Source organism: Caloenas nicobarica, chromosome Z (assembly GCF_036013445.1).
Source record: "Caloenas nicobarica isolate bCalNic1 chromosome Z, bCalNic1.hap1, whole genome shotgun sequence".
NCBI classification, from domain to species: Eukaryota; Metazoa; Chordata; class Aves; order Columbiformes; family Columbidae; genus Caloenas; species Caloenas nicobarica.
In genome coordinates this window covers 20220007-20488930 of record NC_088284.1, presented here as the reverse complement: position 1 = coordinate 20488930, position 268924 = coordinate 20220007, and the positions used below count along the sequence as shown (strand labels likewise).

General features: G+C 38.0%; 2 protein-coding genes across 2 annotated transcripts; one reads left to right on the top strand and one right to left on the bottom strand.

Annotated features, from left to right (window-relative positions):
• Positions 1-30703: 30703 nt before the first annotated feature.
• SPEF2 (sperm flagellar 2) lies at positions 30704-117683 on the bottom strand. The gene is made up of 40 exons (XM_065656895.1): positions 117626-117683; positions 116762-116864; positions 110081-110333; positions 108251-108421; positions 106588-106728; positions 105475-105554; positions 104362-104563; positions 97661-97849; positions 96297-96484; positions 94439-94607; positions 90643-90862; positions 90014-90144; positions 89716-89794; positions 87375-87448; positions 86437-86540; positions 84349-84593; positions 82526-82634; positions 81555-81712; positions 79313-79470; positions 77152-77279; positions 76913-77051; positions 74126-74263; positions 71409-71569; positions 70404-70590; positions 69468-69600; positions 66263-66376; positions 63435-63573; positions 61959-62188; positions 52338-53530; positions 52018-52235; positions 51715-51923; positions 51504-51627; positions 51038-51399; positions 45184-45290; positions 43255-43437; positions 40736-40831; positions 39888-40061; positions 36511-36702; positions 36262-36384; positions 30704-30757 (listed from the first exon to the last, which is right to left on the bottom strand). Exons 1-40 carry the CDS (start codon positions 117681-117683, stop codon positions 30704-30706), a joined length of 7236 nt encoding a protein of 2411 aa, XP_065512967.1.
• A 180-nt stretch (positions 117684-117863) lies between these two features.
• Positions 117864-263972, top strand: PRLR (prolactin receptor). Its single transcript, XM_065656546.1, has 17 exons — positions 117864-117905; positions 119889-119973; positions 135199-135291; positions 206749-206839; positions 247992-248105; positions 249861-249993; positions 252039-252208; positions 253011-253177; positions 254549-254551; positions 254773-254914; positions 256376-256508; positions 257748-257917; positions 259183-259352; positions 260334-260478; positions 261289-261388; positions 262318-262387; positions 262950-263972. Exons 5-17 carry the CDS (start codon positions 248036-248038, stop codon positions 263970-263972), a joined length of 2496 nt encoding a protein of 831 aa, XP_065512618.1. The 5' UTR covers positions 117864-117905; positions 119889-119973; positions 135199-135291; positions 206749-206839; positions 247992-248035.
• Positions 263973-268924: the final 4952 nt, after the last annotated feature.

Below are 268924 nucleotides of genomic sequence, written 5' to 3'. Positions count from 1 at the left end.
CCAAATCCGGCAAAGTCCAGTGAGTAAGGAGTGTGTGTCATGGATGGTGTTCTTCTCTTGGCTAGTGGGACTTTTGCTGCTGATTTCCCTGAGAACACGATCTAGTCCTCTCATTCACTTTCATCTCAGTGGAGATACACAGATCTAAGGGAGAAAAATCTTCCAACTGTGAAACACTAAATGTAGTTGCTGTTATTTATTCTTTAAGCATTGGCGTCAAAAGCAGCGTGGCTATCAGGCCAAGGGAGGTGGTTCTGCCCCTCTGCTCCGCTCTGGTGAGACCCCACCTGGAGTCCTGTGTCCAGCTCTGGAGCCCTCGGCACAGGAAAGACATGGACCTGTTGGAGAGGGGCCAGAGGAGCCACAGAAATGATCAGAGGGCTGGAACAGCTCTGCTGTGAGGACAGGCTGAGAGAGTTGAGGTTGTTCAGCCTGGAGAAGAGAAGGCTTCAGGAAGACCTTATTGTGGCCTTTCAATATATAAAGGGGGCTTTTTACCAAGGCCTGTAATGACAGGAGAAGGGGCAATGGTTTTAAACTGAAAGAAGGTAGATTTAGATTGGACATAAGGAAGGAATTTTTTATGATGAAGGTAGTGAGACTCTGGAACAGGTTGCCCAGAGAGCTGGATGCCCCACTGGAAGTCTTAAAGGTAAGGCTGGATGGGGCTGTGAGCAACCTGAATTAGTCGAAGATGTCCCTGCCCACAGCAGGGGAGATGGACTAGATAAGCTTTAAAGGTTCCTTCCAACCCAAACCATTCTATGAGTCTATGAAGTGCCACGTACAGCAATGCTGACCCAGAAAAAACTGTGATTTGAAAGATTAATCCTACAAAATCTAGCTCCTGAGAACAAAGTGGTACATCTCACGTTTTTTCAGGCTTTGGACAAAGCAGAGGCAGAAAGACAAAGATGTGTTAAATATTTCCTTTGCACACTTTCTGTGGCTGTATACACCAACGCACACTGGAGCGTAATGCAAGGCCATGTGCATGGGTGACTGATGTGGGTAACTACAAGTGAGCTGCAGACCCGAAAGCGAAGAGCAAGCTTGGCACTGCACCGCCTGCACCAAAAAAAGCTTTATGTCAGAGGTGTAAAGGAAACCGAGGGCAAAGTTGGTAACGATGCCCAAGCAAACAGAAAAATGATGACACTGTAATAAGGAGGCTCAGTATGGAAGCCACAGCAGCTTTTTCATTTGCAAGGAAATAATTTAAACCACTCAACAAAATGATGAAAGCTCAGCCCTTATGGCTAGAGAACTGTCCATCTTGCCAGGATGTCAAGGACTGTCATCTGGTGTCACTTGCTGCCCTGAGCAGAGGTCAGGGGGCAGCCAAGGGGGTGTTTCTGGGCTCCCTTGCCCTATTTTAGTGGGAAGACATGGCCTCCTTTCCACAGGAGCTCAGTGAGGCTGCCTGGGAGATGGAAATTTACCATGCCTGTGTCAAGTCCGTCCTCGTGGTAGGACCCTGAGGCTGCCCACCAAAGCATTCCCTGAAGGCGTACTAAGTCTAGGTAGACACAGAAAAATGGGTTTGGATTCATTGGTCAAACTGTAGGTATTTACAGTGTATACATCAGAGCTTCTCATGCTCTACTCCTGTCTAGCCAGCAAAGAGCATGATTCATCTCATTCTAACAGAGATATTCAAAAGATGAAATCTACACCCCTGAATAAATTTATTTCTCTCCATTGAACACAAAAAGAGCTCAAGGTGAGGCTGGGTTTAGATGTTTGCTTGGCAGACTTCTGTGGTACCTCCCACCCACGCACAGGGGAGAGGACTGCCAGGCCACAGCAACCACCCACAGAAAGCAGAGCAGGACCTGGACACAGGGCCAAGGAGCCGATGGAGATGGGGGTGCCATGGCCTGACCAGCCCTCACTCAGGAGCTTGACTTCACTTACAGAAGTATTTGGGGCACTGCCCCATTCACACAATATCCCTTCAAAAAACTCCCTCTTTCAGAGCTGAGTTGGCTGAGGGGACTTCAGGAGCAGTGAGTCCTCATCCCTCTCTCTCGAGTTTCCTATGCTTGATTCAAGCTCACTGAAGCCAAACTTGAATCAATGCAATTGAATGCCCATGACTTCACATCACTAAGGTTTACCTCTGGCTTGGTTTACAAAAGTTTAAGGATTTAAGCACCTGGCTTAATAATATTGAATATCATACTGTTCTAGAAACCTTCAGGCTAATTTCTACCTCATCTTCAGTCAGAAATATCAATAAAGGAGGTCTCTCCTGTGCAAACTGATCATTACCTGGAAATGACACCTTCTCACTTTAAATTTGTCTTGTTTATAATTGAGTGGGCTATCACTTTGATTTCTTTTTTTTCTTTTTTCCTGTTTCAGCTGGAGCAAACTAGAAGAAAAAGACTCTTCAGACACAGTATTTTGGTTGAACCTGAACAATCTTATTATCAGAGATGTGCTGCTCAGGGGATTTCCATGTTGTCATAGCTGCATTTTGTCTTGGTGGGGAAACAAGGGACCACAATGAAAAGAAGAACACTAGTATAGAGAAAAACTGTGAAGCAAAAATACATTTTGTTTTAATTCTGGGCCTCTGTTTCAGAAATTGTTTGTTTTCCAGCAGATATTTGAGTCCCTCAGTCTCACCTTGTTGCCTTCGTCTAATGTCCCAGATGTAGGAAATCAAATTTGTGAGAGTCTAAATCTTAGGGCAGGTGAAGTGTTAGCATCCAGGAGTGGCTGAAAAAAGACTGGATTACTTTTCATTGGCAATAAATTTACACTAATTCTGACTCCTTATTCAGGGTTACACACACACACCCCAACACCACCAACAAAACAAAACAAAACCCCAAACAAACAGAAAAAGAAAGTAACTGTTTTGATGGTCCAGCAAAAACATACCTGTGCCTCGTTGCTCTGCCAGCTGTCTTTGGCCTTTGGGTCCTAACCCTCTGCTTTGGAGATTCTGAGTCACCTTAGACCCTCTTACATTTCTGGCTGTCAAGAAAGTCAAGGTTACAACCCCTGTGGCTGGGGAAAACATTTTTTCAGTGCACTGTGGTTCAAAAGTACATGCTGTCCATGTGGTGTATCAGCTCCTCAGTTACTTCCCACTGACTGCTCCATGGCATCTGATATCTTCTTGGGTTATCACTTGTGTTGCACTTATTGAAAATGACTAACCAAACAAGTTATCTACAAATCAGCATTTGTGTTTGCTTCTTATACCGTTTGTTCACTTGGTTTTTACTCTCCTGAGGACAAAAAAATCTGGTTTTATTCTGGTTTGGCTCTAAAAAATGGAAAAAGCTTCTGCAGATACGCTAGATTTAAGTCTGCCATCAGTACCTGCTTAGAAAGATGAAGTTGGTAGATCCCATCCCTCTACAAGCTATGCTTTTCAAACATGTCAGTTCAGAGAGATCCTAGAGCATCTGCGGGAGACAAGTGAAGCAGGTTCTCCAGGCACATCCTAGTGCGCAACACTGGAGACAGGTCCTGAGTCCTTTTTTCATGTTTGGCAGCAGCTGTTGGGCTTCTTGGCTCTTTCTTTGACATGGGGGTTCCTCTGTTCCTTGGGCTATTAATAAGTTATCTCATTATATCACAGAACAAGGGCGCCAGTCCCCCTGCCTCTCCTCTCTGCACTACTCCTCAAAGATGTGGAGAGCTGGAGGAGAGAATGGCACAATTTGCCTTCCCTTCTATGGACCACGAGTGCAGATTTAAGAAGGCTTTTTAACACCTACTTAGGTCCATTCTCCTTCAGTACAGTATCTAATCTGTGCATAACTTTAACATGCTTCTAAATCTCACTAAGTCAAAGCTTCAATAAAAAAATATCCTAAACACCTTTAAAAAAAAATCAGCCACAGGACGTTTAGATTACTGACAGAAAGGCAAACTGAGGGATTCATGCAGCTCTGAAGTAATAAAACAGAACCACATTACAACATGTATTACCTGTACACTCAGACTTTTTATTTAGATTTTTTTTAACCAGATATACTAGGAAGCAGAAATCTTCCACCCAGCTTCAGCTGCAAGAAGGAGGACTTCTACATGAAAAAAGGGATTCAGAATCTTCTTTTTATTGCTTCCTGACATTTCTTTCTCTGACCTGCTTTGAAAATTTGGTTCCACGTATCTTCTCCCTGGTAGAGAAATCTCTTGACAGCTCATCAGCTGAAAGACTTCATATTAGCCTCAGGCTGCTCTAAGAAGTGTTTTTTTGGCTCAAGAAAAGGAGCATGTGGGAGTCAGTATCGCTTAGGACAACACTGCCATGGACAGCAAAGCCTTGGGTGGAGAGAGAGTGAGAGAGCACAAGAGTAGACACTGATGTTGCTCAGATAAGAAAGCAGCATGAAACCCTGGAGGGTATTGTCCTTCCCTCATCACCAAATTACATTAATTGCAAAGCACAAGAGCAACACAGGACTGAAGAGACATAGTTTGTCACCACATTGTCCTGAAAAAAGGAGCCATACGTCACAGAGAAGAAGTTTTTTCTGTTTCTTTGAACTTTGTCTTCAAGATTTGACACTTAAAATTACTGCTTTAAACTTCCTCCCCCAAGACTCATAGATCAGCATGATATTAATAAGACCTGTTATACTGAGGGAAAAATATAGAAAAGTTAGAGAAACATTGCCAGGTGAAGGTTAAAGCAGAAGGGAGTGTTGTGCACTTTGGTCAGATGTTCAGTTTCTATGAGATCAGACCCCAACACGACTGGGCTAAAAGAGGAGAATGGTATTATCTTCCTAGCTAACAAATACAGCAACAGTAGTAACAAGAACAGCCATATCAATACTTACACTTTTGTTTCCCTGCTAGTTTTTAAATCTTTAGAGAGGACTCAGGATCATATTTTCAGCTGTTCCCTAGAATGACTTGAGTTAAAGTATAGTTAAAGAAATGAAAGCTTACATTGTCTTCATATTATTTTGGGGGTCTTAAAGAAACATATTGAATACTGCAAGACATATTACTCACTCATGAGCTCCAGCAGGAAAGCACAGGTCACCATGCTTGCTCGATGACATTTTTCAAACCTAATGCTGGGCCAAAACCCTGCCATTTTGGTAACAATGAAGCATTTTGGGAATGTATTTTAATTCTGCAAAATACTTCAATCTAACCCCTGAAACATTCACATTAAAAATATATTTGAATCTTCTTTATCTTTAAAGAATTTTGTTTTAAAATTTCCTTTAGTTTAAAAATCAGTTTTACTAAGCCCTGATTCAGTTTCAGTTGAATAAATTCTTTAAGAATCTGTCCACTGCAGCTGTGGCTAATTTTGGATATTAAATATTCAGCCACATAGTTCCTGTATGCTTACTCCATTGAAGAAAATAAAAGCTAAAGGGACCTACAAGGCTCCACCTCTGATGCATGATTAATCCATTACACAGACCTAGATGCTTTTCTAAGCTCCAGATGAAAAGTGAGCATAGGCCCCAACAAACAGAACAAAGTGTAGGAGCAAACAGAAGCAATATGATGACATGTCCTTGAAAACGGAAGAAAATTTGGAAGAACAAGTCCTGATGGAAACTATCTTGAGAGAGTTAAGGTTGGTGGCATGCACTAAAGAATGTTAGGAACCCGAAACAGCATTTGCAAGACTTATGTTTAATGTACTTTGGATGTGGGGCTTTACCACCACCAGGTAAGTGGGAAGGTGGGGAAGAAGGTCTGCACCCAGCAGGCAGTGCTGGCATGAGGACTACAGCACCGCATGGCTTCTCCCCTTCCTTCCCACTTGGGCAGGCACAAGACCCATGTCTGACTAGAATGGTGTTTAAGTACTGCCATTGCTTTCGGTAACAGCTGTTGCAGTCATGGAAGTGGACAAAAGTGGAAGCTTAAACTTCAGGGAGAAAAGCCAGCCTGGAGTGTGGATAGGGTGGCAGAGCCGGGGTGGGATGGGAAAGACCATGGCCACCATGCTGAGTGCCCTGCCATGCTGCTGGCCCTCCTAAAGTATGTCACCTCATGCCATTTCCATGGCTTTTGTGCTGCAGCCCTTGAACGCTGACCCCACAATAGCCGAGTCCTCACCCCTGCACCTGGAGAAAGGGACGAGCCCTCAGAGAGAGTCAAGTCCTCCAGGGACAGGCTTTTAGGAGGATGATGGGTTTCTAACCCAAGGTTTGTGCTGTTTAGATGGATGCGAAGTGGACATGGGTGGCAAGTCAGGTGGATCAGGCTGCTGGAGGCAACCTTAAATGTTAGCATAGATTCCCTTTGCTTCTACTTGCACATCTCATTACATATCCATCTTCCAGTGGTGTAACGAGCAGCACTGAAAAACCAACTACAACCCTACTGATCATTAGCTATAGAGATAACAGAATTTATTGGTTAAAGTCAATGTGGTTCAATGTAGCTTCATCAGCAAGGCTGAACTCATTAAAATATTTTTAAAGACTCTTAAAAAAAATTAAAATGCTTAAGTGAACAAGGACCAGATAAATGTTAGATAACAAAAGGTCACAAAAGAGCGTAATAATTTCAATGATTTACATTTCAATATATTTTGAAATCTCTTTCCTGGTATGAAACTCACTTAGAAGTAGAGGAACTGAGAAAAACATACAAGAAAATGAAATTGCAGCTGAAAAAAAAATCTTGTAAGCAGACACCACCTAAGCTAACACAAATATATATCATTCATGTGATTTGGCTTGGCACAAATTTTGTGCACTAAAGTGTTCGTCTGTTCAAAATGAATTAGATCTTTGTCATCTCAATATTTTAAATAGGAGTAATGTTTGAGGTATCATCAAATTGAGACACTTCATGCCAGCAAACCACAGGAAATTATATGTGATCAACCTGAAAGTTTATCCTCCATTTTATATATTAATGTAGGGGTGGTAAAATCTCTATAACAGGGGAAAATAATTACACATTTTGTCCCCATTCATTATGCCTGATTAGCTGGAGGAAAAGAAATATGCAGATAAGACACTAATTGCAGAGGGACATATGTTAACTCTGATGGGACCCCAAATGGCAGAGCTGGCATGCAGATTTGTCCTCATCTTGTCATTTCAGTGAGCATTTAAAAATCATCCAGCGATGGTTCTGCATTTTTCGCATTTAGAAATGGAGAAACTCCGTCAAGTTTCAAACACCGTGCAGTGTAACACAGGACCCTTTCTCCAGGCTTGCCCTCAGCCCAGCTACTGGCAATAGGTTCCACTCTTCTCTCTATGTCCTTCAGAAAATCTCTTTCTTTTAATCTCCATTAAGGCCTGCTGCTGTCTGCTGTGCCTGCCTGTATTCCTGTTGCAAAGTCCCGTCTGCTGGCTCAGTTCGACTCCTGCCATCCCTTCCTGCACCCGTGCTCCCCCACTCACCCCAAGGGAAGGGTTCTTACCTGCATCACATTTTTTGTTTCAGTTTTAAATAGCTCATTATCCATGCTGATCAAAGCAAACTGAATATGATTGGCCTTTTTTCTCTAGAGGATTAAACTGGTCTGTGTTAAAATGCAGAAAAAAGAAAGGTGGCATAGGATGGGAATCTAGAGCATGGTGTCTGCACAGTGGAAACCTTCAGGTGTGGGGTCCATCAGAAGGGCACAGCAGAAGACTGTTTGACATATTATTATTTTTTTTTTTTTCCTCCATGGCAATTCTCTTTGAGGGGTTGCTGTGTCAGTATAGTGTTTAATGTATAGTAGTATGTACTAACAAGACTTTCCATCTCTTGTTCGCTTTACACTGAGGCATATTAGCAGAAAGATCAAAGAAAGGTAATTTCGTCATAGCAAAATGTAGAAAATGTAAGAAAGAAGATAATCTGGGTCGGTGAGAATTTCATCCTACCTGAAGTGGAGAACTGGATGAAGAGTAGAGCCAAAAAAATTCCTCCAAAATATGCCGAGCTTTCAGTGTAATATGGAAACTGAATCCTCTGGCCCAGCAATATTATCAGTTCACAGTCCAATGAGGATTAGAGGTACGGGCACCACATCAAATGTTATAAATGTTGGTAAGAAAGCTGGGTGCTTCTTGCACTATTAGCACACGGTTCTGATTCACCTAATTTACCATAATGGGAGGTGATCTTAGAGGGACTCTCTGTCAACATGACTGTATCACCAGTGCAGTACAGCCCTAGATAGATCTGAGGTATCTCTAACCCGTGTTGTATTGCTCACTGTGAACATAACTGGAGGTTTTATAAGGCAGAACAGACTATCATGATGATGTGGTCAACCCTGCAGTACAACGCTTTCCAAAGGATATCACTCTCTCATCTCCTTATCAGTTTCATTTCTGATACCTGAGTTATTACATTTGGTCTTCTCCAAACTTAAAGCAGAGGAGGAACTCTGACGCCCCTGAAATTAGCTGTCCTTATCATTCAAGTTGTACATTTAAACTTATCTAAATCCAGCTTTCACTGGGCAGATCTTGTCTGCCTTTGTTTACAAAAATTATCAGAAATCCTTTCCGATGCAGATGATTGTAGTCAACCATGAAATTATCATTTTATCATGCGTTTGAACAAATAAACTAAATGTAGGGCTTTAAAGTTCTCTCTCAGTAAAACAAGTCTTTCTGACACAAAATTGTCCTTCAGCTATTTTCTGAAGTGCTCAGAACCAAACTCAACACTCTCATCAGAGTCTCACTCATGCCTGCATGCAAGGATATTATGATCATTGCAGTTGTCCACATTCTTGTACTTACACATTCTGGATCACAACAGTTGATTTAGCTGCTGCATTTACTGATATCACTCACTGAATTACATGGCCACCGTCTTACCTAACTTCATTTTGGAGCTATGACTTCCCTGAGCTCCGACCTCTATCCAATAAAAGGGATGAGGTAGTGCTGACATTGTCCAGATGATGTACAAAAGCTGACTTCTGGGAATGTGAGGCTGATGTTGAGTGCACCTATTTTGGTCAGGCACACTTGGGACTCTAATTGCTTGATCTCATGAGGTTGTTACTTGCCTTGCCCACATGCCTTACCTGCAAGCTGCAGTCAGCCCCCCAACTGCTTGGTCTGCCTAGATGGGCCACTCATTATGGGCTAGGTGGACGTCATTGCAGTCAGAAAAAAGTAAGTTTCATTGGGGAGTACATTACCCAATGCGGTTTCGATGAATAAAGCAAGGGTCATCATGCTTTTGAATTTCAGCACTATGGTTCAAGAGAAACATTGCCTACGTGGAGAGAGTAGAAGAGCAAAAATGAAAGAAGGGGTGGAAATCATACTACATGGGGAGAAGTGGAAAGGCAACTCTTGGTGCCTGCAGAGGCAGCACGAGCAGGATGAGGTGACCTGCAGTAGGAGGGCTCACCCACCTTATGCTCTCCTGAATGATCAGCATGGTGCTTGTGGAGAGGTTTGCCAGGTTCTGTGTGATGTCAGCATCACATAAACAGGAGCCAATGTCTCAGAGAGAAGAAAGACAAAAGGCCTGACTGGTTTTGGGGCCTCTGCACATAGGCAGGGTCCTGAACATACTGCTCTGAATTTATGCCTTTTGTAATTTAAGGGGTGACGACACCTACAGTATTACAGGGCTTTTTCATTGCTGTAGGTGCAGCATAGGCCAAGAAGGAGATTTTTGTTTGATATTTACCTCATTGAACAATATAAGCTCCACTGGCAAGAGGTCCTTGCAGTCAGCAGAGCCACATGCACTGCAGGAGGAGCCACTAGCTGCAGACCCGCAGGGAGGCTCCGTGATTCCCCTTTCTTCCCAGCTCCTGCAGCAGTTCCCTTCCTGAATTCTGCCTTGCACAGCACCAGCCAGTGTTTTCTACCACTACACCAGCTGACTTCTCTCCACCAAAATGCATACAGGAAAGTTAGATATATGCCGGCTCCTAATGCCTACCACATGTATGGATTAACATCACGTTCTGCTGTCTGGACTTCTGGGAATGGCACTGAATTTTGCATGTAAGGCACAATTTTTATCATAGCTTTCATTCTGCAGTGGATTATGTGCTAGGAGTGTTGTTTTAGAACTCCAAACAAAAATGTCGAAGCCAAGCCATAAACTGATCACAGTTCCACGAACCTGTGCCAAGGCCCTGCAGGAAAGTGAAGCAATGCTGGTGAAAAACAATAAACAGGGATTGCTTACAGGTTACGGAAGTTGCCCAACTTCTTAGTGACCTCGGCCTGAGGTGGAGTTTGTAACAAAACACAAAAACAGACATACCTCCCCTGGTTTCACTTTTCAAGGCAAACATTTCAAGCCCAACCTCAGTGCAGCCAGGGTATAATTGCCACAGGAGCAATCGGCTTCAAGATGTTTGTGTTCACAACTAGAACGTTCTGTAAACCTGCACTAAATCGCCTCTGCTTGAAAAAGAAAGAAGAAAAAACAGGGAGGGAAACAAAAATTTGAATACTGAGCAGCCAAAGAGAAAAAAACAAACCACAACAGACGCCAGCTGCTGAAATGCACATTTGTTGCAACCTGAGATTCAGCTAGGAAAGTGATCAGCAAGATACTAAGTCCAAGTATGGCAGAAAACAAAAAGATGGTTCTGCCTGTGGACTTCTGGACAGGGTGGTGATACTGTTGTTGTCCACTATTTCTCCCTCTGATCAAGCACAAAGAGAGTTTGTGAAGCGCCAGCTTCTTTTCTCAAGGAGACAGCAGTAAAAACCAGGCGAGATTTGATGGTTTGGGACCTGTGCTCTCCACTTGCCACAACACAGCTGGCTAGAGGAGCTGAGCCAGTTTAGAGAGCTAAACTGTCCACATCTTGGCGTAGAAGGAGAGCAGGTTTCTGCCCCTGCGAGGAATGGGGCAGTCCAGGGACTGAAGAGAGACACAGGGACACAGTGACAATGGGCCCTTCCACCCTGACCCAAGGCTAGCCAGAAGGCACACGTGGCTGAGTCCCTCAGGGCTTCCAACCTGCTCGCGTAAGCTTGTAACTAAGGTAAAACAAATACACCGAATGCCAAAGTGCAACACCAGCGTTCAAATATTCCACATGTCATGACACATACCATCCCTCCTTCCCAGAAACCATGCTGTACAGCCATACCTTCACTTAGGCAAACCCAGGTCATCTTTTTTTAGCATTTGCATTGTCTTCCTTGAATGTTACTGTTCTCTGAATGTTTCATTTTCCTTTCAGTCTCAGATCCAGTAGATTTTACTAAGCTTTCCTGCACAGACTCAGCCACACTCAAAGGAAAGCCAAGAGAAATTTCAGCTGCTGGATTATAACTATTGAGAAACAGGACTGTATTGTGAGATCCTCCACAATCACAAATACACCACTCAGTGGTTTAAAATCATTATGTTAATGTGTACGCTGTAAAGTTATGATTGCACTTGCAAACTTCATCACGTTTATAACAAAACTGAAAATTTTTAGTGCTTGCCAATGCTTCACTTGTTAGCTTCTTCCACTGACCCCTTATTTTGCATGCTAAATCTCTCAGCATTTGTGTATGCTTATGTGAAGAGAACTTTGCATGGATAAGAGATTTGCATCACAAATGGTACTGAAATAATAACTTGGCACTTTCTCAGCTGTTACACTTAAATTTCTCAGCCCTCTCATTATTGTAGAGACATAAAATTCAAAGTGGAATCTTCCAGTTTAGCTCCCACTCTAGGAAAATAATTTCAAAGTAACTGAGTAAAAGAGGGAAAAATAATTTCCATGGGATTTGTGCTTCTCAGTCACTTTGTGTTACCTAATACTTGGCTTGATTTCTCACTGCTTAACACTCTACATTGATTTATTAGAACTTGGTCATTACTTACAAATATTTGATTCTATATTTGCCTAAAATGGGGTTCTACACCTGACTTTGAGGAACTGTTTTGGAACGGACTGTCCATTTTTTCTTCCACAGAATAGTATTTACAAGGCTGCTGTCCCTGATAATGCTCTTTCCATTTTATAGCCCCTGTGCCTAACTATGGGGATACATGGGACAGTTTTATTGTTTACTGTGGATTGTCATTCAGCAATTACAGGAAAACACATATATAACATTTTGGAGATGTGCCCAAAATTTGGAGTGTTTTTATGTCGGCTCACTCAGGACTTAGAATATGTATGAGAAGAACTGATTTCCTTCTAGTAAGAAGTCAGAAAACGATTGACAATAGGTAGAAATGGACATTCATTTGAAGTGCTAACATTGCTAAGTACAGTTTTAAAGGCATGTAGAGTATAAAAGAGGTTGCAGTCATCCCACATTAGCATTCCCCTTCCCAGGGAAGGTTGGCCGTGCAGGATCTCTGTGTCTGTTGCAGTTAGCTTCAGCCCCACAGCAAAGAGGATGTATACACCATCACAAGCATGCTTTGTAAAAGAAAGTGAAATCAAGTTATTTACAGCACACTGTTTTGGGGCTATCAATAACAAAACCCACAAAACAATTTTTAAGATAAGCAAATATTAACTTTATTTCACAAAGAGGAAACTCACCCAGCAATGTGAACTGTGAATCTTGCCAGCATCTTTTAGCAGCCTTTTTTATCTGCCAAATTTAATTACCTGAAAAAGATCAGAAATTTGGAAAAGAAATTGAGCACTGAACACTGTTGGTTAGGAAAACATGTTTGAAAAAGCACCGATTTTTTACCAGAACTGCATGGTCTGGAGTACTTTTTATTTCTGCTCTACTGGAGACTTAATGAAGGCAGCGTTGTTAGCAATAAGTGGTAGCTAAAGACACTAAATGAATGAATATGGATTTACAGTGAAGTCATGGTAGCTGTCGAACTGATTTCGGGAAAGTCAGGATTTTAACCAACCACAATGTTACATTATGAACCATGATTTTGTACTTAGAAAGTAGTAGCGATAATGATAACAAAACCTTTCATTTCTGCTCCATTCTGAAACTACAGAAAGTCTGTACCAAAAAAAAGTGACTTCTTAATCTTGAGAGATTTTGATTTGAACTTTTATGCCAGCTTCACTTTATTTTCTCTAAAATTGTTCACTCCTGTAAAATCATGATGTAAACCCTGGTTTTATTTATTTATTAATATGTAGCTGAGCACAGTAACAAGGGACATAAGGTGGGAAATGAACCATGCATCAGAACAGGACATATGAATGTCCTGATTCTGCCACAAATACGCAGTTTTGGGTCTGCAGGGGTGTCAACCTCGTTTTCACCAGGGGCCACATCAGCCTCGCGGGATGAGTGTTATTTTAGGACTGTATAAATGTAGGAGTAGTTACATTTATAAGGTCCTAAAATAACATTCAGCCCTTTGAAGGCAATCGCGAGGCTGATGTGGCCCCTGGTGAAAATGAGGTTGACACTCCTGCTATGTAGGTATCTAAATAAGTATCTTGAATCTGTCCCAGGCACCTTTTCTATCTAACAGTGGTTTACACTGTCACAGAAGTGGTATTTTAACAAACACATGCAGAATCTTGAAGTTTCCTGACAATCGACTCGTGCACATACAAATGAGAAAATGGTGTTCAGATAGGAAGCTAACAAAAAGTGATGTTTTCCTGTTTACCTAGCAGGGCCAATACTTACAGATTGAAAAGTTTGTTATAGTCCTGAATACTGTTAACATGCTCTTACTAAAATAAAAATGACCAACATTTCACGTGCACTGAATACCTGAAATTTTCTGCTCCAATGTAAGAATACTCAGCTGATGGAAGAGAGGGTTCAACAACAACTTGTAACAAAGAAGGCACCAGCACTGGAGACTATGGGGAGTTAAACCACTCTTAATGTTTTGAACAGTTTATTTAGTTAGGCTAGAAAGCCTCAGCACAGAAAGTCTGGAAACAGAAGCAGATTTGATAACTGATTTTATGTTAGTCGCCAAGGTGGAAGGAACACTGCAGTGAGCAGGGGGCTTCTTGCACCAGTGGGATTTTGTCATAAACATCAATGAAGCAAAGGTAGCTCCCAGCAGCTGTTCCATTTAGCTTTCTGCCTCTCTTCATCTATTATTGAAAAATAGTTGTATTTGTTTTATATAATCATTCAAAAATTGCTTTTTAGTTTAATTGCTGTGAACATCCATGCTTGAATATGAAGGGGATAATTAATGTGTGAACCAGACTATCTGTTGCTCATTTCATTTGTATTTTATAACCTCATATAAACAGGAATAGGGTTGTGGTCAATGATGCAGAGTCCAGATGGACATCTGTTGTTAGTGGGGTTCCCCAGGGGTCAGTACTGGCTCCAGTCCTGTTCAACCTCTTCATCAATGACCTGGATGAAGAGACTGAGTGGACCCTCAGCAAGTTTGCTCATGTTACCAAGCTGGGAGGAAGGGTTGATACACCAGAAGGCTGTGCTTCCATTCAGTGAGACCTGGACAGGCTGGAGGACTGGGCAGAGAAGAACCTGGTGAAGATTAACAAAAGCAGGTGTAGGGTCCTGGACCTGGGGAGGAATAACTCCAGGCAGCAGTACAGGTTAGGGGTGAACCTGCTGGAAAGCAGCATTGCAGAGAAGGACCTGGGAGTTCTGGTTGACAACAGGTTGACCATGAGCCAACAATGTGCCCTTGTGGCCAAGAAGGCCAATGGTATCCTGGGGTGCACTAGGAAAAATGTGACCAGCAGGTCGAGGGAGATTGTCTTCCCCTTTTACTCTGCCCTGGGGAGGCTGCACTGGAGTACTGCATCCAGTTCTGGGCTCTCCAGTTTAAGAAGGACAAGGAATTACTGGAGGGAGTCCAACAGCAGGCTACAAAGATGACCAGGAGCCTAGAGCACCTTTCTGATGAGGAGAGACTGACAGAGCTGGGTCTGTTCAGCCTGGAGAAGAGAAGGCTGAGAGGGGACCTCATCAATGCTTGTAAATATCTTCAGGCTGGGTGTCCAGAGGATGGGACCAGACTCTTTTCAGTGGTGCCCAACGACAGGATGAGGGGTAATGGGCACAGACTGAAGCACAGGAAATTCCATCTGAATATAAGGAGAAACTTCTGTACTGTGAGAGCGCCAGAGCCCTGGAACAGGCTTTCCAGAGAGGTTGTGGAGTCTCCTTCTCTGGAGACATTCAAACCCACCTGGACATGTTCCTGTGCGATCTGATCTGGTGACCCTGCTCTAGCAGGTGGGTGAGACTAGATGATCTCTAGAGGTCCCTTCCAACCCCAACCAGTCTGTGATTCTGTCATTCTATGAATGTTGTAGTAATTTGCATTATTCATGTAAGTTACTAAAAATGCATAGGATTGATATGTACAAACTGAAAATTCCTAATCCAAAATCTAAATTACGTTTATGAGTCACAAGTATATTTCTACATCTTTGGATCACTTTGTGAGTGCCTGGCAAAGATGAAAGGGTCTGAATTTGTTTGAAAATGTCTTTTAAAACAATAATTTCAATAACTAATAGTGGATTTTAGAGCTCTGCTAATTATGTTTGTCATGCAATTTACTCTGAAAGTCTTTCATCTGCTTTAAAACCACAAAAATCTGGTGCCTTCAAATCAGATGCAAGAATGCACTACATCTGAAAACACAGTCTACAACTGTTATTTCAGATGACAAGCTCCAGTTGATTACCCTGATTAAAACTTAACAGCTCTTATACTGGGTTTCCCATCTCTAAAGAGATACAGATATTCGTATTACCATATTTTGTTCCATGTCTTCTTTTAAACTCACTACCTAATAGACTGTTTTGTTGTGTAATTTTTTTTTTTTTTAAAAAAAGGTACTTGTGAAAAAAAACATTGACCAATGTAGATTTTTTATTTACCCTGAAGATGTACAAATGGTTCACTTATGTGTGGGTGCGACGTGACACTTTTGCCTGTGGTTTATGTGCTAGAACTGTTTCATCAAATGAGCCACTAGCATGCAGGCAACCTGTTGCTGGTTGTATGTGTTGGGAATGAATGATTGTGGTCTGCATGTTTCTCATAGCTCAGCACTTTACAGTTACTTAATTGTATAAGAGAAATCTCTGTCTTTAGAAGAGGTTGCACTTCTCACAGGTGAAAATGGAAAAATGTAATGCAAAGCCCCTTCCCTTCCCTTCCCTTCCCTTCCCTTCCCTTCCCTTCCCTTCCCTTCCCTTCCCTTCCCTTCCCTTCCCTTCCCTTCCCTTCCCTTCCCTTCCTGATAGTTTTATTCCAAGTATATTAAGCTGGAAAACCAAACAGATTTGTGCTGTTCTTAAAAAGCACAGACTAATCCTTCAAAACTGATTTGTCATTGTGTTAAATTTTGACCAAAGTTTTCTTAAATACAATTCGAAAGTCAGACTCTTATGTTTCTCTTTGTCTGTCCTAGGAACACTTGACTGAAATAGAAGATATGTGAAGATCAGTGCTCCAAATGAATATTCCCAGTGCTACTGAGATTAACATGTAGCTAAAGCACCTAAATCTATCAAAGTCAAAGAGGATATGTTTCCACCGGCACATGGAAGTTCAGGGTGAGGAGAACTTGAGAACTGCATCCCAGACCTGTCACACTGCTGAACTGTGGGCTGACTCACTGCTCTCTTGAGGATCCTTGCAATAAGATGTCTCTAATACAAGCCTTTTCATGGTGCACTTAGGGAGACTACCAAAGTGATGTATGAATAACCATTAATATGTTGCAGTAGTTTTTACTGCGTTCACTCTCCAGGTCTTCCAATGCCATTTCAGGAGTTTATTGCATCCTCAAATACCACTGCCACGTGTTACAACCTGTATCTTCAGGTTCATGCAATAAAACCAGTGTTCTGATGAGCTGTCACACAGTCCTGCTTTCAACTGAAAAAAAGCAGAGAAATTAAGACCACAGGCACCATGTGAATCCTGGTGCAGACTTGGGTTCAAGTCCCAGGTAGTCTGGATGCAACCGTTACGCTCTTGAGAGGTTAATCCTACACAGCTTGGATGCCAGCCAGCATCAGGGCAGGGTAGTCCTTAACTTATTTATTTAGCAACATAGACGTAAGCCTAGGCATCTTTCTACTGCCCAAGAGTAGGTCTCAGTGTCTGCTAAATACCTGAAATAACATCCTTAATCATCTCCTTCCTTCCTTCCACCTTGCTGTCACTCCTCTCTTTACCGTCCACTCAGTCTTTGGGATCTGTCAGCTTCTGCTTCTGTCCTCCCCTTCTTTTCTCTCTCAGTGATGCCCCTCAGAAGCACCACTCATTAGTTTTGTCCAAAATGCTAGTTGAACCATAAAAAACCGAACAGCAGAGTGGAGATTAAAAAATCAGAGCTTTCTACTACAATGCCACCACCAATTTTGAAATGTCCTTTTTAACAGAAAAGTTTAACTGAACCTAACTTCATGCCCATTCTAGTCCTCCAGAGTAAGTGACACACCCTCTGAAGAAATAGAAAGATACTTACCCTTTGTGACTGCATGGAGGCAAGAATCTATGCAGAAAAAAATTTTAGAAGTTCCTAATCAATGCTATTGATTCTGAATTTGAAAAGCTCACAAGATTATGTATAAGAGGCTGAAGGTGTTCCCCAGCACTGCAATAGCCTGACAAAGGATGTCTTTGACATCTTTTTAGATTGTAGGAAAAAAAACTGACCTGATATGGAATTTCCTGAGGGTATTTAAAACATGTGTTAAAATCAAATATGTAAATGATTATATATGAGTCACTGCTGCCGTGGTGATTACTGAGACATTAGTTTCATTTGGTTTGGGTGTTTGAAAATTTTCCAAAGCCCTTCACTTTTACAGAGGCATGGCAATCAATCTAATGCAAGGAACATTCAGCAACAGTAAGACAACGTCTGAATTAGGTCAGCTTGTATTTGTGAGTGTGTTAGAAGTGCAACCTACTCAGATCAAATTAGGTCAGCCCACAGTGTCCTGCTTATTGAAATACGTCTCTAGAACAGGACATACAAAATCTGTTGAAACATTAACTGAGAAAGCCAGAGCAACTTGGAGTGTGCCATCTTTTGTTTCAGATCATTGTACCTATATTTGGCCCTTATAAATGGAAGCGAGAAAAAATACCATCAACTTACCTTTCTTTAGTATAATTTTGTATCTCCTCCTCCAATACCATTTACCTGTTTATTTTATTATATGTCTGACTGAATATCATTGCTTAATCAGCCAGATGAAAATTAGCAAGAGTATTCTACAGCATATATTCTGCTTGCAGAGTAAATCCAGCAACATAAAACTTGCATTTTCTTCAACTTTAATTTTACAAAAGCATTCTAGTCTTTCTAAGTGTTAACTTTTCATGCTCATACATTCTTTGGCTAACGAGAAGCAATGTGATAACATACATTGGTACTTTCTTTTTAGTTGCACAGCTTCTTCACTAAGCCCTCAAACATGATGTTTCCTTAAACCATGTATGTGTAATATATACTTATTGGGTATTTATGTTTTACCATATGTTCCTTTACTGATTAACATCTCTCTAATAATACAATACTACTAGAATATAATTGATTTAGTATCTTGCACCTGCAGCTCAACTTCACTACCCTAAAAAGACTTTTGATGCTGACACACGCGAGACTTTAAGCTTATAAATACATGGATGCACTACAAGATCAGTATTCTCAGCACTTCACTACAGAAAACATGGAATTCCTTACATGAGGGTAAACTATTTAATGTGCAAAAGCTTTATGTCTGTAATAGAAATTAACAAAACTTACAGCCAGCCTTCCAAAAAACATTCCTGGCCTCTGTTTCATGTACGCTAAACTCATCTGAACTAAAAGTCTTTTAGAGAGCAATAGTTTAACACAGCCATATCGATTAAGACACCATAGTTACAGTATTATCTTGAAAATCTCTTGTAAAATATTTTTCAAAATATTGTGCAACTCCTGCCAAACAAATCTGATTAAACTTGATCTAATTTAAAAATGCACAAACCCATGTTATGTGAGATTGAGTCTGTATTTCTAAATACAGAGCAGCTGAATAACTGTTCAGTTCTGGTATCAACACCTGTCTGCAGGTTGAGAAGGACCAATGAATAATGCAGATCTGAAAACATGATTTACAATGCCTAAGTCCATTTAGCAGTATAGACTATTCTCTAACTCTGAGAGTGCTTAGACCGCTTAAATGCTTACATAAAGCTAACATGGAGGTGAGCTCAGTGTTTCAGAACTAAGTCTCCAAGAGCATTGATGTGATCAAGACCAGCTCTAATACTCACAGGCAATGAACTAAATGTCTAGAAGGCAGCACATTTCCCAAATCCCCCCCAAGTCCAAGAAGAGGATAGCTGCTGTCAACAGCACATTTTAAAGAAAACTGCATCTGTCTTTCACAGTAAGATGGGCTTACTAATTTTCTAAGGAGAGCGGTAAGTTTTAAACCTTTGTCACATACTTGTTTACATTTGGCCTTTTCTTCTTTAAAAACAGATCAGAAACCTTTGTTAGCAATTTATTGAGGAGATAGAAGGTGAGAGAAGAATAGCGAATACTAAAGTAATATCTGATTTCTAGATAGGCGTAACGTAAGTTAAACTATAAAGTCTAGCCCAATACTTGGGGTGCTTTATTTGAAAATGTGAACCCAGTTAATACAGAGGAAAGTCCATACAGACATATGGGGAGAGACATCAGAACTTTTTCTTTTTAAATGAAAGATTTAAAAACCATCTGGTCATTGTATCTAGCTTCCAAAAAAAAAGCTTTTCAGCCTAGAACACAAAGCATAACAAAGTCCAGGCACTGAAGTGCGAAGTTAGAATTCAATCTGAACAAGAAGTGCACATTTTTACAAATGAGAGTAATAATTAGAATAAATTGATGTCTGATGTTCTAAGCTCTCTGTCTCCTAATCCCCTGCAATCACAAACGGACACTTTTCTAAAAACCTTCGGGAAGAATTACTAGGCTTTTTTTGAGAGGAATCTTAGGATGAAGTTTCTTGCAATCAAAGGTAAAATCTCCAGACAAAAACTTGGTTTAGTTTGAAATCAGTAACAAACAGTCCACTGATTTTAGTAGAGACAAAAATTCACACTACGAATATAAATGCTCCAAAACAAACTGATGGCAGGAAAAAATCTTTGATTTTATCTGAGTACCAGCTTTTTTTTTTTTTTCTTTTTTTTGAGTTTGTCCTCATTTTGTTCCTTACCTTACCATTGTTTTTGTTGTTTGTATGTTCAGATGTGGGTAGTGGTAAAGAAGAGGAAGCTTGTTTCTTACTTCTAATTCATCTGTTTCTAAGAAGCTACCCTAGCCCTTCCTTTGCTCAGCTTTGGATCTTTTAATGAGTCTTGCATGTTAACTATTTGGGCTCGCAACTGAGCAGGAGAAGAAGTAACAGGAAGACTTTTCTCTTTTTTCTTAGCACCAAAGTGAAGAAGGATCAATTCAAACTAGGATAGTTTGCCTGGGGAAGAGAGAAAGCTGTGCTGGTGTCATGTAGTTTATGCAATTCAGATAGTGAGAGGTAAAAATGTGCCATGGGCTAAGCTTCAGAGGGCTCATCTAATTCAACAAACTTTAAAGGAAGTGGTGAGGGAGAAAAAAAGCCAAATAGGCTGAGGTACCGAAAACATATTTCTTTTAAAGTAAAAGCTAATTGTTGCTTGAAATGTTAAGCAGAAAATATAAAGAGATTCACGTTCATATAAAAAAATAAGGGAAAAAAACCAACCAACCAAACAAACAAAAAGCCTTCCATGGATTTTTCAAGATCCTGTTGATATGGAACAAAGCTGAAACCTTCTATTTCCTGCTCACTTTGCCAATGGAAGAATGGAAAAGATAAGAGGCATTTGTCAGAAAGCTGATTTTTTATCTCCTAAGGATGTATGCGTGCTGCAGAACACATTATAAAGTTCGGATGCTTAAGTTTAGCCATGGCACTACAGGAAATTACCAGCCTCTGTTTGTTTTAACAAGACTCTTTTCAGTGCCTGAGCTAGCTAATTAACTTACTTGCTGCCAGCTTTGACACCTCTATATTACATTTTACTTGACAAAGAGACATATCCTTATTGTAGAACCCTAACCACAAGACCATCCTTCTTCCCTTTCAGGTTTCCTCCCAGAAACAATGTGAATGACATGCCCATTTAAAAACAAATGCTGGTTTCATTGTGTCACTATTAATCATCACGAGGCTAAAAAGGAAAACATGATGCTAAATCAATTGGGACATGTACTACCTGAACTTCAGTTCTCATGGTAATCAAGGTTTTGTTGTGTGTTTAATCTAGCCCTCAGTACACAGGACTTTGAATTCCAGGTCATTTCAGCATGTACAGTTTTTTAAATACTGAATCACAGAATCACAGAATCATTTCCGTTGGAAGAGACTCTCAAGATTCAGTCCAACCATAACCTAATTCTAGCACTAAACTACGTCCCTAAGTGCCACATCTACACGTCTTTCAAATACCTCCAGGGATGGTGACTCAACCACTTCCCCGGGCAGCCTGTTCCAATGCCTGACAACCCCTTCTGTGAAGCATTTTTTCCTAATATCCAGTCTTAACCTTCCCTGGCACAACTTGAGGCCATTTCCGCTTGTCCTATCACTTGCTACTTGTGAAAAGAGACCAACGCCCTCCATGCTACAACCTCCTTTCAGGTAGTTGTAGACAGTGATAAGATTTCCCCTCAGCCTCCTTTTGTCCAGGCTAAACAGCCCCAGCTCCCTCAGCTGCTCCTCATCAAACTTGTGCTCCAGGCCCTTCACCAGCTTTATTGTCCTCTGAACTTGCTCCAGCACCTCAATGTCTTTCTTATAATGGAGGGCCCAAAGCTCAACACGGTATTCAAAATGGGGCCTCACCAGTGCTGTGTACTGGGAGAAAATCACTTCCCTAGTCCTGCTGGCCACACTATTCTTGATGTATGCCAGGATGCTGTTGGCCTTTTTGGCCACCTGGGCACACTGCTGGCTCATGTTCAGCTGTTGTTGATCAACACCCCCAGATTCTTTTCCACCAGGCAGCTTTCCAGCCACTCTTCCCTGAGCCTGTAGCGCTGCCTGGAGTTTTTGTGACCCAAATGCAAGGTCTGGCAATTGGCCTTGTTAGACCTCATACAACTGGCCTCAGTTCAACAATCCAGCCAGTCCAGATCCCTCTATAGACCCTTCCTACCCTCCAGCAGTTCAACACTCCCACCCAACTTGGTGTCATCTGCAGACTTACTGAGAGTGCACTCAATTCCCTCGTCCAGATAATTGATAAAGAGCCTAAATAGAACTGGCCCCAATACTAAGCCCTGGGGAACACCACTCGTGACCAGATGCCAACTGGATTTGGCTCCGTTCACCACAACTCTTTGGGCCCAGCCATGCAGCCAGTTCTTTATCCAGTGAAGAGTACACTCATCCAGGCCATGAGCTGCCAGCTTCTCCAGGAGAATGATGTGGAATACAGTGTCAAAATGATTTTATTTTTGTGCTGTGCTGGTTTAGCTGGGATCGACTTTTCTTCATAGTAGTTAGAATTTTTTTTTTAGTACCTAGTACAGTCTTTTGTTTTGGATTTAATACAAGAATAATGTGATAGCACACTGAATTTCCCATGCTTTGCTGGGAAGAGTTAACTTTTTTCTTTGCGGTAAGTAAGCCTTGTTTTCGAGTTGATATGGAAAGAATATGAGAATTCACTGATGTTTCAGATGTTGCCAAGGAGACCAAGGTCTTTTGCAACTTTCCAGCTGCAGGTGGAAATAGCAACTGAGAGGGGCAGAGACAGGACAGTACCTAGATTAGAATCAAGGTTGGTCAATGAAATATTCCCTACCATCAGTGTCATCCTCAGTATGCAGCTGGAGGCAGCTTTGGCAGCTCATTAGTTTGTTAGTCTGATGTTTTGCACTTTTTTGGCCTTTTGCCTTTTTGCTCTCTTGCTGGGATAGCTGTTTAAGACTTGGGTTCTCTCTTTTCCAGGACTGGCTGTTCAGCATGATCATGTCTCAGTACGAATTGCTGACAAGACCTACACTTTGGATCTCCACTGGATCTTCCAGGATTGGCTATGCAGGACTGGAGTTTGTGAGCAATTGCCCCATGCATCACTTATTTTATATACATATATATTTATTTTTATTATTATTATTATCGGGTTTATGTTTGTTTTGTTTTGTCTTCTCTTCATGTCTTATTAAACTGTTCTTATCTCAAGCCTTGAGTTTCTCCCTTCCCTTTTGATTTTCTCCCCATCCTACTTTGGGTGGCGACTGAGCAAGAGGCTCATGCTTGACTGCTGGCTGGGGTTAAAACACAATTGTACATACTGGTTTTGCTATTAAACAATTAAAAACACCTAATAAAGATCCTACATTAACATAATTAACTGTTTTCTAGAAATAGCAACATTTCTACAGGACCAACTGTAATCAAGACCTGCTCCTAAATCTACCTTATTATAGCTATAATATCCATGAAGTTCTGCAGTGCATCAGATTATGAGTTCAACAGTTATAATGCTGTCAGTAAAAAAAAAGAAAATCAAGCTGAGCATAGAATGTCATTTGGTGGAAAAGCCATGATTCATGGTTAAACAGGATGTAACTAAACTTCAGATGAAATTGTACTCCTATCTATAATTAGGAAATAAAGTTTTAGCTTTCTCTATGTATATATGTGTACACATACATATGTCCATATGTATGTGTACGTGTGCTCATATATACATGCACATATCGGAAAGAAAGGAAAGATGAACTACTGTTATGAAAAAGAGAGAAAACAAAGTCTTTGCCTAAATTGAACTGTGAAGTGAGCATGGTAACATCCTTTGTTACTGAATGGTACTGCTGCTAATTTCTAATTAGCAGGTATGATATTCATAGTGCAAGTACAGGTTTTTCTGAAATTACAGATAATCACTTGTGTTATTGTAATGTAGCAACACCATGGGCCAAATGCCTGTCAGGCCTTGAGCTACTAAGTCAAAGCTCTGCTATTATGAAGTGTAAGGATGTCTGAAGATGTTGCTACTGAAGCCACGAGAGTGAGAAATCTTGAATGTAAAGTGACTACAGAAGACAAAGGAAATGAAATTCAAAATGTTTCAGAGAATCTTTAAATGAAGAATAGAATATTCAAAGGTCAGGAAATTCCCCCTACATTTACCTTATAATATGAATGCTTCCAAACAAAATTAAGCTAGTGATGTTTTATTTCTATTTTCTTTCTTATAACTATATTGAATCAATTTCAACATATATAAACTGATAGTAAATTGCATAACACATAAATGCACACTTAAAAGTGACAGTGGAAGATATCATTTCTGCTTAACAATGGTGCTGCCTGGAGATAGTCAAGGTCATACCTATTGATCTCAGTAATGAAAGGGTTATTCAGTTTTTCATTCTTCTTATCGTCATTCTCATAAGACAAGTAAAGATGCTGGACCTCGTTCTCATACATTTTCATCTTCAAGAGAACTAGTTATTAAGAACCATTTAGTTATGCTTGTGTGGCATCATTGAAGCGAATGATTTCATGTGGCACAAGAGAAAATAATAAATTTAAGATCATAGAGTAATTCAGGAAGGAATCTCCAGAGTCGTTTATTTCAACTTCTTGTTCAAGCAGTATCAGCACGAGTTCTGAACAGTTTGCTCAGGGCTTTATGCAGTCATGTCTTGAAAACCTCCAAGGACATGGACCGCATAAGCTCTCCAAGCAACCTGTTCCACTGCTGAAATGTTCTCATGGGGAATGAACTCTCTTACATCTGCTCAGAACCAGTCATGTTTCACATAGTGTCCATTGTCTCTGGTCCTCCTGCCATACACCACAGCAAATAATCTGACTCCATTTTCTTGATTACTGTGTCACAGATATTGTAAAACTGCTGTTAGATTCACCAAAGAATGCTCTTTTCCAGGCTGAACAAGCCAATTTCTTTCAGCATCTCCTCTCCTGGCAAATGTTCAAGACCCTGGCCCTTTTGGTGGCCCTCCACTGAACCCACTGCCATTTGTCAATGTCTTTCTGGTACTGGGAGGCCCAAAACTGGGCATTCTAGTTATAATGAGTGCTGATTGCTGGGGAATAATGTCTTTTCTCAATCTACTTGTTATGTTCCTGTCAATATAGGCCAAGATGCTGTTGGTCTTTCCTGCCAGGGCAAACTGCTGGCTTATGATCTGCTTGCTGTCCACCAAGATGCCCAGATCCTTTTCAGCATGGCTGCTCCCCAATTGGAAAACGTCCAGCATTTATCATTGTGAGAGGTTACTCCTTCCATAGATGCAGTTTTTTCCATCTGTCCCTGAATTTGCAGGGATATCCTAGGATGAGATGTTAAAATGCAGAATATTCCTTACACATAACTCTTAAGAAAAAAAAAATTCCCACTGCCAAGGAAAATTTTGAATGAAACGAAATTCCTTTTCTATTTACAAATGAGCATATTTGTTATACAATCTATTTCAGGTAACAAAAGCAGTACCAAAGCAACTAATTTGTACTTATAAAGTGAACAATATTACATATTTTGAAATGTTCTAACTGCTGTTGGTTTAATTTCCTAATATTGCAAATAAGTTTGCGCAGATTGTATCTGTCATTGTGTGTTCATTTCAATGGTTGGAGAACTTCTCTTTGGCAGTCTTCAATCATTAAGAAAATTCAACATAGCTAAGAGGCTTTTCAGAAAGTAGTTTCCTTCACTTATGAAGAATTCAAAATGAAATGATGGATGAACCTCATGTGCAGTGGAAATTTTGATGTATGGACCACAAAGCAGATTAAGGAACTTTTCTTCCTATTATGGTGACAACGTGACATCACATAGATACATTTTAAACCTCCCAAAACTACTGCCTTTGAAAGTGTTCCTGTTACTTGTAAATTTTTAAATCTTCCTAAGAACCTAATGAAATTCAACAAGGGTAAGTGTAGGGTCTTGTACCCGGGGAGGAATAACCCCAGGCAGCAGTACAAGTTAGGGGCAGACCTGCTGGAAAGCAGCATTGCAGAGAAGGACCTGGGAGTTCTGGAGGACAAGAGTCTGACCGTGAGTCAACAATGTGCCCTTTTGGCCAGGAAGGCCAATTGTGTCCCAGGGTACTTAAGGAAAGTGTGACCAGCGGGTTGAGGGAGGTTGTCCTCCCCCACTACTCCGCCCTGGTCAGGCCACATCTGGAGTTCTGTGTCCAGTTCTGGGCTCCCCAGTTTAAGAAGGACAAGGAATTACTGGAGGGAGTCCAGCAGTGGGCTACAAAGATGATGAGGGGCCTAGAGGACCTTTCTGATGAGGAGAGACTGAGAGAGCTGGGTCTGTTCAGCCTGGAGAAGAGAAGCTGAGAGGGGATCTCATCAATGCTTATAAATATCTTCAGGCTGGGTGTCAAGAGGATGGGACCAGACTCTTTCTAGTAGTGCCCAGTGACAGGATGAGGGGCAACGGGCACAGACTGACGCACAGGAGGTTCCACCTGAATATGAGGAAAAACTTCTTGGAGGGTGCCAGAGCCCTGGAACAGGCTGCCCAGAGAGGATGTGGAGTCTCGTTCTCTGGAGACATTCAAAACCCGCCTGGACACATTCCTGTGCAATCTGCTCTGGGTGACCCTGCTTTAGCAGGTGGGTGAGACTAGATGATCTCCAGAAGTCACTTCCAACCCCAACCATATGATTTCTGTGATTCCTGTACCAGAGTCTGCTTCCTGAGGGCCGTGCCTGGGGGGGATTCTACTTACGTAAAGGAACAGCTCACCCCCCTGAAAGACTAGTATGGAATCTGTATTATTTACGGAATTAAATGTTGAGCTAGAGAGATTTTACGCAGGGCAATAAAATTTTTGGAGACTTCCTAATTCAGCAGTACTTTTTGGTTTGTTGGACTTTTTGAAAGAACTTTTTTGCAGGGATGGAATACAAGTAATTTTAATTATGATAAGAATATTGTTAATACAAACTCCCTCACATCTTTTCTAAGGCAAACTGCCCACAGCATTTTCTACGCAGCACACAGAATGCCTGTAGGCAAATTAAGTTAAGGAGCAGGGGAAACATAACATTAAAAGACAGCAAACTGTGAAAACTGGATCAGACATGTTGCATACAATTAACGGGAAATTGAACTGATTTTTCACTTTATGTTTTTAGTTAAGTAGTTTAATATAGAAAGTGCAGTTACTTCTTGTTTCAGTTTTGTTTCCCATCACATACTGGATTTAAAAACATCTTGATTTTACAACTCTGTGATGAGGAAATTGCAGCAACATTTAGCAAGTTTCTTCAACAGTTAATCTGCTTCCCTGTGAAAAATCTGCATGTTACTTGGAAGCCTAAGGTTCCAGCCATTGAATCTTCCTTGCCTTTGCCTACCAGAATGAAGATTCCCTACATGGATTCTTGTAAACTGATATCTGCCCTCCCTTTAATTTTTCTTTTGATGAAGTATGAAGACCCAGTTCCTTGAATTTTCTGGTACAAACCATGACTTCCTATCATTCTTGTGGTTCTTCTCTGAATACTTTCCAGTTTTCAACAGACTGCTTGAAGTATAGATACAAAAACTGAACACGATATGACTGTAACTCCACTGCCAAGTCTAAAGGCAAATCTACGCAGTATTTTCCCTTCATAAATACAAGGACCTCTTTCATGTCTGGGCCCCAGCATTAGGCTGGGAACTCGAAGTCTATTGAATAACTATTGTGATACTCAGTTACAGTCAAGCAGTAACTGCTAACAAAAATATGTTGTTACTGTCAGGGCATACATTATTTGCTTTTTAATTTATGCCTTTACTTTTACCATATAGAAATATGTACTGTTTGACACCTCACCATGCAATCCAGTTCACTTTTTATTATTTGACATTGCTGCACAATTTACACTAATTTTCAAACGTCATCAGTAATAATTTTAGGTTCCATTCTAGGCCACTGATAAAATATAAAAATAGCGTATGACAAAGGAGTAGCCCTTGAAGAACCTTACCTAAACAGCAATTCATGATTTCAAGTAGAAGAAGTTCCCTTTTACCTCATTCAGATTTATGGAATGTAGGCAAGTGTCTCTGAAAACAATACCGTTTTATTTTCATGTGGAGAATTTCAGTATGCAAAGTTAGAATTCAATACTTAGTAATTAAAACTGGCATTTATTAAAGAAACTAAATATGGAACAAAATAAAAAATTTAAAGATTCCAAAGCATGCAAAAGGCAGAGAACTGCATTGTAATTTTTTCTATCTATGTAATACTTTCACAAGCAGAAAAAAGCCAGAGTCTTGCATGAAAATATATATGTAGTGTTTCAAGAATATTTGAAATGAAATTTTCACTGAGCTGTATATGCTATGATTAGAAATTATTCTGGTAACAAAGCAGATTAATTTGTATGCATCAAGAAGTCTGTTATCATAAGTAAAAGGAGGATGTTGAGGTTTTAGCATGGTTTGCAGGGGCATGACAAACTTACATCTGTTTCTAAGATAGTTCTTAGCTACAATGTGCCGGTGTGGTTAGCACAAAATATGTAGAGTGAAGAGACACAACATTATTTGCCTGAAGTGATAAGCTTACTGGGTTCTATTCTGAGCTTTGTGTATCACATATAGACGCTTTGATCTGCTACCACTAGACTACCAACTTTCCTTTCAAAATTTGACTGTCTTTAATCAACAAGGAAACAAATCTGCCATTATTGACATCAGGATGTTTTAAAAATCTGACAAAATGTTTATTATTTTATCATGATAAAAAACAAAATTCATTTTAGAGGTAGGTCTGCTAGTCATTGTCCAACTATAACTATAGCGGTGTCTTTTTTCTTTTTTGCATGCTGCTATTGCTTATTTGATACATATTTGTTTTACACCTCAAGCAGGCAGTTTAGAAACCTCGCTAGGAACATCAACACATGTTATGCAAGTACTATGCTATGTCATGCACAGTTGGCTGAAAAGTAATAAAGATACATTGAAAATGTAAAAGTATTCCATGTAGATAGCACTTCTCAACAAAGGGCAAAGATTTATGGTTCCCTATGAGTTAGCTGACTTCAATGGGACTATTTGTATTCTTAGAGAGCATCATACACTTGAGTACTTTGCTGAATCAAACCAGGGAAAGGAAGCTTTATATGTTTGCTGTAATTCTTACAAGGGTACTGCCCAAGTCAGAAAAAAATAACCCAGAATGGCAGTGGTCAGCTATGAGTAGGCATCTTGGAAGTATTTACTTATGTTGCTAAGCTAGTAAGATGATGTAGAACACACAAGCTCTTTGCTTCTCTCTTGGGCAGTTGACAGACTGGGAATTAGAAGGGATGCTGAGTTCAGACAGTCATAGCTACCTACTTGCTACGTCTAGTCTTCAGAAAACCTTAAACTGTAGATCAGAAGAATATGTACCACTCAAAACTGAGGATTTATTAGACATGTCAATGTTGAATTCCAGATGAATTAATTGCAAAAAGCATTGTAAGATTTATGTTTAAAAGTTCAATGAAAAAATACAGTTCCTATCATCTTATAATTAGCCATCATGAGCCACAAGAAAAGGGAAAAGTTGAATAAAAGTGCAAGGAAAGACAAATGTCCTATTAACAAGAAAATTTGTACAGAAACTATTCCTGAGCAACTTCCAGGAAAGCCAGTAAGAGTCAGACTGGATATAGAAAAAGAAACAACAACTTCTGCAGTAAATAAGGAGAGTGTTTCACAAAGATTCTGCTCTATCTGCCACTGAAGGCAGGACCCACTAGGTGTCATCGTGTGTCATAGAGACTTTTATACAAACACCTACCATATGTGAAATTCTGTCTGGAGTACATGGTGTCCTTAAAAATACTGTACCTATTTAAGAAAATGACTTTTAGTCGATTACTGAAAACAGTTGTGTGAAATGCTACTGTAAATTCTACTGCCGATATTATGTGCAGAATTAGGAGTGGAACCACAAATGGTGCAGCACCTACCTCACTGCTTCATGTGGGGCCTGCTCTGTGCTACATGGTGGAGGGGAGGTTGCTGGGGAGCAGCATCCTGTGCCACCCACACCCCTGGGCTGTCTGTGCTGCTGCACTGGGAAAAGAGCCTGCAGATTTTTGGTAGGTGGTAGCAGGGTCGAGCTGCAACGGAAGGTTAGAAATACAAGGTGTTTTAAAAAGATGGACCCAACTGGAAATCACAACACAAGGTGCTTTGGGTCCATCTTTTTGAAACACCCTGTAGAAAAGCTGGATAAAAAAGATTCATTATCTCCACTGTCAACAAGCACTCCATTTTCCCGTACGTTATGTTCTTTTCTAGTTTACCTTGACCTTAGAGAAAACTGTGTTTTCATCTACTTATTCTATTAGCTATGAATTCCAATATGTTTTAAAAAATTGATTAATTACAACATTTATTTCATTAAAAATTAGTCAATTAATAAATTATATGCACTAACAAAAGGTGACCAGACATATCTTAGCTCACTTACAACAACTGGACATGCTCTGTTCTTATACCAATTACTAATGAACACACTATCAAGTCTATTTAAGTTCAGAAACCAGTTTCATTTTATTTAGAAGTATCATCAGGTTATTTAATATGAAGTAACTGTATCTTTCACTGGGGTTTTTGCCTTTTTTTTTTTTTTTTTAATTTAAAGTGATAGAAAATTTATAATTGCTGTGGCATTTTTCTCTCACAACAATAAATAATTATTTCCCATGGAAGGGAGGATTGGACATCTAAGACACATTTCTTTAAACTTTAACAAACTTCAAAAAAAATTTTTTTAATGGTCATGAACTACAATCTTTCATATGTTGTTGCTCTTCACATGTGGCATTTCATCCATCAGTTGGCTGTGCTTGTTCAGCTCTTTGGAGAAAGATTTTAATATCCTATGAAAAGGAAAATGAAAAGTTAACAGGTCATTTAATGTGGAAGACTGATATACCTTAAAACTTTTAAAAGTAATGCCTGTCTTTCCATGGGGTGAGCTTTCTAACTAGTGACTGGAAGAATTTGATGAAAAACTAACTTCAACAGAGATATATTATGATAAATTACACTTTCCCCAGGTTATAGTAGATATCTTTCAGAAAGGCACTCAGAACAGCACTGTCATTCAGCTTCAGCACTATGTTCAGTGTACTAATGAAAACATAAACATACAGTGACAATTGCAGAAGGCATATTCTTTAGGGCAAATTCTATGAGTTACAGATGCGTCACTAATATCCCAGATAAGAGGTTTTCATCTTATCATACAAGCTCTTTGCCTTCAGTGGTTTTACAAAACTACAGTGTGTTAAAATGCAATTCTTAAATTAAACAGAGATCTTACACATATGCTTAAACTTATCAGTAATGACAGGTATTCAGAATGTTGTTTAAACCAGCAAATATTATTCAGAACATAGAGACATATTCTTCAAGTTTCTTTTTTTATGTCATATTTCAGTCTGAACTTAAGCACCTTAAGCAAATGGGAATAGAAGAAAATAACTGTAATATTTGGAGCAATACATACTCACAGTTAGACATCATAGAATTAACTTTTTGTGCACTTCTGCATTCTTTATAACACATAGTTTAATTTGTTAATTTTCAATAATTTTGTATTAGCACAATATTCTCTATTTCCAACTTCAGCAAGACTATCTGTTGTCTAAGTAGGATGAACAAGGACTTTGTGATTTAAAAGAAAATGTTCTGAATGTTTAACACAAAGATATGCAATAATTTGACTTCTAGCATTTTCTAGTATTGTCAGTACACATAGTTTTCCTTTAGAAGAGTAATTAACAGTCAGAATTTTTATTTAAAAAAATTTAAAATTCAAATACATAATCCAATATGTATTTTGTGCAATTTTGAAGATACAACCTCTTTTCAAAAGCAGAAAATGCCTGTATGTAATGATGCCTCACATGCCTTGCAAAATTCAGGAGCATTTCAGTGAATACAGAAGAACCATGTCAAAAGAGAACTTTACCAGTGCCTTGTTTTAGAAGGTAGTGCTAACATTTATCTTTGGCTCTAAGAAATACTTCAGTTTAAGGAGGCCTTTTTCAGCACATTGAGTCAGAAAAAGAAGTTTCAATTCCGGTTCGACAAAAGTAAATGTTAGCAAATGGAACCTTCAGCAAGTTCATTATCAGTACTTATCATTACCACATGAAGCAGATGAGGATCTCAGTAAACTGTAGTGCTTCTGGCACTATAGAATGTGAATTTTATTAGGAGAGTTCTGAATATAAAGTAAATCTATGTTCCTATAAATAATAAGTTTGAGAAAGCTACTGCTGATCATTTCAAAGCAAATTATACAGAGAGACATGTCCAACACTGTCATTGTGTTCATGTGTGTGGGAAGTGGAAAGGTATGTTTTATGTCAGTCTAAAAGCAAGAACGGTGTGATTGAAAATCATAACCTGATGCAGAAAAGAGACTGAAAGAACAGCATTTCAAGGATGAGAAAAGTTTCCTCTGGACAGATTTTATTTATTTAACTACTAGTTTTGCAAAGGAAACCCAAACTAAATAACCTCAAAACACTGGAGAAATCATACTCCAACAGATTTGCTACGTCTGTGTTTAATGAAACAAACTTAATGTTTCCATTATATGAATAGATCTGACATTTTTTAATGTAAGAAACAGTGTTTGTCATGTATATTTGCATCCTATTTTTTTTTTGTAAATAAATGATAAAGAGAAGCATAACATAGGTCTCTATTTTAAACTAATATTTAAACATTGAGTTAAATTTTCCTTCTCTTGCACATTGGGACATTTAAAACACCACATGAAAAAGGCTTCTCAAGTTTCATAAGTATTACAACTACTGCCTATGGGTAGACAGTGATTCAGCAGTGCTTTTTTCTGTCAAAACGTCAGGTATTGCCTACGAACTATATGATCTGCCTCATAAGCCTTACTGAATAGAATCTGTATGAACTCTCACTAGACAGAAAGCATTTTTACTTTGTTAAATGATAAATGGAGTTCTGAATATTTCTTGAGTTGTGTAATATTAAATATCTGTTGAGAGTATAAACAGGTTTTGTAATAATTGTTCAACACACAAATACATGAGTTTAGATAAAGACATGTTAATTACACATTATTAGAAATTCTGTCTCAGTGGAATTCCAGTTCGAATGAATATCTGAGTAATTTTACTGAAATTATTAACAAAACCAACAAAAATAGCAGCAGTAATATATGACGACTAATTTTCAGGGAACAAGCTTGAAGGAACAGTGTATTCAACACAGAGACGTATGGAAATACAATGTGATATCCTTATCTTCAAAAATAGAGTTTATTAAAAAGGATTATTCAGGAATTGGATGCAGGATAAAAAAAGTAACATAACATTATCAAACACATACTAGTTTTCATATCAACCAACAAAATGCCAGTTATTATGGGGATGTTGATTGACAACCAGCTGAACATGGGCCAGCAGTGTGCCCAGGTGGCCAAAAAGGCCAACAGCATCCTGGCTTGTATCAGGAACAGTGTGGCCAGCAGGACCAGGTCAGTGATCATCTCCCTGTACTCGGCACTGGTGAGGCCACACCTCGAATCCTGTCTTTTCCAACCTGAATGATTATATGATTAAACTACTTGTTATCCTCAGTAATTACAAGAATGTAGTCTACTCAAAATAACAGATTAATGCAGACATTAAGAATTATAGGAGTACAATATATCTCAGACTCTTTCTTTAAAGGTATCACATTCAAAATACAGAATTACTTAAATGTGGTGTTGTTTCTGTATTACCATATCTATGACCGGCTTCGGATAGAAGGCAAAATTTTAACAAGAAAAAATACCAGGCCTGAAGAAGACCTCTTAATAGACCAACCTTAACAGAACAACTTACGCAGCTGAAAAAGCAGAATTGTTTGTTTCCAGATGAATCACTTGGTCTAATAAAAATATTCTCTAATTTATTATTAAATGTATTTAAAGATAATTTAATTCAGAATGTAATGAAGTACGTACATAAACACACACTCACATATAGGTGTGGTCTATTTTAAAGGATTACATTTCACCTGATAAGTGAAAATACTGAGTTGATAATCATAGACTGCTTGAAAGTTCTAGTCAGGACCAGAAAGGCTGCTAATCGAGATAGAAAAGATCAGATTAAAAAGCAATAGAATTTCCAGGCTTATTCACTTGTTGGCATTTGTACAAGGATAAGAGAAATGTCATTGTCCTGTAGGATGTTACTAGCCCACTGGTATATGAACTGAGGAAATAAACTCCCTTCAAAAGACAAGAATATATCTCACCTGGAGATAATATTTTTATCAAGGATAGTATTGGTTAAAACTGAACAGGATATCAAGAGGCCAAAGGAATCTGATGCCCTAACTGAAATTTAAAAAACTGTAGGCTAGATATTTCATTTATAGTTTTCATCAAAATGTTTTATTTTCCACTGTTTATGACTGCAGTAGTAGAAACATTTTCAGCCTTAGAAACCACACCCTAACTTGCTGTATTTATCTCACAAAAGATCTCAAAATAACAGCAGTGTGGTTGAATTTCATTTTATAGACACTTTTATAGTCTCAAGAGAATTTATGAAAAAAATAATTGATGCTAAAAGTATTGTTTACTTATTTTGGCAATGCTTTGGGAAGAAAAAGTTCACCTGTTCACAAAATATAGTTCTTTGAAGAAGTATCAGAAGAAAACTGTTCCTGAAGCACATAGATTTTTGACCAGAATCCTAACCTACATAAAACAATTGCCACTTGGTCTCTGCGCTTGTTTGCTGGTGAACGCAAAAATTTGCTGTAATGTGGAGCAAGAACCTGTGGTCTTAGCTTTCCCTCAGTCAGAATTTGAAAGTAAGACTGTGAAGTGTTGATTTCATGCATAAAACAACAGTCTGTATTTACCAGTACAGTCAAGGAATATAATATTTTCTTTTAAAATACAGAAACCATAGAGCAATGTATTTGAGATATAGTCAGGATAAACTCTTGCAAGAGGAAATTCTAAGTATTACAAATCGAAACTGAAGCTCTGCATCAACTTAACTGTCAAGCCAGGAGATACAGGCATCAAATGAATCTGCCAAATAGGTACAAAAATGTATTAGTTGAATGCAATGGTACCAATATGTCTTTGGTAGATAAGCTGTGGAAACTTTGAGAGAGCATGTGATCTGAAACCCTCAGCTACTGCCAAGATTCATATACAATATTTTCTCATCAACACCTTTTCTCATAGACTGACAATTTTTATAACTGTGCTGTCCTGCACATATCCTACCAATCACAAATACCACAGCTGATTGATGATACCTAATAAATTTTAAATTTATACTACAATCTATTATTCAAGGTATATAACATAATTTCTCCTGAAAGTGGTACTAGAAATTTGGTTAAGAATAGGTGCTGTGCTCTTGATATTCCACTATTGGTTAGTGTGAAAAGGTTTTCAAAAGAAGTCCCTCTCCTTGTAAATTGCAGAGTATTTAAACAAATGCGGGTAACAGGGAAGTTCTACAGTACATCAGGGAAGAACATTTGAACCTGTACTACCTCTGCATGCCTTTTTCTGCAGCCTGGTTGGCCCAGGTTGGAATATGTTCTATCGCATATCCCAAAGTGTCTCTCAGTAAGATCCTGTTGGAAAGATAATTCAACCAGGCTCCTTTCTGTGGGTGGGGGAAAATGCATGCCATGTGTAAGTTTGCAGACAACATCAAGTTGGGTGGGAGTGTTGATATGCTGGAGGGTAGGAAGGCTCTACAGACTCTACAGGCTTTACAACTACCTGAAAGGAGGTTGTAGCGAGGTGGGTGTCAGTCTCTTTTCCCATGTAGGAAGTGATAGGATGAGAGGAAATGGCCTCAAGTTGCACCACAGGAGGTTCAGATTGGACACTAGGAAAAATTTCTTCGTGGAAAGGGTTATTAAGCATTGGAACTGGCTGTCCAGGGAAGTGGCGGAGTCAACATCCTTGGAGGTGTTTAAAAGACATGTAGATGTGGCGCTTAGGGACATTGTTTAGTGGTGGAGTTGGCAGTGTTACGTGAACGGTTGGACTTGATGATCTTAAAGTTCTTTTCCAACTTAAAGGATTCTACGATTCTATGTGACGAGGCAGTAGAAAACCAGTAGGCAGCTATAGGCCAGCAAGACAGGTATAAAAAATAGGCCAGAAAGCAGTGCAGTCTTTGATGGACAGAGTTTTCAAGGAAAACTAACTAACTAATCAAATCTATAACCTGCTATGCTGTATATCTGGTCTACATTTCAAATTGGCAGTATCTAAATTAATTACATTTACTTGTCTGAGATAATGCAAATTTCAGTATGTGTAGTTACAAAATTCTTGGTTCTAGAAAGCAATACTTACCGGAATCTTGTAAAGCTGACACCTGTTGATTATGTCTTGAATGAAAGGATGCTTCAAAAGGAGAGCAACTGGAATGGGCGTCAGATCTTCACTGCCCAATTCTTTGTATATTTTGATGAAGTACTTTAAGAAAAAAAATGTTGAATTTATTAAGTCTTAAAAAAATCTGGGGAAAAACAAAGATTGCAGCATGTATTTATTTAATATAAAACACAAGATACAAAACTCTCTTTGAGTCAAATAGCCTACCTTCTCATAGCTGCCTTCCTTCTCCAGATTATTAAATCTATTATTATCTTCATCTTGACTTCCTCCAGTATGAAACACTTTGAGTAGAGTTGCCACGGAAATTATTCCTTCGTCCATGTAATCCAAGACTATGTTTTCATATGCATCTATCAAACTTTTTTCATTTGGTGCTATGATGCTATAAGGAAAATCCTAAGAAAATAAAGCAAATGTATAATATTTGGTGATAAATAGTCTGTCAGCAAGTTATCTGTTTCATTTAGACATCCATTAAATGGATTATTCTTCCAAACCTCAGTTCTTACAAAACAAAAATCATCAATTCACACAAAATTATCTACTGAACTAGAGGATGAAGGAATGGATCCTCAGAGTTCAGAAATATCCATACCATTGACATTACCAGAAATTTAATTAGCAGCTTTTTCTAGGAATGTAGCCAACATTCCACTGAGAAATTCACATTCTTCAGCCCAACAAAACATAAAAATACTTATTAGGACAAATTACAATATTGTACCAAGGACTCTGTTGTTTATACAAGGAGTAAACCTGGGAATTCTGGATGTTCACCAAATGAAGGATTCACTGCAAGAACTTTATTTGGCTAAGAGTTAACAAAGGCTCACCAGCTTTCCACAGAAAAAGATGTAAAAGGCTTTATGCAGAAAAAAAAAAAAAAAGACATTTAATATAAATAAGCAATGAAGTATCTTTGGGGTGATTAGAGATGGACAAAGAGAAAAAAATCCACTGCACAGACTTCCGAGCACAAAGATAAGAAAGGACCTCACATAGGTGTACAAAGCTTTTACTAGGTTAGGCTAATCAGTGTAGACGAACCGTTAACAACAACAAGAAATTGTATTTAATTGAACATCCCATTTCTTTCATCACCAGGAAAGGAAGAGTGCTGACATTCAGTCACACTTGTGCTACCTCTCTTAGGTTTTCAACACAAGAGGAGCAGAGTCATTGAGCTAGTCTTTTTAACACTCAACTGTGGAGACTACACAAATATTAGCACTGATATTCTTCTGTCTCCTATGAACTGTCTACATTTAGCTGTAAGATCTACACAACCAATAAGAAAATTATTGAGACCTAAAAGCTAAGCATTTTAGATGAGAGGGTCTTTGCTATGAAGTTAGTAAAGTGTTTGCTTGATCTTCTACTAACATCATTAAAGTTTCAGATGTGTTTCTGTAGGCAACTACCAATCTGAAGTCATCACAATTACCAGCACTGTGCAAGAAAAAGAGAGGAGGCAACTTAAATTAGGCACCACTGTGTAAGTGCCTACTGATAAGCTGACTATCTAAGGTGTATTACAAAACTCCTTTGAGATGAGCTGGATAGCTCTTTCCACTGACCAATATTTCATTGATGATATTTACTAGATTTCCAGTACCTGTAGTGAGAAGTTTTACATCACATGTAAATAGCCAATGGTACACAATGGTATAGGTTCTTAATTTGATCTGGAAACCACTTTGGATGTTTTCAAAGATTTATGTCTTTCTATTTGATGGAGTGTGACTCAAATATGAAACGATACAAACTCATAATTTACTTTTTGCCCCCTTGTGGTAGTTGAATATTCTGTATGAAATGCTGGCCCTACTGAAGTCAAAGGTGAAAACTCTCATTCACTTCAGTGGAACAGGATTTTATTCATTCTCTTTTTTCTGTATTCAGCTTTATTGTTAAAGTGTAGAATTATGACACCCAAGAAATAAGAAGAAAGAAATATTAAAATGGTGTCCTACCGGCCCTCCAATTCTAACCACCAACCTATAAAAGATGGATATAAAGTCAAAGATAGTCCAAACATGCAAGATGTTAATTTAGCATCCAATTCTTAGATATTTCTAGGTTTCTAGGGGACTTCTCAAGATGAACTAGGTGTGCAAACTGCCTACGTAATACATTGTGAAACAGATCAGACATAGCACAGATTGTCAGAGCCACTATATTGACTGGGAGAGTAAGCACAAGGAAATTGTCAGGTTGGATAGGGCATAACTCTTGCTCTTCAGAGACACTTTGTTAATTCTAGATTGAAGGGAGATCCTTCCCTCCACTTCTGACTCACGGCCTTAGCAAGTCATTGACACAAAGGTGATAGTGCCAGTGCAGTCACTAACAATCTTACAAAAGTCCAGACCAAAGAGACCAAACCAAGCAGAAAACAGTAAGCAGGAGAGCAGGTTGTGTTGCTTTATATCCAGTGACCTGAAAGAACTTTCCACTGAAATATGGGAAACTAAGTTCAGATCTACTGTATCAAACTGGGAACATTCTGCACTCTCCTTCTTTCTATGAAATGTGCAAGAGAAATTGTTTTATTTAGTGTCTCCTATGGACAATTAAAACTTCTATTAACACCCCTTCCCTTCCCCATCAATTGGAACTAATTCTTGTTTCACTTCACAGCTGTGTTCCCTTTCAAAAACTGTGCTGTGCCAAATAAAAGCAGACACAACGGAGTGTAATAATATATTTTGTCATTTAAAGTGATGTATAGGCTTACACCGTGTGGTAAAATAAAGGCCTTTCTATACTGTTTCTGGAAAGCATAACTCTATTTTAAGCATTAGGCAAATTAGCTAGAGTGACTGTGGTTGTGACAGCCCAGTGAAACACCTTATTATCTAGATGAGTGAGCTCTTTCCAAGGTGTATTACAGACGTATGTTTTATATCTCAAAAAATGACTTAATACTTGAGTAATAAGTAACTGATGCATGCAGTGCACTATGGGCAGTTTTGAGTCTTTAAAAATAACAACATATTCCAGAAATACTGACAATGTTTAAAAGCCCAGCTTCATTTGATGTGCAAATACATTCATCATGACTATAAAATAATTTTAAAATAACTAATTGTTAATTATTAATCCTTATGATTTACAGGTAAACTGAAACACTTGAAAATAATAACAAAGGTGTATATATTTCTAAATACCCCAAAAAAATATAGTGGAAAAGAAAGCAAGAACAGTTATAAGATCAGGTTTTGTATCTTTGGATGACAATAGCATAAGTCACACTGCAGTCTTAGTTCCTGGGGACTGATAACTGGACTTAATTGACTAGAGTGTGCTCTGTTAATCTGTATCACAGTACCAAGGGTAGTTACCAGTACATATCTTAAACTTCCATCATTATTTGGCAAGCAAATTTCCAGACTTTTGGAAAAATACCTCTAAGTATTACTAGCGAGGTCCGCAGAATTATTTGCAGAGTTCTCATACAGTCAGTGGCAATACTCGTAAGCACTGGAGCTACCCAGTATAAAAAAATATACAGAAATATAGTTAATTTATAATTTGCAAGTACCATTATTATTCTCTAATATTTTACTGTAAAACTTTACCCCACATGGAAGAGAAGCTTCTTTTTTTCTATGAATATATGTTCCACTAGCAATGCTAAGTGCTCTATAAACACCTTCAACAGGATCAGGGTGGGAGGCAAAATAAAGTAGCATCTCAGTATAGTTGAGCAGGGCAGGACCTTTTCTTGTATCAGCAAATAAACTGAAGAAAAACTATAAAAGGACAGAAATATGTAAATTAATTTTTACAAGTGGCATTTAATCAAATACAAACCAAAGGCTGTAGGGAAAAGGGAAGGGTGAAATAAAGTAATGACTGCTGATAAGTGATCTCATCTTTAAAAATGTGTTGATGCTGTGTAAACCAAGATACATCAGAGGTGTGTCTGAGTCATTCGAGGAAACAAATTCTAGTATTTTCTTTTCTACAGTGAGGACTTTCACAGAACGTGCAGAAAGTCGTAAAATCCTGTATCATGAAAGAGAGGTCCAAACCACTTTATTGTATTCAGATCACACTATTATCTCCCTCTTCCATGGAGAATTCCAGAAGCTTAGATGCAGGTATCACTTGCCTCCCATTCTTTACAAGGCTGGTTATTGTGCAGCAAAATCAATGTGGTTCAAAGGAAAAATTGAATAATTATGACTTTCTGGGTAGACTATGATTTAGAATAGTGAAGGACAACTCCTAGATTTCTTTCTATATTAATTCAAACTTTAAGGTTTTTTATACATGGAAATTATATTCTGAAGCACCATCTGACCTCAAAACCCACTGAAATATTGCAGCAGTTATGGAAAAAAAAGAGACCCAAGAAACTAGAATGAGACCTTTCAGGTAGTAGTGAGTGGTCTTTTCAAAACACATACATTTTAAAAGTTACCTTTATGAGATGTCGTAGCCTATCTAAACGCAAAGTGTCTGTGCAACTTTTTGGCATGCTTAGATGTTCTTCATTTCTATTAAACCATAAGCCAACCTGATTTAAAATTAAAAAAAAAAAAAGAAAAAAAAAGAAAAAATCACACCTGAAAATAAAGTGGTCTTCATTATGCTCTATAATTGTTCAACAGACAGATTACTAAAATCTTAATTCCTGCATTTAATCAAGGTGAATTTGTTATTCATATACACTGACATCAGAATAATTAAGTACCTGTTTGTACTTTGTAGCAGGTACTTTGGGAATTACTGAAAATGAAGTAGGATATGAAGTGAATCTATGCTCTTTAAAAAGGTGAAAATGTAAACATAAGCTGCACAAGAACCAGAACATGATGCAGTCTGTGTGTGTGTTCTTGTTTCTTTCTATTAGGGCATCCTTTGCTACCCCATAGCTTTTGTCCTAACTGTTCTGTTGGAAGCAACTGTCCAGAAACTTCGATATAATGGACAGAGGCAAAGCTCTTCCCATGACTGACTGCTCCCAATATCTAAACTAAGTGTCCTGTAATGCCTACAGAGCTGTATCTACAACTGTAAATTAAAAGTGCCCAGAATCAGCTCTCCAGTACTAGGACCAACACACAGGAAACATCTCACATCAGCTAGATCTCACCTTCTAAAACAGGATGACCATGACCAGACCGCCTAGAGGAAAACTCGCTTGTTTGGAAGTGGCTCATGGTAAACCATGCCAGATTGTGCAATGTCATGGTATGGACAATTCAGTACCGTTCCCTGGGGATGTTCCCTGCTGCTGTGTAGTTTACTAGTACAGATGCAGATAGAGGGGCCAGCTGAGGCATCTCATATTCCCAGTGGAAGGTTCTTCCTGTTACTCTCACTGAATGTTGCTTGTCATTGTTTTTTGTTAAGACAGTAAAATAAATAAAATTTCATGACATTTTGAATGCATTTAAGTCTCTGTATTAAGCAGAGAATAAAGTTTGTAATACAAACTCATACACAGCAAGTAAACAGGGTTTTCATAAGGTTTTTAAGGGAAGAAAGTTTTGGTAATATTTCCAAACATGAAATAGGTGTGACAGACACTACAACTTTTATTTGTAATATGAATTGGTTGTGGACCAAAACCCTCAGAGCAATCCAGACTGCTGAAGTGAGTTGCTTTGGATAGTCCGGAAGTTCCCAAAACCTTTTCTTGAGCACTCAATTTATGTGCTGACCTACATATATTTCTCTTCTGAAAAAGGAGCTTCAGCTGTGGAGTTACCTGTATGTTTATCAACGTTTTGGTCCTCTTTACTCTGTAAGTAAATGCATAAGACTGTAGGTTCAGAGTCATCACTCTCATGGAAGTTTGGTAGAACTAAGAGAAGCAAGTCTCTAAACAAATGAGTGTACACCATTGTATATTTACTCTCATTGACTGAGTGTGAGCTAAATCTGACCCTGAAGTGAGTAAATGAATTGCTTAGTTAATGCAGTATTTCAACTAGGATCCTCTGTTTAAAAGTACATTCACAGTGTGCGTGTCTTGCAACTGTTAGTTTATTATTAAACTCTCATACTTCAGTAAAATATTATCACATCAATAAACAAATAGATGTGGATAGACCTGCACATTTTGTGGGTTTTCTGGCTTTGTAGATTAGTTTCTTTGCCAGTCTGGGGTGGGGTAGGGTTTGGCAGGCATTGCTGGAAGTTTTAAATTAATCAAGGTAGGTCTGAAACTGACAGGCTTCTGGAATAAACACAGCCTCTATTTAATTTTTGAAGAAAACTAATACTAGGTGATCTGAAAACCAAATGCAATAAAGGTGCTATTAAATTTATTTAAAACACTTTAAAAATTATTTTAGTATCACTAAACATATACAAGCTAACAGACCTGTAGAACGTTTGTGTATACATGCACACACATATATATCTACGGATGTATGTATAGGTAGTACACATTAAAAGAGTGAACCGGCAGTCATCCTAAGTAGACTCAGAAACCAGGGTGAAAATTTAATGAGCAGAATCAGGAGAATTTTGCTAAAGGAAGAAAAATGTATTCTTAATACTCAACTAACTTGCTGGAAAAATTCTAGAAATATTTAATCACAGTGGAGCTGGTGAGCCCAAACTAAGAAACTTATTTCTGTTTGGGGGCAACCTCTTTGCCCTATAGCTACAGTGTCAAACAAGTTAATAGTAGTGCTCACATAATAGTTTCTTTAGAACAGGAAGGATTTTCACTTTAAATTAATTTAGACGGAAAGTAGGAAATGGAAGAAGAAAGTAAGCTTAATTATCCTGATTTGTGGAACTATAGATAAGGTAGGTACTAGGTCTCTAATTTTCTGAAGAAAATTTTCCCTAGAAAGCACTCTTAAAAAGCAAAACATTTAAAATTCAGATTGAGTTTCTCAGTGTGAATAAACCCAACTAGACATCATTCAATTCAGAGAGTTTAACAAAAGAATACTATTCAAAAGAGAAAATAATTATGACCTGCATATAGGATTCCTGTGTAATAAAGCCTGATCCAGCTACATCAACAGACTTGAAATTATACAGGGTTTTGAGAAGCTGTGTCACAGATGGCACTGGCCAAGGCTGCGCTGCTGCTAGTAAGAATCTCCGCCAGTCAGCAAGCTCTGAGTTCACTGTGAATGCAGATGCCAGATTTCGTAACTATAAAAATAAAATAATAAATATTGTCAAACATGCATGCATAAACACACACTTTCCATATACTCTGTATGCTTAGATCTTTTTCCTGTTTAGCATGGACAAGGTTCTGCAGTGAGATTTCAAAGATGTGTAAAGGACATGTATCACTAAGTAGAACAGGACACAGAGCACTGCCGGTCAGTGAGGCCAGTTGGCACGTGCACTTGGTATCCATCTAAATAAATATTCTGATGCCCTTAATAGGGGTCTATATCTAAGCTGCCTAAGAGATAACAGTGCTTAGTATGTGCTAACCCCTGACCCATGCTCCATCTGGGAGAGCGCTAGGAATTGAACTGACAATTTTGCTGCATGAGTACAAACCCTAGTAAACGCCTGGCCCTGGGCCTTGGTCCTATTTTTCCTACATATACAGGTGTCCAGCTTGCTGCATGTGTCTTTTTCCCACCCAAGATGTAGTATGTGTGCAGAACACAAGTAGGGGAATACATGTAAGATCTCCTGACAGAGCATTGGGAAGGATGTATCAGATGGAGGGAATAAAACTGGCACAGTTCTTTTCTGCACTATCGGTGCAGTGAGAACCCACCTTGTCAAGGGAAGTGTCTGGTTTGCTCCAGACTGGAGTTCAAGAAGAAAGCAATGTGTTTACAGGAATAAGGGCTTGCAGCAACACAGAGATAATTTGATAATGTCGTAAATACCATCTGCCCTAACTTTGGCTGGTACAGTAACACCTACTATAATTTGAAAACTTATTTGAAATTCTACTACTTAGTCAATGCAAAAATGAAACCGTGAATTCAGTTCAAAATAGCTTGTGCAGAATAAACATATATCTTAGCTTATGCTTCATGCATTTCCTGCTTTCAATATAAATTTAAATGTCTCATTTTAAAAGGGTGCTTTTACGGAAAGGAACATCTGTTCTTAAAATTAAAATAGTACTTATAAGCACTGAAGTTCTCAAAGAAAAAAGAACATGGAATACACATGCACATGTGTTCCATTAATAAACTGAATGTTTGACTCATAGTTTTCCCCATATAATTAATTTCCTGTGCTAAGATTAGATTTTTATACACTGATGATGACAGCCATGCCTATTTTTCACTAAACTCAGTGGAAATCCACCATTCATAAACCTTAAAATAGTTTAGTCATGCATTAATCTGTGTAAAGAATATTTGAATAAAGCTGTTTCCCTCACGTAAAATCCAATTAAACACTTAATGTGAATCATGGCTTACTGTCAGAAATAATTATCAAAATATGCTAAAAGATGTAAACCCTTTCATCCCCTAGGCTTACCAGCAACATCTGAAAGTAAAATTAATCAGAGAATTCAGTGATGGAAGATTTGGAAAGACTAAATTATATTTTTTCATGTTCCTAAATCAAAAAATATTGGGTAAATAAGTTTAAGGTCACACAGCTCCAAATCTTATTCTCCTGCCTTGGAAAAAACAAACATAAACTTATTTTAACTCCTGGAAGTGAATTTTCAATGATGTCTAAGAAACTGATGTAATCTGAAAATTGTAAATAAATATATGGCTGACATAAGCATCTAATTTTTAGCACAGTAACTTCCAGAATCTTTCTCTAGTGAAACAGAATAATTTTAAGGAAAAACTGATTATGCTCTATGATAGTAATTCTCTTGACTTTGTCACAGTAAGGACAATGCTACATCATCTACACAATCCAGTACTTCAGCTGGAATGAAAATAAGGGTTAACTTACATCTGGAAGCGTTAAGTTCATCCATGCATCAGGAAGGCAATTTGTTCCAAGATTCAAATTAATCAAGCCAGAAAAAATGTCAATAAATACTTTCTTTTGTATAAAACCTAATAAAAAAGTCAATATATATATGAAAAATATATTTACCATTTTAAACAGTCATCATTGCTAAAGGAAATCTATTTTATTTAGTGGCCATATGGGAAATGAATTATTTTGCTATTATGTACTATTGATAGTGATAATATCTTTTGAGCCAAACATAAAATTTTCTCATTAAAAATAAATCATGTGTTCCCTGTCTAATAGTAAACATCAAATATTCCAATACACTGCAATTCTTTTGATATTTGTCCCGATTCACATTGTGATCACTAACCCATCCTAACACAGTCTGACAGTGAGTACTTCACAAATACCAATCACACACATATTCTGTCCATCGAATACCTACTAGGCATTTCTTTCACTGTTGTCTATTTTAATAAATCATAAATCCATCTCTACTCTTGAAAGCAAGTGTATGTTAAGAGAATAAGACAGAAAACAGAGCACTGTTCGTTAAATTTTTGAAAAGAATTGAATTGCTTAAAAAGCTTATCAGGATTGGCTTGAGGGAGTTACAAATAGCTCCTTAAATTTTACTTTAAAGAAATCATAAGAGTAAATAAGTGCAAAACCTATTTGTTTTCTAAAATAGGCATGGATTTGCTTATAAGCAAATAGAAACTTCATGCAACATATTAAACCACAAAGTACTGTATTCCAAAAATTAGCAGACAGATATAGGTCTGTCCATTCAGAAATGGACTTTGCTGGCTCAGTAAGGATTCACTGCAAAATTTCTGCAGTAAAGATAAAAAATGTAAAAAAAGTTTCAAATTGTCTGACTTTTAAGAGACAAAACTGATTTGGTCAGGTTACGATCACTTCCATAACATCAAAACATGAATTTTTTAGATTACCTTTAAAAGCAAACATAATCAGTGAAATACCAGAAGAATTTAATTATTTACTCTTAACAGCCAAACTTCTTGTCCTTTTGAAAAAGGACACTTGTGTACATTCTATGGCTAACAAGCATTTTTTTCTTTGAAGTGGAACAATGAAGTGAAATTTGTTAAGATTTAAGTGGTACAAATATTAAGAATGTGTTTGAATATAAATCTCATAATGTCAACATACAAAATCAAGTTGCCAATTTGAATTAATAGATCTACAATCTCTATAGACCTGTTTGCCTCCAATCAGGAAATCATGAGTAATCCCCTCAGCACATCTTAACACAGCAGAGAAACCCTTCACATATATAAGCTTGGAGAGTAGAGGAAAAAAAAAAATAGATTTGGGAAGCTTGAAGTCTGCTCGGAGAGAAAGAAGGAAGGGAGAAACACCTGGACTTGAAGCCTTATATCTACCATAAATTTCAGCATGAAACCAAAAGCTGGGAAAAAATACTGGCAGACTGATAACAGTGTTCCGATGTCACCTCTCGAATGTTTTTGAGTTATTTACTTTGTGAAAGAACACCTTGTAAAAAACATGTGAGTTAAGCTGTTTACCGAAGCACCTTGGATTGCTGATTTAATAATTTTAAGGTAACCAGAAACTTTTATTTTTATGAGAACTTGAAGCCACAAGAATCAGATGATTTCCATAAGGCACAATAAAGCCCACATCATAGAAGTATCATTACTGGGAGGCTTCATTGAAGATTCAATGAAACAGGTAATTTTTTAATGGTTTTTGGGGAGAATGGGCTATGGCCCACTAAGGAGCCAGTGAAAAGTTCATATTAAAATAACAGGAAAAGTTTTTTACATCTTATTTGCAGTCTCAAAATGTGTGGTGCTTCACCATGAAAAGCCCAGCTATAATAATTTTTATTTCATGTTTTACTGATGATTTCCCTTTCCACATCTGATCCCTCGTACTCTGGCAATCTAACTTCTTTCTCTCACATTATCTCATGGTTTAAACTGTTCAATTCCTACTATGATTTCCTGATACTAAAATGAAAAATGATGTTCCTACCTTTCCTCTGAGTTCCTGGCATCCTAAAAACTAATTGAATTTTGTCTTCTGTACAGAATTCTAAAAGGATATTAATAACCTCATCTCACTTTTTGTGAGGCTGTGCGACTTCAGAAACATACCTGAAAAGTATTTCAGGGGCAAGGAAATTAAAGAACTTGAATCAAGAGACAACATCTGAAATGAGATTAAAGGACTGGCATCTAAAACATTAACCACTATTTATAGAACTTTGATTGGATTGTGGAACATGCTAGAACATAGTTTTAAGGTAAATTTTACATTAGTTGATGTAAGGTAATAGCAAACACAAATTATTGTGAGATATTTAAGCACTGTCAGGTAATCCGCAGTGTCTACCTGTTTTCCTCACTCTCCGCTAAACGTAAAGCAACAACACTCATTCAGAGCTAAGCTACTTTCTGTCTGTTAATTATAGAATTGCCGATGTCTGTACGGTAATTTCTTTTACTACCTCCTCCTGAAACACTTTATGTGGGACAATTTCAAGGTGTCTTCAAAAAGTTAGAATAGTTAAATCCCCTCAAATGTAGTGTGAGTTAATTCCTCCTCCTGACATATCTAGGAGGAATGAGGTGCTCTTGGAGGGAGAGGGGAGATGCCTCATGAGCATATAAAAAAGATATCAAATTATTTTCCTCAGTGTGTTTTCAGATATTTTCTCTAGATATAATGTATTCAGAATTACACTATAGAGCACTGAACTGTTTTTGAATATTGGATTATATTACAAAACAAAAGATGATTCATCAATTTAATTCAGTGGTTGCCAATGCCACAGAACTGCTATATAATCATGGAGAGATCAGTGGGCAGCTACACAGATGGTGCTGAGGAAAGAATATTGGTGTCTGCAAATGGGGCTCTGCAAGTGCAAGGAAATAATAGCCTCTGGACTTTGTCCATCTAACAAGACTGATTTCAAAACAGGAATGCTCCTTACAAAATCTTTTTGTTAAGTCAAAAAAAAACCAAACCAAAACCCAAACCATACCAAGCAAACCCAACCCTTTTTTATTGAATGATATAGGAGACTGAACAGAAAAAAATAACTCATTAAATGTGTTTCTACACATTTCAGTAGAAGGGATAGCAAGCATTATGGAAGAAGAATCAGAATTCAAAGAGATTTTTAAAAACTAGAGAGATGGTCAAGATTATTAAGTAAATGTCACTGGAAACAGAACAGAACAGAACCATGCTTTGAGGAAACAGACTATACAAATTAATAAACTTATTACATTGCAGATAAAAACAATCAAGAAAGGACTTCAAGCACATTGGAGAACAGAATCAGAATTCAAAGTGTACTTTACAAATTGGAGATACAGTCTGGGATAAAAAAGAAACTATATCCCATAAGAATAAATGTCAAGTGTCACAATGGCCTGAAATAACGAACTGCATAAAAGTGACAGTGGGAATCTTACTGCCAAAGTAAAATTTCTGTAGAAAACACTCTAGGGAATATGGCAGATTACATCATCACCAAAAAGTACATGGGAAGACATTGGAAATAATCTTTGCATTCTCTTCAGCTGTTAAGGCTTCTGCTGGCAGACAATTTTGGAATTTGCAGATCTAGAAGGATGTATAGCAACTAAAGAGTGCCCAGAAGAAAGCTGAAAGAATCTTTACAGGGTTAGAAACCACGTCCTGTGAAGCAAGGTTGAAGGAATTCTGCTAGTCTACTCTATGAAAGGAAGATTATGAGAAAATATAGAAGTAGTTTACCTGTTAAAAACAAATACTACAATGAGCATGGGGATAATCCCCTCTTCATAGTTGCAATTAGGAAGAATGATAGGAAATTAAGTTTATTTGCAGCAAAAATATTTCAGATAGCAGTGAAAACCATATAATCGGAAGGACACCAAAGCACTAAGGAAAACAAACCACAATGATTCCACACTGGACCATTTTAAAAGCTTATAGAAAAAGAATGAGGGGCAAATATTGGATATAGTTGTCTGACTACACTTGATCCCATTTTTAGACATAGATGACTTCTTGATATCCAACTACTTGTTATAATACTAATATTTTACTAGTATTTTTCCAAGGGCAATGTATTCATTATCTTCAGTCCTAATATTAAAAATGTGATGCTGCCCCCTGAGTATCACGGAAGTTACTTCAGTGCTACAGATCCAAAATATACTTTTGTTACTTTGTTTTTTGTCTTCTGCTGTTGACCATTATGGGGACACATTTTCTTTTTTTCTTTTTTTTTTTCTAATCTCATCATAGTTAATAATAGTTAATAATCGTCTTCCCATTTGAAAACTTTGAGGGGAAAACTTGGTGGTATGAGGTTTAAGAGAAAATCCTTAGAATTACCCATGCCACATATCTAATAAGGTACCCCATATAGTATATATCCTGTTGCCTATTAGGTAAAGTATAATTAAACTTTTTTGTTATCTGAAAAATCACAGATGAAGACATTTCAATGATGAATCTTTTATAATTAACCATATAATGCACAGCACTGATCTCTTTTTCTGATCCCTATAGATTAACTCTACTTGAGTGGACTAACATCCCTTAATAAGGCATGCATTCAAAATCTACTCTTCTTCCGACATACTATTTAGACCTAGAAGTAGCATGAATATATATGCAAGACACACAAAAATGACTATATATGTGTGTGTGTGTGCATATTGTGTGTACATATTTATAGTATACCTTCTGCAATTCCTAGACATGTTTTATATTGACAGTAGAAAGTTGATAATGATTTTGGAAAAGGGTTGATTTAAAGGTGAATGAACTCAAATTAATTTATCCCAAATTATTTCTAGTTGATCTTCATGACTGAATTAGGGTCATTAATTATTTCACTTTGGCTTTCTTTTGATATAAATCACTAATTAGCTTGATGGTAGAAATATATTCTGCTGGTATGTTTTTCCTTGATTGGAAATTATCAAGTATAAAGTTGCAATTAGAACATGTAGAAGTATGAAATTATTAATCAGAAGCATCTCTGAACGATTCTCATCCTTGGCTCCTAGACTAAAAATCAAGACATAGCATTTTTATTCAACCTTCACTGAAGCATTTTTACAGGAAAAAAAACGGTTCAAGCTGTGAAGTATATTACTTATATCCTAGCTGTAAGAGTATTTGCTATGGGAAGACTGATTTGTGCAATTAATAATCAGCAATGGAAAATTGTTCTGTTCTGCCTCTGTAGGGAAGTCTTCTGAAGGACAAGTCTGACAAAAATCTGTGGAAGTTTATGTTAAACCTCCTTCACAAGAAATAAAAAGTAGCAACACATACAGATATGGAAAGAAGGTATGACCCAAAATTCACGGGCTACAGAGATCAAGCAGTCATTTAACACAAAGAATGCACTGATTTTCCCACATATTTATAAAAAGAATATCAGGATTTTCACAATCAGTGAAGCTTCTTGAACAATTAAAGACTGATAGTAAGATGACAGTTAAGTCCAGTGGTTATAAAGTATTATAACTCAGGTAAATGCAATAAACAATCAGAAGTTATGAGCCATCCCTCTGTCCGCATGTCACCAAGGTAACAATGTACTCCATTATTTTTGTTCATTGTCTTCATATTTCTAGAAGTCAGGTACAGAAAGGCAAATGTAAACATCTACTGGTGATTCAACAGTGAGCATAAAGAAAAGCCATATTTTAACATTGTAACACATTATGAAAAAAATATAAATTTTACACTCATTAACCCTGCAAGGTATTATGTTAAAGTGTCCATGTATGGTACAAGATGACTGCAAAGTAAAAGCTAACAATTTTCATCTAGTCACTTCCATGGAGACTCTCCAAATCAAACTCAGAGGAGTAATTTGATCTCTCATTTGTCATATCACCTCTCTGTAATCTATTTGTCTGCCAAGTAGAATTCCACAAATGAATAGCTTTCTTGGGGTCAAATTTTTTTATATCTGGAGAGTTCATCTGAATTATCATAAGATCTGTTACACTTTCAGACATTAGTTTAGAATGCAAATGCATCATGGTGAGTTTCATCTGACTGAAGCCTCGTTCTGTTTCAGCTGAACTTGCTGGCAGAGTTAGGATCAAATCTACCAGTGTCAGGATGTTGGGATACTTCTTTGAATAATCTGAGTTCACTGAATCCCATGTCAAGGTCTGGATGTTCTGAAATCTAAAGAGCATGGTAAAAAGTATAATTATAACTATCAGGAAATGTATTTTCATAATCTTTTTCAGTAAATCAATAGACAGACACAAATGTAGTTTTCTTATTACCTGTTATATAGCTCTAACTTCAACATGCTCCATTCAGTTTCTACTTCACCTATTTTCACACTAGCAGCTTCTAGTATGACTTCATAATGTTTAGTCAAGACAGACACTTCCTTTTCACCAAATTCTAAAACAGAAGCAAAACAAAAATATTTTATGCTTTAAAAAAAATTTTGAATGTGCACTTCAAGGAGCCATTATCACAGTTCTATACCTTGTTTCATTTTGTCAGGCCATAGTTTAAAACTTCCAATAGCAGTTGCTCTTAAAACATCTTGACTTGCATCACAAAAACAATCATGGAGCTTCTTCATCAAATTACTTAGTACTTTGGTTCGTGCTGCTGAAATATTTCCATTTCCAACAAGCTGGTAACCATGAAAGTGCTGCATGTTTTCCATCAGGCGTTCCTTTGGTCCAGCTCTGAAAGACATAGAATACACAACAATATATCAATATATAACACTCTTCTATTATACTCTAAGGGATCATGGTTCAGTTGTTATAAATGCCAGACCTTGTTTGATACATATGGAGTGTTTTGAGAGTTGATTGCACGGTTGCAAATATATCTGCAATGGAGGAATTATGATCCAGAGTAACACGTGACAGAATGTTGAGGACATTGATGACATCCAACAAGAAGTGTGAAAACTTGACTATCTCCATTTTCAGAAGGAGGTGTAAAAGGCCTTTGACTTTCTGCTGGTTTGAAGCTCTTGAATCTCTTTCACTCTGGAAATCAATACAGAAGAAGAAAGTGTTGGGTATGTGGACAAAAATTAGCCATAGCAATTATTTTTTCAGGAAGTTACATGCAAATTTTAAATAATTTACCTTACTCAGATGTAGAATAATTGCAGGATAACCTTTAAGGAGAATTTGTAGAGCTGTTTGTAGACGAGGAAGCCACTGGGAGCCTCCAGTGCGAGAAGGAATAGCTGGGCGTAACTTGATGGCTTCATATGTGGCTTTGAGATTATTCTTATTTAGAGGTGAGTTATGATAAAAGTAATAAATATTTCTCAAGACACTGCTTAAGATTTTGTACAGCTTAATATTTTTCAGTGCTCCTTTGTAAGCCAGCTTTAACTGATGAGCAAAACAATGCACAGATTGTACACAAGGTTGAATTTCCCTCAGAAGTTTAGCTACTCCTCTGTTTTCTCCTACCATGACATCTGTCGCATCACTTCCAAACCCAACTAATTTTCTTGACCAGTCTTGGCTTGCCAGACAGAGCTGAAGATTTATTTGTAATGTTTCCTCAATTGCATTTTTTATAGTTGGAGCATCAGTTTTGTGAATGGGCTGAATGCCAACAATCTGGCAATGGACTTTTCCTTCATTTGCAAAGCGTACGTAGACAACTGCAGCTGCTTTCAATATACTGTCTGTGACTCCATCACTAATGACAGAGAAGAATTTACATTTCTCCAGTTTCTCTTTCAAAGCTCTTCTTTCTACTTCAGCAATAAAATGTATAAACATTCTTGCTGACTTGTCATTTCTAAACACAGAACCAATATCCACTCCTTTCATATCATCTAGTTTGCACATCCAGTCAAGGTCTGTAAAGGGACGACCAGATTTAGCAATAGCATGGCATGTTCTAAAAATATTTTCTACCCTTCCTAATGTTATGGAGTTCATGCTCTTCAACATCTGCTCAGCAGAAGCTGTATCTGGTGAAGCAGTACTGGCAGCTTCCATGCAGGTAGCCCAGGCATGAGCTTCACTACTCTGGTGTGTATTTATAAGTTCAAGTTTGAAGTCATCAGTGCCTGAACAAAAATTATGAATATTTTCCCCCAAATCCACATTATGCTTACGACATGGTGCACAAAACATTATTCTCCTTTCATCATCATATTTTAACCAGGAGTATTTTGTTAGCCATATTTTTGGAAACTGGCGATTTCTCTTTGTTCTCTTACATTCCAAATCTTTCTTCTCTTTCCCTCTGTCACCAACTTCTTGCTTGCTAGAAGAATTACTCTTGCTTTTAAATTGCTTCAGTGCTCTTATGGCTATAATTTAAAAAGAAACAACTGAATATAAAATAGTTTTCATTTCATAAATTATTGATTGCAATTTTTTTTCTTTTTTTCATCCACATAAAAGGGAAGAGGAAAACAGAGATCTATTCTTAAATCACTGGGAAACTATCTAGAACCCATGTATTAAATGTTCAGTTTTGACTCCAATTTCCTTTTGACTATCAGAAGTTTGTCAGAATCTGCAAACAGTAACGTGCAGCAGCATTAATACAATTTTGAAACAAGAGAAAAACAGAGTTAGAGAGTCGAATTCAGAATGGTATTTCAGGCAATATGTTTCCAGAAGACACTACTGAGGTCACAAACCTATTACAATGCCCATTACATCTAATAGTTAATTTGGAGCAAGACTGTAAGTACATAATCAAATACCTGATACAGAACGCATAAGCTGTTCCACAGCACATGTAGCTGACCTGATCTTCTTAAAATATATTTATCTGTAGAATGTTTTTATTATTGCTTTGAGAAAGAGGAACTGCATAAGCTTCAAATTTTGTTCTCAGAATGGAAACATTCTTGAAAGCATTGAGCTTGTTCTCAATATTAGTCTTCCAAATTGTTCTCAAGATGATCATTCATATATTTTGTAGGAGCAAATGCCATAAGCTGACATTTCTGAAAAATCTATCTCTAGAGCTTGTGAATCTCTTACTTTTCAGCAAGTAAGTTAATGATTCTTGTAGTACATAGTTGCCGTAAGTTCATGACTCTGAAAAGAAAGCAGTCAAATAATTCCATGCAGAACTGAGGCAATAAGACTTGAAATCTATCCACTGGGAAACAGTAGAAGTGAAGCACTGAGGAAATGACTTAAGAACAACTCACCTTCCTTGCGGTGATGTGTATGTCAAGAGGCAAAATTAATGATTACATTAAGATAATCATAGAAAGAAATGCCATTTCTTGTGCTTTTGAAAGTCTTAAGAAAGAGTCCTTGTACCTCGCCCTTTCCTATTTTACAAGAAGGGACAAATTTTCTTACATGTATTATACAATTTCTGAGAACTGTTTGTTCCCATTGTCATAAAAATGCTCCATCCAATTCTGTGTATCCTGACAGACCATAATATTAAAAAATGTTAGGAACATACAGTTTAAATATCTTTCTATTATAAGTGATTTTTAAAAAGAACTATCGATACCACATGAAAACTCTAAATCTGAGCTGGCAGCTGTGGTCCACATGGACAGCAAAACCAACCACACCTCCACAGAAGCTTTTCCTGACATATACCCAAGTACCACATCCAGGACCAAAAAGAGAGGATGAGAAGCATTCTTAACACACAGTAAAGATTAAAAACCTTCCCAAACATTAGGCAGCCACAAAAACACAGGAATACGTGAAAAAGAGATCATAGGCAGGATTAATGGATCTGCAGCTGCAGATGAAAGGGATAAAATGGTTGTAACACCTCTGTGGTGCCTACTGCTTCTTGAAGTATATGGGCACCTGTAGAAATTTCCTGCTGATTAAAAACGATGGGGATCAGAGCAGGTTCTGTGAGCCACTGTCAGAGATAAGATTCCCTGTAAGATGGATCTTCAATGTTACCAACATTTTTTAAGTTTTCAACTCTGACGACTCATTACAAATCGTCCCTGTAGTATATTCTTACCACACTTACCTAAGGAAATGAAGGTCATGCAGTTGTGTTGCCTGTGTATCTCTACATCAATTTGTCTGTCTAACAGTTCTCCCTCATTGATAATTTTAGAATGGCCAATTTGAACCAAGTTTGTTAATGGGGTAGAGTTCTGAAGGCCTTACAAATTTCTTTCAAACCTGTTCCGAGGTACAGGAGAAAGGTTCTCATAACACTCATATGGAGCAAAAAGCAGGGAGATGGCCAGCTTTTATCCACTCTGTGCCCGAGAGGTGCCATTCAACCTAAACTCAGTTCCAGAGCACACATAGCATCAAGTGCATCCATAGTGGCCATAGCTGTACAAGCAAAACCTGTAGATAAAAGGACAAGGAAGAAAGACAACAAGGTGGTTTTTCGGTTGGGTGGGTAGTTTTTGATTTTTATTTGTTTGGGGGTTTTTTTGTGTGTGTTGTTGGGGTTGGGTTTGGTTTTGGTTTTGCTTTTTTAGTGAGGTTAACAGACATGGAAAGGAACAGGAGATTCACTGGTAGGAGGAAACTGGGAGAAGGTGATATTTGTTACAGCGGTACTACGGAAAGAACACAGGAAACAAAAGGAAGCCAGCCTATGCTACTTACAAAGCAATGTTTTTTTCATATAGAAGTTTATCATCAATGAAATTGAAAGGAAAAGCAATGTAGAGAAAGCTACACAAGGTAGAAGTGTTTTTCATTAAAATCGTTTTTAAAGTGAGTATCATTCAGTGATACACAGATGACACTGACGAGGATGTAAGAGTGTTTCAAGAAGCAGTGCAGAAACATAATAAGCAAATGCAAAAAATTCATTAGAAAAGAAATTAAGATTATGACCCGAAGTGAAACTGAAAACAGGAAAATAAACATTCAAAAGGGAGCTCTAAAAATGATAGCAATGCAAGTATTCACTAGATGTGTAACTCTGTGAACCAGGATTGTGTCATTTTAAAGGGATGTAAGAATCACCATGTCAGACATGTCGCACACAGATATCACACAAAAGAGACTATTTCTTAATGATACACGAGTCAGCAGGATATTTTCATATTTAGAATAATAGAATAGTTTAGGTCGAAGGGACTTTCAAAGGTCACCCAGCCCAATCCCCCTGCAATAAACAAGGACATCTTCAACTATATCAGGTTGCTCAGAGCCCTGTCCAGCCTGGCCTTGAATGTCTCCAGGGATGGGAAATCTGCCACCTCTCTGGGCAACCTGGGCCAGTGTCTCAACACCATCACAGTAAAAAATTTCTTCCTTATATCTAGACTGAATCTCCCTTCTATCAGTTTAAAACCATTACTTCCTGTCCTGTCACAATAGGCCCTGCTAAAAAGTCTGTCCCCATCTTTGTTATAGGCTCCTTTTAAGTACTGAAAGGCCACAATAAGGTCTCCCTGAAGCCTTCTCTTCTCCAGGCTGAACAACCTCAACTCTCTCAGCCTGTCCTCACAGCAGAGCTGTTCCAGCCCTCTGATCATTTCTGTGGCTCCTCTGGCCCCTCTCCAACAGGTCCATGTCTTTCCTGTACTGAGGGCTCCAGAGCTGGACACAGGACTCCAGGTGGGGTCTCACCAGAGCGGAGCAGAGGGGCAGAACCACCTCCCTTGACCTGCTGGCCATGCTCCTTTTCATACAGCCCAGGATATAATTGGTCTACAGGCCTGCAAGCACACATTGCTGGGTCATGTCCAATCTTTCATCCACCAGTATCCCCAAGTCCTTCTCCGCAGGGCAGCTCTCAATCCTTTCATCCCCCAGCCTGTATTGGTACCAGGGGCTGCCCTGACCCAGGTGCAGGACCTTGCACTTGGCCTTGTTGAACCTCATGAGATTCACATGGACCCACTTCTTGAACTTGTCCAGGTCCCTCTGCATGGCATCCCGTCCCTCAGGAGTGTCAACCACACCACTCAGCTTGGTGTCATCTGCAAACTTGCTGAGAGTGCACTCGATTGCTCTATGTCATTGATGAAGGTATTAAACAGTACTGGTCCCAGTACAGACCCCTGAGGGACACCACTCATCACATCTCCATCTAGACACCAAGCCATTGACCACTACTCGCTCGATGTGACCATCCAGCCAATTCTTTATCCACTGAGGAGTTCACCCATCAGATCCATAACTCTCTAATTTAGAGAGAAGGATGTTGTGCGGGACAGTGTCAAAGGCTTTAGAGAAGCCCAGATAGACAACATCTATAGCTCTTCCCTTGTCCACTGATATAGTCAGTCCATCACAGAAGGCCACTAGTTTGGTCAGTCAGGACTTGACCTTTGTGAAGCCGTGTTGGCTATCTCGAATCACCTCCCTGTCCTCCATGTGCCTTAGCATGGCACGTAAAGGCGCTATATGAAAATATTTCCCTAAAGTGAGGAAATGTAGGAAGGATACATATTACAATTTTACACAAAATATGGCAACAAAATATGAAGAGATTGTAAACCTAAACTAGAGATAAGAATTATGTTAAACTTTTATTCCATTTTCATCAAATTTTAACAAAACATTTTAAATTATTCCTATTCCCCTCCATTTTCACTGAGAAAAAGGTTTCCATAGCAATTTCCGACTAGATATTCAGACGATGACACATGCCAGTTATGCATCATTTACCAACCCAAGGTGTTGCTATAAATGAGTCAAGTTTACACTCACTGCTTAATGTTAATTTCTGCTGAGTACCTGTGGAGGTGTGGATAAGCGAGATATCTTGGGCTACAGTGGGGCGTGCCTGATATTGGCAAGAGTTGGGATTTTAAATTTAGAATCACACAGAGTAAGGTATGGCTGTTGCTGCACAGGTGCAATGAGAGGAGAGATCTTAATACCTGGATAGACATATACGAGTGCACAGAAACATATACAAACATGTTAAATATGTTTCATAAAAGTAATTGGACAGAAGTATTTTAAACACTGTAGGCAAAGAGCCACAGGTTTCTCAAATTAAATAACATACAAGATTTAGTAAGAGACCTAACAGGAGGTGTGAGTAAAACTAAGCCACTAGAATTACCACATTTTCCATTATCTGTAGGGAGAAGTATTGTATCTATTTTGGATCTCTGATTAAGGGCTTTATATCCCAAAAGCTTAGGCATTTCTATGTGATTTGTCTAATATAAGACACTTCCTCTGACTACAAACATAGCCTTTTTTGATTTTCAAGTTTTGAAAAAAGCACATTGAAAAGAAATATAGTCTTAGAAAATATAGAAGTTAGAGATTATGAACTTCTTTTCTCACATATGAACTTCACTCCCTATTGACATCCAAGTCAGATCATTTGGGTTACTATTGTAAGCTCTTCAATTGTTTCTACAAAAGTATTTGGGAAGAGATAGCATAACCTATAGACATTACTCATGGTTATCATATAATTCTGACTGTTGTACTCAACTAAATATTGTATTAGAGAGGGAAAATTTCAGTTGAACTAGATGCACACTTTCATATGCCTATCTGTTCCAAATCTGGCAACAAGAGTAAAACTCAATTGACAGATCTACAACTTAAAAGAAATAGCAATAAAATTTGGTCATTGGCTATCCTCTATGTTTGCAAAACCTGGAATCAGATTAGGCAGAATTACTAGGCATAGTTCATGTCTTAGCAGACATTTGTATAGTTTTTTAAAACATTAATTTTAAACATTTTCTGTATATTCAACATAGAAGTGTTTAAAGCCTGACTGAAGTTTATTTCTGATGAACAAGCTGTTATATAATTCAAACTGGAATGGTTCATGAGGATCATGACTGTGAAAAAAATGAATAAAATTTAGAATTCCATTGTGTAATTCAGCCAGAAGATAGAGAAAAAAAGTCTGGGATAAAATCTATTTTGATTCATTTGGTAATGCAAAGCATTACCAAAATTGCATTCTCTGAAACACCTTTAGAAGAAAACTGAGAAATTCCAGTTGTATGCTAATTGAATTGACAATAGATGTGGTCACAGGAAGAATATAGTGCTAAAGGGAATGAAAGGGGATGAGATCTAATAGATGGTTAGTTCACTTCTGTTGATAAGAACAAAACACAGCGGAAAGACTGGAGAAAAGAGAAATAAGCCAGTGTTAGTAACTCCATTTAAGACCTGTCACAGTTCTTCCTGTAAAAAAGGAGCCAATTCCTGAGACAATATATTAAACCACTGTTAAGAAATTGATCAAAGGAGTTAGTGAAATTAACAAATATTGCAGAGCCACCTTGAGTTTGGGCAATGACACTTGGGGTAATAATAATAATAATTTTAAAAAAATTAAATATTTCCTTATGAAATGACTGTGTCAGTAGGTAGAAAGGTCCAGCAGAGGTTGTATTTTTTGTCCATCGGTGCTTAGAATGGTGATTAACGTGTTTCCATGGAGAACCAAGCGTGTAGGATAGAACAAAGTTGTCTATGATGAATCGGCAATTCTTGAATACTTTAAATTCCTAGGAAACACAAAACTGTTTACAATTTTTATAAGATTTCTTTCGTAAATACCAAATAATTTTAAAGTATATTGGCACTCCCATTTTTTGCTTCATTTTGGCAACTTGCTGAGCATACCTTGAAAAGATATCCTCTTGACATTTGCCAAATAACCTTTGAGAAAACTTTTTATGTGTTTTATTTTTTCCAACATAATAATTTCTCCTTTGATACTCTTTGTTTTGGTTGGTTTTCTGGGAAAAATTCTTCTTCTTGCAATCTCCATAATGCTACAGAAAATAAACTCAATAGTCCATTTTCAGAACAACTTTAAGGAATTTTGCTGTTTACATAGTACAAAAGATTGGTAGATGTATTATATTTAAATATATAGTCTATATAGTCTATGCCTCATGTGCTCGTGTGTGTGGATTTCTATTATGAATGATTAGGCTACTGCTCGGATGAGTAAGAATTAGAAGGCTAAGATGTTTGGCAGCAAATCTGGATCTGTTTAGAGATTCTCCAAGACAAGGATTACTTTAATACTTTTTGTATCTCCTTTAGAGCTGCTATCCAACAGTTTCACTGCCATTGTGCTGGGCGCTTCAGTGTTTTCCCTCCTTCTGTTCAGTAAGAGACTAACTACTGAGGAGGTATGTCTTTCCTGTTGAGCATTATATTGAACACAGGGAGACAGAAGGATGTGGAAAAAATTCCTGATATTTTAGGAGAGGAAGGTTTAACTCTTCCTATGGAGTCTCTATACTGAAGAGGAGTAGCTGCCTTAGGAAGTCTGGGATGTGATTTATGCCATTTTAAAGTGTTTAAGAGAATGGCAGAAAGTGTTTTAAAGATGACTTGCATGGCTTGCGCTTCCCATCCTAATTCAGCTATTCAAAAAGATAAGGGACCTTATTTTAAACAGTAATTCTGTACCATTGTCCCAGAGAACACGCAACAGCATTCTGCTACTGTCTGGTGACTATTAAGTCAAGATACTTACCTTTTTGGATAGCCATGCAAGTCATCTTGGATCATTTTAGTGAATACGGTATTGTCAAAAAGTATTGTAGAAAGATAAATATTTCATTTGTCATTCTGCTAGTTATTACGAGCAAAATACTTATTCTATCTTAAACATGTCAAGACTATTAGAGTTTTTATTAGACAAAATTGCTTATTCTTAAATATCTTAATGAACAAATTATTTAAAAACAAAAGAAAACCTTTTAAGTGAAATGACCAGTCAATATCGTGTCTGTGTTTCACCTCTATGGCACTATCTAATGATTACAAACGTACACATTTTTAGTTTCACATGGCATTATATATGCAATACTATCTGCTACTTCAGTCTCTACAGAAGAGTTTGGATTGCTTACACACACCGGAAAGGAAAACTGTAAATATTTTTCTGCCTAAAATGAGTTCATGCTCAAAAGCTAACTGGATTTTCTCCATTAATACACATGAAGAACATTTATGAGTAAAGAATTAAATTCAATTTCATTGTACCTTTGTTGCCTTATTATATCAGAAGAGTTGGATCCAAATTTGTAAGGACATGTTTACACATTGTATTTAATGATCTCAGTGGCAATCATACTGTAATTATAATATGGAACACTGGTAGTAATGTATCTGTCAGCAAACATGTGTTTAACTATTTTCCATCTCAGTTTAAAACTGCCTTATCTAAATTATTTTATAACATTTATACAACAGTATGAAGTTTTGTACGAGAGACTTCTTCAAACTTCCTAAGCCTAAGGTTCCCATAGTTAGAGCATATGGAGACAAGAAATGCACTCACGAAAGAAAAAACAATGTGCCTGAGTTAACACTTGCAAATCACCCAAAACAGCTGGCACACACTGATTTGCAGAATATAATGGTTCATAGTTGTAGACTCTATACAGTAGTTTCATTAAAAGAATGATTTCTTTAAAAATGTGTTTTAAAATAATATAGCTTCGGTGTTCACTGTGCTCTCAATTAGTAAATGAGTTAAACACTTGCATTTGACATTATTTTTAAGCAAAATAAGCATGATACGTACCACTGTTGAAAACATATTGCAGAGACACCTGTTAGACGAATATTAAGTATGTGGTCTTGAGGATATAAAGCCCATAGCAAAGAGACTAAACCTTTCAAATGGTCTGGTATTTCACATTTTTAATATTCTGCACTATGACTTTGCTTTTGTATGTAGCACAATCGTTAATTGTAGTATGATCTTTAATAATACAGGTAACTAATGTTTAGTAGCTCCCAGCAGTTCCTTTTAAGTTGGTAACTAACAGTGCTTCAGAAGTGAAAACCAAAATTTTTTCTTACCTCTAGGTGCAACCTCTAGAAACTGTTTATGAAGTGTGGTAAGTTGTGAAATAGTTAGAGTACCACTTCCAGAGGTCTCTACATGAGGAATATGTGGTAAAGGGACAGGGTCAGGCATCATTTTTACATCACTGCTGATGAAGAAATCCGTTTCTTCTAAAGTCATTTCATATTGGATTTTGCTAGAATTCTCAATATGGTGTCGTGCAACCTCAATCAGCTTTTCAACACTGTGTAAGTGGAAATGCAGAAAACAATGAGTACTTTTAACACCCAACGTCAATAACTTAGGTTCAAATTTTAATATGATTACACTCTGATAACCTTCCTGAAGAATTACAAATCCTCTGTGTGAATTCTGTACTCAGCAAAATCATTAAGATGTGTACTGCTCTTTTGGCAGCAAGAGATCTTTTGACTGTGGTAAGAAATTTATATAAAGGCAGATCTAAGCCACAGACGAGACCTGATGGAAAAATATGAAAGGATGATACTTTCTTTATTCTGTAAATTTTATAGGGTTGGAGTATACATGTTCCAGCTGTGATCATCCTTTATCTTAATGCTTTGTCTTCTGCTCTGTCATTTCAGATGTACAGAGCACTTTCCAGAGTATCATTGTGGAGGGACATATGTTCTCCTGTTTCAAGTGTAATTAGTACAATCTATATAGGGAAAGAAATCAGCTGTATATAATGTTCAGTAAGACACAGTTGGGGTGTCAGGTCAAAGGGCATGATGTTCTGTAAATGTTGTGTCTTTGGTAGCTGTTGTCAGAAGAGCCAATAAAACTGTCTGGCAGGCAGAGCTCATCCTCTTTGAGCTGTTGCCTACTAGAGTTTTCACATCCTACTTTCCTGTCTCTTGTCTTGGGCTTGCCCTGACATGGACCAACTAGTGCTGTCCCAGAAACATTTTCCAAAAGGCAAAGCAACCTGTTTCTCTTGGAAAGAAAAATATTTTAATGATATGGACATAGGGCATTCTATACCAGATGGTCTTCATGTCACAGAGTGGTCCCAAGCACATTTTATTTACTAGAACAGATTTTTTTTTAGTGGACCCTGAAATAATTTTGAGAAATTTTATACATGGTGGTAATAACAGTAGGTGGAATTTTGCAGCATGTGTAAAACATGGGAAAGAATAACCTCACAATCCAAAGTCACACAAGCCACTGAAGTGATACAGAGGCTTCTACTAAATGGAATAATTGGTTGTCTGCCGATGTTCATAAACCCGCTAAAATTGTGGTCTAGAAAAACATCATGATTACTTCTACTATTGCCAGCGGAACCTCCTAATCATCCAAGAAGTGATATTGAGGTATTTAAGATCGAAGCAAATTCCAGATTATGAAATGAAATTATTATTTTCTACATTTTTTTCCAAATTATTTGCTTCTATATAAAAAACTATCTGTATTAGTGTAGTAAAAAAAAAAAAAGTTCCTGTTTAAAACTGGATATACATTACCTGGATGTTTCTGCCAGGAACCTAGATCCAAGCCACTTTTCCATATCTTTATAAGCCGCTTCTGCTTTCATTGTTAGCTCTTCAACAAATGCTAAAGCTTTTTCTTTTAGAAGCTCTAGTCGAGATATTGTGGCTACCTCTGTTTAAACAGTAATGTCATAATAATTATTATTTATAAAATTTGAGGAAAATTCTCAGTCTTAAGGACCTAAAGTTTAGCATGTTAACCTGTATTTAGGCAGAAAAATATTTATTTAATTTATCACATTCTTGAACAAATTATTTTTCAGAATCACCCCCATTGCACCAAGTATTTTAGAAAAGCGTGTCTTCTACAAGCAGCAGAATTCACAATGTAATAAATATCTTAATAAAACTAATACAGAGGTGCAGGGGATTTTTAAGTAGACAGTGATATAGAACTAAATTAATACTACACAGCATCAAATCTAAAAGCTTAATTATGCAAGTCTGAGTATCCTGTTATGGGTAAATATTAAAGGAAACACACCTAAATCATTTCGTTAATCACAATAAAAGTTTGCTTTTCTGTTTCTAACCTCCAGCCCTTTAAAACGAACCTCACTGGGTTTGCTCCAAGCTTTCTACATATGACTATTTTATACCCTAAAACTCAGGTTTTATTCTAAAAGAGTTTGGTTAGTGAGCACTAAGAAAATAGTTCACCCCTACCAAAATTATGCATAGAGTAAAAGAATAATCAATTTCACATTGAGAAGCTAATACTTAAAAAAAAAAGGCAGCTAAAAAGACAAGAAAGTGGGACAGGTCAGCAATGTCCAAAGTGAAAAGGATGCCAACTGGATAAAAAGACACCTAAAGTAATGTATCCAGAGGCACAGGAAAATGGCACTGAAAGACATTTAAAGCCTTACAAAAGAAGAGCAAGAAAAGAGGACAAGTAGCTAGAGATTATTTTCAATCCTCAAGGCAAACTTAGTGTTCGATTTGATTTTTCTTCACATTTAACCTTCCGTACTGCAGAATCTTTCAAACAGTTAATGGTATTTAGTAATTGGTACTGGGAATTCAAAGTTAAAGACTGCAAAAATATTTATATTATAATCACTCCATAGGCTACTAAGTTTTCAAAATACTTAGGTTGGAGGCTGAAACATTCTTTAGGCAATCAATGTAGAAAGATGGACCTGGAAAAATATGAGGCATGTCCTTTCAATGTTATTTCTCTGTAACAGTATAATGCAACACTGCACACTTTCTGTTTGAGCAAGAAAGAGTTGACATTCAAAATTTTAAACATAGAATGGATTGATTCTCAGTTATTTGATGGCAAAGATGTAAGAGTAAAGGTTCTTAGCAACTGAAAGTATTTTCGATGATGCTTTGTGCTTGTCTAGTTACATTTCTTTAATACAGTTCAAGGCTGCCTTGTTTATGACCTCTTTACATTTTAAGTAGTGCTGTCAGTATGCTACAAAGATAGGTGTATGACAATTTTTGTCTCCCTGCATTTTCAGAAGCAGGTACTGTGCAGTCCACTGATTAAGCTGCCCTCTTAACAGTAGCAGAGTAAAAGACTTATTGATGCAAGAGAGAAATGGAATATAAAATCAACATTAAAAATTTAGCAAGTGTCCACCACTAGTGACTTTGCACCTATATAAATATATATCTTTATAACCAAAAGCACAAGCATCCAGTTACCATAGCTGCAAATGAAACTATGATCCTCAAATGTACTAGCTATGTGCCTGTGAAATTACAAAGTATAGCTCAACATGTCTAGTCTTCCTTAGATTCTTGGGGTTTTTTTGTTAAATATAAGACAAAAATGAAGCAACCTAAAGAAAACAAGACGTGTCAATGCATCACTAAAATTTGTCTTCATGCTATTAAGATCTTCAAAGTTACTACCATTCCTCTTCTAATTATCCCAAAATCTTAGAATATTGATTCCTAAGGTGTTTTTGGATTAAAATGTGTTGAAAGTGGTAGGTGCACAAGCATTTGGTCTGGTGTGGACCTAGAGAAGCCTTATGAATTTGTGTTTCATTCATTAACTGCTGTTTGCTCTCTACTTTTCTAAATAAATACTATGCAAAAGTTAGCCCTGCCAAGGAGGTAACATACACGATGATGGGCTTGCCAACTGTTGCCAAACAGAATATCTAACAGCTGGGTTGTAGCTTCCCTTTAGTGAAAAAGAGGTTTTTTTCTTCTAGACTAAACCAATCTTAAAAAAAAAAAAAAGGACTTCTACTTCGGGCTGAAATTGACTAGTTGGCTTGGAAGTTACTGGGTAAGACAGACAAAGAGACAAAGTCTGAACAATACATAGTTTTTGGAAGAGTCTGTCTGAAAAGGGGTTTGGAAGAATAAAAATAAAATCTATGTCTTGCTGCTTGAATCCCATGCAGCCTGAGGAACAGGAAATTAGAAAGAAGTGTATCAATGAAATATATAATTGCCAACAAATTATTTCCCAGATCAAAATATTTCTAATACTGAATTCAATTCTATTGAGTAGTGAAGAGTGGCTAGCCACCTATGTGAAACTTATTCTCTCACAGTGAATATTTGCTTAGTCATGGAAAACGAAATCAAATGAAATGAAATAGAAGAGAACAAAAAGAATGAAAAACTCATTTCTGTTTTAAATATATTTTATATTTAAATATATTACTACAAAATCACTGATGACTACCACCCTAAAGAATTTCCTGATTTCTCCAGACACTTCTGTTTTCCTAATTGTACCCATTTTCCCAGGAAAAGTTTCTGGCTAGTTTTGATTATTACACTGCCTAAATCACCCTGCCAATATAAGTAACCAAATAGTAACATACCCTCATGTTTCAAGGCACTAAAATATTCTTCCTTTATTTTAACCATCAGTTCTTGTTTCTTCAGTTCTTCTAGGGATATAGGGACTGGGCTATCTTCAATTGTAGAAGGTGGGCCTGCAGGAAAACAGACCTCTCACAGTCTTTGGATTTTGCTAGTAAGTTTGTGGATCTGTATACGGGCACACTCACAAGACAGGACATTTTGTTACATGAAAAATGGCACTTTCCACCTTACTTGATGTAACCGTTGATGAGACTACAAAGGTGGTTACTCAAGTGTTTTATTTCAACATATTTAGATTTCTTCAAATGTGATTTGCATATGCAAGACATGCTAAAATTAACACACATAAAATTAATCCAGCATATACAACTGTATATGGTTATTGGTTAAATAACATCCTAAAATGTATTTCTGAATGGAAAATCATGACTGAATAGATGTGCCTCTGTTGTGATCCCAGATGGTCAAAATCACAGAATCACAGAATCACAGAATCACAGAATGTTAGGGATTGGAAGGGACCTTGAAAGATCATCTAGTCCAATCCCCCTGCCAGAGCAGGAACACCTAGGTGAGGTTACACAGGAAGGCGTCCAGGCGGGTTTTGAATGTCTCCAGAGAAGGAGAATCCACAACCTCCCTGGGCAGCCTGTTCCAGTGTTCCGTCACCCTCACTGAGAAGAAGTTTCTTCTCAAATTTAAGTGGAACCTCTTGTGTTCCAGCTTGAACCCATTATCCCTTGTCTTACTGTTGGTTATCACCAAGAAGAGCCTGGCTCCATCCTCGTGACACCCACCCTTTATATATTTATAAACATTGATGAGGTCACCCCTCAGTCTCCTCTTCTCCAAGCTAAAGAGACCCAGCTCCCTCAGCCTTTCCTCATAAGGGAGATGCTCCACTCCCTTAATCATTTTTGTGGCCCTGCGCTGGACCCTCTCCAGCAGTTCCCTGTCCTTCTTGAACTGAGGGGCCCAGAACTGGACACAATATTCCAGATAAGGTCTCACCAGGGCAGAGTAGAGGGGAAGGAGAATCTCTCTCGACCTACTAACCACCCCCCTTCTAATACACCCCAGGATGCCATTGGCCTTCTTGGCCACAAGGGCACAGTGCTGGCTCATGGTCATCCTGCTGTCCACCAGGACCCCCAGGTCCCTTTCCCCTACACTGCTCTCTAATAGGTCATTCCCCAACCTGTACTGGAACCTGGAAAATCACACAAATTTCTTTTGAAAGGTAACTGTTCCTTCTGGAACAAATTCAAGTTTAGCAAACCATAGTAAAAATGCTATGGTGGTAAATATAACTGGTTATCATCAAAGCAGTGAAAAGAACAATAACACTATTTAAAAAAAATCAGAATATGAGCGACAAAAAAAAAAAGAGGTATATAATTTCATGTCTTTCTAAACCATTCTCCTAGATGATTTTGCATCTTGTTTTAATTTAAGTACCTATGAACAGACATTGTAAAGGATTTTTTCATGTTTTTAAAGATTGCATGAAATTCTTTAGTCACAACACTTTGACTACTACTTAAAAACATTAAAATATTTGTAACTGCTTTGACCTAGAAGAAGAGTAGATGGAGCTGTTACGGAAAAAAATAATTACATCTGCATGATATGTAAGGTCAACATAAAGCAAATGGTCAAATCTAGAAGTGATAACATTACATCTGATAATTTGTATCACTGTTACTAGCCTACAGCTGTATCTTAGTGAATTATTCTGTCACAGTACTACAATAACAGTGTATTTGGCACTATGTTCATACTTCAGTTACAGATACATCAGTTGATACTTCATCTTCTACCATGATGAATGCACAGCTGAGTTCTAGTTGCCATTCTGTCACTTTACAGTTTTGTGACTTCAGGCAAGTCATCTAGTACCAGATCTGAACAAAAACTCGGTTCCAAGAAGCAATCCACAAACTCCAACCTAGCCACTTAGTATATGATAGGTGATAGCTACTGATTTTTCATCACAAAGCTTTTCCAGATGTCTGAAAATCTGCTACTGCCTTGGCTGGATTGATGAGCTAAGCACACACATGAGGCTCCCTGAGGCTCACAAGTGAGGTGTCCATGTGGCTAAGTATTTGCAGGGCTATTCTACTTCACTCTGCTATAAGCAGAATCAACCGGAGAGAGAGCATTGACTACAGTGCAAACAGAATGTCTGTCAAAGAAAAAAAACCCCAAACAAACAGCTGCTTTGCACATAATAACTCTGCAGTTACCGCTTTCTCACTTGGAAATGCAGTACCTGAATTTCAGGCTACCCTCACACCTGCACGTCTTGAGCCCCTCCCTTACTATGTGGAATGTCTTTACAAAAGACACGAGGTCTAGGCTGCCAGCCTCACTTCCTGCTGAAGCTCTGACATTTTACAGAAAGAAGTGGAAGTTACTTAAACCACTACCTTCTCAAGGAATTATTTATGAAAAAATGTATGAACAGCGTTGCATGTCAAGATTCCTCCCAGCAGACTGCCTGAACTGCTGTGCTAAAGACATAAGGTTCTCTAGGTCTGATTCTCTTCTGCAAAAAAATTTTGTTTTCTTATCTGTTTGGATAGATTCTTGCCAGGCCTATGTGGAACATCTACCTCAATATGTGTCCGCTCTTTTTTAGGACTATGTATGCCATTAGATTTTATGTTATTTATTCACACTATGTTACAGTTATATGTAAAAATGATGGACCTTGATAGATCCATGCTACTATCAGGCTGATTAATTAATTCCAAAACACCTTGGGGTATTGGATAATTTATCCATTCTATTCCAGTACTTTTATTTTAATATTTGAAATATTTTGATGTATGGCTGGAAAGCAGGCAGAATGTAACGGAATTTTATTTAATTTTATTTGATAAACTAGTTCTAAGTCTTCAATTCCAAAACAGTGCAAGGAGAAATATTACTATTTACTTTCTAGATTCTGTTTAGAATATTTATTCCTACGTAATAATAACAACACCATATATGACTAAAAAAATGCAATGGCTATTCAAAAGCCTCCTCACTCCTTTATCACTACCAGCTTTTCGTACTGATATGTCACATTTAAAATTGAAAAGAAGGAACTAAAACCAAATAAAATGTCTTCACTTACTCTTTCCTGTACTACTGACATTTACATTTCAGTAATTTCAAGCACTGCTGAAACAAAGCCTGCATTTCAAATACCTTTCTTTTTAGTAGCTGATTTGGCACCTTTCCCGGTAGCTTTGCCCGAAGTTTTCTGTGATGATTTCAGGTCTTCCAGCTGCTGACGTTCTTCTTCTTCCTCCTTTTCTTTAGACTGTATTTCAGTGGTTACCTTGACACCATAGTCACACATAGTAAAGCACATAGTATAAATACTGTGCAACTACAGTTTAAACAGCCTATACTTACTGGAAGTACTTGCTGAGACATACACACATAAAATAAAACAAAGGAGATATTTTAACTATGTACATTGATTATGTTTTGATTATTTATAAACCACAAAATTCTACAGCAAAAATGCAAGATGGGAAAACAGCGGTTTTAATTGTTGTAGCCCATCACATGTAATCTAGGAGAAAGTGAGAAATGTAAGAATCAACAGTATGCACAGCAAGACTACAGTTACACCGTAAGAGTGCAGAACTTAACTTATTTTGAAATGGTCAAAAAGAAAAAGTGAACCTACAAACCAGCTATTTGAAAAGACCACCTAATCTACTTTCAGCTATATATATAAAATAATGTAACCATAGCTTTTGAAGTTATGAAAGGTTTGAGCGAACATTGCATTACAGAATAAAATTTTTCCCTCTTCTCATACTTCTATCAGGGATAAGGGGTTTGCTTATCATGGAAGAAGTAGATATATAGAGTCAACATTAAAATTATTTGTCTCAGTAACTGAACGAAAGAGTCAGTTGTAAATACAGAGGTGCTGGAGATCTGATAATACATGGATTCCAACATTTTCCTCATAGAAACACAAACATATTCAATGGAAATATCAGTGGCAGAGCAAGAGGCATGAAATTGAGATACACAGTGCAAAGGCTGTGCATTTTGGCTGCACACTGAATGGGAGGCTTTGACCATCTGATCCAGAAATGTTTAAGTAAATAAAACATTCCTTACCACATTTGATACTGCTGTTACTGCTGCTTGCCATGTATCAGTAATGAGATTTTCATCTTTCCCAAAAGTGGCCTTTCCACTTTCAGGAGAATTCTCATCCTTAGCACTCTTCTGTAGAGTTGTCTTGCTTTTTGACTTGGTAATATTTGTTTCTGATGAAGGCAGTTTCCAAGAAACTAGAGGAATCCTTAAAAATATAAGGCATAATTTGCACACCTCTTTATAAAAAGTGTTAATTTATAACTATATTGGAGAATATAGTAAGAGAATGAGAGTACTATTTTCAAAATTTGCCATAGCAACAGAAAAGGGATGAACTTTCCTTATGACCAAAGGTGATAAAATGGATGACAAGAAAACTGGTTTGTTAACTACAGAAGATAAGGAATAATAATAGATGGATAAAACTACATTAAGTGATCGCGTGATCTGCTGATATATTCCACAAGGGCTAGAAGTACAGCCTCGTTACTCAGATGGTTTCTAAGTGAACTGTATTAAAAAAAGCAGCTGTCATTATTGACAGCATTTTTGATATTGTGAATTTAATTGTTAATACAGCATGCAGTTCTGTGCATCTTTCTTTGCTGCTTTGACTTATACTTGCTGTTATATATTCCATTTAATTATGTTTGTGCAAATTTTAAACCTATTGATGTTCCATAATAGTATTTAACTTAGTTACGTGAGGATTGTGCTGGAAACTGTCAGCAACACAGAGGGAAGTAGGAAACATTTCTATAGCAGGTGTCTTTCTAAGTCAGCTTTTTAAATGTTTTATAATTCAGAGATATATTAGCAAAAATTATATAGGTAAATCAGTAAAAAATCAGGGATAAATTAAAACTGTAAGATTATTCAAGATTCATTATTTGAATATAATGCCTGGTTAAAAATTCCTATTACCTATCATTTGAAATATACACATATATATTTTCACATATACCCACAGTGCTAACAATGCATTGTATATATTTATATTTGTATAATTTAATGCATTTCTACCTTCTTGATTCATTTTGATCTTCTTTCTGCTTTACATCAATAATATTTAACAATGGGATTCTAGTAAAATCTTCACTGTCCTCTGTTGGGATTTTTCCTTCCATTGCCCTATAATAGTCATGAAGAAGTCTCTTTGTATCTTGGAAACGATCCACTTCAACCTCAAGAAGAAAGAACAGAAAGATTGCAATTCAAAACAGGACATAACAAATTTCTGTTATGTTTTTAAATACATGATAGCAAAGTGATCCAAATCCTAAGAGTTTGAGGGACAACAATGAAAGTAACTATATTTGTTTAAAAATTTGCAGTGTATTTAATGCATACTTCTACTTGCATCTATAATGTCTTCACATAGGTATTTCTAAGGTTTAATAAAATTCTTAGTTGTTAGAATAGGAAAAATTATTTACAATAAAAAATAGTTGATGCATTAAATGCAATTATAAGATATTTTGCTGTATATGTATTTCCATACTAGAAGTATACCAGTACCAACATTTCATTGGCATATTTTTGTTCAAAATAATTAAAATCCTTAATAGCACAAAATAAAAAGAGTTAAGTGAAGCAGAAAATTTTACAAGCCATACAGTTTTTCTGGACCAAAGAAATCAACAGACTTTCCACACCTAAGTATCTTGAAGATCTCTTTGTGTGAATTGTCTTGGAAGAAATCCAGTATGGTTCAAAAAACATTTAACACCTGTCATGTTTTGATTTATTGATACAGGATGGTGTTAGCTTCTAACTGAAAAAAACAGTACTAAATATTCATGGGAAAATGCACAAAACCACATTCACAAAATGAAGGATAAAACCTTTGTGGTATAAACCAACGCTTATCCATAAGTTAAGGAGAAAATATCTTATAGTATAACAGTGTGTACACAGAATGGTGGAAAGAAATCTGATAAACGGCATTTATACAAATTTGTATGTTTATACAGTAAAAGAGCCACCTGGGGAATATATGTAACTTCCCACAGAAAAACCCACAGAAAATTCAAGACCAAAGAAGCGTATTTTTGGCTGTTTCTCAAACAAAGCCATAACATAAATATATAGTTATTATATTTTTAGTTCTGTAGTTTTAGCATCAATAATTCAGGTTTTTTAGGGAGTATATACTAAGTAAAGGAAGTAAAGACGTTGCATTTTTCCTTAGAAAAAAAAGCTTATTATGGGTAATACATGTATTTGTAATTTAAATGGCTTTTCTGCATATCCACGTAAGATACATCAGACACATAGTGAATCTCGTCTGGATTGCATCATACATGTCCATGAAATTCTGCCAGAAAACAATTAGGGTTGCAAAGTTATACATGAGTACAAAAGGAGAAAAACAGATGATACAAGCTTAGCAATATTACTTTAATTTGGCTCCCTTATGTATATAATTTAAGACATATTTTTAAATACATAGTCACATAAATATCCTTATTACAGGATGCTGTTCAGTTCATCAGCAGTTACTTTACATTTATCATAGAATATGGAATCATGTGACCATAGAATATTGAATGGGACCCATAAGAATCATCAAGTCCGTCATATAGTACAATCAAATCCAACATATATACAACCAGATTCAGACCTTTCTCTTGAGTTAATAATTTAACAGAGTTAATAATTACCTTAGTATAGCAACTGACTACCTCAAAAGCTTTACTTAAATTACCACAACACTCATGTCCAATAAGAGAGTGGTTCCCTTGTTTAGCGAGCACATAGAAATAAAACAGAGAATTAAACGGCAAGAAGCCCAGCCTAAGCTGCTTAGGCCTGATTTTTCAGTCAAATTATCATCACATGGCACGTGTTTAAAACACTGTTTTCATTGTCTCCTTTACAACTGCCAAAACTTTCACAGAATGGTCACTCAGAAAAGTCTATCTAGTGTAAAAAAAAAAAAAAAAAAAGACACGAAGAAACGTAATCTAGTCTAGTCCAGTCTATTCCAGCCCAGACCTAAAAAACACGTATGCACCTAGAACAGCAGTCACAGGGAAATTTTACTTTACTTCAAGAACTGAAGTAATTAATAGTCCGGCTAAATAAGAAGAAAGGCTTAAGGTGGAGCAGAGGAAAGCCATCTAACTGAAGGCAGTTTCTTGAAAACTTTAAAGTTAGGTGTTCGAAAGTTGGGTCATATTTGAATGGATTTTCTCAATAGCGACAAATGACACTGCATTTTCAAAAAACATTTTTCTTTTTCCAGTCTGAAGGTAAAATTCCAAGCTGCATTGGTGAAGTAACAAATGAAATAATTTTATGTGAAATACACAACAACCTGAACGGCAAGTGAGTCTACAGCAGCAGTTAATTATGTAGTTCGAAATTTAAGAGCAGATGTCAATATTATCACAGAAGGATAAATAGCTCTAAGATTTGTGTTACGAAAATCAGATGATTCACTGGGATGATACAATCACAAAGACTACCAATATATATTCCAGATTGAAAGCTGAACAATAACAATGGTATTTTCCTTAACCATGCCTGCCTGCAAACCCAGTTAAATTTATTGAATGTCATCTACTTCTAATCTCTAACTTTCTAGATAAATTCAGAAGACGCGTGAACATCTGCTTGTCTAATTCTTCATCCTTCACTTGTTTGGAACCAACTGCATGAAATTCCTCTGAGGCTTAATGTCCTCCAAATCTAATTCATTGTCCCCTTCTATTGCAGACTCCGTAGTAGAGCCATACCTGCATGAGTGAAAAGAAATGGTTCATCGCAATCCCCCTACGATCTGGTAACCAGCCATCATTCATGATATCAGTACGTTCCTGCTCAGCTTCTTCCCTTCTGCTATCACAGATATCCCAGAGAAAATCTCTTAGGTCCTAAAACACAAAATCAAATATGAGAAATAACTATGAAAGAAAACATAAATATATTTTTAATGTTTATTATTAAAAATCATATATTTTGCTTGTGCCTAGGGAATCTTCCCATTTGGATCTTTACCTTCATTGCTATAAACGTCAAAGCTTGGTCAATAAGTTATGTGCTTACAGGGAGCTGATAGAAAGTAGCTTGAGAAATGTGCCAGACAGAAGGATTCAAAAGTATCAGATCAATGTATAGGAAGAGGACAACACTAGGCTGCCTTGCTTTCCCTAGGCAGAGAGACCTATCTAAACTAGACACAGATGGGATAATATGAATAGTTAAACTCCCAACTGCACCAACAACTTTCCCCTTGAATGGTTTGCTAACAAATACAGCTACGAGAAGAATACTCTAAGGAGATGTGCAACACGAAAAATTCTGAGAAAATTATGTCAGAGTTCAAATATTCTTCCAATTTGCATAGCTCCTTTCCATTTTTCTTTAACATGGATGGCTCTTTATAACTGAGGGCTCTTCAACTACTGACTATATCTGATAGCAGCACTTTGTGGCTCACTGATAGGATTGAGGACCTACTAAGCATACAACAACATTGCCACCTCTGCATGGAAATAGTGTGACAGGCCTCTATGTAATAAGAAGAGACGGGAAGAGTGCTATTAAATGCAGTGCTAAGGTAAGCTAAAATCAGCTGTCTCTCAGACTCCAAGAAACTCTACCCTACCTGACTTGTTTGGAATAAATAGAAGTAGTGTTCCAGACTACCAGCCCTGCAATGAGAAGCTTAGGCTTCAGGTGATAAGTGATTCCTGATTGACCATGTCTTGGTCTCAGCCTAGTATCAGAGAATCATAGAATCATTTAGGTTGTAAAAAACCTCTAGGATCATCAAATCCAACCATCGACCTGACATTGCGAAGTCCACCACTAAACCATGTCCCTAAGAAACACAGTTACGTGTCCTTTATGCACCTCCAGGGATTGTCACTCAACCACTTCCCTGGGTAGCCTGTTCCAACGCTTGACAACCCCTTCCATGAATATCCAATCTAAATCTCCCTTGGGCCAACTCGAGGCCATTTCTTTTCATCCTATAGTTAATATGTCAGATCCTCTTTCTCTCCCCATGTCCACAGTCTTCAGACAAATCCAGTTGTCCTCTGTTGGACAAGAGCCACAAGGAACCTGACAAGTGAGTAGTTCTTGGGCTACATAACACATCAGTGATGACATAGATAGTAGGTAGCCAAGTGAAGGCTGTCAGATACTCATGGCTGGCCCAGCACTGTAGGATATACACATAAGGATATGCTACTGAATAAAAAAAGATCTAAGCATACAACTTATATCTTTTGCAGTGGTGGGTTGACATTGGCTGGCTGCCAGGTGTCCACCAAGCTGCTCTATTACTCCCCCCATCTCAAGTGGACAAGGAGAAAAAATACAATAGAAAAGCTCATGTGTCAAGATAAAGACAGGGAGATCACTCACTCATTACCATCACATGCAAAGCAGACTCAACTTGAGGAAATTGATTGAATTTATTGCCAATTAATAACAGAGCAGAATAGTGAGAAACAAAAGTAAAAACACCTTTCTCCCACCCCCTCTTCTTCCTAGGCTCAACTTCACTCCTGACTCTTCTACCTCCTCCATCGCCAAGCGGTGCAGGGAGGATGGGGAATGGGGGTTGTAGTCAGTTCATAACACTTTGTCTCTGCTGGTTCTTCTTCTTCAGGGTCTTCCGCTGCTCCAGGGTGGGTTCCCTCCCAAAGTATACAGTCCTCCGTGATCTTCTCCAACATGGGGCTTTCCCACAGGCTGCAGTTCTTCACAAACTGTTCCAGTGTGGGTCTTTTCTATAGGCTGTAGTCCTTCAGGAACAGACTGCTCTAGCCCGGGTCCCTCACAGGCCACAGGTCCTGCCAGAACACTTGCTCTTGTGTGGACTCCTCTCTACAGCCTGCAGTTCCTGCCAGGAGCCTGCTCTGTTGCGGAGTTTCCACAGGTGACATCTCTCTTCAGGGTACATTCATCTGCTGTGGCACAGAGTCCTCCATGGGCTGCAGGGCAGATTTGCTTCACTGTGGTCCACTAAGACCTGCACGGGGACAACCATGGTCTTCTCCACTAACGGCAGGGCAATCTTTGCTCTGGCACCTGGAACACCTCCCCTTCCTTCTTCACTGACTTAGGTAGCTGCATAATTGTTTCTCACATATTCTCACTCCTCTGCCACAGCTGTCATGCAGTGTTTTTTACCCTTTCTTAAATATGCTATTGCAGAGGCACCACCAGCATCACTGATGGACTCAGCTTTTGCCAGCAGCAGGTCTGTCTTGGAGCCAGCTGATAGTGGCTCTGCCCGCCATAGAGGCAGTCCCTGGTGTCTTCTCACAGAAGCTACCTCTGCAGCCCCCATGCTACCAATAAACCTAATACAATACAATAACCTAAAAAAAAGAAGCATGACAGAACAAAGATAGGCCAAAAACCAGAGAAATAATTATGTACAAGTGGAAGAGAAATAGCTTAAGAGGAGTGGTAAAAAGGAAAAAAATGTAAAAAGTAATATGATTCATGTTACATCAAGCTTGTATAGACTTGAGGGTATATTATAACTTTTGCCATTCACTTACAGTAACTCTTTGGTGTAGTTCTGCTTTTGTTTCCTCATCTTCTCGCAGGTCATCAGCAACTGAATTAAAATCCAACTGCCACTGGGATACAAAATCCTGCTTAAGATCTGGACATTTCAAATAATCTTGGAATTTTTTTCTGTAATTATAGTATGAATAATTCTGGTGTTAAAAGACATAGAATGCCATAGGAAAAATACAAAATAATATTAATTTAATAAGCTACAATTTCTACTCACCTAATGTCTGCTAAGTAATATATCACAGAGTGTTGTTCATCCCTTAGGCATCTAAGTATAGTTTTGATGGTATTCACATACGCATTTTCTACCATTTCCCAGTAAGGTACCAAAAAACCAGGTATCTCCTGTTAATTTTTTAAAAACATCAAAATTAATTGGCACATTTCTTGGTAACCCATTTAGCTGTAGCACTAGCAAATATAAGAAAGATTATTTCATTAAATCGTATTATTGACTTTTTTTTAACTATGTATTTCTTTTGATTTACAACTATTTACACCATACGTTGTATCTAGCTGTGTAGTCCTCAGCACAGGAAAGACATGGACCTGTTGGAGAGGGGCCAGAGGAGCCACAAAAATGATCAGAGGGCTGGAACAGCTCTGCTGTGAGGATAGGCCTAGAAAATTGGGGTTGTTCAGCCTGGAGAAGAGAAGGCTCCAGGGAGACCTTATTGTGGCCTTTCCATACTTAAACAGGGCCTATAGGAAAGATGGGGACAGACTTCATGACTTGTTGCAAAAGGACAAGAGGTTAAACTAAAAGAGGGGAGACTCAGGTGAGACATAAGGGAAAAAAAATTGCAACACGGGTGGTAAAATACTGGCCCAGGTTGCCCACAGAGGTCGTCAATGCCCCATCCCTAGAGACATTCAAGGCCAGGCTGGACGGGGCTCTGAGCAACCTGATATAGTTGAAGATGTCCCTGCTCATTGCAGGGGGTTGGACTAGATGAGCTTTGAAGGTCCCTTCCAACCCAAACTATCCTATAATTCTATGATATAGTTTATCCTGTGCATTTCTTTGTAAAAACATGGCAGTACTCAAAATGAAAGGGAAATTCCAGCAGAATACTCCAATATCTGTGGTTTTCAATGTACTTATAAACTAAGTGAAGAAGAATGAGTCCTTAAGTATCAAAATTTAGTGGTACACAACTGGTCGAGCTGGTAAAAATCTAAGCTGACTGCCTAGTGTTGCAAAAGTTACATCGGACTGACTGACTGTCATGAAATGCAAAACAAAGCCCATGGCCAGAAGAAACCCAACATATTGAGTTATGGGCTTTAGCCACTCAGAAAGGATTCACAGCATATGCAAGCTAATTGAAGTCATGAAGGCAAAACTGGTAAATATTAAGACGGGAATTACAGAACAAAATTCAAAGAATCATTATGCACCATTCAAATCTACATCTCAAATACTGCGTGCAGTTCCAGCCCCCCATCTCAACAAATTTACAGTAGAACCAGAACAGACAGAAGAGCAAGAACCGTGATTGAACATATTGAACTGTCCCACATGAGGAGAGATAAACAGACTATGACTGGATTGGAGAAGCAAAGCAACACTGAGCAAAGTGAAGAAGGTGTAATAGATGCCTGTCACATCTTAAATACCTTCAGAGGGTGATTATAGAATTATTATTCATTGTATCTCACAATACAAGAACTAGGGTCATCAAGTGACACAAACAAACAAGTTTAAAGCAAAGAGACATAAATGTTTTCTGGTTTTTTGTTGTCGTTTGTTTGTTTGTTTTTCAGAAAGAGCTTTATTATGCAGGCTATATCACAGAGATCAAAAAGTAAAAAAGGCAACTGGACATAATCATGGAAGAAAAGTTTATTGAGAGCTACTAAACATGAAGATGCAGATGAAAAGTTACTTCAGGAAACCCCTAAATTTCAGATCACTGGGAGCTAGGAAGATGTCCTTGAGAAAAAACACGTTGGAAAAAACTATCCTAGCAGAAAGATCAGTGCACAGTCTCCCTGTTCTTACATTCTTTCTACAAGATCCACAACTGGCCCTTGTGAGAGGCAGAAAACCAGCTCAGTAAGTCTATGCTTGTATTTCATAATATTAAAAAGTAATATTATTTTGGAATCCATGTGGTATTGTTTGTCATCATGGTGAAGAATTCAGAAAAAAAACAATGAAAAATTTTAAAGTATGTTTCCTTATATATTTCAGTATCAGCTTTTATTTGGGGTTTTTTTTAGATATTTATAATACAGTACGAATGTATCTTTCATTGCATGTAGTTTTCTTCAATATTTTTCAATAAGATAAAAGCTTGAGGTAGGACATGCATAAAATACTGAGAAAAATATCTAATTTGACATCTAATACTTTTAATAATGAATGAGTGTACCTGGGGAATTGGTTCATCTACATAAATCCATTCATCTGATCCTGGTTCGATTGGTGGTGCTGCCATAGGAACTGGAGAAAGTAGATCTCCAGATGTAACTGGTGAAAGCTTTTCTCCTGGTGATTCTTCTTCAACAGACCCTTGTATATGTATAGTACCTTTGAATGTATTTTAAGTGTCAATAAACAGAAGTAGACATCTATGATACTGTGACAAGTTCAAAATAATGAAACAGATTCAATATTTCATTACTTAGGTGTTGTTCATCCAAATATATACTAATCAAATCAGTGATGCCACAGTTATAAAATCACTTTCCAGTTAAGCTTATATTTTGGAGGATGGATACTTTCCTAAAATCACGCTGTGAGAGAATCAGGAAGATAATGAATTAGTGTGTATGCATATGAAACAAATTCTTTACCAGGTAAACCAAAGCCAGTGGTGTTGATTAGACTCTGAGATTCACTGTAACTATCATGATTTCAAGGACTCCCTGCTTAATTAAAGAACAGTTGTACACACTTATAACTTCCGTGTTAGACTTGGAAAGAGTAAGTCAAGAAAAACAAACACTGAAGAAGAAATAAACAGATAAACTGAGCTAAATCTGGCCTAATACAGAAAACATACCTTACTTTGAGGAGAAGCTGAGAAGTATGAAAGATGATGGTTGGGAAAAAAAAAAAAAAAAGAAAGAAAGAGAAAAGATCACGTGTAGAGAAAGAAGCAAGTGAAAAACGCTGCTAACCTCTAGTATATCAAAATACCGAATGTAGCTAGCAGCTTCACAGCATGATTCAACCCTAGGACCAGAACTAACCTCTGGAAAGAAATCAGTGTCTCGGTAAAAATAGAAGGACCCTACAACAACATTGATTAACTGCTCAAAATCATGTACGTGCATTCTGGCCAGCTTTGCTGTGGATTTGAAAACAGGCTTGCATTAAACCACCGTTGTAACAGTCTTGACTTTTTGTTTGAAAGCTTAACATTTAAAGAATACATGTGTTTTGTTTTTCTTTAAGTATGACAAATCTGCTTCTGAAAAACACAGCCTTGCTAGGTGCTCCAATGGAATAACTGCTATCATCCTCCTGATTTCAGTTTATAAAAAGAACAAAACTGTTGGCCACATGAAATATTCCAACTACTTCAGCTTCTGCTAAATATTTTGAGAAGTGATCTCTGAATTTTGCTTTGCCATGCCACTCTCAGAATGTTACTGATGTCTGACTAATTAATACACATTCTCATACCTCTATTCTGCTCATATTAACCTAATAGTGAAGGACAACTTGGAATCTATCAACATAAATATGAAATTAGACATTAACTGACCAGAGTGATTATTTTGCTGTATGGAGTAAACAGTCCTTTGCTGTTGACTCCAGCGAGGCTATGAATTCTGTGAAGCACATAAAAAACCCCATTCCAACCAGGTAGTTCTTTGAAAACACACCACCCAATTTTCTGTCAGGTGTGATACTTCCAATAATTTTTCATGAACTTGAAACATTGTGCAGGAGTAGAGGTCTAAATTTTTACGGTTAAGAGTGCTTTTCAAGCTATTTTTTTTTTTAGTTGTTGTTAGAAGACACATCAGACTTTCATCTAATAATTATGAATAACCATTTTTTTTCTACTAATCAAGTAGACTTTTTTTCCAGTTTACTTGATGCATCATTTCCCTTAAATATTTCATCTTTTTCCTTTCTTATTTTTAAGTGATTCTTTCCTTTTGGGTGATTAAGAGGAAAAATGGAATGAAGATGCACTAATAGGATGTCAAAACCACTCTGAGTTATTCGTGTTTTTAAGCTGCTGCTGATAAATGGATATTTGTTGATAATGGTGACTTACTCTTTCCTGTAACATTATGCTATCTCATATGGTGAAGATGCTAGCTGTAATATTTAAACCAGGAAGAAAAGACTGAATTTAGTAATCTTTTACTTCAGGGAATTTAAATAAATCAAATAGACACTTTGTTTTAAATATTTTTAAATTCTTCTCAAATGATCTTTGCAACTATGTGAAATTGATCCATATCCTCTGAAAACGTAAAAACACAACAGAAAAGTTCAGAGTTCTGGTTCATTAATTCACAGATCCCCAAAGCTTTGGAAGGCAGTGAAAACAGATGTTTCTATATAGTTTTATAAATTAACTATTAGAGTTAATTGTAAAGCACAGAGTCTTTTCTTACTGAATTGTAAAAAGTAGGAGCAGGAAAACTTACTTCTCTTCTGGTTCTTGGCAATTTCTTCCATTATAATTTCCTTCACTGTTTCACACATAAGACTTTCTTCTGTCTCTGCATTGACTTTCACTAGAATATTTTGATGGACTGAAAACCATTTCTCTAATTTTGGCCATGTGTCTAGAAAGCCTGAAATTCTACAAAAATCATATTAATATATAAAATTAAAATATATCTACTGGAAAATAAAACATTTTCCCAAATTAACAAACCAAAGAAAGAACACAACATCTAATTCAATACTAAAAAAATCCAGGCAATATTTTTTGCAAAATAATACTCCATCCACATCAACTCCCTTCATTTTCAACATAGGAAAATTTTCAAAATCCTACTGTTAACGAATCTTACATATTTCTTGGTCTTCCTTGTCACAGGCTAAACCTATGCTTTCTTGTATCACAACTAAAAGAATAATAGTCAGTAATATAATACTCTAAACCAGTTAGTAGTATCAAATCTTTAGAAACAAAACCTGCTCCTGATTTTGCTATTTATATAAACAACTAAAGATTCAACAAAATATACACTAATTCACCTTATAAAAGTAAAAGCGGAAGATACCATTTTAGAAAATCTGTAACTCAAGCCAAGTGCATTTCACTCAAGGGCAGCCACATGATACATGACATGACCTCAGATATATCTATGTATAGATAAAAGTATACAGGTATATCTGTATGTATGGTTCATGCAATATATATCTGAAGAAGAAATTCTCCTTGGAAGAATACCTTGGAAAAGCAAAACCCATGAATTTCTTACCTTATACGTTTATTATATTGTTTCAAAAGTGAAAGTACTTATTTAGGCTCCTCATTAGAGAAACTCCTAAGTAAAATCTTAACATCAGGCATCTCAGTCCTATCATGGATCATATATGAGGTTCAGATCAACTGCATGCCTAAACATCTAGCTAAAGTAGCTTTTTTGTACTTCATATGACATACCTATGTAGCACCTGGTCCCTAGCTAAATCAATCTTCTCTTCTAGGACTTCAGCATCTGAATTTTGATTGTTGTCCTCCTCTTCAATTTGAGATGACTTTGATTTATCTGCTGTGTGGAAAACAGCACATATGAGGATATGCTGAAAAAGGTAATTATGGAGGTAGTTATTCACCCTAAGTAAGATAATGATTAAAAGGGAAATTTCAGTGTTCTTTGATCTTACATTTCTTTATTTAAAAATTGGGTGACAAAATTCCTACAAGAAAGGAAATGTCAGAGAAAATAATAAGAATATAAAATAAAGCTGGAAAGGACCTGAAGACAGTGTCTTGCCTCTTCCTATGTTTGAATGCAGAGCCAATTAGAGCACTAACATTTTCTGACAGATGCTTTGCAGTCATAGAAATATCTCCAGTTGTAGAGACAGTGTTCCTGTGGGCAGACTATTTCAGGCTTATCTGTTTTAACAATTAAAAGGTATTTTCCCAGTCTAATCTGAATCTTCCTTGAAGTCAGTACTCCTTTTCAAAACAATGGGCAGATACTCCACTGCATCTGAACACAAGGTATTCTCTCTCTCTGAGTCTTCTCTAGATTTTAAAAAGACTTTAATTGAATAGAAATAACCCATTTTTTCTAGATTTCTGACTATTCTATTGTTCTTTTGACTTTTTCTTATATTACATGTTATAAAATACATTCTGTTTGGATTTCTGAGATTATCCCCTGTATTACCTCATTTTCAAAGTGTTTGGCAACACAAAGTCTTCAAATTAACAAGAATTCCAAGTGTTTACAGATTTATCTTCACTGCATTGTTGGTAAAAGCTCTAATGATTTTTCCTCATCCTCAATCCTACCAACATATACAAACTAAAGGCAAATGGTGCTTTAATTCAAGCCATGTACCATGCAAGTGCTGCAGTGAAAACACTGAAGAGGAATCTCCTTTTAATTTGGACAATATGGGATACATTTCTGAAAATAACTTTAATGTTTTGTCAGGGTGAGTAAGGGCAGTAAAAAATGTGTGGTCTGGAAGTGAAACGGCCCTCAAAAAGCCTTTGATGCCTTCGCAATTTCTGCCAAAATTTACTACTTCTGATTGCTCGCTGACTAAGTAAAGACAATCAATAGGGAATGAATGTGGACACACCCCTTTGCTTATCCTCCATCCCTTTTCAAATGTGTCTCCTGGAAAAACAGTAATATCAACGCATACTCCTTTGTAATGAGGCATATTTCTGCATCTGTGATAACTTGTTGTTTTTTCTGGTTGCTGTTTTATGTGATATCAAACACCAGTCACTGTGGTATCTCAGCTCCAGTGAGAATTCAGTACAAATACAAAAAACCATATACACATGCACTCGCACACTTCTGATCTGCCTTCGACTGAAATAATCTGGAAGCAATCATGCTGATAACTCACAATCAATGACTGTGATATTGTGCCATGCAGATAAATGATGCAATAATTTTATTTTGTTGCAATGAGTACAACATAAAGGTATATCTAGTAAACAATGTTTGGAATTAAGGTATTACTTATACCTAGTCATGCACTTTTAGGCAGCTAGAGTTGAGAGGGGCCTTACAAGTGGAGAAGAAAGCTGTCAAATTGAAACAATTTCTAATTTCATACTTACAGAGGAAAATCTAGACATTATAAATGAAGTCTTTTTAATTAAAATATGCAACTTGCTATTATGTTGCAAAGTACTCAGAATTTAGTAATCTCAGTATCATAACAATTTTAATATTCCCCATGCATCAGAACCTGCTTGTCATTTAACTTTGTTAAAAGTAGTTGGAAACTTACACTCCAAGTTAGCCATGCGTTTAAGTACCATGGTGTCTGAAATATCCAGTAATATGGAAACATCAAATGCAGGTGGGGAAACAGGAGGCTTAGGGGCTCTGGGATCTGTAGCAAGTAAGAGTCTTCCAGAATTTGCATATTCTTCTTCTGGATCAATCCCTGTATAGGCTTTTTGAAATAGCTTTGCCTGATTAACTGTCTTTGGAAACCCATCCACAATCCACCCCTTCTCTGGTGGTGTTTGGCTAAAAGTAAATGAAGAACCAGAATTATACAGTGAATTGATAACATAGTAATAACACCTAAAGAAGTGCTTGCCCCACCAGTCTTTCATTCAGAATTCAATATATTAAATATCCTGATGAATTCAGAATGTGACAGACACCATTAAAACTTAATCTGTAAAGCAATGGATTTTAAACCAGAAAATAACATCAAGTCTTACTAAAAGCGAAAAAAAAAAAAAAGCAAAAACAAAACTATTTTTGCTATCTTGACAAATCAGCTTTTCAGAAACAAACTCTATTCAGACTATGAATTAAATCCAGTTGCTGGCCAGTCACGAGTGGTGTTCCCCAGGACTCAGTACTGGGTCCAGTTCTGTTTAATCTCTTATCAATTATCTGGATTAAGGGATCGAGTGCGCCCTTAATAAGTTTGCAGAAGACACCAAGTTGGGTGGGAGTGTTGATCTGCTGGAGAGTAGGAAGGCTCTACAGAGGGATCTGGACCAGCTGGATCAGTGGGCTGTGGACAATTGTTTGAGGTTTAACAAAGCCAAGTGCCGGGTCCTGCACTTGGGTCACAACAACCCCAGGCAGCGCTACAGGCTCGGGGAAGGGTAGCTAGAAAGTTGCCCAGTGGAAAAGGATCTGGGGGTGTTGACTGACAGCCAGCTGAACATGAGCCAGCAGTGTGCCCAGGTGGCCAAAAAGGCCAACAGCTTCCTGGCTTGTATCAGGAACAGTGTGGCCAGAAAGACTGAGGAAGTGATCGACCCCCTGTACCTGGCACTGGTGAGGCCCCACCTTGAATCCTGTGTTCAGTTTTGGGCCCCTCACTACAGGAAAGACATTGAGGTGCTGGAGAGAGTTCAGAGAAGGGCGACGAGGCTGGTGAGGGGTCTGGAGCACAGGTCTGATGAGGAGCAGCTGAGGGAGCTGGGGCTGTTCAGCCTGGAGAAAAGGAGGCTGAGGGGAGACCTTATCGCTGTCTGCAACTACCTGAAAGGAGGTTGTAGCATGGAGGGTGTTGGTCTCTTATGCCAAATAACAAGTGATAGAATGAGAGGAAATGTCCTCAGGTTGCACCAGGGGAGGTTTAGATTGGATATTAGAAAAAATTTCTTCACAGAAGGGGTTATTAAGCATTGGAACAGGCTGCTCAGGGAAGTGGTGGAGTCACCATCCCTGGAGGTGTTTAAAAGTTGTGCAGACATAGTGCTTAGGGACATGATTTAGTGGTGGACTTGGCAATGTTAAGTTAACAGTTGGACTTGATGATCCTAATGGTCTTTTCCAACCAAAATGATTCTATGATTCTATGATCAGAGGTGGAATTTTGCTATTTTCTCTACTAACCTTTGCACTGAAGTGACAAACAGAAAAATCTGTTTCCTAACTTTAAAATATACTCATATGTAACTTTAAATTATACTCATATGGGAACTTAAGTGCTAATTTCACATCAGCATAGTTGAGACAATTTTCTCTCAAACCAGACTAGACAAAAATAAGTAAGCTGAAATATGATTATGCATCTCACAAAATCTAAAAGAAAAAATACTAATGCTGAATAGCTTCTAACTAATAAACAAAATAGAGATATTAGTTATGTTTAATGACTGGGAGATAGTCGTCGATATTTTTACTTACTTTCAGTAGTGTACAATAATGTCTGCATAATTTAGGGCTAGACTCTACTGCTACCATAAAAATAAGCATTAACTAACTTTACCAATTAGCTCCACTTTCCACGTAGAAGACTCCAGTGTTCAAAAACACCTTAATATAGAGAAACGGCTGAATCTGGACTACAAACTCGATAATTACATACTAAATAATGAAGAAAAAAGTCACAATTTCATACTTAATGGCTTCCAACAGAATGTCAATCAGTAATTCATCGGGAACACTTTTTCCTTTCTTCAGTAATTTCTGTGATGCTGCGCCAAGCTGGGCACGTACAGACAGCTGTGGAAGAGTGCAGTGTAAGACTAATATGCTCAGAATGTTCACAACACTGAAAAATATTCTACTTTATAGATTATTTATTTATTTATTTATTTAAATATCATGTTTATTGTGTTAGTTATTTATTTTAATATTTATTGTCATTTATTAAGGAGAAAATTTCAACTGATGTAAAAAAGGCCTAATTTCATTGAAATCTCCAACTGATTTCCATCATTACACCTATGAAAATGCCAGACAGAAACTAGGTTGAGAAACAAAGCATTTAACTTCAGTAGTTTTACAGCAGGGGTGTCAAACTCATTTTCACCGGGGGCCACATCAGCCTCACGGTTGCCTTCAAAGGGCCGAATGTAATTTTAGGACTGTATACATGTAGGAGTAGTTACATTTGTACAGTCCTAACAGTGAAAATGAGTTTGACAGTCTTGTTCAAAAGACTATTTCATATTTTAGCTTTTGAAGTCTTTTCCAGTGAGAGCAATAAAGTCAAGAAGATCACTGTAGAATTAAGTATTTTTGAACATAAAAAAAAGAAACCTTGTCATGGGATGAATGATCCGCTTGGCAGCAGCAAGATCAGGAACACATTTTTGATAACTTGGAAACGACATTGAAAGTCGCATATGTTAGGTAGATGTGAGATTTAACAAGAAGATACGTAACTTTTAAGAGTATGTACAACTCTAACATACACAGCAATAGATTTTCATAATAAAGACTTTTTATATTTCATACAGAAAAAGCAGTGAGGTCAATAAATGAATTCAGAATGATGTATCCATTTTAACTAATGCATCTTTATCAAGTAGAAGGTAAAACTGGATTACAAACCTTGGATAGGTCATCCTGACTGTTGTCTGATTTGAATTCTTGCCCAGACAGATCCTCTTTGACAGGACAGTTACCTAAAACAGGTATATGATGAAGTTTGACAATTCTATTACTATAATATTTATTACTATAGATAAATAATAAAAGTATATGTCTCATTCTCTGAAAAAATCAATACAGAAGGTATATGCGATTGTTAGAATGAAAGGATCATTGGTTAACTCAGGTTGGAAGCAACTTCTGGAGGTCACCTTGTTCAAGTTCAACCTTCTCCTCAAAGTGTCAGCAGTTAAAAGCTCAGACCAAGTTGCTCAGTTGTTTACCTAGTGTGATCCTGAAAACCTCCAAGGATGGAGACTACACTACTTCTCCAGGCAATCCATTTCAATACTTGGTGTTTCTCATGTGGAAAAAGCCTTGTCTTACATCTGGTCAAAATAGGAACAAGAAGGGCTCTTACAGGTATCACCACAGCAAAAGGACAAGGGCAGGGAAAATGTGAACCTGCTGAAAGACATACACAAACAGCTGAGGTACTTAATGCCTTCTCTCTCTTGGTCTCTACTGGTAAAAGTCACACTTGGGATTCCAAAGCCCCTGAGACTAGCAGGATAGTCTGCAGCAAGAAAGACTTACCCTTGCTGGAGGAGGATCAGCTTAAGGAACATTTATTAATAAATAAACTGGAAATACACAAGTCCATGGGACCTGATGGCATTTACCCACGTACGCTAGAGGGAGCTGGCTGATGTCATTGCAAAGCCACTCTCAACAATCTTTAAAAGGTCTTGGTGACTGTGGGAGATTCCCTAGGCCTCAAAGAATGCAACAGCCACCCTTGTCTTCAAGGAAAGCAAGGAGGAATGGGGGATGTACAAGCCCTTCAGCCTCATCTCCGTCCCCAAGAACTGATGGAGCGAATAAGCATGGAGATCATGTCAAGCATATTAAGAGCAAGAGGATGATTGGGGGTTGTCAGCATAGATTTATAAAGGGGAAATCATGCCTGACTAACCTGACAGCCTTCTACAACGAGCTGGCAGGCTCAGTGTCCCCATGCCTTCAGTACCAGCTGGTGGCCAACTGTCCTGAAAGCAGCTTTGCAGAGAAGGACCTGGAGGCCCTGGAGGAGAAGGTGACTGTGAGTCAGCAATGTGTCCCTGCAGCAATGAATGCCCACATCCTCCTTGACTACATTAAAAAGATATGGCCCCGGTGAGACCACATATACAGTACTGCATCCATTTTGGGACTCAACTGTGCAATAAAGACATGGATATATTGGATCAGGTCCACAGAACAGTGCTGATGAACACTAAGGTCTTGGACTACCTCATGTACAAGGAGAGGGCGAGAGAGCTGGGACTGTTCAGTCTGGAGAAGAGAAGGCCTGAACCTGATTTCAATGCATAGAAATATCAGGGGCATGGTGGGAGAACTAAAGAAGCCAGACTCTACTTAGTGGTGCCAAGTAAAATGACAAAAGGCCAACAGACACAAACTGAAACACGGGAAATTCCATTTAAACATACAAATTTTAAACCCTTACAGAAAGGTTACATAATATCAGAACATGTTGCTCAGGGAGGCTGTGGAGTCTTCATCTTTGGAGATGTTCAGCATGCAACTGAACATGGTCTTGAACAACCTGCAGTTCTGACCCTGCTTTGAGGAGGAAAACTGGACTAGATGATCTCCAGAGGTCTCTTCCACCCTCACTCTGTGCTTCTGAGTTTAGGTGGCTGAGACCAGTGTCAGTTCCTTTGTTGACAAGATCTGTTGTAAAGAAATGTAAAGTGAGGGGAGGTGAGTGCTTGCCCTTCCTTCCCTTGAAAGCTAAAGCTCTCATCCTGCACTCCATCCATGGTACATTACAGCTGTGTAGTAGCCACGTCTGCACCCTGTATTCTATCTCCTTGATTCTGATCCTGATCCACACCTGCTGACTTGAGTTCCTGGCTTCACCTCAGACTTGCTTCATCAGCAGAATTGCTCAGTTATCACTAGACCAAGGCTCATGCTGGTCAGCGTTTCTGAACCTGATAATGACCCTGACTTCAATATTGTCACTCTTTGTTGATGAATGTCGGCACTTCCTGCTTTGCTACTGCCCTTGTCACCTCGCTCACCTTCCTTCACAGAGCAGCCTGCACTTGCTGCTTCCAGACACCAGGAGTGTATGGAAACAGGAAATTCATAATGGAAACTACTGCGAAAACTCAGATGTCATGGATACTACCTCAAAAGTACAAGAGAAAGAGGAATTGCCATTTAAATCTAATAAGAATTAAAATTAAATGTTATACATATACATACATCTATAAATAAAATATATACACACCATTGGTTCCATTGATAGATGTTTCTGTTTGGAGTTCCTCTAGAATTTTTGCTGATGATTTTGATAAGTTATTTTGGACCTTGTATCAATTAAGAAAGGAAATGGATTAGAAAGTAAACTATGTATTACAGAAAAAACAAGCCTGTCAATTGAAGCTGAATCTTGAAGTCTCGTAAGCCAAAACTTATAATTAAGTTTGAAATTGAGTACAGAATTGAAACATGTATGCTTTCTTCCTTACACAGTTCACTCTTGCCTCCCTGTGGGAGCCAAACCTAAAATTAATAAAAATGCTTACCTCATTTTCTTTCCCAGAACTCTCTGTTTCCTGTGAAATCACATCATGTTCACTTTTCATTTCATTTTTAAGATAAGCTTGGATGGCCTCCTGAACCAGAGTATCAACAGATAGTACCTGAATATTGCAAACTAATACACAAAAAAATTAGATAACTTTACAGCTTGAGCAGAGCATACATACAATTAACAGCAATTAAATTAATGATGGGAAGACAGCATTATTACATGCAGAGCAAAGCACAGTTCCTTTCACCTGGACTTTCGAGGTAAGTTGTTTCTGATATCTCTTCTTGGTAACCACTTCACAGTGTGTATCCACAATTAGTTATCTTGATAGTCTCTTCTATAACTAACATCCCCAGAGAAGTTTACCAAAAGCATTTTTAAATTCTCAATACAGAAGTAATACTATATTAACACTACATTTAAGTTCAGATGTTCTCAATCTTATTTTGGAAGATAACGAATGAACAACTTGCAACCAACCTCTGCAAAATACAGATGCATCTGAGGTTCAAGGAATAGTAATGCAAGGATTTGCCCAAATGATTTTCATTGTCAGAATGGAATTTTAACACAAATAAGAATTTTTAAGAATTTTAGATAAGGGAAAAAAAAAAAGTCTACCTTTTCCAAGAAACTTTATGCAGGTAGTTTTTCCACTAAAATGTTTCCCCAAAATACATCCCCTGATGGGAAACTCAGGAAATACAGGTGGTGAAGATTTGGGTTTTGGAGGATAGAAAATCTCCATCAGTCTACGAAGCACATGACCCAATATATTATTATTAAGAGGAGGTTTGTTTTCACTGTTGTCTTCAGATGGGTGCCATTCCCCTGTCATGCTCTGTATGAATGACATATTACCAAATGATTTGTCAATATGCCTTTTCTTTCATCTTTTTCAATATATGTATTTATACACAAACACATATAAAACAACTAAATCTGAATAGTACTAAATAATATTTTTTAGAATAAATCATTGTTAAAAGTTATAATTATGCCATAACCATTAAGTATTTCTTGATATTCATCAATACTTTGTCAAGAGAGACAAGTACTCCTACAACTATTTTCACAGAGTGCCAGAATAATTTTTCTAATTCAATGAACATGAAAAGTAATCTCACCAGTACCACAGAATGAATCAGTAACAGATTTTTGGAGCAGAGGCCCAGCATCCTAGCATTCAGCATTCTAAAAACTGGGCAATATTACTGCCCAGTATGACACATAGGTCTTTGAAAATTTTTACACACAAAGATTTCAAATAAATGCCTGCCTAACACACATTCAATAAAGAAGAAAAATCAACACCACAAAACAAACCCAAAACAAACAAACCACCTTAGAATTCAAGACTTCTTAAGGGAAGGAAATACTGAGCAGAAACTTCCAGTTCATCTACTCTGAAACCAATATAAATGTAACTGTGGTATGAGTTACCAGCGTACAGCTTAAAGAAGTTTTGCTAATAAAGACGCTTTTACTGACAATCACACTGGGAGAAATATGAGAATGGAAGGACGTAGTCAGAACTGAACACAAAATTGTGCTTTTGCTACTGTAATATATCCTCTACCAGTATTTGATCTTATAACACAAGGAGAGTCCTAATGTGCAGTTTATGCTATGAGAAGCTAAAGGAGAACATTTTAGTATGGAGGATAACACCAGTCCTGTATTATTTATTTGATTGCAGGCTACTAAGCAGCTGCTTGGAAGATATGTGGACTAGGAATATTCCCAGGCAAGTTCTAGTTTGTCACTTCATTCGGGCTGCACAATAAAGGGTAGAGAGGCGAAGTCAAATTTCAGCAAGAGAAATTCCAACTATGAAAAAAATTAAGAAAAAAATTGATCACAATGAGAGTGGTTAAACTCAGGAACAGGTTGCACAGAGTATCTGTGGAATCTGTATCCTTGGGAATATTTGAAAGCTGACCAGACAAGGTGCTGAGCAACCTTATCTGACTCAGAAGCTGGCCCTGCTTTGAGTAAATAGGTTGAATTAAATGACCTCCACATCCTTTTCAACATAAACAATTGTATTATCCTCTAAAGTAAGTATTTTGTCATGATCAACAGAAGCAAACAGTTTCATTCTAAGTTCTACTGAAGGATAATGTTTTGAGTTCCTGTTCTAAGTAGAATATGCAATCTTTTTCTGATCTTACTATCATGAATGATATATTGCCACAGCATACATTCTACAAGCAGAACTTGATCAGTGCTGACTTCAAACATATTGCATTAGACTAACACAATGTAACTTACTACCAGTCTAAATGAAAACATCTATTCTTAATCAGCAAAATCAAGCAAAAATATTTTTCAATTGCACAATATCCTCTCTCTAATATACCTCAGAAAACATACTTTTTAATAGGTAATTGAAAAGACATGCTTAAAAAAAATCAAATTCTTGTCCTATCTGAACCATTCTTCCTTAAACATCTAAGTAGAGATGAATCAGTTGTTTTAAATTCTATCAGACCTGTAGTAAAAATGAATTCCAAATGGAATGGGCTCCCCATTCGTAGTACTCACCCTTCATATTTCTTGCCCTTTTAATCAGAAGATTGCTAGACTGTACCTGCCTTGAATTAAAAGTAGCTTACCTGTCAGAAACAAGTTTTCAGGCATCCAGGTCAGAGTTATAGAACTCTTGGTCAACACTCAATTAAAACTTGAAATTATTTGATATTTTGAGCAGCGCCTATTGTTATGCTTGTTTTGGGTGATTTCATTAGTTTATTAAATGATTAGCCACAACTAATGATGTAGTAGTTTCCAAACATTTTCAAGGTCAATCTAATGTGAAATGTGCAACAGACCGATAGCACTTTTGTTCTTATATGTTATCAAATATATTTAACACTTTTAGTCAGCATTCCTAATGTAAACTTATTATTCTTGAGAGATGTCAAATTGCCTGTGTTGGTCTTTTTTTCTTCAGGGTTAAGAAAACGAGCATAAACTTTGCCAGAATGCCCTGACAATACACTTTTATCTAGAAGCAATACTTTGAGGGTAGTAGCTGTTCGCTTTGGTTTTCAGAGGACATAAGCACGAATTGGTGCCTACGATTTTACATGTCATATGATACAAGCTTTTGATGAATATTGATGCAGAAAGGCATAAAACTAAAAATATCTGAAAAAAATTAATTGTGTTAATGTCCATTTGAAAAAGCCTGATAGTGAAAAAGAAGCTTTAAATGTGTAACTAAATATTTATGGCCTTCAGTGCCCTTACATTTAGAGAGGACTACTGCTACTTTGTTATAAAAAACCCCAATATGACCAAAAAATTAATTTTTCATTGGTGCTCCCCAGTAACAGATTCCTGCCTGTCTGTCCTTTATGTCCTCCCTGTTGGTCTTATATAATATATGCCTTTTTTTTCACCTGAATAAAGTGATCATGAAACTCATTACATGAGTTTATATGGTCTGAACAAGGTCCTTATAAATAAATAAATCAGAAAAACATATGTTAAGATCGAAACCAGAGTAAAATGAGCTGTCAGGCATTCATCACAGAAACTCATAACAGAAGTTTATATTCATTGCAAAAGAAAATGTGACAATTGGTTCAGGATGTGGGTAAAGGCATTTATGTATATAGTAGTTATTTGTAATGATTTTGCCATATTCTAGTTAAACAGATTATTTGAAAAGACTAAATACATAGCTGGATTTTTTTTTCCAAAGAAAAGCAGCGTTAATGGAATTTGGAAAAAACTGTACAATACATTTTAACAGGGAAACATTCATTCTTCATCTTTCACTTGTGAAATGACATAATGTATCGTAAAGTTGAAGAAAAGTTTTAAGGCATCCTGAAAAACGGTTACTTGCATTCTAACAGAAGGTTAGAATACAAACAAAAATGTCAGCCATTTTTAGTAAATTTCACAAATGCTACTATCTTAAAACAAATGGATCATTCAAACCAATAAATCTTGTTAGAAAGCTTTCACTCAAAATCTTTGAAATTAAGACTATCAGATTTTGTAACAGACACAGTATTTCACTTCACTTGCTTTTGCTGGTTACTTTCTGTTGCATTTTCAAACATGGTAGCATTAACCACACTTTCAAATTCTAGTTAGCTAAAAATTAATTGCATTGCAATTTACATAGTGCTCTTATGAACTTAAGAGAGAAATGTATCAATTATTATATACAAGAGTGAAATTATAACTGTTTCAAAATTGCACCTGCTCTCCAGTGCTACTAAGATAAAATGTAGCCATATATTTCACATAGAACCTCATGCAATGAAATGAAAATTCTTGTCAAATTCTGATACCAGAAACTAGTAAAAGAAAAAAATGAAACATCACAACAAAATGTTTATGTTTTTGAAAAGTCGAGGTGTATTATCTTCCATTATGTCTCATCAGTTTGATGTACCTTGTATTCACCATAATCTTTTTCATCTAACAGATTCATTTTATTCAGCTCTACAAGTTGTTCTTGACTTGGTTCATTTGGCAAAGGTTGAACTGAAGTTTGCTCATATATTGGTTTTCCATTAAAGAAAAATTCCTTCCAATCACACATCAGTTTTAATGGAATTTTGCTGCAGAATAAAAAGAAAAAGAATGAGTTCTGAAACAAAAATTAGAGGAGTTAGGTATTTGAGGATAGTAGACCCAAATGTACAAGTATCATCATCCAGAAACAAGCATATGCTAAACTAGATATAGTTAATAATGCTTTCTATAATTATTACAGCTTTTTATAACTGCTTGGTTACTTATATGACAGCAGTAGGCACTTGTAGGCTTCAGTATTTTCACAAATGGGTCATCACACTGCATTTGGCTGGCAGAGCTGTGTAGTAATTATTTTGCTATAGCTATTTTTCCCTACTCTAAAATATTCTTCCCTTTTGTGGGGCAAGGCCTTCCCTCACCAGAAATCTTTTTTTTTTTTTTTTCATTCTGGAAGCTGAAATTAATTCAGGATTATATGAGCCACTAAACTATTTTTTTTTTCTTTTAGAAAGGAAAAATATTCATACAAGACAAGAAAAACTTCATATAGTAGCAAGCTAAATGCAAACAGGATGTTAACATATGTCATATTAGAATTCTGTGACTGCTAAATATGCTCAAAATGGAGGTTTCTGTTATTTCTTAAGATTACATCAATTTGGACTTTTTTTTTTTTTTTTTTAGTGATGATTGTGGACAACTGAATGTTCAGCTCTTAATAAACACTGCATATGCCGTTCAAAAATGATTGAATAAACATTGTATGCATCCTGCACAATGAAATGCACAGAAACACAGACAAAACGTACTTTTAGTGGCAGTAAATCCACACACAATCTTGATATGCATAATTTGGAAAGATATTTCAGATATCTGTACACATTGTTGTGCACCACTCAGTACAAGCAAACATGACATTACCTTACACTGGAATCATGACTGTGTCAGACAAGGAAATCATCAAACCATCACTAAACTGTGTCTACACTGAGTATTTTACCAGCTACCTACCGGGCCTAAATGTATATAATTTCCATAAAATATAATCATGCGTATTTCATATGGTTATACATTTATTATTTTAACACACAATTACACTAAAAGGCAATGAGGATTTTGGTATACTTCCTAATGCCGTGAACCTTACCCCATAGTTTCATCACTGAATACTCTGTAAGAACAACAGCAACTACACTCCACTCCATGTTTTGGAAATGCCCCTACAGCACGAGTACTTGGATGCTGCTGCCTTTTTAGAACCTTCTCAGAAACTCTTTGCAATTAGGGAATGTCAGAAGAGGGAATCACAGCATCTAAGACCCAGAAGATTTTGGACTGAGTTGCTACTCTTAGCCCAATCTGGGCAGGTTGATGTATCTTAGGAAATGCATTCTGTTTATATTACATGGGGGAAGCATTCAGCTGGTGGAGCAATCGAGAATGAGATGAGCATCACGCAGTTTCTAACTTTTAAACTAAGGAAATTATTCATAAAAAAGGAAGTGGTAGAACAAATGAATCTTGGTCTCAGAAGGATTCAAGTTTTCAAGAAATTATGCTAAAGCTGTAGCACTAGTTCACCCTGTATTAAACATCAGTGAATCCTCACATGAAAGTAATATCATTATTTTCCCATGCAAACGAATTGGAGCTGTCCAGTAAGATACTGGAGAATCTACATAAGAGGCTTCTGGTGCTTAAACCAGTCTGAATAATGAAGCCTAACAGTTACCTAACAGATACTAGTTTTGCCTAACAACTACCATACTCACTTGTTAGTCAGTATACGATATTCTCCTACTTTTGTTGACAAATCAATGATTTGGTCAATCACTTCCCAACATATAGCATAATGCTTTTTATAACGAGCCTGAGCTCTTTCAATGGCAATTTTTTCATGACGTTCTCTTTCTTTGATGATTTGTTCTTCAGAATCAATTTTTTCTTGCTTTGCCAGAGCCTGGAATTTTTTTTAAAGAGTAAATTTTAGATTGCAAAGAAATTGAGAGTGCAGAAGTGCATATCCCTGGAAACAAAAATGAACTTGCTTGTTTAAATCAAGTAATGTAAACAGCCAGATTCTCACCAGAGTTGGGTAGCCACCAAGCGGATTAACACATACAAAAATCTAAAAATTTCTATTCATTCTATAAGTTCCAGTTTGTTTGTTTTCTAACTGCTAAAATGTAAATAAGTAAAGGAGAAATATATTACTTCTTCCATGCAAAACAGATTAAGAGCATACTCAGTTCTTAGGGAGGCAGGAAAACATGAAATGATGCTGTCTACTCTTCCTGAGGAACAACTATGCAGATGTGTTGGCAAAGGCTTAGTTCCACTGAAACCCACAATGGAATGCTCTTGCAGAATATGTAACAAACAATTAAATGATTCTGATCTGCAAACAATTTGCTATTATTGATGCTGTTTGAACTTTGAGAAAGATCTCTGGTTATGGCAAAAAACTGTCATTAGTTCCTGTGACGGTGTGTTCATTTTGGCCAAAAGCACACTGAAAAAGGTGCTGTAATTAATAGCTATAGCTGCTGATTACACAGGATTCCAGCTGTGTTTGAAGATTCGGAGCTGCTAATTGGTTTTGGCAGGAGCAAAGTAAGATTGCTACCTTCACATTATAGCCTACTACGGGCATAGCACTTGGCAGTTTGCCATAAGGTTATGAATTCTTTTAATTTATTTATCATCTCCAAGCTCCCAGGTAGAAATTAGCACCCATGAGTGAAACTCCTCCAGCAGTTGTGAAAAATGGTTGTTAACAGATTACATCTAAAGGAAGTGAAAAACATGATCTTTGAAACAAGATTTTATGTCATTGTCTTTTGTCATTTTGCCTCTGTAAGACTGTGCCTTTCAACCTCAGCATACAGAGTGTTTCCCTACAAAGATAAAATTAGTTTGGCAGAAAAGATCAAAAATAGACTTTAAGTTGCTCAGTTTTATACCTTATGAACTTAGTTGTAACTTTGAACCTAGATAAAAGCAAGATACTCATCATGAAATCACGGTGTTCCTGGAAAAGTCCTAAATTCTAACAGTTGACAATACAAATTCTACTTTATAACAGGAAGGTACTGTAACAGTCCTACAGCAATTCAGGGACTAAATAATCTTTTACCGCTTCTCTATCAAGAGCTTCCTGGAACTCTTTCTCTCTTCTTTCTTCATATTGTTTTTCCCTGAAAATTCTATTTTGTCTTAACACCTCTTTTTCATGTCGAACATGCATGAGTTGAACAGCAATCCTCCGCTCCTGCTGAGATTGTCTCATTAGTCTGTGAATAAGTTGCTCCTCCCGAAAAGCCTCCTAAAAGATAACAAATAATTGTCCTAAGCACATCTTATAAACTATTTCATAAACAACTCATCAGTGTCTCACATGAGAAATATGAAGGGAGTCATATAACAGCATTTACCTGCTCTTTTGATAAATCCAGAACAACACACCTATCTATTTATGAGTACTGTTTTTGTAAACTATACAGGAAACATAGAACTGTGGAAGTGAATTCTAAATATGTCTTAACTGAGACACTCAGTAAAAATACATTTTACTTCAGATTAACTGAATTTTAACTTGGGTATTTCTAGTGTGCAAAGAAACTGCAGCATATTTGAAATAATTGCTTCTGAATGTAACAATATATCCTTTCCTCAAATCGTTAACTGGTCATAATTTCCCTCACTTATCCTGGCTCTCCACCAGTACTCGTTCTCAGCCATACACTGCTGGACCCATGATTTGTCTATTCTTCTACAGGTTCAAACTTTTTCCTTCTTTCTTGGGATTCAAGTAATTATCTCCTCCATTGAGGAGACTGGGAATATGGGGAAGCATTCAGAATGGAGGAAAATACAAGACTTTCAGGTAACAGTTTTAGTGTTCTCACTGTGACATCAATAGAAACCCCTATTCAGTAGTACAAGAAAATAATTTTGAACCATTGCTTGAAGCATGGTCGGTGCGCAAAGACACTTGGAAGACGGTGGACTGTTACTTTTCAAAGTACTTGACAGAACCTTATAATACCTTCTCACTGATACACTTCTCTATACTGTTCTTGTTATCTAAACTAATGCTTAACCCAACCTGAAGTTTTGCATTGCTACTTTCACAGCCCAGAATTACTTCTGAGTTCTAAGCAAAAGCATCAGCTTGCCTTTCAAGCCCCATTGCCAAATACCAGTAAAGCATTTGACACAGTCTCCCACTGCATCCTTGCTGCTAAACTGAAGAAGTGTGGTCTGGACGATTGGGTAGTGATGTGGACTGTGAAATGGCTGAAGGAAAGAAGTCAGAGAGTTGTGGTCAATGGGACAGAGTCCAGTTGGAGGCCTGTATCTAGTGGAGTCCCTCAAGGGTTGGTACTGGGACCAGTACTATTCAATATATTCATCAGTGACTTGGATGAGGGAATAGTGTACTATCAGCAAGTTTGCTGATGACACCAAGCTGGGAGGAGTGGCTGACACGCCAGAAGGCTGTGCTGCCATCCAGCGAGACATGGACACTGGAGAGTTGGGCAGGGAAAAATTTAATGAAATATAACAAGGGCAAGTGCAGAGTCTTACATCTGGGCAGGAACAACCCCAGGTTCCAGTATAAGTTGGACCTGTTAGAGAGCAGTGTAGCGGAAAGGGACCTGGGGGTCCTGGTGGACAGCAGGATGACCATGAGCCAGCACTGTGCCCTTGTGGCCAGGAAGGCCAATGGCATCCTGGGGTGTATCAGAAGGGGGTGGTTAGTAGGTTGAGAGAGGTTCTCCTTCCCCTCTAGATGATCTAGATGACTAGATGATCTTTTGAGGTCCCTTCCAATCCCTAACATTCTATGATTCTGTGATACCACTTCTACAGAAGAATTTTAGAAGAAATTTCTGATTCCCTGGACATTTGTTTCAGATGCAGCAAAACTGTTACAAAATGCAAGTTCAAATTTAAGGACTTATATTGGGAATTGATCTAAAAAGCTCATATTAATTTCCCTAAGACCAGAATAACAGGTAAAGCTAGCTAGTAGTAGTATGAAAAACAAACCAAAATCAAGTATCACTTCTATTTTCTTTTAATCTCATTTATTTTCCATCAGATATCTGTGCCTGAGACAGGGCAGAACATATTACATAAATTCAACTATAAATGAAAAATCAAACTTTGTTACATATTATCATACTGTTATGAAAGAAAGAACTCTACAAAGAGGTCTATATCTGTGCTACACAACGCAACCAAGACATATGTAACAGATTCCCAACACAAAGCTGTAAAACTTGGCTATTTCAACTGCAATAATAAGAACAATACCTTTCTAATAAATTTATATCTTTAATGTTGATGTTTAGGAGAAGCAAATATTAAAAAAACAAAAACCAAAAAACAATAAACCCAAACCAACCAAACACACCTCTTTCCATAGTTTTAAGTTCCTTTGCCTTTGTAACTGCTGAGAATAAAATACATTCCAATGAAATACTGATAATTAGAAAGGTCTAACCTGATACAAAAATCCCTGAACATTTTACTTATTTCAAAAATTTGAGCTCTGAACTCCCCTTTCCTAGCACTGAATCTCATGACACTGCATGATAGTTCTAATGGCAAAGATGCAATCATTTCAGGATTTAATCCCACAGTGCTTCACCTGAACATAATATTGTCTCCCTACAAAGCTTATCACAAAATGACAATCTAATTTTGAATATATTTTTGTAATCTATTTGTAGTGCACTGTCTGCACACTATTTTTCTATGCACAGAATTATCATTATGCATGCAACTGAAATAGAAAACTGCAATACTTACAATTTGATACGCATATTCTATAAATATTAATGCTATGTGTCATTTGATACAGTTCAGGTGGCAAAATTCTCCAATAGCACTATCTACTGAAGAGTTCATCTGTCCACTGGTCTTTCACATTCATGAAATCAAGGCAATTTTTAGGGAACAGACTGCCTTATTTGGTATACTGCTTCTTGTAGAACTTGTTTAGAAACTGAATATATAGAACCTGCTTAGCATAAATAAATTTGCTTAGCATAACTTCTGCAAGCTGGGAACTTCTGAACTTTCTGCCTCATTAAGAAAAAAAGGCCTCAGAGTCTTCAAGCTAAAAGTTAAGGGGAGCTGCGTCCCTGGAGATAAGTAAAGGAACAGAACGGAATCTGAAAGAAGTCTGAACAGAACAACGTTTTGGTTTTGCCAAGAACTTATTTTTCTACAGCTGCAGGTGCAAAATAGCAAGTGAACGTCAGGAGTTTCACAGCCTGCCTGATGAAAATGAAGATATGCAACGAAAAATGGGGAGAACCCAGACTCTAATTTTGCAGTTGGCCCCGAGTGATGCATGGGAGGTGGGGTCTTCGATTGTGGGGTATAATTGTCCAAGTTTTTTTTGGCTGGAGATCCCTCTTCAGGAGGCACCCAGCTCAAGCTGCTCGACACTGAACCTTGCAAACAAATTATTTATTTAAGAATTTCTGGAATCCATGTCTGAGTCTCTGCTACAAGAAACCTGAGGAGAAGAAACTTCCTTAACAGCAATAAGAGACATGATGCCCTTTACTGCCTCAGTTCTATCCACTGCTTCTTTGGACTCAGTGTTTCCTTAAGACTTCAAAGAATGGTAGAAGCACTGACTTTGCTTCCTATTACAAGTAAATATCCACTGTTATCTTTAGTTGTAACTGCTTATCCCCAACTATGGATTACTACAGCAAAAAGTACTCCACTGGATGAAAACGGCTCTTTAAATCCCAATTCACAGAGGACTGAAGGAACAACATTAATACAGTAGTCATTTGTCATACTCAAACATCAACCATGTGGTGCAAACAGTTGGCCCAGTGAGAAATGAAAGCACCTTATCTAGGTGAATGCACTCTTTATAAAGGGAATAGGAAGACGCTCCTTTAGAACACTTCAAAGCACCCAAAAGCGACCTTTTCTTTGTTAACTGAAGGGTAGAGAACTTTGATACTTTAGATAATCAAATATTTGGATATGCTGAATAGGCCTAAAAAGACATAGCAGAAAATTTTTGAGGAACAAGAATATCTGAAAAGGCAATTAACCCACTACATAATGGGTAAATTAGGATTCACAATACCAAGCATCATTTCAAATTGTGTGCTTGTTGGATAGTGGAGGAAAGAATTGTTAACTGTCTTTCACACAAACAGGAATGGACAAAGCACTAAAACCTAACGCTGAAAAAATTTGAAACTTCTGGCCATACTAGAAGACAAAATAAAAATGGTGGTATAATTTTTTTAATCTAATATTTTACATCACTTTTTTCATAGAAGACTGTGAAATGTCTGAAGAAATCATAAAGATTATAAATGGGGCATTTTAGTAATAATTTGAAAAATTACTACTGAGAAAGCTTAATACATACACACTTTTTATCAGTTTACCTACTTGAGACAACAGTGGCATCCAGTGGCTAAGCATTAATGTGTTTGTTTCATTTTATTCATTCATAATTACAATATCACATTTTTATTTTTCTATTTCCTTATTTAATTTAAATACAAATGAAACAATTCTGTTCTTTTGTGTAGTCATAAGTTTTATGACCTAAACCTATTTGGTGGTAAAAATTCATTTCCCCTCCCATTTTCATCTTCTAAATTTATTGCTGACAGTAACTTCTTCCTGATAACTTTTTAAATTCAGAGAGATAAAATCCGAACAGTGGATTTAAAAATGACAAGTACTTAGAAAAAAAACCTGTTGAAATGGTGGAGATAAAGATTTAATTGGGATGAAGTCAAGTTACTGTCAAATACTTTCAACTCCCATCTATGAAAATCTGACTGGTATCACCATGCGTTCCACTTGTAGTGTGCCAAAACTGAAAAACTGGAACAAGATTATTTTAATAGAGGTTTATATATATGGACATGGAACACAATAAAGCACTCTGAAGGGATTAAGTTCATTTAACTCTGCATGATCCCATGCCATGTATTCAAGTTTTATGCAGCATAGGTAAAAATATGACCCTAACGTTCACAAGAAAACTACAATTTCAGTCTAAAAATCATTTTTGGTTCAATATTTAAAGGAGGGAGAAAGTATTTTCAACTACTTTATATTATGTACTTTTTTTTTTTTTTTTTTAATCTCCATTTGCTTAAAACTTCTCTAAGTCAAGCAACATTTAATTTCCAAAATCTCACAGAATTCCAACTGGTCACCTCCTCCTCTGCTAAGTTAGAACCAAATTAGCACTAAATAGATTCTTCAATCTGGTAAGACTACTGTTCAGTCAACTGCTTACTTGCCTTTCCTTCTAATTCCTGCAGTATATGACTTCTCTTCTTGCTGTATCAATGCTGATTTTTCTTCCTGGGAAGTTAGGAACACTACTGTAACTTTTGCCTTGCTTTGGTGTCTGATTGGAGCCAGTCTGATTGGCAGTACATTGCAACATCTTCAAACTGGCAAGTCTTCTACCACAGCTGCAGGTCGACTGGCTGCTTGATCTCCTTGACAGCATCGGCTGGCTTGGCTGGCTTACAGCTGCCATATCCACCAAGTGTCCCAGTGATTGCTGCTGGCCACAGGGCCATCAGCTGGTAGCTATGGCTATTGGAACCACTAGTCCAGGCTGCTGGGGTTACGATGGGGCGGTACCAGCTGATAGCAGGTTATGAACACATTTTGGTACTACAGTGATTTCAGACAACTGGGTTGCAAAACTTCTTCACGGCCTATGCATATCAACAAGAACATTACACAGAATCTCTTTGAGAGCTCAGAGATAGGTTACATGGATAGATGGATTCTTGGTCCAAGACACCACAGGTGTTAGTTCTTCATAGAATGTATGTTTGGGGTAGATATTGAGAAGTCATCTGATTTCTAGATGCCTACCCTGACAAAGTTAATTTTTCTTTAACAACTTCGAAGATATCTCCAGACATTACATGCCAATGCATAAAAATATACATGTGTATGTACATACATAATTTCATCATTTTCCTTTTCAGAGATGCCACACATCTTAAGCGCTATTTTTACACAACAGCAGTGGAGACAGGCTCATATATGCTGGGATTCAACACCTGATCTAAGGTGAGGGCTCATAGTGCAATACTAAATTAAAAGATAACTAGAAATCACAGAAACCCAGTAAGCTACAAGGTTCTCTTTGATACAATTATTACTAAAAAGATGCTTTACAGGACCGGATTCAAATGGAATAACCTGCAACATCCACTTTTTGGACACAACATAGACATCCTCCCGAGACACATCTGCCATCACATATCAAAAATCAAAGCTCTGATTTGCAAAATAAGTCTTTTGCTTCTTTGCATCACACAGCACAACCATTTCAGAATTCATCCAGTCCAGATATAAAACTTTAGATGACGTATTTGTAAGTACAGATTTCAAATGAGGAATGCCATGTTTGTTATTTCTTAATTAGTACCTTCTTCAAAACTAGAACACATTTTGATAGTTTAAACTTTAACTTGGGTGGGGCGTGGGGTTGTAGGAAATAGAAGGCAGGTCTTCAACTGATTTTTAATAATCTTAGCTCTGTTGCCTTCAACTGATCTTTTATGATTTAAATGAAGTATGAGACAGAGGTGGCAAGAAAGAATGGACAACCTTTCTTGTTTGTCAAGGAAAGACAACAGTTGGTATAAAAGTTATTTTTAGAGATAAGTGTATATATCTCCCTTTATCCCCTCCAAATTTTATTTAACCCTCCATAAATACTGTTCTTTTATATTTGTAAGCAAATTTTTATATTACTAATTGTGCATGGGTTATATACTTCAGCATACATTTTCTCACCTCTTGTGCTTCATGTGCTATTAACTGCTCCATTAGCATTCTTCGTCGTCTCTTTTCTTGTTGTTCTCTAGCAAAAGTATCTTCCTCCAAACGTTTTTGAATTTTTCGTATATATTCATCATCTGAATAAATATTTAACAGCTCAGTTGCTGTCTGTGCTGTACTTTCTAGGGTTGTTGCTTGCAATAATTCTTGTATATCACTGATTGAAAAGATTAAGCAGAAGATCACTGACTTTATAGGAATTATAGTTCTTACAGGTGTTTTCCTACAGATTGCTATATAATTATGTGCAAGTCTAACAAATGCACAACAGAATTATTTTAACCAGCACTCTTCGTAGGCATTGTGGCTACTTCTTGATGACCTTGTGCCTCAAAATCACCACTAAGTCTAGAGGAGACCTCCAGCATTGACTTGAGCCAACTGTCAATTAGTTCATCTGCTAACATGAAGCCAAATTCTGCAGAAACAGGAAATTAAGATGGCTCACAGAATATCAAAGAAAGAGGGGTTATTCTTCAATATATCCACACACTCTAGTGCAGTTTTGCAGAATTATTCATCACAGGTTATTTATACACAGAAGTATCCACAGTATTATGTGTGATTACCACCTCTTCTGAATATGGTATACATATCACTAAAGGGGACAGAACGGCTATTACTTAAAATTATTCAGCAATAAATCAACCTACAGATAACACGGCTCTAAGGAGAAAGGTCACTTCTCTTTATTTTTGTTGAAATGTGTTACTGTGTATGCACATCCACAACCATTCTTTTCTCTCTGCAAATCTAACAGACCTTACAGACTCAATGATTGAAATGAACAGAGAAGAGATGCACACTTTGCCCTTTTTGCTGCATATATGGCAAAAAGGAGAGAAGGAAGCTTGAGCCATCCCTACTACAACTATAGGTAAGGTAAAAACACTGCAACAGTGCTGATCCTGGAATATTTGCAGTGCTAGAGGGACAATCATTCAAAGGAAAAATCACAGTTTAAGCTAAACAAGTCATTATATTTTCTTCAAGTAGCTGTCTACATAGATAGTAGGCACTTGAGGTAGGATCCTGTCTAAGCTCAACAACCTAATATCCAAATATTACCTGTCAGTGGCTTGGCTGTGTACCGCAAAGGCATCTCCTGCCATAGAATTCTCAAATTTTTTAATCTCCTTGTATGTGTCCTGAAGGAATAACATAAAATTTAATGTTTCTTTTCTTTTCACAAAGCATCATAAGGAAGGTTCAACAGAGTATTCGGGAATTATTTTTATGCCATATTAGTGTAACAGAAATGTTTACACTGAAAATGTATTAAGAATCAGCCAGATCAAGAAAAAAAAGGCAAAACTATTTCCTTCATTTACCTTTTGTTTCCTTCCCCCCCTCCTTTTTTCAGCTGATTTTCCATCAGATAGAAAATAATGAGTTTCTGCAGCTGTTCATTTTGCAGGATAATTCTGATTTTACATAGGACTCTTGCATCTCACCATTCAAGGATTTGAAACAAGATATTCTGGGCAATGATCTGCTTTAGATTTAGCAGCTTGAATTTACTCCTGGTAGTTACTCAAGCAACTATATTCCTACACTCTACATCACTCTACATTTAGATGTATCTGCCATGGTTGTGCAGTTGAAAAAACTGGTAATATTTGGACTCTTGATGACAATATGATCCACAACTGCAAGATTACAATCCAAATACTCTTCAGGACTAGATAATACAAATTGGGTTTTCGATCGCTGCATTGCCATCATCTCTTGATTTGATCTGAGATTGTTGTCAATTTTAACTGTTACTAACACTTTTGATAGAGCAGACAGTTTTATAGTGTATTATGGAAGAGTTCATACATTATGGTACAAAACTTCATCATGCACAAATGAGAAGGAAACAGAAGTGCTTTTATTTTGCATATTCTACTCAGTAGACTAAAAGTTAAAATACTGACAGCAATTAAATTTGTACCTATCTATGGTATTTATTCAATAAGAACTTTCACATTGAAACAAATTTTTGCTAAGTAAGAAATGCAGAATCATAATAATATCCATATTTAGCCCAGCTTTCACTGGTTGAGTCTATTATGTCATATCATATCAGCCACTTTTGGATGTTAGAAGTACAGTATTTGTAAGTGTAAGTGCTCCTAGAACATCATATATTTTGCAAGTTCATATCATTAACATTAAAAGAAAACAGGTGATCATTACCTCTGCTTCTCTTTTCTTCTTTAAGAATGCTTTGGCTTCAATAGCTTTTATGATGCGCTTTGGTGGTGGCTTTGGAACCTGTATAATGGCTGCTTGAATCTTGGCCATTATTTCATTTTGTCTCCTTCTTCCTATGTGATGCTGAATATTCAACATCATGTATTCAGATACTTGAGTTGAAACAAAATACATCATATGGCTCTAATATACTACATATGTATCTATGAAGTAAATGTAACCAAGCCATAACGAAAAAAAATCTTCTAGAAAGAAAGATCATATCAGGCTCCACGCTTGAGCACGAGACTTATCAGTTTTTAAAGTGGATCACTAAAATACCATGAAAGCAAAAAATTCTCTATCTTTTATCCACAGTTAAATGTTATCTTAAGAATATTCTCACACACTGTAGTCATAAATTACCATTTTATATCAAGAAATAGATGTTTTAAAATGTATTTAAGATTAAAGTATCATTCTACATTCTGAATAATTTGACAGCTCAGTAATATGCTAGTATATGTTCTCAATATTTGAGGATGAAGATATATTTTTTACATACAATTATCAGAAAATGGTATATCTATATATGCTATGTCTGCATTAACAAATAGCATGGGGCAATAGAAGCACACCCATAAAGAAAAACAGTTTATGTTCAGTGCCTAATAGGCATTTAAGGGCTTGTATTTTCAGGTTGGAAAATAGCACAGAAACTGAGAATACCAAATTCCCAGTACAGAAACTGAGAACACCATTAGGTAATATTACTGCTGAATGATGAGTCTCAGATGATCAAGAAGTAAGTCATTTAAATTACACTAGTTAAAGTGTACAACAGATACATGCAGTTAAAGGTGGAATTGAGTGGAAAAAATCATTTTTTTACAAAAAGTCAAAGAAAGTTATAAATAAATATGTAATATATCAAATAAGATGCTAAAAATTTTCTTTTAATTTTTTATTTTGAAAATATTTCGCATACTGCTTTTATTTTCTTTTCTAGACACATGAAGGGACCCTTTTTTATTCTTACTCATGCAGTGGCAATAGAATAGCTAAATAACCATAGCAAGACTCTCTTCCCTAAATAAGCCATACGAAATGCATCTCAAACTACACTACTTCATTTTCATTGTGGTTCAACACCCCTTGGATAGGTGGACAGTTCTTCTATATAAACTACAGACTGTACTTTGGGTAACTGTTCCCATATCTGATGAAATTAGTTCCTCTTCTTTATTACATCAGAACAGCTACATAGCTCCCTCTGTCTTTTTCCTGCTTTTGAACAATGCTTCATCTTTTCTTCACAAATCAAGACTGTCACAAACCTCTTTTACAAGGACACCTTGAACACATACAGTTGTGAAACTTACACTTTGTCTTCAAATCTATAAATATTTTCCACACATGACGATATGCAAATACTCCTAATTTAATATTAAATTATTTTCAAATATTAATGTTCTTAAGGGTCTTATAACAGTATACTGGCTTTACATATTAATGTTTGCCATGTGTACTCCTTTTCTTTGATTTTGTATAAACATGAGTGTGTATCATAGAATTAACAAGCATTCACAGTAGCTTTAACTAAATGATTACGTACAAGACCTTAAGAAAATACTTCTTCAGAAGTCTATAAAAAGTAAGTAGTCACCTTTTCAGTGTCTTGGGCTCTTTGTTCCTCTTGGATCTTCTGAAATTTCTGTTGTTCTGCAATATGTATACGAGCCATTTTATCTGCTGCTGGCTTAGATTTTATTTCAAAATGCTTTGAAATTTGCTGTAGTTGCAAATCAGCCTGACGTGGCACTAAATTTTTCAAACGCTAGAATTAAATGCCAAACAATGAAGAGTCAGAAACACTAAGAAACATATTTAAATATGATGATTTTGCAAGTCATTTCAAACTGCATTTTCCTGTGTTAATGCATACAGAACAACACCCAAACATGACGGATTATTTTTCAGAAAAACAGGACTAGCTCCCTTGAAAAGAACATAGATTGAACTTGAAAATCTTCGTCTAGGTTGGAAAAAAGGAGGCTGAGGAGTGACTTTGTTGCTCTCTGCAGCTTGCTGAGGAGGGCAAGTGGAGTGGGAGGTGCTGAGCTCTCCTCCCTGGGATCCAGTGACAGGACACGTGGGAAACATTCAAAGCTACATCAGGGGAAGTTCAGACTGGACATGAGGCAGCATTTCTTTACCAAGAGGGTGGTCAAACACTGGAACAGGCTTCCTGGGGAGGTGGTCGATGCCCCGAGCCTGTCAGCTCTTAAGGGGCACTTGTACAAGTCCCTTAACAACCTGCTGTAACTTCTGGTCAGCCCTGAAGTGGTCAGGCTGTCGGACTAGGTGATCAGTGTAGTCCATGCCAACTAAAATATTCTATTCAAAGTGAAATACAGGAAATTCAACTTAAACATGACAAAAAAAAAATATTATTTAGAGGATGATAATTTGCCCAGACAGGCTGTGAAGTCTCCATCTTTGGAGATACTCAAAACTCAGCTGAACAAGGTCCTAGCAACTTGCTCTAGCTGACTTTGCTTAGAGCAGAGAGATGGATTAAGTGACCTCCAGAGACTCCTTCCACTTCAACTATTCTATGATTCAGGCGTCATTTTGAATCTATTGACAGGAGCTACTGTCAGTTGCTTTATCTTCTTTATTCTATCCATATATTAGTGACGGGATTTTTCAACTGTTCTTTTTTAACTTGCACTTTTTAGTAAAATTTCTGCCTGAAGACTATTTTTCAGGAATTATGCCAGAAAAAGTGAAATTTCACCTAGCTGAATTTGATTCATGCTATGTAGCTTCTTCAAGATTGCTCATCCTGAGAATAAATTGTGGTCTGCACGTTGAACATTACTGTTGAAGACAAGGACATTCTTAACAGAATCTACTACATTGACACTGACTTCTTAGATACTCTTCTTTCCCCTTTGTTTTTTCCTCTTCACATTATTTAGCATATGGCTATTGGAGGCTGGAGTGTTGTATAAATATATGGAGAGACATGCAACAGAAGGGATCAAACCACTGTGGCACGAAGCTCAACACAGTTATAAATAATTTTCCTGGAGGAGAAATTAGTCTAAGTTGTTACCTAGACTGCAATGCAGTCTGCAATCTGTACTAATCCAATGAGTAACATGGCAGCTCCTGAACAACTACTAGCCTTGTTTCTATACGTATTTTAAGCCTATGAAAAAGATTTAAAAGAGAGGATGTAACACAGAATGAGCCAAAACAAAGGAACACTAACCAGAGATGATCATTATCCTCATGAGTCACAGAAAAACAATGTAATCCCATTGTCTATGTACAAGACAAAGCACAGGGCCACTTATTTTCCATAAAACTATCGGATTTTTAATGAGAGACTTAAAAAGTGGGGAAGCAGGCAACATGCTTGGGATGCACATGTAAGTATGATACCCTTTTTCCTATATATTTATACAAAATAGGCATAGTTATTTACCTCTCGATACAAAACACTTTCAATAGATTTAAGCTTTGCAGTTGCTGCAGGTCTCATTGCTTCCATGGCTACTCCGGTGAGTTTTGCCTTTTGTTTTTTTCCTAAAGCAACATACAATTCATATAAAAGCTTTGTGGCAGCCCCATGCTGTCCTGTCATTATGTCTTGGGCAACATTTTCATTAAACTGTACACCAAGGAGGCGAAGCGTGGGCTCCAGGCGAGTAAAATTGTTAAGTTTTGCATTTGCAACCCTATATGATTAAAAACAACAAATACAAAATATCAGGACATAAACTTATTTTCAATTCCCACTTGCTACATTGAGCATGCTCATGACATTTATCTCATACCAACGTAGGAGGGGGAAAAAAACGAAGAGGGAGGACTTCCTTAAAGTCATGTGATACAGACTTTGGCTTACTTTTATACCACAGTACATGTAACTGGATTGGTCTACTAGGCATAACTGTTGGAAAAAATAGAGATGACATTGGCTTACATAAACGCTGATACATGCACACACAAAGTGCATCTGACAGCAGAAGGTTACTCCCAATTACAGCTAATAATATACCATCCACAGAAAGTATAAAGAATTAGAACGAAGTTTCTGTATTAACTACATCAATCCACTTGAGCTCTAACCAGCCAAAATATAGGAAATTATATTTAGAAAGGAATCTATATAGTCTATTAACCCTCAGAATACCTTGTCATATTTCTTTGCCAATAAAAATAGACACACAACTGCGAGTAGTGTTGAAAACAAAGACTACTGTCTTAATAAGAAAAATTTACATTCAAAACTGAGATAATGGATTGCAGATTAATGTTTCTCTGGTATGTAGATCCTCCCATGGAAGGACTCAAGTTCAGCAGATTTACAAGCCAAAACCCAATAACAATAAATTCTCAATGTATCACAATTAGCGCATCAAATTTCAACCAACAAATCCATAACTTCAGGCTGACTCAGGACATTATGCTTTCTGTACTGCTCTGTCACTTGAGCTCACAACAGCTCCTTCACATGAACCAATAAGCTTTCGAGATCAGCCTAGCTACAGCATAATTCTACAAAAATGCCCAGTTTTGCTTTAAGACCTTCTGTCGCCACAGAATTTACCTTATTCCTAGACGAAACAGTCCAGGAGCTCATTATTTGCACTATAATACCCCCTGCCTTATTTATTACACATTTATATATAACTGCAGCTTGCAATTATTGAACATTTTTCTGCCATTGATTCATGATCAAGGTAAGCCCTATTGTCAGAAATCACCTCACATTCATTGAGAAACAGTATTGATATCATCTCTTAATATTTTATTCTGTATTAAAATCAGATTGAATTTTTTAAAGCTGACTCATAATCCAAAAATGTTGTAAATCTTATTTCCAGATCATTGTAAGAATTCAAGGAAAACTTCAACATATCGTTTTTCAAATATGGACGGCCAAACTAGAAGAAGTTTTCCAGTAATATTCCTTTTAAAATAGTATCACTTTATCAGTTATTGCCCTGTTTACATGTCGAAGAACTGTGTAACACAAACAGCTAATATAGCTAAGTAGACCTTGACTAGTTAGTCACGATGGCCCTGCATTCTTTTCTGTTAGTGCCTTCCAGGTTAGAGTTATCCATCCTAAAAGAGGAATCTACATTTCTCCCACCATCGCCTCAATAGGTTCTATTTTACCTTGGGCTGTGCTAAAATACATTAAAGTGGCATCGGCTAACTAAATGATCCATGATTAATAGGCTTTTCCTTAACAGCACACTGCAAATTTTAAAAGCATTACTTCATAAGTATTAAGTAAGATTAGGCAGGCACAGCTTCATGAAGGATTCCAGAACGATAAAATGACTAATACACAGTAATAATTGCTTTTAACGTGCAGAAGAAAAATCTTGGAGTTAAGAAAACCTCGCCTCAATTCTCAATAGTTGTCAAAAGATCAATATCACTAATAATTAGAAAAGGAAATAAGGAAGAAAGGTGAAAACATCAAATTATAAAGTCATGGAGGACCATGGTAAAGAATACCACATACAGTCCTCCTCCCTCTCATATACTAGATACTCCAAGACCTTAATATTCATCAGGGCCTTTCTCTGGACTTGCTCCAACATATCCATGCCTTTCTTGCAGTGGGGAGCCCTGATATGGACACAGTACCCCAGATATGCTCTCACCAGGGCCATATCTTCTTAATGTAGTCCAGAATGCTATTTGCCTTCTTTGTTGCAAGGGCGCATTGTTGGCTCATGGTCAGCTTTTCTCCTCCAATTTCTCCAAGTTTCTCTTGCAAAGATGCTTTAAAGACAGTTGGCCTCCAGCTGGTAGTTAGGTATGGGGTTTTCCTCCCAAGATGAAGAACTTCGCATTTCCCTTTGCTGAACTTCATGAGATTCCTGTCAGCCTTTTTCTTCAGCCCATCAAGGTCCCTTTGAATGGCAGCACAACCACCCGTGTATCAACCACTACTTCCAGTTTTGTACTGTCTGCAGACTTGCTGAGGGGTGCAGTCTGTCTCATCAGGCAGATCATTAATCAAGATGTTAAACAGTATTGGTCTCCGAATTAGCCATTGGGCTACACCACTCAATAGTGGCCCTCAGCTGCACTTCACACTGCTGATCACAACACCTTGAGCCTGGCAGTTCAGTGAGGTTTCAGTCCACCCCAGTGCTTACTTAACCTAGTCTGTACTTCTTCAGTTTGTCTATGAGGATGTTAAGAAAGACAGTGTCAAAAATCTGGATAAATAGAATACACCAATCTTCTCTCAACCACTTAGGCAGCCACCTCATTGTAGAAGGCTGTCAGGTTAGTCAGGCATGATTTCCCCTTTATAAATCTATGCCGACAACCCCCAATCATCTTCTTGCCCTTAATATGCTTGACAAGATTTCCATGCTTATTTGCTCCATCAGTTCTTGGGGACAGAGATGAGGCTGAAGGGCTTGTACATCCCCAATTCTTCCTTCTTGCTTTCCTTGAAGAGTGACTGTTGCATTCTTTGAGGCCTAGGGAATCTCCCACAGTCAGACCTTTTAAAGATTTTTGAGAGTAGCTTTGCAATGCCATTGACCAGTTCCCTCAGCACGTGTGGGTGAATGCCATCATGTCCCACAAACCTGTGTATTTCCAGTTTATTTAAATGTTCCTTAAGCTGATCCTCTTCCACCAAGGGTAAGTCTTGATGCAGACTGTCCTGCTAGTCTCAGAGGCTTTGTATTCCTGAGTGTGAGTTTTACCAGTAGAGACCAAGACAGAGAAAGCATTAAGTATCTCAGCCTTCTGCATTTTTGTTTTCAGTGGGTCCTGTGCTCCAGTCAGCAGTAGGCTCATGTTTTCTCTAGCCTTCCTTTTGCTGTGGAGATATCTATAAAAGGCCTTCAGGTTGCCCTCCATGTCATTCACCAGTTTTGAATCCTAACGGGTACTGGCTTTCCTAAAGCTACCCCTGCACATTCAGGCAGTGTGTCTGAGTTCTGCCTGGGTCTTCTGACCATGTTTCCACATCTCGTATGCTTTCTTTTAACATTTTAGATTTCTCAGTAGCACCTTATTCATTGAGATGGACCATTCTTGAGCTTGAAGGAGGTGATCCTTGGGGGAAAAAAAAAAAAAAAAAGGAACAAAAAGACAAAATATCTGTCACCTGTCCTGGATCCCTCTTCTCTCCAGGACCATTTTAATTAGGATTCTTCTTAGGATTCTTCTAAGCAAACTCTTGAACAAACCAAAGTCTGCTCTCCTGAAGTGTAGGGTTGTAATGCTGCTGTTTAGCTTGTTCACTCCTCTCAAGATCATGAACTCATCCATCTCACGGTCACTGCAGTCAATGCTGCCCCTGACCTTCCTTGTCTGTACATACTAGGCTAGTAGAACATCTCCTCTCTTCACCTTCTCAGTCACGTGTCTCAGGAAGTTATCACCAATGCACTCCAGTAACTGGGATTGCTTGTGCCTGACAGTGTTGCTCTCTCAGCAGATATCGAGCTGATTAATGTTTCCCATTTAGACCAAGGTCTGTGAAAATGAGAATTCCGCCAGTTGTCTCAAGAAAACCTTAGGCAGTCTGTGGCAAATAGTCATCACCGTATCACCCAGTTTGGTCTTTCTTCTAATCCTAACCCATAAGATCTTAACTGGTTCATGATCCATCCTAAGGCAGAGATCCATGCATTTTCTCTGCTCTCTCAAGTAAATGGCAAATCCTTCTCCTCATCTCCCTGGTCTGTCCTTCTGAAAGAGCCTAAAGATCCAGCCATGGCAGCACTCCAGCTGCGTGAGCTATCCCACCACGTCTCTGTGACACCAATGATACTGTAGTCCTGCTGCACACAGGCCCCCAGTTCCTCCTGTTTGTTCCCCATGCACAGGCACTTCAGAGACGCAGCCAGTTGTGTTGATTTGCCAGAAAAAGCATGAGTGCTTCTCCCACAATGCTGTCTTCTCAGCACTTCATTAATTGCAGACATACGTTTCGGGGCGGGGGGGACAGCCATCTGAACTGTTTTGCCTCTCTTATTCACATCACCTTCGATCTCTTGCTTGCCAGTCTAGGCCATCACTTCCTCACTTGTTTGAGAGTCACCATCTCCCTCTCTCCTCATTCCTAGTATAAAGCTATCCTCATCAGGTTTGCCAGCCCATTGGCAAAGATGCTTTTGCCCAATTTGGTCACGTGGATCTCACCTCTTCCTAGCAGTCCTCCATCTTCACAGCAGATCCCACAATTACAAAAAACACATTCCTTCTGTACAGCAGCTGCACAACCGCTTGTTGACCTGTAGAATATTTTCACTCCTCGAGATCTTCCACTTCACTAGCAGAACTGAAGAAAAAACTCCTTGAGCTCCCACGCCTTTGATTTTTGTCTCCAGAGTCACACAGCTACTCCTGATATGCTCCAGGTCTCTCTGGAAGTATCCTTGGTGCCCATGTAGAAGAGCAGCAGGGGTAACACTGCAAGCACTGGAGAAGCCTCCACAGACTTGAACCTGAGCCTCCAGAAAGCAGCAGACCTCCCTAACTAGCATGTGAGGTCAGCAGTTAGGGGCCTCTACCTTCTGCAGGAGAAAGTGTCCCACTACTATAACGCACCTTTTCTTCCTGGTGCTCCTGTCTGGTTCAGACTTAGCCAGCCCAGATGCTTTGCTGCACAGAAGCAGCAGCCCTTCATCTGCTACCAAGGCAAAGAATGTTCTGCAGCTGCAGATCAGCAGGAGGAGCAGGAACCTTCCTTCTCTTGCCAGAAGTCACAAGCTGCCAGTCATTTCCTTCTCCCAGCCCGACAAGCACAGATTCTGCTTGCATCTCCTCAGTACAGCTGGGGTTCAGGTTCGAAGTCTACTGACCTCCTTCTGGAGCAGCTTTACTTGGTGACACACATCCTCCACGAGCGCACATCTCTGCAGACAAAGCCACCACCTTCCCCTGCCCAAGGCTCAGTAGAGACTCTGGGTGTTCCCTACAGCCTGAGACATGGAGAATTGCCTCCTTTGTCTACAGAGCAATCTGAGTTGAGGCCTCTGACATTCTGAGTAGTTGCTCCAGTGAGTATTTGGGATCATGCCCTGTCATACATCACCTTTGCTAAAAATGCATGCACAGTCTCAGCAGAGTTTTGTAACCTCTCCTTGCACCTGCTGAAGTGTGTCTTCACAAATTGCACCTCCCTAATAGGAAGTCAGCTGGAGACAAGAGCTCAAAGCACGTTTTTATCAGGAAGAGTTGACAGCACTTGTTAGAAGCTGCTAGAGCTTACTAGAAGTTAAAGCTTCCTAAAGCTATTCTTTCCCAGCAACAGCAGACACCCTAAAGTTCCTTGAAGAGTCACCAGGAGTTCTCCAATGATCCCAGAGATTCCTGAAAGATCTTGAAGTCCTATAAGGAGAGCCAAAAACGGCTGTGCAAGTTGTCTGTGTGTTTGTTGGCTATGCTCAAGCTGCTCTCCTACAAGCTAGTGAGACTTGCATAAGAAAGAGTATAAAAAATGAAAGTGTAAAGAACATAAAAAAGAGGTTCAGAAGAAACAGGAAGACTATGTACACACTAGCATGCTTGAGATACATGTGCACTAAGTTCTATGTTTTGCCAAAATGGAGCCAAGGAACCCCAAGAACTGCATCGTGAACATACCAAGGTTCATAGATCTGCAGAAGATTTTTCAACCTCCTGTTTGTTTTTCTTCTTCACTGTGGATATTACATCAGTTTACTTTTAAGTTATAAACTCTCATATAATCTTCTGCCTGGGTTTCCCTCAGAGCCTCACAATGAATCTCCACCACTTTCATTTTAGTGAAGATATAATGTCACATCACACCTCTGGATTCCTGGATCTACACATCTCATAGGGACAGAGTCAGTATCTCTAATCGTAGAGACATCCTTGAGCTTGTTGAGCTTTTGGTCTACCCTGCTACTGTAACTATCTTACTTACAATCAAAATGCATAATTTTCATGAAGCAGTACAATCAATTTCTCTGGAAATACAAAGCTAAACTGTGCATCAAATACAGGTAGCTTTTGAGTAACTGATAAGTATAGCAAATCTTGATAAGTGCTAAAAGTCTTTCCCACCCTGCATTAGCAAATTCTAACTGAAAAATAAATATTTTCTCTAATTTCTATAAGAGACATGTTACACATACGTACTAACCTGCTCTGTGAAAATTGATTAAAGTCATCCTGAAGACCATATTTGTATAGGAGTTCTCCTAGGAGGTAGCCAGTAGAAAATTCTTCTGAAAATGACCTTGAACCTAGGGGTTTTTTTGGTTGGTTGTTTAAAAAAAAAAAAAATTAAGAGACTATTTTTATAACAAAACTAAGTCCAAACTTTATTACATTATTCAAAGGAATTTTAGGAGATTAATCTAGCAGTAACTAGTTTTCAAGTCACAAATGAATTTGCTTTCAGTGTAATTATTTTGCAACATAAACTTTGGGTAGTCATTTAATTCTCATTTGCAGTGTTAAAAAGTAAGCATCGTGGTAGTTGTTATTAAGATCACAGCAATATCTATAAATGATAATTACTAAATTATCTGTAAAAAAATGCTAACCAAAAACCCTAGATTTAATGTGCTTCTCATCCACGGAAAGTCGCTCCTTCCTGGCAGAACAAATGCTTCTCCAAACCCACCATGACACTTAACATTCAAAGTAAAGTAGGATTTTGCAAACATATTAAAATATTTTTATCCCCTGGAGTCCTTGTTAGGAGATGAAGCTTGAGCTCCTCATACCTCCTGAGAGCACTTGCGCCTCGAGGAAAATTAACTTCACGTGGAAAATCACTGTCTTGCGCATGAAGAATACTGAAAACTTATCTGAGGACGCTTTGTACCCGGACGCGAGGAGGCGGGAGGGCTCCTGGACAGCTGAGGGGAGCTCGCCCCGTGCGGCCCCGCCATCCCGCGGCGGGACGAAGGCCTGACCCTGCGGCAGCGCCCCGCGCTGGCAGGCCAGCCTGCTGCCCCGAGGCCCAGCCCCCTCCGCACGCAGCGGGACCCCCACTCACCCACGCTCCGGGAGAGCTTCACCTCCTCGTTCAGCCACTCGCACAAAATCGCCGACATGACAGGCGGCGGTGGCGGCCCTCACCCCACGCCGGCACGGCGTCCCGTTGCCACGACGACCGCGCCCGGCGCATGCGCAGTGGAGGAGGGGTGGTGTTCAACCCCCCGCCCACCGCTGCGGCCGAGCCCTGCGAGCGCGAGCGGCTCCGCGCGGAGGCTGCGCATGCGCCGCAGGCGGGGTGGGGCCGCGGGTTTGGCCGGGGCGGGGACACGTGGAGGAAGGTGAGCGCGCTGCGGGGCGGGGCGGGGCGGAGCGGAGCGCGTGCTCGCCTCCGCGGCCGCCGGCGGAGGGGCGCGCGCCGGGCCGTTGGCGCGTCCCAACCGCCCGCCCGGCGGGGCCGCCCGCGGGCCGAGGAGGGGGCGGCCGGGGCGCGGCGGGGCCCTTCTGGCCACAGGCGGCTCGACCCTGTCGCCCAGCGTCCCGTTCGGTGGCCCCCTGCAGTTTTTTTGTGAGCCCCTACGGTTGCGCGGCCGCCTGTCCAGCTGCTCATTTCATACGTGTTTGAATCACTATTTCCCCGTTCCACGACGACCTTGCGCGGCTCGTTAGTGAATTTGTTCTGGTTGTAGCGCAGGTGGTGTAGAGCAGAGGACTCTTAGGCTGAAAAACAGCCCGGCAGGAAAAAGAAAACAGGAGAATAAATTAATACGGGGTAATATTCGCGAATCGCTTCACACAACAGCACAAATTGGCGCGTTGGCACCGTATAAGAGGCGGAAGGAGAGCAAAAACTGCTGGAAAAGGCTCTGCCAGTTTGTATGTGTGCTAGACATTTACAAGGGTGTTTTTCCGCAAAGGTGTTTATGTGAGAAGGCTCAGAAGCATTTGTGTGCCCATAGGGCTGCGTGTGTGGCTCTGTGGTAAGCCAGTCTGGGGATCCGAGCTTGGTGGGAAAGGCGCCTCACTGACACTCGGTTTTGCTCTCCTTTTGTTGGTGTTCGGTCATCTTTGTTTTAGAATCACACTGAAATAATCATGCATAGGGTCAGTGCCCACATTTTCAAAACATGTTGCAAATATGTGGACCAGGGAGAAGAGAACTACATCTGTACACCCTGGGAATTTAAATCGGGGAGTTTCTTTTTCTGGAAAAAAGATTTATGGTTGATTTAATTAAGTTTTCAAGTACCTTTAAGTGTGATACAGAATCCTAAAGGATTATTTAATCTAGAAAAGACAGGAACAAGAGGATCTAGTGGTTAACGACAGGCAGACAACAAACTAACCATAATTTACCAAAGGGACAATGATTAACAGCAGACATAAAAAAACTTGTAATATTGTGGAATCTGATCCACTAAAAGTCTTCAGATTAAATCCCTGTGCTTCTACAAAGACTGTGCTTTAAATCAAAATAAATTACTGAGTTTTTTTAAGAGTAAATGTGTAACTGGGCAGTCATTTATATCTTCAGAAGGTCATTGTAGAATTAGTGGCATGTGAATAAATCAAGTAACAGGAAACTTCAAGAGGGGGGAAGTATTTTCAAGGCTGATGTTTAAATTACTATTTCTGTCGTTTTAAAGATTTCTCTTTTTTTTTTTTTGGTGTATATTTTAAGTTATAAAAATACCCATACTTCAGGGGAAGAAAAACCCCTTGTCTTTCTGGGTTTTTTTATGACAACATTTGCAGTAGGAGTATCTACTATCAGTGTGTTTCTGGTGTATCAGAGTGCAAATAACAAATCTATTTTAGTTTCATCATGGAATTTTTGCCTGAGCTACAGAAATCAGTCTGTATCTGTTTATGTTTATATATACGTAAATGTTGCTGTAAGTAGTCATTAACAGAAGATTATGTTGATTTAAAAAATGCAAACCAGAGCTGATTTATATTAAGTTTAGAACTTCTTTCCTTGTCACCTCTGACTTTCAAAAGCAGGTACTTCTTGTATCTTTAGAATTTTGTATGGAATGTATGCCTTCAAGTTCATTATCACATTCAATGGATTTTTAAACACCTAATTTTGTTTAAAAATATCATCATTTTTTCTATCTGCTGAAATGGACATAAAATCATATTCAGATAAGGTAGAATTGTGAGAAAGATGTGGAATTTCTCTGATATTTAAATTCAGTAGTGGTTTGCTGTTTCATCTGTCTGAGCTCTTAACAAAGTAACGTAGCTTTCTTACAGAATTCTGAGTAGTGATGTAATAATGTAGTAATCAATTTTTACTTCATTCTTTCCCTGAATTTAAGAACTTGGAAAGATGTCTGTGTTCTGCGCTGTGAAAGCTGAGTCCAGAGAATGTTTGAAGGAAAATACTGGCAGACAACAAGTAAGGTAACTGTTTCCCTAGTTGTACCCTTGATAAAAACACCAATATTTTTAAATAATAACGTTATTTATTCTGTGTTCTGTTAATTTTGTGCTTGTCTTCTAGGAATGCCAGTGGGAATGTCCTGGAAATTCCAAACTGATTTTACACAGAACACTGTAATTTGGATAATGTAGCTTTTAGATACTAATACTGGGCTGTGAAATGCATCTGAATTTTTCATCTAAAACTCTGTGTTTATTTTAAACTTCATGTCTCTTCCCGTGGGCTTGATTTGAAAAAGGAGAGAATTGTCTATAGGTTGTCTTTATAGTGGTCAAAGGAATGGAAGACATCAAACAGTAACCTGTTGAGCACAGAAATTGTGCCAGGGATTATCTGCTATATGTAATTCCTTTTGCCCTCCTGAAAGAAACTGCATTTACAAAGAACAAAAGAAGAGCTTATGCCACAATCAAGCCTACAGCTTTTGTGGATGTTAGTTTTGAATAACATGGACATAATAGTGGTATACATAAAGAATAGAAGGGCAGTATCAATAAACTTAATTTTTTATCAGGAAAGGACAATCAAAATACATTTAAATGTTCAAAACACTAAATGGAAGGGGGAGTTAATTAGGAGGAATGATTTCATCTTAATACAACCAAGATTCTTAAGAAAGTCGAATGGAGAAATACCTGAATTCTTAAATTGCGTTTAGTAGTAGCACTAAACTGATAACAGAGTAAATAGTGTGTAGGTTCGTGAGTTTCCTTTTTTTTTGCACTGGAATTTGTTGCTGCATCACTAAGATTGTTTATAAACATACTCAAGTATGATTTTTTGTTATTTTATGTTCTTTATGGTTTGCAGGTCTTGTCTCTTTCCTGGGCAGTTACAATGAGGCTAAATAGTCTTTACTTCTCACAGGGCTTCTTTTCCACTCTTCCCTCTCTAATTTGGTTATTCATTTTACATAATGTTATTTATTCCCTCTAGCATGATCAAATGATCATGTCATCTTTGAAACTTAGTTTCGACTGTGTTCATCCTGCACTAATACTCTCCCCCTGTTACCTTTGGATCCTCTTGTCTGTAATGAGGACAGAAGAGGATTAAGCCCTAAACAAAAAGTCATGATCTTGAGGTTTGTGCTCACCACAGGTTTCCACAGCTGTTTTCTAGCTGCATCTCTCAGTTCCATTGCCCATAATGACATTTAGAACACCACAACTCTGGAACCCTGTCCTGACTTCTACCTCGGTCTTCTCTGTTGACACAAGACAACAGCTATGTTGATTCAGACCACATATTTGTCTAGTCCAGTCTCCTGTCTCTAACAATCAATAACAAATTCTGGGGAAGAAACTAGGGGAAAGCATATACTATGACCTGTCAGCATATACTAAAATGCCCTACAGAACATTCTCCCAGCTATGATTGATTGTGGTGAAGGACTTTCTGCATCCACAGAAGCTAGTACAATTAACTTCTCATTCCATGAACACATGCAGTTTCAAATCTGTGTTTAACATTGGTAGTGGTCTCTGTAAGGATTTCCATAGCTTAACCTGGCTTTATATGAATATATTATATTACTCTTCTACGCATTGTGTATTTTGAAGTTGCATTCTCTGCTTATTGCTTTCGGCACTCTAGGTCTGTTATTTTTAAACAACAACATTAGAAATCTGACTTGCAGGTTGAACTGATGGTTCAAGTGCTGTCTTGCTTCCAATAGCTGTATAATAGATGGATTTTATGTGTACATTTACTGTCTATCTCTATTCTTCTTCCCTGTTTTGGGGTTAGGGTATTATGTTTCTGGATAGTTGGTTCCTGTGGCTTATTCTGCTCTTTTTATTACCTGCATGAAGAATACTAAGTGTGTGTTGTACAAGTTGTAGAATACTAAGAGTGTGCTGTACAAGTACTGTGAAAAAAAGTCCCCCATGTAAGTAGTTGTAGAACAAACACTTGGCAATGCTAATGTGGCTGCATATAATATATATCCAAGAACGGCAGTTACTACTCTTTATATAAAATATCCTCTTTAGATTTTAAACAAGTGTGTTGCCTGTGTTCAAATACTGATAAGAATGTACAGAATCATAGAATCATTTTGCTTGGAAAAGACCTTTAAGATCATCAAGTCCAACCATTAACCTAACAGTGCTAAGTCTGCCTCTAAACCAAGTCCCTAAGTGCAATATCTGCCTGTCTTTTAAACACGTCCAGGGATGTTGACTCAACTGGTTCCTGTTCCAATGCCTGACAACCCTTTGCATGAAGAAATTTTTCCTAACACCCAATCTAAACCTCCTGTGGCACAACCCGAGGCCATTTCCTCTCATCCTATTCCTTGTTATTTGGGAGAGGAGGCCAACACCTTCCATGTCTCCCCTCACCTCCTTCTCCAGGCTAAACAGCACCAGTTCCCTCAGCCACTCCTTGTAAGATATGATAGAGTCTAGAAAATTACAGGTATGCTGTGTGCAGGGAAGTATTGTAACTGGGTGCATTGTTTTCTATACTGCAGAATGGATTATTATGTAGGTTCAACTTGAATAAATCTCAGTAAATTTCTGGACAAGATTAAAGGAAGAGAATTGCAGAGAAGTTTTGACACTATGAAGAAGAAACAGGGCAAAATGCGTCCAACATGAGGAACAAATGTAGTAGTACTGCTGACTTTTTTATTATTTTCCATACTGTTAACAAGTAAGGAAGTAGATGGTTTAACCTATTGCACAGAACTATAACTCGCTTGTTGTACCTAAGGCAATATGGTTTAGTTTAGCTCAGTTGTTGCACTTCCACATTTAAGCCAAGGTCTGAGGAATTTTTCAGCTTCAAATGATAATTCAGTGTCTCCAGGGTGATGTATTTGTCAGGAATCACTATCCACATAGTGGGATATAATATTGAATAACGTTTGAAATATTGAAGACATTTGGCTTAATTTGTAAGAAGACTTAGAGACTTACTAAAGCAACTGCTTGGTTGGTTGGTTTTAAAATGTATAGAATTACTCACTTCCATTGAAAATCCTTGAAGAAATTCTGTGGCTTTAGGGTAGATGGCGTTTCTTAACTATTTCAAGAGCAAAGGAATACTTTATATAGAAAACATCAAAACAGTAAAAGCTGAGTGTTAGTGATGGAAATGAAGAAGCAAATTGCTTGACAGAATGAAAATTCATATAAGCAAAGTAAAAGGAAGTAGAAAGCTCTAAATAATGAGTACATACATGTCTTAAGCACACAGAAGATTACAGGGTAATAAGAGACTGGCACGTAGATGTAAGTGTGTAAAACAAATAAATGTGGAAACAAGGATATTTTTATTTTAAAGAGGTCGCTGTGAATGCCTTTGAATTGATTACCCATTTTTGAGCATCTCACTCTACTTAATAGTTTATTTTGGTTTTATTACCGATTTCGTTCCTTTTTTCACATCAGAAAGCTAGAGATTCTGGGATGCAGACTGCAGTCCCGTAGTGGGATGCTCGGAGTAGTTGGGAAAGCCAGTAGGCCAGGGATAAAAAAGAGTTGAAGATTAGAGACTGGAATTGTTTAAAGATTCGTCAAGGAATGCAATTCCATTAGAGGTGGAACAAAGGGGATCGAGGTGACACAAATTGCCTTAGTTACATGGCTTGAACAGAGCCTTGAAATTCTGACTCACTATTTCTGTATCTTGGGAAATTGTATGTAAAGCATACTGGCAAAGGATGTTTTCAGTCAATCCCAATAATTACCCAGATCCACACACACAGCTGTGTCATAATACTGTCAGAACTTACGTTACGTGAATATTTTTCTTGTAGTTATTCTTTTGTTCGTTTGCTTGCTTTGGTTTGGTTTGGTTTGGTTTTGGGTTTTGTGTGTTTTTAGTTTTGGGAGTTTTGTGTGTGTGGTGTTCTTTGTTGTTTTTTGTTTTGGTTTTTGTTGGGTTGGTTTTTTTGAGGCAACTAAGTGGTAAGTAAAGTTCAGATGGTTCATTTTTGTCGTGCAGTTGAATTTAGTCTCTGGCATACTGTTTCTATGGGATATGAATCAAGTTAATAAAAGCAGACTTTTCCAGACAGTTATAAAAAGTGAATTTTTCATTTTATGGATACATTACTCAGTATACAATGTCCTGATATATTTTGAATAGTATTTGGAATACTCACAAAGCCTCATCAGTATTTCATCTTTATCATTCAATAAATGCTTATTAATTGTGCACCATTTTTCTTATGTTCTTTCACTGTAGCTTTTGTCTAGCATTGTTAAAGAATGTGTATAATGTAACTAGAACCCTTTTAGGTGTTACTGAAATGCAACTGCTTTTTCTTTTAGAAATAGGACAGCTATTGTGCACTAACAATTCTGTTTAATTCTATTTTTAAGGTATAAAATGAAGAACAGTGTGTCTGTTCTGGAGTGGAGAGGGAGTGCAAATAAGCATAATGTAATTAAGTGGTCAGGAATTTGGCCAGCATCCTTGCAAGTAATGCTAGCACTTAAAAGCCTTGGGTACTTGTTCTTTCTTATTATGTTGAATGAGAACAGTTGTCAAGCATACTACACATTGGAAATGTTCTTGGTAGTACATCAGGTTTTCACAATTGTTCTTTAATCCACAGTTGTTAGCTAACTAGGATAAAACTGATGATGTAAATAGTTTAAACAATTAAAGTGGTGTTGATATAGCTAAACAAAGGAGAGACCATGCACAAACATGCCCAGTTGCTCCTTTTAACAATAAAGTAATGCTAACGCATAGCATGATAATGTTAGTACACAGAATTTAATTTTATAAGGAGTAGAATTTCTTTTCTAGAATAATGATTTATCTTTCAAGTTGCACATTTCTCTCATTTTATGCCAGAATAAATTTGTTTTCAGGCTGATTCCAACAAATGTTTTCTTCTTGGACCTAAGAGTTGCTGATAATGATAGGGATAGTCTTGTGCTTGTGCCTAATGACTACTGAAATACAATTTTGTTTAACAATGTCTTTGGCTTATTCATAAACAGTTTGTTGACTACATGCAATCTGACTAGAAAATTCACAGGAATACACGTTCTGCCTTAAAATAGGTGAAATTCTGTAGAAAAATTTCATTTCATATAGAATGACTGGACACAGACACTAGTGAAAGATACAAAAAAGTCATCCAACTGTTTGCGCTTTAATTTGTGGCACAAATAAACATTTTAAAGACGTGACAAAAATGTTAACTGTTAGGCACTTATGTGGTGGAGCAATGACTGCCTTACTATTACTTTAAATTATATAACAATGTAGAACACTCTATGGTCAAACCAGTAGCAAGACTCTAAAATAACATGCTACTCTGCCTCTGATTTTCTCGATCTGTCCTACCACTTAGTCTCATTTCCAACTCCTTTTGCTCCATTGATTCTTATTTTCTTCTGCAATCAGAATTATTCTTACACATATATTTCCATTTATTTCCTCCTTCATATTCCTCAGGTCTTCACATTTGATGATGTGTCTTTCTTTGCATTTTCATCTACTGCCTTAATCCTTCTTTCCTGCAACGGCTTATATGTGCGTTTTGTTTTCTAAGTAGTTTATACACATTCTGAATTGTGTTATGTCACATTTTCACTATAACAACTCTGATCATTCTCTTTTCTCCTCATTCTTCAGAGTGATGGTAGAAACTGGTAGAATGACTTTTTAGGTTCAATGGCAAGAGTTTGTCCCTTTTGGCCATTTAAGTCATGTGGAGAACAGTAGGCCAAAATTTCCTTTTGTACAAATACTTCGTAAGCTATTCGGCATATGGATGTTTGGCATATGCCTATCTAGACAGCTTAGTTTCTTTGCAAACTACAGATTTAAAATTCCTTCCCCAGAAGGATGGTAGATATCCTGCTCCATCGCAGAGAAATGTTGTATGAATGAGATTTAAAATTAAAACCAGGGAAAATTGTGGTTGGACTGTCAGTTATGCACAAAACCAGGTGGTGAATATGCTGGCTTTAGAAGGGACCTGAGACTAGTCAGAATATCTGTTTCCCAAGTATCTTGGGAAACCATTGATTGTATATCCTCAAGTTTACATAATTATGCCTGTGTTCATGTGTATGTTGTGCCTTATTCTGAACCTATGACGTAAGCTCTAATTCATCTTACGCAATTTATGTTCTAAGTCTGGCACATCTTTTTCTGCCCTTGGGCTTCAAGAGCTGCTTGCTTCCCCTAGTATCAGCTAGTTTTAGCATGTTTAGCATTTTATTCAGAATTAATAGTCCCAAATAAATTGTATCAATGACAAGTTCCTTTTTAGCAGCATAGCAGCAGCATTTGTCAGACTGAATCATTAACAATATCCAGAATGTACCGTTTTCTTCCTGCCTCTTCTGAAAATCTGAATTTGAAGTAGTGTTAGTCTAGGTATATACTCAGGTAGGCCTGTTTTCAGTGTCAGTAAAGATGTGATACGCCACATCGCTGTTTCTCTTCTTCTCACTAATGATTTCTGACAGTAAAGGTCATTCTGTCCTTTCTCATGTTTTATCCCTCACCATACTGTTACTTCTCTTTTGCAATACCAAATACAGATGCTCAGGCTGCACTATTCAAAAGAGCTATTTCAGCTGCAGTTGTAAGAGCGGATACTTACTGATATTTAATGTTTTCTTACACAAGTACTAAGTCAACAGTGGAATTTCTTCTCTTTTTTTTTTTTTCCGAGATTATATTCATTAGAGGATTTAAATATTTAGTATAACCTTGAATAGAATCTGTGCTGCTCATAGCAGTTGGATAAATTCTCCTTTCATTTCCATTTTAAAAATGAAAACTGTCACCTTTTCTCTGACAAGAATTTACCTACATGTTAGATAAAAAAATACATAAAGGAAGTGACTTTTTCTGTCTTTTGGTCAGTTTACCATTGGACGACAGCAGAAAATTCTTTCGCTAAAGCTCATACCTGCTGCAGAAGCATAATCCATATATTCTGCACACATCAGAATAATCTTGTAGAAACAGAGTTGTCCATATCCTCCATTTAGAGAAAGATGCCTTTCTACTAAGATTTAGGTGTACATTTTTGTTTTCTAAGGTCTTATCATTATTTTTCATCATATTTGGAATAAGAAAAGGCCCAAGCCTATAAAAAGCAAGAGCAGGATGCTGTTATATTAAGTTTTAAAATCAAATAAAGTCTATCCTTGGGTTTGATTTTTTTTTTTTTTTTTTTTTTTTTTACAAATGAATGCATGGCAATACTTGAATAGGCCAGGTAAAGCACAGAAAAATAGTTTTAATTTTGAAACAAGAAATAAGTGTACCTGACAGACTTTACTGCTTATACAGCATCAAATTAACCTCATTGATATGAACAGGCCATGCAAATAAAATGTAATAATTTACTGTTTAATATGATACATGGAACTTAAGATGCATATAATTCTGTTTCTGGAATTATGCAACTGCTCCTTGTGATTAGCTGCCTTGGGAACCTCTGTTCAACAATCCCTTTTAAGGAATGTTTTTAACAGTTTCTGTTCCATGATGAGAGGGGAACCAGATATGGAAATCCCACGAATGGCAAACATAACCAAAAAGCAAACAAGATAAATTGTGACATTGTAATTCCTTTATTAAAGACCCAGACATTCATGAAAAGAAAATCAGACAGTGCAGCAGTTAAATTCATATGAATTTTGATTCAACTGTTTCAAGATTTCGTTATCATTTTTGCCTAAACCTAAGGAATTAAGTTTGCTTTGCTTTGCTATGTTAATATGGCAAACGCCTTACTAGTGGGAATGGATTTTGGTAGTCACAACCATCACAAACCAATTTGGGGAGAAAATTAAAGGAGTTTTTTAGGAAGCCAAACCCTATGCCATCTGCCTCTTGACACCCAGCTTTACAGAAATCTGTAAGATTCATAAGAAAAATTATGTATACGTTGTCTGTGGATGTGCAAGCACATGTGTATATGCTTTTAAATTTTTTTATACCATCCAATGATTTTGAAAGCTCTTTGGCAAACGCAAAGTTCAGTGTTTCAAATTACTAATAAATTTACTGCTGCAAAGTAGTTTCTTTCCCATATAGTTACTTATTTGAATGAAAATAAAATAATCACTTTTTTCCTGCCTGAATTCTAAATGGTGTATTTTAAGCCTTCTAGAATAAGTCTTTAAGCCTTCTAGAAGAATTCTTCTAGAAGAAGTCTTTAAGCCTTCTAGAAGGCTTAAAATTCTTCTGCATTTCAACCAGTCTGTAAAAGTCATTATTTTTCCACAAAGGTTTCATATTATGAGTTTCAAGTCACTAATGTCAGTAAATGTAAGTAAAACTCCTAATCTGAATATATAGGATACTACCACAAATTAAAGAAGAGAATGTGTGAGTCTAAGGGAAATAATTTTGCCCTAGCTTTAAGAAGTCAAGCAAGTCCTGTCAGCAGCTCTTTAACAATCTGCTGATTTACAGCAGCCAGAAGAAAATAATAGATTTACATAGAAAAAATATGTGTAAGTTTTAACTTTGTGACCAAAGAAGTTAAGATGAAGCCCCTAAAATGTCATCTTTATCATAGGTGATTTTGTGAAGTATCGTCTTTAGTAAGCAAGATATAATTAAAGCTTAAAAGCTTAAAAAGGCATGTGTATCATGACCACATACTTTGTTAACATATAATTTTGTTAGGATAAACAGAAACCTGCTACCAAATGAATTACTGAACCTGGGTTTACAACAATGTTCTCATAAACTACTGATATATGATAAACACTTTCATTATGTAGTATGAAACATATGCATGTTTTATTGCTAGCATATTGAAAACCTGAAAATATTTCAACATCTTCAAGCTAGCAAGCATGTAAAGCAGTAAGATAAAATCATTAATAATCAGGCTCTGGAGAGAGCTTACACAATCATTAATAGAAAAATGAATCATAGAATGGTTTGGGTTGGAAGGGACCTTAAAAATAATCTAGTTCCAACCGCCCTGCCATGGGCAGGGACACCTTCCACTAGACCAGGTTGCTCAAAGCCCCATCCAACCTGGGGACAGGATGATTGCATTACTGAAGCAATTCTCATTAAAGCAGTTTTTGTGGATAGGCTGTGCTTTATAGAACACCTTTTTTTCCAAAAGAATGCAAGCAATGACTAGTAAACTTGAATGTGCAAAATTTAGAGGAAGAGGTTATGTTATGTTTTGGTTTATGGCTGTTTTGACTAGAATCTTAAGTGTGAAGTTGTAGAACAAACAAATCAGTAGAATAATAAAATAAATGAAGCACAGATCTTTCAATTCAGAGTCCATTCATAAGTGATAAGAAAACGAAGTGTTTGGAGAGAGAAAAGAGAATTAAAAGAAAGTGGGAGCTATTTGCTTAGCTGGAAAACGTTGATATATTTCCTTGTTCAACCCTTATAATGTCGGTAATCTAAAAATCTAAGGAAATATTTTATGATGAGTAATTCCTAATGGAAAGATGACTAGTTTTACCTTCTATATATCCCAGTCACACAAACGTAGAGGCTTAACTTGCCTATGTCTTTTATGCCCCAGTAAGACACCTGTTTATACTGTTCTAGCTCCTGGTCAGAACAGGTATATAGTAATTTATTGTTGAGATACAATGCAATCTACTCAAAGGATGTAGGATTATTTTTTCTTTAATTGTTTGGCTAGAGTACTATACCACTGATTTTTTAAAATTTAAATATTTACTTTCAATGAAGTTGTAAACTTGGAAATTTTTTTTATGTATGTGAATGGTTTCATTTCTGTTCTTACGCAATTTTGTACTTTTCATTCACAATTTCAAATTAGGTAAGGGTTGATTTTTTTCCCTAATTTGGGGACTTGTTTGTTGTTTAATTCAATTTGTGGTAGATCCATTTTATGCATATATTTAGTGAAAATAAAATCAAATTTTGGGACACAAAACTCTAGTCCTCACAACAAAATGCCAGCTGCTAAATCATTAGGAACCAGTTTGACTTGACAGTATCATCAATATACTGGATCTCATTTGTGACAGGTGTGGTCCTTTTGATGCTTGTATAGGCAGACTATATGTTTAAATGGAGCAGAAAATTATATGTTGTAATTACTGCCAGTAATTACTGTTCATTGCCTCGCCATGACTCAGAAATCCTTTTATGATAGGAGATGATGATTCCTGAGAGCATGTATGAGGTGAAGATTAAAAACTACATCTTTTATAGTTTGGGACTTTTTTCCTTCTTTCTTAGTTTAGCATTTGATGTTAAACATGTTTTACTTGTAGCAGCTCTTCAGTTAATATAACTTGGGACCAATTCTCAGTGTGCTATCCAGTGCTGGATACTGAGCTGTCCACTTTGTTGTCCCTATGAAAATATAATGTAGTCTCTCATTTAACTGAGAGACAATGTCTGGAAATCACCACAGCTTAAACTAGCAGATGTAGACCATATTTCTTGCTACCTCAACTGTACTGCTTTGCTGGTCTTGCCCAACAATCTGTTCTTTAGTCTTAACTTTATTGTAATATGTTTGTCCTTTCTGCTAGATACAGTGAATGCCAAGTTTTCTCTAATTCAAGCACATCTTCCAAATATTTTATATTAAATTGGCTTACGGCTTACAGCATTGAAAGTGGATCTGATATTACAGTCTTTTAAAGCAATATTCTATAATTCTACGTTAGACTTTAAGATGTTTTCTTAAAAGAAATTAAACTGTACAAGAAATTATCAGTCTAGTACTCTCCTGTTTTTTCCCTTCTTGTGTGTTATCTATTTCTCACTTTGACACCAGAAAAGTCAGCCTGAAAGATGATTTTTTCATTATACAGCCTTTAACATATTACCTGTACTTTTGCTGTTAGTTATTGTGTGCGAGGTAACTTTAAATTTTGGAAGCAGGTGATATGATTATAAAGGCAAATTTGTATTTGCATTGTGGTTGGGTTTTTCTAAACATTAATGGATAATGTATTTTTTTATATATTTCAGAATCAAGTTTAGTGAATGTATCTATTATTATGTGTATCTGTATATGATACAGAACATACAGAACTCATGTATATACATAGCATTACCTCTTCTGTATGAAGTTATCTCTTTTTGAATCTGTATCCTAGAGTTATGGGAAAATATTCCTTATTACTATAATAGCTTACTTAATGGCTTTTGCTTAGTGCATAAGAAAGACATACTTCAAAATATACATTTTAAAAAATGAAAATGGAATTGACATGGTGCAACTTGCAGTTATTTTTCTTGGCCCTGGGAGAAAATCTTTATCTTCACTTTAAAAGTAGTCATTTTCAGGGAAAACACATTTTTAACTGGCAAAAAAAATCTGTTTATTTTCCAACTTGTTTGTTAATAATGTTGTATTGATATTAAGAAAGAAATAATGTCCTCTACTGTGTTTTAAATATTTTAGCTTTAGTAAGCTGGTATGATGAATGCCTTAGTACTGTGGAATTTAACTTTGTATGAGGAACAGTAACCTGCTGTAAGAGATGATGTGAACTTTGTAATAGTTGATGCTGTCTGTTGATTTGTTTTTTTCTGAAGACAGGTACATGATTTGGAAATCAAGGGAAACCTTGCTGTATACACAGCCATGAAAAATGAGCCTTTTCTGAATTCATTAGGAATAGTATACCTCTGAGACTATGGCTTTACCCTCCTATGAGCCTGAAAGGCAGAATTAGTACTAGTCACACACTAAGCAAAGTGTATATTTCCTGCCCTCCATGCCCACCCTCCTGCAATAATTGGAAGCTATACGTTAGACATAAAAAGCCATGCAGTCCCAGGAATTTGTATTTACTCTCCTCACTCCTTATCCATATGAACAAAGTACACGGTGATTTGATGCTCTGTGGTCAGGTCTAAATGGCTTTGAGTTCTGTTTTGTTTATAGAGTACTTGGTGGCCTGTAATGTGAATTAAACTGCAAATTCTGCTCAGGATTAAGATAGGAGTTTTCATAACTGATAGTAGAGCATCAGTAGCCAGTTCTGGGTGTGTGAATAAAGTATAGACCAGTAAGAGGAGTTTTGCTGCTGCGCTTCAAACTGTTCACTGTATGTGATGAATCAGAATTTGTTCTTGGAATCAGCTGAGATTCAGTGAGCTGAATCTTGCATCTTCTTTGTGTGTGTGTGTGTTTTTTTAATTAATGTATCCTCTTCTGTTCACATTTTCCATACCTCCTCCAAGATAGTCACAGTAATTCCAGTAAAATGATCCCTATTACAGGGAAACCACCTCTTTGCGTACTTCTAGAAGTGCAGTTTTGTTGACTTGGACATTACTGCAAACCTTTGCAAAATTCAGGCCTGTTAAAAACTTAACTTCTTCACTTACTATTAAATGAAAAAGAAAAAATACGAAATGGATGTATACTCAGACAGTATATACTGCACATACTAAACTTAATGTATAAGGCAGGAGGTATACTGCCACTTTAAAAAGTGAAAGTTAAGCTATTTTCCCTTAAAAGCATAGCATTTTTGTCTGGAAAAAAAAAGGTTCCATGCAACTGGGAAGATGATTTTATACTAAAGAACAGAGTGAATGAGGAGGGTAGGGTTAACAGGGGACAGGAAACAAGCCAGAGGATGGTAGAGAGTCACTTGATTTGAGAAAGCACCACTGATAAAAGTTGGAAGAACGGGAAAGCTAGGGTTTGCTAGACAGAGTGAAAGGATGTAAACAACAATAACTAAGGTAGAAGAACAGAGGTAAGGGGTAAGAGACAGATTTGTATTGGTTGTGGAGACTGAAATTAAACTGCCTAGGCAAAGAGACTCTGAAAATAATGTATTTCCTTATGATTGTCCTACTGTGATTAACTTATGGGAGTAATAAGATTTTATTTTTCCTAAATATCCTTAAAATTTAATTTTTCACTCATGTTAAGATTACTGTAATTTCTTATTACATTGTATATTGTATCACGATGAGTCTTGCCTTTAGGCCCACCAAACTTCTTATAGATTAGCTGGTTACTGACCAGTTGTTAGTATTTTTATCCCTCTCCTTAGGTAAGGGTGATCTGCTCTATCTAATAACATTCAGAAGACTGAAGTAGGAAACAAGTGCGTTGTTGGAAGATACGTTAGCTCCAGTCTTTCTGATCTGTCACTGCTGGAATTTTATAGACAGTAACAACCTCAAGATTAAAAAAAATCCAGTTGCTACACACTCAGTAAAATTTAAAAAAAAAAAAAAAAAGGTGGGTATATTTGTTTTAATCATTCATATAGGCTTCTATTTTTCATTAGGAAGTCTTTTATATCATTTAAGATCATCGAACTATGTAATCTGTTAATGAAAACTTTGACATTTCTGAAAGACTGAAAGGGAAGTAACACAGAACCTAACAGGCAATAATACACAGGAAGATAGAAATATACAAAAGACTAGATCAACAGTTGTTGGTTGGTTGTTAGTAAATGGAAGTGAACATCCACTGAGTTGTATCAGCTGTCACTGCATGTTGAAAAGCTGGACTGTATAAAGTGATATGCAGTTAATACACTGGTTTATCAGTCTAAGAATTCTGGAAAATGAGCAGAATATAATCTAAAATAGTTATTTTAAATTATTTTCCATTATTGGTGATATATTTTATTTATCATTGCAACTAATGTGAAAGCTTCTGACCAGCAAACACATTTTCAGTGACTGTCAAATAATTATCAAGCTACTAGTTATTTTTGCTTAACATTTCTAGAATTAAAAAAAACCCCAACACATATTATTTTCTTCTCCCTCTCTCTCTCCCTCTCTCTCTCCCTCTCTCTCTCCCTCTCTCTCTCCCTCCCTCTCTCCCTCTCTCTCTCCCTCCCTCTCTTTCTCTCTCTCTCTCTCTCCTTCTCTCTCTCTTTCTCTTTCTCTCTCTCTTTCTCTCTTTCTCTCTCTCTCTCTTTCTCTCTCTCTCTTTCTCTCTCTCTTTCTCTCTTTCTCTCTCTCTTTCTCTCTCTCTTTCTCTCTCTCTCTCTCTCTTTCTCTCTCTCCTTCTCTCTCTCCTTCTCTCTCTCCTTCTCTCTCTCTCTCTTTCTCTCTTTCTCTCAGTATTGATCATTTTGGCAGACTTTGTCCTCAAATTTGTTATGACTAATAGTTCTTTCAGTGTATTTAGCTAATAATACTACAACCTTGTAAAGAGGGTTGGTTGATTCATATAACACTATATTCCTGGGCTATCCAAACAGTGGATATTGCTTAACTAATAATCTCAAGATAAGCTTTTTGAGTTAGCAGCACTGAAATTGCTATAAGGATAAATTTCCTGACATGGAATTTCGTTGTGTTAACTATGAAAAAGAAAAAAGATACAAGATGTTAAATACTTTTGAAACATTCTCATTTCTTAATAGGAAATTGTAGTATATTTGTTGCACTGTGTTGAAATGTGTTCATTGTATAAATAATATTTCATTTCAAATCAGTTGAATTATAATATTAGTAATGTTTTCTGAAATGATTAATTCCATCAACCAGAGAAAAACACTTGATTTGTGACACTTTAGAGACTATGTAAGATTTTGTGTAGATTTTATTTCTCCATTTGTATCTGGAAGGATGCTGAAATTTTACAAATTTTAAATGGCATATACCATCATTGAAGAGTTTGAGACTCTGCTAGCACTGTTTTTAGAAGACTTACTTTACCAGGAGAAAGACGAGATCAAAAGATGTCACTAGATATCTGTGTTTCCTTGTATGGTGTGCTGGCCACATCTTAAAACTTCATTCTTTTAATGAAAAGGGATAAATTATGCAATGCTTTATAACTGTGCAATCAAAAAAATATTGTCATGTAGGAAAATATAAACAAGGAATATAGAGACAAGCAGGTAGTTAAACATGAATTACTGCTGCAAAGCAATTAAGATCAGTGGAAATTACTTTCATGTCTTAACATTGCTGCTGTAATGAGGGCTAATTATGATACAAAAAATGAAATTGAAGCTGCAGTGATTGAAAACTTGTATGACAGATATGTGCAGATGCTGGCAATTTGGGTTGTTTCATTTTGCTGTTAGACTTCTGGTAATTAACTGAACATACTTGACAAGGCATCTTCAAGTATTACAAAAAGTCTATCACCATCATATTAAATAATATATTCTGTAATGCAGAAAGCTACATTAGTTTTTAGGAAATGGAAAATCTTCCGTCTGATTTTAGTGCCTGTCCTGCTGCTCCCTTTCTAACCTGTATGTAATCTCTCCTTTCAGGTACTGGAAACTGAAAGAATCTATAGAGTTCTTGAAACACCAAGTGTGAAACAAGTCCTTCTCCTGCTTGAGCTCCTGACTGTGCAACATGATGTAAGTTATTTAACCATTTTATTTCTGTTTTTTCCTTTGTAGATGATGAAAATTTACTATTTTCTGTATTTTTAGGAATGCTTAGTTTTGGTTAAATTCGCTACCAATTGTGGTGAATATTTTATTTTAAAATTGAAGTTAGTTTAGTACAGAAAAGCTGTTTTGAAAAAATTATAAAATGAAACCTTACTGCATTAAGCTTGGACCAGATGATCCTTCTGGTCCCTTCCAACCTGGTATTCTGTGATTGTGTGATTACTTTCAAGCTAAAACTATTAATTATATTTGTAATACTTTGACAAAAAATTTCAACTGACCTAAGCCTGACGTATGTGAGACTGCTCATTATGGTTTTACAATGTTTTGAGCATTACATATATATCTCTCTCTATATCTATATATAGATAGATATCTGTTTAACAAGTAAGTGTTACTGGCTGCAGTTTTATCATCTTGTTATGTGCTCAGTTGTGGTTTACATCATTCATTTTTTGAGCTGTTGAATTATGATTTCAGCGTTTAAGTCCCAATGATCTGGGAAGCATTCTGTTCACTAGTGAATGTAACAAAAGAAGTAATCTCATGGAACAAGTTCCGAGATATAAAACATGGAGAATATAGGGAAATATCAAACAGAGAGTTCTTAGGAGAAAAGAAACACTTAATTCTCTGTGTGAATCAGAAAAGTCTGACAAGTTTCAGTCCAGTGTCCATGTTAATGCAGTATTTAGAAGAGAGTCTGCCTTGCAAGTGGAATATCAGCATCTTTCAGTTGATCTGTTTTACAATCTGATTAATGTACATTCATAATAGCTTAGGGAAATAAATAATAGAATTTTCAGAGGAATTTTTTGGCGAGCTAGGATGGTATAGCTTATTCTGCCTTAGACGGGACATAAATACATTGTTTAAAGACTAGCAGAGGGGAATGGTTTGGGAATCCTGAGTAGCTCATATTTAAACAGGTGTTCAGAGCTCTTGTGTCCTTCAGTTAGCTGGCAAGATACATATTACCACCTGTCATGTTTTAACCGTAGCCGGCAAATAAGCATCACGCAGCTACTCAGTTATTGCCTTCTTGCTGGCTCTGGTGGGATGGGGCAGAGAATCAGAACAGTGAAAGTGAGAAAACTCATGGGTTGAGGTAAAAGAAGTTTAACAGGTAAAGCAAAAGCCACACACATAGGCAAAGCAAAACAAGGAATTCGTTCACTACTTCCCATCAGCAGGCAGGTGTTTAGCCGCCTCCAGGAAAGCCAGGCTCCGTCACGCGTAATGGTTAGTTGGGAAGACAAAGGCCATCACTCCAAATGTTCTCCCCTTCCTTCTTCTTTCCCAGCTTATATGCTGAGCGTGATGTCATGTGGCATGCAATATGGCTTTGGTCAGTTGGGATCAGCTTTCCTCTCCCAACTTCTTGTGCAGCCCCAGCCCACTCACTGGTCGGGTGGTGTGAGGAGCAGAAAAGGCCTTAATTCTATGTAAGTGCTGCTCAGCAACAACTAAACTATCAGTGTGTTGTCAACGTTCTTCTCATAATAAATCCAAGACACAGCACTATACCAGCTACTAGGAATAAAATTAACTCAATCTCAGCTGAACCAGGATGCTAGGCCATTCACTGTAATAAAATAGCAGTTGTGATCAACATCTTATTTTATTTGTAAATTGGTTTTCAGCAGTTTTACATACATTAACCTTAGTATAAATCTATTTTAACGTAATTTATATCTTCATTCTTAAGTGAATATTATTGTAAGAACTTAGGGTTTCAGGGTTTTCTAGAGTGGGTGTAAACATGAACTACCGTGTAAGAACCTTGTTGTTAAACATGAACTAACCCTGAGTGTGCGTGTATTCTTTTCCATTAATCTTTTCCTCCTTTTTATTCCTTCTTCTGTTGCAGAAAGCCTTATATCCACTTAACTTTGCTTTTGCTTTTATCTTGCCCAATATGTGCCAGCCTCCAAAACAAGTGAACTTGAAGCCTTTACTATTCCCTAGTCATTCTTTTTAAATAATTTAACATTTTTATTCAGCACATTAGTAATTATTCTTTTTAAAAGTATTTGTAGTTATTATTTGCTGTGATTTTCAGCTGGTTTTTGAAGGTAGTTATTGAAATTAATTTCCTTTCCTAAGTATAGATTTTTTTACCTACTATGGATGTAAAATACGTGATGCAAATGAAACCATGTTTGCAGTTGTCATCTGTTTCAGAATTTCTCACTATTAACTCTGGGGCTTTCCTATAGCTACTTCTTTGTCTAGTAATGTTAGATGTCTTTCTAAATGTAGTTGTATTTGTTATAAAAGTCTCACTCCTAGATGAGACTGGTGCTTCTGTGTCATTAAGGCTTGGAATGGCTAATTAATGATTTGATTGTGTATTAACATTATTTTTAAATGTGTAAAATATTTTTAAAAAGTGATTTCACAGCATTAATGATGCAAGGTGCTTATAGACTTTACAGACTGAACACTCTTCTTAGCAATGCTTTAAATAGCTTTTTCAGAACTGAAATGAACAGATAATTATCAATAGTTTTGCATAGGCAATATTTTTATTCGAAATAAGTTTTCACAAGTTTACAGAAAATTTGGGAGTTTAGACTTTTTCTAACTTATGAAACATGAGGATACTAAAGCACAGACAGTATTCACCAAAATGCTCTTACTTTAACTGTGGTTATTTTACCAGACTGTCGTGGTTTGATTGCGGGGTGACAATAAACGGTGGCAGATGTATTGTTAACCTCCTCTTCCCCCACCTTCCCCCTCCAGTCCCTCCCTCTCCCCCCTTCCCACTAAAGACAGGCGACTGGGAAGGAAAGAAGGACAGAGAGAAGAGAGTTGGAAAAATTAAAAATGTTTTACTAATGCTACTAATAAAAGTAGAGAAAATAATACAAAATATACAAAACCAATCTTGAAAGTCCTGGCAACGGCTCTGGCAGATGTGGGGCCGGCACCCGAAGCCCTGGACTGGACTCTGCAGCCAACCGGAGCTGGATTCAGTCTGTCACTGGGCCTCAGTTCGCAGGGACAACTCGCAAGGTCCTCTCCCAGTGTCGGCCATAAGGAAAAAAGGGACGAGATCCTTGTGATCCCCCACTTTTATATGAAGTATGACGTGAATGGGATGGAATACTTTAGTTGGTCAATTTTCAGTTCACCTCCTGCCTGCACATCTCGTGGGATGCATCATTATCAATGACCTTGCATTCCATTGCTATGTCTACCAAAACATGTACCTAACTTTCAGGAAAACTGCAGTTAGTAAGAAGACTTTAGCTGACAGGGAAAAATTCACTAAAAGAGAAACTTGTTTTTAACAAAACCAGGACACAGACCTACCATATCTTACTTGTCAGTGTCCTGTATTAGTATCTTAGAAAATCGATACTGTCTCTCTTACTGCATTCTTTCAAAGGTCTCAATTTTTTTTATTAGTTAGTTATTTGATATGTCATCCATAGGAAAATAAGTCAGATTATACATCCTACATTTTCTTCTGAAAGTGATAGAATTCATAGTTTTTCTGACTTCCCAGGGCTAAATTGACAAATATGGGCCAGACAGATGGAGAACACTTCCTATTTTGTATTGGGTGTTTAAAAGCCAAACAAAACACCCTTCAAAATCTCCCAAATCCCACAATAACTTTCTTTGCATTTTCAGCTGTACAGTTCTTGAAGACAGAAGGTCATTGTCATAGGAGGCTGTGTTTGTAGTTGTACTAACCTGATCCTTTCTGTCATGTCAGCTTGTACACTTGAGATATTTGAAAGGAAAAATTGAAAAATTTAACTATATTAAGTAAGAAAACAATTATGAAGTTATGTATTCTGGGTGACCTGTGTTGCTAAGAAACAAACTGCTGTGTTCTCAGTTGATTTAATCCTTCGCAGTGTTTTTGTGACAAGGTACATTGCAATGCTTTATTCAGGCTCAGGCATCTCAAATCCATTAACCAAGACGTCAAGCTATTATCTGCTTCTTTACTTCAGCCTTGCTCCATCTAAACTAAAATCACTCAGACACCTCTCTGTGAACATCTAGTGTGAAGTTCCAGTTCAACAGGGGACAAAACAAAACTCTTCCTGCTTCTCCAGACTTCTCACTCCCTCTCCTGTTTTCTTGCCTTGATCCTGGCAATGCATCTGTCACATCATACTGGAGCCTGGATGCCATCTTCAGCCCATTCTCTTTCCACAGTCATTAGTCCTGAATTTACTCAGTGCAAGTTGGGTTAAAACACATGTGGGCACACAGTGCATTTCTGTCAAATTAGCCAGTGCACACAAGAAAAGGTTTTTATACCTTTTTGGTTTTATATTAAATTAGTTGAAATGTGGTCAGACAAAAAATATGCCACTAGAAAGTTACCCTGTCAGCATTGTTTGAACAAATTTAAACCAATAAAGTGTTCTACAGAGGATCTATTCTATGCATTGTAGTACCGCATACCTTTGATATAGTACAAGCAACTATCTCGCAGGATTTACTGTATAGCTTAATTTTGCCTGTGCTTGCTGAAGTGTATTTCTAAAGTAGAACCTTCTTTATTCAGCTAAAGAACTGATACGTTTGTTTTCTCGTTTCACTGTTTATCTTAATTATCATAAAATCCTTTTTCTGAAGTTGGTAAAACGTCTTATTCCATGTGTATTTATCTAAAATATTACTGCAGAGTGTAGTTTGCCACTATCTCGTTTCTATATGCACCTTTAAACTCGTTCCTAAACCTTTCTTTTTGGACTCTCAATGCTCCCTCACTTTCTATGCCAGCCATTATTGCCCACTTGTTAAATTTTCAAATGGTAATTTTTTTGCTTTCCCTCATGTTCTTTCCCACTTGATAGGAATTTGTGTGAACAGTCAATAATCTCCTTATATCCCATGGCTTCTTACTATCACTTTTGCTCTGCTAGCTGCACAAAGTTCATAATGATCTGATCAAGGTTTTGGTGAGATTACAGCCTATAATACTGATCACTTTATTCATTGTTTCCTTCTTCCTCACCTGTCTGTATCAATTTCTAGTCTTTCATAGTAGTTTTGCTCTTGATTTATGTGAAACTAGAATTTTAATCCAAATATCTAAATCTAACCATTTGGAACAACTCACATACCCAGAGAAGATCCAAAATTTATCAAATCAACTGAAACTGATAGAACATTATAAACTACACCCTGCAACATCTTGCACTTATCGGTTAGTGCTGTATGACTGTGTACTCATTGGGCATTAACCATTATCTTTCTGCCTTTCAATGTAGTTCTTAATTTTATATATTTCATTTATTATTCCAAGCTGTATATTTTCAGGTAGTACAAATAGCTTTATAGATGAGCCATCACAATCTCAGCTACTTTTTGCTGACCCTCACTTCATACATGTTCTGAAATATTTTTAGGACAAACATAAAAGGCTCAGTAGCCCTATTAATTTACAGTAGCAGTAATGCTCCTCCTCCTCAGAAAAAGAAATATATATATTCGTGTGAAATCTTTGTATTCCAGGCTAATTTGGAATTCTCAGCTTGCTTTGCCAGAGATGATTCAACATGATTCAATCATGACTTAGGGCGCTAATTTGGACATAGGCTTATGAAATAATGGAGGATTTCTGGCTTCTACTTGCGCAAATGATGTGTTTCTAAGTTTAAATTTCTGGTTTGTTTCTCAGTTTGAAGTTCCATCAGACTAATTTGTTTGGGGATTTCTGGTTGCAGCTAAACACCGTAGGCCACTATTGTTACTATTTCCTATGCTTGAAAGAGGCTAGTTTTCATATTAGCTCTAAATTCAGTAGAAGTTATTTGGTCCTGCTGTTTACAATGATAAGAGCATGGTCACCTCATAAACAGGGTCATAGACAAAGCTGCCACAAAGCTTTCTTTGCCTTGGTCTTCAATACCAAAGATGGGCTCAGGGGTCCCCAGAATCCTGGGCTAGAGAGCCATGGCTGCGAGAATGCCAAATTCTGTGTCTTAACTGCTCTCCTGAATTTGCCTACCTTCAGCTTTAACTGGAGGACCCAATCATACTGCTCCTTTGAAATCTTTGTGTACTACCCAGCATCCACTTTCCATGGGATAATCAAGATGGTTTTCAGCAGTTATGTACATATACATTTAGCAGTTTCAATTCTTCCCTGAAATTTACAGGAAATACTTAAATCTGGATGAATTACAGTCATGGGTAAGAGCTCCAGGAATATTTGGAAGCATAAGTTAGGCAAGCTTACTGTGTCATGTAACCCAAAAATACACTGTGAGCATTTATAAATCGGGTAACCTCTCTAATTCAGTGATAATAAAACAACAGAAAGGAACTTCTCTGGGTCACTTTTCTTAATGCATTAGCTATTTCAGCAGAGAAAGATGATAAATGATTTTAATAAAAAGTCATTATAGCAATACTGTTAAGATGCCAAATCTCTGATTAGCATCAAGAGGATAGACAGTTGACTACATTGGTTAAGATGTGAGGTGAGGCTTAAAAATATGATTCTCAACTTCAAAACTAGTTCGCTGGGTATAATGAATGCCAGTCACTTTTTGAACAAACATTTCAAAAAGTAAAAAGAAAAAAAAAAATTTGTCTCCCTGTTTGTGATGTCATTCATCATATTTCTACTTTCCATATTATTACTGCATTTTTTGTATGTTTCCTAATTCCATCTGTCTTCTTACATCACAAGCTGATGATTGATTGTTACTTGTGTATCACACATGAATAACACACCTTCAATAAAAAGTACCCTTAGGCTGCATGCTTACCAAGACAAGAATTGTCATATCATCTGGAGTTTTACAAGTGCCTATGCCATATAGGAAATGTGTTTGTAAGTAAGTAATAGCACAGGGCTTAATATTAACAGAAGAAATAGAATGTATGGAAGATTTTATCAGATTTTATTTTTAGCCTACAATGACTTGTAGAAAATAGCGTTGAATAATAGATTTTCATCTGGGCCATACCCTAAACCTGGACATCACATGTGGCTCTGGATGCTGTGGCAACTGCAGCTGTGTTGTCAAGGAAACAGCCTTGTGCTCAATAGGCAAAACCAATGAGGATTAAGCAAGGCTATATTATAGCTAAGCCTCTGTGACCTTATCAGGGATCAACAAGATCTGTCTGTTCTGCACTGTGCAGGTGTCCCTCAGGAGTGACGGAGATATGCACAGGCAGAAACATGCATGCAATATACCTGATGTAAATATCAGACCTGGATTATTCTAACAAGTGAATGCATTTCCCAGTTAGATGGATTAAAAGGCTCCGTTTGTGTAAGTAAAATGTTTATATAAAATAAAATTAAATAATAGAAAAGAAAGTAATGTGACGTTTTTCTGTAAAGTATGAAATGAGGACGAGGTAATTGAAGTATGATGAACTCTGGAAGTCTTTTTGATCTTTGTTGTAGCTTTGTAATCAGGCTAAAATTCACACACAAGTATGCCACTATATAAAATATGTTAATTTCTCAATGATAAGAAACAAAATTTATAGATCCCTGAGATGCAGAATAGTTGTCAGTAGTTTCAAGCACAGTTTTCTTGTTTAGTAAAAAGAATTAATGTGTGTGTCACTGAAGTAAACTCACACTGCAACATACCATACATGATATTTCATCCCAGTTTTTTGTATCTAAAAGAATCAAAATCCAAATGGAACTGAGATAAATAAGTGCAAGAGAAAAACACCTAATTGATTTTTGTTGGGTGAGGAAAGAACTTGAACAAGTTGTTTAAATTGCTGTCAGAAGTTGATTGTTTTCTGTTTAAAATATTTTTCCTTTTTGTTTCTAAAGCAAAATAAAATGTTACACTTTAGTCGAAGCTTCATAATAAATAATAATGAATGAGCAACTAAATTTGACGTGCTTTGGCAGAATCTCTGGAATTTATTGTGCTTTGCTTTTTTAAATTGTCACATAACATCAAAGGTGATTAAATGTCTGTCTTAATTAGCCCCATGTTTTAATCTGCATGTATTAACCATTGTATTTTTCTTGTTTCAGTAGCTCTTGTGGTGTAAAATGCTCATTAAAAAAAAAGTCAGTGTTAGTTTATCTGCAGATAATGCCAGATGAACCTTTTTCAATAGTGATACTGTCCTGTGTCTTGTACAGAAAAGGGAGGAACTGGAGCAAACTGTAAAACGAGACGCATCTGATTGTCATAATGATTTTGTTTCTAACATGATCTTGTGATTTATTTTCTTTCTTGGTGCTTTTGTGGTGGTTGTGGTTTTGGGTTTTGTTTTTGTCATGTGGTTTTGGTTTTGTTTTGTTTTGCTTTGTTGGGTTTTTTGTGTGTTTTTGTTTGTTTATTTTTGGTTTTGTTTTTTTTGGTTTTTATTCTGCAGAAGTTAATCTAAACCTGCCAAAGCCAATGGACTTTATCAGATTTTAATCATTCTTTGCTGGCATCCCACTCCTTCTTAGAGTGCTTCTGCATTTCTTTCTTTTTTATATCTGATTATTTAAAATACCTGATTTTTTTTTCAGAATTACTGTTTTTACCATTTCATCTAAGTTACAGAAAAGTTCTGTGTATAAGATGTTTCCTATTAAAGAGAGTTCAGAAGTTTTTGCAGCATGTTTAAGGCCATTTCAGGAAGCCTGAAACTGACCTGATTTCATTGCTTCATTTCTGACACTTGCCACTCTCCTGAGAATATTTTCTATCAGAACATCAGGAGAAGAAATGAAGCAAAGAGGACAGGGAAGACTCAGCCACTTCTGTGAGCTAAATATGATGTCAGTCGTCTTAACTATGTAAAATGTGCAATAGAAATCTTAGAGAAGAGAGCATATTCAGTGCTTTAAATATTTAATGCTTAAGTATTTAAGAGCATAATCAAAGTTTTTAGAATACATGCAGCAGTTAGCTTAAAAACCTGTGACTTTAGTCCCTGGAGAAAAGTCCACTATGACCCAAAGATGCTTAGAGAAACAGGCTATTCATATTCAAAACAGAAGGATTAGGAATTGTGTCGTGCCTCCCTACAAGTTTCCCATTCCCATTCTTTCTTTCCTTGTCCATTTTTACTTTCACTTTTCAGGTGGTTTTATACTACTGTCATATTTAGTCCCTTTAGTCTCAAATGTCACTTCATCTTCTCACGCTTCTGTTTATTCCTTATGTGTCTAATAGTTATTTTGAAGTTCAGGTACAGAGCTGGATACTTTTCCTAATTTATTGTCTGTGTGTTGAACCTTTTCCCCCACTTGCATTTTTCATAATTTTGTACAAATACATCTGTCTTTATTCTCTATTGGCCTATCTTCTATCTGTACCTTTATGGTCATTTTCCTTTGCCTTTCAATAACTAAAATCCATGCTTTTGTTAAATAGTTTGGATTCTATAATGAGTTTGGTTTGAATTAAATTTAATATTTAATCTAGACCTCACTAATATGAATGGCCTTGACCACCTACCACTACTTTAGGGAGCAACAAGCAGAACCCAACTTTTTTTTTTTTTAAAAACCAAACAACTGCTTTAACAGTGTGCCAGTAAGTTACTGCAAGTTGTCTACTACCCTGCCAATTTCTGGGATAATCTGCAACCCTGAACAACAGGCAGAGCAGCAGCAGTCTCTTCAGTTGGTTATTTGTGGACAAATAGGCAGATCATCCTTTCCCTGCTCATGGAGTGAGTTAGATGCATCCAGGACATGTCATCCCTCCTGTGCATGTGCTGTGCAACTGATCTGTATGTGCATACCAAGTCTAAGGCATTTGAGATGCTGTAGATTTACAGCAGGCCACCTGTGCATGTCCCAAACCTGTGTGTCCAGGTGTTCCAACTTGTGTAGCAGATCTCTTAGAAGACATGTGAAATGCTGGCAAATATGATTTTCTCATTCCATTTTAAATCACTGGTGTAACATCTATTCTAAATGTTTTGTACCAAAGAGTTTTAATTTATTTGATCAAATTCAGACATGAATTCAAGAGTAGTCATATTCCTGTGAAATCAGATTAATTTTGTAGTACCAGTATGAGAGAATCCAGAACTAGACCTACAGCACTCCACTTATGTCTAATTTTTCCTCATCTTTCATCTTATGTTACTATTCACAGTGCCGTAAGATGGAAGAACAGTTTTACCAAATCAAAAGGTTCACATTTGGCATATGTTTAACATTGACAACGGAACCCCAGAAAAAAAAATGAGGCTGAGGAACACCTGAAGTATTTAGGTTACTATTGTCAAAAGGCTGAACAGAAAACTGTAGTTTTAACATAAACAAATAAAAGTGTAATGCGCAAGTCAAATTTATTTAGTATTATGTTCTTCTCAAATATTTTGCATGTGAATTATATCACCTTAAATTATGGTACATTAATTCCATTGTTGTTATGAGATTATGTGTTTATTGGAATAAATTGTATTGTATTATTTTTTCAGTCTATTGTAATTTTTTAATTTGGTGCACGACACATATATACAAATCTGTAGGTTGGATGCTTTTTTTTTTCCCCTAATTTACTTTTAGACATCTGATTTATGCATTTAAAAGTAAGTTTCTCATGAGGATAACTTAGTAGCCATAAATCACTTCCTGAACAGGTTTTGATGAGTGAAACATTCAAACTTAAACACACTTGTTCAAGTTATGAAATCCAGATTTTTTCTGGTTGTATTAACAGATGTGTGGGGTTTTAAAAAAAAAAAAAAAAAAAAAAGTACACACACAGCAATATGCTGTCATCCATCATTTTTAAGTCAGACTGTCAGCCACAGTAGCTATCTGTGAGCAAGACAACTAAAGACATTTGTGGTATGTATATTTGTATCACTTCAGTAATAGGTAGCAATAGTCCTAACAGAAATTGAGGGTACTGCTCTAACAACTAGCCAAAGTACCTCATGCTTTTGCAAATTGATTGCCCTGTTTTCCTGAAACTAACTGATGTTTGTTATATAGAAAGTTATGCAAAGTGTTTACATCAGTATTTTTGTATTCCTCTGCATACTTGACTGCATTTTTTGTTGTTTGCTCCTTTGGTATTTATATTATGTGTCTTTTTTTCTCAAACAAATAGAAAAATGCCCAGCAATAGGATTTAAGGTCTATAAATACTTTTAAAAATCAGTTCACTGCATGGTTTTTGCATAAGTATGTATGGTTTACATACTGATTTTCAATTTACAACACATTTTAAAGTTAGATGGTGAACCAACCCAAAAATTCAATTGTAAGACTCTTATCATTATGTTTGAATCCATATGCTCCCTAAATTCAAATTGTTTGGCAGCAGCAGTAGTTAATCAGATTTAAGATGGTTTTATTGAGGCTTACTGTGATCCAACAAGCAATGTACAAGCTGGACTGTGCCTGAGAGTGCTCCCCTATGGCTCACTGCATCTTCAGGAGACAGCAAATGGCTTTCAAGTAGTGAGTGGCAGCTGAGTGCCTTGTCCTGTGCCTGTGCACACCTTCAGGGACCAAGAAGGCTGCTGCAGAGGTACAGAACTGTGAAGCTATATCTCTGCAATGGAGGAAGAGTGGCTCTCACAGCTGTCTTCTGTCTGTAAACAGGCAAGGTGTTTCATTTCAGAATCAAGGCAGTTTGGCTTAATAACTTGCTCTGTAATACCTGCCAGCAACGCACAACTTCCTACCTCATCATTTCAGCATCAAACACCTTAAGAAAGGAGGTCTTCAGGGAAGCCTCAGTGCCGGTTGGGTTTTTTGATCTCTTGATAAGTATTGTGCACTTTTCCAGATTATTTATCAAAACAATGCAAAACATGCATGTTTTTCATTACTACTTTTATTTAAAGCACCAAGTGTTTCAGTTTAATGTTTTAGAAGTGATAGAACCCAATTTAGAAAATTATTACTAGAAGAATTTAGAAAACAGGTTCAACTGATTTGCTAACAAATGGTGTCTCCATTTCCAGTCTGCAATCTTGGTAAAAACGGAGTCAATACTAGTGATAATTCCACTGAGAGGTATAATATTCTTTTGGAAGTAATACCATTTGTCCTTTTAACAGACCTTCAGGTTGGCTGGGAAAAACACAGAGAGGATCATTGGATTACCAGTTCTGTTTTTTAAGGGTATTAACAGACTCACGTACAAGAAGATGATCATTTCAGTGCTTGTTGGTTAAGATTTATACTGAGGCATATGGTTGCTAACACAAAGCCGTCGCGCATCCTTAAGAGATATCTGAGTCCTTTCAGACACAAGAACTTATAGATGGTTGTACTGGATAAAAGCTGTTGTACATTTTTCTGATTCTTTCATCCAGTGGTCCCTTTAATCAGGTGGCTAATATGTTCTTGAGTCTTCAGTGTTGTGGATTTCCTGGACTGCAGCTTCCATCTTAAGCAATGTTCAATTCCTTAGCCTATGCTATTGGGTCTTTTTTATAGGTCTCACACTGTTTAGCAGAGCATTAATTAACTGCAGGTTTAATACTCCCCTTGAACTTTTTCCAAGAATTTTCAACTTGCTTATCTTTTAAATCTGCTAAAAATATAGTTATGTGCAAGCTTCAGCAGAAGCCAACAGAAAAAAACAAACCCAAAACCAAACCAACCAAACAAAAAAGACCAAAATCAAAACCCAACCAAAACCAAAAAACACCCTTACTTCTGCAACTTAAACGTACGCTTTTCCTAAAAATCTGTTCAAATACCAGACTTCAGTTTTGGCTAAGACAATAACTTCAACTGGTTAGGACAGGTTTTAGGTCTCCAGGAATGGCAGGTATTACATATGTAGTTCCTCTTTTGCTGACAACGTGAGCTTCACATAAACCTTTAATATGATTTGGCATATCCATATGACTCTGCTGCAGCACATTTTCTTAACAAGGTTCTGTTTACATAGCCCATCACTCCACTGACATTTTGGCAATGCCAGAAACAGATATTCAGGATTTTAACAAATATTCAAATGCATTTTATCATGTTGTTAAAATTTATTTTTTTTAGTAGTGTTCAAACTAATCCATTTTATTATGTTGTTACACTTTTTTTAATATATAGTGTTCAAATCTGCTTGCCCATACTGATGTGTTAATGTCTCTGATTATTTTATTCCAGTTAAAAATTCCCTCTCAATGGTATCTGATTTTTCTTCTTATTGGCATGTCTGCAGTAAATTTATCCTGTGTGGTACCTTCATGAAAGGAATTGGGTAGGACATTCATCCCATGTCAGGCTGCAAATCTCTGTCAATCCATGGGCAGAAATGTTAACAAGCTTGTTTTTCAAGATCTGTAATTCTTTAGTAGACTAGACTAGAATAGTTCAGTTGGAAAGGACTAAAAATGATCATCTCATCCAACTGGTACTCAAGACTGATTCGTGTTCTTAGGACTCTTCAGAGGTTCCTGTGTTCCCAGTGAAATCTCTTCACTGGGTTTTGATTATATTTTTCTTTAAGCGTGAACCATCTACTGATCATACTGATTTGCTTACCCTTTATAATTGGATTCTTTAGTGATAAGTTGCAGTCCATATGGAGTCTAATAATATATAACAAATGTTTACAGAACATTATTTAAAATAAGAGTGATTTTTATTTTATCTGAAGAAATGGATTTGGAAAGGTTTCAGGTTTGTGGTCCTGTTTTTGAGTATCTCCACGTGTCTTGAGAAGATATGGTTAAAACTCTGCTATTAAGGAAAGAATGAGTATACCAGGATCGCTGAGTATAGGATTTGCAGTTGTGTTTAAGTTTTGCCCCTTCAGTGTATTGACTTTCATTGTTTATTTCAAACTAGGAGTATTATTGGAAGACAGTCTAAATTTATTGGTCTGGATTTTCAACTGTTATTAGATCAGCATAAGTCATTTTGAGTCAGTGCAGTCAAACTGTTCTGTTGGGTTTAAAAAAATCTTACAAAAAGCATGTCTGTTTTTGGAAGATATTTAGCAGAAAATATTCTGCTTCCTTAGGTATGAAAAACAGGTGTATTTAATAAAATAATCTTTGGCTACAAATTTAGTAGTTATTATTGTGACTTCTTGTTGGCTTTTTTAAAGAATAATTCTGTGTTCTTTGTCCAGATATGTTTATCATATTTTCCCATTATTTTGCTCAATTAAAAAATATTTGTATTTTGAACTTTTCCATTTTTGTGACCTAGAATACAGTGCATTTTGTAGTTTTGAAGTTTTAAGTGACCAAAGGTCACAGTACATATGATGTTCTTTCTGACAGTTCATTGCGTTTCCTACCTGTATCTTATTTCTGGTTTATTTGATTCTTGTTTATGTTCCTTATCTCTCTTGACTTCCTTGTGTTCCATTCTGTGGATTACTTCACAAGTATAAATTACTCATGAAGCTGTCCAAGCTCCCTTTCAGAAATGTGGTGAAGGTGATACAATTCAAATATTGGTATTGATGCAAAAAGGAAATGCTATTAGATTTATTTGAATAGTTAAGTAGGAGGAACAATATTAGAATCATAGAGTCATTTGAGTTGAAAAAGACCCGTAAGATCATAGAGTCCATTAATTCAGTCTGAACCAAGAGCAAAAGCAGTATCCGTGAGAGTGGGATAGCTAAATCTCAGGATGCCATTGATTCTCTGTTCTTTTTTTCTTTTTTGGTATTATTTGTTATTTTTCTAAGATACCGCAATAATAATTATTATTTTAATAAAATTCTTTGTTTGTTGGCATTTGATATTGACTTATCTCCTCCTGCTGTGGCTGTCCTATTCTGCAGCTTTTCCCACAGTGAACTGAATTCATTTGCAGTGTCGGACTGCAAATGAGTGGGAAACAGAACTAGTACTTTGCTTATATTCAGGGCAAAAGGAGAGGAACCCACACATGCACACTAGCAACCTGCTTTGGAAAACACTGGAATTAAGATACGATGCACATCTACACTAATAATTTAGTTACTTTGAAGGTGTGTTCCTTGAAAACTAATTTTGGGAAAATTTAGTTCTGGCAATTTGTGACAGTTCATTTTGTTATTCTGCGCCAAGTCTTCCACTGTCACGTTTGAAACAGTATGTATCCTGTAAGGAAAATTTCTGGTTTTTTTTTAAATCGTCTTGTGGTGCCACTGGAAAGTCTTCATGGCACTTACAAGTAGATAAGATCTAAAATTTGCTCTTTGATTTCTTTCAAGAAGGCCAAACATTTAAAAATTACGTACTGGGGTTTTTTTAAGTTAAACCCTAGATTGGTGGATTTTTTTTGTTTGTTTTTGCTTACTTTGTCCATGAAATGAAGAATGTGGTGGACACAGTTACAGATTAGCTCCTTAATAACATAATTGTGAATCATGTCCTGTACTTTGTGGAGGACTAACTCAAGAGTTATTTCTCCTGTTGTGGGTTTCCCGGCTGGATTGTCTGAAATAATCCTTTATAGTATTATACATTTTTGCCTCAGCAGTGCACCTCTGTGGAGTTTTCCTGGTTTGCATTATTGCTTGCTTTTTGCTCTCAGGTTTCCTGGTCTCCCACGGTATATCACAGTCACTGTCATCATCCTAGTCCCACCATCATTATTACAGTCTTAATAATCCTGTGCTTGCCTGCTTAGATGAGGAATCCCAATCCATATCGATCCTGTTTTCCTTATTAATGCACTGAACTTGTTTATCTGATTTGATTCAGGTATTTTAGCTTTGAACACTACTCCTCTGTTGGAGTGAACAATAGTTTTTCCTATGTTTTGTGTACTGAACACAATAAGCATTCCGCTTACTATTTTTCTTCCACTGTATTTTTATATATGTACAATGTTATTAAGCTAATTTAAAACCAGTCATTCGGCATCCTCCATTTTACTTCCTAATTTTTTTGTGCTTGTGTATTTTGATACATTTGGTAGCATTCTTTTAGTTACCATACCCTGTTTAAATGGGACGTTATTGTTAACTAACCAATAAACTGAATTCTCTCATATCTACAAAACAATTCAAGTAAATATTTTCTTTGTTTTTTTCTACTTGCCCTTCACTTCCACTGGTACAATAAAAACAGTATAATGTTACTATCTTAAAGTTGAGTATGTCCAAGACAAAATTACACCATGTTTTATTGCTGTAAGATTAAAAAGAAAAGCAAATACAAACATTAAAGGGAAACAGATGAGAATTCTAAAGTTTCAGTGGAGAGGCACATAGATATGAATATGAAATGCTTATGGCTTGATGTATGTTTTGTGGGAGAAGGATGCAATTTTCATCATGCATAGTAGGGACAAATTAATATTATTTTTTAGGTGCACTAAGAACTGTAATTATGCAATAGATCATACATGTTTCTATATTTTTTTGCCTGATATCCTGAGCCACTGTTCTACACTTTCAAGAAACTGCGAAGACTATGAAAGAACAGGATTTCCAATATTGAATAATAAAAGGACTGCACAAAATATTAGAGAGAATTGCAGGAATTTGTTTTGCTAAATATTTATTAATATCCTACTTTAAACCTCCTCTGATTTTCTAGATATTGTAGCAGCCATTTCTTCTGAGAGTGTGAGACTGTTTGCATTAAATGGTACTGTGATTTCCATGCTTGGTCTTATTTAGCATCCTTAGGAGTACTTTAGATCTGAAGTAATGATGAACCACACAGTCACCGTTTAGTTATTTTAAACTTAAAATATCTGGTAAAAAAACTGGTGCTGGATGCATGAAACTCCCCCTTTACATTCATGCAGACAGTTTCCTTTCATATAGCTTGATTACAGCCTTCTGGAAGTTATTTTGCTTTGTTTTCTTTATTGAGTGGAAAGGTAAGGGCGTTCAAAAAATGATTTTTTGGTTGTGTTTTTTGTTCTGTTTCATAGCAAAAGAAAACATCAATAGAAGACAGTAGATCTTGACAGAGATAGAAGAAATCCAATTACATGAATTTTCATTATAAACAGATGTTCAATTACAATGCAATAGCCTTTGCTTGTGTCAAAACCAGAGTTTACGTAATTACACTTTTTAAAAAAAAATCTGTATGTCATTACCATAATGAAAAAGCCATCATTTCTGTTCTAAAGCACTTCAGGAAGCAAGAGAGTCTGCCAGCACATTCAATTCATCCATCTTTCACATAAAATTGTAGCCTGTGTTTAGTAAGGAAAGTTTCTCCATGCAGAGTCATAATAGAAAGTGGAAACTGGTGTTCTTGTCTGAAGCAAACAATTACAAGAATTTCTCAAAAACAAGACCTTTGTTCTAGTCACTCATGGGAATTAAAATGGTTAATGTTTCTTTCTCCCCTAGCCCTCCCATCTGTTTCTTTTCACAGGTATATCTATCCCTGACCTTTACCTGATTGACAAGAGAAGTTAAACTGCAAGCTCCTAGTATTTCTTTCTACATATCAGTGAGATTATGTTAGGAATATTAAATGAATTAATAGCTTAACTAATATTTAGTTTATAAAAAGTATCATTTATGACATTTTAAACAGTTAAAAATAGAAAATTATTTTTTCTGTCAGTATGATAGAACAATATTTATCAGTATGATTAGAAGAAAAAAAAAATTGGTTTTATAGATTATCAAGGCATGTGCCAATATACTGTGTGCCTGCTGTCAGAGTTTGTTTTATTTATACATTAGTAAATGTGAACTTTCAGACTGGTTCTGCCCTCCATGCTTGCTGAGCTGCTGCTTTTAAACTCAGTTGTATTCTGCCTCATTGTTTCCCAGCCTTCAAATCATAAAGAAAAGGGTTGCCATTTCATCCCTGAGTGTATGCATTCCATGTATCAGGTTATGAACTTAATTGGAGAAGCAAAATTGAACAGACTGTGAAAGTTACCAAAAATTATTAATTAAAATTGGCAGCAAAAATAAGATTACTTTCAAATTGGGCATGTAGCATAGGTGTTCTGTAGATACACTCACAATATTTTTGTTGTCTTAGAGATCTTAATATTTGTCCTAAGATACCAGTGAGTATAATGAACAATAAAATGTGATGTAAGAGAGGAACTGAAGGGTAGTTAAGTTATTTTATCAGGCAATATTGCCTAGCAGCGATTTCTTTAATTTTCTTTTGAACTTCCCTTTCTATCTTCTGTGTTGAAGACTCTCACGTAAATCATTTTTATGGCATGCTGGCCTTACAGCTTGTATTTATTTCCTATTACAATATGTATTTTTCTTTTAGCCATCCTCAATCTTTCATTGCAATTTTATTAAAAGGATGTGTAACTCCACATCTCATTCAGACTTTAGGTCCAAGTCTTAAGTTCATCAAGATGATCAAGATTCTCCCTTTAATTTTATGCTGTTTGGGGAGTAGAGTGGGGTCTCATGAAAAAGGGCTGGGTATCATACTCAAACACGAGTAAGTCTTCAGTCTCCATAGATTTGCCTCTAGAGGGTATCTGCAGTTGTCCGTGATGATGAAGCTTAGGTACGCTCTCTATTTTTTTTTTTTTTTTTTTTCCTGTTTGTGTCTCAACTGCCTCTCACTCATTACAGCAATTGCAATTCTTCAAAATGTGGATATTTAGAACAGCCTGCTTAGACTCCTTCCTCATAGTCAGTGAAGAAATAGGCACTTCTCAGAGAAGTTTGTCTTATTCTTTACCTAAAACAGGTAAGATGAGTCACATTCTCTAGGAGCCTGTTTCTTTTCATTGACTATATAGGGACCCTATATAGCTCAGCTACAAGCTCAGATATAAGCATCTGGTTAAGTGAGGTGAATCCTGATTTGTCATTCTGAAAGTATTATCTCCTAGACAGTGCACAGTCAACTCAAAGTTCAGCTCAGTCAAACACATTAAAGAGGGAACACTGCTCCTGTGTTCCAAGATGGGCAAGTTACAGTGACCTTTCCAGTGTGTATTTTACTTGCTGGAGTTGACTGTTTTGCTCTAGTTGCCTGTACTTCTAGGATCACTTCTTGCAACTACAGATCTCTCTAAATCTTCAGATTTGCCTTTTTTACGTTTATTGAACAGAAAATCTTTAGCATTCATTTCTCTTTGCCCACAGATTTTAATAGAGCCTGAAAATTTGGTATAGGCTTTGAATGAATGAACAGTATATTTCCTCTTTGAAATATGCTACTAGGACATGGTTATGAGAAATAGATGTAGACACACTAAAATCTTTCCAGGGCAGGATGGGAAATCCCCTCTCTTGTCACTCTTTCCCCAGTTCTGCTCACATATACGTGTTGCTGACCTTGCACATTGGCATAGCCATCTCACTAAAATGTCAGAAAACTAATTTGGGAAAACTAGAAGCCTTTTAACTCATTAAATCTTAATCTTGAGGTCAAATGGATGCTGTGTCCTGGACAGTGAGATGTGGTGGGGGAACTGCATTACTGGGGGTCGGAAGGAACTGACTCAAAAGCAATAGGAACAGGGAAAAAGTGAGGAAGCAAGACCTCTCCTTTTCAGTACTGTCAAACCGCTGATTTGTTCCACTCATTGAGTGAACTGTCGTCTCCTGATTTAATACAGGTGTTTTTCACTAAATAGAATAACTGAAGTTCATTTTGCTGTAATTTGCAGTTCCTTATTCTGCTATCAGGATGTGTACCTGTGTCTTAGCTCACATGAGTTCTTATTTCACATATGATTTATAAGATTCTATATCCATTCTAAATGAGAATGTTTGCATCCCCCATTTTTAGGTAATTTCAATGAACTAATCTTCTGATAAGGTCTTAAAATTAAAGGTTACTGACAAGGTATACTTGAAATATTATTTATGTAAATATTGAGCTTGATCAGTGGTGTGAATACAATTCAGTAGTTTTTGGTTCTGTGAACACAGTGAGAAATTAACTATAATTAGGAATGATCTCATATGTTTGCTTTCGTTCACCTCTTAGTAAATGTTACTGTAAACTGGCTAAAGACTCTATGAGAAATTAATGAATACATGTGGAACGACACACAAAACCTAACTAACCCTAGTAGGTTTAAAAAGAATTCAAGGAAAATATAATTTTTTCCTATTAAATAAAGCATATTCTCTGGTGATATTATTCTACGTATAGAATTTTTAGGTCTAAGATAAACTCACTGTGTCATAAGTTGCTGCAGTTACAAGGTCTTTTTAATCTCTTCCTGAAGTGTTTCTAAAAAATTCTAATTGAAATATTACAAAATTGCAAAGATTAGAACAGAAAAAAAGCCTTTTGCTATGCTTAGTCATCATCCATATAGGCTATTAGTATTTTGTTGAGTGGATTATTTTAATTTTTTGGGGAGTATTTATTTCCAAATTATTTGGTCCCTTCAAAAAAAAAAAAAACAGAGAAAATCTTTTGTCAATTATGCCAGCTTTTTATGTATTTTATGCATAAGTAGGAGATTTCAGACTCCAATCCGATGACTAAAATTACAAAAACTGTAAGAGATGACAAAAACCTGATGGAAATATTTTTCCTGTGATTATGATGACTTATAGTGCATTTTGTTTCTGAAAGCATGTTGCCTTTGCTTCTTTGGAGGATTTTTTGTGTTAGCAAGTTAAACTCTGTAAAAGCTAACAAAGAAATAAGTATTTCTTTTTACAACCATGGTAAAATAAAAGAGGGTTATTTCCCACAAACTGCTTAGCTGACATGGAAAATTCCTTCTCCAATTGAATTCCTAAATGCACAGGTATTCTTTTTTATTCTAGTCTGGCTATTTCTTCTTTAGTATGACTTCAGTAGGTTAGCAGTAATTTAGAAATTTTTATTTCCATTGCAGAAAAATACTTTTTTATTGCATTTAGTGGAGAATGCAGGATTTGCATTTGGTGCTAGGTCTGTGTGTAGGCTTTTGGTTGAGCAAGCTTTTGTAGTGGATCTAATTTGCTTATATATTTGTAATTTCTAATTCCAGTTTCACCACTGTGCTAGCAAAACAGAGAGTACTATAATTAGGTAACAGTGGCTATGTGTAATTAAATATTTCTACAAAATTATCTTGAGGCATCAAAGAAGATATACATTTCTTTTCTTTCTGGTACTATCTCTGGGCCCTATTGATGGTCACAGACATTGTGCAAAAGTAGTGTGTTTTTTACAGAAAAAATTTTTTAGACCAGCTGAGGCTTTGGTCTGCAAAGAAAAAAAAGAAAGTCTTGTTCATTTTGCTGGAGTCTTTTGCACTGTAATTTCTGAATTCATTAGTGGTCTTGCACTGTGATTCAAACAGGAACTTTGGCTGCAAAGATACTACTGTATTAGACCTCGTTCCCATTGATTGCACCTCTTATCCAGAAACTGCATGCATGTTACTTAAGACATTGAGGTAGAAAGAGTTCAGAGAAGGGCAATGAAGCTGGTGAGGGGTCTGGAGCACAAGTCTGATGAGGAGCAGCTGAGGGAACTGGGGCTGTTTAGCCTGGAGAAAAGGAGGCTGAAGGGAGACCTTATCGCTGTCTGCAACTACCTGAAAGGAGGCTGTAGCATGGAGGGTGTTGGTCTCTTCTCCCACGTAGTGATAGGACAAGAGGGAATGGCCGCAAATTGTGCTAGGGGAGGGTTAGATTGGATATTGGGAAAAAATTCTTCACGGAAGGGGTTGTCAGGCATTGGAACAGGCTGCCCAGGGAAGTGCTGGAGTCAGCATCCCTGGAGGTGTTTAAAAGGCGTTTAGACGAGGTTCTTAGGGACATGGTTTAGTGCTACAGTTAGGTTATGGTTGGACTCGATGATCCTAAGGGTCTCTTCCAACCGAAACGATTCTATGATTCTTCAAGTGTGAATGGAAACTGTTACATACAGAACATGCTGAAGTAAGAATTCATGTCAGTCGATGTTTCTGGGTCATTCTTTTCAAGGTAAAGTGAGTTGTTTTTGAAGAAGGTAGCAAGTTAACCATACAGAATTGCTTTATAGGCCCCATTAAATAGAGGTTTTGAGATCAGTGAGAGCTGGAAGGTCTCAGTCTTTCAATCCAAAAGCTTACTTTGGTTCACTCAACCCTTGAACCCAACCATGGATGTCAAATCCATTGTCCAAACTGTCACTCTGGGGATTGGGCAGTTGAGCAATGACCAAAGGACCATCCAGAACATAATCGACAAGGTTTACTGGCTGCGTATATAACTATGCAAAACTCACCCATGATGTACAATGCCTGTTAATGAAATCTTACGTCTGTTCTCTAAATGTCCTGGGAGTCTGGGGAACTTGGAAATTATGTAACTCAGAACTAGACTCAGCTTCTCTTCATTCTGAGTGTTCACAAGTTTGCTCTTCTGGTTGCTTTCTGTCATTTTTGCAGTTTCTTGCCTGTCATGTTTTCACTTAATTCAGCAGTTGTTTTACTTCTTTAAGCTATTATGCTCCTTGCTTTATCTCCTCCAGTCTCATTTAAGAAGTCATAAATCACTGTGGCAAATGCTCATTGTCTTGTTACATTTCGGGTTCAATCTAGTTTACTGGCTGCCAGCTGCTTAACCTAAAAGAGGCCAGGTGGCAAAATCAGCTTTAGCTTACGACTAAATTGTCTATGACTAATTGTCTCTTAGTGGCAGTGGTTCTCTAAGGTAGAAACTGTCACCTAACTTTCTCCAATTCCCGTGTGCATATACAACTCGTTTATTGGTTTTGTTGTTCTTTTTCTTTTGACAGTGCTGTACATTTTAGGGGCATGTTTATTCTTATTTTGGCTGTATTAAGATACTAGAAGTTTATGAACAATTGAACACCCAAATAAAAATATAAAAATAGGCTACAAATGAAGAAAGTACAATGAATACCCAAAATAAAAATTTCCCTTTTTATTTCTTTGTTTGGCATTTGATTTGAATGTATCTCAAGATCTTGGATTTGTAATCTTTCTACATTTCTATTTCAACAAACTAAAGTGGTTAAGATTTCTAATGCACAATCTGGATTAGACTCTGTGTTAATAAATTTAAAGGCATTTTTCTATTTCCATGTTTTCCAGCTGAAATAAGAAGTTACTTTAATAACACTATAAATCAGTCTCAGGCAACTGTTTATATTCTATAAGAGTTTGAATTAAGGGAGATTTTTTTATCCAAACCAAGATGGCTTTATTGAAAGTTTTGACTCCACTTTAACCTTTTAAGTAATCTTATTGAAGCCAAAGCCTGCTGGTGTTTATCTTAATTAGTTAATACGTGTTAAATGACACGTTGTCTAGCATATGTCAGCTAATACGTCAGACTGGGATTCTTTAAAAATCGCCAGCTCTTCTAATGTCAAAAGGCAAACAAATTTTCTTTCAGTTCCCTGAGTTTTATTGTCGTCTCGTGTGATATCATCATTTCCAAGTGTCATTTGAGACTACCTATGATTACACCTTTAACATTAAGCTGGAAGAAAAGAAGAACTTCTGATTTCCTCAATAAATCATAAAGAGCCAAAATAAAATACAAATACAAATGTTTTTCCTTTTACAAAATATCATAAAATTCTGCTCTTAGAGACACAATTAAGTAGGCAAAGAAGCCCAGATACCAGTTACATCAACACCGAAGCTGTTAATAGGCTGACCAACACTCTTCTATATACATCTAGCATTTGCCACAGCCTTTCCTGTTGTTACTTTATTTAATACCCTAAATGGGGTGCATACTTAGTAAGTAGGCTATTCAGGGAAGTGTTGTTTTCTTCTAAGAGAAATTTGTCAGATTTTCCTTACATAACTGTAAATATTGAGTCTCTCCAAGAACGTTGTTTTGATGCTTGAAACAATTTCAATGGAAGTTGAAGACAGCTCAGGTCCTTTCAGCATTTTGCCCACTTTACTGTCACAAAGTTTATGCTTAGAATGCATATGTCTCTGTTACATGACTATAATTAGATGGGATTACTCGGGGTCTTGTTTTTCTTTATCCAATGTACAGTGTGGTATGTTTGTCAGACCCAAAGAATTTTTAGAGGGTATTGAGAATATAGTAGTAATGGATTAGGCTGTCAATAAATGATATCAGAAGTACTGTGACACAGTTTTTCTGACTATGATATGCATGTATATGCATGTTTGTATTCATACTGTGTTCACTGTGTGTCTTGAGCAGTGCACAGCTCATTCTGTAATCAGATTATTAGCTCAATCATATTAGACTACTTTATACTCTGAGGATATTCCCTTAATCCCATTCCTTTAGTGCACAGAAAATACGGCACATAGCAGTAATGAACATTAAGCTCAAGGAATAGTCCCTTCCTCTCCACCTTCCACCTCTGCTGCTTTAGAATTAAAGAGACTTTGCTTGAGCATACAGGGGGAAGAAATCAAAACCAAACACTGACTCTTAAAATTCACACACTTTCTTTTGCTGCCCTCGTAATTGTTTAGCTCCATTTTACCAACTAACCATTTGGACAGCTAGGAAGGTTACATTGCTGAAATATGTAAACTAACAGGCAGTAAAGTATCATGTCTTATAGATTGTCATACTTTTATTAGCATATGCAGCTTTGATGTTATGTAAAATACCACTTAGAGCTTACTAGTCATAAGATACACTTATGAAAGTAAAATACTTGTTTATTCTTTTTAATGTATACTTTAAGTACAAATCAGTAGGCTTCTTATGCATATTGAAAAGTTTCAGCATTCCTTTCTGCCAGGCAGTCACTATGGCTACATCTTTTTCAGTAAATTAAATATGCCCAGGAATATTGCCTTGGAGGCCAACTGACATGAAATACTCTATGTCCATACTTTTAAATTGCCTTGCCCTCCAAAACACTGTAGTTTCACGCAGACCACCTACTAGGATTAGTCCCTTGTGCAAGCACCAGATTTGTATTCAGATCTGCAGTTCTTTGAGAGACTAATACATGAATTGGACCAAATCTGTCAGGGACCATTCAAAAAATTTAACAGTGTAGGCTATCACATTCCAGTACTCAGGAATGTTCCTAGGTTCACATGGTCCTAGATTTACAAGCCTGGATGTAGTCACTGCAGCTAACACATAGTAGTTTCAGAATGTAAAATTCAATGTGATCTTATCAGCACCTGAGTAATATGTAATGTGGTTTTAAATCACACTACTGTGCACTTTTTGAATGCTAGTGCCATCTCTGTTGAATTCTACACTAACTTGAGGTTCTGAGGAGAAAAGAAATTCATATATTCCATTTACAACCTTCAACATGGATCAGATTAACTAATTTTACTGGCACATTTAGAAAAAAATACAACACAAACTTTTTTCGATGGGTGCAAATGATTTTACCTACCCATGATGCATTCTAATATATTAGCAAATATATTGTGAAATGTTTTGTTTTCATCATCGTCTCAGTAGTTGAGCACCATATCACAGTCTCTGCAGAATCTTGACTGGGAAACAAAATAAGACCTCTGAATTTTGGCAGCACTTATTTTAGAAGAGTTGTACATTAACGACGTGAATATTAAGCAATGTAGTAGCTAATACCAGTCAGGATTTAGTGAAGGATAGATACCTATCAGCTTACAGTGGATATTTCTGTAAAAAAATTCAATTCTAGGCCAGTCATTTTGGCAGATCTGTAATGGAAAAGAACTACAACTTTAAAAATAGTAGTTTTTCCAGTTCAAGAGCTGTAAGATTCCATCACAGCATCAACAACCACTTTAAAAACATGTAAGTGTAATTTACTGATGTAGTTTATGAATTTTTTAGACATGCAGAGACAGAGATGTCTGCGCTGAAGAGTTAATGCTGCAAGCAGGCAGCATACCGTTAATTGAGAGGTTAACTGAGAGATATAGATCAGAATACTTTCTTTTTCATGTTTTGGTTGTTGTGTGGTTTTTTTTTTATTCTAGCTATTTCTTGCTTATATTTTGAAATTATTTATTATTTAGGGAAATTCTTATACAACTGTGTATTTCATTATACATTTATAATGTGCTTGTATGTTTCTTTTATACTAAAATATTTTTAAACCATCCAGATTTTGCTGCATTACTCAGACCTGCTGTTTTTACCACAATGTAGACTTCTTGAGTTGTCTGTGATCCGCACCTTCCTTGTTCTTTTGCATTTAGACAATTTCTCTTTAGTACCTACAGCACTGCATTTTAATTTGAATTTATTTTTCTTTCATCCAGGACTGCAACCTCTGTCTCACAGCTTTCCATTACAGTGAGCTTCAGGACATGAGAATGTTCTATCACAAGCTGCTGGAAGCTTTCATTAAGTTGGATTTTGACTGAACAGAATTCATGAGTTCTTGCATGCTGAGGCTGCCTTCCTTTCTGTCTCTTCAGACAGTGTGTTTATATAGGTTGAGGCATTCCAAACTAAGGTGCACCTGTTTCACTGTTGTTCATGTGTACAATTCTTGTTACCAAAAAATGCTCCTTCAACTTACGCTTCAGATCATTTCCTCCAAAGGTATATAGATGATGATTGCATTGTTTCCAGTGTCAAAGTAAACACCACCTTTTTACCCCTCTTTATTCTTCACAAAGAAGCTACACTATTTCATATTAACGTGTATTAATTATCCTACCGATTCTCTGCTATATCAGCTCATAGCAGGCCAGTTGTACTTTCTGTACTGACTATATGAATAGATACAGGAGAGGTTCAGTGATGTCTGCTTGGACACCTGGTCTGGAGTCTGTAATACAGTGGCAGATAAATGTACTGAAATTTCTGGATAGTTTTTAAAGGGGACAAGAATGTAGACAGTTATCATGGTGAGAGCCCATTAAGCACAATTAACCTCAAAAGAATAGGAAAACAAAGGTTCTAATGAGCAACTAGTAGAAGCGTCTACCATAGCAAGTGATAGTGAAGAATTTTGACTACTCAAGATATCTTTTGATGGAAGGAATACTGCAAAATAAAGCCACTAGATTCCAAATTGGCAGACTTCAGCTCTGAAAATTAGTATGTAAGATTTCACATGGGTTAAGTCTAAGAAAAGACTAAAGAAAAACGGATGTCAACTTAAATACTATATACTGTTATATTAACTATGCACCCCTCTAGTGCAGAGGATATACAGTGTAGAAAGCAACAGCCTAAATAAATCATTAGTTCTTCTTTGACCTCAAATACAAGAAGTAAGCATAAAAAACGCAGAAGCTAGGTCAAATGGCAATAGATGAGTAGAAGAGAATCATGTAAAACATGGAAAAACTTAGACAAATCCAGAACCCTTGCAGCAATCAAAATAAAAGAAGCCACTGAATTAGACAGAAGTTAGTGGCTGTGTCTCTATCAGCATATAAAATGAGACACTGACAATTCTGTAGCCTCAAGAACATGTGGTGCCGCGCATGCCACATCCCGATAGGTAAAGTCTGTTTCCTCTAAAACAGTATGGCCTTTTCCCACACTGCCTGTAGGGATCATGAAACTGATCCATGCTTCTTCCCAAATGCTCCTGTTCATCCCCTGCAAGAGTCCTGATTTGAACAGGCTAACTGGACCTGGAGTGTGCTGTTAAGTAGTGTGGACAGATGCATACTAGTGCTTAAGCTTGTGCCATGACCTTATTTTGTTTACTATGGTAGATATTACCAGTGAATCCTTTTTACATTTTACTATAGAATGTATTTATTTTCTGTAGGGAGATCGTGACATGCCTTGCCTATCCTTTCCCTCAAGGGAGCATTTAAATGTAGCACATTTATCTTCCTAGTTTTAGTCCATGTTTAAAGCCTTTGAATAGGAATAAATCTTCCTCAACTTATTAACAGCATAGGGTCTTATAAATCAAGGTTATCAGCTTTCCCAAGCACAAGACATGAAATGAAATGTGACTAAAGAGGGACAATTTAGAAAATGTGAAATATTTCTCTGGTGCAGGAAGAGAAGTAAGAGAAAGAGCAAGTGAATTTTAGTTCTCTAACAAGTAAAAAGGCCAAAGATTTTAATTAGCTTTCATTAAAGAAGTCAGTCTCAATGAGCTGCTGAATGCTGTTAGTACCAAAAGGGAGACCTAATGGTATGTGTTTAATTCTGAAGGAGAGAAACATAACAATGTAATCAAAATATTTACCTATAAAGGTAATGAGGGGAACAAGGAGATGAGTAACTGAACAGGTTTGTCTTGAACAAATGATGTCAAACCAGTTTGATTTCTTTCTCTGAGAGGACAGCAGGCCTTGTAGATAGAGAAACTGTGAATATTAGGTATTTTGATTTTAATAAATCTTTCAATGCTGTATCACATGCCATTCTCATAAGCTAGCAGGGAAACATGGTCAAGATTAATTTCTGTTAGGATGAAAACAAAACAAGTTGGAAAAACAAACCGGAGGTAGTTATGTATGGTTCAGCATAAAAAGTCTGTAGCAAGTGGAATTCTATATGCATCTGTCCTGTATCGAGTACTATTCAGGATTTTGATTAGCATCCTTAAACATCAACTTAAAAGTAAATACATGAAAGGAAATTGGTGTGGTGGAGCTGCAATGGTAGATAATCCAAAATAGCCTTTAAAAATTGAAATAATGTTATTAAAAAATAAGAGATAACTTAACAAGAAAGGATGGAAACTTATGAATTCAGGTAGGAAAAAATAGCCATATGGCAATAGGATGGGGAACAACTAAATACTGATTTGGCAAAAATAAAAGGAACCATAGACTATAGCACAGCACAAGCTAGAGAGTTAAGCCTGTTGAATACGGTTTGATGTGTTTCGCTTGAAGTATCCAAATATAGAATTTATTTGCACATTGAAATCAGGCTTTGTTTGCAAAAGACAGACTTTGTTTTGCCATATGTTTCAGCTGTTCTTTGCAGACAAACATGTTTTATCTGAGTTAGACATATGGCTGCTTCCTGGTTTACTAGGAAATGCTATCATTTGTGAGATACGGGCAAGTATTCTGTTGGATGTAAAGAAGAGTACAGTTCTTAAGATGTGTATTTTGCCTTCTACTCTTCAGTAATGGTAATGACTAAATTGAAGTACGGCATTCATTTTTGGAGTGTTTTGCTTCAAGAAGAAGTAGAATAATTTCAGAAAATCTAGGAGAAAACAGCAAGCTTTTTTGAGAAAATGAGAGAAATCTATGACAGGGGAAAAAGTTAAAATCTTTGATCTCGAGAAGACAGGAAGATGAGAGAAGAGGGATACGATAACAATTTTCAAATACTTAAAAGCTGCTGCAAAAAGGAACAGGTTAATTTGTTCTCTTTGTCTGTGGTGCACAGAGCAAACAATAATAGTTCCAAATCACAGAACAGGTGATTTAGGTGAGAGATTAGGAAGGCTTTTAAGTAAGAGTTTCGATGAGGTTATGGAGAAGTCAGATTTTTTATTAAGATTTGTAGATTTCTTGGAAAATTGTGGAAACCCTTCACTGAATCCTTCAGAGTAGGTTAGAAGAATATCCTTCAGGAATAAGAAAGCCTTTTGGCAGTGGAGGTAGAGCAGATGCTGGTTTAGGGCTGTTTCTGACACTATTTGGCAGTGATTCTTAGGGTAAAGTTCCAAATTCAACAGCAGTACTGGCATAAAACCTTTCTATTTTTCAATACTTGAAGGCAGAGAAGTGGATCCTATTAGCTCAAACTCAGTGTCACAGTACTGTCACTACACTACTTTTTGCTCGTGCATGGTCCATCCACTTTCTAGGTCAGCTGGACACGTGATGGTCAGCATCTCGTATTGTAAACATGACCTCTGCTTGGCACTCTGACTGTGAAAGAAAACTACTTTGCTTTAATAGTATTTCTATTCTGCACTTGGGTTCTACACTGTCCTCTTCACTTGGATTCTTTAACTAAAAAAGGTCATCTGCCCAAGTGGATTACCAACACCTTATTTGAAATAACTTAAAACTGTTTTTCTTTACAAAAATGAGAACTTTTGCTGCTCATCCATTTAAAGAACAGTACATCTCTGTAATTTCATTTCCCTGTTAAACCTTTTAAGAAAGGGTTCTCAGTTACATACAGCTATATACCTTATTTAGAAGTTAAGTTTTCTTTTACAGCTTTAAGTTTCATGTCTTAAAACCTAGTTTTCCTTAGAGGTATTTTCTCTAATACTTTTGTGGAAAGATATTATACAGTTGTATGACTCAGTATAAAGCACTAGTCAAGTGTGGGATATACACTGAATATACAGTAGAATAATAGAATCCTAGAATCATTTAGTTGGACAAGACCTTTAAGAGTCATCATGTCCAACCAGTCCAACCATTAACACTGCCACATCCACCTCTAAACTATGTCCCTAAGCACCACATCTATGCATCTTTTAAACACCTCCAGGGATGGTGACTCCACCACTTCCCTGGGAAGCCTGTTCCAATGCCTAACACCCCTTTCTGTGAAGAAACTTTTCCTAATATCCAATCTAAACCTCCCCTGGTGCAACTTGAGGCCATTTCGTCTTGTCCTATTGCTTGTTTTTTGTGAAAAGACCAACACGCTCCATGCTACAACCTCCTTTCAGGTAGTTGTAGACAGCAATATGTTCTGCCCTCAGTCTCCTTTTCTCTAGGCTGAACAGCCCCAGTTCCCTCAGCTGCTCCTCATCAGACTTGTGCTCCAGACCCCCCACCAGCTTCATTGCCCTTCTCTGAACTCTCTCCAGCACCTCAATGTCTTTCCTGTAGTGAGGGGCCCAAAACTGAACACAGGATTCGACATTCAACCTCACCAAGTGCAGAGTACAGAGGGGCGATCACTTCCCCAGTCCTGCTGGCCACACTAGTTCTGGTATAAACCAGGATGCTGTTGGCCTTTTTGGCCACTTGGGCACCCTGCTGGCTCATGTTCAGCTGCTGTTGACCAACGCCCCCAGGTCCTTTCCCACCACGCAGCTTTCCAGCCACTCTTCCCCGAGCCTGTAGCGCTGCCTGGGGTTGTTGTGACCCAAGTGCAGGACCTGGCACTTGGCCTGGTTGAACTTCATACAATTGGCCTCAGCCCATCAATCCAGCTGGTCCAGATCTCTCTTTATGGCCTTCCTACCCTCCAGCAGATCAACACTCCCGCCCAACTTGGTGTCATCTGCAAACTTACTAAGGGTGCACTCGATCCCTTAATCCAGATCATCGATAAAGAGATTAAACAGAACTGGCCCAAATACTGAGCCCTGGGGAACACCACTCGTGACTGGCCGCCAACTGGATTTGACTCCATTCACCACAACTCTTTGGGTCCAGCCATCCAGCCAGTTCTTTTTCCAGCAAAGAGTACACCCATCCAGGCCATGAGCTGCCAGTTTCTCCAAGAGAATGGTGTGGGAAACAGTGTCAAAGCTTTACTAAAGTCTAGGTAGACAACATCCACAGCCTTTCCCTCATCCACTGAGCGGGTCACCTCATTATAGAAGGAGATCAAGTAGGTCAGGCAGGACCTGCCTTTCAGAAATCCATGCTGACTGGGCCTGATAGCTTGGTTGTCTTGTGTATGCTGCATGATGGCACTCAGCATGATCTGTTCCATGACCTTCCCTGGCACCAAGGTCAGACTGACAGGCCTGTAATTTTCCGGATGCTCCTTCCAGCCCTTCTTGTAGACAGGCATCACATTTGCTAACCTGCAGTCAACTGGAACCTCGCCAGTTAGCCAGGACTGCCGATAAATAATTGAAAGTGGCTTGGTGAGTATCTCTGCCAGCTCCTTCAGTACCCTTGAGTGGATCCCATGTGACCCCATGGACTTCTGCATGTGTAAGTGGTGTAGCAGGTCAGCAACAGCTGCCGCTCGAGCCCCTGGTCTCCCAGTTGCCTGACTCACTGATACACACATACAAATGAGTCTCTTCACTAATCTGGTTCAAACTTACCATCTCACTGGTTTCTCCATGAGCTGGTTTGAACCTTCTAGCCTCACCAGTAGCCAACTCTCAGACCCTGTGGTCTTCCCAGTATCCAGTCCAGACTTACAGATAGTCCATTACTCAAGTCTCAAACCTTCTATTATACAGTAAAACTGTGCCTTAAAATTTCCTGTAAACTATGTGAAATGTCTTGACTTAAAGAAGAAAATTTAGGAAATCTGCATTATAGTAAAATGCAGCAAAAAGTGCTATTGTCCACAGAAATGCAGTAAGTTCCACTTGCAATATTCTGAACATTTTTGGTTACCTTAGACTGCAAAAAAGAGCACGGGTATTATATGTCTTCATTTTTGCACCATATTTTCTAGTGTTTCTTTGAATTTCAGTACTCCTTATCCTTGTTTTTTTACAAAATATATTTTGTTCCTCTATGTTTATTCAGTATTCAGATTGTTTCAGGCAAAATTGTATGCAGAGCCTGTTTGGAGTTTTTTTGTTCAAGGATGGCTGTATTAGTATACAGAAGTTGTAAAACTACTCAATACTGATTGAAGCAAGAAGGTCTTTATTTTCTCTGTTTCATTGTCCAAAAATGCACTGTTATTTCAACATATTTCTATTAATATAGATCCTGGTTTTAAAAGTTGGCTTTCGAAAACAGGATGGGATGCATTAGAAGTATAAAATAATTCTCAGCTAGTGTGTGTCAAAGAAATTCAAAATGTGAGACCTACATCCTGAGGAAAAGAATCCTTGTTTTGGGGGGTTTGGTTTTTTAAGTATTTTCCGGTTAGTGTGATCTGATGTGTTTTGCAAATAAATATTTTTATCATAATGAAAATCAAGCAGTTTGAACATGATCTATGTAGAACAAAGGTTCTACATGGAACCTTCTAAATGATTCAAGATGATTGACTGAAAAACAATATATTAAATAATGACTTTAGACAGCCTGTCCGGGAAATGAAAAACAAAAACAATGAGCACAACTTATGGGAAAAAATACAGCTTCTGTCAAAATCTTGCATAGACATTTTACATTCCTGTTAGGAAAAAGAATTGTATTTTAAAAAACATGTACAGAAAAGAGGAAAGGAACTAGTGAAAAATCTGTATGTCTTTGTACATTTTTAAAATATCTCAAAGTAGTGCTTTGCTTGAGAGGTACTGCAGTCTAGTCTATTAGCAGGAAAATGAACTCATAATTGTGAGGCATTTAAAACAGATGACTCCAGAGAATAAATTCATTTATTACACTTGTAAAGGCAGATTTACAAATTGGCATAAACATGTAACTACTTTCGTAGACAGACAGATATGTAGACTATATATGTAAGTATTGTGTGGAATAATTTAAAATAAACAATTGCAACTGTAATTGTCTGCATCAGGTGCCTTAATGTCATAGTAAAAGGCAGGCATTTTTAGGAACAGTGGGAAGAACTGTCTTCAACATTGCTTGGAAGTGTAGAACCTCTATTACTAGATGTCTTTGAGAACAAGTTAGAGAAATATTACTTATAAATTACTTTGGTATGCTTGATTATACCTTAAAACTGAAGAGTGGTTTAAAGAGACCTTAGAATATCAGCTGTGCTCTGTGCTTAATCGTGTAAAATGCAAAACTTTACCCCATTCCATAGGTTGACTTTTTGCTTTAAAAAGCAGGAAGCAAACTGGGAATCTCCAAAAGCTTGGTAGCTCCTCATTTCCTCGCACAAGGTGATTTGGCCTATACCTTGCATCTTGCATTTCAAAGGCATTTCCTGTCTCTTGTATACATGGGGAAGAGGAGAAGACAGCCAATTTCATACATGAATAACTTCATTTAGTCATCTCTCTGCTAAGGAGTTGGTGTGCATATGTCAAATACTGCACATCTATTGTAAAGGGTGCTGAGAACAGAATGTGTTTCAGTCTTTCAAAAATACTGTGAGACTATGAATGTAAAGCTCTGGTTTGTAACACCAGAGCAAACCTATCACAAAACCGCATTCATATATTTTTCTCCATTTAATTGTCTGTGCATATCAGCAAACTAATAACAACAAAGGGTTTTGCTAAGAAACTAGTATTTTAATTCTCTACAACTAAAGCACCTTCTGCAGCAGACAAGCTTTTTGCAAGGAATCTTGCTTATTTTGTAAGAAAGCTTCTGATTGCACAGTAATGAAAGATTATGTAAAACTGGAAAAGCAACATAACCTACCATAAACAGGCATTGAAGAGTGAAACTTGAGATGCCAAACTATATTTGAAAACAAGAGCGTGTCCCTACATAATTATAATTCGTTTTTCTTGGCCATTTTCACATACATAGGAAGAAAATCTCTTTCTATGCAACAGACGTATTGGAACGGAGATCGGGCTATTAGGCCATTAGCTTTACCATCCTAAAGTCAGAATCTATAAAAAGAACAAGAAACAAGAAACATTGTCAAGAAAAGAAACATTACTAAAAAAAGAGTCTTCTTTTGTAACAATAAACTACAGTTCTAGAAACCTAAAGATTCTGCATAAGAAGATGATACTATTTTGAAGTATTACCATAGAAATTCCATGTTTGTATGCAAATTCTATCAGGTATTGAGCACCTAAACCCTCTTCAGGTCATCTGACTTGGTTTTATATGCTGCCACTTTCTCTGAGCACCTGAGAATTATTTTTCTAGCTCCTCATACCCATTGAATGGAATACTGTCAGCTGGATTCTTGCCTAAACTAGGACAATAGCTCCTGAAGCTCATGTAGATCCCAACAGGGAGTGTGGCCACGTACTCTCCGTCATCCTAATGTGTAGGTGCTTACCTTCTGCACCTCAAGTTCCCTCAGCACGTAGCTGTGCACACCCAACCGTGTTTAGATGTGTTTGTTCTGCTGAGATGACTTTTTCTTCTGTTACGAACATCTAATATCTATAGCTCAGGTGGCATTGGTAGACAATGCAGCATTCTTGCCCCTATTTCCAGAGCTAGTTTTACTTCTTGACCATCCAGTGGTGGTCTAACACAAATACTTCAATCAGTGACCTGGATGATGACACATCAGCATTAGCAAATTTACAAAAGGTAGTAAATTAGGGAGTGAGGTCAGACTGAGAGGACCAAGTGGCAGAGTTTCAACCCAGGGGATACTTAATAAACGTGAGGAGTGGGCCAAAAGAAGGCTTGTGTAGTTCTGCATGTAAGATGGAGTAACCTCATGCATCAGTACAGGCTGCAAACCAGCAAGCAGGGTTGCAACCCTGTTGAAAAGGACCTGGGATTTATAATGGATGCCAGGTTGAATATGAGGCAACAGTGTGCTCGTATTGCGAAACAGGCAACCGCACATTGTGCTTTTTTCAGGGGGAAGATATTAATAACTGCATCTGTGCTGCTGTGTTCCCCAGTACAAGAGAAATGTCAACAAACTGGAGCAGAGGGCCCAGAGGATAGTGAGTGGATTGAAGTGTATGATGCACAAGGAGAGGTTGACAGAAAAGGGTTTGTTTGGCCTGAAGAGGAAAAGGTTAATGGAGGATCTGGTTATATTCTTCAACTACTTAAAAGTCCATACTCTTCTAAAAAGTGTATAGTGGCAGCAGGCAGTGATCAGAAGTTGCAACAACGGAAATTTGGATTGGACATTAGGAAAAAATACTCAGAGTGGCTGAACAGTGGATTGGTTTAGCTAAAGGGACTGTTGAAATCTCTTTTTTTGCAATTTTCAAAGGCACCTCTTTCCATTGACTCATGAGATATTAGGGAGTTATCCTCTATCATTCCACTCCTAAGGTCAGAAGGTTGATTTTAGATTTTATTTGTTAGTGAAGCAGTGTCTCAAATGGGTGCCTAAATTATGCAGAGCCTGTTTGGCCTTAGGGGAGTATAGCAATAATTTGATTTGAAGAAATTGCTTTTGCTACCTTTACGCTTTATTTTCTGTGCACTACATTTTCTGTAATTTTGTGATGGTAGTTCCTTACTATTTGCCAGGAATACTTCCCTGAGAAACAACACGAGCAGACAAAATTAGCATTATTTTTTCTGTTTGCTTCTAAGTGAAAGTGATTCATAAATAATCTTACAAGGCTTTGTATTTTTAATAATTTTGCCCAGAATTTTGCAAGTATTTATGGAGGTTTTTCAAGTCTGTACTTCTGTTGAAAAAGCTATTTATTGTTATTCACAAAGGGCAAGGCATGTACATTCAATAAAAAATCTTATTTTAGATTAAAGAAAACAATAAAATATAAAAAACAGCTGCTGTCCCTGCAGATCGGCAGTCTTACTAGGATGTTAAAACTCAAGTGCCAAGAAAACAAACATAACTCATATCCAAGTTCTATTTGTCAGACTGCATTGAGTGTACATTATACTCTTTATTTTTGCCACGTGCTTTATTTTTTATTTTGCTTTCCATGAAAGTTTTTCTAATTAGTCTGTTGTGTCCCACAAATGGTTTGAGCAAATTATGTGAAGTTACTCTTTCTTCCATTCTCCAGAATCTGTCTCTTCAGGTCATATCATTGTACAAGTTCCATGTGTTAATTCTTTCTTTTCAGTCTGTGGTTTGTAAAAAATTGTCACAGCCATTTTCACTGCTGGTTTTCTACTGTGTGGCTGGTTTCAGATCTTTGCAGAATTTAGTTCTTTGTGTTAATACGCAGAAAAAAGCTCAAAATTGAAATAAAGATAACCTACTAATAAAACATTCTTCCAGTTTTGAACTACTACAATAGGGCAGAATCAGTTAAAAACATGCATTCGGCATGGTAACTATTTCTTTCTTAACAAACTGTCACATACAAAACTTGGTTGAATCTTAGGAAGAAAAGGTAGTAATTACCAAGGAGAGAGACAATTACCATTATGGACAAGTTGTGGGGGTTTTGTTGTTTGTTTTGGTTTGGTTTTTTTCTTTCTTTCATTTAAATTATGGCCATCACTCATAGTGCACAAAGAAGGGGGGCAGGGAGGGGAAGAGGGAGAGAAAAAGATAGCTGAGTAAAGGTTAATCATTAGTCATTATGTCAGTATTAAACTTATCAGCTAGAATGCTCTCAGTATGTTGATGGTCCTTATGTGATTTCTTCTAAATAAGAAGCATGATTCTGGTCAAAAGGTGAATCAGTCCCCCCAGATAATCCTAAGTAATAATTTAATTTGGTTGAACATAGTTAAGTGGAAAATTGAATAGCCTTGACAGGGGTGATCTATTTCCAAATTTCCTATTTGGGATTCAGCTGTTTTTTTCGCTGGTTTCTGAAACATCAGGTAGTTAATGGTGGCAGAGACCTCTTCCTTCAGGATCACTGCATGGAAGAGGTTTGAGAATGTGCACGTGTGGGAGGAAAAGATGCATCATACCTCCTTTTTTTGTAATTTCTTGATTTAAACTCTTCCAAGTACTGTTAGAACAGTCATACTGGTTTGGATGAAAGGTCCATCTGGTTCACTGTCCCTTCTCCAACCATGGCCAATAACTGTTACTTGGGAAAGAGAACAATCTCAAGCAAACATGTATTTCTGTTTTATAGCACATCAGTTCAAGCTGAGGCAAAACATAGCAGCTTTATTGTTAAGATAAAGAATACTCAATAGGCACTGAAATACTGCTCACCAACGTACGGCAGTATTATTCTTAATGATTTTGAATAGCAGTATATTTTTTTTGAAATTAAGCATTATTTTCTATTTCCTAATGGATTTAATACACTTATTGGAAATAATTCTTAAGGAAGAATGTAAAAAGGCAAAAGATACTTCAGCTTTGTTGGATATCACAGCTGTTAGGCCCAGAAGTTCAAGCAGAGACATGAGATTGTTCTAGATCAAGAAACACAAATACATTCAGGCATGTTTCAGAAAAGATCTTTGAGTAGCCATTCTGCTGTATTCAAGGTTGAATATAGACATCACTCAGGAGGCACTGTTCTTGGCCACAGGGCTTACACCGATGGCCGTCAGTAGAATGGCAGGGAGAAGTACATTAGGCCAAGTTTGTAATCGAACAGATTACAGAATCAGGAGGAATCTCGTCATCATTACATAGTTCTACCTCTTACATACTACGTACTTCGTTGATTTCACATACATGTCGTCTGCTTCAACAATTTCTCATTGTTTTAGGGAACAAATGACTCAAGACAGTGTTCTAACTCTTCTGTCTTTGAAGAGGCTAAAAAAGTAAGAACATTTTTACAGCTAATGCTCATATGGCATTCATGTAAATTAGAAATGAAGCATTATTTGTTAGTGTCTTTTAAAATGATGTATCCGCACTACAATAATGGATGAGACCATTTCTTTGAATATTTTAGGAGACTGAGTCAATTTAAGAGAGGTTGTAAATAGCCAGGAGACAAGTCCTTTGAAAGTCTGCTTTTACTACCACCCCTTTTTCTATTTGTGTTTTCAGATAACACAAGATTCTGTTCGACATACTGTGTTAATTAGATGTAGAGTTTTGTGGAAATGCATTCTTGTTTAAGTAGGCTTTTTGTAACAGAATATACATCAAATAAGAAATTACTCATTGTGTGATAGTGTAACTTTAGTAATAGATCAAAGAGATGAAAACAGTTAAACTCTGAAAGAGTTGGCTGGTCTGTCACTACTTGTAGAGAGAGACTATGTTGTTGTGTAAATGCTACTTTGTGTTCATGGCATCATTGTTTATCAGTGAGATCCTATCTTGTTAACCCAGTGTTTGTGTATGTGCAGTTCACATCAACCAAGCTGTTATGATACACAATTTAAGCAAAAAAAAGTCAGTCATGATGAACATCATCTTTATTTCATCAATGTTCCCATGAGAAGAAAACATATTTATAGACAACAGATAGACTTTACTGTTTTTCCCTTTCTCTGCATGATTATATTGGAGGGAAAAAGTTTTTGACACAGCGATGTAAGAAATAATGAATTGAAGTACAGATAGTACATGTAATCCCCATTCCTTCCACCATGTTCCAGTTCTGTTTTAATAATAATAATAATAATAATAATTAAACTATGTGCCAACTGTGAAAGAATGAGATACTCAGTGAAGGCATCCATGAAAGCTATGGGTTTGTTACATTTCACTGATTTCTTTAGGAGTTAGTCAAGTGATCAAGCATGACTTAATGAAGTAGGAAGCTGCCACATTGTACAACAATCCCATCCAAGAAATTTTTTTTTTTCTTTTTTGTATCAACAGATAAACCCATCTGAATGTGCCAACCTTGTACAGCTGAATATGAATTTACAGGGGCAAGTGATACAAGGCTGAATTAGGTAAAGTTACACTTAATGTTCAGTCTTTATTCAAAATATATCAAAGTATTTTGTATGTATATCGGACATCACATTTATTCCTGAAGAACAGCTCTCAGTGATAACATGCATATTCCTTGTAGTTACATATATATCAAAGGTGTGCTCATCATTTCAAAACAAAAATAAACATATGGAAACAACTTCTGTAAAACTAGAAGACATGATTAATTACTTTGTTCATTAGTTCATTCAGGCCTAATAAATTTTCAGTTTTCTTCAGCACAGTTAGATCTAGTTAGGTCTTCGCATTGTACCTCACTTAGTAGGAGCCCAGTTTTCTCTATTACACCAATGCAGATAAGTAGTTGCACTGGCTGCTGGCATGAGCAAGTGTGGTAGCTGGAATACTTCGTGACTAGTTAAAGGACAACTTTCACACGAGATAAGAAGTGGCTTCATGTCTGGCAGAAGTCCTGCTTGCCACAGCCACATGGCAGGCTTACATCAGAAAAGTGTCATGTCCCTCAGGACCAGACAGTGCTCCCTTCCTTTGCTTGTGTCAGCTGCTGCTTTGCCACCATCAGTCACACCTGCATGATCTCCCATGAATACCTGGCTCCTGAAGCCATGTCTGCTTGCCAGTGCGGTCCTTGCATACAGGTCACACTGACTGCAATCTCATTGTGTGATCATCCACTACGTATTAATAGAAAGATTGTCAGCATGTCTGAGGGTGATAAAGACTGAGGCAAATGGCAATCATCTCACACATCCCAAGAACAGGAGCACAAGAATAAGGTGGCCTATGTGCAGACTGCTTTGGAGGTCTGGGGAATGGTTACAGTGGTGCAAGGCCCTGGCTGTTAAAGTCATTGTGGGGTTTTTTTGAGAGGTGCAAAGGATATGTGGCAAAGACTCACAAATGTAAATGTAATGGCTGGAAATGTGGTCTGTGTTAAGAACAGATCTTAATAAACAAGCATCAGTGCTTTTTGTCCATGACCATTATTCCAGAAACAGGTAAGGGGTGTATTTTTGATGAGATGGAGTATATGCAGAATGTCCTGGGCTTGCTAGCCTTGGAGTACTTCTGTGTAAATGAGAAGGCATAGCTTCAGCTGGCAGCCCATCATACGCCATTTTCAGATAGCAGGAGCTATGGCTCTGTCAAAATGCTAGCCACCATGGGCTAAGGACATCCTTCTCCTAGGAGTCATTGCTGTATTTCTTTGCCTGCTGTGTGATGAGGAAACGGGCAGAATTTTTGAGGCACATGGGTGATGTGAGAGTGAGTGGCCATGGAACCTGCCATGTCTTCTTTTGTATGACACGTCATGTAAGTACATTTTGTCTGACTCACATCAGATGGTTTTCACTGCTGCTTCTTCAGAGGAGGTCAAGGTAAGGAAAACAGACAGCAGCAGAATATCATTCTCTCTGTAGTTCTGTGATTTCTTACTCCTATTTTATTTCTTATGTTCTTCCCTCTACACTTAAAAACAGAGGCTTGCCCAGTTTGCTTTCATCTGCAGACAACACCAAGTTGGGCGGGAGTGTTGATCTGCTGGAGGGTAGGAAGGCCATAAAGAGAGATCTGGACCAACTGGATCATTGGGCTGAGGCCAAGTGTATGAAGTTCAACCAGGCCAAGTGCCGGGTCCTGCACTTGGGTCACAACAACCCCAGGCAGCGCTACAGGCTCGGGGAAGAGTGGCTGGAAAGCTGCGTGGTGGGAAAGGACCTGGGGGCGTTGGGCAACAGCAGCTGAACATGAGCCAGCAGGGTGCCCAAGTGGCCAAAAAGGCCAACAGCATCCTGGTTTATACCAGAACTAGTGTGGCCAGCAGGACTGGGGAAGTGATCACCCCTCTGTAGTCTGCACTTGGTGAGGTTGAATGTCGAATCCTGTGTTCAGTTTTGGGCCCCTCACTACAGGAAAGACATTGAGGTGCTGGAGAGAGTTCAGAGAAGGGCAACGAAGCTGGTGAGGGGTCTGGAGCACAAATCTGGTGAGGAGCAGCTGAGGGAACTGGGGCTGTTCAGCCTGGAGAAAAGGAGACTGAGAGGAGAACTTATTGCTGTCTACAACTACCTGAAAGGAGGTTGTAGCATGGAGAGTGGTCCAAGCAATAGGACAAGAGAAAATGACCTCAAATTGCACCAAGAGAATTTTAGATTGGATGTTAGGAAAAGTTTCTTCCCGGAAAGGGTTATTAAGCGTTGGAACAGGCTTCCCAGGGAAGTGGTGGAGTCACCATCCCTGGAGGTATTTAAAAGTCGTGTAGATGTGTAGATGTGGTCCTTAGGGACATGGCTTAGTGGTGGATATGGTAGCGTTAGGTTAATGGTTGGGCATGATGATTTTAAAGGTCTTTTCCGACCTAAACCTTTCTGTGATTCTCTGAAAAATGGTGGAGGTTCTTGGTACATAATGGCTGTGGGAAAGAGAAAGACAGATTCCAGTCTCCTCTTGTATACCCTTTCAATCTCACTGCCTGACATGCTCCTTTTAGCATTTTTCTCACCTGAAAACCCCTTTTCTGAAACCTTATGGCTTCTTCTGACTGGTTCCTCCAACTTGTATCTTCTTTCCTGCCTTTCTCCCAATCCTGTGTGCTTCCTGTTGTGCTACTGTTTTATGGTGTAATTCTGTTCTGCCTAAATGTCAGATGTTAGATGGATCTCTGATGCAGAATAATTTCACTGAGGTTGGTGAGGTAATACTGATACAAATGTCATTATATTGAAAATAAAGTTAGGCCCTTGCTCTTCTAATTTACTAAACCTTCCTTTCCATAAATGATCTGCTGATGTTAAGGACTGCTGTTTGGAGTTTAATAGCTTCTTTTAACAGACTCCAAGCCTACAAACTTTTCTAAGTAAACCAGACTCTGGAAATTAAATTACTGAGCTGCTAGTCCAGCCACAGAAGAATCTTTCTCTGTTGAATATATGGGCAGCTTAAGATCCTGGCCTAAACCAGATTTCTAAAGTTAGATGACATGGAATGAATCAAGCTGATAATCCCTTTCAGAGACTGGCCAAGCTCTATTCTAGAAGTAGCTATGCTTTTTTTTATCCTATTGAAAGTCTGCTCCAATTTTTCATACTCCAGTGGTTAGTATCCTTTTAGTTTACTGCTTGATTTTGCGTTCTGCTTCTACCTGCTTCTACCTTCTACCTGTGCTCCAGCATTGTTCCTTAATCTAAACAGCTACTGGACTTTGCAGTGCTTACTCTCTTTTTGTATTTATAGACATACATTACTTCTACAGGGACATGTAAGTGCCTGTTCCATTTTCTGTCTCAGTCTTTACTTTGCCACATCAAACTAGCCAAGTTCTGTCAGTCACTTTTTAATAGATAGGCTTTAGAGCCTTTACCTCATCTTGGTGACCTTTCTTTTCTCCTTTCCTAATTTGAAAGAATTTTTCTTGAACATGGGTGACCTGTGTTCTGTGCATATGAGATCTTACTGCTACCTTAAAATATTCTCCTTAATCCAGTGCTCCTAAGATCACGGTTGTGTTTTCTTGGCAATATTCCACCAGAGGCTGAGTGTGCTTGTACAGACTTGCCTGACTGGCTTGACTATTGCTAGTAGTGTAGCCACAGGCACACAGTGCTCATTAAAAGCTTAAAAAACTAACTCAAAATCCTGGAGAACTATTTAAGAACTATCTCACATTGCACTGCCTGCTGCCACAGTTACCAAGGTTGCATTACGTCAGCTGGCTATAAACTGGAGAGCACAGGTATAAATATCGAAAGTTATCCTTGTTACAGATCTCAATGATAGTTCTTAACTCTCATCCATCATCTTGTCTTTCACTAAATCATTAGTGATTTAGTGTGTGTTCTCTTTTGCCCATCAACCAGATTCCAGGGGCATAAAGCCTATTTTGGACAGGGGAAAACTGTACATGCAGACCTTAACATTACACACTCTTCTTACAGAAATTAAGATAGTGTTGGTGTGGACAGTACTTCTTGATTCACCTTCATTTTGAAAATCTCTTCCCTAGGCAGGATTTTATCTATTTCTTGCCCCTCCTCCTCTCCCCCTCCAATTTTGATCTCCTTGTGTTTACCAGAGGCAAGCAGATGCAGAAATAAAATAACCAGCCACAGCCTACTGTTTTCTGGCTGTTGAAATAACTGTTAGGTTCTACCTTATGTTCCTTTTCTCATTTCTGAGGTGATCACATCTTTTCAAGCACACGTTGCCAATTTTGTAGGAGCAATTTCATTCTTTTCAACACAGAGAGTCACTGCTGGAATTTGCTCAGAGCTGGCTGAACCCTGTGAGCATGTGATCAATTGTAGGGCATAGTTTTATGATACAATCAACTGAGTCTTACTGCCAGCTATGTGTTCCGTTCTCCTATTGCCAGCATTTGTTTGACCTCAGAGTGAGCCTGTTCAGAAAATTTACAATAGGAGGGGAAAAAAAGGAATTGTTTTCCACCAGTTTAGCTCCCTAAACTGTCCTAACATGGAGTCGAGTAGATAACACAGCACACGTGGTGGATGGAAGGGAGCAAGACAAGTGGAGGTGCAGAGTGAAACTGTTCCTCCCAGCAGCAGCAGGCAGTTAGCGTAGCCCAAACCGTACTGAAGAAACACACCTCAAGTTTCACAATCTCTGTGTGGACAGATCACAAGGTAAGTGTTCCTCACTTGAAAATGTTTTCCTGTCTTGCCAAGAAACTCTTCATATGATTACCGATTGCTTGAATTGATCTGCAGAATGTCCATTTGGTTACAAGATGTGAACAATTCTGACCTTAATTAGAGAGTCTAGACTCCCATAACAACGTAACATCCACACAACAGAAATCTCACTTCGTTATGAAAAAGAATATTCTTGCTCAGTCTTCATGCTTAAAAGATTTTTCAGTAAACATGCATGCATTTTATTTTCTATTTAGTTCACTGGCATGAATACAGAGAAGATAAAAATGTGATTCAATGAAAGCATTAATAAGAACATGTAATGTGTTTTCAGTTAAGTAGAGGTGGATGATTAGTGAATAATTCAGTATGTCAGTAAAATTCAAAGCCCATTGCATAATCTGAAACTCTTCAAATCACAGGAAAAAGCTAACAAAATTTTAAAAAAACCCCATGTTTTTATTCTGTTTAGTCAGCTTTTTGTTGTAAAATCAACACCTTTCATTCTCTTGGAAAAATAATTTCTTTTTTCTGCTCTTCTAGAATATAAAACGTGGATTACTGGTGCACAAAGAGTATTACGGATGCAGTTTATGTTGAAGCGGTATTAGTTTTCCCTTAAAAAAATAAATCCTATGCAATAAGCATTTAGAAGGAGCAACAACAACCTGTAGAGTATGTAGCTGATGCTTTAAAATATTAATTTACTACTGATGCATTCCTACGCTCCAGAGTACACCTCTCACCTTTAAAGCTGTCACACTCCAAACATTGCTTGCACTGAAGAGAATCACTGTTTTGCCTCAAGCAAGGAACATAAGTGTTGCAAAACTGACTCCTCCTCTAATGGAGAGAGCATGTACAAGTACACAGAGTTTTATTTCTCTTAGAGCTGCCAGGCTGAATACTTCACAGTCTGAGCTGTAAACCCTACAGGCTTTTTCTTTGTTTATCTTTCTACTTTTGAGTCTTTTTTCCCCTCTGTCTTTTCTGGATTCTTTTTTGAATATATGTGAAATTCTTTCAAATGCTGGATTTTCCTGTCCTTGTTCAGGAAGCATTCATGAATTGACATGGGTCAACATACTTTTCGTTACCAGGCAAAAGTAAGTACTGCAGCTAAACCTGTTCCTACTGTATGTTTACCTGACTATAAAGGGTTCTGTGTTGTTGTATAAAGGACAGAGTAGACTGTAGTTCTATTAGCAGAAATTAAAAATTTACCAAAAAAAAGGTAAAGTCAGTTGAACTTAATATGGTATGCTAAATATGGTGTGGCTCACATTCTGAAAAAAAAAAAAATATTTTTACTTGTTAGCAAGTGGTATCTCTCTTAAAATACTGAAATAAGCCAGAGACAGAGATGCCACTCCTTTCATACATTTTTTTTAAAATGACATTCAGGTTTGTGTTTATTTTTTTAAAGCATTTTTAATGCACTTGGTAGTACTGATCTCATGATATTACCCCTTTATATCATTTATGTTCGCTAAGTGTTTATGTCATTCATTAATGAAAATATGCTGGTAGAGGAAATAAACCTCCTGGAGCTTGCATAACTGCTGTTATATCTTCCACTATCTAATGTTCCCTAGCTATTATTTTATTCTTCCTACATTACCCTCTCCTATGTTTGCGTATACATTCACTAGTTACCAGATCCTGTTGTGTATTATTATCTTCAGAATTTTTTGGTATTGGCATAGACTGGCAGTCGAAGGCTGAAGGGAAACAGAGATCCTAGAGAGAAGGGAAAGAAAATAAAAGCTGGTAATTGAACTGGCAACGAGTAAAGAAAATGGTGTGATATGATCCTTGGAGCATCTTTTTAGCCAATTTTCCCTTCATTCTTTTAAAACATTGTACCCTAGCCTTCTGTAATATTTTCACTATTCCAACAGCACCTGGGAATTCATTACTAGTCTGGAAAGGGAAGGGGAAATGACTACACAGTTTTCCTTGCTATGAGTTTCCTCTAGAGAGCGCAGCAGCCTGCAAAACTGTGGTTTCAGTGTCCATATTATCAGCATAAGCTCTCTGCTGCAGAAATGCTATACCGCAGCTATCAATCTTTTCTTCTCTTGAGACTTAGCTTGCTATTATTGAGCTGAACCAGGCACTCCCTTCCCCAAGGCAGGCAGATGGATTGCCCAGGCAGTGAACAAGTTTAAGCAACAAGTAGTGCTTGAATGTCTGTGCAATGAATTCAGCCATTTCCCATATGCACTTCTCATGGCACCAAGTATCTATACAAAGTCTGTGGCATAAGTGCATATTGGTCTTGTGTGATGAAGTACAGCCTAGCTAAAGTCTGACACAAGGATTAACATCTGCCCTTATTTGGCATGGAGCTTGCAGATCTTGAAGAAAGACAACATTTAAAGACAAGCAGTATAAAGGCAACAAGGAGCAAAACCTGATAAGTAATCCTAACATTTTTTGTGTTGTTAAAATTGAACTGGAAATATGCCAGAGTAAATTTTCTTGTGAAAGATGTGATGGTTTCACAGAGCAATGTCTTCCAGTTTTCCAGATCTCAGAAGGATAGTTCAGGTTTCTAAATTTTCATCTTTCTTTTTGAGAGGGGCTTTATATGGTTTAAAGCTATTTCCATTGGATTGGCATCTTACATTGTTGCCCAGCTAAAGATCCTTTCTAAATGTGTTGAGTTTTTGCGGCTCCAGCAGGATTAACACCTGTAGTAAATGAAGCTGTGCTATCAGAAACAGGTTACTTGGGAACAAAGGTGGCTTTTGAAAGCTCTGGCCTTCATTTAGAGATTGTGGATGTTTGACTTCTACGCATTCTTTACTGCAGTGAAGCAAATGGAGTTCAGCCACTTCCTTTAGCTATATCAGGATTTCAGCCGAAACATCTGCTCTTCCAGGCTTGTATTCTTCATCAAAATTAGACACAGGTTAACTGCAGAATCATAAAACAATGGAAATAGTTTGTTCCTTCTGCCTCTTGGTTTTGCCCTGTTTGAAGTTAATATTCTGGTACTTCCAGACACTCAACTTACAACCTTAAATGTGTTTTCTATATATTTATTTACCTGCATATACATAACTACATATCAATACACTTTTAACCTTCAGGTAGGATTTTGATTAGGTTTTCTCCCAAACTCTTGCTGTGCAATACCCTTCTTTCAAAGATCTACTCCACCATGAAAACCTTAGTTTTCTGTGGCTTCAACTTCAGTGCCACTTTTGGTTCCCATTTATTCCTTCAGTACAGCTGCCTTTCAGAGAGGCTGTAGGACTTGACAGGGTAGCAGCAAAGAGCAGCTTAGCCTGTACCATAAGTTATTTGTTAGGCTCATAAATTGAACTAATCTGATGCACTAATAACTTCGCTTACAAAGACTTTGTCATTGACCACTTCCTGACTAGTCCCCTACACTTTTGGGCAGATGCCTTCATTCCCTGGTTTGGGCTCCGTTCTTACTTAGCTCTGAGGTCTGTTGCCTTTCTCCTCAGCCTAGCTCTGTGTTAGAAATCTCCTGTCAGATGAATCTGTACTTATTCCTGCTGCATGGGCAAGCTAGGCTAAACTTAGTTCATTTGAGGCTGAGCTTAACCCTTTTTCTCTTTTAAAGAACCAGCTCATATTATTTTAATATCTTTTATTGGTTGGTCAGGTGTAGCTGTACCTATTCTGCAATCTTCCCCCCACCTCAAGTTCTCACTTTGGAGCAATTTAATGAAACAGTGTGAAGTCAAGGATTCAGATTTTTCCATGAGCTAAATTATGATAGAAGGAAGGTTTCTCACTTTCTTGTGCTTTCTCCTTCCCATCTTTTTTATTGTGTGGCCTTACTGCAGGCATCATGACCTTACTCTGAGAGAACAGTATGTCACAGTTGTGGTAGATATCGGTTGGTAATTGTCCTATTTAACACAACACTTGTAAAAACTTACTTGCTAAGAAGCTTTCATATCCGGTGGACTTGTTTTATAATAACTTTTTAGCCCTAAAACTTTATTGTCACTTCCAGTAGAGCCATAGGTAATTCTAATTGGACTTTTATATAACTGTTTTTTCTGTTCATTCACAATACTGGAAACTACTTTTAAAGAAACTGAAATTATCTAGTTCTCTTGATTGTATTTTGGCAAATTGAAAAGACAAAACTTCAGGGCGAACAAAGTATTCCGCTAATGCCATCTAAAGAATACCATTACATGTTAAAGCTTTTTTTTTAGAATTAAAGTGAATTATGAAACTGTCAAAATATATGAAAGCTTTCTTCATAAAAAACTATGATGACTGATTTCAGTGTTTCACAATATTGTTTAGGTTTTCTTTCTCATCTGAAATACTTGATCAGAATTGATACAGTTTATTTAAATGTTTCAGCTCACTGTAGCTTCTGTGTCTACATAAAAGTTCTAACCAAAAATTTTTCTCAGTGTAAATTAAATCTCTGCTTTTCCTTTTCTAAGATCTACTATCAATTTTGGTCTGGTCTGGACTAGTACAAACTTTATTTTGGGGATCTTGTGACTACTTTTCAAATCATTGCTTGTCTGAGCGAGGAATGCCTTCTAATCATGCAAGTACAAGGACTTCATGAGACTTGCAGCTGTTGCATCCACTATCAAAATCTTTTTCCCGTTTTTTCAAGTGTGAATATTGATAAACACCAAAATGATCTAGTCATCTCATCTTACTCAGGACATCTCACCCTACTTATTTTTGGTTTAGGAATTACAAACTGTTACTGTCCTTTGGAGTTGAGTCAAATTTCATGGCAGTTTTCTACAGCTGATCAACGGAAGTTTTCTTAAGGAATGACAATTCAATTTATAGTGTATAGCATTTAACTTCATATTCACAGAAGAAGCCTATGCTTGGTAGAGTTCTGCACTGATGTTTTCTATATGTGCTGTATTCTTTTGGAATTTTCTCTTGCAGTAAAAAAGTTTCATATTTTGAGTTACAGGATAGCCAGTGCCCTTACAAATATTTTTGTTGAGTCTCTATTTCAAAATAAACTGTGTAGGATGTTTCGGTCGAAGATTCAGAAGAATTTGGATAAGAATTCTTAAAATGAGAAATTAGGAAACACCGAATCAGTAGGAAATTTGTATCAGTTTCTGACTACATGACTGAGGTGTCTAGCTGTTAGTGCAATGATTCATCTGAAAGATGGATCTGGGGGTTAAATCTGGGAAAGCATATGATAAGATTACTTTTACTTAAAAATAGATATCCCTTTTTCCATCAAATTCAAACTTTATTGTAAGGGCATTTCTTAAGATACACATGTAAGTGAATAGAAAAGACGGAGAAGAGAGACAAGTTGAGAGACAGAACAATCAATTGTGTCTCTGTAGTATTCACAAACACAGCTCACTGCTATGGAACAGTTCAACTTCAGATCTGTGGTAGTCCAAACTTTGAAAATCCTCTTCAGGACTGCAGATTCATTTTTGCAGACTGCTTTATTATGCATATTTTTCCATATTTCACTGAAAATAGTAAAATTGGCAGATTAAAAAAAAAAATCATTGCAAAGATACAAACAAGTGTAAATCTCAAAGCACTTATTTGTTTCCATGGTCCAGGCTTCTTGTCTTATGTTATGGGTGTTGGGACGGAATGAGTAGTCCAGAAGTAATTGCAACATGTGAGCATTTCAGAACAGTATTTAGAAGCCTCTTGAATATATACACTCACCTGTCCACATATTGCACCTGTGGAGAATGTGTGAAGTGCCCGTGAGGTGCTCTGGTGCTGTCGGATGAACTCCGCAGCACACTCTGTGGGGCAGCTTGAACCTGAACTACCCCTTAACACCAGAATCTTTATTTCCTTCCCTGCAGCATATACCTGCCAAGTGCAGCTGTGGCTCTGCCTGGTGGCCTTTCCTGGGCCACACGTACCCCCATACCTTGCAGCAGCATATGACCAACCAAGCAGAGGAGTCTGCTTAGACTCCTTTTAGGGTGGGCTGACATAATGCACCAAGAAGGAGCTAGAAGATTATTTTATGTTTCTAAGAGACCACTAGGGGTTTTTTTTGGTCTTATTGAAGAGCCAAGGACACTGTGCTTTATTTATTGTTGTTTTCTCTTCCTGCCTCATTCTAAGCTGCTGAATTAAAAATGCCAAAGAATGAACATTTAAAATAAATGTTAGAAGTACAATTTTCTGAAAGATCTGTATTGTTCAGGATTGCATTTAGGTGACCTCTATTGCCTTTGTATATAGACTAAATTATCATTATGATCACTTTGTATCACCTTTGTATATGGATTAAATTATCATTATAATCCCTCTAGCTTTACAGTTGACGATTTCTGAAAATATGTCATTCAGCATATTTATTATGCCTGATATAATTTATTTTTCTTGTCTTGATGAATTTTCTGATCTCATTAACAACCCCCTGACAACCTGAGGTAACCAGACCTTTTTAGCATGGCAGATCTCTTAGCACATTCATTCTTCCCTCAGGATGCAATCATTCCATATTAATAGGACCTTTAAATTGTCATATTTCCACTTCTATTGAACATGTCATACATAACATTCCCTGTGACTAAGTATATACTGGTTCATAAGCTCAGTCGATAAACTTGGAACTCGTAACTTCTGAAAACTTTCAGACCTCTAACTGGAGCAAGAACAATTAAGAGCAATCATGATATAAAAGTGAAACTTCTATAGTTTAGGACAGAATAATGTGTTTGATGAGCGGCATGTTTTGAATACTTCCATGTGGTGTGACCCTTCTTCCTTGGAGGAAACAAGGAATGGCTTTTGGAAAAGCAAAGATGACTTGTAGCCAAATCTACGTCTGCTCACAGCCTGATCCGAAAATTGTATTGCTGCTCTTGCTACTTCTTGACCCCTAAACATTAGCTGGGAAATCATGAGAGTTCAAGGAAGTAAATCCAAAGAGAATAGGCTTTTCCGTTAAAAGTTTAATTTTATTTAATCATGATGCAATAGGAAAATAAAGAACAATACACTTCAGTTATGATAGGGCAAAGTCATCTGCCAGGATGATAAGACAGGTAGGTAGGTCATGATTGTGTGAATACAGAATAAAAATAGCGAAAATATCTAAAAATACAAAACCTAAAAGATACAGACTTTAAGAGTAAATATTAGTTTTAAAAGCATTAATAGAGACCTTACCTATTAGGACAGAAGTTTTAACTAAACTACTAGGTTTAACTAAACTACTAAATTACCAGGTTCAATGACGACATCTGGGCATCTGAAGGTAGGATATTCGTGTGGCCCCTTTGTTTTAAGTATAATGTAAAGTGTCTTTATCTATGTAAGGTAATTGGTTATGTTCATATGATTTTGTCTTAATACAAGGAAGATGAAAAATAGTTTGTTGGCTGTTTGGCATTCAAGATATTTCTTCACATCTTGTCTCCAAAAAAAGCCCAACCTCATGTGTCTCATATCATCACTATACCTTAATCATCATATATCTGCTTAGCCTAAGTAATGCTGAATTAACCCAAACTGCCTGTAATAATTACTAATATGTATGTTAAAATACTAATATGCAAATCCTCTCTAATTATTATTATATGCTGTTTCCTAGATTCTTTTATGTCAAATACCTCACTTCATTCCTTGAGTGGTAGCAACATAGATCTCTATTGTGATTCAGAAAGATGAGTAGAGGGTGAAGAAAGGCTAATGGGGAAATGTCATTAGAGTCGGTTAAAGAAGAACTTTGATACAATACGGTGCAGGCCCCATTCCCCCAACGTCTGCTGGAAGATCTGCCCCGCACAAGTGATGACCGTTGTTCCCAGAAGCCCTTCTCCCTTTTCCAGCCATATGACCCACTTAGCTTAGAAGTGTATCAGATCCCTCAAGGCCAGTAAGTCCTCCGTTGGTCCATTAGAGTCACCATTTTGTCGTGGTCATGGCCATAATCCATGTGATCTCAGAATCCCCTGTAATTGCTGACAACTGAAACTCTGCCATTTTCTTTACCTCAAAAGTATGTCAAAGGCCCTCATATATACATTTACACACACGCGCATGTATATTTGTGTGTATTTATAAAGATACATGTGAGAATGTAAAAAGTATATACATGTATGTTTATGCAGTTACACTTCTTTATAAATATATAAGGGCTATATTTATAAAGTGTGTGTATAAAAATGTTTAATAGGAAGTAATGAAATTAAGTCAAAATTGAATGTAAATAGAAAGAAAATTAAATAAAAGGAAAGTACAGTTGAAGGGCATGGGAGTGTGTCAGAGAGAGTGGGGAGCCATGAAAAAGTTTGAATATGCGTTGGGCAAAGGGCTAAGCCTGTGAAGCTAACCAGGAGGCTGCCATCCAGCCCCAGCCCATCCAAAACCAGACCAGACCTGTCAATCTAACCAAGAGTCCCCAACCAGATCATCATACAGTATTACTGGACAGTCCTTTGACTTTGTCCTGTGCTAGAAAATGTAGGTAGCATTGCTTACTCAAGTAGAAAGCCGGAACAAAAAAACAACTTCACAGGACCATGTGTGTAGGGACACCTACGCCTCAAAGGGTTTTCCTAAAAAGACCACGTGCATTGGAAAGAAGATGGCCGGGCTTGGGTTTTGGAAACAAAAGTTTGTTGGAGAGAGTGGAAGGCAACATTTGCCTACGTCTCATTGTGCTAACAGCTACTTGTATTACTATGGCAGTGACTGTGCTGCAACGTGTTTCTTTATCCTTATGTGGAAGTTAATTTTATAGCACTTTTTGCAAACACAGACCTGGCTGATTACGTAGAAGACAGAATTATTCTGTGAACTGTTTTTGTTCCTGCTTAGCAGCAAAAGGACAATGCTTAAAAAAAAAAAAAAAAAAAGGAGCAACAGCTTTGAAAGAAAAGAAACAATGACAATGAGAGACAGTTCACCATCAGCCCAAGTATCAATAAGTTTTATAGAACATGACTTAAATTGATTGTCTGATGTTTGTTTTCCTATGTGCATGGAGTTGCAGCATGTTACTAGACTGCAGCATCTGTTAAAAGATATTTACTATGCTCCTGGGGAAGTAGGAAGTTTTGAAGTTGTAAATCCCCTTTCTGAAACAGCCAGGAGTACTGTTGATCTAAACAGGAACCATGTGGCCGTGTGGCTTGTAAACCAAGAAACTTATGGATGAGGTAGTGAGAAAGCGCTTTAGAAGTGACAGGTATTTGTGTCATATTCTAAACACAATTACAGTGCTAAGTTCATTTTAATGGTGATTAACGTATTATCCTAATGTGCCCAGACCGTGTTTCTCAAAGGCAGAATGAGTTCTGAAGCACCTGAGGCTTTTAAAACTGTTTTTGCTGCCTCGTTAATTACAAAGCAGAGAATGGATGTTTTTAAACCAGCCTTTAGACAAGCTGTTAAAGCAGTATAATTTTCACTACTTTGTTGCTGATAATGAATTAGAGGCCTCTGTCACAGATTGCTTTAACAGGAAGCTAGAAACCAAGATGTGGGGATGTTTTACAGCATGCAGTTACCATTTGCTACATCAATATGTTACTGGAGTTTATAACGAAGAGCTATAGCCACAGCTTCCACAGTACTGTCAGAGCCAGACCTGTGGATGTGAAACCTCCAAGCTTTGCAAGGATTTGGAAAACCATGTCTCAGAACTGGTGTAAAATTACAGTAAATATGCCTTCACTCAGACAGGAAGACCATGCGAGGAATTCTAGAACAAAAAAAGATTTGACAACAGTTATGAGTGGATGTTCACAGATAGTAGTTGAAACTGCGAGAAAGGGTCACATGCCCATGTACCGCATGACAGATTACAGTCACCCAGCTATCAAGGGGACATTATATTCCTGTGAACTTTAAAATGTGAACACTTTTGAGAACAGAATCTGCAAAACCGAAAAGTTTCTAGCAGTAAAAAGGCAAGGAAGGAAGGAACAGCTGTTTATATTGTGTTCCTGGCCCTAGAAATTTAACAGCTGGATAAAAGCCTCTCAAGTCTGTGATGTTCAAGATCCTTAGGACAGTGAGGAGAGGATGCATGGGAAGCTTGCTGCCCTGGGCTTCAGGAGAGCAGACTTTAGCCTCTTCAGGGATCTGCTTGATAGGATACCATGGGATAAAGCCCTGGAGGGAAGAGGGGGCCAAGAAAGCTGGTTAATATCCGAGAGTCACCTCCAAGCTCAGGATCGATGCATCCCAAAATTCAAGGAGGTCTGCATGGATGAACAAGGAGCACCTGGACAAACTCAAACACAAAAAGGAAGCCTACAGAAAGTGGAAGCAAGGACAGGTAGCCTGGGAGCAATACAGAGAAATTGTCTGAGCAGTCAGGGATCAGGTTAGGAAAGCAAAAGCCTTGGTACAATTAAATCTGGCCAGGGACATCAAAGGCAACAAGAAAAACTTCTCTAGGTATGTCGGTGATAAAAGGAAGGCTAGGGAGAATGTGTGCACTCTCCAGAAGGAAACAGGAGACCTAGTTACCGAGGATGTGGAAAAGGCTGGGATACTCAATTACTTTTTTGATTCAGTCTTCTCTGGCAAGTGCTCTTGCCACACCGCCCAAGCTGAAGAAGGCAAAAGCAGGGACTGGGAGAATGAAGAATTGCCCATTGCAGGAGAAGATCAGGTTCAAGACCACCTAAGGAAGCTGAATGTGCACAAGTCCGTGGGACCCGATGAGATGCAGCTGTTGGTCCTGAGGGAACTGGCGGATAAAGTTGCTAAGCCACTATCCTTCATATTTGAGAAGTCATGTCAGTCTGGTGACTAGAGAAGAGGAAACACAACCCCTAGTTTTAACAAGTGAAAAACAGAAGACCCAGGAACTACAGTCTCACCTCTGTGCCCAGCCAGATCATGGAGCAGATCCTCTTGGTAACTATGCTAAGGCACATGGAATATAAGGAGGTGACTGGTGACAGCCAGCATGGCTTCACTAAGGACAAAATGTACTTCACCAATCTGGTGACCACCTACAATGAAGTTACAGCATTAGTGGATAAGGGCAGAGCAACTGACATCATCTACCTGGATTGTGCAAAGTGTTTGACACTGTCCCACGTGGCAACTTTATCTCTAAATTGGAGAGAAATGAATTTGATGGATGGACCACTCAGTGGATAGAGAATTGTCTGGATGGTCACACTCGAAGAGTTGCAGTCAATGGCTCAATGTCCAAGTGGAGACCGGTGATGAGTGACGTTCCTCAGGAGTTGGTATTGGGACCAGCACTGTTCAATGTCTTTGTAGGTGGCATGGACAGTGGGATGAAGTGCACTCTCAGCAAGTTTGCCAATGCTGAATGGTGCAGTTGGCATGCTGGAGGGAAGGGATGCCATCGAGAGAGTCCTTGATAGGCTTGAGGGGTGGGCCCATGTGAACCTCATGGAGTTCAGTAAGAACACATGCAAGGTCCTGCACGTGGGTCAGGGCAATCCCAAGCACAAATACAGGCTGGGCACAGAATGGATTGAGAGCAGCACTGTGGAGAGGAACTTGGGGGTGTTGGTAGATCAGAAGCTCAACATGACCCAACAATGTGTACTTGCAGCCCAGAAAGCCAACCCTATCCTGGGCTGCATCAAGAGCAGCACATCCAGCAGGTCAAGGGAGGTGATTCTGCCCCTCTGCTCTGGTGAGACCCCACCTGGAGTCCTGCATCCAGCTCTGGGTCCCCCAACATAAGAGGGACACGGACCTGTGGAGCAAGTCTAAAGGAGGCCACAAAGATGATCAGAGGCCTGGAGCACATCTCCTGTGAAGACAGGCTGAGGGAGTTGGGGTTGTTCAGCCTGGAGAAGAGAAGACTTCAGGGAGACTTTATAGCAGCCTTTCAGTAGCTAAAGGGCACGTACAAGAAAGCTGGAGAGAGACTTTTTACAAGGGCATGTAGCAATAGGACAAGAGGTAACAGCTTTAAACTGAAAGAGGGTCCCTTTAGATAAGATATAAGGAAGAAATTCTTCCCCATGAGGGTGGTGAGGCACCAGAACAGGCTGCCCAGAGAAGCTGTGGATGCCCCATCCCTGAAAGTGTTCAAGGCCAGGCTGGATGGGGCTTTGAGCAACCTGGTCTAGTGGAAGGTGTCCCTGCCCATGGCAGGGGGGTTGTAACTAGATGAACCTTAAGGACCTTTCCAACCCAAACAATTCTATGATTCTGTCATTCTATGATTAGCAGTTGAAGCCAGAATGGGAGAAAAAGAAGGATGGTAAACTGCAGTTTTTACATCATGCTCCCCAACACTGCTTGCACCAGAATTTCCCCACTAAACACCAGTTTGAACTTTACCAAACAGTTTTTTAAAGCCCCTGGGAGATGTCAGGCCAGTGGGAGGCAGGGTTTGCAGAAATACAATACCCAAGCAGCTGGAATAGTATTAATAGTGCTGCTGGGTAAGACAAGGCATTATTCTTTGCAGCAAGTCCATATTGCTGGAATATGTAAATACTTACTAGTTCCAACAACAGAGCTTTAACTGTTGACCAGCTGTAGGACTAGTCTTCAGTCCTGCAATTAGGAAAACAAAGCTTAAAACAGATGAAAATTCTTGTACTTTTTGTACAGCTGGGAAACTAGCGACTTTTTTAACTGCTTCTCCTAGAGTTGCCAGTGTCCATTTCCCTTTTCAGCTGACATGCCTGGAAGGTTTATCTCAATCTACATCTACACAAAACCTTGTTGAACACCAGCTGGTGGAGATTTATTAGTCCCATTATCATGCTGTGTTCTGGCAAATGGTTATAGTGGTGAGATCATTACAGCAACACAGTGCAAGCTGCATAATGTGCCAGTGAACCAACCTTATATCAATACAGGCAGCACAGAAATAAATATAAATGACAACAAGCATATCTTATTTCACAGTAAAAAGGAGACTGTGAAGTTGCATCTGCTGCCCTGGAAGGTTCTGATATTTTAAGAAAGCACACCATCATGTAGTAAAGGATAAGTAGTGAAGAGAGTAGTAAAAGAACTAAAAGAATCCTTTATTGTACATAAATTGTTAAAGAGCCCAGATGGACTAGAAGGTATATTCTACAGCTTCTTTTGAAAAGCTATGTAATTTTTCTAAAGGAATTTGGAAATTATTAAGCCACATTTTAAAAGCATGGCTGAAAACATGGCCAAAGATGTGATCAGATGCATCTCCCAGGCCATTGTCGCCAAGTTGCAAACATTGGCAAAGGAGAGGTCTCAGGGCTTGTTGAGAGACACGTCACACGTCACAGCCCTGAACAGATGGCCTTCCTCAAACCCTTGAAAGGAAAAGGATGGGTAGTGTCAGGCTGCATTCCAGCCACAAGAAGCAAAAGAATAACAAACCCTGTGGAACAGTGGAAAAGAAACAAGAAATCCAGGGGAAGACACCCCAGTCTACCACTGGAAAAGGTAGAATATTTTAACAAGGCTGATTTTTGTTCACGACTGCTCAGAATAACGTACCAAACCCAAACTGGATTAATTTGAAGCGGCCCCAATGCAGACAAGTATCAAGAAGAGCTTGTTCATTGAGATGCCATTACTTTGACCTGTAACACAATTTGTCCCCCTAGACTTGAATGGGAAAGACTGTGTAGGTCTGAACAACCGTGCTGGATCTTTGCTGCAAAATTTTCGAAGGAAAGAGTGAGTCTAATGAATTACTTGTTGACACTTACTTTCAGCCAGCTGGATGTTACGTTACAAGACATCCTCATTCTTCCATGTGAGGTGTATATTACCTGGAAGTTGCCTTCAAGAGTTCATCTTCTGTCCTAACAGGAGATGTGTTTGTGGCTGCATCAGATTCAGGAGAGCCATTCACATTAGAGAGACCTTTTGATAAGTGCAATCCTCTGCCCTTGTCATGCTGCACAATTTGGTTTTGGTTTAGAAATTGCAGTCCAACTATCGTTTATCCGATAGACGTGACCTTCTGAGGAAAACCCATTGGGAGCTTTTCTTAGTGACCCTACATGTATTCCTGTAAAGTTGAATTTTTGTTCTGGTTTTCCATTTCAGTAGGCAATGTTGCCCGTATCTTGTAGCACAGCACAGAGCCCAAAGACTGCCCAGGTAATACTGTATGGTGATCTGGTTGTTTTTTCAGAAGTCTTGTTAACGGGTAGTCCCGTAACTACATTTTCTTCGTATTTATTTTTTTCTATTAATAATTAAACTTTCTTAGTTTCAGTACCTCTTATTAAGCAGTCTTTTACATGTAAACTTTTGCATGTATAACTTCATGTATATATGTAAAAAGAGGTGTATGTATACATTTATACATATTTTTACACACCTTTCTGTATACATTTATAGAGATATTTACATGGTTATATATCATATGTATCAAGAATATATGAGGGCCCTTGAGAAGTTCCCAGGTGACCTGGAAGGCAGGTTTTCAGCTGCCAAACAGTTACAAGGTGCACTGAGATCAAAGGGTTTATACTGTTAACAAAACAGCAGCCCCATGCTGGGCAGAGGTGGGGGACATTCTGCTCTGGCCGTACTTCTGGGTGGACCAAGGCACGGCCTCACCTGCCAGCCAATCTAAAAGAGGATAGAAGAAAAGGGAGATAAAATCTTTTCTTTGCACAACAGAATTCCCATTCAGCTATTTCTGCAGTCTGATGGCGATTAGTACCCCTGCGTTTCTGTTGTGTGAAGGTTTTTAACTGTTGGATCTGCGTGGTCACAAGATGGAAAAAATTCGTAACAAAGATAATTTAAATTTAACAGATGTGATTTAGGGGCAGAAGAGTGAAGAATAGCTTTTATGATCACTGTGCAAATTTATCTTAGTCATCCATTCATAGGCAATTGAACCTGAGACATCTGCACCCTCTGCGTGTTGATCACTTGATTATAAACTGCTGGGAGACAGTCAAATAAATATATGAGAGGACAAGTAGATAAGTAACAGCAATATCAGTTCCTGACAAAAAGGAACAATCTTCTCAAAGCAGTCCAGTTTCCTTTTAAAGAATGCCAACAGGTCTTGAGGACAGAAGAACAGAAATAATGTCATACATCACACTGTGGTCAGGCTTTCTAAACAGTTTCATGAAATTTTCATAAATTTGGGACAGGAACTAGCAGGGCTCATTTGGAGAGCTTTAAACTAGCTTTGAAGGGGGATAGGGTTGTAGCTGCGCTTTCACCAGTGGGGCAGCACTCTAGGATTGATGAAGACCAGGAGGCCTCCCATCCCCCTAGGGTGAAATCGGTGTACTCGGCTCACTCCCTGAAATGCCTGTACACCAATGCGCGCAGCATGGGGAATAAGCAGGAGGAGCTAGAAACCTGTGTTCGGTCAGGAGATTATGATCTGGTGGCAATTACAGAGACATGGTGGGACAGCTCGCATGACTGGAATGTGGTCATGGATGGCTATGTCCTTCTCAAGAAAGACAGGCCAGCCAAGCGTGGTGGTGGAGGTGCTCTTTATGTGAGAAAACAACTACAATGTATTGAGCACTGTCCAGGCACAGATGAGGAGTGAGTTGAGAGTGTGTGGGCGAGAATTAAGGGGCAGGCTGGCAGTGGTGATACTGTTGTGGGTGTCTATTGCAGGCCACCAGATCAGGGTGAGGAAGTCAATGAGGCCTTCTGCAGGCTGAGAGCAGCCTTGCAGTCACAGGCCCTGGTTGTCGTGGGGGATTTTAACTACCCTGATGTTTGCTGGAAGGACTACTCAGCCAACCAGCCTCAGTCCAGGAGGTTCCTCCAGTGCATTGATGACAACTTTCTGATGCAAATGGTGGAGGAGCCGACTAGGAGAGGTGCGCTGCTGGATCTCGTCCTCACTAAAAAGGAGGGTCTGGTCGAAGCAGTAAAGGTGGAGGGCTGCCTTGGTTGCAGCGACCATGAGATGGTGGAGTTCAGGATCTCATGTGGCAGGAGCAGAATACCAAGCAGAATTGCAACCCTGGACTTCAGCAGGGCCGACTTTGGCCTGTTCAGACAATTGCTGGGGGAAATCCCGTGGGCAAGGCTGCTTGAAGGTAAAGGGGCCTGTTAGCATTCAGAGACTGCTTCTACCAAGCTCAAGATCAGAGCATCCCGACACGCAGGAAGTCAAGGAAGGGAGCCAGGAGACCTGCTTGGTTAAACAGGGAACTGCTGGGCAAACTCAAGTGGAAGAGGAGAGTTTACAAATCATGGAAGGAGGTGCTGGCCACTTGGGAAGAATATAAGGCTGTTGTCAGAGGATGTAGGCAGGCAACTAGGAAAGCTAAGGCGTCCTTAGAATTAAACTTGGTGAGAGGGGTCAAGGACAACAGGAAGAGTTTCTTCAAATACATGGCAGATAAAACTAACACCAGAGGCAATGCAGGCCCACTGATGAATGGGGTGGGTGCCCTGGTGACAGAAGATACAGAGAAGGCAGAGTTACTGAATGCCGCCTTTGTCTATTTTGCCGGAGGCTGTCCTGAGAAGCCCCGTACCCCTGAGGCCCTGGGTCGCTGTCAGAGCAAAAGGACAGTTTGAAACCAGCTGCACAGGACTAGCTCCTTGGTGTTGCAACTAATCAGTATTTCATTAGTGTCATGGATAACGTCATGCCAAATGTATTTACTAGACAACAGTGAAATGAGAGGGACTTGCAGTCTACTGCAGAAGAGAAATAGAAAGCAAAACTATTTTGATAGGTTGCTGTATTTTTCCTGAGGAAGAAAACGTTACTCAGTAGAAACAAGACCAAGGTGCCGTCCTTGAACACGGATACTCAATTGCACAAATACAGGAAAGACATAACAAGGATTCAATAAAGTATTTTGTGTAAGTAAGGCTTATAATGGTACATAAGAGGAACAGGAGTCATTAATGTCATCCTGCTGTGAAAAAGTAAATACCATGCCAGGATTTATGAGCCGCAGTGTGGTTTGAGGTGCACAAAGAGATTCTTTTATTCCCTTCAGTACTTTAAAGGCCTGAACTGAAATACTTTTGTAATTCTGGAGCACGGTGCTTCATGGCGGATAGACAGAAGGTCTGTAGTAAAGTAACAAGATCTAAAGGTCTGCAGAGTGTGGCATATGAAAATGAACCAAGACTGATGAAGCCAGATAAGAGATGACAAGAATGATACACTTGAAATGTTCAAAGTAGTGTTTCTCAGCTCTGCAGAAAAATAGGTTTAGTCTTGTTTTCCTGCTTTTAGACTACAGAAGAAAAATTTGATATAGTTTCAGCAAGGAAGATACTGATCAGATATTAAGGACATTTTGAATAATAAAGATAATAAGCAGGAGCATACATTGCCTAAGGTGATTGTGAAATTCCCCTAATTGGAAATTTGTAAGAACAGATTAAGCAAATCTCAGGAATGAAATTGGCATTGTTAATCCCTCCTTGGGACACTTAGATGGTCTAGATGACCTCCTGAGACCTGTTCTGGTCTATGACTTTTTGAGAAACTTCTATGCATTAAATTATTAGATCACACATTCTTGGAAACAGAAACCGTATCTTTTGTATTTGTACAGTGCACAGCAAAGCAATCCATGGCTATACACTGGAGTTATTGTAGAAACTGTATAGTAATAATGATATCTGATCAGCTGTCTGTGTTGGAACATAACTGTAAATTTGTGAGTCACTCTGCTGTCAGTGCTGTGGTGGGTTGACTTGGCTGGCCAGCAGGTGCCCACCAAGCTGCTCTGTCACTGCCTTCCTCTGCTGTACAAGGGGAGAAATACAACAAAAGGCTTGTGAGTCAAGATAAGGACAGGGAGATCATTCAGCAATTACCGTTACAGGCAAAAGAGACTTGACTTGGGGAAATTAATTTAATTTATTGCCAATCAAAGGTCAGAGTAGGATAATGAGAAATAAAATCAAGTCTTAAAACAGTTTCCCCCCACCCCCCCCTTCTTCCCAGGTTCAACTTCGCTCCCAATTTCTCTACTTCCTCCCCTCAAGCAGCACAGGGGGACGGGAAGTGGGGGTTGTGGTCATCTCATCACACATTGTCTCTGCTGCTACTTCCTCCTCACCCTCTTCCCCTGCTCCAGCATGGGGTCGCTCCCACAGCAGACAGTCCTCCATGAACTTCTCCAATGTGGGTCCTTCCCACAGGCTGCAGTTCTTCACAGCCTGGGCTCCTCTCTGCATGGGGCCACAGCTCCTGCCAGGAGCCTGCTCTAGCATGGGCTCTCTACAGGGCCACAGCTCCTTTGGGCATTCACCTGCTCCAGCATGGGGTCCTCCCCGGGCTTCAGATGGAGATCTGCTCCATCATGGACCTCCCTGGGCTGCAGTGGGACAGCTGGCCTCATCATGGTCTGCACCACAGGCTGCAGGGGAATCTCTGCTCCAGAGCCTAGAGCACCTTGTCCTCCTTCTTCACTGACCTTGGGTTGTTTCTCTCCCATATTCTCACTTCTCTTTCCAGCTGCAATTCTTCAGCAGTTTTTCTGCCTGCTTCTTACATATGTTATCCCAGAGGTGCTACCATGATCTCTGATGGGTTCGGCGTTGGCCAGCAGCAGGTCTGTCTTGGAGCTGGCTGGAACTGACTCTGTTGGATATGGGGGAAGCTTGTGGCATTTTGTCAGAGAAACTAACCCTGTAGCCTCTCCACCTCCCACTGCGAAAACCTTGCCACACAAACCCAGTACAACCACGGCTCAGAATTGCCTGGCATCATTCAAATTATCTTGGCTAATTGTAGCAGTGAATGGTATAGGTAAAAATCATGTTGTGATGTGATTTGTAGTAGAAATCAGTCATTTTTATACTGTAATTTATCATTTTAACGTGTTTGTCAATATAGTCACAAACCCAATTTAAGTAGAGAATGATTGTTATCCATATCATGTATGCAGGGCCTTGAGAGTTTGTTTTCTCTTGGAGCACTGAGCAAGAGTTACTCCAATCAGATGGTTAATAATACTGGGTGCCATTGAACTCAGGGTGCTCTTGGATTTCTTACTGGTTTTCTGTATTCATCAATTGCCATACAATCCTAAAAAGTGTAGCAGATATTAATATGGCCATGCTGTTCAGCCCCTTGAGGGGTATGCCCTAAATGAATGATAGGCAATCTGTATTGACTTGTCTTGATTAAAATGGCATATTTATGCACTCGTTTAGACTCTCTTTAACTAGTAAGAAGGATCAGTATAGCATTTACGTGCCACTGCCTGGTGTTTATTTGCAGCTGTAGTCTAGAAGAGGTGATATGCTGTGACAACGCTTTATCCTGAAGAACTACAAAGCAAGCACTTTACAAACCAAAACAGTTTAGAGGAATCACTTCAGGCAGCAGATGGAAGTGGGCAGCTATTTACAGCACAGAGTGGTGTTACACAACAGTTTTTGGAAGCAAATGTAGGAAAGCGTCTTTTGTTAACTAAAACTCTAAGGAGAATTAATTGGTGAAGAATATATGTTCTTGAATGGGAATTTGAACCTAACAATAGGGATGAGCACCCTTTATGAAAGAATAAAGTTGTCAGATCTTAGTGTATGTCTGCATTACACAATGCTAAAAAGCAGAATATGTTAGTCCCTGTGGAGGGTTACATTAATGCAATGATACTTACTTAAATGTTCAAGATAATTTACTGAGAACTAACTTGATTGCTGATACTGGCAGGTAGACGCACCCTTGATTTTGTATTTCAGATGCAGGAAATTCAAATATGATTTCACAACAGTGTAAATCACAGGTAAATTTGTTGAGGTGAAGAGTTGGTTTATGGTTTAAAGCACAGTGGTTTATGACACTCAGGTCTTTAGGAAGGCACACTCCTTGAAGCCGTGCATCATCTGACTTCATGAACAGTGTGAAGGGGGATAGTGCAGCTGTTGAGTAGTGTGATTTAATATCTGATTTTGCAAACAAAGTCTAAACCCAGTTACAGCTGATTTTTACAAAAAATGCATAGTAACTTCTTTAAATGATTTTATAATTCTTTTAAGACGAATTTAAATTGTTTCCTTTCTAAAACAAACTAGCATGTTTCTTTGTCTCTTATACAGTATTATCTAAGTTCTGAAAGAATTAATTCTTTCAATCCTCCTTTCCAACCTCCTGATGCATAATGGAACATATAAATTCATTACAAATATAGAGAAGTATTGGTATAAAATGTTGTGAATTTTTATTTGCAGAGGAGATATTTCTATTATAATTTTTAACCTGAAATTCTAGTTAAAGCAGTTGAGAGGCTAGGGCATTCATTCTCATGGGGTTTTGGAGGATCAGGACTAGGTTTGTGCTTTCTTTCAAGCTGAGCAGAGACTTTAACTGCAGTATTCTGTGCCGCAGTTGATTTGTCTTACCCATTAGGATAAAATAACTATGATAACTTTTTTTTTTCCAGCTTGAAAGAAGCCTGAGTAGCTATTACAGAATTGTTAAATCTCATGTCACCAAGTAGTTAATTAGTGTTCATATTTAATACTTATAAAAAATGAAATAGTTTTATTTCTTTTGTCAATAGTCCCACTCTTCATAAATAATACAATATTAACTGTAGCAGGGATCCTGGCTGCCCAGCACTGTAGGTTAATGTTTTTGCTGGTGGATTATGTTTTGCCTTTTGCTCTCTGGATCAATTAATTTTAATAACTATACAAAGGGTGATAAATCAGACAGGCGGAGTTGAGACAGAAGTTGAGACTTGTCTGTAACTCAGTAGTAGTGGCATTGGTTGGGGTTTGAGAGATTATCTGAGGGTATCTGGAATTTTTAAGGGCCAGTCCTAGTTTAATCATGCAAAATTCTGATGGAGATCATGAGAGGGTCTTCTAAAAAGAAGTAAAGAACGGACACACTGAATTAGCTGTGTCTGACTTCATTTCTGCAGGTACATCCTGTGGCAGCCAGGGAGTGGCATAGGAAGGAAAATATAACTGATTTATGGATGGAAGATTGGTTCACTGTTGTATTATAGAAAACGAACTGCAATGGGCTCTACAAATCTCAAGATGGGATAGAATCCTTTGTAAGGTTTCTAGAAATTAGGTAAGCTAGTGATGGGGCCTAGAGATGTATTAAAATAGTGGAATATTACAGAAGTAGGACAAGCACTGTTGTGAACCTTTGGGAGGAACAGAGAAGAAAGCAGGAAAATCTGTTTTTTTAAAATTGCATTCAAGTGGGATTTAGGAATTGCTACAAAAGAAAGCAGTCCAGAAAGCCTGGGACACAGAAATGGACATGGCTGGGAGATTTGATGCCTGATAGAAACAGACAGTCTAAATCTTGGAGTATGGAAGCTAAGAGACACCCAGAAGTTGTTTCTGGGGATCTTTATTCTGGGAAAAGATTGCTAATGCAGTGAGGAGTATTTTCATTTTTCTTACTGCTGCGGAAAGGATAGTACAAAAGGATTGTGTCCGGGCAATATGGAATTGTTGAATCCTAGTTCTTTGAGGGAGAAATGTGCCTGAATTGTGCCCAAAGAAACAGCAACAGGCATTCCAGAGTGCCTCACATTCAAGTCTTCATGTAGGTGGAGTAAGGCATCATCACAAGATGGAATTACTAGGAAAAAGATGGAGGCGATTATTTCACTGCAGACAAGAACTTTGTAGTTGAGGGACTCACTGTAGCAAGGGAGTCTTGCATTCAAGTTCTTGATCTGAATCAAGGAACAGAAAGTCTTGAGACTCTTTTCTATAACCGACTATTGTGCTGTTTGAATATTTAGGAAAATGTGTTTTCTTTAACAGGACAAACTTGTAATGATCTTTGTTTTCCTTCTCCTGGCAACAGAAATTGTGACTGTGTCCCAGGATGAGGAGGAGACTTTTCTTCTGCCCAGGCTTAATGACAGCATCTGATGGTGTTGTTCTTATACAGTGTTTTCTTCTTTTAGAATCGGAAGCTGCATATGGAATTAGGGAAGAAATTTTCACTTAATTTTGGAGATAAAGGTGTATTGTGACTTGTAGGTGTGAGCAGACAACAGCCTAGCAGTGAACTGTCTACTTAAGATACTAGGAGTAAAAGTTCTCTGCAGAGAGGGCTGATGTAAATCAAGTGAAGCATTTTGCTAACACAGCCAGAGTCTTTCTGGTGTCCTGACTGGAGCTAAAATGTGTATCTTCATAGCACTACATTTTGCCTTCAGACAAATGTAACTGTACCCACAGTGGGCTTGTTAAGCAAAAGGTTGGAACAACAGCTAACTTTGTTGTTGGGGGCTAATTTTTCATCACTATCTGAAAGCTGAATCGTATCAAAGAGCAGTGAAGGCTGTTCTGCCAGAGAATCTCACTGCTCTACATCTATTAACATTTCTTCATCCTGTGTCAGAACTCTAGTCTGAGTTCCATTCCCCAGCAGCCCAAAATACAACTCTAAATGCACCAATGCCAAAGTCTTGAAACACAGTTCTTTGCAGTACACAACCTGGCAGGTCAAAATGCAACGAAATGCAGTGTTCACTGTTACTGCTGAGCAGATCCTGGAAACAAAGGAGTGATGAACACTTAATTGATGTTTCCTGGCTCCAGTAAAAATTAATTAGCCAGTTCAGACCAGAATTCAGGAATGCTCCAGAAGGAGGACAAAAGCAGCTTTTCTCCTGCCTTTTCGTGTTCCTGCCATACAGGATCAGCTGAGCAGTACCACCCTGAGCTGAGTTACCAGCTAATGCCAGAAACCAGGAATAGTGGAGGAAAGAATTATTCTGGAGTTAGGCACTGATCTCAAGTGGAAGGGTTATCTGTCCCCTTTCAACTGAAAACTGCAGTTTCTTGTGGATGCAAGAGATGGAGCTGAGTTGATTCAACATCAGTGGCTACCATTGGAGATTTACGATGCAGTATGATTAGAAGCATAATTACTTGAGGATAAGAAACTTTAAGGTACCCACCACTTTCTTTGTTGGAGTTTGGTCTGGTATTTGTTGTGAAGTAAAAAAGAATATTAACCTTGAATAGGTGTCAGCTAAAGAGTACTTCCATGATGCATTACTTTTAATACCAAAGCTAAAGAAGTTCCAGCTTTAAGCTTTTATTCCCTACCCCATCCTCTAATTCACTATCACTCTGTCATGCCAATACAGCTGTTTGTTTAGCAATAGTGTAAACTGAATCACTGAGATGACTCAGGCTTTAAGAAAAATTGTACGTTATTTTTTAGTACAGCCCTTTCTGTGGTTGCTTCACAGACCCATAAGCAGCTGTATCAAACCAACAGATTAAGTAGAAAATTGCAGCATGGGAAGGGCAGTAGGTTTAGTTAGGAAAGCTTCCTGAGGTAGCTATATTGGTGTACATCAGTGTGTTGTAGAATTACACCCCTAGCATTTGGAAGAGAGATCACCATAACCTACACTCTTTGTACAAATGAAGTCTGAGTTGAGGACTGTGATGCTATTAGGTGAGGAAGAGCTGCCTTCATGTTGACCACTGATAATGGGTGGTACTTCACTCAAACTTGAAATGACAAGGTTCTTTATATAAGAAATCACACCTTTTATGTGCTATGCATCCAAAGTCAGGTAAATATGGTCTAGAATCTATGGACTAGATTGCTTGAATAGATCATTTTCACTGGATCTGTAGAACTCTGTCCTCCCATTCCCCCCCAATTAATTTTTTTTCTACCAGACCTTAAGGCTTTCTGTTTCCGACTGTGGGAATAGCTGCCACTTAAGGACAACATCATGTTGACAAATTTTTTACTTCTTAGACTTTGCTTATGCTATCCTATTGCATGGAGATCCTACTGCTACTTAACTGTAACATACTTGAGGAAAGTTACTGTTTGTCTATTTTGCTTTGATTTTAATCCTTTTGGGAAAATCTCTCTTTGATTTCCACAAACAGCTAACATGTTAACTAACCCCAGCTCACATGTGTGGCTGTTTTCTGTGATTCTGGAGAGGGGTAGCTGAGCCACAAGTGACCTGAGCTTGGAAGTTCTTCAGTGGTGTGATGGGCTTCTTTTACAACTGCTGCCTAGTAATTCCGTGAAAGTCTGGGTCTGTCATCACAGCTGTACTTGGATTTGTAGTCTGAGCTGTCTTCATTCAAACAGGCATAAGGGAAACTTCTTGCAGGTAATAAGCAGTACCCATGAGTACATGAAAAATACCTTTACTTCATTTCCACTCTTGTGTTTTGCTTTTAAGCTAATTGTTGTTACCAGACTTCTTACTAGGTTCAATAGGTCAGTGATTAGGTAGGGCCAGCCTTGATGGCTACAAAGAAGAGCTAGACCTATTTTAATAATCCTGTGATAGCAGTCAATGAAGTGCTAGTTTTTCATTAGCTTTTACACTGTCACATTGATGTTAACTTTTAGCTGGGTTCTCATACCTGAATCAAAACTCCACAGAGATTATTCTTAGAGTTTGCCTGAAGCAAAGGTACTTTAAACAGATTTGGTTTAAGTGTAATTGCATAAGAGTTTAAACCATCTGCACCTCCTCCCTTCTTCTTTGTCTGATATTCATCTGATTTGTTCAATGAACTAAGATAAAAAATAGCTCTACAAAAAGAAAAATGGTTGGTTTTAGTTCCTTGAACTGATGATTCATTGCAGGTTCTGATAAGTACTGGAAATGATGCTACAGACAAGGCAGGAATATCTGGAGTATTTTGGGCAGGGCTGCTGAAATTAGTTCATGGTATCACAGAAGTATGCCATATAAGCTGACTTAACTGCTCAGTTTCATCAAAAAAGACAAATAAAGATATCCTCTACTACAAATTGTGAACTTTTTTTGGTAGGTTGACATCTGTAATTTATAAATAGGTTGGAAGTTGTTCTAACAATCTCTGTATGTATGGAAATTTATTTTGAAGACAGAAGATGCATTCTAGCCATGCTGACCCCTTTTTCTCTTTTACAGTTGGAGTAACTCTGCGGCTTAAAATCTTATGCCATGTTTTGGTTTATATATCATACTATGTTCAGTGCTTTTGGTATTTTCCTCTGTTCTAACCCATATAAGGAAAAAGCTAATATTATATTGAATTTTATGAGAAAAACTTCAGACTGATATAACCAGAATTACTTCCTCTCCCTTGCTCACAATGTGTAAAATCCAGTTGCTTTCCAGACTTAACAACCTCAATGCTGTTGTGTTGACAGAATGAAATAAACACCTAGATTATTTAATCAGTCTTTTAAATGTTGAGTAGTCAGTGTCAAATGACTGATGACTGGCCCCTCATTAACTCCCATATAAACTGCCCCATGGGGAAAATTAAAGTGATTAAATGGAGGAATAATGAGTTTGTTACCATTTAATAATTTTTAATTTCAGCTAGCCAATTTTAAGAGTTAAACTTACATGTTTTCCTTTACTAATTCAGTTCACAACCTGCTGGTATGGGCACTTGTGAGGGTTAAAAAAGAAACCTTTTTGTAAATCAGTGCCATGGTAAAAAGTTTAGTGGGGCTTGGTATAGCACTGGTGGATTAAAAACTGCCTCTAGTCTCCTTGGTTCTGCTGCTTTCCCCATGGGGCACTTCCCACGGTTAGTTTAGTGGGAGGCTAATTTCCTATCCATTCTGAAACTCAGGTCCAGATGTCCTTGTCTGCAGAATGGTTTGTTAATCCCACTAAACTCCAGAGTATCTTAAGAATTAGCTCTTGGCTACTGCCCTAGCCCAAGGGCTGCATGGGCATTTCCCAGTGCTTGGAACATGAACACAATGCAGAGCAGCAACACGTGTCATTGCAGCCACTGGCCTGCCAAGCTCAGTGTTCCATATGGGGCAGATGATTGGCATTACCCTCTCCACCTACTGTCACCCACTGCTTTGGCCCTCCACTGTGCTGAAGAGACTTGCCTCAAGAAGTCAGGCTTATTTTTATTAGAGAACCTACTAATGCAAGCATCCTGGAGTGTTTTACAAAGCAGGTATCTGACCATGTAAAACACAAGCTGAAATTTTATTATGTTACCTGCACTGAAGTTGTCTTCTCTGTTGCCTAAAATAGACCCTTGAAGTTAAAAATATATAGGCAAGACACTGTGTTAGTTTTACAGTCAAGCAAAGAGTCTGTTTCTTTGTTTATCTAATTGAACAATTCCACGGTCAAGGCACATCGTACGGTAAACTGCGTCACTGCACCAAACAAGATTGCAGGTGCATGGGGAGTGCAGTTTGTTCAAAAGTTCAGTTAAAGCTGAGCATAGAGATCCCCTGAAGACAAACCAAAATAATGCTGATTTACAGGTGTGTTTTCTGCTAGAAAACTATTAACTAATGTAATCAGTTGATTTCTAGAACTTAAAAATAGCCTGACCCTGTTACAACTGGCCAGAAGTCAACAAGGATAAATTTAGGTTGCCAACCTGTCAGAAGAGTGAATATTTAAACAACTGCATTGTTCTTTAAAAAAATATATTATGGTTGCTTTTAAAGGCCAACTCTAAGGGTTGATCTTGTTGTGCTAGTTCTTTAGAAAAATCATTCTATTGTGAATATTCTTCTTTGGTTGTATAATTTTCCACAAAGTATTTTCACAAGAAAATACTGCTTTTCTTCTGAATGTAGATATATATCAGATTTCTTAATAGACAAAGGGCTTTACACAAGTTTTTTAAGAGGGCCCAGTACTAGTACAGTTTCATCTTGTTGATGTCCTTGAGTGTTTTTCTTTGTTTCAAATATACACTGAAGTTTCTGTATAAGAATTGTATCCTCTAATCTCCTCAGCTCCCATAGAAAATGAGCATGATCTAGCAGGCAGAAGGCATTTAGTATATATGTTGTTCTGTTGAGTTCAGTGTAACAACACAGACAAGCAAAATCATTTTTTGGCAGAAGCAGGCTTTTCAGGATCAGAATAAGTCACAGAATAGTTGAAATTTAGATTTTGTCAGTTGATTCTGAATTTGATTTTGTTAACCACAGCAAATCCAAAATAGAAAAGAACCCCAAAGCTCTTCTTGAGCCATACAGACCAGTTTAAATCCCAAGCAAGATATCTTTGTAAGGGTTCATGAAGGTCTGAGTTACATTAATCATGTAATATTCAGGACAATGTATTTTCTTTTAAAAAATATTAATTTTCTCTTCGGAGGTCTGTTTAAAACAGTAGGTGGTTCAAAAATTGATTTAAACACACTAAATATCCAAAGGTAAGAGTGTTTATTTAAAGGTCTTTCCAGAAGACCTCTGGAGAGACCAATGCAGCATTTGCTTCCGTGTGATTATTTTCATTCTTGATGATGAAAGAAATAATGAAATCACTCTGGAGTAAAGTGGCCAACAATTGTCATGGAGATAAATAAGGAAGAGAAGAAGGTTATCATACATGGCAGTGTGGGTCACACTGTAGCTGAGGGCCATTCATACAGTGCATTAAGCATAGTTAGGTAGATAGCTATTAGCAAGGAATGGTCATTTTTACAGTCTATATCACTGATTCTGAAAATTCCTGAGGCTTCAGAGAGGAAAAGCAACTTGGGTACTGTCAGTTTGACGCTGTAGGCTAACATGAAATCTCAACAGGACTGCCTCCATAACAGGATAATTTTCTTTATAGTCTGTGTGTACACCCTTACAAAATGCATTCTTGTATATTAAATATGTTCCTACATTTTATGAATGCTGAAGAAATATAATGATGCAGAGAAGATCTGCAGTATCTGAGAGGGAGATGAAGTCAGTATCTCATTGTGAGCAGAATCAGAGACTCGGTCTGGTTATTCAGAAAGAATAGCTGACTTGATTAAATTGTAAGTAATTGTATAAAGAGAAAAAATATTAAAGGCCATTTAATCTGGGGGTTAAAGTCATAGGAACTGATCACCAGAAGTGAAACTTTACAATACCTCTTCAGTTCTGAGCATGGTTCTCCTTCCACGCAAGTTATCAGGGATAATGTTGAAATAAGGACGCTATGGTTGGTATCCATAGGGATTAGCGAGGCATAAGCTGAAGATTGCCACAACATATTCTCTCTGTCAATTGTCAGGGGAAAAGCCAGGACTCTGCACTTCACCCAGGAGACTGGGAGTCAAAGAAAGTTTCTGAAATCAATGGAGTCTTCTTGAGAACAGAGCCTGGTAAGATCACACTGTTACTTCTACACTTTTTCTGGATGATACATGTTATCACAAATTATTTGGGTAAATGGATTAAATGTGTTAGTCTCAGATGTGCAAATAGTACTAGATATTCTGAGTTTCCCTTTTGCCCTTGAACTCTCTGTCTGCAAATAACTTGGGAATTACTTAGGTAACAAGAGCTTGGGTATGTGGAGTACTGGGATAGAATCCTGCTGCAAGTATTGGATTGGAAACTTAAGCTGTGAGAAAACTACTGCTGACGTAAAATTTCCGTTAGTGTAGGGCTACAGAATACTTCTGTATCTTGCTGTTACTAAAAATTTATGTAGTCTTTGAACTTGAGTTTTAAATGTAACATTACTCCAAGAAAAGTAATTCCCAGTGTTGTCAATTAAATCATGTACCTGCCTCACAGTTTAAGTATTGGAATAAACAATGTACATGTTAGAAAACATCCTCTAGGTTTTGTGCTTAATGAAAAGAGACACAGACTTGAAAGGAAAGACTTCAGAGGAAAACCTTACAAAAAAACTTCAGACTTTGTTAAGAAGCAGACTTAGGATCAAGTCCACTTAAAAAGAATATTTCCAACTCAATTTTATTTAAAGTCATGAAACAAACACCCTATGGCTTTGAACTAGGTCTGTAGTTTCACTATTTCGTTTTTTTTCTTTCAGCAAGACATAGTTCTATATCTATACATGTATAAAATTTATTTCCAAGTATTTTCCTTAGGTTTATAGAATGGATTTGGACAAGCAAACCCTGAAATGCCAACTGAAAAATTTGTATTTCCTTAGAAGCTAGTATCACCACAATAAAAACCAGTTATTTTTTGACAATAATTTGCTCTCAAAAGAGCTGTGTGTGTTTGCTTGGCATGTTCTTTTGATGTGAATGTGTATAACTTTGTATTTTTTGTGAGAATTTTATTCCTTAAAGAAACAAAATTGACTTTATAACTTGAAACCGTATATGTGAGAAATAGGATATTTCAGTAAAAAATAAAAACATTTGCTTTTAAAATTGCAGAACATTTTTGGAGCAGCTGAAATGATGAACTGACAAACATCTGGGCTAAAGCCAATCTTTGTAAGACAATACCAGGATATAAATTTAAAGATCTTAGAACCACAAAACCAAGGGTGTTTGAGGCACAGTGACGGAAAGCCAGGCTGCTAATACAAAACATACTGCCTATGGATCTGAGAACACTGCCCCAAATTACTAACACGCAGCAACACAGAGTCGGGTTTCAACATTGTTCTTAATTTCATAAACTCTTACAGTTTTCAGTAGATGTTTAACTTTTTCTCCAGCATTGATTTGTGCAGTTATAAATCACTTGATATTTTTGGTTTTTTCAAAGGTTTCACACAAGATTACTTTTTATGAATTATTTGTTGAGTTCACAAGTAATCTACTAGTGTCAATGGATGTGGAATCTCCATCACATAGCTATGTGGAAGCAGTGTCAGAAAGCAGAGCTTGTGATTACAAAGTCTGATCATTCTCAGATATGAGCTGCCTCAAAATGTTGTGTATATAGAATCTATATTAAAAGGGAGGTTGGGAGGAAGAGGTGCAGGCAGCTATGCACTGGTCAGAGTAATTTTAAAAATACACAGAACTCTAGAACAGTTTCTCAAGATAAAGATAAATCAGAAATAAAGGGAGAGTAGAATGAAATGCTGACGTAATTTGATCTAGACTAATCTGATGCCTGTCTATGTAGGAGTGCAGTAAATCTCATCTAACATCAATAAATGGTATCCTTTTGTTGACACATAGGGAACTATGGGCTTGGAAAGTGGGATTTAGTAAAGTATTTGTAAGGCTGTACCTCAGTAGCGAATAACACTAGTAATGAAATGAAAACGCGTGTAGCAGAGCATTAGCTTTGAAATTCCTCAGGCTAAGTGTTGGATCTGACTCTTTAATACTTGTTTTAATCACTTGGACACAAAAACTGGGATTATGATGATGAAATTTCCTGGTCATGCGAAGTACACTATCAAAGTGCTATTAGGGAAGAACTAGGTGACCTTGAAAATTACAGTAATGTAAACAGGATGAAATTCAGTAGTACAAAATGCAAATCCAAATGGAAGGGAATGCAAGGACTGAGCGTGAAATAATAATAAAAAGTATGGTTTCAGCCAAAATTTCATTAGTTGGAAACTCAGGCCTAGTTACTTTGGCAAGTACAGTTCTAGGAGCCTTGGCCTACATTAGATGAATTATTTCAAGCAGAATCAGAGGAGCATCAATGATGTTACACAATGTTCTAGTGAACAAATCAAAATAATTTCTGAAGGTCTACTGATTCATGTTCAGGAAACAGGAATTAAAGTTGGAGCAGATGCAAAGAAACACTCTGTTCTTCTTACTATTATATTAGCCTTTCTTACAAGATACCCCCAAAAGAATCTGTTTACCCTAGCAAACAGCCCGAGAAAGAATAAAATCATAGAATTATGGAATGGTTTTGTTTGGAAGGGACCTTTAAAGATCATCTAGTTCCAACACCCCTGCCATGGCCAGGCACATCTTTCACAAGATCAGGTTGCTCAAAGCCCCGTCCAACTGTCTGCTCTCTGAGAGCACATATTGTGTCTCTCCATAACACGTTGTACAGTGGAGGAAGAATGCCAAGGGGAGGCTGTAACACTAAGGTCAGAGAGGAAAATAAAATGCAAAGATCTTTTAACTGGCTGAGCCACAAGAACAAGTAAATGTAAAATAGTGAATAAACAAGTGGAAGATGATTCTTTTCCACTAGAGCAATCAAAGGCTGGATCACCTCCCAGTAAGAACACTCAGTGCCAAAGAAGTAGCTACTTTTAAATTGTATCTTGACTAGTTCATTAACAGACTTATGCAATATTGTTATTCATAATAGCAGGTGGCTTATCTGCATCAGGTGGTTTCTTCCAGCCTCTGCTGCCAATTGTTGTCTATGTGAGGGTGGATCTGTAAAGAATTCTGTAGAATTACTCTGACAGATCGCTGGTATAATGCAGATGTACCTTAACTCAAAATGTTTTTTTTCAAGACTGAACTGTGATGCTGGTGTCAGGTCTTTGGAACTGCCTGGTTCAGCTGTTATTTCAGTTGCTTGCAGCACATAGCAGGTCTTGGCAGTGGTCAGAGCTGGTTCATGTGTGCAAGCATTTGTGTGTGCAAGATTTTCTCATTCTTGAGCTTCTGATGGATCAGTTAAGAATGTGAAAGGCTTAATTATGCCTTCGTAAACTTAAGGTGCTGCCTGTGGTGGGAAGTGCTTTATGCACGCTGAGGAGGCCGTGTTCCCCTCAAGCACTGCAGATACGATGTCTGGGCAGCACCAGCAGAACAGATCTGGCCGGTGTTCCCTCAGCTTTCCTGACCATCTTTCCCAATGTGTGCGAGTGAAGGGGGTTCCTTGGAAAAAATGGGAAAATATTAAGAGGAACAATCCCATCTTCCAGACATTTCTTCGGAGTCACTGTTGCCTGTGTTGGTGGTAACTGTTACTGAGTTTATAAAGCCTTATTTTGTTGACCTCTTTTAGATTAATACAGGTTACCAAATCGGTAAGTGGGACAAGTGCTTTTCTTTCTACAAACTGTTGCTTTTCTTCCATGTATATAACCCCTGCTAACAGTTTGGGTAGCTTTGCTTAGGCAACATGCATATTTGACTGCCAAACTAAATTGAGCAACATGAAGGAGAGTTGCTGTATGTGTTTCTGTAGCCCAGCTCTGTACAACGGAGATAAGCTTTTAACATGGTTCTCTTAGTTTCTTGCCCCATTTTTATCAGGCATCCAGTAACATACCTGATTGTGTCCAACACTGTGGAATCCTGTAATATGTACTCAAGTGGGAGCAGTAATTACATAAACACTTCTGGTGTTTATGCACTTCCCACAGACCTCTTGGAGCCCTTGTGTAATAATTTTCCTTTATTAAGAAAAACGTATAAGCATTAATCATGAAAATGTATCAAGACCCTGTAATTTGGTGGGTCAGGCAGCTTGCCTGGTTTCTGCAGAGCACAGCTTGACATTTTTTGGCATTGACAAGTTCAGGAAATGTTGGGTAAGCATATCAAGTCTGGCTGGGGTGGAGTTAACTTTCCCCATAGCAGCCCTCATAGTGCTGTGCTTTGTATTTGTAGCTAGAAAGGTGTTGATAACACACCAGTGTTTTGGCCACTTCTGAGCAGTGCTCACAGAGCATCAGGGCTGTCTCTCCAAACACCCCCTCCAAAGGCCAGTAGGCTGGGTGTAGGCAAGAGTCTGGAAGGGGAACTGAACAAAGCTGCCCAAAGAGATATTTCATACCATATGATGTGTACTCAGCAATACAAGCTGCGAGAAAGGAGAAGAGGAGAGTGCATTCATTGCTAGGACTTCATCTTCTAGATCAACTGTTACGTGTACTGAGGATGTACTTCCCAGGAAGAGGCTGAACATCACCTGCTGGTGGGAAGTAGAGAATTAATCTTTTTGTGTTCTTTTGCTTCCGTTCATGGCCTTTGTTTTTTCTTTATTAAACTGCCTTTAACTCAACCCATGAGGTGTTTCATCTTATTTTCCAGCCCTGCCCTGTCCCACTGAGAAGAAGGAATGATAGAGTGGCTTGGTGGGTACCTGGTGGCCAGACAAGGTCAACCCACCACAGTGACTATAACGCTACCAAAGCTACTGGCATATTTAACTATTCAGAAAGTCTGGTGAGAACACATACATTTATGCATGCTATTCAAGGGATTGAACTACTTTCTGCACTCTCTTTTGTCTCCCTTCACAAATTCTTAGAGAAATTTAGCATAGCACAAGTTGATTTTATAGTCCTCAGCCATCCAGCTGGCTATAACTTTTAGAACTAGGTTTGACACTGCGGCTGATTTAAGCTGGCGAATGCTTCCATAAAAGCGGAGGTCCTGTTCATCCACTCCTCCCTACAGCTCCTTCATTCCTACCTACTAGTGACCACCACTTTCTTTGCACCATCTTCGGTGTTCACTGGACTTCTTAAGAAGCTGATTTAACTTGCTAGCATGAGAGGAGATTTTTGTTAAGGTAGTTGTCAGTTTGGAGCTGAGCTGGCACATGAAAAAGTGGGAGCACATGTCCAGAAGCAAGGAGGGTGATGGAAGTGAGCAGTGTGCTCAGAGCTCTGGCAGCGTTATAAAAACATGCGTTAGCTCAGAGCTAGAACTGCAGTGAAGTATTAAATGTTTTGATTGGTGAGGACTGCAAAACTTTTTATCTTTCAGTGCTTACAGTGTCTGATTTTTATCTTCTCTATAGTGTAGACAGAGAATCAAATAATACAACAACTCTGAACACCGTTTGCTTTCTCCAGAAACAAGAAGATGGTGTATTTGGAGAAAGATAGACATTTTCTTACAGTTGAATTTAACCAATGCAAAGAGACTGTAGCATCACTTATGATATATCCTTTCACACACAATAAATGGAAGACTCCCGTAGATGAGCTACACTTTGCGTGCAGCATAGGAAGGTCTTGTGCTCTGCATTGTACCAGCTATGAATGGGAAAGCTATCAGATTCTGAAATTTCCCTTTCACATATTCGTTAACTAGACATAAACAAACACAACAGAATTCACAGCAATTCATATGGGAGTGTGGTTCTAATTCAGACTCCTAAAGCCTTTAAAAAATTACATGTATGAAGCGAGAAAATACATATTTTTCATAAATTCTGGTTCTGTCCTGCAATGAATGACATGGTTAATGAATGGGGAATAATTCATTATGCTACTTAAATAAAAATCTTGTCTAAAACCAGTTTAGATTTAAAATGCTCTAGCCTTACAAGAAGAATGTACTTGTCATCATAATACAGTGGTATTATTCTCTTAAGTAAATCGAAATAATATACTTGGTCTCTTGAAATGTCTTTGGGTGATCAGAGCTGTCTGCTGGCTTAATTTTACATAACAGTCTCTTATATTTATTCTGCTTTAACATATTAAAACTGTATTTGGCCTGCATTAAATAAAGACTTAAGTTTTAAAATCCCACTGTCGTCACTTCATAAACAATTATGTGGTTGTCCATCAGCAGTCGTGATGTAGTCTTACAGAATATCACTGGTGTAATTCTTCCTTCATGCTCCTTGCTGGCCTGAATTCAGTAATTTGTTTCCAGGACAATGTTCTGTTCCAGTATCCTTGCAAGTCAGTCAAAACTAGGTTATGATGGGAGAATAAAAAGGTTGTACCTGAGTCATTCTTAGCAGTCTACATGTGCGGGTGATTAATCTTTTTTCACTACAGTTAGAAAATACCTGATATTTCTGTTACATGAGAATAAAATCAAAATATGTCTATAATGAAGATATATTCTGGAGGTTAATTTTTAAAAAGTTTATAAAATGTCTCTTTAACATATAGTTAAGTAGAAATTTTATGCAAATGTGTATAGTTAAAGGAATTCCCTTCTCTCTATACTTAGCTGTACAAATTGGGATCTTACTGCTTAAATCACTCAGTTCTGTTTTAAGATTATGTCACTTGCTGGATTAGTAGCGGCTGCTTTAACTTCGTAAGACAGTTTAAATAAAATATAAAACATAGACCCACTTTTCCGTTATGCTTCTAAATATGAAAATGTATTTATCACTTCAGATTCACTGTCCCTGTGCATGAGATTTGAATGTATGGGCAAATGTTGCTTTTAATGTTCTGAGTTTTCAAAGACTCCTGTTACAAGACCTCCTGAATGTGGTGAAGTTGTCTGCCCTGATTTCCATAGGAATAGCTCTAACTAGAGCTATGCTAACCTGTAAGTGGTTTTCTGCAGTCCTTTCTCTGCTCCTCTTCCTTCTCGAGTAAGTAAAAGACAAAAGTTGTTGTTCATTGTCTTTCATTGTCTATTTCAACTCACTCCAGTCTACCATGATGAAATAACTCTTTTTCACCTCAGCGTACAAAGTCTTTGATTTTGCTTTTGTCAGTTAGGATACGATATTCCAAACTGTGAAACATCTTTCATAATCTTCATAAACTCTTTCAGATACAGCTAATCTCTGTGGAGATCTGGATCAGCTTGATCTCAAGATAAGATTTATTCCATATTGCAATAGTAACAACAAGAAAAGGGCCCTTTCTAAAGAGTATTTACAATTCAAGCAATTGCAAATACCTACTGATTGCTGCCATCCTCTAAATTCACAGTCAGATTATACATGAGTTTATCTGCAGCAACCCTTGCCATGCCTGCAACTGTTCCTCTTTTCTCTGTGTAAGCATGATGTGCCCCAATTTTCACTTCTATTGTGTCAAGAAAAGAGGGTGATAGAGACCTAAGAAGAATGTCATGACTTTATGAATGCTTCATATACTTAACCCGTGAAGTGCAATTATTATAGATTGTGTTTTAAGAAGTATTGTAAGTGTGCATTCATCAAGCTTTACAGGAACTATGAGAATAATAAACCTGAAAAGAAATGTCTTCTGAAATAAACATCTTCCAGCCAAGCATTTGAGGATCATGCTTCCTTTATAGTCATGCGCTTGAAGAATTCTGAAAAGTGACATAGTTGTATAGTCAAGGCTGGGAATAAAGTAAGAAAAAAATTAAAAACAAACAAACAAACAAAAACCCAAACAAACAACAAACAAACAACTTTTTTTATTAAGACATGAGGAGGGTGTACTTGTCAGGCAGTGTTCTCATTGCAACAGTCTCTGGTCCTGGAAAGGTATGTGAAAGCAGCTGAGGCCTTCCTTGGCTCTTAAAGGATGACGGAGCTTGAAGAAAGCAAGTGTGTAAATGGACTTCCTAGGATGGGACAATCCCAGAGATAATGCTATCTAGTCACAGATCACCAAAACCATTGCTTTTAGAGGTATAAATGCTGTCTCAATGCCTAAGAGGAAACGCTTCAGTCGTGGAAAGGCTTATTTACTTTTTCCTTGAAATCTACATCTCCTCCTGTATTTGAGCACACTGTTTTTGTTTTTGTTAACCCATTACACTGATTTTGTTTTTGTTTTGTTAACCCAGGCTGCTATTTAGCAGTTTTTATGTATTTGCTTAATTTTGATACATATTCATTTTGGAGGAATGCCCTGATAATTACATTTGCTACCCCAGTAGCTCAGGACTTTAATTTGTTGATTAGATCATTCTCTATCAAAATCTCTTTAGTAATCACTACTGCACATCATTGCAAAATGTTGTGCCTAGGTTGCATACTCCAGAAAGTAAATTAGGCACCAATTTCCCTAAGGACATCATCATTCCAATGGGTGTAGAACTTGCTCCTTGTATTTTGTAATAAATATGTTGGTTCCACACTCCCCAGGCCAGGGCTTATCTATGCCTCTCTCTGATGCCTTACCCCCAGTGCTGATGCTGGCAGTTAATGATTATTGAGACAACTGCTTCATCATTTGGAATCTAAGCTGTTTAGGGGGGTGTAGGCATCTCCAGAGTTCACCAGCTCTGTCCAAACAGAATGGGGGCCTTTGGGCACAACAGTTCTAGAAATTTTGCATTACTGCTAGCAAGATCCACCTAGCACTTGCCTCCCTTGTACTAGATGTGCTTCATAAGTACATTGTAAGCCTGTATGGGGTGCCCTACTTACTGCCTTAAATGCCTACATTTGATTTTGTTGTGCCAGTGTGTTGTCAACAAGCTGATAACATGTGAAAGTGGAGAAGGACAAAATGCAGGCTAGCTGAAAGCCAGGTCCAAAACACATCTAGCTGCTGAAAGAAAGAAGTTCCTCCGACTGTGAGGATCTGATTTGTCACCACTTAAGGAACCTGAACGTACATAAGTCTATGGGACCTGACGAGATGCATCCTGGAGTCCTGAGGGAATTGGCTGATGTAATGGCCAAGCCACTCTCCATGATATTTGGGAAGTCATGGCAGCCAGGTGAAGTTCCTGGTGACTGGAAAAAGGGAAACGTTGCACCCATAGAAAGGAGTACCCGGGGAACTACTGACCTGTCAGGCTCACCTCTGCCTGGGAAGATCATGGATCAGATCCTCCTAGAAGCTATGCCAAAGCACATGAAGGACAGGGAGGTGATCTGAAACAGCCAACACGGCTTCACCAAGGGAACATCCTGCCTGACCAACCAAGTGGCCTTCTGTAATGGAGTGACTACATCAGTGGACAAAGGAAAGGCTACGACTGTCATCTGTCTGGACTTCTGTAAAGCCTTTGACACTGTCCCCCACAACATCCTTCTCTCTAAATTGGAGAGGCATGGATTTGGTGAGTGAACTGTTCAGTGGATGAGGAACTGGCTGGATGGTCACACCGAGAGAGTAGTGGTCAATGGCACAATGTCTGGATGGACACCAGTGACAAGTGGTGTCCGTCAGGGGTCTGTACTGGAACCAGTACTGTTTAATATCTTCATCGATGACATAGACAGTGCAATCGAGTGCACCCCCAGCAAGTCTGCAGATGACACTAAGCTAAGTGGTTCAGTTGACACTCCTGAGGGACGGGATGCCATCCAGAGGGACCTGGACAAGCTCGAGAAGTGGGTCCATGTGAACCTCATGAGGTTCAACAAGGCCAAGTGCAAGGTCCTGCACCTGGGTCAGGGTAACCCCCGATAACAATACAGGCTGGGGGATGAAAGGATTGAGAGCAGCCCTGCTGAGAAGGACTTGGGGGTACCGGTGGATGAAAGATTGGACATGAGTAGCAGCGTGCGCTTGCAGCCTAGAAGACCAATTATATCTTGCGCTGCATCAAAAGCAGCATCACCAGCACTATCACCCTCCAGCAGGTCGAGGGAGGTGATTCTGCCCCTCTGCTCCACTCTGGTGAGACCCCACCTGGAGTCCTGTGTCCAGCTCTGGAGCCCTTGGTACAGGAAAGACATGGACCTGTTGGAGAAGGGCCAGAGGAGGCCACCAAGATGATCAAAGGGATGGAGCACATCTCCTGTGAGGACTGGCTGAGACAGTTGGGTTTTTTCAGCCTGGAGAAAAGAAGGCATCAGAGAGACCTTATTGCAGTCTTTCAGTGCTTAAAAGGGGCCTATAAGAGGGATGAGGACAGACTTTTTAGAAGGGTGTGTTGCGACAAGACAAGGGGTAATAGTTTTAAACTAATAGAGGAGAGATTCAGGCTAGACATGAGGAAGACATTTTTTACAATGAGGGTAGTAAAACACTGGTCCAGGTTGCCCAGAGAGGTGGTAGGTTCCCCACCCCTGGAGACATTCAAGGCCAGGCTGGATGGGGCTCTGAGCAACCCTATCTGGTTGAAATGTTCCTGCTCATTGCAGGGAGGTTGAATTCGATGAGCTTTGAAGGTCCCTTCCAACCCAACCTATTCTATGATTTTATGATTCTACGATTCTAACACGTTCATTAAAAATCTGGGTCTATCTTACTGTTGGCAAGATCTGTTCCCATAACCTCCCCTATAGCAAACATGCTCAAGGCCATCCACTAACTGTTCATTGCTTTGGTCATTGCTGTCCTGACATCACTAGTGCTTTCCACAGAGACAACGTGACCAGCTGGGCCAGAGGTTTTTTGAGGAATATATAACATAGCTGTTCTCTGGAGGAGCCTTGACAATGTTGCATCACACTCTGGTAACTTACAAGTTACTCTAAGCAATCCATGTTCAGCTTTATTATATACTTTGTGAAACACTGTGATTCATGTATTTCAGGACTTTAGAGTCTCCTTGTAGGCAGCAATATTAACTTGTTCGTATGCAGAGATTTACAGTTAAGATATTAATGTTCTGACGTAGATTCTTACTCCTTGTGCTTAGCTCTGCTGTCTTAAGGCATGTTCCCCTATTCTGATGACAGCTTCTTATCAGATAACTTCTGAGTGCACTGTTAGGTGATTTAAGGCCTACTAGTATTTTCTATAAAATCAACTCAATACAAGCCTGGATGAAATTATTGAAAGGAAGCTGAATACTCCACAGTCCATGAAATGACAGTAAAGAGCAATGGCCCTTTCTGTTTGTGTCTCCAGGCCTGTGTCTAACCTGTTACCAAGCCTGAGACTGACCTTATTTATGAAGCCAGAAATCTATGAGGAAAAGTTCTTGCTTAAATTTCACAGCACCATGCTTGTTCTTGCCTTTTCTTTCACCTGCTCTTGAGACTCTAAATCTACTGCCTTCACTCCTTGCAAACTCTTCTTTCATCTTCCTCTCCATCCCCACATTTCATAGCTACAGACACCAAAGAGGTTGACCCAGCCGGCCAGAACAGACTTTGCTGCCCTCATATCAGAAATGTTTGGCAACACATTGGATATAAGTGTCAAGGTGTCGGCATCACTGGGGTGCAGGAGTGGCCTCTGTGAGAAGAGTCAGAGGTTGCCCTGTGCTTGACACAGCTGGTTCCAGCCAGCTCCACAATGGACCCACCACAGGACACAACTGAGCCCATCAGCAAAGCTGGTGGCTCCTCTGAGAAAACATTTAGGAAAGGGTAAAACATGGCAAAGTGATGAGTGAGGGAAAAAAATGTGAGAAGACAGTGTGGTCTGTCTTCTGTAGGACACTGCAGGCTTGCCTTCAATTCAGCTCATGATGCACTCACCCAAAGTCAGGACTCCCTTTGCCAGGCAATGTGATAATAGTGTTTGAGTGAAGAGGTTGTACATGCAGCCTGGAATGCCTTTCAAGAAGAGATGGCATGACACAACAGAGTCCCTGGCCTCCATCTGAACTGATTCTTTGGAAAAGGCCAGGGCAAGGCTACCAGTCCTTGTTGATCTAATCAGCCTCCTCCATTTGGCCAGAGCACCTCTGACAGCCTTGCGTGTGTCTACTTGCTAGCACATGTGGTTTTTCTTGATGTCTCAAACCACTTTTGGCAAGTGTTGCAATGGAGATTTCACTGTCAGAGCATGACTAGACATGATATTGATCTTCTGTCCTGATTCAGGACTGTGCCCCATCCTTTGTGGAGTCCTTAGGGACTCCTTCCAAGGCCATGATCTATTGCACTGTCTTGGCATCTTTGTCCTCTGTATTAGGTGATAATGAAACAAACTCACTGCAGCTCTGTTCCTTTTCCTGGTTGTCTAAATTTTGTCAGATGGATCCTTCCAGGGGGAAAAGGATCTCTTTGAATGTGGGCCAACTAACAGGCTGAGTGGAGCCTAATAAGGTCAATACTGTAGATATTCCTTGCCAGAAGGAGGAGGGGGTGTCCCAGCTGGATGGATTTAGCTGGTAATTGCATCTCCTTATTTCTGAGTTGTAAACCTAGATGAGTTGATGGCTAGGGGAGATCTTGTTGGAGCGGTGGTGAACCCTGGTACAAGGATACCAACAGATGTGTGAACAGAAGTTTTGCCACTGCCTTCTAAGGAGTATCTGCCATCTACAGGGTATCTTCAAGGCTCTCTTAATTCTCTTCCATCACGTTATGGTGATGAATTCAAGTACAGTTACAGCCTCTGTAGTTATTCCCAAAGTGAGGATCTCTAACGAGTTCTTCCTCCCCACTCCTCTTCCAGTTGTCCTTGTCCTCAGATTTGTGATAGTCATAGATTCTTCATTTCTGTCTTACACTTGTGTCCAGTCCATCTGCGGCATAAAGGCAGTGATATCCATGTAGTAGGTGGCACGTTCGAAAATTGGATCCTACCTACACAAACTGTGGAAAGTATAGTAAGTGTTGAGCACTCAAGAGGTTTCACTGTTTAGTGCTCTCAGGGAGTGTCTTGAATGTGCAGAAACTTGTCTCTTTTCTGAATGTGACCGCCAGAAACCCTCTGGTACTTCAGATGTAGAAAAAGACTGGGCATCCTCCATTGCTTACAGAATTTCTCCTCTTGCTGGCAGTACAAAATGTTCCCTTTTTACATAATTATGAAACTCTCTGTGTTTATACATAAGCAAAGAATTATATCCCTTTTGACAATGAGCAGCAGGCCTATTGACTCTATAGATTGTTTTACGGCTCTTCTTTCTTCTTCATTTCTTTTTCTTAAATCAAAACCTTATCCAGTCCCCCTGTAAGCCTCCATTTTAGCCCAACAGACTTAGGTCATGAATCTTTCTGCTGTGGTCTGGAAAATATCCCCAGATTCATTCCCAGATGTTTTGTTCACTTTCTTATCCAAATTGTGCACCCTGTTGGTGAATCTAAAATTTTAACCCAATTGTGGGTACTTTCTTTTACGATGCCATTAGAAACTGTATGTTTTCCAGATTACTTGCAAATTCAGTGTGTACATAGCTTCACTAAATCATGAAATTTACCAATCTGGATTTTCCCAATTTCTCTGCTGAATTGGTCCATCACCAGCACTATCACCACACAAATGCACACTTCTTTTGTTTACATATTGATTTGTGTGTCTGCAGGGAGTAGGAGAGGTGACTGGCTTATACTGGAGGAGCAAGACTGCTTTTAGTGAGGGCACATGTATACACTGAGGAGGTCCATTGCAACAAGGTCGTAGCCCACATTCTGAAAACCACTTGGGCTTTTATTTGGACAGTAGCTGGTTTGCTCTGCACAACATAGGGTCTGCCAGATTTCAGCATGCCTTGATGTAGGTGACAAACGTTCACTTCTTGGAAGTCTGAAGTAAAAAGCCTAGTTTTTTGTCCATGATCTGGAAATGTGGTCACTTTTCTTCTGGCAACTGGGTGCTCAGAAATGCTGATTATCATGTGTTCAAAAAGGAAGGCTCTTTTATTTTTAAATACTTAACTCTTACTTGTGCTGCTTATCACTTTGTTTTACTTCCCTGGACCTTCAGAACAATGGAAGCTATTTTAGAATGCTTTAAGACATCCTTGTCTCCTCCATCACAGTATCTCTGCTTTTTCGATGGCTTTTAGAAAGCTGTATGTTCCAAGTAATGTGTAAATGATATATAACATGCTATTCTATCTTCTTGGTTGCTGTAGCAACACCACACTAAACTACACATTAGTCATTAGTCCAGTCCAGCAACTGTCTTGTTTCTAAAACATGGTTTACACGTTATGAACACTATTAGAAACAAATGCTAAACCAGATGATTGACTATATAAGCAGTCCCAGCAGAAGAATGTGCATGAGAAAGCAGCACATTGCTTTGTTTTAGAACTGAGTCTATGTATTAAGCTCCATATATAAATCTTTCAGATTTCCCTCACCTCCTTTTTGTCTATGCCAGTATACATACAATTTTTTATTATACAGATTTTAGGAAAATCAAATCGAGAGATTATATCTCAAAAGCAGCTATCAAAACATCCTTCACATGAGAAATAACATGAGATATTGAGGAACACTCATTCGGAAATTTAAAATAAAATCTGAATGTTTAAATAAGTTCTAGATAAGGGGTAATGTGTTTTCAGTTTTTTTATGGCAAACAGGAAACACTTCTTATATGTAAAGTTGTGAATTTATTGTAATAGAAATCTTAAAAGTCTAATCAAGGAATTCTTAATAGTCCAGATCTATTTGATACAGAAATAAATAAATAACTATGTAATATATAAATAACTAGGTAAATGAAAATAAAAAATACAATTTCAAGAGAAGTCTCAAAAATAACAATACGATGAAAATTGTTGTGCACATGAATGCTAGTACTTACCTTTTTCTCTGCTGTTACGCTTACCCTTTCATGAAGGGGTGGCATTGCAGCAAATCATCAGTGCTCCAAGCCTTCCACTGCAAGGAGTGAAATGTTGATGCTGGGGCTCCTTGCTCTTCTTTGCTATGAGCAATGCATCTTCATTGTGCTCACCTTAGTGCAAGCATTCTTCAACTGACCATTGGTGAGTTGTGTATAGTCCTGAGATCTCCAGCATCAACTTGTCCTCATCAGCCCATGCCTGTACTCTTGCACTACATCCTGTGTCCTCACTCTCAAGGCCTCTGCTATCAGACCAAGCTTGTACACTGTGTCATTATGTCATTAATAAATATTTCATCGTACCAGAATAGTTACTTGTATTACTGTGTATAAAAATACAGTTATACCATATGAAAGATAAATAAAAGTAGATTAGAATAATTATTACTACACATAAACAAGCCACCCGAAAAGGTACAGGCAGGCCAAGAAAAGTTCTAAATAAACCTGCCAAGCCTTGGTCCTGTGGCTTGCAAAGCCAGGACAGTCTGTAGCCTATCACTAGCCATGGCAATAGAGTGTTTACAGGGCTAGAGGGCTACAGTAGATGACAGATACATCTTTAGGGAACGATGGAATTGAAATCAAGATACAATTTTATCCTGGACCACAGTATGACAAGTGTCAAGGTGCTGTAATTTAAAGTATCTGTAAACACAGTGAAAGAAATGGGAAGTCTCACATTAAATCAATATCTAGAAAACCAAATACTGATAATTTGAACTGACATGATTTTTTTCAGTTTTCTTGGCAAGTAAATGCAAAATAGCTATGGCTAATATTCAAAGTGTTGCTATTCTTGAAAGAGAACAATTGAAGCTATTTTTCATTTGGTAAACCTTTACATAAATGATCCCTCCATAGTTAACTTTTGTAAATTACAGTTCATCAGGATGAGAAAAAGGTTGATGATTTGATCATAAAATAGAAAATTATTTTTTCTATTAAAGTTGGCACAAGTGGCAGTGAGATCAGGGGAATATTCCTGGTCTTCTGTCAAACTCTATGATTTTGTTTTTCTTTAATCATGGAAGTTTTCCATGGATTCAATTTCATGGAAAACCAGTTAATTATACTTTCTAGGAGTTTTACTTTTTGACCAATGAAACACAAAGCTACTGGCTGAAAGTCAGATGTATCATGCATATCTTCAGCTAACACTACATTCTGTGAGATTTCTCTGTATATACTGGTCTGAATGTCAACAATGCAGAGCAGAAGAAGAGATTAAAGTGTACATGGGGTTGGTATACCAGGTGAAATAATTAAGTGTTTAACTTAGAGGACTGCTTGCTGTATTTTTATTACTGGTCATTGTTAGACATAAGACAATGGCTCCGATAAGATTTTGTCCAACCAGTTAGAAAAAGTGCCATGATTTACAAAATTAAAAAGTATGGCAGTGTTTTATTTGACTTTTTAAAATTAAAATCAGGCTAAGTTCAGTATTGCACATTCTTTACACATTAATTACGAAGTCTAGTTGACTTCATAGAATCGCAGAATGTCCTGAGTTGGAAGGTACCCAGAAGGATCATCCAGTCCAACTCCTGTCCCTGCACAGGACAACCCCACAGTTCACACCATGTGTCTGAGGGTGTTGTCCAGTCTCTTCTTGAACACTGTCAGGCCTGGGGCCGTGACACCTCCCTGGGGAGCCTGTTCCCGTGCTCCACCACCCTCTAGGGGAATAACTTTCTCCTATGTCCAACCTAAACCTCTCCTGGCACATATTCCTGACATTCCCTCAGATTCTGTCATTGGTCGCCAGAGAGATCAGCGCCTGCCCCTACTCTTTCCCTATGAGGAAACTGTAGCAGCCATGAGGTCTCCCCTCAGTCTTCTCCAGGCTGAACAAACCCAGTGACTTTAGCCGCTCCTCATACAGCTTCCCCTCCAAACCCTTCACCAAATTCACAGCCCGCTTCTGGACACTCTCCAGCAGCTTTATATCCTGTTTATCCTGTGTTGCCCAGACCTGCACCCAGTGCTCCAGGTGAGGCCGCACCAGTGCAGAGCAGAGCGGGACAATCCCCTCCCTGCCCGGCTGGCCATGCTGTGCTGGATGCACCCAGGACACGGTTGCCCTCTTGGCTGCCAGGGACACTGTTGGCTCATGTTCAACTTGCCGTCGACCAGAACCCCCAGATCCCTCTCCATGGGGCTGCTCCACAGCATCTCGTCCCCCAGTCTGTATGTACAGCCAGGGTTGCTGTGTCCCAGGTGCAAAATGCAGCAGTTTCTCTTGTTGAACCTCATGTGGTCGGTGATTGCCCCGTTCTCCAATTTGTCCAGATCCCTCTGCAGGGCCTCTCTGCCCTTGAGAGTGTTGACAGCTCCTCCCAGTTTTGTGACTTAATTGCCTTGGTTGCCAACTGCTATTATAGTTTCATTTCCTTTACCAATGGAAAAAAACATGAACTAGCATTCACAAACACTCAAAATATTGAACTAAAAATGAGAAATAAATCAAATCAATGCTTTGCACTATAAAAGCGGAAAATGAAGACACTGAAGTATTTTGGTTTAGAATTTATTTTCGATTCAAGCTGGAGAACCTTTTCGGGATTCATGGAATGTTTTAGTACTGAATTTGGTGTTTGACACCGAAAGTGGATCTTGAAAATGTCATGGAGGGAATAATTCTGTAATTAATGAAGAGTTTCGTCTTGGATCTGAAGAAATGGAATAAACATGTTGACTGTATATATTGTTAGTAATCTTTTTTTCCTATTTCATCCTGTGTTGCCATTTTTTATTCTTAGTAACATTGGTTTTGACAGCAGTAGTTATTGCAGACAGTTTTGCAAGTTAGGTAGGTAGTCTTACAGGCAATTCGGGCTTCTTGCACTGTCACTGTTAGGGTATGTCTGAGCTCCACTTTGTGCAGCCACGGTGCTGCTGTAAGAGTACTTGAAAGCCAAGACTTCTTTTGTCAGAAGCAATTGTAATATTTAGGTTAATTTAAAAGAGAGAAGGTAAGAAGAAGAATCTCTGTTTTTAATACAGAGCTATCATTCACTGCTTAACTATGCTATTAATAAATAGCAGTTGTTTTCTTAGAAAATAAGGACATTTTGAAGATGTGTGCATTTCAGCCAAGCAATATCATAATTAAACTTTTCCTCCTTAAAATCTTCATCTAAGACTCTTGTCTCTTCCTCTGGCAGCCCCAGCTGCTTTGCTAGCCCATCGCTGGAGGTCTCTTCTTTCTTGGCAGCAAGAGCTGCAGCAGGAGCTTGATCCGTATCTGTATCTATCTGCTGAGTCTCTGTTGCCCTGTCTTTGCTGCAGTTCTTCCTCTGCCTTGACCTGTAGTACAGTGGAACAAAATCAACACTTGAGAAGTAAATTCTGCAAAACTTACACAGAAGTGGAAACTGAAATTTATGATCCAGGCCCAAACCTAACTAATAATCTCTTCCTCTTCAAGAGTGTGTGAGATTTGAGCCAACAAAGGCTCCTTGTTTTATTGGTATGTAAGAAGTGGTTATTTTAGTAGAAGTTCGGTTATATATTCTGTATCAGTAGGTCTTAGTTTGTCTCATATTTATAGTCTTGTTTAAATAAAACCAAGGATAAAAGGATACTGATAGAGATTTTCCAAGGATTTTAGGAAGATAAGGCATCCAGTGACTCAATCATTTTGTCTCTAATAATGCTTGCTTTATTTTTAAGTAATATTTTTTCTCTTGGCTGCTTGCCAGCTGTCTGTATAGAAAACAAAAATGGTTGGAAGTTGATATGTTGTGATAATAAAATTGAAATATGTTATTGCAAGCTGGTTCATCCATAGGTATTCTATGTGGTGTCATGCTCACATGTTTGTCAAATGTCTGGATCCAGAGCTGAAAGAGTTCCTGCATTAAATCAGTATTGCTCTGCATTAAAACAGTCTCTAGTGCTTTTTTGAGAAAAAGTAGTTTCTGATGAATGGATCAATGCATTGGTGACTGAGACACCGATTGTAGCATAAAACTTACAGGAAACATTTTGGAAATTTAAAAAAGCAAATAAATTATTACCTATAATAATACATTCAACTTTTTTGACAGAACTTTCTTCAGCCCTGTGTTTTAAGCAGTACTTGTCTTTTCCATTGTGGGAAGGGCTGAACATTTGCACTTAGAGCACTGAATTCTTTGTGGCTCAGATGCACTTTGTGGTGGCATTCTTATGCTACAATCAATCTCAGTTCTGAGTTTCAAGTATGCTTTTATCTACATCTACCTTCTGGAATTCTTTCCTAACTTACTTTCTTCCTAGTTTTCCTCATGGCTTCCTTAATTTCACCTGCTGTTTTTCTTTCAGCTTTCTCTTTGTCTATATGGCCTTTCTTAGCCAATGAGGCATTAAAATAACCAAGACAACCTAGTGGTTTCATGTTTTTCTTACTGTGTCGATTTGCATCATCTTGTGACAGAGGAAAGGTACTTGCTGTACTCTAAACGAGCCTGGATTGGTGAAAGTAGTTTGTGACTGGCAAGAGCAGGGTTTCGGTGCTTTTTTAGAGTCACAGCAGTAGAAGAAAATACTTTCTTTGCTACCTCATGGCTGCAGAATTTCTTGTAAATGTGCTTTACAGGGGTGGTGTACATAAATCTAAGGGCTTATTTTCCTGGATGTGTAAATCATCAACAGAACAGTATGTGCGGCCAGTAGTCAGCTTACTTTTTAAGTAAGTAGTGCTTATTTTTAAGCATGTAGTTACAGCAAAGCATAAAACTGGTAAAGGTTCCAATACAGCAATACCTCACCTCTATCTGCAAAAATGACACCTGGAATTTTATATTTTATATGTACAGTAACTGTTCAAAATAGAAATACTCCTATTCCTTATAGACAAGTCCAGCTACTGAAAAGCAGCTCGTGCATCACATCTGCTTAAAACTAATTTTCTTTTCCTGCTTCACTCTCTTCTCCTGGAGTCAGTCCAGTCAGGCCCTTTATTTTCTTGAAGAGAACTGAAGTGACCTATCCTCATCCTTCAGGACAATACAACCTCAGTGCAGTTACTCATACAACCCCTCCCTAACCCATGGCTCCACTCTCTCCCTCTTTTGTGCTATCGTGTGTCAAGGTCATTGTTCTGTGCCTATTTCTATCAACTGCATTTAGGTCAATGTAAACTTTGTTTTTCTTCTTTCCTTCCTTAGTGTAAAAAACATTTGAGGACAAGTAAATACTTGATCTGGCTTGGACAGGCAGTGAAAGCTTGAACTTATAATATTGATTTTTGTGATATTCAGGTTTATTTGTTTTACAGAATTTTTTATGAAAGAATCAGTCTCCTTGTTCTTGGCTTCCAAGAATGCTTTTGTCTACACTTATTTCTTCTGTAACTTCTTCTGAACTCTGTCCTAATTTGTGATTTTCTGCTTGATCCTTCTTAGTTTAAGGCAGTAGCATCTTAACCTGAAATTTGAAAATTAACATGTAAAAATGCAATGTTATACAAATTATTTTTATCAGTAGCCTGTTTAAGAATATTCTGTAGTCCAAAAATACTTCTAATTAGTTCATTTTAATCCTTAAAAGTCATCTGACTGTATATCATCTTAAAAATAGACTGAAAGGTTAAGTTTTCACTGCATCATTTTTTTACACAGAAAGCAACACATAATATTTGCCATACAAGCTTTGAGGGTGAAGTAATCTTCTAGATTTTATTTTCAGCTGTATTCAATGTATTTCATCAATATGCCCTCACAGAAAATGGAAGGAGTAATTTCTGTACAGTTTATAAAGTGTGAGAGAAATTATGAAGCTATTTTGAAATTTGGCAGCAGAAATTATAAGTTGTTCTCACTGTTTTTTTGTATCACTCCCTGTGCAAAGCTGAAATGGTTTTGCATGTTGACCTGTCCAGAGAAAGGGTCTGTGCCACCTGTTGGGATGCCTTATATGCCAACAGTGTTCCCAGGAAGGTGTAGCTGGGGGTCTCCAATTCGTCAGCACCTCACCAGCAGCCCACACACAGAGCCTGTCTCACAGGACACACAAAGCTGTTATCAGTTCTATCCAGATGGAGGTGAAGAATTCTAATTTCATTAGAATTACCTCTGGGCTCTTAGTGGTTTATTTATGAAGACTATGGGGAAACACCAGGAATTTGCATTTTGGTTTTCATTTCAGCTGGTTTTACACAAAAAGGAGATTGTTATTTTTATCTTCAAATCATTTAAATAACTGAAGGCACTACTAGAGCCCTGATGCATTATCACAGTATAATCTTTCTGAGCCCGCTTCAACATTGTTTCCACATAAACAGCATGAGTTTATTTAAAATGAAGATGCTAGATTTCCTGTGAATGTGTTTGGAGTCAGTCTAACTTTTTCAGTTCTTCTCAACTATTAATGAGCTACTTACCTTCTACAAGTATGGTGCAAGAGAAAAATGGAATTGCACTCCCCTTAAAAGCAAAAGAATCCATCGACATCAGCAAAACTTGCGAGGCTGACACCACGTAAGCACAAGCCAAAAAACGTGGGAAAGCGTATGAGAATCTTAAAACCTTACTGTATTTTCTGTTGCAAGGTGCTGCCTTTTCCCTAAACATAAAACTTTATTGTATCCCTCCTTGAGGAAGCAGCTTCAGCCTCGTGCTGTAGTAAAGAGAATCGTGTATGTGCTCCCAGGGCCATGGGTAGGTGCCTTGAGCCTTAGGATCTTAGGGACTGAGAACAATTAAATGATAATTAGTTATTGATATAACTCCATTCACTTCAACAGTTTCAAACCTTAATGCTTGTTGTCTAGTGATATTAAACAGGCAAATGATCTTGCTCAAATTGTCTCCATTCTTCCAATGGAGGTCACTTAAGTGAAATGCTAATGCTACCCAGTAAATTGTCTTACATTCTGCAGCTGTAGGCATAACTGAGCACCTGCACAGTATCTGTATCTGCAGAAAAAGGGACAAAGGCATTAAAAGGGATGGGCTAGAGCTGGGAACATCCAGCTCTTATAAAAATTACAATGGAAAATGAATTCCCGCCTATACCAATCTTTTTCATCTGAAACAATAGGTAGCTGTATCAAGCTGAGCTCTTTCTAATCTTGACAGTTTCAATAAGTACATTTTCCCTAAGTATGGAATGCTCTTGAACAAGTTCTTTCACACACAAAGTCTGAATAGGTTTTGTTTTAACAGTGAGTTGGCATTTTTTTTTGGTGCCTCCTTGTGCAATTTTTGAAGCGCTCATCCCCAACTGGCCAGGGAAGGCTGATATTATACTAGTCAAAATGTAAAGTCCTTTCCTGAGCCTATAATGATATCCCTAATTTCAAGACTTCCATTGTCAGCCATTTCTCCTGAGGGTATGAGAGCCCACAGATTGGTTCATATTCTTTGTTGAACCCCTAGTACTCTTTACCTTACCTCCCTACTGAGACTGCCTACTATATTTGCTGCAAAGTAGACTTTTAGCTGCATCCGTACACACAAGATATGAAGAGAGAGATCAACATGCACAATGTAACAAGGCTTATGAGTTAAGTGCCAAAATATGACTTGGTAATTATCTCACACATATCTATTTTTAATATTTTGGTCATTTTTAGATATGTTCACTGTGACAGTTTACAATTCTGTGGGAGCTGGTGAGTTTTCTTCTGTTTTATGTAACTCATTGAAGCAAAATTAATCAAAATTATTGTTTCGAGTTGAGACTGCTGTAAAGAAACAGCAGTAGCTCACTAGGGTTCATTTTCATGATCTATGTGGATTTTGTTTCCTTTTGTAGAAATATACATGTTCATATTAAGTTGCTGCTGACATACTGGGTTTTATGTAGGTCAAGTGCATTTTTATGTTTCCTTGATTGTTGGAACTTAGCCAATGTGACTGAAGGAACTGCATTTTTTTATTTTACACTGTTTTCATTTGTTTCTAAGAGGAGAAAGCGTCATGAACATCTTAGAATGAATATGCAATTACTGCATCAGAATGTCAGCCTAAAATTCAGATAAGTGCTTCAAGATAGTAAAAGTTTTGAATTTCAACCAGAGAGTGGCAACAGGACAGTAGAGTTACAAACAGAGAGGAAATTATGGGCCTGCATTTTCCTGATAGCAGTCTCCCAGTACCTGCAGGGAAGTTACCGAGAAGATGAAGGCAAACTGTTGCTGCAGTGCATAGTAGAAGGACAAGAGACAACAGGCATTTATTGAAACAAAAGGTTCTAACTGAATATAGAGTAGCATTTTTTCATCCCAAAGACAATCAAGCAGTGGAACATGTTGCCCCAGAGAGGTTGAGCAGTATCCATCCTTGGAGATTTTCAAGCTATGAATAAATAAGCTCAGAGCAACCTGGTCTGGTCTCATAGGTGACTCTGCTTTGAGCAGAGGATGGGTTAGCGATCCCCCAAGCTCCCTTCAAACCTGAATTAGTCTTTGATTCTGTCATTCTGTGCTGTTCTGCTTAAAGTTAATAGGTCCTGTGAAATTTAGGTGACCCTGCTTCATCTTTCTCTTGCTTTTGTTTTCCATTTATAGTGCTTTATTTAAAATCTGCTTCTATACAGACACAGTGTCTTTCTCCATGTGCATTATTTCCAGAATTTAGTGATTTCTGTGTGCATGTCTCACACAATTGCCTCTTCTTTTTCAGTTCTTCAGTAGCAGTGCCCTCAAAAAGAAGTAAAACTTCAGTAGCTCATAGTTAACTGGTCTTTTCAGTCTTGGCAATAAAATTTGCTTGCTGCATCTAGCTCAGCGTATTCAACACATGCAGGAGAAGATGTGGATACTGTGCCTCCTAACCATAAACCTTGCGGGTTTGTTTACTACCTACTAGGTAGTTCCAAATCCTCACAGCATTTCATGGCGTTCTAAATAAACATCTTGCATTTTTTTCCCCCTTCCCTAACTTGAACAGCTGTTATATATCTAGAGTTAAGTTCAACTAGCTTTTTTGGCTTTCTTACTTGTGTTCAAGCAAATACCATTGATTTGTTCTTCGAGACTTTTTTAGAACATTTCTTTGGAATGGGAAATTAAACAAAAATACATTGCTGCATGTCTAAGTTGACAAACACGGATAGTTAGCTAATTTCAGTCTCTAGCTGTGGTGACTCCACAAGCTCTCCTATGCAAACTTGCACTATTAAATATGTAGCTTGTGAAATGTCAATTAAATTTATGGGTAATTGGTTTCTCTCTTAAAAAAAAAAAAAAAGAAAACACAAAACAGACAAGTTGCTTTGTCTCATTTTCCTACAACTGTCTTCTCTTCTTCCTCAGCCTTCCCTCCTTTCTGTGTGCACTCATGTACAGGCACACAAACAGGAGAGGAGACAGATGTTTTCCTTTTATCTCTGTCTTCCATAATTCTCCTGACACCTTCAGCGTGTATTCTCTCTTCTTTCTCTGCAGGGGTCTACTCTTGATCCTCTTTCATTCTCCCTCCACATCTTATTCCGCATCTAATCTGAAAAGACAACTGCATCTGTCTTCTCTGTGGTGATTACTCATGAACCTACATCTCCAAACCTTTCCTTTGGCTTCTTTTCCAAACAAAAATGTTGGTCTCTCTGATATTTCTTTGTGAATTTGTGATCAGTAGCGCAAGCTAGACAGGGCTCCAGGACAGTTCTTGATCAGTCACCTGAATCCTTTGCCTATCACTTTCTTCCCTAACTACTACAGAAGACTGAACCACCCTGCCAGTTAAGCAGCAAATCACTCTTCAGATCTCACTTCAGATCCAAGCTGTCTCGCATATTCCTTTGCATCACTGTTCTAAATGACTGTGTTTTCTGCCCATCATATCTCTCATGTATTTTACATTAAGCAGCCAGTGTACAATAAACAGAAAATTTGGGCAAAGAGCAAGCAAACCTCATTCTTTCCAAACCAAGTACCCTCAGCACTAAGCTATAGTCCCGTTCTGTCCTAGTTATCTTTTTTTTCCTGTCCCTGTAACTCTTGCATTCATAGCCAGGACAGAAATAAGAGGGGTAGAGGACAATTCCAGCCCAGATTACTTTATGCCATAAGAAATAAGAGAGTTGGGATTTAATTTCCCTAGGATGACATGATAATTTAGCTAATGCCTCCTGGTTTCTAGGCAAATGACCAAATAGGTCTATTTTTGTCCAAGTAAGGCAATAATTTGTAGTCCACATGTTTTTTAAAAGCCTATGCCCTGTTTGCTCAGGTGGCAACCCGTAAAAGAGAACTGCGTGCTCAGAGTGGACAGAAACACTGAACATACCAGATACAGATTTACCGGAAAAATAAAATTAAAAATTGCTCTAAAAATACAAAATAATCACTGGAGATTCTGATATGTGAAACTGCCTCTTGTTTACTGAGGAAATGAGGTGAACTGATCTCACATTCTGTAGGCCACATTCCCTCCAATATTGTATTATCCTGTTGCCCAGTATAAATCACATTTAGAAGAGGATAGAATTCCCAAAGATAGTAGAAACATACAATTCTTCTGAAAATTGTCAAATGAATGGAAAAGAGAGACCCTAATTACTGTTCTTCCTCATGTGGAAGGAAAGTCGTGCAGAATTTAGTTAACATTGCATTCCATTTGGCAAAAGCATGTTGGACAGTCAACATACACATGCTGCCCAGTCAAGCCAATTTGTGTAGAAGCCACCCCATTGGCATAAGTTTATCTCCAGCCCAGGCATAACCTCTCTGTCTCCTGGCCAATGAAGTATCACAGAGGATGTCAGGAATGAGGAAGCTGGCGCTACAGTGGCAAGGTGAAACAAATTCTTAGAAAATCAGGCTTTACTAGTTCCACTGCTCATGGAAGAACATGTTTGGGGTTTTTCATTGTTTGTTTTTTGTGAGTTTTTTGTTGGTTTTGGGGTTTGATTTTTGTGGTTTTTTTTTTCCTAGGTTGGTCTCAGCTTCAGTCATGTGTTACTGCCACGTTTTAGAACCTAACTCATGTTGACTCAGTATTGCAAAACTGTTCCTGAAAGAGCTTTTATTCTCTCAAAATTACAGGCTTACTCTATTAAAGGGCACAAAGTGTTAGCTGTGGCCAAGAAAAGTTTGGTGCAACTGAGGGTATAAGGGATACGCAATGTCTCTAAGACACTCATCACATATTGGCACCATCAACATAGGTCAATACCACTGTGTAAAATGGAACTATTTGAAAATAATTTGTTTCATACCAGATATCTGTGGCTTGAGAAGAAGGATGGTACATATATCATTACAAAAAACTGGCTGAGTATTCTCTTTTTCTCGGCTATTTATATTCATATATAGTCAGATATATATAGCCATAGCTAGCACAGAGCTCATCTCTCCAATTCACAGTCTTCTTAGTCAGATACTCTACCCAGACTTCATAACCTAGTACTACTTTCACCATATAAGTAGGAAGCTTTGCTGGCTTTTAACATCAAGCATTGTCACATAAGTAAAGCTGCAGGAAAAACACACACTTGCGTATTTTGTAGATGGTAAAAAGAACAAAGTTCCTCAGTAATGAGAAGTGTGCTGTCACTCTGAGTTTTTTCTAAAGTGATAATCATTAAAATGTTCAGGGATGTAATTTCAGTGCAATCACTGAAAATGTCATTCCAAAGAGAAATGCCGGGCATATAATTCTTGTTAGGGGTTATCAACCTGCATGCTAATGGAGGGAGAGAAAAAAATATCAAGAAATAACAAAGCTGTTATTTTCTGTGTAGTTAGCCAAACACATGAACAGGGATGCACCTGCGGGTGCTGAGGGAGCTGGCTGAAGTCATTGCTGGACCACTCTCCATCATCTTTGCCAAGTCTTGGGAAACGGGAGAGGTGCCTGAGGACTGGAGGAAAGCAAATGTCACTCTGGTCTTCAAAAAGGGCAAGAAGGAGGCCCCGGGCAACTATAGACCGGTCAGCCTCACCTCCATCCCTGGGAAAGTGATGGAACACCTTATCCTTGGTGCCATCTTAAGACATACCAAGAATAAGAGGGTCATCAGGGACAGTCAACATGGCTTCACCAAGGGGAAGTCGTGTTTGACCAACCTCATAGCCTTTTATGAAGACGTAACAAGGTGGATTGACGATGGCAGAGCAGTGGATGTGGTCTACCTTGACTTCAGCAAAGCATTTGACACCGTCTCCCACAGCATCCTCACGGCAAAACTGAGGAAGTGTGGACTGGATGATCGGGTAGTGAGGTGGACCGCAAACCGGCTGAAGGAAAGAAGCCAGAGAGTCGTGGTCAATGGGGCGGAGTCTGGTTGGAGGCCTGTATCTAGTGGAGTGCCTCAAGGGTCAGTTCTGGGACCAATACTATTCAATATATTCATCAACGACTTGGAGGAGGGAATTGAGTGTCCTATCAGCAAGTTTGCTGATGACACCAAGCTGGGACGAGTGGCTGACACGCCAGAGGGCTGTGCTGCCATCCAGCGATATCTGGACAGGCTAGAGAGTTGGGCAGGGAAAAATTTAATGAAATATAAGGAAAAATGTAGAGTCTTACATCTGGGCAGGAACAACCCCAGGTTCCAGTATAGGTTGGGGAATGACCTATTAGAGGGCAGTGTACGGGAAAGGGACCTGGGGGTCCTGGGGGACAGCAGGATGACCATGAGCCAGCACTGTGCCCTTGTGGCCAAGAAGGCCAATGGCATCCTGGGGTGTATTAGAAGGGGGTGGTTGGTAGGTCAAGAGAGGTTCTCCTTCCCCTCTACTCTGCCCTGGTGAGACCTCATCTGGAATATTGTGTCCAGTTCTGGGCCCCTCATTTCAAGAAGGACAGGGAACTGCTGGAGAGAGTCCTGCGCAGGGCCACAAAGATGATTAAGGGAGTGGAGCATCTCCCTTATGAGGAAAGGCTGAGGGAGCTGGGTCTCTTTAGCTTGGAGAAGAGGAGACTGAGGGGTGACCTCATCAATGTTTATAAATATATAAAGGGTGGGTGTCACGAGGATGGAGCCAGGCTCTTCTCGGTGACAACCAACAGTAAGACAAGGGGTAATGGGTTCAAGCTGGAACACAAGAGGTTCCACTTAAATTTGAGAAGAAACTTCTTCTCAGCGAGGGTGATGGAACACTGGAACAGGCTGCCCAGGGAGGTTGTGGATTCTCCTTCTCTGGAGACATTCAAAACCCACCTGGACGCCTTCCTGTGTAACCTCATCTAGGTTCCTGCTCTGGCAGGGGGATTGGACTAGATGATCTTTTGAGGTCCCTTCCAATCCCTAACATTCTGTGATTCTGTGATTCTCTAATTTGGTCATTGGCTGCTGCTTTTGTTGTGAATACAGTTCCTCTATAAAAGGAATCAGATTTTGGCTAATGGAAAAATACAATATAAAAGAAAATAAAAAGAGATTTGGGATTAGAACCGGAATTTCCGGAACCTCAGTGCCAGTTCTTATACCTATTCACCAGTGGAAAATGAGCACAGTTGAGGTCTAACACAACGTTCTTCTCAGAGCTGGTCTTATAATCTCTCCCTTTCTCAATGAATGGCATTAGTATTATATTTTAGCTTTGGTTTTTGAGTGTTGTCTTGTAGGGTCAGACAGTCTTAAGTGTAAAGCACCTGGAGTGTCATGTCCAGTTCTGGGCTCCCCGGTAGAAAAAAGATGCAGGCATACTGAAGTGAGTCCAGCAAAGGACCACTAAGATAAATTAAGGGACTGGAGCATCCCTCCCATGATAAGATCTTGAGAGAGCTGGAACTGTTCAGCTATGAGAAGAGAAAGCTCAGGGGGATGTTATCAATGGATGTAAATACCTGATGGGGGAAGTAAAGAACATGGAGACAGGCTCTTCTCATTGGTACCCAGGGTAAGGACAAGAAGCAATGGGCACAAAGTGAAATACAGGAAAATCCGCTTAAAAATAAGAAAAAACTTTTTTACTGTGGGGGCAGTCAAAAAGTGGAATGTGTTGGATTTTTTCTTTAACTATTTACAACTAAATTGCTACTGAAAATAATTCCTCTCCCTAATACTCCCTTCAATCTAAAGTCCTTAAATTATCTTGGAAACATTAATTTCAATCAACACGTAAAATATAACTGTAGTTTAAAAGATACACATCTCAGTAAGATGTAGTGTCTGCCCATTTTGCAGGTAGGCAAGAGATGTCCCAAGATGTCAGAGACTAAGCTATTGGCAGGGACAGGAGCAGAACTCAGAAGCTGAGGTCTAATTCTCCCGCTTCATCAGCAGAACATACACCTGCTTTCTGATACTCACTTCTGTATTCTGCACTTTTTAGACAGTACCTGAAAGGCTTGGTGTCCTCCATGATTTTCGGCCCCTGATTTTTTTTTTCCTCCTCTTATCCACAGATTTGTGCTCCAGAACCCCTGCTTTCACCAAGGAATGTAAAAAATAGTATCAGGTCTTGTAGCAGCAGTAAGTCTCCAAACTGAGAGACTAGTTTTAACACCTTTGAACCAATGGAGAGATTCATACCAATTTTACTTGCAGACAGCCTGCAGAGATTTCTCTGATTTTAACAGTTGCCCCCTCTATTTCTGCAGTATTTTTTAAGATCATCATATTGTTGATGCTAGCTGTGCTTCCTGTTGATTGTTTACATATCCAGTTGATGCTTTCAGCACATAATCTAGAGTATTTGCCATGTCATGGTAACAAAAGCACACACTATTTCCTACCCTTTTTAGTTTCTAATAATGAATTGATTATGTATAAATATTTATTTCACTGAGTGGTAAAAATGCATTAATTCAGTGAAATAAATCTGATTTCATATCAGAGTTTATACTAGTGAATTTAATTCCATATTGTGAACTTAATGCCATAGCAAAACTGACCTTGAGAAGCTGCTACTAAACCTTTGGATTCCTGCAGGGGAGTTCTTGTTTCCTAAAGAAAAGTAGCGAAGATTGTCTAAAATCAGGAATCACTCTACAAAGTTTTTTAAATAATTCACATCCATTTAGTATGCTACTGTTTTAAGACTCCACTTAACATTCTGTATTTTACAGATAGCAATTTGTATGATATTTTATAGATACAATTATTAAAGAAATCCTTCAATGCTATGATACTTAGGTTTAAAGAAAAACCTGAATAAAACAGTGTGTAGCTCCCATCAGAGAAGACTTGGCAATCTTGGAAAGTAAGTTCAGATTAATAGAACTCTCAAAGAAGTAAAGAGGTTCATTCAGAAGGCTCAGTAAAGGACTAAGCCCATGTTCTTGATTGCTGAGCCTTGTGAAGTATGAACATGTCATTCCTGGAAATTATGCTTGATAATAAGACCAAAATAGATCTGTCTGGCACATGGAATTCTCATGAAAGTGAGCAAGTTTTAACAGGTGAAATCAGATATGGAGCATATAAAGAAAATGCATTAATGATGATGTGAAAATACACCAAATGGATAAGTAGGTTAACAAATGATTCCTGAAACACAGGAGGCCTTAATAGCATTTTCCTCAGTAGAAAAGTCTTGCCTTTGCCATGTAAAAGATCTTAAGACTGCTTTCTTCTTGCATCTCCTATTTGGATTTGTCCCATGAATACACCATTGACGTAAAACAGAGCTTTAATGCTATGCTCAAAGAAAATAAACACACACATCTAGTGTCACAAATGTATCTGCTCAGAATGTAAACCTGTAAAAGGATTTATTTACATTTTGACATCATTTATTTACATTTTGAAAGTTATAAGTTATTTGAAGGACAAGGTAATTCAAGATTCAGTATTAAAATGAAAAGGAGTAAGTTTAAGCTAATAAATAAATAAATAAGAATAAATGGTCACACTCTACAGCAACATGGTTGTTATTGTGCACTTGTTGGTCTGAGATTTTCTCTTTGTGTATACTGTTGTGTACACATAATCATGAAACTATTCTAAGTATAATGCAGGCGTAAACTGTAAGCACTCTTGCTTAGAAGAGTTTTTGAGACCTAAGGAAAAGCCCATGACCTTTTCATATGCTTCTATGCATACTTCAGTATTTTCAAGTAACATTTTCATCTGTGAAAGAACAAATTTTTTTTAAGCAGTTTAAGAGTTGAGCAATTAAATTAGGGTTGGAAACTGTAACAGTGGACTATATTTTGAAGTGCAGCGCCCATCAACAACTTGCAGAACCAGAGTTTTTTGAACAACGGGAGGAGTAATGTACCAGAAACCTCTGTTAAAAATCCCATCCTCTTGATGTGGTTTTCATATCAAAGACAAAACAGACTTTGAGAAGTAGCTAAATTGTTACTGTGTTTATCTAACCCTCCAGTAATGGTTGAATTCCATGTCTCTTGGTTGTATAGGATAACACAGCATTCTGTCAAAGAGAAGTAACATATCCATACATGAGGTTACTGGTTGTGTGTTCAAATCTGTACAGCTGTGACTCTGGGTCTGTGTGATTCCGGGTACCTGTCCTGAGTAGCTCACAATATGGGCCAGAACAGAGGAACAAGGTCTGCATCAGCACCCTGAAGCAGTTCAGAAACATTGCAGAGGTGGATGTGTCCTTAGTGGATGTCATTCATCAGCATTTAACTATGGAGAAGAATTGTTCTGTATTATTGAACAACTAGTTATTTTTGTACCAGTCAGCAGTCTTCATAGAATTTAGCTATGTAAAGGAAAAGTAGGATAGCAGATGTTTAAATGTAGGTAGGGCTCTGAGAATGAGGCAAAAAATCTGTTGGAAAAATCCAAGATGGTAAAAAAAAAAAAAAAAAAAGCAGAAAAACAATACACTGAAAAGTTCCATATAACTTGGTGGATTTCTGTGATGTACTTGGTCTACTTCTTTCTAAAGTGTTTACATCTAAAGTTTTCTAAATGCCCGAATTACCCATCCGTATTGTCCACAACTGATTTCCCCTCTTAAGGTCTTATTATTTGCACTATCTTGAAAGACCACCTCCAGGCAATCCTCAAATCCGTTCTTCATCCAGATATCACCTTTGGAAGCAGAGTCCCTGACACTCTCTGAGCTGCACTTGGGACAAAACTGCGGGGAGGGGGAAGGAAACATGCCTCTCTTGCACTTTCATGGCTGGTTCTTAGAGCCCTGATAGTTTCTGAGTGTTTGAGCTGCTTTATAGCTGCTTTGTTCAGTGTGCTGGTGATAGCCAGCCAAGACTGTTATAAAACATTGGCAACCTTATCAGAGGTGTAACCATTCTTTTCTCATGCACTCTGAGGGGCCCATGAATTTCAAGTGTAAAGAGACCTTATGGAAGACAGAATTCTGACTGTTCTGGCTCTAGGTTTCTACCATGCCCCATTAAACAAACAACCCGAATTGGATATGAAAGTTGGGTACCAGTATCTAATAAACAGTGTCAGATCATATATTCAACATACTGTCAGTGAAACAACTCAAGGATTAAATTAAAGGAGTCGTTTAAAATGTTGTTGCATTATTTTTCAATGATTATTCTATTTAAATTATATGAAATATAATTTAAGGAGTCTCCTTCTCTGGAAGAAGTCTCCTTTGGAGACATTCAAAACCCGCCTGGACACATTCCTGTGTAATCTCATCTAGATGAACCTGCTCCGGCAGGGGGATTGGACTAGATGATCTTTTGAGGTCCCTTCCAATCCCTAATATTCTGTGATTCTGTGAAATATGCTGCTACCTAGGGCCTGCAGCCAGGAAGATGCAGATGTATGACCATAATAGGCATCACTGAAAGGGGAACATGAAAAGATGCAGGTAACAATAATGACTGAAGTTGTGGATCCAGGTTTCCATAAAAATGATTTTTACATCAAGTGAAAAGGTCAGGCTTCATGTAAGCAAGGATTTAAAAAACTGTATTGTTATTACCCAAAGTAAAACCCACAGTTACAGCAGTTTTCCTCCTGCCGTTTCATAAATGTCAGGGTAAGGTTTTTATTTCAGGGATTGTGGGAGAAATGTTGTGGATTAAATGCAAAATGAATGTTTCTACTATTTCAAATATGATTGGGCAAGTGGGCACCTACAAGAAATGACTAATTAAATTTTACTGTAATGGAATGTAAACCAAAATGGGCTGGTGTTAATTACAAAGACTGATGCTTGATTTCTAGTGATCAAAATTACCATGCTTAAAATTGTTTCAGCTGTTAGTAAAATTTACTAGTTTGCTGCAATTTAACCATGAAGTCCACCATACAAAGGGTGAGCATGAAGGGTCCTGATGCTTATGCTTTTTCTTTGATTCCTTGTAAATATCAAATACTTCTAAAAGAAATGTCATTGATGTTTCAGGTTGATGACACTCACATTTTCTTTTTTTTTTTTGACAGTTTTATGGAATAACCTTTGTCCCATTAAAACATGCAGATCTGACATTTCAAATACTTGGGCATAAAAAGTCATCTTCATCTGCCTTCAGATATTGAAACTTTTCAATTTCAGTTAGTTTTCTTTTACGTGAAAAGAAAGGTGTCCTTATGGGGGACTTCAACTTGCCAGATGTCAACTGGGAATATCACACAGCTGGCAGATTCAGGTCCAGAAGATTGCTAAACCATCTGGAAAATAAGTTCTTGGTGCAGGTACTAAGGGAACCGACCAGGAAAGTTACCTTCCTAGATTTGATTCTTACTAACAGAGAAGGTCTTGTGGAAGAAGTGGTGACTGGTGGCTCCCTTGGCCACAGTGACCATGAAGCAGTCAGGTTCAAGATCTTTGCTAAGAGGAGGAAAACTGCCAGCAAGTCCTTAACTCTAGATATGAGGAGAGCAGACTTCAGGCTGCTCAGAGAAATACTTAGTAAGATTCCCTGGGAAGAAGCTTTTGAAGGTGCTGGAATCAGTGTTGGTCATTTTTTAAGTACCACCTACTAAGAGCACAGGACCAGGCCATTCCAAAATGCTGAAAATCTAGCAGGCAAGGCAAAAAGCCAAGTTTGGTTGAGCAGGTGTCTTCTTCTTGAAATACAGTGAAAAAAGAAATTACCTGTTCAGTGGAATTAAGGTTTGGCAACACGGGAGGACTACAGAGATGCCGCTCGCCACTGTAGGGAGAAAATTTGCACAGCAAAAGCTCAATTAGAATTGAAGCTGGCCAGTACTGTGAAGGACAATAAAAAAGGCTTTTAAAAATATATTAATGGCAAAAGGCAAACTAGAAATAACATTGGCCCATTACTTGATGAGCGTGGTCACCTTATGAACAGGGACATAGACAAAGCTGAGACATTTAATACTTTCTTCACCTTGGTCTTCAATGCTGATGATGGGTGCCCCCATAGCCCTGGGTTAGAAAATCATGGCTGTGAGAACAATAAACTCCCAATCAATCCAGAACTTGTACGGGGTCTGCTACTCCAGCTACATCCCTACAAGTCAATGGGGCCTGATGGGATTCATCCAAGGGTGCTTAAAGTGCTGGCTGACAGCTTAGCAAGACCTCTCCCTGTGATTTTTCAACTCCTCTGGGAATCTGGAGAGGTCCCAGATGACTGGAAGCTGGCAAACATTGTCCCAATGTACAAGAAGGGCAACAGGGATGACTACAGGCCTGTCAGCCTCACTTCTGTGCCTGGCAAAATCATGGAGAAGATTGTTCTGGGAGTTATCAAAAACATCTGAATGATAACTGAGTCAATGGTCCCAGCCAGCAAGGGTTCATGAGGGGAAAGTCCTGCTTAACAAACTTAATTTTGTTCTATGACAAGGTTACCCACCTAGTTGACCAAGGGAAGCCTGTCGATGTGATATTTTTGGATTTCAGTAAAGCCTTTGATACTGTCTCTCACAGTATCCTCCTGGACAAGACGTCCAGCACACAGCGGGGTAGACGCACAGTGCAGTGGGTGAGCAATTGGCTGACAGGCTGGGCTCAAAGGGTTCTAGTAAACGGGGTTATGTTGGGCTGGTGACCAGTAACTAGCGGGGCTCTGCAGGGATCCATCTTAGGACCAGCGCTCTTCAATGTCTTCATAAATAACTTGGACACAGGACTTGAGGGAATACTAAGTAAGTTTGCTGATGACACAAAACTGGGAGGAGCTGTCAACACTCTCAAGGGCAGAGAGGCCCTGCAGAGGGATCTGGACAAATTGGAGAACGGGGCAATCACCAAACACATGAGGTTCAACAAGGACAAGTGTCGGATTTTGCACCTGGAACATAGCAACCCTGGCTGAGGGACGAGATGCTGTGGAGCAGCTCTGCAGCTGCTGTGGAGCAGCTCTCTGGGGGTTCTGGTTGACGGCAAACTGAACATGAGCCAACAGTGTGTCCTGGCAGCCAAGAGGGCAACCGTGTCCTGGGTGCATCCAGCACAGCATGGCCAGCCGGGCAGGGAGGGGATTGTCCCGCTCTGCTCTGCACTGGTGCGGCCTCACCTGGAGCACTGGGTGCAGGTCTGGGCAACACAGGATAAACAGGATATAAAGCTGCTGGAGAGTGTCCAGAAGAGAGCTATGGAGTTGGTGAAGGGTTTGGAGGGGAAGCCGTATAAGGAGCGGCTTAAGTCACTGGGTTTGTTCAGCCTGAAGAAGAGGAGACTGAGGGGAGACCTCATGGCGGCTACAGCTTCCTCACGAGAGGAAGAGGAGGGCAGGAGCTGATCTCTCTGGCAACCAATGATGGAACCCAATGGAATGGCAGGAAGATGTGCCAGGAGAGGTTTAGGTTGGACATTAGGAAAAGGTTCTTCACCCAGAGGGTGGTCAAGCACTGGGACAGGCTCCCCAGGGAGGTGTCACGGCCCCAAGCCTGACAGTGTTCAAGAAGAGACTGGACAACACCCTCAGACACATGGTGTGACCTGTGGGGTTGTCCTGTGCAGGGACAGGAGTTGGACTCAATGATCCTTGTGGGTCCCTTCCAAGTCAGGACATTCTATGATTCTATGATTCAGATTATTTTGCTTGCAAGCAGTTCTGAATTGATGACTCCAACACCCTACCTTCATACATTTCCCTCTGGCCCCTAAACTGGATGGTGGCTTTTTAAGTTTGAAGAAGCAGAACTCAAGTGTGCACTCCAGTGTTCCAAAGTCATTACCCAGTGTAATAAAGCTCATAGAACTTGGTAATTATAGCACACACCACAGATCTAGTCTGAGATGGAGTGCAAAGAAGGAAACATTTCACAGCCACTGAAGCTATACGGTGAACACTGAATCAAGAACGTGACGTGTCTTCTTTACTTTGTCAAAGATGCAATATTACCATTTAGAAATGCATTCATCAGTAAGAGACATAATACCATCCTGCAGTTTCTAAGGAACAGAGCAAGCGAGTTAATGAATGAATGGATTAAAGAATGAAAAAATTAATAAAGTTACCTTTAACCTCCAGAGATTGCAGTGTAAGTCTTTATTCTGTAAACAAGTACATAGAAATCTCACAGTCTGCAACCTCAGGTTCATTTCTTTATAATGCAAAACAAATGAAAAATCCAAACCACAGTTGACCACGACTGAGAATCTCCAAGGAAGAGCAGGCTGAGATGAAGACGAGGTGTAGATCAGGTTAGTTCATTCAGTTGATAAGAAATTCATTGTTAAGAAATGAGAAGGGAAATTCATACCCCTGATCAAAGGCTGAATTCAGTTCCTTCAGAATACATACTGCAGCTTTTAGGAGCTTCAGTATTCTGCCACTGCAAAACTGTAATTATTTTTGCTGGAAGATGAGCATCTGTGTGGAACTTAACAGAGTTGTGAACATTTGACTTTCTGTAATGAGACACTCCTCTTAAGGAAGCTGTGTGGTTTTTACTGATGTTAGAGGTTAAGGCCACCTATGTAAACACCTGTGGCAAATAATCTGTTTGTAAATTGTGTTCAACACTAGTCTGCTCAGGAATTAGGTATGGGAGGAGATCTACAAAATGCCACCAAGATTAGAGCTAGGCGTGGTAAAAAAATCTCTCTGTGTATCCATTTAATTCTGTATTAAAGGGAGTATAATGCTATAAGTCAGAAGTGCTAAAAGTTTAATTATTTTAAGCTCAGGAAAGCAAAGGTTAAAGGTTAAATATTGTGTTATTTCCATTATTGTCAGCGATTTCTCTCAAATAAATGTATTGTTCCCTCAGTTTTAGGTTACTAGGACAACATTGTTTCATTCCTTTAGCTAACCAGTGTGCTACTTCATCTGTGTGTGGTGTTAGTGGCAGCCTTTAGCATGCAACCGCAGAGCTCTTTCATCAACAAGTTTGAAGCTTGAGGAACACGTTTGAGAAATGTTCTTGTTCACAAGTAATAGGACGTTGAGTGTTTATATCAGTTTGATTGAGTAGTAATTGTGCTCTTTTACAGAATAACTTTACAGTCACTTAATAATTCAAGTGTAAATATACAACATGTACTCGGAAAGAGACAAAGAAACAGCTGCTTTTACGACCTCATACTGAGGACCTCTTGAAAAAGAGAACACTGAAACAGAAAACAATTATTTGCCCAATAGTCTTCTCTGCTCCCACTGATATTGTTAACTATTGAGCATATTTGTGATTGAACATTTATTCCCCTGCAGCCACGTTCTTTCTGTTACAGTCTTACCACGGCCATAAAGCTTTGAAGAGTCTCCAGTCACAGACTTGGCCAACATGGGCTGGAGTCTCAGTGGGCAGGAGGAATGAAGCTGGGCCAGAGCCAAGGTCACAGCTTTCTTCAGCATTACGCTGCTGGTGCTTGCAGGCTGCAGGATCCAGGAGATGCTTCTCCTCCACCCAACCCCAGCACCTGTGTTCACCAAGAAAAGGCTGTTTGGGGCTGGTATCCAGTGGCTGGAGCTTTGAAACTCAAAGGAGATATTGGATACATTCAAAATTACAACTTTATCTGACCCTTTGCTGCCCAGTGCCAACAGATGACTTGTTCTTTCCCCATCCTGTGTCCTTCTTCATTGCCTCTTTCTCTCAGATTCACTCCATAAAACTTTCACACTTTTTTCCATTACTGTGGTCCCTTTACTAATTTCAAAGTCTTGTTCCTTTGCTTCCTGTAAAGTTTTAGGCATTTTAGCCTCTCTCCTCACCTCTACACCAGCATATTCCCCCAGAAACATCAAAATAGCCAGAGCTTTTGTGCCAATGCATTGCTTATTGCAATGCAATTCTGTGCATAATTGAAGATTATCAGAAATTTTTAATTGCAACATGTTTTCATTGGTAAAAAAAAAGTTATAATACAACTGTAATTATTTGCTTAGATTTCAGAGCATGTTCTACTGGAAAATTTCAAACCAAAATACTTAATGTTGATATTTGGTGATATTTATTAATTTTGGAATCTTGAAAATTTGCATGCGTTGTCTTTGGTTGAAAAAGAATTTTCTAGAACTGATTCTTCATAGGTGTTTTCCAGTTTATGGGATATTTTGAAAATATTTTGTGACGAAAATAATCTTTAGTTTCAAACCAAAAATATTCAAGTTTGATTTGCTTGTTATACCTCTTTCATCCAGGCTGTATTACTAATTGGTTATTTACATTTTCAGTTCTTAAAAGCAGAAACTCTTCTTTGTACAGTACCTAAGAGAGCGGGATTCTATCTTTGTTCTCGGGACTATCATAATAAATATGATTTGAATAATGATTATTTGATGTAGAAATACTTGGGTGAGAGTCATTGTTCTCGTTAACGCAGGAGGTAAGGTCAATTCTATCCTGATCCTTTCCAGTCACTGATACGAACAAGCCAGTGCTTATGGCACTATTGTAGCTTTGGTAAAAAATACTTTTTATATCGGTCTTATTATGTGAGCATGAGTCACTAGTTATGATATCACTTCCTGACGAAAGCAGCTATGAGAGGAGAATAAAATTTGCTGGTAGGATAGAACTGTATCTTTTGATGTTCTTTTGATGATCTTTTGATGATCTTCTCAGCAGGGGGATTGGACTAGATGATCTTTCGAGGTCCCTTCCAATCCCTAACATTCTGCAATTCTGTGATTCAAATAAACAGAGGCTTTGATAATTCGTTAATAGAAAATATTTTGAAAGCATTAAATCCTGACTGTAAAATAGGACATCCAGCCATCTCGTATTTCTGCGCAGCTTTCTAACTGTTAGTAATTGAAGGTATTTAACTTGAACTGAAACACTGGCCTGGAAAGTATATCCTAGATCACGAAGTCCAGTCCTCAGCTGTCACAAACAATGATGTCATATATATTTCATAATAGATCAGACTACCCAGGAAGACTAAATGGTAATTTTGTGCTTAGAAGTCTATTCCAGAAACTCATTGCTGTGAGCTAATTATGGCCATCTATTCTTGTTCCACCAGTTGCTAGAGTTTACATATGCTTATTTTCTTATTTTGATGCAAATCTCCTGCTATGTTTATAGAAGACAACCATCCTTGCATGGAGTAAAAAGCCAATTCTTTAAATTGCCATCATGAGACAGCCTCTGTGTCCCCTGCTCATCTTTGTAGCTGTGTTCTGAATCTGTTCTATATTGGTTAACTTGGCTTTTTTTTTTCTCCAACTATAGGTGACCGAAATTGTACATAGAGTTTAGTCTGTGGCAGTAATAGGTCCATATTCCTCTCCAGTATCTCTCCTGTTCTTTTTCACATCCACATTACAGAAGTCGTTCACGATCATCTCATTTTTAAAAAACTGCCAAGGAAAAATACTTGATTTTAAATGCATTGATTTCATCTTATTTCTATTAATTTGGTTTCATAGGTCTTCTTTCTTTCCAAAATTACCACATTTTCTTTGCAGAGTGCTCTAATACAGATCTTTCTCGATGATGCCTCTCTTTTTTTGTCATATTGACAAATTTCATTATTTTACTCACTGTAATCAGGTTCTCTTACCTGTCAATTCTTCAAACAGAAAAGATAACTCTGTAAAAGTAAAAAAAAAAAAAAAAAATCATGGTACTAGTTCCCTACAGGGAAGCACAGTATAGTCTCAGTTTGAAAGGCTGTATTTTGCAAATGTTCCAACCATTTTTAGAAATAATAAAATATTGTAAGTGGCATCATATGTGCATGAAATAGTTGCTGTTTGTAGCTCATTATTTCACCTTTGCTTGAGAAAAATATGCCTTGTTCTTGTATAAGCTCAATGTTCTGTGCTCCACATTAAATAACACCAAGTTTTCAGCTCACTTCTGAAATTAAACACTAATGTTTGTGCCTGCCATTTGTTTACAGTCATAAAACTTGTATGTGCTTCCACAAAACTAGAATTTATACTGACTGTATATGCACAGCTTGCTGTGAGCTTAAAACTAACCCAGATGCGATTTTGCGGCCTGTAGCTCTGTTAAATGTGTGAAACATGGCTCATTAGTCAGAAGTGGTAGATGGAAATGTAGCCAACTGTTGTTCTTCTCCACATTCTCCACAGTAAACATGTTTTAAACTCAGTTAAATTAACTGATACTTCATTTGCCTTTGTGCTTGGAAAACATGTATATGCTGACGGCTTATAGTTTCTTGATACAGAAAAGGAATTGCACAAAGAAAACTGAGTCATCCGATAAACCACAAAGAATTTTTCCTCAGCAAAAAGGACAGCTTTTTCCCACGCTGTGCTACACTGAATGGGTTTCAAGCATACAAATACCTGTCAGATGTGCTTGATAGGAGTGGAAAACTGAGGGTAAGGAGTTCCGTATTTAGATAGTAAATTGTTCTTCTTCAGTTTCAAAGGGTGAGGTTGGCTACCAAGAATCTACTAGCTGACTCCAGTCACTACCTCCAAGCAGGAAGCATATTAGTGGGAGAAGCAGGAGGTTTGCTTTAAGTTAATCTGTCTTTTCTTCAGGCAAAGCAAACAGATCCAGCAGCAACAGGGAATTCCATCACCCTGATCTGTAACCAGAATTCTGAGGACATCTAGTGGTGTCCGCTCACCACAGGGACTGGGTCTTCACTGCTGGTGGCTTCCCGCTTGCACCTCTGTATTTCAGCTGAGTTCTCAACACTGCCTCTGGCCCTTACAGGTTGAAGAAAGAGGCATAATTGCATCCCATCTTGCATTTTCACCTGATAAATTGACTGTGAAGTTATGTTACTTTTTCCTTGCTTTCTTTTCTCTGATCTTGACTTTTCCAGTGCAGTAAAAACTGTAAGTTGAATGCACAGAAAGAGAAGCATTCTTTAGCTCAGGTGATGCTGAATTCAACATTGCCAGTCCCAAATATTCAGAAGTCATGAGATTGGCTAAAATCATAAACATCTAAATAAATTATAGATATTTTGTATTTGCCATCTGTTCTCAAGACTTTCGGAGTTCAAATATGTTGAGCTCTTCGTACCAACAGAGATAAAAGTGTATTTTTTGCTACTAAAAGGCTAAATTAATGAGTCTAGAAGTCAGAGCTTTAATAAAAGCACCCAGTATCCCAATATGCAAAATTAATATGCAGGATTTGTTAATGCTATGAAATCGTAATCCTAGCACTGCTAACTATTCAAAGACATTCTGGAGAATGTCATTACTACTCTGTGATTCAGGTTTTCTATTTCTGAAGTGGAACTGTATATATTTGCACTACTTTTTGAGAAAAAAAAATCAATTAGCTGCAATTCAAAAAGGACTTTGATCAAGCTAAGTGATACATATTATATATTAAGCATTGTCATTGACATGGCATGATGGTCTATTTTTCAGTGAGCCCTTGATCTGATATTTCCTCCTGAGGAGAAGTAGACATCATGAAGCAGAAATTGAGATCATCAGTTCAAATTATTTTGCTATTTGCTCTGACTGCAGTGGATCTGACTGGTAAGTACAACACTTCCTGACACTTTTTTTTCCATAAAACACTTCATTTAGAAAAGTCTGAGGCTTTACCTGATCTATCATGACCACCACTGGAGCCTGTACATATTTAAATTACCTTCTTCTAAAGTCTGTATGGAGATTTTGAAAATTGTTTGAGTGCTCTTTTCTTTTTATAGTATTAATTGAATGATTATGTGGTGGCAATGGTGAAAGGCCTTCACTCCATCCCTTCATTCACTTCATGCTTGTCACCTCCTTAGGAATTAGAATAATATGAATAGCACTGTTAGAGATAATGGTATGGAACTTTAATTAAATAGCGGTAAGATTAGGTTGAAAAGCCACATGCTTTTTATGTCAAAATGCATGTAAATTTATGGTCAATGTTCTTGGTAGAAGTTAATGGCAAGTATCATAGAATCATAAACTCATAGAATACCAGGTTGGAAAGGACCTCAAGGATCATCATTGGTCCAGCCTTTCATGGCAAAATCATGGTCTAGACAAGGTGGCCCAGCACCCTGTCCAGATGAATCTTAAAAGTGTCCAATGTTGGGGGAGTAATTTTAACAGGAAATATTCTTAAATGTATTGGGATTATTAGGGAATATTCAAATAATTAGTGAATATATTAAGGTTTCCAATACACAAAATACCCCATCCAGCCCATTGATTCCTTCTTTTTATTACTTGTCTTACCTATAATTTACCCTAAGTATGTGTAAATAGAGGAATTTTGGTTCTGTTGCAAAGTTGAAGGTGAAATTAAATTTTAAAATGACCTGAATATAAGAATGTTGGATATTTTAGGAAAAAAGAAAACGTCCTACATTTACTTCCAAGCTTTTAAATTTAATTTATAGATGACTGTACACATTTACATTTAAGTAAAAATGAAATTTTCATTTGAAAAAGAGAAGTAAAATAATTTAAATAACTACAACTAACAGCTACAAGCACTGCATTTTACTTTAATTAAAAGCATTCAGGTTCATGCTGCTTAGTACAGGATCAAAGGCCTTGTGATTTTTAATCCAGTTTCTCACTAAATTTATCTAGTGACTTGTTTAATGTAAAACACTCATCATTTCAAGTCTCCTAACTACTCTATCACTGCTCCACGAATCTGTGTGAATCCAAACCCTTATGTTCCATTGGCCTTAATTCTTGCTGCTTACTTGCCAAATGGTGTGTCATCCAAGGGGTTATACAAAAATAATAATAATTTGCTGGCATCTCTGCCATCTTCAGGGACTCCCACAGCTCCTGCTTTGCACTTGGGGCCCTCACAGGCAGGGAAGTGTTAAACTGTTGGTAGGACCCCACTAACTGAAGGGCAGGTTGATTAGTATTTTTAAAGTGGAAGAAAACGTCCTTTTTGTAAATAATCCCATATAGTGGGAGAAGTTTGGGATAAGGTTTAGGTTGGATGGGGCTTTAAGCAGCCTGGTCTAGTTGAAGGTGTCCCTGCCCATGGCAGGGGAGTCGGAACAAAATGATCTTTGAGGTCGCTTCCAACTCAAACTGTTCTGTGATTCTGTGAACTATTTTAGAAGTTTGAGGTAAAATACATTTAATTTTCTCAAAATTTTGACCCTTTTTCTGGGCAGATTTATTTGCCAAATTCAGTCCATAGTTTCAAATAATTTTATTGCCCTCAAAAAAGCATTTTTTGCTGAATTTATCATTCAACAATAACAACAAAAAACATTGTCCAACTCTAATATAACTAGCTGGATTTCTGCACTTCCCTAGGTCAATCATACCCTGGAAAACCTAAGATAATAAGATGTCGTTCTCTAGAAAAGGAAACCTTTTCTTGTTGGTGGAAGCCTGGCTCAGATGGAGGACTTCCTACCAATTACACCCTGTTCTACAGCAAGGACAGGTAACAAGCAGTGCATACCTATTCTTTAAGTGACTAAGTGATGATGATGACAGAATGAGGGAATGAGAATATTAATTTATAAAGGTGTTTGTATGCATCCATGTTAAACCTCAGAGAGCAAACAAGGGTTACATGAGATGAATGGCTTTCTCTTTTTGGAAGGAAACATGAATACCACCAGTCCTAAGCCTTCAGCATGTCCCTACTGAAACTCATCTGACCTAAGATCCCACTGATCTGAAGACGTGCTGGAAAAGGTGTAGTTTGTCCATCTTATCAGAAGGCCCACAGCTTTTAGCTGCATGGCATGCTCCTCTGAGAAAGGGAGCACCAAAGCACTATGGGGCTCTGGGGTCTCCCCTGGGGTGGCTGGGCAGGGTCTCCATCCAGGTCCCATTCCACCGCCCCAGCCAGGGAGCAGGACAGGCTGGGGACAGCCCAGCCCTGGGCATCAGGCACATCCCTGGGGCTGGGCCAGGCTGGGCCAGGATGTCAGCCTGCAGGTTGGGGCTGGCTCAGCTGGGCCCATGGAGGGGAAGGGCAGGGCTGTGGAGAGCTGGAAGCCAGCCCTGCTGCAGTGGGTTGACATGGGGACCTAGGCCCCGGGCTCACCCTCAGAGCCCTGCTGAGGAGCTTTGCCACTACCACACACAGAAAAACCCCATCTGGAGAAAATCTGTAGCGAGTCGTTGCTTCCCCTTCTGGATTTGTAGCCAACCTCGTGGTTCCCAAAATGGAGTAAAATCAGATGTGGGTACTGCCTCTCAAAAGTTACTCTTTTGGTAAAGTCTGCAACTCCCCCATCCTGTTTAAGAGTAAAATGCGTATATATTTAGCAACTTTTCTTAACCTGTGTTCCTTTGTATAACTGCCCTTTCTTCCTGAAAACAAGAGATCTCAGACCAGGGCCAAGTAAGCAGGGAGGCTCACAAACTAAATTTCTTTGAATAAATCCAGTGAGGTTCAGAACAGATAAGGTAAAGCCTCAGACTTCCCTGCTTCAATTAAATAAACTCCTTTTGGTGTTAACTGATCAGGAAAGATAGAGTCTTTAATGAAGTTACCACACTCAACAATGATCTGAGAGCTTTTATTTTATGAAAGTCCAGATGTTTAAATCTCAGAAATTTTAATGAATGTTTTAAGTCATACCTATCACAACCCAGAATAGTCCTGTTTAGGGATGAATAGGAGTGCTTCTCTGTTTCATTAAATGTGTTGAACACCAGGCACTGCCAAGCACTCCAGATCTGGGCCACAGTTGCCTTTCTTAGCTCACTGTCTCCCAGGTACAGTCCCTTACTCCCATCTTTTCTTTGTGAACCAGGACAAATGTGCCTAGAAAATAAGAGACCTTGTTATTAGCAGTACATAGAGCACAGCAGTGAGACTAAATTGCATCCTTGAACCACCTCTGCTGGTGCTTTGGGTTAGTGGAGTTCTTCACACCTGGGGTAGTACCTCACCTAGTTCAGCTTTAATTGAGTGCAGAACAATCCCTCTCCTAAAAATGCTGAAAACTTGTATAAAGGCAATAGTTAAGAGATGATGAATTAATCAAATATGTTTTGTTGAGACCGTTGTGAAGGTAATCATGTTAAAAAGCAGATAAAGTAACATCGTGCTGAAAAAAAAAATCAATAAAACACTCCTCTGCCATAGGGCCCATCAGGGTACTTTCCAGGGGGAATATGTAAAGAACAGATTTAGCAACTTCTCTTCTTTAGTCAAAGTGAATGTATTTAATTTGCCTTTTAACTTGCTTTTAAACATTTTTAAAAATTGCTTTGTGCTGTATCTAGAAAATTCTCTTTCCATTCTTTTGTCAACGTGTTCCTATGTTTAAAAAAGGAGATAAAAGTGTTCATCCTGAACAACTGCAGTAAAAATAGCAATGAAGCATTCATGTTTCCCAGAGGTGGGATTATATACAAGTTTAAAGTTAAACATTTCAAATATCTTTGCTCAATGTAGGCCATTACTAGAATAGTATCTGCTTTGCTTCATTTCCTAAACTTTTAACACTTAAAATAATTTTATTTCAGTGAAGAAAAAATCTACGAATGTCCAGACTATGGAATGTCAGGTCCCAATTCCTGCTACTTTGATAAAAACCACACTAATCCCTGGACAACATATAATATCACTGTAATGGCAACGAATGAGATTGGAAGTAACAGCTCAGATCCTCAGTATGTGGATGTGACCTCCATAGGTAAAAAGAGAAGAATGAAATGAAAAACAAACTAGTTGGAGATGTATGTGGTTTTTAATCCCAGAACAAGTAGTGGTGAAAGATTTCTTTCCTCATGATGTGAAACTTGCTATGGAGGAGTGTTTGTCTTCAGATGATCTAAAATATGCATCTTTAATTTATGTGAAAACTGCATTTAATTTATAAATTAAGTAACTACATATTTTATGGTCCTTTTAACTTTGGCTGAAAAATTGGCTCCAGTTTCTAGTTATCTCCAGTTTTTCAATTAGACTTAATGACAGTTTCGTAGGCTCCTAGCACTGCAATTTCAAATCAGTTTGAGTTACCTAAATTTTCCAAATGTGAACATCTTCTGGCTGCTGGCATTGCAGTCTTGGGAGGGTAAAAATAACTAAGTACCCTGTGGGCTTTTTGTAGTATTTTTTCATATTCCTAACTCCATTCTGCTTTCTGCATACACATAATCTACACATTGTGATGATAAATATACTTAATATTTTTAACTGTGAAATATCTGACATTTTAGTTTTCCAAGAGTGGCCTAGCAAAATTATGATTTTTATTTCCTTAGACTCACAAATTCAGAGTAAAGTCTAAGATGTGTTGATACTGTGGTAAATCACTAGCCAGTTAATCATTATTAGGGATAAAGGAAAAATGCTATTGTACTATTGCCTTACAGAAATTGTTGTGAAGGAAATTTTTACAGAAATTATTGTGAAGCAATACAAAATTGTAAAGGAGGTGCCTTTTCTGAGAGAAGATCAAATCATTAATGGCAAACTTCTCATTCGTACAGTTCAGCCAGATGCTCCTGTGAACCTCTCTGTAGAAACAAAAACATCTGCTAGCACAATGTACCTTTGGGCAAAATGGTCTCCACCTCCATTAGCTGATGTCACCTCTAATTCACATGTTTATCACTATGAGCTACGACTAAAACCTGAGGAAAAGGAAGAATGGGAGGTAATGGAATTATTGTATAAATGCTCTTTTCAGTGAGTTCTCTTGTCTGAGTTTAACTGGTATTACAAAAATTCTAGTTTCTGCAGGGACAGAAAAATTAATGTAACCAAATCTGATTAAAGAAAGAAATATACTGTAGTGGTTTGTAGAGACAGTGAAATTCAAGGTATTTGTATAATTGTCCTAATGTCATATAGTCAAATATATATACATATTTAGTCAACTGATACAATATTTAACTGTAATTTTCATCAATGTGTCCATTCCCAAATGTCACAGTAAGAGACTGCTCATTTATTATAGTTTAAACCAAATCAAGATCAAGGCAGTTCATTGATTTGTTAAGATGTAACTAAGAAGCAATCAGTTAACTATGTAATCAAGGTCAGTATCAGCAACACAACAGATAAATCACAATACTGGGCATTTAAAATGTTAATAGACACCCACAAATTTGTAAACACACTTCTATAACTAGTCTCAGAAATAGGCTATATACAGAAATTCCCCTCTCTCAGGAAGGGTAGGTTACAAGCACACCCCACCCTCATGGAAGTACAAACTCCCCTATTTAAACCCTCTCCTGCAGGGGACATGGATGCTTTAACTTAATGTGAGTCCCCATCCCTTCTTACAATCTACTTAGAGTGATATGAGTGAGAAAGCACCCACATGGTCACATGCAAACGCCCAGGTGTGGGTTCCTGCCTGCTGCAGCCCACGCTGTCTGCAGTGCAGCTACTCAGCATCAGAGAGGGAGGCTGCTCTGTCTGGCCCAGGCTAAGGTCATGATGCTGGCAGAGCAGCTTCTGATTAACATCAAACCAAACTTCAGGTACTGATGAAGTTTCCAGTCTTCCCCCACTATTACAAATGTTCGTACTTTTTTAATACTGCTTTTCAAGCGGACCCATTTTGTTTCAGAAGTCTCTCAGTTATTCCCCAAATACTATTTAAGGGGGCTGAGAGTCATCATCATCATCCTCTTCAACACGACCAGCTGGAGGCAACCCCCCTCTCAGACAGTTTGGTGTGTCCCACACACACACTATTTTCATTGACATTCCCAGGATTGCTATTTGGCTCGGAGTGGGCCACAGTACTCCCACAGATACAATACCAGGATAAAATACCTTTATTAAAGTCATAGTCAGATGGCCTCAGTGCTACCTAAATTGTTGGTGCCTTAATGATGGAGAAAGCGATGTGTCTTGAAATACTTCTGAAGAGAGATTCAAAGGGCCTATGGAAGGCACTTAATAATCAGCGCTACAACTAGCACTAAGAAGCATTACACAGAGGGTTTATTTGTGAGTTGGACTAACTACAGTGTTCCTTGTGTTGTGGATCTAATAGAGTACTAACTTGTAGGAAGTTTGCAATTAAATATGTTCTCTAGTATCAGAATTCCAGTGTCACTGAAGTGAGTTTTTTTGTTAAGTCATTACCTTTGCTTCTTTGTAATTCACACCTTATAAAATACCCAACTGAAAATTTGCCTCTCATAAGTCAGTGACACAAGCCTACTCCTTTATGGTTTACTTGTTAAAACGGTCCAATTCTTTATTATTTTTCCAGTCTATTTTCTTTTCCAGACAGTATCTGTTGGAGTACAGACACAGTACAAAGTGAACAGGTTACAAGCTGGGGTGAAATATGTTGTTCAGGTCCGTTGCATGTTGGACATTGGAGAATGGAGTGAGTGGAGCTCTGAAAGACACATTCATATCCCCAATGGTGAGTGTATGATTGCTGTTCTGTTGGTTTTAAATTCTAGCCAGTTCAGTGTCGTGAAAGGTGCCTAAATGGCAGCTCTGAAAACCCGGTTCCTCACACAGATACTTCATAGTGCTAGAGGAACAGCTTAGTGCATCTTACAGCACTTTGTGTTTCCTGTAGATCCACTCAGGATCCTCTGCTGAAACTGGCTATGACAAACAGGCTGGGATTTACTAGGAAGTCACTTCTGATACAGATGTCCCTAAATAATTTATCATTCCTGTCCCTCTATTTAAAAATCATGTTGATTTCATCTGTATCTGTAGATATCAGGTAACGGTACTTTTGTAAGAATCGTTCATTTGTTCATTAGTAACTGGACCGAAAGCACTGCCATGTCTAACAGAGCATTACACTAGCACATACTATCACATGGAAATAATTATGTGTGTTTTGTTGGGTTTGAGTGGACACATTAAATATGCATGACATAATCTCTTGTTGTCAGACACTTCAGCGAGGTTGTCTCAAATCTTCTGTCACTTCTTGTATTATTCGTTATTTGACATGGAGATTGCTGAAGTACTGTTAATAGAAAAATATTTTTTAAATGCCCCATTTTCAGATCTACCTTACGCAATTAGAAATTTGGAAAATCAATGTCCTACTCTAAGTAGTACAAAATATGTATTATTGATGCAATAAGACCATATTTTGCCACAAACACATAACTGCAAAAGTTTCAATCACATCAGGTTTTTGACTAGCATCATCCTATTCAAAAGTATTTTCCTCTGCCCTACTCTAAGTGCTTTGCTTGAGTCTCTGAAAGCATCATCAGGAATGCAAATAATTATAAATTTCTTGGCAGCAATCAGGCAAGTAGCCTGAGTACTGAACATAATGTCACTTTACAAGGAAATATGAGAGTTGCTTCTTTATATCTTCAGAGTCGTCTCTATTCAGAAGAGACTTACTGGCAAGGAGATAAACAAATGGGCAAATACCTTGGTTCCTCATTTATTTCCTGTAAAAGCCAAAACAAATGACAGCATATTTTTTAAACAATCAGAAGTCTCTTAAAACTCATTTTTTTAAGAAAAAAAAAAAGTGGTTTATGTATAAAATAGATTGGATAGCAGGATGTATTTTATATCATTTTCTAGAACCTGCTATGACAGTATTTGAGCACCCCTTGTCAGGTTTGGGGGCAAAGAAAAGCCACAGCAAGGGAACGAAAACATAGTTCCTCAGAATAGCTGCGATGGGGAAGGATCTTGAATCCAGGTCAAAGAAGCAGGCTGCTGCCCTAACCACTGAACCATCCTTCCTATGCTAATATGAAGCAAAGTATTTTCTTTCCTCATAGGAAAAAACCAAGTATTTTCCTGTGCTCTGCTTGACATTGTTTTATGAATTCAGGGCTGACCTTACTGACCACTAAACTTACTAATTGGTTCATTTCTTTATCTCTGACAGGAGAGTCACCTCCTGAAAAGCCTACAATAATAAAATGCCGTTCTCCAGAAAAGGAAACATTTACTTGTTGGTGGAAACCTGGTTCAGACAGAGGACATCCTACTAACTACACTTTGCTTTACAGCAAAGAAGGGTAATAAGCTATGTATTATTCAGTGTCTTATTGGAAGGACTTGCAAAATCAATCCCGATAGGTTTTGCATGTAGCAGATGTCATTTTCCATAGCACGTGGTTTTATCCAGGTGACATATTCTGAAGTAGCACTAGCAGCAATGTATTTAAGGTTGAAATAGGATCTCTTGATCATGTCAGGTTTTTCAAATGTCTGTGAATTCTTCTCTCTTATTTAAAGACAGACTACCTTGAAAATTGCCGCGGTGCAGCAACTGCCTAATAGTATGGAATACAAATGCATAGTCCTGTAACTCTTCAGCCAAGCAGTCCCAGATATAAAGCTTTCCAAAATGACCAGATATTAAACTTTTCATCTTCTGATAATACTTACTTTGCACAAGTATTCATAGGCCATGAACGCCTCCTGGCCTCCGCAGTAATCTTGGTCCTGGAACTTAGATCAAGTGCTAAACATTCATTTTAAAGGCGTAGTAAATTATTTTGATTGGAACCTGTGAACTACTTTTGGTTCACTCGGCACTGCTCAGCCTTGCGCTACCCTAACCGTATGCTAAACTCTGTACTTGTCAGCTGAGAGCCAGGTCTTAGTGGAATAAGACAGATACTGGTCCAGCCAAGCAGGGCAGGGTGTGAGGTCCACATCCACAATTTTCTTTTTTGTTATTGTGCATCTGAGAGGAGCCTGGAAACAAGTACTACATACTCAACTCTCTCTCCTATCTCTGCTCCCTTTGGGAAGCTTGGGAGTGGATTTGGAGGACAGGTACAAAGTTTTTTTTGAGGAACAGGTGATGAAAGACTGAATTAGATCCTGAAAGCATATTAATCGAATATGCGGAACTCATGTAAGTGTGAAATGAACATTGGAAATACTCAGTTTTTAATAGATGGGTTAGAAGGCTTCAGCAGTCACCTCTGCTGGCTCTTGGGAACCTGGAAGGGCTATGCAGTGAACAGTGGCATTCAGAAAAGTACGAGCTGCACTCTTACTAGCCCAATGCTGCATCTACAGCAGCCTAAATTCTTCAGGCTTTGTAGTCTTTACTTCAGAGGGAAAATGCTTACTACAGTCTCTGGAATTGTCCAATGACTCTTTAGTCTGAAAGTAGTTTTCTGATTTTCTTCACATTGCCAGGCATGAAAAATCTGATCTAGCCCTAAATAATTCTGAACTGCTAGCAGTCAGTCAGGTGTTTTCGTCTGTGTAACCTAATCACTGTGATTCTCTCATTTCAGAGAGGAGCGAGTTTATGAATGTCCAGATTACAAAACTGCAGGGCCCAATTCATGCTACTTCAATAAAAAGCACACCTCTTTCTGGACCATATACAATATAACTGTGAAGGCAACTAATGAAATAGGAAGTAATGTCTCTGATCCTCTTTATGTGGATGTGACTTACATAGGTAAGAGATAAAAAGTATTTTCTGGGAAACCAAGTAATTCAGAATTATGAGTTTTGACACAAGAATTTTAATTCTAGCTCTTCTCATATATAGTATTATATCCAAGTGAAGAACGTATAAGAACAAATAAAATCTTTTCTGGTGTAATAAGAAATCAATATTCATGCCTTTACAATTTTACTTTCAAAGGAAGCCTAAAAATGCTAAAAGCTTTAAAACTGCATTTAGATAACCATTTATTGGTTTTCCGTACTCCTTTCAAGCCCTAAGAAACATCATCCAGCTAAAATCTTTTTCCACTCTACCGGCAACTGAGATAAAATTTATCTTTTAACTAATAATACTTAAATTTTATTACCTGAAAGTAGTTTCCAGACCCAAGAGAAGCTGAACTACTGCTTTTTGTAGCAGTGTACTGATAATCTCTTTTCTCAGACTTTTTCCACAGAGTGACTGTGGACAAGTATTTAGGTTTTTTTCTAAGGGAATGGAACATTATCACTGATAACCATCTTGTTATCAAGGATCTGGCTGTCAGGAATCTGGCAACTGGAAAAGGGCTGCTGGAGAAAAGGCTTTACATTTTACCCCCATGCCCTGGGTTTGCATCAGATAATCAGATGCAATCAGACGTGATTGCATCAGATAATAGTGAAATATGCACACATTATGCAGAAGCTCTGCCTCTGAACTGAGGAAGCTGCAAGTCTGACTGTAGCAGAAATATGTCTTCTATTTTGATTTATTTTTTAGATATAGACAGGTCTTTAATATTACTCATTTATTTTATTTTTAAATATCCTTATGTAGGCATGTTGTGTTTTCTGAATGTAAAAGATGTGGGGGGCAATTTTCATCAGCTGCATCTGTGTTTTCAGCATTCCTAAATACATATGCCAACTTTAATAAGGTTATGGTAAAACACACCTTTCATAAGACAGCATTAAAGATGTTAACTTCGAAACATTTGTAGGGAAGAGCAACAATAAGTGGTAATGTAAGAAAAAGTATTTCTGATGATAAATTATTAAGAAAAATATCAGCATGAACTCAGCATATTTACTGTTCTTCAGTTTTTTCTTGAAATCCATAAATCCATGCTTACTTTATCAGGAAATTCTTGATTTCTATATGCCAGCACCAATTCTAAATTATTAGACACAATGGTGGTGGCAACTCACTACTCACGCTATTTTATATGTCTTCCTAAAATGCAAGGAAAAAAATAATTTAGACTCTTATTTTCAGTTCTTTTATCTTAACAGTACAGACAGATCCTCCTATTAATGTAACTCTGGAATTAAAAAAGACAGTCAATAGAAAACCATATCTGGTCTTGACATGGTCTCCACCCCCATTGGCTGATGTCAGATCTGGATGGCTTACACTTGATTATGAGTTGCGACTAAAGCCTGAAGAAGCAGAGGAGTGGGAGGTAAGGATGTTGCAAGTTGTTGCAAGATGATGTTTTCTGATCAACTAGATTTTGTCAGCCAGGTCCAATGCCTGAATGTAATGAAGCGGGCACACTGAATAGGTCATCATTTTTTGAAAGTCCTTGTGTGATCTATGATTTCCTACTGAGAACAGTGTTATCTCAGATGCTGTTGTGTGGCAGCAGGTGTTAAAGTACTTATTTTTAATTGGAGCCATTATATATTAATTGTAATGGCACTATAGTTTAAATTGTTCATTCTCATTTAGTCAGGTTTCTTTTCTGATAATTTATTTTCAAAGATAAGCACATCCTAAGTAACAGAAAGCTCAGTGACATGTAAAATTTGTACAAATAGCCATTTGGTGATTGTTGTCATGGCCACATAATGATAATTGACTATAGCCAAGATCGGCAACTGAAACAACTGGGAGGCAAATTAAAGACTCCAGTTATTGGTATTTGACTGCATCCTCTTCTTGTCTGCTGCAGTACTTCCCAGCCATCTCTGTATCTCCCCCTTCTTTCCCCCGCCACTGCACTTCCCAGCCCCATGGCCATTGCAAGATGCACTTCTTACTACCCCATGCAGTTCCATCAACTCCACATTCCTTCTTTTCTCTCTGTGTTTTCTTTCCCCATCTCCGTTTCTTCCTCCTTCTTCTCCTCTCACCATTGCAGTTCCTACTACTCCCATAGTTCCTCTGTATTTGCCATATGCTCATTATGTGTTTTTGTAGTACTTTAATTTGCACAGTGTACCAGAGCCTGATCTCATTCCCACTGAATTGTGTCAGAAAACTGAACTATAGAAATAAAATAGATGTACTGTTACTCAATGCCTGCATAACAATTATTAGGAAGCTATCCAGATTCATTCTATATTCCCAATTTGGTTATCCAGATTTAAACCTAGCTCTAATTCTAATAGAAATATGTCTCAATTTTATATGCATTTTATGATTTTTATTTAATTTCCAGACTATTTTTGTTGGACAGCAAACACATTATAAAATGTTTAGTTTAAATCCTGGAAAGAAGTACATTGTGCAGATTCACTGCAAACCAGACCACCATGGATCATGGAGTGAATGGAGCTTAGAAAAGTATATTCAGATCCCTACTGGTGAGTGGCTAGGCCTCCCTTCAGTAATTGTGATTACATGGGAGTTCATATAGTACTTCTGTCAGCTGTTTGTGGCACACATACAGATTGACATCCCGTGGCTTCCCTAGGACAGGCAAGAGCATCATTGCTAAGGTAACTGAATTCTCAGCATCCCTGCACCATACCCAGTTAGCTTTCCCCTTCATTACTTTCTGGAGTTAAGGTGAATCAATTTCTTTACTTATTTGAACCATGTCCTTTCTGGTGATTGCCTCATTTTTTCTCATGATGGTAGTTTTTAATTAAAAGAGTAGCGGTAACTGCTTTAAAACTGCTACATAGACAACAAAGAGTGACTGCCTTCAGACAGTAACAGTTCTTCATTACTCTTTATCTGGAATGAATTTGAAATATACACCTCAGTGTAAAAAGTGGCATGTTACAACAGAAATCCTTAAAAATATCCAGTCCTAGATCATTTAACCCACCATTTAGTTAATGGCATGGTATGTATTTGACAATGAAATTACTACAGTATTGGCAGAATTGGATTTGAACCCCATTGCTATAACTGGCTGTGACAAAATTTCCCTCTTCATGCATTTTTGTATCATTTTTCAAAGACAGTTTATTTCCTGCACAGTGCCATTAATATTTATTATCAGATATGACAATGATTTTTGAGATCCATCTATGCTAGTAAAGGCCTCTAGATTCAATACCAAATTTGACAGTTTAGACCAATTTTTAAAATTAATTTGAGACTTTTTTGCATGCTGACTATGCATATGCCAGATATGCGTCCTTAAATAATTGTTTGTTTCCTAGACTTTAGAATAAAAGATATGGTTGTGTGGATCATCGTCGGTGTCTTGTCATCTCTTATATGTTTAGTCATGAGCTGGACAATGGTTTTGAAAGGGTACAGGTAAGTCACCAACTTCACAATTGCATGGAGTTGAAAATCCCAACAAACTTTTCAAAAACAGACTTGTGATATTGATTCAATTTCCTCTAGATTTTGTGTTTTCTTATAAAATACAAGCTACAGGTATTCACAACTGATAAAGAGGTATTTCTTTCATTCAGGGAAACCGGGCTAGATTCTCAATTGATAAAGACATATCTCTGTTAGATCTGACCATCTTGGTTGGCCTTGTAAGTATTCAGCAAACGTCACCTGGAGTATCCCTGTTGCTGTAGAAGACACACCTTTTGTTTTTGCCCTAATTTCCTGCAGGAAACAAGTTTATATTACAGGCTTCTGTTTCTGCCCACCTACCTGTCAATCCCCCAAATAATTTATTAGAACACTGGCTAATTTCTATCAAATCTGAAAGAGAAAGGCGTCAAAAAGATTATCACTTTCGTACAAGTCTTGCAAAAAAATACTAGGTGAGTAGAAGAAGGGATAGAAACTGTTGATGGAAAAGCCATCAGAAGTCATTCATCATAAATCCTGTTTACTAGTAGTCAGCTAACAGTCAAATATGTACATACAGGCCCACTAGTGCTCCCAAACTGTGCCCCACATAGCTGTTTCTTGTCCAGTGATGAAGTTACAGTGATATTAGAGAACTGGAGGTTAAGGGACTAAGGATAAGGTCTTTACATTAGCATTGTTACTTTTCCAGTTGAATAACTTCTGTACTGTTCTCTTTCTTACAAATACATCTAAGGGTAACTTATGAACTCTAACCGGATTTGTAAATTACCTGGCTGGAGGGGTAGACAGGTCTAACAGGGAGGCATCAGATATGGGAGAAGTGTTTAAAATGTCAGTCATATTCCAAGGAAATGGGAGAACAAATACATAGGGCACATACTTAAGCTGTGTGTGCTTGTTCTATTTTTTAGAATGATAGCCTTTATCCTACCGCCAGTTCCAGGACCGAAGATAAAAGGCATAGATACACATCTGTTAGAGGTGCGTACCACTGGTAACAACAAAATAATTCGCAATTACTTTTCCAAATTATGTACTAGCAAACACAATTACCATAACAAAGTATAAAACAGCTTCAACTAATTGACACTTTGAGATTGATTGTGTGGAGGGTATGTGTGAAACAGTCTTACCTTGCACGAGGAGAGTGTTTGGGACCAGGTTGTGTGATCCTCCCAGTAGTTCTTGTGGGAGTTGGTCTCCACAGTCTCTTGCCATGCAGAGTAGACAGTACATGGCTCCTCTGTCATTCTCCTCCATTTCCTTCTTGTTAAACCCGTTGAACCTGTACCTGCCAAAAGCTCCCTAGTCATCCCATTTTAGAAATCTGAATTCTGGGATTGAGTCTCCCCACTGAGGGAACTGAAGAAATTTTCTTCTGTTCTTCCACTGTTTTCTGCAGCAGTAGAAATCCGGTTTAGGTCTAGTGATATAACTACTAAAGTGTTTGTATATTAAATATGTAGAATGTTCACAATTGTTCTGATCAGATAGACCCTAAGGTCAACAGTGAAAAAATATATCTTATTTATTATGCCATTAGACAGGAAAATCTGAAGAATTATTGAGCGCTCTTGGTTGCCATGGTTTCCCTCCAACATCAGACTGTGAAGAACTACTGATAGAATATCTGGAGGTAGAGGACAGTGAAGATCAGCAACTCATGCCAAGCCATGATAATGGTCATCCCAGTAAAAACGCAAAAATGATAGCCAAGGAAACAGACAGTGACTCAGGCCGAGGAAGCTGTGACAGCCCTTCTCTGCTTTCTGAGAAGTGCAGGGAGTCCCGTGCTATTCTATCAACACTTCGAACCCAAGACATAAGAGATGTTCAAGAAAATAATGGAGGAAGGCACTGGGAAACTCAGTGTATAGCCTCAGAACAGAAAATACTCCTTTTTAACAATGAGAGTACAAAATCGTCCACATGGCCTGCAGCTCAATTACCTGATAATCAGCCTCCTATGTTTGCCTACCACAGTACTGTAGATGCACATAAGATAACACTGTGTACCATAAATGTGAACATTGCACCAGTTTTGGCAGAAAAGGAAGAAAAGCATCAGCCACAATACCCTATCACCGAAACTGTCCATGACAACATGGAAAAGCAAAGAGAGATGGAGAATTTGTATTCCAAAACTGACCAAACCACAGTGCAGGTCACACAAAACAGACCTAATGACAAGTCACCTTTTTTGATGCCTAAACTAATGGATTATGTGGAAGTTCACAAAGTCAGACAAGATAAGGAGCCAGCAGTATTACTGAAACAGAAAGAAAATAGTGGAAAAACTGAAAAATACACTGTTCCAGGAACCAGCAAAGAATATACCAAGGTCTCAACCATTGTGGACCATAATATTCTGGTATTAATGCCAGATTCACGCATCCAGCACATATCTGTGTCTCAAGAACCTGCAATGGAAATGTCTCAGAACCTTCAGCAAGGTCAAGCTGAGAAAAATATGAGCTACTGTCTGACAGTTCCAAGCGAGTGCAAAAGAGAGACCAGTGCATCAGAGTACATGGACCCATCTTCCTTTATACCCGCCTTTAAATAAGTAGTAGTTAGTACAGTACATACTTCATAGTTACGTACTGTGAAACCACACCACTTAGCAAACAGTTCCTGAAAAAAGCCCAGCCTCCTATGTGTATTATACAGACAATAAACTGTGGGTTGAGGTAATAATCATGGAAGTAAACCTTGGATCATTAACATATGTTTCTGACACAGGGAAATGGGGAAATGGATACTATCTGCCATTAAAAATACATTGCAAACAAATTATTCAGCTCTGCAGATCCTCAATTAGTTGATTAAACCTGCAGATTCAACAAAGATTAAATTCTTGTGGGTCAGTCAGTACACGATAGTGATCTGAGCAGTTCCTAAATCAGATAAATCATTGCACAACAGCATTCTGATGTACAATGTCTTTTTTTCTGAATGTATTCTGACACTAGATTAAATTTTCTTCATATTTTTTCTCAATCCTTAAAAAAAGGAGCTCTTACATGTAACAAATCATATATAAAAGAGAATATATCCAAAACAGTACAGTAAAATAACAAATTCTTCTAAATATATTTTTGTTTTGTTTCAGTGTGACAGAAAACCTTGCAACCCATTCATATCCTAGTCCAATCAAACCAAACATGAAAAGAATAGCAGGACAATATTTGATATACTGCCTTACTGTATATACTATATAATTCCACTTTAGTACAAGCCCATGTGCTTAACAATGTATTTTAAAGGCTATTTTTCTATTACAAAAAAAAAGGCAAAGTATTTTTAAATTTCCCAATGCTATTTAGCTACTTAGGAGCTTTTCTGTTCTGCTGAGACAGCGGTAGCAAGTAAAGCTACCATTTCTATACAAAGCATAAAATCAAACTTTATACTAATTAAAAATATGAAGTAATTTTTAAACTGTATTTCTAACATATTGCAGATATATTACTATTTGAATTGTAAATTATTTATTGCACATGTTTTTTATCACCTCTAATTATAAAATGAAAATAGATTCTAGGTTTTGAGAGCAAAGCATCTTTCCCACTGAATTTCTACTCTGATGCCAGTCATGAATGGAATGGTATTCTCCTGCATCCTTAGACTTTGCACTTCTCTCTGAGCCTGGAAGGAAAGCTTGAAGTGAGATTTTTCATAATGAACTTATCAACAATAATTATGGAATCCAGCCTCCAAAGTAAAAGATACAAGGGATGAAACCTGAGTCAGAGCTCTGCTGAAATAGTGGTGGGAATGAGGAAAGGAGTCTATGTATATGGGATAGACAAATGTCCCCGGAACAGCAGTGGGAACAGTGAGGATTCTTCACATCCATGTAACAAAAGGCAGGATCAAAATTAACCAGAATGGCTCTGAACTTACTGTGGTCCTTCCTTCTTGAAAGAAAAGTTTGATTTACTCCAGGAAAGTGTGACCAAGCGATGACTGATTAAAACTGGGCCAAGTATTTAGCCAGTATCGCTAGCTTCAGGGGAAATTGGAAATGTAAGGTAAGGGAAATTGTACTGTATGCGTCAAGGAAAGTGTATTACTATAGATGAGCTCTCTTCTGTTTCTGTCCTTCCTGAAGCGCTTTACATTTCTCCAGGTTTTCATGGTTTTGTGCACTGAGCCAGCCTTCCTGCAGTATTGGGTAACCTGCTGCAGAGCCAGCCAAAAGAGACTTGCACATTTTGAAGGTCGCAGAAGGCCACACCTAATTTGGCAAACCAGCTTCTCACCTTTTACCTTCATGCCATGGAACCGCTCAAGTACAGATCACCCGAGCTGTCTAGCCCATCTGCTGGCAGGACTTCAGAATTTATCTAATTATCTGTGTGTCTGTAAACATATGTGTTAGTGTATACCAACATTTACTTTAGGCATCAAATTTAGAGACCGTGGCCTCTCTACAAGCAACATACTGCCCACTTCCAAAGGTTGATCAGAGCAGTCTGGATGCTCTGCTGAATGTATAGGGAGGTGTCTTAGATTCTTAGTTCAGACACTTATTTATCACTTGAAGACATTAGATGGCTAGTCCAGAGAGCAGCCAAACATAAAATTTTGTTTAGTTATAGTTAACAGGATAATTTTACTGTAGCATTTGTAGTATATCTTACAAATTTTCTGGGGATACTAAAAGTACTACAAAGAAACTTTATCAGCTTTATCAGTCAAGACTGGAATGTTTTGCAGGGCAGCAATTTGTGTGTGTGCATGTACATATGTAAGACAATAATATACTCTTTCTGACAGTGCTTCATTTACACTTCAGTTTTCTGACTCAATCTGACAGAGCTAATCCAGATCAGCCGCATTCTCTTTCCTTACACAGATAGCCATATCTGAGCCAAGCTGTTGTTTTTTCTCCTAATGCTGTGCATAAAGACATGCTGCTACAGGCCTTCCATGGTGCATCTGGTGATGCATAGAGGCTATAGAATCTTATCAAACCACAGCATAAAGATTTTCCCTATGTAGTGGATTTCTTAGTGTAAACCCAGGTGACTATATGATGTTGCAAACCGAAGAAAGCATGGGATAAGGTGTCAGCAGAAGGCTGTTGCTGTCATATCGCTTACTTTGGACCAGAGGCAAACAGACACAACTTTTAGCAGATGATTTGTCCTGCCTAACTGTAGGTGTCTAAATGCGTACCTCCAGTAATGCACACAGAAAGAGAACTGAGTAGAAGAGTTTCTATGCTTTGCCATAAATTGGTACAGAAGCTGCAAAATAACTGTAACCTGAACTACATTGTGAGGTGTAGATTCTCTCACACCTTTGCTGATGAATGTCTCAATGTGCCAGATCATTGTGGCTTTCTGTGAAAAAGGAAGTTCAGACAGAGTAGAAAAGGTGCACTTGCCCGTTGCTCTGATATAGCTAAGCTTTTTGAGGGATTAGCTAGCTAAGCACAATTTGAACAAAAATTTCATTACTATCTCGTTCTTTAAGCTGAGCAAATGTGCAGGTTGATTATTTTTCCCTTGGATTTGCTTTTATTTTCCAAAATACCTTGTTACTCCCAAGGTAGGAGCAACACCTTCTGAAGTGGCCTTTAACATCTGGAAGTATGTTAAGAAGAGAATAAACTAGTGTTCTGTAAAATCAGAATAACTTTCAGCTAAGTGTGTGGGCCTTTGGATGTTCAAATATTTCATTCCTTCTGTTTGCAACAATATTTTTGCTTGCAGCTCTTTAGGGAATAGCTTTTTATTAGGAAATAGATGAGATTTTGCAGCAGTTGCACACAGTTGCTTGTTGTAAAATTACAACACACCAGTGGGGATTAACAGGCTCTTAACACCTCCTTTGATATAGAGAGGGGTGCAGTATGTAACAGAAGTTACACCTAGGAAAGGGGATTGACCCTCTAGCTCTTGCACCATTAAATTTCTCACTTTGAATAATCATTTGAAAATTTTGAACAATGTCTTCAATGTCAAATTTATGCATTTATCACTTAAAGTATGAATTACTTTTTAGTAGCATAAAAGCCCTAGGAGGAAGCATAAAGACTCTTCAGAAATAATTAATTTTATAAAATTAATAACATTTAATATCTACATTTTTAATTCATTACCTTTCCTTTATACTTGGACTGATTTTGTTAACAGTTTTTCTTCAGTATTGACAAATACGATTCATCTCAAATTTTCTAATTAGGCTTTTTTCTTTAGCAAAGACATATTTGATGTACAGTTTTAGTATTTCAGTGTAATATGTGTGACTTTTAAAGAAATACAATTTATTGAAGTAGGACATGTGCTCCCAAAACTCACTGTCACATCAAATGCAGGCTTGAAGAATGGTCTTGATGATACTATATAACTAAAAACATTAATAAAAATTCAGTAAGCTGATCTTATATAATAATAGCAAGAGGATGTGTGTGTTTATGGAACAAACTGTAAAACAAATATGTAATGATAACTGATTTATGTTAAAGCAGTGAATTCTGTGGCATATCTGTTTATGTGTCTATGTTTAAATGGCTGGAAAATATGCAGTTGCTTTCAATGTCATTGAAGTATTTAAAGTGTAGTAACAGCAGGTGTTCAAAATTAATAAGCAGAAATTTTTTGTGATCTCTGAAGCATTGTGGGGTTCACATGGGGTTCACATCATGAAGCCTATAAATGTATTTCAGAGTTTTTCATTAATTGTAAACAATTCGAAGGTGGTGTGCAAGGAAACCAAAGTCATCTAAGCCAGTTGTTAGATATTACACATCTTCTACAAAGCCATAAAGACAAATGAAATGAAAAAGTGTCATGAGATCAGGCATCATATTCTCAAAGAATTGCTACCTCAGATTTTTTTTTTGCTCCCTTTAAAAAGGTAGAAAATATTTTACTTTGTGTGTCAAATTGTGAATCATTCTGTCAAGATTTTAATAATCTTCTTCATAATGTTCAAATTATTTTTGTTAACTAACAGCTTGTCATGCTTGTCAGTCAGAAACATCACTTGTGTTGCACTGGTATTACTAGGATGGGATATTTGAGATGTGTAGCAAAATTATATGTTTTTAATATGAAAAAATAACAGAAATTTCTGTCTTGTTGGGAAAGCCATATTGACCAGGTTGGCAGCCAAGCATCAGTCCCTTTCCTGGGCTGAAAAGTTTTTTGCCACTGCCTGTGTGCCCAGATTGCTAGGACTGAATGAGCTGAGTTGTCAGAGATGCTCTGATTCTGGATCTCAGCAATGGAACTGAGCATTTATCAATAGTTCCTATTTATCGTAGAAAGACCTGTTTTCAGCTGAGTTCCTGCAAAGTAAATCTTCAAACTCCATCCCTAAATGAGTGAAAATGGAGACTAGCCCTGCTGTCAGCTATCTCAAACCCTCATACTAAATACAGACTCCCGTGGGTGTGGAAAGGTGGACTGAATTAAATTAATTGGAACAGTCTTGTGGCCCTGCCTTGAAAGCCATTTTAAAGCAAATAAGGGAATTCCTTCATTTTTCCTGTGTATGTCAAGC

Coding starts and splice junctions, on each gene's coding strand:
- SPEF2 (XM_065656895.1), bottom strand. CDS start 117,683: ATGTCGGCGATTTTGTGCGAGTGGCTGAACGAGGAGGTGAAGCTCTCC. Junction 79,471..81,554: donor TGCCAAGAACCAGAAGAGAA/GTAAGTTTTCCT, acceptor ATACATTCAAAG/GTACTATACATATACAAGGG. Junction 40,832..43,254: donor CACAGGAATCCTATATGCAG/GTCATAATTATT, acceptor ATTTTAAATCAG/GTTGGCTTATGGTTTAATAG.
- PRLR (XM_065656546.1), top strand. CDS start 248,036: ATGAAGCAGAAATTGAGATCATCAGTTCAAATTATTTTGCTATTTGCT. Junction 249,994..252,038: donor CTGTTCTACAGCAAGGACAG/GTAACAAGCAGT, acceptor ATTTTATTTCAG/TGAAGAAAAAATCTACGAAT. Junction 254,915..256,375: donor ACACATTCATATCCCCAATG/GTGAGTGTATGA, acceptor TATCTCTGACAG/GAGAGTCACCTCCTGAAAAG.